Below are 284,762 nucleotides of genomic sequence, written 5' to 3'. Positions count from 1 at the left end.
TGCATCGACCTTCAGCTTAGGTCACAGTCTTGGGGTCCTGGGATCAAGCCTTGTGTCTGCTCAGTAAGGAGTCCTCTTCTCCCTCTTCCTCTGTCCTTGCACTTGCACACGCACTCACTATTGCTCTCTGTCTCAAATCAATAAATAAATCCAAAAACAAAAAAAAAGGGAAGGAGCATGCAGGACTCCTCTCTTCTTCTTGTTTATGAGCCCCATGGAAACTCCACTTCTGTCTCTTTATATTCTTTTTTTTTAAGATTTAATTAATTAATTTCTTTGATAGAGAGAGACAGAGAGAGCACAGCAGGGGCAATAGCAGAGGGAAAGGGAGAAGCAGGCTCTCCAAAGAGCAGTGAGCCTGATGTGGGGCTCCACCCCAGGACCCTGAGATCATGACCTAAGCTGAAAGCAGAGGCTTAGGGACTGATCCACAGTCAATGAAATAATATTTCATTGCATATCTATACCAGGCACCCTGTCTCTTTACATTCTTTTGGTAACTCACTCACTGCCTTTTTTTTTTTTTAAGATAGATTTATTTATTTACTTACTTACTTATTTTAGAGATAGAGTGAGCATTGAAAGGGAGGTGGGGAAGGGTCAGAGGGAGACAGAGATAAGCAGACTCCCGAGAGAGCGCGGGGCTCCGCCACATGACCCTAAGTTCATGACCTGAGCCAAAACCAGGAAACGGACCTTTAGCCGACTGAGCCACCGAAGCAGCCCTAACTCACTGCTTTTGTTCTCTCATAATGTGGCTATGGTATTTCCTCCATTCCCTCTACCCATCTCCACCTTTCAGCTTCGCTCTCATTGCTTACATCTGCATGCTGAAGACATTTTCTTTTTAGTCAATAGCTCCTCCCCCATGTTCACAATAGCAACATCATAGGTTACTGACCAGAGTGTGTTTGGATTGGCTGAACTGAGTCACCTGCTCCTGGTTCAATTAGCTATTTTTGGAGAGTAAGGTCATGTGATGCAAAACATGGCCACTTAAAGCAGCAAAGGAGAGGGAGTGCAGTGGCTGAGTACCTGTTGATACCTATGTAGTTATCTTACATCTTTAGTGTAAAAAATTTTATTCTTAATTTAGATTGTACCCCAAACAGAGCCTGAGATATGAGCTTAGATTCAAGTAGTTTATTTGAGTGGTGATGCCAGGGAGCCTAAGTGAGGGAGCTGAAGAGGAAAGGCCAATATGAGCATGTGTTGTCAGTAGCACTGCTCTTGTGATTGAGCTCAGTTCCATGTGAGCTGTGAGAAATTTACAGAATCCCTCTCAGAACTGTCCACTCTAAAGATGAGAGGCAGGCATTTTTTCCCCCAACTTTATTCAATCATAATTAACATAAAACACTGTGTTAAAGCACACAAGGAGATGATTTGCTGCATATTTATATTGCAGAATGATTACCACAATACGGTTAGTTAACATTGTCCCCTCTCATAATTACAGTTTTTGTGTGTGTGGTAATGTTACCAGAGAACTGGCTCTGAACTCGGGTTCCGCTGCTCAATGCTTAAAAATCAGTACTCGTGGGGCGCCTGGGTGGCTCAATGGATTAAGCCACTGCCTTCAGCTCAGGTTATGATCTCAGTGTCCTGGGATCCAGCCCCGCATCGGGCTCTTTGTTCAGCGGGGAACCTGCTTCTCTCACTCTCTGCCTACTTGTGATCTCTCTCTCTCTCTCTGTCAAATAAATAAATAAAATCTTTAAGAAAAAAAATCAGTACTCGAGAGACTAGTGAGGGTGGGAAAGAAGAGGTTGCTTGATTCAGGAAGGTGGCCACCTGGGAAGACGGTGGACCAACATCTCAAAAGACCAAGGGTTTTAAAGGGGGAAGGCACAGGAAAAGGGAGGGGAGCTACATGTAAGAGAAACAGGTGCCCAGGTCATTAGTCATAAGTTGATCAGACTCCACACAGACCTGCTGGCCTCTGGGGCAGCTGTTTCTGAATGTGGTCAGACCTCATCTTCTGGGAAAGTTGGTTCTTCACTCTTCTAGGCTTCAAGGAATGAAGCTTTGAGGAAAGAAGGTCAGTTCTGACATAGATCAAGGAATTTCAGTCTTAGTGACTCAATGCAAGGAGTCCATAGCTTAAAGCAAGTTAACCCTTAAGATCAGTTGGAGTGCTGTTACTGTAAGAACGTTTAGGATTTGCTTCTTTAGCAACTTTCAGATAGAAAATGAGAATCATTAACTATAGGCTGAATGTTAGATCCACAGAACTTACCCATTTTATAACTGGAAATTTGTACCCTTGACCAGATTTCCCCATTTCCCATACCCCTTGGCAACCATCATTTTACTCCTCCCTGTTACTCTGAATTTGGCTTTTTTCAGATTCTACATATAAATGAGATCATACAGTATTTGTTTTCCTCTGTCTGATTTATTTCATTTGACATAATGTTCTCAAGATCCTTGCCTGTTGTCACAAATGGGCAGAATTTCCTTCTTTTTTATGGCTGAATAATATTTCATTGCATACATATACCACATTTTCTTTATCCTTTTGTCTGTCAGTGGACATTTTGGTTATTTCCATATCTTGACTGTTGTCAATAAGTGCAAGGTAGAAGAGTTTATTCACTAGCTTGCATCCCCATGGGTGGGTAATTATTAATTCTCCCACAGAAGTGTTAATTCCCCCATACTTCCAAGCTTAGATATATGGGGCCGAGCCAGCTCTCACTAGTGCCCATGGTATTGGAAAAGCCCTGGACAGAAAGGAAAATTCAGAGGACATACCAGAGGCAAGATGCTGTCTGCTCGAAGTGAGTCAAAGCCTGCCTGCACAGAACTCTCTCCCTATCCATGGCTGACGTTAGAGCTGCAGCCAAGAGACCACGGATGGTTTTCCTATTGAGCAGTAGTTAATATCCATTGTTGTCTGCATGTCCTTGTGTACTTGTGGCGATACATCTCTCATCCCTCTTGACTTTTGATTAACTCCTTGCTCAAGTCGCCATGAAACTCATCATAGTTTCTGGGTACAAAACAAACAAAACACTCTTCAGTCCTCCATGCTCCTACCTCCCCATGATATGGTGATATGTAATACTGTAACCTTCAACTTCAAAACCCTTTGTTTTATGTGCACCCACTTTCCTCTGTGTCTTCTCGCACTCACTGGCTTCTCTTTCTCAGTCTCCTTTGGTTTCTCTTCCTCTGCCCATCATTTAGGTGTCAGTGTTTCCCTAAGGTATTAAATTTGGTTTGCTTCTCATGCTATGTAAACCCAACCTTGCCTATAATAGCTTTGGTTACTGCCTCCCTGTGGCTGATGCTCCAGAGTCTATGCCTGCTGCCTGATGCAGGCACCTCTTCCGAGGCACAGAACTGCTTTTCCCCTGCCTACTAAACACCTCCTTTCAGCTCACCCACAGGCATTTCAAACACATCATGACCCACATGGAAATGCTTACCACCGCCCCCTTCCAAACTTCTCTGCCTTAGAGCTGAAGCCAAGTACCACCCCCTCACTCTGCCAGTTGCCAAGCCTTGTGTGAACCACCTCCTAATATTTCCCTCCTCTGCCCCCTTCTTTCCCATGGCCATATCTGGAGGAGCACAGATTCAAGACCAGCCACCCCAGTTCCTGCCTGGGTCCACACAACTCCCAGAATGGGCTTAATAAACCATCAATCTGATTATGTTATGCCTCTTTAGTCCTTCAGTGGTTACCTTTGGGATGAAGAGCAAACTCTTCAGCAGGACATATGAAGTGATTCATGATCCAGTGGCTGCCAGCAGTTCGGACCCATCCTTTACAACTATTTACTAGCTTACTAAGACCTTGCACTTACCTGAAAAGGATGGGGCCCACACTCCAGCCTTAGTCTTCTAGCCCACACTGGCAATCATCCTTAGGACTTCATTCAGGCACACCAGAAGTCTTCAGCTTCCCTGATCACCCTGAGGTAGATGTAGGCCCTCCCCTCTCACTCTTGTCAGAAGACACTATCCAGTCTTAGAGTATGATAAATATCATATTACATTATAAAATCTGCCTTTCTGTTTGTCTTTTCCACTAGACAGAGAACTTGTATCGGTTACTACTGCTATGTAACAAATAGTCACATAAGCTCAGAGGTATACAACAATAAATATTAATGTCTCGTGTTTCTGTAGAGTTCAACATATCTGAGCCCTGTGGTTCTCCTGGTCTCTGCTAGGCTCATCTGTGGTCAGGTGGGGTTTTCTATCGGTGCTGGGCTTGGCTGTTTCTAGGATAGTTCTCTTCCATCTCTCAGCCTTGAAAGCAAGGATTTTGGCTCATTTATCATGGTACTTGGTGTTGAATTGTTGAATCAAAGAACACAATGAGATAGGTAGTTAATATTGTATATATTAAACAGAAAGTTTGAGATCAAAGCCAGTGGTATCCACTATTCTTCTCAAATCCTATCACCTATCCAGATCTAAGATAAGATAGTACAGTATCCTCTCACAGATCCTCATAAACATTATTTTTTCACTATTAATGCTATTATTTTTTCCCTATTCTAATGATTATAATGTAAGATGATTATGTTTCTTGCAACCTCCCAGCAAAACATTCAAATACCAGGTGGTAACAATGATTTGTTTGCATTCTCGGGAGCTATTCGAAGGAAAGGCTCCCCAATTGGTTTACAACATACCTGCAGATTCTTTAACACTTCCTCCAACAGGTGAAGCCTAATTCTCTTCCTCTTAAGTGTGGGCACAGTGACTCACTTCTAAGGAATAGAATAAGGTAGAAAGACAGTGTGTAACTTCTGAGACGAGATAATCAAAGGCCTTGTGCCTTCTTCCTTTCTTTCTCTGGGATCACTTGCTCTGGGAGAAGCCAGCTATGCTATCATAAAGGCACTCAAACAACCCTGTAGAGAGGTCTGTGTGACAAGGAATTGAGGTCTCCAGCCAACTGGTGTATGAATAAGATTTTCTGGAAGCAGCTACTCCAGGCCCTTCTGAAAATTGTAGGAGCCTCAACCAACATTGTGACTGCAACTTCATGAGACACCCTGAGCCAGAACATGCTGCTGCTTTATCCTAATTCTCAGAAACTCTGTGAATTCACACATGCTTGTTGTGTTAAGCATCTAAGTTTTGGGATGTTTTGTTAGTCAACAATAAATAAATAATTGAGCCATTTTTTGAATAAATTATTAAAACCTCCCCCAGAGCACAGGTTCCATAGTTACAACACCATAGTGGCTTCTCAACAGCATAAAAAAGAGAGAATAAAACCACACACACACACCACCCCTGTATTTGGGAGTCCCCTTACCTAATGTTAAAAAAAAAAAAAGGACAAAATCATTATCTGTCTTCCTTGGAGGCTAAAAGAGACAAAACTGTCAGGTTTTTGGAGAGACTAAAATTTGACTATAAATGTTGTCCAGGAAGTCTGACAACATTTTATAGACAACAAATTTATAGATGAAGAATTCAAAAGACTCTAACATCGTCTTCTTGACTGAAGCCCCGTCGCTGATTTTCTGAGTCCAGGTTTAGCCGCCACCTCCTCGGAGCAACTAGATTACCAGAACCCTGATGTGACCCCCAGCTTATTGAACTTGTCAGTTGCTTTACACCCCCCAGTTTGGCCCTGGGAATTAAAACACTGCAGGCCAGCTCCTGTTCTAGCCCGAAGGCGATAATGAGCAAAATCATGCTACTCCTCAAAATAATGACAAAAGGGAGCAGTGTCTGAGGTGGTGAGTCACGGCTGATTGGGAGCCAGGAGAGTGAGAGCAGAGAGAGGAGAAGAACATAGGAAGAGCCAAGCAGAAAGTAAACGCCGAGCTCTGCAGACGCAAAGCTGAAGGGAGCACCCAGGCCTGAGACCTCAGAAAGCTTCGTGTGGGGAAACCTGGAAGGCTGCAGTGACAGGGCTTCACGGGGGAGAAGCCTGTGCATGGAGCCACCATCTACCCACATCCAGTGAGATTTAGCCAGTGATGTGAGACCCCTTCAGCCACTGAGCAGCAGCATCCACCCCCTCTTCCTGTCAAGAAACAAATACCAAAAAGTCACTTTGCCCTCAGCACTGTGCCAGGTCTAGGAACTATAAAAAGGAATAAGGCCCGAGGGATTTAGCATTTCACAGGGAGATTGACCCTGGAAGGTCATATAAAAGAATGAGGCAAAAAGCAAGGAAGAGGATTGTTCACTGGAACGTGGGAGAAGAGGAGGGGTGTCTACTCAGACCAGAGCCTGGAGGTGGAAGGCGGAAAGACCTAGCAGGCTGCCTGGAGAGGGCAACCCGTGAGCTGCAGAAACAGTCATCCTGATGAAGTATGTCTTGTGGGAGAGAGTAGGGTGCCCAGGTAATTCCAGAAACGGTAATATCATAATTGTACTTGTTTTCTAGGGCCACTCCCACAAATTACCACAACTGGACGTCTTTAAACAACAGAGTTTTATTCTCTCACAGCTCTGAGGGTTAGAAGTCTGAAATCAAGGGGCCGACAGAGCCATTCTCCCTGTGGAGACTCAAGGGGAGAATCTGTTCTTGCCTCTTCCAGCTTCTGGGGTCTGCTGGCATGCTTTGGTGTGGCTACATCACTCAGTCTCTGCCTCTGTCTTCATATCACCTACTGCCCTGTCAGATTGTCCTTTGCTTTTGTCTTATAAGGCACTTGTGATTGTGGCCCATTTAGTTAGTCTAGAATAATCTCTCCTTCTCAAGATTCTTAATCCGATCTGCAAAGATTTTTTTGTATAAAGTAAGATTTTTTTTTCAAAGATTTTATTTATTTATTTGAGAGAGAAAGAGAGGGAGACCATGAAAGACAGAGAGCACGAGCTTGGATCTCCCCGCTGAGCAGGGAGCCTAATGCGGGACTCGATCCCAGGACACCAGGACCATGACCTGAGGCAAAGGCAGATGCTTACCCGATTGAGCCACCCAGGCACCCCTCCATATAAAGTAAGATCAATAGTTTTCAGGGATTAGGAACTGATATCTTGGGGATACTCATTGTATTACCACAGCCTAAGACCTGGACGGTGGACATCCTGGTGAGCAGGTATTTCAGCATTCCTCAGGTTTAACTGAAAGATGAGAGGTGAGGCAGGCAGTTAAGAGAGGATGAAGGACCCTGCAGACCAGAACAGTGAGTCTGGATTTTACTCTGAGGGCAATAGGGCACCCATTAAAGATTTTCTGTGAGAGGGCAGTAACAGACTGGCTTTACTGGAGGCTCCTCAGGCTGCCGTAGGAAGCAGGGTAGAATAGGACTACATTAAAGGCAGGCCATTCCCTTTTCTGCCGGGTGAGTTCCATATGTGCAGCCCCGAGTGAGAGTGCACCTGAGCTCTCTCTGCAGCCATGAGGTCAGATTTCGGTATTAAATGACATCACTGTGAGCTGTGAGACAGAAGTTAAGGCCCTGACCTTACAAACACCTGGTGCCTACAATAGGCCATGCATGCTCATTAAATAAAATAAGAAAAGTGAATTTCTACAAAGATTATGGGCATCTGTGTGGAAATGGGGGAAAGGCTGGGGTTCTGTGAACCCCCGGAGAAGGACCCCTTGGCCTGCAAGGGCCTACTGAACGTGCCAGTGCTGATGGGAGGCACAGCACATGGGAGATGATGCCACAGAGCCCCAGGCCACAGGGACTAATATTGGGATACAAAGGCCAGCCCCCTAAGGTGAGACAGTTCTTGGTGCCTTGGAGTCGGGTGCCCTGTGGAGTCCGGTGAGGCTGCAGGCGAGACCACATCCCTTTTCCACCCTGCCCTACCCACCTCACCTGGCCACAGGGTTGTCCCCAGAGTTCTCCGTAAATAACTCACATGCACAAGAACCCTCATCTCATGCTCTTGCTCTAGGGAACCCAACCGAACACAGCCGCCCTTTCTAAAATGCTGCACCTCTTAGGACCAGCTTAGCTAAGCTAGGGGGCAGCAAGCAGAGGTTCAAACCAGTCGTGGATGAGTTCTGTGAGGAAGCTAATTCGGCACACAGCTAAAATGAGGGAAGAAGGCTTATCAGCAGAATGGCTGTTTGATAAGTACGTGCCCAAACCCAGTGGTCGGCCCTGAGTGTTTTGTACGCCCAGAGCTGGTTTCTAATTAAAGACTATTCCTTTGTCACTTATCTCACTCTTTAAGGCACTGAAAGTTTATGTTTTTGTGACACATATTTTGTTTTCACCAACTGAATTCTTAAATCTTCACGGACGAGGCCCCACGTTACGGGGTTTTCGCCAAAACGTCTGTCACCATAGCTGGCATTCAGTAGGGGCTTACTAAAAACTTAAAGTTCATGTTGTCCGGAGTTTGCATGGGCTTTGCTGTTTGTGGAGCACCTCGCGTACCTACAGCGGCCTCAGTGGACTGGTAGCATCTGCATCATCTAAGAATTTGTTAGAAATGCAGAATTTCAGCCCCCAGACAGATCTGCTGGGTGAGAATCTCTGGGGGCAGGGCCCAGAAATCTGTGTTTTAACAAGATACCTGGGTGATTTTATGGGCACTAATATTTGAAAACCACTAGTGTGTGTCATCTCATTCAACTTGTTGGAAGAAGGATTCATGGGAGGGAGGATGGTCGACAGAAAGCCATAGACAAAGAAGTGCAACATCAACAGAAACCGAGCCCCCACAGACTTGCCTCCGTTCATGCATGTGCCTTGCAAGTGCAAGGTCAGGCCCATCCTACTCCATCCCACCACTGGGACTCAGCCAGCAGGTCCAGCCCTGGCTGGCTTGCGTCAAGGATTTCTTTCCCTCAGCCTTTGTTTCCTCAACCCTAGAATGGGAACAGTCCTAGCACTAGCTCATATTGATTAAATAAATTATGGTACATTCATACAAAGGAATACTCTGAAAATTTAATGAGGTAGGCTTGTATCTGCTGTTATAAAAAAATGTTCCAGTTTTGTCTGTAATGCAGGACTCTAAAGAGTAAATTGCATAGATGTGTGTCAGGTTAAAAATAAAAGACTCATTACATATATGTGTACATTATACATTTACATAGATTACAAACATGTGTGTTTCAAATATGCATTAGTATGTTCTATGAACTTACAGATAAAGGGCCCATTAACATATATGTGCAGGTAGTCATTATATATGTATGTATAATATATGAGTTTCCCATAGGAAACAAATATGTGTATATATATGTGTGTGTGTGTGTGTAAGAGTCCTCCAGTTTTAATCTCTCATACACATACACAGAGCACTGACTATGGGTGAGGTACTAGAAAGATCGGTGAAAATAAGAAAATAAGATCTTGTCTATGGGAAACTTATATTCTAACTAGGAAGGCCGCCAACAAAAAAGGAAATAAATAGGATAATTACAGATTGTGATTAATGTTAGGGAAGAAACCATCTAGCTGCTCTGATTGCAACTTGGAAGAGACCTGTTAGCAGAGGACAAGGAGAAGCTCCGAAAGGAGCTCCAGGAGGAGGTGATATTGAAGCAACCACTGACAGAGGACATGAAGCTGATGATCCACATCACTGGGGAAAGGGGGTCCCCAGCAGAGGGAGTAACTGGGGTGAAGGCTCTAAGATGGGAGTGGGCTTGGCTTATTTGAGGAGACAAAGGAGCAGACCACTGCAGTAGGAGAGTAGGAAGACTGGTATCCATTCCAGTGAGGAAGCCCGGTATGCGAACCTTGAGAACTGTGTGGACATACTGGATTTTATTCCAAGAGCAAAAAGAACCCATCACAAGGTTTATCCATGAGACTAACACCATCCGATTTATGTCTTTAAAAGGTTCCTTGGCTACTGGGTGGGAATATGCTTCCAGGGGAACATGAGGGAACGCGAGGGCCCCATCTAAGAGGGCATTACAGAATCCTGGTGAAATATGGTACAGGTGTATACGGACTAGGGCAATGACAGTGGAGGTGGAGAGAGATGAGAAAACATAAAACCAGATTTCAACAGTGAATTGAACAGTAGAGGATTGGTACAGGAGTCAGTTGACTGTTGATTGATCCAGACTGTCTTTACCTAGGGCAAACAGAGCACTCTAAGGCCATGTGGCAAAGGGCACAGATACAGGAGGGGCTGAAGAATGGGAAGACAGGGCTTTGCAGAAGGATGGGCAGCTCTCCATTGCTAACCGGGGACTGGATACAGCAGAAGTTAACACAGTTGTGAAATGTTGAAAATGAGAAATGCCTTTCACTGTCTGTGAAATCAGTGAGCTCAGAAAGCTAAGAATTCAAGTGATACATAAATGCTAGACTGTGAAATGTGCTAGGGCCTCAATATATGCCCAGATGAGGGGTTCTCTGCTCTCTGGCCGGCTCTGTTTTATCTCAGTGAAGCTGACATTGTGGGACAGCTTGAGATAGACTGACAGACAATTTCACTCTCCCTTTAGTTTAATTTTAAGTTCTTCTCAGCCATTAGTGATGCAGAATCTTCCCTGAGTGGGTTTCTCCTGGAAGCCCTGAGCTGGTATATTCCCCTAGAACACCATAGTCATTTCCCGAGAGAAGGCAGAAATCTGCTACCGTCCCCAGGCAAACCATTCCAGCACTCAGATGTGGGTGATGATGGTGGCGGTGAGAGTGGTGGTGTATTTTCACTCTGTTTTTGTTTTCTGGTTTTTTGTTTTGTTTTGTGTCTTCACTCAGGACAGAAATTGTGGGCCCTTGATGACATCGGTTGTAATTTTTAACGGTATTGGGACAAGAAGGGATAAGCATCTCCCTAATTTCTAGAAACATAAACAGCGAGGAAACAGGATGTTTAAACAAATAAGGGCTTTTAACAGAAGGTCCACAGCTGTTGCCTGCTTCTCTTCATCACTGGAGATCTGTGGCCTGTCTCTGGGAAGGGGCAGGAAGCCTTAGGGCGCCTTACTCAAGAACAGTAGATAAAAGTCACGGTCTGGCAATCCCATCTGCTTCCTTGAAGAAGGAAATATTATAAAATAGTAATGTCAGGGCTCCAGGCAAGGCAGTTTCCCAAGGGTCTCTGAGTTAACTCAAGCAACATGTCCTCTCACATGTAAACTTGGAATCACAATGGGGGTGGGGCAGACAGCTGAACACACGGACCGTGTTGGCATGTGGTGCAAATGGAGAGGGACCATCTGTGCCGCTGCTGAGAGACGATGATGCATAGATGTGACTTTTTTAATGTTCCATCTGGGTCTAATTGAATTGCCTCTTTAAAATAAAAAATATCCATACTGGATATACATCCTTTCTTGTAATGGTCTCCATCTATCTTTTGTTATTTCTGTAGGATTTATTTTGTGAGAGGTATGACATGAAATACAAAAGAAAGTAAGAAGAAAGGTCTTTGGGGGATGACTGCGGCGCGTTTTATTTTCTTGGCTGACTTGTTCTTCATTTTCTCGTCATTTCAAAAACACTTTCCATATGCAAAATATCCTCTCACCCCCGTGAAAAAAAGCCACGATGTGAGAACTGGATAGACAGGCAGAAGGTGAGTATCAGTCTGTTATCCACACACAGAAGGAAAACAGGACACAGAACCACCAGAATACTCAGTTGCCCACATTTCCAAATCAAGAAAAGCTGCAATTAATTCGCTTTCCCCAAAACTCACGTTGGTTCTGAAGAACATTCTGAGAATAATAATAAGGGCAATTAGAAGCACAACTTGAATTCAGAGTGACTTGTTTCTGAAGCATTAAAAGCATAAGAAGGAAACAAAGGTATATGGAAGGGACTCTAACATGCCTCTCGCCAGGTACAATTACAGATTTGAAATCACCTTACCATGGCAACCTTCATACTTAATTTCCCAAATGTTGAACTTTTGTTGTCCTATTCCTTGGGGGAGCCCTTCGGCTCCTGCTTTCCCTGAATTCATGTCGTGTTCTTGCCTTTAATATCTAACATTCTTCTAAGCACATGCTGTGAGCTCACTTCCCCAGACCAAGAACAACAACTAAGACCAGGAAGAATTTGGTTATGCTCTTAGCAAAAGCACTTAAATGCTTTCTTTCTGTATGATGGAAATCAACATCTGAACATAGCTTCAAAGGGTCCTTGCCTGCTTTGCTTGGCCTCTTGTTCTATTCAGTTCCATTTTATTTTATTTTAAAGATTTTATTTATTTATTTGACAGACAGAGATCACAAGTAGGCAGAGAGAGAGAGAGAGGAGGAAGCAGGCTCCCTGCTGAGCAGAGAGCCCGATGCGGGTCTCAATCCCAGGACCCTGAGATCATGACCTGAGCCGAAGGCAGAGGCTTTAACCCACTGAGCCACTTAGGCGCCCCAGGTCCATTTTAATAAATACTTATTATCTACTGTGTGCTGGGAGCATCAGGAGATACAAAGATTGGAATGAGCCATGTTGTCTGATCTCAAGAAGTTTATACTGCAAATGAGAGAATGAGATCCAGATAACTAGAAAGCAGTGTTCAATATGTGATCCCCAGACCAGCAGCATCAGCATCACTGGGGGCTTTGTTAGAAATGCAGATCTCTGGGAGGCTTGGGTGGCTCAGTCAGTTAGGTGTCTGCCTTCAGCTCAGGTCATGAGTCTGGGGTCCTAGGATGGAAACCCACATCGGACTCCCTGCTCAATGGGGAGCCTGCTTCTCCCTCTCCCTCTCTTCTGCTCTCCCTGCTTGTGCTCACTCACTGTCAAATGAATAAACAAAAATCTGAAGAAAAGAAAGAAAAAGAAGAGGAAGGAAGGAAGGAAGAAATGCAGATATCAGACCCCTCCCCAGACCCTCTGAATCAGGGTCTCTAGGAGTCAGCAATTTGTATTTTCACAGTTCTTCCAGATAATTAAGATTCTCCCTAAAATTTGAGCACTAACTACGCTAAAGCAACTGAGCACAAGCACCATGGGAGAGATACAAAGTGCTTTGTGTAAAGGGAAAATCACATTTGATTTGAAAGTTGAACTTCCTTCTAGGAGTGATAGTTCTTCCATGAAGCTTTGAATGTTAGCTGAAATATTGAAATGTAGGGAGCGGAGTAATAAGAGGACCCTCTAGGTGAGTGAAATGTGAGCCAGGCAGCAGAATTAAGAAAGAAGAAGGCAAATCAAAGAGTCTAGACTGATGGACAAGGAAGGAGATAAGAGATGAGAATCAGAAGATACAGACTGGGATCTCAGGCACCAAGTTGAAGAGCATGTTGTCTAACTCTGTGGGCAGTAACAAGCCACTAAGGTTTTTAATCAGAGGAATAAGGAAATTAGAGCTGTGCTTTTGGAAAACTTATCTCAGCGTTTCAGTAGGATAACTTGGAGTAGGAAGATATACAGGAAGTGGGGAATCAATTGAGTCGATGATTATAATAGTTTGAGTAAGTAATGAAAGTTTCAGCTAGGGAGTTTACAGGGAAAATGTAAGGGAATTATTTGGAGGAAATTTGAAGGAATAGATCAATAGCATTCAGTGATTGACTCAATATTTGGAGCAAAAAAAAAAAAAGAATCAAAACTTTGATTAATAAGAGATTAGTCATGTCATAAACCAAACAATAAGACAATCAGAGGAAGAGTTGGTTTGGGGAGGGATTTGTTTTCAGCATAGTCGACATTCTGTGATACAATGCACCATGAAATTGGGAACACAAGCATGAGTTTATAACAATATTATAATATTTGACCAAAGAGGCCATGCCTGGTTAAGGACACGAGCTAGGCACATGCCTTATATCATGTAAAGCTTACACTACCTTTATGAGATGGCATCGTTATACCCATTTTTATTATTTAAATTAGATTCTGTTGGGTGCCTGGGTGGCTTTGCCTTCAGCTGTGGTCATAATGTCAGGGTCCTGGGATCAAGCCCCACATAGGGCTCTCTGCTCATCAGGAAGCCTGCTTCCCCCAATCTCTCTGCCTGCCTCTGTGCCTACTTGTGATCTCTCCCTCCGTCAAATAAAAGAAAACTAGATTCTGTTGCATATAATAGAAAATCCAAAATAACAATGGCTTAAACACACAGGGTTTATTCTAGCATGTAGAAGGAATCGGGAAGTAGGCAGGGCAGGATAAATATGGTGGTTTCAGCAAAATCATCAGGGGACCAGATTCCTTCTAATATCCTGCTTTAGCATCCTCCCCTGGGGAATTCCTTCTTCCAGGTACTTCATCATTCAAGATTGCTGCTGAAGCTCCAGCCACCAAGGAGGTGATGTTTGAAAGTATGGGAATGGATGCTTTTTGAGAGAGTAAATGTAAAGAATAGGAGGCTGCAAGAAAGAAACTTGGAGAAAGACCACAAGGAAGGGCCAGGAGGAGGCATAGGGAAGAGGGAAGGACCATGTCAACAAAAGGCAAGGAAACACAAGGCTTGGATGGAAGGAGAAGTGGGTGGGCAGCATCCAATGGTGCAGCCATGAGGACTGAAACATGCTTATGGGATTGGAGAAGGTAAAGTCCTTGGTGACCTTCAAAAGAATAGCATCATTCAAGGGTTCTATGGCAACGGATCTTAGAGTTAAGGAAATAATAGATGGTGAAGTAATAAGGCAATGATTTCTTTCCCATGAAGTTTGGAGATACGGGGAGAGAAACAGTGGTAGTGACAGAAATCAAGCAGCGTTGAGGTAATGTTTCATAGATTCGAAGGTCTGAACACAATTTCCCTTTATGATGTCAAGTCTCCTGGAGACCTGATTGAAATCGCTCGAGTGTGTGGACTGAGACAACGAAGGGCTTCTTTCATGATCACCAGCCCCAATCCAGTTCCTTCCAGGAAAAATGAAGCAAATGATGGCCGATACTGTATCGCAATAGAGGGCTGATACTACATTTGCTAAAGGCCGTCTGATAAGCTTAATTAATTCATTTTTGTTTTTTGCTCCAGAAGCTGGAGAGAAACTCCTCTAACTTTGCCTTGGGTTCTTGAGGAAAAAGAAAAATCACATTGCAGAAGTGAGGATGTTTCATTCTCTTCACTCCCCAAGGCCCACAAAGGCTCTCTGGGCTCTTTGCAAGGCTGCAGGGTAGAGAATGGCAGAGCTGCAGCTCCATTTCAGCAAAAATAAATATCCGATTACAACACATTGTTTTTGCAGCTGACAGAGGATTGGGTATAGTGGCTATTTCCTTCTGCAATTGCAAATAAAGAGAGCCCAGGGTTTGTATCCTTTCTTTATGAAGCCATTTTCTCCCATCAAGGAGCGCATCCGCAGAGGATTTTTTTCCCCCTAACAAATGTCTGGTGCTTCTGCAGTGCTCATCGTGCATGACTTGCTTTGAAGACTGTTAAAAATAAAGAGAAATAGTTGGATCCATTCTCTTGGTACCTCTCCACCCCATCCTTCTCTCCTTCCCTGGAAAAACCCTCATGCCACGAAATTGTGAAAGAATGGTGGAGACAAACCACAGCATGCCTTTGCAACTCCACTTTTCTAACCTGAAACTAGTGAGCCATAAAACTCTAGAAGCTAAAAGCTGCCTGAGGCAAATCCAAATCTGGCTTTAAAATAGCAACACATCTTTTACCATTTTAGCTATTTTAAGGTAGATTTTCATGCACGGGCATGCTTGTTGAAATTAAATGTGTTTCATTTGTATCTTTTTTTCCTTGGGGAGAGAGATAGCAGGTTTGAGAGGCGCTTGCTTTCTGCATCTTAAATTAAAGACTAAATTTGAATACCCGGAGTTAGGTATTAAGTTACCTAAATCTGTACATTTTCTGTCTAGATCGGATAAAGCTGGTACTACTTTGGAACCTGGATGCATTTAGGAAATGGGAGTTGTCCTACTTGAGCCTGCCGTTTAGTATCCTGTGTTGTCACAGCTGTTAGTTTGGATCTCTCCAGAGGCAAACCCTCAGATGAGGTTTTGAGGGAACATATTTTCTCCAGTAAGTGATTCCAGGAACCACTGGTCATGTAACTGAACCATGTGAGTTCGTTCCCTGGTTAGTCTCGAAAACTGCACCAGGTGAGTCGCATAAGAAAACTGTATTTGTAGCAAATAAGGAGATCCCGGAAAAATGGCTTCCAAAGCCATGACTCCCCAAGATAGGGTTGATGGGTTCCTTTTGTTTAGGTTATGATGACTATTCAGATAGGGAAGCCATGTCATTATATGTAGAGGTGGGCATAAGCTCGCCCATGTGCCTTAGGGAAACCTCCTCTACATAAATTGTATGTTATGTAAATGAGGCTGAGGCTTCTCTTTGGGTGGAGATTTCAGTGTTACAATAAGGTACAGACAATTACCAGGCCTTCCAGGAGGTCACATCATGGCCCACCTGTGCAGGGGTGAGACTTTTAGATGATCTGGGTGGTCTGGGCCAGTGGAAGGTCTTGTCAGGGCTGTTGCCATCACTGAGGGGTAGTTCCGGGTTTCATTTGCCTGAGTTAAAGGGTAAACCTTGTAAAGAAGAGCTTAAGGAAGAATGTAAGGCAAAGGTTAGTGAGTACAAGCAAGACAAGTAAAGGTTGGGTCTCAGGGTCTAGCTAGTGACACTGAGAAGATGTGGAAGTCAGCAGAGGAGAGAAAAAGCCCATAAAAGGTGTTTTAATGAGAAGTTGCCATGGTGGGCAATCAAGCAGGTGCTTGATCCTGCTGAGGACTCTGGGAAATGCTGCAGAACATGCACAGACATGTCTACCTGAAGGTTGGGAAAGCTTGGGCACTATCAATCAACTCCCTCCCATCTGTCATTGCTTGACTGTCCTGATGAGAAATGTCAGTTCTTTCTAGCTTCCCTTACAGACTCAGTGCAATCCCAGTCAAAATCTCAGCAGTTATTTTGTAGATACCAACAAACTGATTCTAATGTGTATATTGAAAAGCAGAAGACCTAGAAAACTAGCACAATACTAAAATGAAGAATGGAGTTGGGAGACTTATACTACCCAATGTCAAGTTTTATTATAAAGCAGCAATGATCAAGACCACATAGAATGGGGAGGGGGGTGGAGAAGAACATTGGAACAGAATAGAGAGCCTAGAAATAGACCCAAACAAATATAGTCAATTTATCTTTGACAAAGACTCAAAGGCAATTCAGTGGAGAAAAGACAATTTTTTAAATAAATGGTCCTGGACCTTGGGATACATACCGTATACTTTTCACAAAAATTAACCCAAAATGAATCATAGACCTAAATGTAAAGTGTAAAACTATAAAATCTGTAGAAGAAAATATAGGAGAAAATCAATATAACCTTGGATTGAGAGATGAATTTTTAGATACAATACTGAAAACACAGTCTAAAGAAGGAAAAATTGATATATTGGGTTTTGTTAAAATTTCAAACATCTTCCCTGCAAAAGACAGTTAAGAAAATGAGAGAACAGGAGGAACTAATTGCAGAACATGTATTTGATAAAGCACTTGTATCCAAAATATACAAAGAATTCTTAAAACTCAATAGTAAGACAAAAATGAGCTAAAAAAAATGCTAAAGATTGTCAAATTAGATTTAAAAAACAGCAGGTAGAATGTGACTTTGATTTGGTAAGCAGTAATCATAATAAATGAATGAATAAATAATTCCTCAATATTCACATATTTTATTCTCCCTTTTTTTGGAAAGGGAGTTGTTAACTATAAACATTTCCTTTCTCAGCTCTTAGTTTTTTTAACTGAACAAAAGGGATTATACATATAGTGGGAGAAGGAATTGCAGGAGAGATGGACAGATAGAAGGGAGCATTCCTTAAAGTTCCAGGGGTTGGGGGGAGGTGCACAGGAGCTGGAGGTCCCAGGACTCATGCCTCTTAGTACCTGTAGGTGGTGGTGAGTCTTGAGAGGGAATCTCAGTCTGCTACTTACCCTCCCATCCACAGCAAGACTCCGCTCCTTTGGGCCCTGAAGCTGTGGAGTCCCTTCCCTCCCAAATTGCTGGACATTAGATAGTGATAAAGCCTGCCACGTTGGGTTGAAAATCAAAGGCATCGCCCCACTTTACTAGCAGTGTATAAGCCTCCCATTTTTCTCTTTGACCCCAAGAAAGATCAGAAGCCCCAGTACTTATAAGAGACTTCTGGCAACCTGGGGGGACGAAGGTCAGAGGCAAATTTAATTTGATTTGAAGAAAATGTAGACGTGTGACATTCCTTAGAAAACTGAGTTTATGTGTAGGAAGTCATACATATTTTTGATACATATAAATGGAAAACAACTAAAGAGTACATGCCAAAATAAGGACAGGTGGTGAATTCTGAGTGATGGGATTATAAGTGATTCTTATTTTCTTTTATTTTACCTGTGCTCTTTAATTTCCATGCAACGAGAACATATTACCTGTGGGAAAATGGGGAAGGAGAGATTAAAGTGGTATGCTATATAGACCTGGGTGTTAGATGCACATCGACCTGGGTGTGAATTACTAGCACTTCGACTTATTTGATGGGTGAATTTGAGAAAGTCATTTACATTTCTAAGCCTTATGTCTTTATCTGTAAATGCCAATCATGTCAACTTTGTAGAGTTATAGAGATTATAATTAATCTACATAGAGTGCAGAGTAGTTTGCCACGTAATTACACACTCAGATACTTATGATAATTTTACACTATATTTTTTAAAATTTTTATTTATTTTTGGTGCAGAAAAGGTGGTTTTATTAAAGCACAGGGACAGGATCCATGGGCTACTCCCTCTGCCCCTCACCCTGCTCTCATGTATACTCTCTCTCAAATAAATAAATAAAATCTTTAGAAAAAGAAAAAAAAAAAAGAAAGAAAGTTTTACTTTCTTCAAGCTTGTTCCATAATGCCAACTGAAATTCCAAGAAGATCTGCATTTTTTTTTTTTTTTTTTTTTTTTTGTCAGAGAGAAAGAGAGAGAGAGAGAAAAGCAGGCAGAGGGAGATGCAGGCTTCCTGCTGAGGAAGGAGCCTGATGAGGGCTCATCTCAGAACCCTGGGATCACCACCTGGGATAAAGGCAGACACTTAACCCACTGAGCCATTCAGACATCCCAAGATCTGCATTCTAACAATGCTTTCTTCTAAGAATGACTTAAAGAAATCAATAGTATAATTACCTATCAATTATAGGTGCTGGCTCTGTTCCTTGATGGATTTTTCAGAGATCACTTTATCCCTGAACACCTGACATTTTTCTGCTACTAAAATGAAAAGAATGGCCCTTATTATGAAATGAATTATATCTGCCCCTCCTCCAATTTATATGTTGAAATCTTAACCCTCAGGACCTTAGAATGTGACTGTTATTTAGAGATAGGGTCTTTGAAGAGGTAATTAAGTTAAAATGAGGTCATTAGAGTGGGCCCTAATCCAATATGACTGGTATCCTTATTTAAAAAAAAAAAAAAAAAAAAGAGGGGCACCTGGGTGGCTCTGTGGGTTAAGACTCTACCTTCGGCTTGGGTCGTGGTCTCAGGATCCTGGGATGAAGCCCTGCGTCCGGCTCTCTGCTCAACAGGGAGCCTGCTTCCACCTCTCTCTCTCTGCCTGCCTCTCTGCCTCTCTCTCTGTGTCAAATAAATAAATAAAATATAAAAAGAGAGAGAGAGAGACTAGGACATAAACATAAACAAAGGGAAGACCATGCGAGTCACAGGGAGAAGATGGCCACTTGCAAGTCAAAGAGAGAAACTTTAGAAGAAACCAACCCTACTGACACTTTGACCTTGGACACCAGACTTCAGAATTGTGAGAAAATAAATTTCTGTTGTTTAAGTTATCCAATCTAGAGTACTCTGTTATGGTAGCCCTAGCAAACAAATACAGTCTTTTTGCCTGTCTGAATTTGAGGTGTTGGAAAGAACTGAATGACATGTAAAAAAAGCTGTGAAATCTTTTTTTACAAAGATCTGATAAAATTATTATCATTCATGGTGTACCTATACTTAAAATTATGACATGGAAGCTACTTATATTCCAAGATATATAGCAACAATATTTTCCTTTTTTAAAAAATATTTTATTTATTTATTTAACAGAGATCACAAGTGGGCAGAGAGGCAGGCAGGGGAGGGGGGGAAGCAGGCTCACTGCTGAGCAGGGAGCCCGATGCAGGGCTCGATCCCAGGACCCTGGGATCATGACCGGAGTCGAAGGCAGAAGCTTTAACCCACCGAACCACCCAGGCACCCCCAATATTTTCCTTTTAAGTTTAAAATAAACTGTGGCATGGAGGAATGTATCAAATTATGCTTTTGTGATAGCTCTCTCCACTCCATTCAAAGAATAAAGGACATAGTATTTGCTTAGGTTTTCAGAACTTTATGCTGAGAGGTGGAAGGAAAGAAGACCTGAAGAGTTGAGATGATGAAATTATTTTTCATGAAAACTGAAAAAGAGAAGAGGAGGTAGGGAGGAAACCTAGCACAAGTGGAGACTCTGGAAGAACAAGCAAGAAAGAGGAGATTTGGGTGGGAGAAGAGGTGTGTCTCCTTGTTCTTCAAAGAACAATTGTCATTAGACTTTCACATTATTCTTCAGGGCTTTTGATTCAAGGCCCCAGAATTCATGGGGCTTTTCCTGACATTCCAAAATGTTGAAAAAATTGTGAAATGAAAACAGGGTAACTTAAAAGATAGCTCATCCATTTAGTATGTTTCCCTTAAAATTTTCCCCATTGTGAAACACAAAGTAATGTGCTATAAAGGCATGATTAAGCAAAGGATATTTTAAAGTTTACTTTTCTTTCCACTTGATTTCTCCAGCTTTCAAGTATTTGCTACTCAGCCCATCTGTTGTCCTATTTTGATTGTTTTTGGCAAACAGATGCAGGAGGAGAACACTATTGCATTTTTGTGTTTTATATAACCCTAGCGATAAAAACAAAACGTTAGTCAGGTTTTCTTTTGTAGGGAAAAATTGAAAAGTACTGAAATACATCAGGAAAAAAAAATGACTGGACGTTTTCAAAAGAAAGCTAGACATTGTCTAATATCCCTCTCCAGGTTACCTGGTTCTATGGCATCTTTGCAGTTTTCATTATATTGATGTTCACAAATGTGTGAGTTGTAAATAACTGAAAGAGATGCAAATGATTCTTGTCTAAAAATATGCAAATGAATTTGGAGGAGGTCTGATTAATTTACCTCCCTCTCTGTAGAAGAAGCCATTATGGCACAAATTAAGCAAATTCAAATTCATTGCAAAATTTCTAATATGTATTTTCTGAGTTAAGTAAAATCTTTGACATGCCATTTTATATATGTATGAGAGATGTGGATTTATCTTTTCTAAAAAAAATTATTCTTTAATAATTTTATAAATTGACTGTCTTTCAGCACCCAGAAGCCCAGCTGAATATTAGTCTTACCTGAGTTTCAACTGGACACAATACTGAATTACTCTTTTGGAGTGAGAAATAGCAGGGGATGGCTGAGAAGCAGTGTAGCTGAACTGACCTCTCTATACCTCTGTCAAAAGTCTCGATTGCATACATCTCCAGTGAACCCAGGGGAACTGAGCCATGATCTGCATGACATTTTTATCTCTGACATTCAGTTTGACTTTCAAGTACCACAGAGTAGGGAAAAAAAAAAAAGCCAGGAATCCAAAATGAAACAGAATAGTTTTCAGCTTTCCACTATACCATCTAGTCTAGTGTGAAAGAAAATCCATTTCATTTTGCCACTGCCTGCTGATTGGCATGAACTCAACTGTCCTTCAAAGTTTTATCCTCTTGTACACAGGTCCAGGCATTGCTGTGAGCCGAAGGGAGAACAAGAATTAAAATTCTCAGATTCCCCTGAGGATTGTTTTTGGGTTGGTGGGGGTTTTGGTTTGGTGGGGGAGAATGTATTTGGCAAATGGTTTTAGCTTACACTGAAACGTTATTTTAGTTTTGCTTCATTTTTATGTATCAAAGTAAAAGTAGTATTAGAAAAGTGTGCTGACAACTTCCAGTGGGTAAAGTATCTGCCAACTGAGACAAATGTTGCTGGAAAATAGAAAATGATGCAAGAGGTCTACCCTGTGCACCTTAACCTATCAGAATTAGAAGTACATGCCATATTTTCAGAGGGGAGGAAAAAAATTCCTTCTACTCTTCCAGGTTCTCCACTGGGAACCTGTAACAACAGAGAATAACAAGGGAAACAGAATTTTATTAAAAAGTATATCTTCCATCACATGGGAAAAACTCAGGAATGAGTAACTCAAAGAGGTGGCTAGAACTTGAGCCTAAACACTGTCTTTAGTTAAAACAAATGAAGAAGGATGGGAAGGTGAACAGAAAAAGTATAGGAAAGAAGGGTAAGGTCTGTTATGCAGATTTGAGTCTGTACCTTCTCTGACTCTTGGGATTTGGAGTCAGACTTCACTTTTGGTACAAAGAGAGAGACACCTTTACAAACGAAGATTTCCTTTATAAATGCAAATTTCTCTTACACAAGAGTAACTTCTACTCTGTCTGCAGAACTTTTTCTGCATCTGCTGTTTCTTAAAATAATCAGCTCTAAATAACAACAATAACAACCAGCTCTAAATAGTACTTATACCAAAAAGGCATTTTTTGGGGGGTGGTACATTCTGGTCACCTGCACTTTCTGTTGTAAAGCCTGTAGCTACATCCTGGCATTTAGGTTGAATGGTTGCTCTGAAGTTTTATTAAACTCATCAATGAAGGAAGTTAGTTCAAGAAAGAATACATGTAATTAATTATTATATTGTCAGTGAAAGAAAGGAAGAATGCAGCAATAAGTCACAAGGTTAGTTGCAAAACTGGTTATTGTCCTATTGTTGTATCAATAATATGTCCATAGCCTTTGGGGTTAACTTTTTGACACAAGGAAAATCATTGTATTTACTATCAGACAAAAATAATTTTAACTGCTCCTGGACAAAATTATTTGCATAATATTGGGCAAAAATAATTTAGATCTTATCAGTTAATAATGAAGGAACATCTAGCTTTACAGAGTTGACAATTGTATGAGCCCTAATCAACAGTAATGGTAAATCAAACAAATTTGTATATCATGTGACTCTAAAGCAGGAGTCAACAAATTATAGCTAGGCCTAGCTTACCACCTGTTTTTGTAAATAAAGTTTTATAGGAACACTGCCACAGCCATTTGCTTATGTATTAGATGGTCTCTCTACAAGCAGAGTTGAATAGCTGCAACAGACACTAGATAGTCGGACAATCTAAAATATTTACCATCAAGCCCTTTACAGAAAACAAAACAAAACAACTTGCTAACCTTTCATTTAGGAACACTAGGAACAAGGCATTTTCTAACAACAGAAACAAGAGTGGCACAATCATTTTATTCCCCTTTTAAGTTTTGGATATTTTTCATTGCAATCGTGTTAATAAAAAAGCATGAGAGTGAGCAGCACCTGGGTGGCTCAGTGGATTAAGCTTCTGCCTTCGGCTTGGGTCGTGATCTCAGGGTCCTGGGATCAAGCCCTGCATTGGGCTCTCTGCTCAGCGGGGAGCGCCTACTTCCACCTCTCTCTCTGCCTGCCTTCCTACCTCCCTGTAATCTCTCTCTATGTCAAATAAATAAATAAAATCTTTAAAAAAAAAAAAAAACAAAGGAAGGATGAGCGTGAAATCAGAAAACCTTCTTCAGGGCAAAATCACATCAGAAAAGTATGTGCCTTCTGCTCATGGACATATGCCTGAAAATTGCGTGCTTTGCAGCTACACTGCACAATGAATTCTGCTTGACAGCATTATAGATTCTCAAAAACTCCTTCAGAATCAATTACACACATTGAAAGCAGAGAAATACTGAGTTCTTTATTTCTAAGAAGAAAGCCATGACCCATTTAAGTCCTCAGTGTTTCAAATTACTCACTTCTCTTTGATTAAAAAAAATCAACCCAGATCTTTCTAGCCAACTCATCCATATCCTGGTTTTCCTTCAGGAATTTGTTATATGTGGCCCACATAAGGGGACTGCACTTTCAAAAAAAAAAAAAGTAACTTCTGATTTCACCTTGGTAACCTTATTTACAAAAATAAATACACTCACATAATTGATTATTGTTTGGAAATGATACTGGAGCAAGGATTTTAAGATACGAGTCTAGACTAATCAAGTTCATGTGGCCTCTTTAGAGGTCTGCCTGCATCATTAGACCACAACCATTGTGAATTACAGAAATCTGGGAGATTTTATAGACTCTCTGATCCCCATCTGCAAAGCAGGTGAGGGAAAAATGCCGTCTTAAATCTAACTCAAAAAAAGTAAATATTGACAAAGTTTTAACCTAGATTGCATTTAGGGCTAAGTTTTAGCCAGTACCCTTAGGGAATCCACTGGTTATCTCAGTCATCCCCAGCCTCTCCCCACTTAAAGTCCTAGAATCAACCAGCTACTGAAGGGTTAACTCTAGAACAGAGTGGAGAGCCAACATTCAGTCAAGAGTTCAGGACAGTTGGCTGGTGTCCTTACCAAATTGTATGCTAAACGTTTTACATTTCACACCCCATGTAATGTTTTCCATCTTACCAAATTGTTTACAGTCCCTTTCTAGTTTCTACCAACACCCACCAGCCACCACACAAAACCAATGCAAATCTCTTTAAAAGCAGCAGGGGCAAACTAGAAGGAAAAACAGGAGGCACAAACCTAGAAGGGACATCACTGTTACCTGAATGAGGAAAGGTTGTGCAAACCATTCTAACAATGGTCTCTAGGCATAATCAAGACAAGATGTTATGGAAGAACTGTACAGCCTAGCCCAGGCGAAAGAACTGGGGCATTTATACACTCATTGGGAGGTGGATCTTGTAGGAAAGAACAAAGAACATAGAAAAACACAACGGAGCTTTAGAAAAAGCTCTGATTTCATACTTCTGCTCTGTCCAACTTGTGTGCCCAGAAAAACTCATCCCTTCTGGTTTTAGCTCTCCCCGATTATTAAAAGCTATGCTCGCACACTGAAGATCAGAGCCTGCTGGTGTCCCATATGCACCCTTGCACTCCTCTTTATAGTACAGTGTACAAGGGCTCAACTTCAGCAGCCAGCCTCCACATTTTTTTCCCTGAGAGCTTTGTACCCTCTGCTAGTTGGTGTAAAATGTCCCGGTTCCTTTGATCCTCAGGTAGGATAAGCCTGATATGTTCTACATTAGCTTTCAGAGTTTCCCAGCAAAACTGGGCTCCAGTCATCCATTACAGTAGCTGGCACAATAAGGCACATAATCCCTGGCTCCTTTCCCTTCCCCCGTCTCTCTTAGATCATCCCCATCACCCCCCTCCCTGCCCCGTATGTTTCCTGCACCTCCCAAATTATAGTCAAATCATTGTCTTGGGATCTGTTTCCTAGGAGTACCCCCCAAAACACAGTAGGTGTTCCAGAAACATTCATTCACTCATCTAAGCTTTTAAGTATGTCTACTTTTTGAAAATTATTGAGGCTTCTTTGTGCACCCTAATTTTTTCAATATGGCCAATTTTCATGAGTATTTCATGGGCAGCTGGGAATAATGCATATACTCTGTTTTCAGGGTGCAGCCGGGTATATATTGATCAGTTCTGCTTTTAAATTATGTCATATAGACCTTTCATATGCTTTCTGACTATTCATCCGCTCAAACTATCACAGACTGAAAGAGTTGATTTGAAGTCCTCTATTACCAGAGTGCTTCTCTTTGTCTTTTTATCTTCTGTAATTTCTGCTTTCTGGTTGTTGTTGCTATGTAATTCGATGCATAGATAATGGTAAGGGATATTATTTCTGCATGCATTGCACCTTTAGAAAACATGAAGTGCCCACTGCTGTTTGGGCTGAATTATTCCTTTGTGGATATTATGTTAATAATTCCTGGTTGTTTAAAAATGTACCTTTTCCACGGCGCCCGGTGCTGGGATGGCTCAGTTGGTGGAGCATGCGACTCTTGATCTCAGGATTGTAAATTTGAGCCTCACATTGCAAGTAGAGATCACTTAAAAAAAAAAATAATCTAAAAAAGAATTTTTTTCAAAATATATTTTTTCCTAGTAGACTTTGCCCATCTTTCTATTTTTGACTATCCTCAGTTACTTCAGTGTGATCCTTAGATATAGCATAGTTTTCATTTTATCTTCCAGTCTAATCCAAAATCCTTTAAATATGGAGGTTAAACTCATTTGTATTTAATAAAATGAAATATATGTTTGATCTTGGTTCCGTCATATTGTTGCACATTTTCTGTCTATATATTTTAAGTCTTTTTTCTATGTGGTCTATTTCCTTTGGTTTGTTTTCTATATTTTGCTCTGAGTTTTAGGAAGCTTTGTAGTTCTGTCCTGGTGATTACCTTTATTAATGCATTCAGTCAGTGCATTATAGTCCTCTGCTATGAGAAATAATAAAAATAACATTTCCTCTTTCTTCTCCATCACCCAATTTAAATCATTAATAGCGCCTTTCTTAATGTTGTCTTTATACCATTAAGAATTAGGTACATGTCTGTTCCTTAATTAGTCATTAGTCAACGATGTCATTTAAATCAGAGTTATTGTAGATGAGATAATCAACATATCTTTTCTAACTCTTACCTCCTTCACTCCAGTGTGTAAGTTGTAACATTTCTATATTGTCCCTGGTCACTTCAAGGCCAGCCTGTAACCTTCAGCAAGTGCCTTCTTACAGTGCTTTCTTAGCTCTGTTTTTCTCCTAGATTCTTCCACGAATCTCTTGCTTTTTTCCTTCCCTTTCTTTTTGCAGCTGCTGCTGCACTCCACTGCTTTATTGATTTTACAGTTTATGGATCATATTTGCCTCCTTCTTTCACACAGATGGAATCTGCTGATGAAGTTCTAGAACCCAGGTGAGGTTTGGTGGGCTGAGGTCCGGAGCCGATGACCAAGAAAGAATTCTTGAGACATCTTTGGTGCAAAATGGTGGTTTATTAAAGCACGGGGACAGGACCCGTGCGCAGGAAGAGCTGCTGCCCCGGGGTTGTGAGGGTAGGCACGTTATATACCTTGCGGTTGGGGGAAGGTGAGGAGAAGGTAGAAGATCCCAACTCCAGGGGAGTTTTCACATGTTAAGGAGGGCCTACAAGGTGCGGGGGGGGGGAGGGGGGGGGGCTTGCCTTATGGCTTGATCAATGTCATCTTTAGGTCAGGCATTAACATCAAGATAGTTGGGAGATTCTTGGTGGGGTATTATGATCCTACTATCATTTACATTCCCTTCTACCTCAGCCTCCTCCAGTTTATGGTGGGGAGGGAGACATTAGGGCTTCAGGAACTGAGAGTTATTTGCCTCTGGAAATTTGTGCTATTGATAAGGTAACCTCCCTGTTTAGATCTCTAGGACATCTGTAGAGCAAGGGAGATTCCTGTTCTGCAGGATTGCAATCCCTGCAAGTTAATTATTTATCGTTTTATGGCAGTCAGGGGTGTCTGAGGAATGCTACACATATTACGGAGGGGAGCGGGTGAAGAGGGGGTGCAAGGCGTCAGCTTTTGCTCTGTCTTCAGCCAGCCTCCTGCTCCCTCATCACTGCGAAAAGGTGCTTTTTCATTTTCCTTGAAGATTTGGCATAGTTTTCAGGAATTGAAGAAGGGAGGCTGATTTATAAAGGTTTGTTTATATTGAAGGCCCCTGTTTTGTTGTTGTTTTGTTGATCCTATAACCCTTACCCATGCACATTTATTAAGCTTTGCAGAACACAAAAAGAGTGAAGCTAACCACAGGAATTGTAGGCGTTTTAACAAAACAATGAACTAATCACTGGCAGGGTCACCTTTTCATCACCTCTCCAAATACAGAGGTAGATGGCTCTCCACTTTGGCTAGATAATTATCTGGGCCAGCTTCTAACCATGTCTCATTTAGTAATAATGATTTTCATTCCTGCTCAGTTTTACAAATCTGATTTCACAGAATTATAGATCATTAGCAGTAAGAGTGATGCTGAAGTTTATATTCTCAAAGAAATTTCAGCCATCAGTACAGATTTCTTGGGAGATAAATGTCTTGTGCTTATTCTTGATTATTCAAAAGATTTTAAAAATTTAGGCATAATCATAACTCTCAAGGTAAAGATGACATTCGGTGAACATTTCCATTTGAAGTGTTTTGGGAAAGTTAAATAAGATTAGAAAGTAGTGGGGTGCCTGGGTGGCTCACTCGGTTAAGCATTTGCCTTCGGCTCAGGTTATGATCTCAGGGTCCTGGAATCAAGCCCCATGTTGGGCTCTCTGCTCAGCAGAGCAGATTGCCCCTCCCCCACTCGTGCACTCTCTTTCTCTCAAATAAATAAAATCTTCAAAAAAAAAGATTAGAAAATAGTATTTGTCTATAAAGTTAGGGAACTGAGAAGAAAACTATCTTAGGTTAAGTTACTTTTACTTACTGCTTAATTCTCCCCTTTCCTGAACTGTCTGCCAAACCCTACAAAATTGTAACAGAGGTCTGATGGCAGTTGACTAAGAAGGAGATCTAGGTCACCATCTATGATAGGCCAGAGAGTCTGACTTTCAGCCTAGCCTTTGTGTTCAACTTTGCCAAATGCTGTGGAATATTCCAAAAAGAAAGGCTTTATATGCTTTGATATTCCCTGGGGCATCACAAGAACTTGAGGGGGAAGGGAGAACAATCTGATGCAGTAGAACAAAAATAAGCTTTGGGAGCCAGCAGTCCATGTGTTCACATTTCAGCTCTACCACTTACTGGGCCTTAGGTGTGTAAAGACCTATTTTATATTTTTATATTTTAGCAAGAGGCTTTCATTGAGGTTAAACAAAACCCTTGTTGTTTAACCCTTAAACTGTCCCTGCTCCCCTTCCCCCAGGGGATTCACTTAAAAACAAGTCCCAGAAACCAGCTCCAGGTAACAAAGCCCAGTCAGGCCAGGTGGAGACAACCGATCAGTGGGGGGTTGCATACTGTCTCTCTAGCTACCAAGGAGTATGGGCCCCGCCCTTTGGGAGCTTTTTGGCACCAATCCTAATCAAGGTGTAATAGGCTGGTTCAAATGTCTACTAGGGTAAATTGTAATTCAGTTGGTCACCTAGCATCACTATGGAGTTTCCTGTGTGTGTTACAATGTCATTGGTCACCTGTGCATGGCCAGGCCCTACTGCATGGCCTTTGCCCTTAAAAGCTAGTCTGTGAAACAGAAGGGTCGCCCTCTCTTGTAAGAGGTGTGTCCCTGAACGTTCGGTTAGATTCTTGATGCTTGCCGCGAAATAAAACTTTGCTTGACCTTTGCTTTATATCAGCCTCACTCCTTTAATCACGGACGAACCCATTATTGGGGCATAACAGGTGTCCACCTATAAGATGAAGAGAATTATACCTACCTCATGCAATTGGTGTGAAGACCGAGTAAGATCATTTATATAAAGTACACAAGGCATAGTAGATCATTAATAAAAGCAGCTCTCCTTTGTGCTTCCTTCCCTCCCCCCACCCCCATTCTTCCTTTCATTGCTTTGGACTTCAAGTAGGGAAATGGGGGGGGAGTGGATGATTCTTTATCTAATACTAGTCCCCTAGTAATCTGGAATGCAATGTTCCATTTTTGTTGCTGGAAATTATTTAGCTCACAAATGCCTGCTTCAATTAAGGCATTTCTCACATTGTTTTAAAAACATAGTTTCTTTTTGCATATGAATCTCTCCGATTCAAAATAGTAAAAAACAACAGCCCTACATTTTCTTCTTCAAATCTATGATGCCTAGATGTATTAGTAATCTGTTGCTTTGCATAACAAGTTATCCCAAAATTTAGCAGCTTACAACAACGAACATTTATTTTCTCAGATTGCTCCAGAAGTAGCATAGCGTGCGTGGTTCTAGCTCAGAATCTCTCCTGAGATTGGAGTCAAGCTGTTTGCTGGGGCTACAGTTATCCATTTCTCATATTGTTGTCTTTGTTCAATATAATGCTTAACAGATTCTCTTTCTCTCTCTGTCACTTTTTTTTTTTTCTTGAGTTTAGGTTCTATATGAGATAAAATTACTTTTGAAAAACCCTTCAAATTACCTCTAACGTCTGTATTGCTTACAAGAAATTTAATGAAATCAAAGGTCTGGCTATTAACATTAATTGGCTTGGAATCAGAGGACATACTGAATGGAAAGTTACGTACTTTTAAACACAAGAACTATATTCAACTCAGTTTTATAGAAACTCACATACACACAAGGCATTCCAGAATTTAGGAGGCTGAGAAAACAAAAATGGTGCCTGCCATTCCGCTGATTGAGGGTGAGTGTCATGGTCAGTGTGAGATGAGAATTTTTATTCCTCAGCTAGCTTCCTGAGACCTGGGGTGCCTTGTGTGTGGGTTGCCAAATGGAATTTGTTTAAGTTCAATACATTTAAGTTTAGTACTGATGTTGAAATGTAAAGAAGCTTTCCAGTTCATCTGTAAGCACCAAATTATTAGTTTTGTAGGATTTGATTGCTCACTTTATGCTTTGTCCTTCTAGCATTTCAGAACTTTGCTCTGCTTGTTAACTGATGCTAACCCAGCAGGACTCAGAATTGTTAAATATTAGAGCATTTGGAAACCAAAGTACATTTTGCAGAATATGATGAAGGATGTTTTATTCCAATCATAAAAATAATACTTGAGGACAAAATTCTATGTTGGCTATCGCTCCAAAGCCTTTAGGAGAGAATCCCTCTTTGCCTCTTTTAGTTTCTGATGGCTCCAAGTCTTCCTTGGTTTCTGGCAGCATCAGTCCAATTTCTGCCTCTGTAGTCACATGGCCTTCCCCCTGTGTCTGTTTCTTCTTCTCTTCTAAGGACATTTATTCCCGGACTTAAGGTCTACCCTGTCAATCCCAGATGAGCTCCTCTCAAGATCCTTCACTTAATTCTATCCATGAAGACCCTATTTCCAAGTAAGTTAACATTCATGGGTACCAAGGTTAGAATGAAGACACATCTCCTTAGTGGCCACAGTTCAACCTACTACAACCTCTGATTATGTTTCCAGATTCTATCCATCCAACACATGTTTACTAAGTCTTGATTATGTGCCTGACACTAAACAGTGAGGATACAAACAGTATGCTATGACCACTGAGTTTCTGAGGCAGATAGTAACTTATAAAAATTTTTATTCTAAATCCCTCAGATTCAAAATAAAATTGAAATTTTTTTAAAAAATAAATTTTAAACTCACGTAAACAGATATCTACTCTGAAATCTCTTCATGTTAATTTCTCCATAAATTCTAATGAACACTCTTCATTGATGTTAATTTTTCATTTACCATACTATTCATCATTTCAGATGTTATTAGTTCAAAGTCATCCCGTTCAAAAAATTCCATGATGTGAAACACTTTTAATTAGTTTCACCATATTTTGTCTTGCCACAAACCAGAGTTGTGCAGGGGCTTTCAATTCAGGGAGAGCCCATTTCTTTGGGTCATTTTGTCATTAGGGTATCATCAACATAACTTTGGCTGAAGTTAACCATATTTTGTCTTCATCTGGTTCCACAGAAAGCAAGCCCACAAAAATGTTGGTAGTTTTTGGGAAATAATGTGAGGAAGCAGGAGTGTAGGATAGGAGGAGGACATCAAGGTGAGAAACGGCACAGGATTACACTGCCAGGTGAGCCTCTACTGTGTGGCAACTGGTGTTTGAAGAGTTTTATAATAAATGTCTCAGAGACAAAAGAGGAGAGTGTTTACGTACCTGTTGGCTTCCTTTGCTCATTGGTCAGTGGTCTGCACTGCCACTCATCTGGGAGCACATGTGTAGAGGCTGAGGGAAACCAAGGGTGTTTGCACAAAAGGAGAATGGCTAGTCTGAATGAGATGTAGCCCCATGAAGCTGTCCGGAACCAGTTACCACAGTAAGTAGGTCCAGTAAGAGGAGGGTCCAGGAAGATTTGTAGATGAGCCAAAAAGGTGCCCAGTATATTTTCAGTCCCCCACTGCCAAGGGAGTTCTCTTTAGCTTATGAGACCTGGCAGACTTGGGGGCGGTATAACTTAGTAAGTCACAACATTGGATTTTGACATCAAAATACCATGCTTCTGATCTTGGAGAAATCACTCTCTGTGTGCTTCAACCTTCTGATCTGCACAAAGGATAATGATAGCCACTCTGACCTTTAGGGTTTACTGTGAGGCCAAGATGAGATAATAGAAAGTGCGTGGCCCAGTCAGTGTACATTCTGATACCAGTCTTCTGACACCAGAACCAGAATTGGTTCGACTCAATTCTGACACTGGTTCCTGGAGTTAGCACAGACTCCAAGGTTAACTGCTTAGTCCCGCAGGACTGCCCCTCACTTCCGACGCCAGCGACAAGTCCTGGGTGAATGTAAGCCACCCACTTCTGCCTGGCAAGCGACAAATTCAGGGCCTCTCGCACTCCTGCAAGTTTATTCATTCACTGGAACAACTCCCAGAACTCAGGAAAACACTATATATACATTGCCATTTTATGAGAAAGGATACGAATGAAAAACCAGGTGAAGAGATACATAGGATGTGAGATGTGAAGCGTTCTGAACACAGGAGCTTCTGTTCCCATGGACTCAGATTCCCTACTCCTAGTACATCGTTTTCACTCAAAGGAAACTTCCCGAGCCTAGTTCTTCAGAGTTCTTACTGAGGTTTCATTTTGTATGTATGCTTGATTAAATCAGTAGGCCAGGGGATTGAACTTGGTCTCTAGCCCCTCTCCTGGCCTCAGTGGTTGGAGGGTGAGGCTGAAAGTTTCAACCATCCAATCACATGTTTGGTTTTTCAGGCCACCAGGCCCTCACCCTGAAGCTATCTAATCCCCATAAAAACTCTGCTCAGGGGCTCCTGGGTGGTTCCGTGGGATAGGTTTCTGCCTTTGGCTCAGATTATGGTTTTGGGGTCCTGGGATGAAGTTCCACATTGGGCTCTCTGTTCTGCGGGGAGCCTGCTTCCCCTTCTTTCTCTGTCTGCCTCTTTGCCTACTCATGATCTCTCTCTGTGTTAAACAACAACAACAACAACAAAAAACTCTGCTCTGTTAGCTTTTCAGATAAAGTAAATCTAAAAAAAAAATCAGGGTAGAAGAGGTGGTAATAGTCAAAGGACCACCAGCTTAATTTAATTTCCTTTGGCAAAATGTAGGAATCATATGTTTAAAGCAACAAATACAACCAATCATTTTCGGTTGGGCCTCCTAAATGAAGACATCAGATAGAATAGGGTGGGATTACCTAGAAGTTAACAGGTGCTTGCTGTAAGGAGTTAAAATTCTAGGTAGGGAGAAGTGACATTAACATGAAATTAACTGCAAGATAGGTATGCAGTAAAGAGAGCAAGCAAAGTAATATTGCAGAGTAGTTCTTGAGCAGATCGCTAAATGTGTTTCACTAACAAGTGCCAGTGAATAATGATTCCAGGTTTAGGAGATTAAAGAACTGTTTACAGGTAAGTTTCAAGACCAGGGTTGGTAGAATTTCAACCTTTTGGGGTAAGATGCTAGGAGGGCATGGAAAGAGGCGGAAGAGCAGTAGCAAAAGCCTAGAGACAAGAAAGATGAAATGTAGTCCTAACTATTGTTCGAAATTACCGATGTTTTAGGTTTACCCTTACCGATGTTTTAGGTTGGAAACAAGCAACACAAATCTAACAACAGCAATACCAGGATTATAAAGGGTCTCATGTCTATTCATGAACTTTTCACTAGGAGGAGCCTGTGTAGATCCGTCAGGGAGTTTATTTTATCCAAGGAGGGAAGCTATTGAAGTCAGTTGTAGAAATGGAACGTATGAAGTCAGTGAAGTCTAGGGAATGTATTCAGGTCACCAAGACTTTATGGAGAAGTAAAAATGAGGAGAAAAGTGTGAATTATTTATATTCTTGAAATCACAAAAATGAATTGAGCCAATGGGAATGTAACCTAATGGGAAAGAGAGGCCCATGGAGCCTGAACACACACCCACTTGGGGTTTCCTTGATGAGGACCTGCCCTCCTCCCATCTGCTAATGAGAAAAAAAAAAAGCCTAAATGAAAGTAATAGTAATTGTGGTGTCAAAAGCTAACCTCTATGCTCCAGAACTGAAACACGTAACTCAAAGACAGAGTTTGGGTATAAAGAAGGACAGTTGATTGCTGTGCCAGGCAAGGAGGCTGCAGCAGGCTAGTACCTTCAAAACTCCAGACCCATGAGGCGCCTGGCTGGCTCAGCCGGGAAAGTGTGTGGCCCCTCATTTCAGGGTCCCGAGATCATGCCCCACTTTGGACGTGGATCTTAGTTCAAAACAAAAAACCCTGCGGATCTGCCCCTGGGGTAAAATACTGACTCTGGAATCCAGTCGATTCTGCCAGCTGCCTTCATCATGTCTTCCAGGCAAGTCTCATGACCAGCACTGACACAGGCTGTCTGAACCTCATTACTAAGTATCGATATTGAGTTCCTAGAACAAAGAATTCTACAGAAATACAAGTCAAGGGAATGGGAGGCTTCAAGAATGAAGAAGAGAGGGAGGCACCTGGGTGGCTCAGTGGGTTAAGCCTCTGCCATCAGCTCAGGTCATGATCTCAGGGTCCTGGAATGGAGCCCTGCATCAGGCTCTCTGGTCCTCAGGGAGCCTGCTTCACTCCCCTCTCCCCCCGCCTGCTTCTCTGCCTACTTGTGATCTCTGTCGGTCAAATAACTAAATAAAATCTTAACAAAAAAAAAAAAAAAATAAGGAATGAGGAAGAGAAAAATGTGTTCAGTTTAAAGTCAAGCTTTAAAAAAAGTCGGGGGGGGGGTGCCTGGGTGGCTCCCTCAGTCAGCTAAGCATCTGCCTTCTGCTCAGGTCATGATTCCAGGGTTCTGGAATAGAGTCCTGCATCGGGCTCCCAGGGAGCCTGCTTCTTCCTCCTCTGTTCCCCCTGCTTGTGCTCTCTCTCTCTCTCTGTGTCAATTAAATAAACAAGATCTTAAAAAAATAAAAAAAGAAATAAAGTCAAGCCTTGTGGAAGCATTAGTGTATCTGACTTAGTTTCCATCCATCTTTGCATTTCTGTTGTGGTTTCAACTAGAGGTGGAGCTACCAGTAGCCTCCATATAGCTCTCCCCTTGGGTTTTAGGTGACAGAGGATGAAGGAGAAGAGGAAAACACTCTTCTTATTTATAAAGAGGCCAAATTAAACCTATTTGAGAGCTTCTGGGCCCCTGTGATATTTTCCTTTTTGACCTTGGTCAATGTCAGTCTGTAATAAATCACGTGATGTTATATCCACATAGTTTTGACTGTTTTCCTACTGGCATTGCTACATGCAAGGAACTGTAAGCTGAGAAATGACAGGCTTATTCCTCCCTCCTGAGAAGCCTGGCTTAGGACCTAGCTGTGTGTATAATAAAAAATATTTATTCATTTAGTCTTAGTGCTCCACTCCAGGCGCAGAGCTCCTAAAACCCTTGGGATTTCCTAAGCGTCTTTTGCTACATAAATGAATGACTCCTTAAAAGCCCTTGGGTCAGGGACTCCTGGGTGGCTCAGTGGGTTAAGCCGCTGCCTTCGGCTCAGGTCATGATCTCAGGGTCTTGGGATCGAGTCCCGCATCCGGCTCTCTGCTCAGCAGGGAGCCTGCTTCCTCCTCTCTCTCTCTGCCTGCCTCTCTGCCTACTTGTGATCTCTCTCTGTCGAGTAAATAAATAAAATCAGTAAAAAAAAGAAAAAAGCCCTTAGGTCACCTAAGGCTGGGGGCTGGTTGCCGGGGAAACTCACCATCTGATTAGAGTATTGGCACTTTCAGTCCTCCCCACCCCACCAGCCCCACCCTGACCAAGAGAGGGGGTGCCCTAGGAGTTCAGTTGCCAAGGGCCCAAGATTTAATCTGTCTTGCCTATGTAGTAAAACCTCCATAGAAACCAAAAGAATGGAGATTTGGGGAGAGGGGTATGCTGGAAGAGGAAGGAAGCTCTCCCTCCAAACCCCATACCTTGCCCTATGTATTTCTTCATCTGGCTGTGGATCCATATCTTTTCATATTCTTTGTAATAAACCAGTAATTTAGTGAGTAAGCTACTTTCCTGAATTCTGAAATCTTCTTTAGCAAATTAAACCTCAGGAGGGAATAGTGGGAAGCTCTGATGTACATATAGTCTGCTGGCCAGAAGCCCAAGGTGACAAGCTGACTTGATGATTAGCATCTGAAGTGAAGGGTATTGGTGAGGCTGAGCCTTGAACCTGTGAGATCTGATGCTATCTTCGGGTAGATAGGGTCAGAATTGAGTTGAGCCGTAAGACACGGTGGTTGGTGGTCTGGGGAGAAACCCACACGTTGGAACAAGGAGAATTGTAGGATCATAGCAATTTCCGTAGCCTGCACCCCTTACTCTCAGGAAGGTTGAGCCTGCCCAGAGAGGGACCTGGGAACAGCACAGAGGTCAGTATGCACAGCTATCATTTCATTTGACCTTTACAACCCCCAGGGAAGATCAGGACAGACTCTGTTGTTCCTAACTGACTGAAGAGAAAACTTAGCTCCAGAAAGATAAAGCATTTTTAGTAGTGATAGCTCTTCTAAAGACTAAAGCACGCAGATACTCTGAAACAAGTAATGCTGTGAGCTTTTGATTAGTCTTTTTTTTTTTTAAATCCAGTTCATAAATACTTCCCATGATACATTTGCTGAGTCTGTTTTCTGTATTTAGTATGTATAGAACTTGAATAAAGAGGCCCCAGATCACCTCTCAGGAAGCCCAGTGTACTTTTCATTTTCTCAAGTAAAGTTTCACTTGGCTTTGTTTGATCAATAGTTCATTTCTCATTTTAATTTAGTCATGATTCCAGGGTTCTTCCCAGACAATGGGCAGCCTGAATCAGCAGTAACAGCCGTTTTTTATGAGCAGAGATTCTACAAAGTGATACTGAGCATGAAATTGCTGTGAGGAATCAAATTTTATAACATTCTGGGAATTTGTAAACAAATAAAGCCAATGCCAGGTATATTGCCTTACGTTATATGGTCTTCTGTATTTGGGTGCCATTCAAAATAGGCAGCTCTAACATTTAAAAAAAAAAAGTGTCACAACTCAAATGAGAGCTTTACATTTGAGTCTTGCCTTTACTGCTTCTAACCATGTGACAATAGATGGGACACTGGACCTTAGTTTCAACTTCAGGAAAGTAAGGACAGTAATACTTACCTCCTTGAGATATGGCTAAAATCATACCAAATATGACATGGTCTCCATGAGTTACCATCCCCTGGTCACCATCACCATAATCAGGAACATCTCATAATAAATAGCAAAAGGCATTATTGGAGAGAAATAAACTCCTATATCTTAAAGACTTTATTTAATTATCAGAGACAGAGCATGTGCAACTGAGTGGGAGGTCTGGGGTTGGGGAGTGGGGGACAGTGAGGCAGTAAGGGAGAGGGAGAGAATCTCCAGCAAACTCTGTGCTGAGCACAGAGTCCAACATGGAACTGGATTCCATGACTCTAAAGTCATGACCTGAGATGAAATCAAGAGTTGGACACTTAATGGACTGAGCCACCCAGGTGCCCCCAAACTCCTATATTTTAATAATAATACTATAGTCATCCTGATTATTTGATCATCTTGTTATTTTTTGATTCACTTAAATTCATTTCACATTATGAGAAATAAACTATTAATTTATTTGTTGGAAAGGCGTTTGCTTTTTGACTCTAAGTTAGTGAAATTCATTTTGTTATAAAGCACAGCATGAAGGCTTATATAAACTATATGTTGTTTATGTAGTCTTATATACTTCCACTTTACAAAGAAGTAGATTCCTGCGGTCAGCGTGAAATAGAACCAGAGAACTTTAAAAACCTGTAAGACCAATAGGCTTGAAAAAATGGGGGGTGAGGATTAAAGAGTAGAGTTTTATATGCAATTGAAGTAAAATTGTTATCAGCATAAAATAGGCTTTTACATCTATAAGATTCTTTTTAAAGATTTTATTTATCTATTTGACAGAAAGAGAGATCACAAGTAGGCAGAGAGGCAGGCAGAGAGAGGAGGAAGCAGGCTTCCTGCAGAGCAGAGAGCCTGATGCCGGGCTCGATCCCAGGACCTTCAGATCATGACCCTAGCTGAGGGCAGAGGTCCAACCCACTGAGCCACCCAGACACCCTATAAGATGTTTTATGTAAGTGTTATGCTAACCACAAAGCAAAAACCTACAATAGATACATAAACAATAAAGACAAGAGAATAAAAGCAAAGTACTATGAGAAACCATCAGTTCCCAGGGAAGATAGCAGGAGAGGAAGAAAGAAACAAGGGAACTACAGAACAGGTAGTTAACACTAAGATGGCATTATAAATCCTTACCTATCAATAATCACTTTAAAATAAATGGGTTAAATTCTTTCAATCAAAAGGCATAAAATGGCAGAATGGGTTTTAAAAAAACAACTATATGCTGCCAACAAGAGAGTCACTTCATCTTTAAGGATATATACATAGGCTCAAAGTAAAGGGATTGAAAAAGATAGTCCATGCAAATGGAAACCAAAAAAGACCATAGGTAACTTATATAAGACAAAATAGATTTTAGGTCAAAAACTCTAACAAGAAACAAAGGTCATTATATAATGATAAAGGAGTCAACCCATCAAGGAGATACAAAAGTTGTAAACATATAAGCACCCAACATTGGAGTATCTAAATATATTAAACAAATGTTAACAAATATGAAGGGAGAAATAAATAATACAATAATAGTAGGGGTATTCAGTACCCCACTTTCAACAGTGGATAGATCATCCAAAATTGGTAAGGAAACATTGGATTTGAACTATACTTTAGGCTAGATGTACCTAACAGACATATGCAGAATTTTCCATTCAACAACAACAGAATACATATTCTTCTCAAGACCATACGGAACATTCTCCAAGATCAATCATCTGTTGGTTCAACAAAACAAGTCTTAGTAAATTTAAAGAGAATGAATTCCTACCAAGCATCTTTTCCAACCACAATGGTATGAAACTAGAAATCAGTAACAGGAGAAACACAGAAAATTCATAAATATATGGAAATTAAACAACACACTCCTTAACACCAGTGGGTCAAGATGAAATCAAAAGAGAAGCCAAAAAATATCTTGAAACAAATGAAATTGGAACATGACATACCAAAATTTATGGGTGCAGTTTATAGTAATAAATGCACTAAATTTTTTAAAGATTTATTTATTTGATAGAAAAAGAATGCACACATGGAAGGGCAGAGGGAGAGCAGGGAAGAGAAGCAGATTCCCCACTGAGTGTAGGGCACATTGTGGGGCTGAATCCCAAAACCCACGAGATCATAATCTGAACTAAAATCCAAGAGTTGGATGCTTAACCGACTAAACCACCCAGGCACTCCAGTTGTGGTAAATGCCTCTGTGAAGACAAAAGGAAATACTTCAAATAAATAACCTAATTTTATACCTTAAAGAACTAGATACAGAAGACAAAGCTAAGTCCAAAGCTAACAGAATGAAGGAAATAAGGAAGATCAGAGCAGAATGGGATGAAATAGAGGCCAGGAAAAGAATAGTGATATCACTGAAACTAAGAGCTATTTTTTTTTAAAGAGACAAGCAAAACTGTCAGATATTTAGCTAGACTAAAAAGAAAAGAGAATTCTCAAAAAATCAGAAATGAGACATTGCAATGATAACACAGATATACAAAAGATTATTAGACTTATATGAATAATTATACTCCAAAAAATTGAATAACCTAGAAAAAAATTGAAAAATTATTACAAACATACAAGCTACAAAGACTGGACCATGAAGTAATAGAAAATCTGAATTGACCAATAATGAGTAAGGTGATTTGTTTGATAATCAAAAACCTCCTAACAGAGAAAAGCCCAGGACCAGTTGAAGATTTCTAACAAACACTTAAAGCCAGTCCTCAAAGTTCCAAAAATTTCAGAGGCGAGAACACACTCAAACTCATTTTATAAGGCCAGCATTACTTTCATATCAAATCAGATAAGGACACTACAAGGAAAAAACTACTGGCCAATATCCCTGATAAATATAAATGCAAATTTCTCATCAAAATGCTGGAAACTAAGTTTAATAATACATTATAAGAATCATACACCTTTCAATCAAGTGGGATTTATCTCTGGGAATCAAGGATGGAATCACCATATGCAAACCAGTAAATGGAATGCACCATTTTAATAGAATGAAAGATAAAAATCATATAATCATTTCAGTAGATACGGAAATAGCATTTGGCAAAATTCTATATCCTTTCATGATTTTTCTTTTTGTTAAAAGCTATAAAAAAATTGGGTATAGAAGGAACACAACATTATAAAGGCCTTGTATGACAAATCCATGGCTAACATGCTCAGTGGTGAAAGGTTGAATACTTTTCCTCTAAGATCTGGAGCAATACAAGGGTGCCAACTAGCACCACTCCTATTTAACAGTACTGGAAGGCTAAGCCAGAACAATTGGATAAGAAAAAGAAATGAAATAAATAAAGGCATCCAAATTAGAAAGGACGAAGGAAGATTGTCTTTTTGCAGATGACATGATTTTAGATAGAGAAAATCCTAATGATTCCACCAAAAAAACTATTAGAATAAACAGATCCAGTAACGTTGTGGAAATCAGCTGTGTTTCTATTCAATAATAAACAATGCTGGGATGCTGGGAAAACTGGATAATCACATGCAAAAGAATAAAATTGGACCCGGGACGCCTGGGTGTCTCAGTTGGTTAAGCAGCTGCCTTCAGCCAGGTCATGATCCCAGCGTCCTGGGATCGAGTCCCACATCGGGCTCCTTGCTCGGCAGGGAGCCTGCTTTTCCCTCTGCTTCTCCCTGCCATTCTGTCTGCCTGTGCTCGCTCTCTCTCCCTCTTCTCTCTGACAAATAAATAAAATCTTAAAAAAAAAAAAAGAGAAAAGAATAAAATTGGACCCTTATCTTATGTCACTCAAAAAAATTAACTCAAAATGAATTATAGTTAAATATATGAACTGAAGAACACCTACGACAAAACATAGGGGAAAATATTCTTTTTTAAAGATGTACTTATTTTTATTTAAATTCAGCTAACATACAATGTATTATTGGTTTCAGAAGTAGATGTCAGTGATTCATCAGTCTTTTATAATACCCAGTGGTCATTTCATCACATGCTTTCTTTAATGTTCATCACCCAATTACCCCATCCCCCTACCCTTCTCTCCTCCAGGAACCCTGCTTGTTTCTTATGCTTAGGAGACTCTTGCAATTTGTCTCTCTATCTCTGATTACATCTTATTTTATTTTTTCCTGTCTTCCTCTATGATCTGCCTTGTTTCTCAAGTTCCACATATCAGGGTGATCATATGATGACTGTCTTTCTCTGGTTGACTTATTTTGCATAACATAACACCCTCTAGTTCCATCCATGTCATAGCAAATGTCAAGATTTCATTTTTTCTGATGGCTGAATAGTATTCCATTGTGCATATATACCACATCTTCTTTATCCATTCATTTGTTGATAGGCATCTAGGCTCTTTCCATAGTTTGGCTATTGTGGACATGGCTGCTAGAAACATTGGGGTCCAGGTGCCCCTTGGGATCACATTTGTATCTTTGGGGTATAGTACAATTTTGGAGAAAATATCCTTAACATGAGCCTTCGTAACATTTTTTGGATACGACACCAAAAGTACAAGCAACAAAAGCAAAACTAGACAAGTGGGACTACATCAAACTAAAAGCTTTGGCACAGCTGAAAAAACAGCCAACAGGGGCTCCTGTGTGGATCAGTCAGTAGAGCATGTGACTCTCAGGGTCATAAGTTCAAGCCCACTTTGGACCTAGAGCTTACTTTAAATAAATAAATAAATAAATAAATAAATAAATAAACAATAAATGAAATGAAAAAGATTCTTATGGAATGGGAGAAAATATTTTGCAAACTATTTGATAAGGAGTTGATATTCAAAATACATAAGGAACTTATACAACTTAATAGAACCCCCCCCCCGAATAATCCAGATTAAAAATGGGCAAAGGGGGGCACCTGGGTGGCTCCGTGGGTTAAAGCCTCTGCCTTCAGCTCAGGTCATGATCCCAGGGTCCTGGGATCGAGCCCCACATTGGGCTTTCTGCTCAGCAGGGAGCCTGCTTCCCTCTCTCTCTCTGCCTGCCTCTCTGCCTACTTGTGATCTCTGTCAAATAAATAAATAAAATCTTTAAAAATAAATTTAAAAAAATAAAAATAAAAATGGGCAAAGGAAAAAAGATGTCCAGATGGCTAGTAGACACCTGAAAAGATGCTCAACATCAGGGAAATACACCACAAGGAAATACCATGCCACACCTGTCAGGATGGCTAAAATTAACAACACAAGAAATGACAGGTGTTGGCAGGGAAGTGGAAAAAGGGGAGCACTCTTGCACTGTTAGTGGGAATGCAAACTAGTGCAGCCACTCTGGAGAAGAATATGGATGTTCCTCAAAACGTTAAAAAGAGAGCTACTCTCTGATCCAGCCATTGTATTACTAAGTATTTACAAAAATACAGGTTCTAAGGGATACATTCACCCCAGTGTTAATAGCAGCATTACCAACAACAGCCAAACTAAGGAGAGATCCCAACTGTCCATCAACTGAGGAATGTATAAAGAAGATGTGAAGATGTGTCATACACACACACACACACACACACACACACGTACATGTAATGGAGTATTACTCAGCCATCAAAAAGAATGAAATCTTCCTATTTGTAATGACATGGATGGGGATAGAGTATATTATGCTAAGTGAAATAAGTCAGAATAAGACAAATACCATATGATCTCACTCGTATGTGGGATTTAAGAAAGAAAACAGATAAACATAAGGGAAGGGAGGGGAAAAAAGGAGAGAAGCAAACAAGACATAAGAGACTCTTAATGATAGAGAACAAACTGAGAGTTGATGGAGGGAGATTGTAGGGGTATGGGCTAGTTGGGTAATGGGCATTAAGAAGGACACATGTTATGATGATGTTGCAAGTAAGTGTTGTATGGGTGTTGTAGCTAAGTTGGTGTTGCATGTAAGTGATGTAAGTAAGTGTTGTAAACTGAATTCTGGGTGTTGTATGTAAGTGGTGAAACACTGAATTCTACTCCAGAAACCAATATTGCACTGTATGTTAATACTTACCACTTAGATAAAATAAATTAAATTAAAATTAAAATGGGCAGAGGAACTGAATGGTCATTTTTCCAAAGAAGATATACAGATGGCCAATAGGTACATGAAAAGATGCCCAACATCACTAATGATCAGAAAAATGCAAATCAAAACTACGTTGATATTCACACCTGGTAGAATGGCTATCACTAAAAAGACAAGAGTAACAGGTGATGGCAAGGAGGTGCAAAAAAGAAAACCTTTGTGCTCTATTGGTGAGAATGTTAGTTAATTGGTATAGCTACTATGGAAAACAGTATCAAGGTCCTTCAAAAAATTAAAAATTAAACTACCATATGATCCAGCATCTCACTTTTGGATATATATCTGAATTAATTAAAATAATTCAAATAGACATATGCCCTCCATGTTCCCATTGTTTGCAATAGCTACGACATGGAAACAACCTAAGTGTCTATTGACAGATAAATGTCAATGTATATACAATTAATGTATACAATGAATATATAATGAATGTATATCATCATAAAAATATGTATATTATTATAACATATGTCTATCTATATAAATAAAATGGAATACTATTCAGCCAAAAAAAGAAAGGAAATCAGCCCTTTGCAATAATGTGGGTGTACCTTGAGGATGTTATGCCAACTGAAATAAGTCAGAGAAAGGAAGACAAGCACTGTAAGATTTCACTTATATGTGGACTCTAAAAAAGCTGAACTCAGAAATATAGAGTAGAATGATGGTTGCCAGAGGCTGGGGAGAGGAAAAATGGGAAGATGTTGGTCAAATTGTGCAAACTTCCAGTGATAAGATGAATAAATTCTGGATATAACATGGTGACTATAGTTAACAGTACCAAATTATATACTTGAAAATTTCTGAGAGTAGCTCTTAAATATTCTTACCATACAAAATAAGCATGTGTGTGCGTGTGTGCCACATACACACACGCACACACACACACACAGATAAGTATGTGAAGTTATTTATGGGAGTGTTAACTAGCCTTAGTGTGGTAATTAGACACAATATACATGTGTATCACATTATCAGGTTGTACACCTGATAATAAGCTCGTGCATTGTTTTATGTCAATTTTATCACAATAAAGCTGGAAAAAAAATAGAAGGTGCTACTATTTTGACCTTAGATGAACTCAGTTTATAATTAATAGAAAAAATAATGGACAATGCTTTTGAGATGCTATGCATTGGTTCAGTGTAAAGAGATTATTTTGTGAAAATACTGAGATAACTTTAACATAGCTATATATTTTTACTACAAAAATAATTCAGTTGATTTAGGCTCAAAATCTAGCTGCTCTATTGTTGTAGTGCATAAAAGTCTAAGCCTTTTTTAATGTTATTTCTTGCTACATCTGAAATCTATTCCAACCTTTTAATTATCTTCGGTGTTGTTGGCTCTGCCTAATTATTCTCTAGAGCCTGACCAGAGAATATCAATACAAAAGTAAATCTTTTTTTTTTTTTAAAGATTTTATTTATTTATTTGAGAGAGAGACAGTGAGAGAGCATGAGCGAGTCAGAGAGCGAAGCAGACTCCCCATGGAGCTGGGAGCCCGATGTGGGACTCGATCCCGGGACTCCGGGACCATGACCTGAGCAAAGGCAGTCGTCCAACCAACTGAGCCACCCAGGCGTCCCACAAAAGTAAATCTTGATAGTTCAGTGAAAGCAAAAGGTGATGGGCAGGGGAAGTACTTGAGAAGTTAGCAGGTGATCTTTCTGCACAGTCTATATGCAGAATAAAAATTTCTGTAGTCATGAACATTTACATATGTGGACCCCTTTGGTTATAAGAATTCTAAAAATATGGGGCACCTGGCTGACTCAGTTGGAAGAGCACGCTGCTTTTGATCTCAGTGTTATGAGTTCGAGCTTCACGTTGGGTGTAGAGATTACTTAAATAAATAAAATTTAAATAGAAAAAGAATTGTAATGATATCATGGTAGAATTTTAAAGATAACAGTAATTCATATTTTTGTATATTTCTACTGATGCTTTAGTCCTGATTTTTAGAGAATCTGAAAAAGGTTTCTAATTTGAACTCATTAAGTATACTCTACACTTTCTATGAAAAGACCACCAAATAATATTCAGTTGTCAGGATTTAAAAATTCAAGCCAAAAACTGTTTAATTAATCAGGACTTATTCATTTATTTATTCTCTAGTCCATAATCATTTAACATTGAACCCACAACACAGATGCATTGTAAAGGATGCTCAGATGGGGTTTATTAATCTCAAGATTGTATAATGCAAAAAAATGAAAGAGTAAATGGAAACTTTCTTTCTTTGCTTCTGTAATTCTGTTTTGTAGAAAGCCTACCTTTTAGCAAAGTACAGGAAAGTCGTTGCTTTTTCTTCCTTGTGACAAATGAAACTGAATAAATACAAAAATACATATTTCTTCCATAACACCTTTTTGTGTTCAGAGGTTAAACAGGCTTCTAAAGGAGCAAAATGGTATTATTAAATGAAGTGCAAATGTTGAAAGAGTATGTATCTGCATTATATATCCTCTTTCAGACCTTCTAGTGCTCATCAGATCAATTCTGCAATCTCATATACAGTTAGCTACCTAGAGGATTTCTGCTTTAAAAATTCCCTCACTTTTTCAAACATTTTCAGCACCTGAGCAGGAAGCTCAGAGGCTGCTGAGACGGCTAAGGATAGACTTAAAATAGGCCGATGCTGTAGCCCAGGTGATGTCCTGAGCTCCACAGAGCCTTGGGGAAGATGGTTGCTTATTACAGTTACTAAACCTGGGGCAAGATGGCAGTAAATTGAGAAGATATACTTGTGGGCTTCAAAAGAACAGTCATTTCTTCCTCTTGATATAAGGCAAGGTTTATCTTTGCCAATTTATTATCAAATCTATATACATGGTAGACTTATTATTATTTATATATGCCAAGGTAAGGTCCTAAAAATGTACATATAAATGCTTATAAAATAAGTTGGAGTTCACACAGCATAATGATTATAAATCTGTGCTGTACTGTCAGTCCTTCTCTAAATTTGTATTTTCAAGGACTTTTCATGCATCTCGGTTCCTCATCTCTAAAATGGGGCTATTTCTGGGAATGTAAATTGGTGCAGCCACTATGGAAAACAATATGGAGTTTCCTAAAACAAATTAAAAATAAAAACTACCATATGATCTAGCAATCCTACTTATAGGTATATACCCAAAAAACATGGAAACAGGATCTCAAAAAGATATCTGCACTCTCATGTTAATTGCAGTATTATTCATAATTGCTAAAATATGGAAACAACTTAAATGTTGGTCACAATATAAATAGACATACACATAGATCAGTGGAACAGAATATACAGCCTCAATATAAGCCCACATATAAGTGCTCAATTAATTTATGACAAAGGAACCAAGAATATACAATGGTGAAAGGACAGTCTTTTTATAAATGGTACTGAGGAAACTGGACAGCCACAGGTAAAAGAATAAAACTGGACCTCTATCTTACCCAGACACAAAAATTAACTGAAAATGAATTAAAGACTTGAATGTAAGACTTGAAAAACCATGAAACTCCTAGAAGAAAACATAAGCAGTAAGCTCCTTGGCATCAATCTTGGCAATGATTTTTTTTAAATTTGACACCAAAAACAAAGGCAATAAAAGCAAAATATATAAGTAGGACTACATCAAACTGAAAAGTTTCTGCACAGCAAAGGAAACTATCAACAGAATAAAAAGACAACCTATAAAATGTGTGAAAATATTTGTAAATCATGTATGTGATAAAGACTGATAACCAAAATATGCAAAGAATTCATGCACCTTAATAGTAAAAAAAAAAAAAAAAAAAAAAAAAAAAAAAAAAATCCATTTAAAAATGGGCAGAAGCTCTGGATACTGTACATTTCTAGCAAACTCCTAGATGTTGGGATGCCTGGGTGGCTCAATCAGTTAAGCATCTGCCTTCAGCTCAGGTCATGATCCCGGGGTTCTGGGCTCGAGTCCCTAGTCAGGCTCCCTGCTCGGTTGGGAGCCTGCTTCTCCCTCTGCCTCTGTTGCTGGTCCCTCTGCTTGCGCTCTCTTGCTCTGTCTCTCTTTGACAAATAAATAAATAAAATCTTTCAAAAGATTAAAAACAACAACAAAAAAGCCTCCCAGATGTTGTCCGTGCTGCTGATCCTGGACTACACTTTGAGTAGCAAGGGTCTAAAACAAAACCTAGATTACACTGCTTGACACATACTCGGCAGTTAATAAATAAGTGTTATTTTTATTAGCTTATTTACCTGTGCATAAAATAAGGCCATTATTAGAAGAAAACTTCTATAAGTTACGAATAGACTCTATATATTCTTGGCTTTATGAATGTCTATGAATGTGACTTCAAAATAATGAGAGAGAGAGCTTTGTGCAGTGGCAGTATCGTAGCCAATGAGGTTTATCCGAGGCGCGATTATTGCTAATTGAAAACTTTTCCCAAAATAATGAGAGAGAGAAACCACACATGAAAATCTTCCCGGTAACTTTGTTGTCTGAAGGTATGGTCAGTATTAGATTTTACTAGAATTGAGAACATTTTCTCTGCAAACTCTCCAATGACTAATGAATTAAGTTTTAATACTGAACCTTGTGCCTAAATTGTAAGTCTCTTAAACTGTTCTCTGCAAGTTCAGAAGTAGTCAAATCAGAGCACCAAGCTCTGCTGAAGAAGACTCCTCAGGAAAGGATAGAAAAGGCCATGGCGTGCCATGAAGTTCATAAAACAGTGAGCCAGGCTTTTTTTTTTTTTTTTTTTTAAACCTGGAACTTACTTTAAAACCTGAAATTATTTTAGAAGGTAAGGACAGAAGAAGATGTAGTATATATATACAATAGAATACTATGCAGCCATCAAAAGAAATGAAATCTTGCCATTTGCAATGACGTGGACGGAACTAGAGGGTATTATGCTTAGCGAAATAAGCCAATCAGAGAAAGACAATAATCATATGATCTCCCTGATTTGAGAAAGTTGAGAGGCAACATGGGGGGGGGGGGTTGGGGTAGGAAAAGAATAAATGAAACAAGATGAGATGAGGAGGGAGACAAACCATAAGAGACTCTTAATCTCACAAAACAAATTGAGGGTTGCTGGGGGAATAGGTGTAGGAAGAGGGAGGTGGGGTTATGGACATTGGGGAAGGTATGTGCTATGGTAAGTGCTGTGAAGTGTGTAAACCTGGTGATTCAAAGACCTGTACCCCTGGGACTAAGAATACATTATATGTTAATTTTAAAAAACCAAAAAATTTAAAAAAAAACAAAGGTAAGGACAGATTTGTAGATTAACTGTGAGGATCCTTATGGTTATAAAACCAAGGGACAACTTCAAATACCTAAACTGAAAGATATTACTGAGCTTAGATTCTGTTTTTTTTAAAAGATTTATTTATTTGAGAGAGACCACCCATGCATGCTTGAGCAGAGGGAGGAACAGAGGAAGTGGGGAGGGAAAGAAGCAGACTCCTCGCTTCTTTAAGCACAGAGGGAGGTCAACTTCACAACCCTGAGATCATGACACCAGCTGAAATAAAAAGTCTGGTGGCCAACCAACTGACCCAACCAGGCACCCAGATATCTGATTTTGAAAGCCCCATGCAACTCTCATGTACTGCTGCCAGGAATAAAAATTACTGCAATCACTTTGGAAAACTTACTGGCGGCGTGGACTAAAGGTGAACATGTATATGTATATGACTCAACAGTGGAATCCCATTTCTAGGTATTCAACAGGAAAGCATGTCTATGTTCACCCAGGACACTTAACAAGAAGGCTTTAAGCAGCCACAAACCAAAGGACCATTATGGTAGAATGTCGAAGGGACATTTTGTACAAAAGAGCCCTACACAGCAGTGCAAACCATGGAAATACAGCTATCACACAACACGGTAATCTCAAAATACAAGATTGTGAATAAGAAACAAACGAAAAGGGCACCTGGGTGGCCCAGTCAGTTTAGTGTCTGCCTTCGGCTCAGGTCATGGTCCCAGGTTCCTGGGATAGAATCCCACATCGGGCTCCCTGCTCAGTGCAGAGCCTGCTTCTCCCTCTCCCTGACACTCGCCTTGCTCATGCTCTCTCTCTTTCAGTCAAAAATTTAAATAAAATCTTAAAAAAAAAAAAGAAACATAATCAGAAAATTTAAATTAACAAAAAAATACTAGTCTGTGGTCTTAGACATTTGGTGGTCTTCCTTGGGCTGGGGACCATTGGAAAAGCCTTTGTAGTGCTGGTCATGTTCTATTTCTTAGTCAGGACCCCAACTACACAGTGTGTAGTTTACACAGTGCGTAAACTCTGTGATAAGTTCACTTATCTATCTGTTCACTTATGATTTGTGTACTCTTCTGTCTATACACTATGCACTGACAAAATTTACATTACCAAAAAACCTGAGATTATCTTAAAAGTGACTTTCTACTTCTGAAGTGCTTGGTTATTCTATTCAGTGAAGTGTTTGAGAGGAAAAAATTATTTGCTTCTGAATTTTTAACCTATCTTTGATCTGACACATCTCAGTTTAGATCCCTTCTTTAAAAGATGTTGCCAAAAGGAAATTTTCAGGAATATGCTGAGAAAGAAAAGCAGCATATGGTTTCTGAAAGGAGGGCTACAGCCTCCTACTTTCAATCTTTTTTGCACTAACCTGTGAGGCTCCTTGAGCAAAAGCCAATCCGATAGTCAAAGGAGACCTTAGGATCCCTTCCTTGTCCTTGCCAAGAGAAAACAGTCAAGGAACAGAGAAGACCTGAGCATTTTGGAGGCAAAATCAAAAGATTTGAAGAGAAGCCATGAGATTTCTAAAAAGCTACAAGAACAATGGATCTGTCTGAGGGTGGGCCAAGACATCCTGAACCACCCACCACTAACTGCGTTGATGTAGATGAATTTTAAAATGGAGAACTAAAAGGGAGCCAGCTGCGAACTGCTTGGGGGATGAATCATCATTGAAAATAATTAGCCCACATACAAGATGCCATTTCTAGGCGCTCCCAAGGCTTGTTATTATTTCCCTTGTTCTATCTCTCCCCAAAACCCATCACCCAGTCCACCTCAGTACCTTTTATTCCAATGTCTCCTGGTTGGAACTCTGAGCCTGGCCACAGACAATTTTCATTCCAAATCTGGGTTGTTTGGAGGAAGAAATCTGTTAAAAGAGATTTTCCAGTGGACACCGCTGTCATTGTTCATTTCCCCTTCAGCGTTTCCCAACTGAAGTTCACTCCTTTTTATTCTTTTGCAGCAACTTGCACTCTGTGATCTCTTATCCACAATGCCCAAATAGAAAAAGCTCTGAAAATTAAAATTTCTCTTAAATGTAATGACAAAACCAGAACTCACGTGAGACTGTTTATGATGTGTATTCATCTCACTTACTGTGAATTTTTGTGTTTCAGTTGCAGAGATGTAAATGTGTTTGTTACAGGATGCTGCTTTAGAACTTCCTGAAGATATGATATGATTTGCCATACATGCGCTGTGTTACCTTTCTATACTCAACAAACTTCAGATTCCAAAGCATACCTGGGATTGCAGAGTTGTAATCAAGAGTTCCTCTTCAAGAGTAGAGATGAACCATTCAGCTGCTGGAAGGATTTGGGTAAATTTAAATAACAGTCTTAGACCAGAAGAGTTAAAAAAATGGGTATTTTCTCCCATAAGACTAGGTGGAGAGATATGAGAACCAATATCTAACCTGGAGTTCCAATCCCAAACTGTCTATAGGACTCTCACTCTCACATTTTTTTCCTACTGATAAAATAAGGGGGTTCATTGGAAATGTACCCTCAACACATTTCGGGGAGTCACCAGCTTAGGAATAAGAGAAAATGAAACATGAGTATTAGGGTAAAGTGTTGATATACCAGCTTCTATGTGTCTGAAGTTTGTGATAAGAACTCAATTCCTAAAATGCATTTAGTATAGAGTTCACAGTTGATAGGGTTTATAGAGTGATGGTTTTGCTTAGAAGGCTCCTCAATGTGACATAGATTATGAGACTTCCCCAACTAAGAAGACTTTTGTGTTTCATTTGCTTGAATTTCCACAACCATGAGTATTGAGTATGACTGCATAGGCCAAGTCATGTAGAAGAGGCATGGTAATTAAGCCAGACTTTAGAACATTGTTTCTCTCTTTAGATTTTGGTGATTTTAGTCATCCGCTGGACAGCCTTTAGAAAAAGATTAAGGCCTGCATTGTAAGCTGAGAGATCCAGATTTAAAGTGTCTGGAGGGATCCTTGGATATCAGAATTTTTAAAGCCACTGGGTAATTTGAATATGCAGCCAGGGCTGGGAATCAGTCTTTAGCAGAAGCCTCTAAACAAATTTGAAGATTTTATATATCATCTCCCCAAATATTTTGGGGGTAAGCCTTTATAATGATTTTGATGTATCATAGGAGATGTTGTATCAACTAGTTATTGTTGGGAAACAAAGCCAGGGGTAAGGGCTAGACAGGAGATAAGAGGTTTTGGGGAGGTGGTTATGCTAATTAAGGAGTGAAAAGGAACACTGTGGATGGAAAGGAATGCAATTGACATCTGTTCACCATTGGTTGAAATAATCCCCATACTTCACCATGAGAGAATCCTGAATCAGGTCCAGTTGTCATTCTGAGGCACAGGGACCACTCCGAGTCCCTGGTTCTTCATCATTGTTAGCCAATTAGACAGTGATAGTGAAATGCAACATTCAGTTTTGGTAACTTCTAGGATACTTCTAGGAGGTAAGGCTTTAATGCACACATAAATCACTTAGGCATCTTGCTAAGATGCGTATTTGGCAGGGTGTGAGTAGCTCAGTTGGTTAAGCGTTTGCCTTTGGCTCAGGTCATGATTTCAGGGTCCTGGGGTGAGCCCCTGCCCTAGAAATGCATTCTAAGTTGGTGATACTTAGCTTCAGTCCAATATTTATTTTAACACTAGGACATTTGGCCATGAGCTAAAATAGAGTATTTGGTACACTTCCAATAAGAATCTTAAGAGCCAGATCAAGGGATCTCCCAAATCCTGGGTCAGGCATTGTCCAGGGGGTCTCAACTCTTCGTGAACTGGGGCATCTCACATCTCCCTGCCCAGCCCTCTCACTGAGAACCTTGAGAAAAGTCAAAACCAATCCATTGATAGCCCTTTTTCCAAGAATTAGGTGAAGTTAGGGCTGCAAGATTAAATATAGCGTGCCCAGTCAAATTTGAGTTTCAGATAACTAATAAGTTACTCTTCAGTGTAAGGATGTGTCATATAATAGGTGAGACATTCCTGTATTGCGATCTGCTGTATCTGGCAGTATGAGGTGAGGTCCCAGCTGCAAGAAACTTGTCATAAGACAGTGTCTCTGAAACTCACAATCCTTACCTTTTAACATCAAATGGGAGGCATCTAGAGGTAAATGAGAATTTCCTTAAATTCATAAGATATGGCAAAAAAGCACTTTGGGAAGGAATCCCCCCCCCCTTTTTTTTAAGTGGAAGTGTTACCTAGCCATTAAAACATTACTTTAAAACTGAGGAAGCCTTAGTGCCAATCCCTTGGTCATGAACTTTGTGTGAGATTTTGAGTTAATCATTTATCTTATTTCATAGCTTGAAGACACCAATGCTTATAAATTTGTCAATTAAAAAATGTCACCAGGAGGACGCCTGGGTGGCTCAGTTGGTTAAACAATTGCCTTCGACTCAGGTCATGATCCCAGAGTCCTGGGATTGAGTCCTGCATTGGGCTCCCTGCTTAGCAGGGAGCCTGCTTCTCCCACTGACCTCTCCCCTCCCATGCTCTCTCTTTCCCATTCTCACTCTCTCTCTCAAATAAATAAATAAAAATTTTTAAAATAAAAATGTCACCAGGAGGTGTGCCTGGATAGCACAGTCGATTGAGCATCTGACTCTTGATCTCAGCTCAGGTCTTAATCTTAGAGTTATGAGTTCAAGCCCCACATTGGGCTCCACACTGGGCATAGAGCCTACTTAAAAGAAAAGCAAAAAAAGCCACCAGGAAAAAAGAAATACTGCCAATTAAACTGACATAATGCAAAAATACCATTGAATATAAGACATATATTTATTTCAGAGATATTAAAATGTAGAGGGGGTTAGAAATTAGTGACTCAGAATTGATAAAATACAATATTTTGACTTGCCTAATTTATATAATGGGAATAATTATCATTTTCTCTGCTGAATACACATAAAGATCAAACCAAGAAATTAATCATCAGCTTTTGTTTCTCAATCTAGTTTTGAATTGCAGAACAGGGAACTTTGTCTTCCAAGGTAGACTGTTTCCCAGTGACTACTGTCAAAGTAGCATAAAGGGAAGTTAAAATTTCTTGTAGTCTTTTTAGGACAAATATTCCATTCCTACAAAGTATCTAAAACAGTCAAAATCATAGGAACAGGAAGTAGAAAGGGGGTTGCTAAGAGTTGAGGGGAGGGAGATGGGTAATCAGTATTTAATGGGTATAGCATTTCAGTATTGCAAGATGAAAAAGTTCCACAGACTTACTGTACAGAAATGTGAAAATCTTAATGCTACTAAGCTATACATTTAAAAATGGTTAAGATGGTGGGATGCCTGAGTGGTGCAGTAGGTTAAGCATCTGTCTTTTGGTTGTGATCTCAGGGTTGTGATAACGAGCCCCCTCACCCAGGCTATGCTCTTAGTGGCTTAGTGTGGAGCTGCCTTGAGATCCTCTCTCCCTCTACCCCTCCCACTCATTCCTGTGCTCTCAAATAAATAAATAAACCTATAAAAAAATTGGTTAAGATGGTAAATTTAACATAATGTGTGTTTTACAATGATAAAAAAAAGTTTAGTCTTTTTAAAAAGGTTCTTTCCTGTGTGGGTTAAAACTAACTCGGTCTTTTGACCCCCTGGGTAAAGAATTATCTTTATAATTATAATGCATCAGAATCCAGTGTAGTTTAAACAGAAAGTAGCTGGACTCATGAGTTTGTATCATTGACCTAGTTATCCATCCTTTGGTCCATCCATTCATCCATACATTCATCCATTTACTCATCCAATAATCCACCCAATATTTACTGAATTTCTATTCTTTGCCAGGTACTGGGATAAACTTTGAGAAAACAGAGATGAAAAAGTGACTGTGTTTAAGGAAATGCCCAAAAAAGTACTACAATACCTTATTTCCTTCAGAGATCAGACTTTTGCATCTTAAGTCTCTCTGAAAAATAGTTCATGTCTCTTCCTCAACACCTCCCCCTCCCCACCCTCTGGCCCCTACCCATGTGGAATACTTTCCTTTCTCCTCACTTGACTACTCAAATTCCATCTACCTTTTCAAAAGTCAGTTCAAATCATCCTGTGCTATGAAGTCTTTCCTGGCTATTATGAATCTTCTTCTTTCCCCAGCTCCTAATTGCATAAGTTATTTAATTGAACTTCTAGTTGGATCTTGGATAAGCAAAATACACAGTATGTTAGATGGTTATATGAATTAAGAAGAAAAATCAAGCAGAAAGAGGGAATGTGAATATCTGGGGATGAGGAGGTTTGAAATTTTAAATAAGATAAACAGTGAAAATCTTACTCAAAAGCAGAATTTTGAGAAGGGACTTGAATAAGGGAGGAATGAACCATGTATTTGGGGGTATGGCATCCCCGGCAAAGAGAATAGTTAGTAAATAGCCCTGACGTGGGAGTATGCCTGGTACCTGAGAGGAATAGAAAGGAGACCATCTTGGTTGTAATAGAGTAAATAATGGGTAAAGTTGGGAAATGAAGTCAGAAAGGAAGTGAAGCCAGGCCATGAAGGGCCTGTAGAGTTTAATAAGAATGTAGGCTTTTAGTGTGAATGGGAGGGAGTGTCATTGGACAGTTCAGACTGAGAAGTGACATGATCTAAATTATATATTTTTTCCTTAACTTATTTTTAATATAATCTCTTTGTCCTCTGTGTTGAGAATAGACCATGGAGGCATCTGTGCAAGGAGACCAATTAGGAGTACAGTGCAATAATTTAATCAATAAATAATGATGGGTAGGTGCATTTGGGTGGCTCAGTCAGTTAAGTGTCTGTCTTTGGCCCCAGTGGTGATCCAGGGGTCCTAGGATGGAGCTCCACTTCAGGATCCCTGCTAGGTGGAGAGCCTGCCTCTCCCTCTCCCTCTGCCACTTCTCCCTCTTATGTTCTCTCTCAAATAAATTTTTAAAAATGTTTAAAAAAAGAAAAAAAAAGAAAGAATGATGGGTAGAATCTACTTATGGCAGGGAGGGTGGAGAGAAATAATTGAATTTGGAATATTCTTATTAATAGAGCCATTAGAATTTTTGATAGATCAGACATGGGGAATGAAAGATAGTCAAGACTCATACCTGGGCAACTAGAAGGATGAAGCTTCCATTAACTGAGATTGGGAAGACTGTGGGAGGTGCAGGATTTGGGGAAAACATTATGAACTTAGTTTTGTATGTGTTAAGTTCGAGAGAAGTATTAGATGTAAGTGAGGATTTTTTTTTTTTTTAAGATTTTATGTATTTATTTGACAGAGAGAGATCACAAGTAGGCAGAGAGGCAGGCGGGGTGGGGCGGGGAGGGAGCAGACTCCCCACTGAGCAGAGAGCCTGATATGAGGCTTGATCCCAGGACCCTGGAATCTGACCCTGAGCCGAAGACAGAGGCTTAACCCACTGAGCCACTCAGGAGCCCCATAAGTGAGGATTTTGACTGGACAATGGAATGGAAGAATCCAGAGTTCAAAGCATCTATATATATGAAATATATAGATGACATTTAAAGCCATGATACTGGATGAAATCAACTAAAAAGAGAAAACTAGGTAGAAACTAGGTAAAAAAGAGAAAAGACCCAAGGGCTCAGGTTGTTGGAGATGGTGCTGTGATTATCTCCACCAGAGCAGAACACTCTGACCTGTCAGGAAGAAGCGCTGTCCAAGCCTTCATGATCCTTAAAACTTAAGACATGATAGGAAATCCTCTGGAGTGGAAATTACAAATGTTCACGGGTGTTTTGGCATTAAGGAGAAAATAGAAAGGAGAGAGCTCTGGAGAGAAATCGGAAGAGTTTTGTGAGCATTTTGTGATGCCTATAAGCTTCTACAGCGTGCCAAGTGGGCACCACATATGTAAAATTCTCCTGTAAGACAAGTGAGAATAATATGAATATAAACAACAATTTGGTAACTGAAGAAGGACCAATGTCATGAGGTCAATTCTGTCACACCAACTGGGTGTCCTGAAATGCAATTCTGATTTAAGTACCCAGAATTAACGTAGATCCTATAGATTGCTCCCACTTCAGAGGCTAAACACAGATGGGGTCCCCAGGACAACTGCCCTTCTGAACAACTGGTTACAAATCATAGACCCCTTCAGGCTTTATGCTTTGTTAGAATTTTCAGAACTCAGTAAAGTCTTATATTTTATACTTACAATTTGGGTTTATTATAAAGAATGCAGACCTGACCAATAGAGGCACAGAGCAAAGTTAGGAGATAAGGCAGAACCTCTGTGCTCTCTCCTTATAGAATCCAGGCATGTTACCCTCCCAGCACATCATGTATTCACCAAACAGGAATCTCCTCCAGGTCTCTGTGCAATAGTTTATGTGTCAACTTGATTGGGGCATGAGATAGCAAGACATATATATATATATCTCCAAATACATATATATATATAGATGTAGATATATGCATGTATAATTTGACCCCTAAACATCTTACATAGAAATTCAATTTCAAATGGACAGCAGATCTTATTATAAAAGGTAAAACGGTGGCCTGGTCTGCCTTCAGCTCCTGTCTTGATCCCAGGGTCCTAGGATTGAGCCACACATTGGGCTCTCTGTTCAGTGAGGAGCCTGCTTCTCCCTCTCCGTCTGCCACTCCCCTTGCTTGTGATCTTTCTCTCTCTCTGTCAAATAAATAATCTTAAAAAATAAAAATAAAAATAATAGGTCAAACAAAGAAGCTTTAAAAAAATTTAAAAACAAGTAATTTTGGGTGGGCAAAGATTTTTTTTTAAATAGTACAAAACAGGGGCGCCTGGGTGGCTGAGTCAGTTAAGTGTCTGCCTTTGGCTCAGGTTATGATCTCAGGGTGCTGGGATGGACCTCCAAGTTGGGCTCTCTGCTTGACTGGAAGTCTGTTTCTCCCTCACCCTTTGCCCCTCCCCCAACTTGTGCGCACGCGCGCTCTCTCTCTCACTTACTCTCTCTCTCTCTTAAATAAATAAATAAAACTTTAAAAAGTACAAAACATAGAATGGAAAAAGTGGAATTGGGCTATATTGCAAACATCTGTTCATCAAAAAACTCCATGAAGAGAGTTAAAACACAATTTGCAGAAAGAACATTTGTAATATATATATCCAACAAAAGACTTTTTTTAATTTTAAGATTTTTTAAAATTTTATTAGAGAGAGAAAGAGCATGAGAGGATGGGGAGGAGGGGCAAGGGGAAAGGGAAGAGAACAAGGAGCCTGACATGGGACCCAATCCAAGGACCCGGACATTACAACCTGAGCCAAAAGCAGATGCTTAACTGACTGAGCCACCCATACACTCTGAACAAAAGATCTTTATCCAGAATATATAAAGAACTCCTAGGAATCAACAAGAAAAAAGATGCAATCTGTCAGAAATAGGCAATAGACCTGAACAGACACCTTAGAAAAGAGAATACCTAAATCGTCAATAAACATTTGAAAAGGTGCTTGGCTTCCATGAGTGAAATGAAAATTAAAACTACACATAAATCAAAATATACCAGAAAAGCTAAAATTAAAAAGACAGAAAAGATCAAATGTTGGATAGGGTGTGGAACAACTAGAACTCTCACAGTGTTCATTGTGAGTCACCCTGGTTTTATCTGGTAATGCTGACTATAAGCATACATGCCCCATCAGTTTCATTCAAAGTTATATAACCAAGAAAAATATGTACATATGTTCACTAAATGACATGTACAAGAATGTTCTCAGTAGCACTATTCATAGTAGCCAAATACTGGAAACAACTCAAATGCTCCTCAAGAGAAGAATGGATATATAACTTCTGGTTTATTTAGACAATACAATTCAAAAATTGCAATGAGAATGAAGTATTTACTACATCTTCACAAAATATGGATGAATCTCCCAAACATAATGACAAGTGAAAAAAGTGAAAAAAGCTAGACACAGAGAGTCCATACTGACCATATGATTTCATTTATCTAAAGCACAAAAAAACAAGGCAAAATGAATCCATATGTTAGCAGTCAGAAGAGTGGCTGGTTTCTCTTGGGAGGAGTAGTGACTAGAAGGGAACACAGCAGAGAATTGTCCTTTTTTTGGGGGGGGTACTGGTTACATGTGTTTGCCCAACTTGTAAATATTCACCAATTGTATATTGATATGCACTTTTCTCAGTGTATGTTATAGTTCAATAAAGTGCACAGCAAAACAAAAATACCACCCAAACTTTTAGAAGATTGTGGCTCAGAATGTAACTACAGTTATTCTATCTAATGGGTGTGTTCTTAAAACGGGTAGAGTTAATCAGATTTGGGTTATTTATTTTACAAAGTCAAGTGGAAGCAGTCATCTAAAGGAAGGCTGAGGCCAGTCTTTCAGTAAAAGGAATCATGATTGTTGATGACATTTCAGAGTCCAAATGTTCTCAGAATGAGCCTTTTCCTAAATCCTTTTTCAGGGGCATCTGGGTGGCTCAGTGGGTTAAAGCCTCTGCCTTCAGTTCAGGTCATGATCCCAGAGTCCTGGGATCTAGCCCCACATCTGGCTCTCTGCTCTGCTGGGAGCCTGCTTTCTCCTCTCTCTCTGCCTGTCTCTCTGTTTACTTGTGATCTCTGTGAAATAAATAAATAAAATCTTTTTTAAAAATTCCTTTTCATATTTTGATTCTCCAATCAATAGGGGCAAAATCTAGTTAAATTCTCTTCACTTGGGGGTCGAATCTTTTTGAGACTTTTTGAAGATTTCTCAATCATGATACCACTTTTCAATATTTATTTCTAACTGCACCGGTCCAAGGTGACTAGTAATATTATTTTCAACTTCATAAATTATAAGAGTAGTTGGAGGCAGAAATTGAAATGTAGGCTGTGTAAATAGTTTCATGTCAAAGATATTATCAGAAATGTGAGAATTAACATGACATTCAATAATTTAACAGAAAAAAGCATTTCTAGTACTGAATCGTTTGGAATTCTATAAATTATTACTTCTCTATTGTGATAACAAAGTATTTTATTTTTCAAACATAGACAGAAAGAGAGGTTATAGTATAATGAACTCTCCTGTACTCATCACACATTTTCAAAGCTGATTAGGATAAGGTCCGTATCGTTTCATTTATACTCCAGCCGTTGCCTCTTTTCCATCACGAGATGATTTTAAAGCAAACTCCAGACATTGTATTTTATCTGTAAAGGCTTCCATAGAGACACACACATCTTTTTTATTTTTAAAGATTTTTAAAATTTATTTATTTGACAGAGAGAGAGAGATCAGAAGGAGGCAGAGCATCAGGCAGAGAGAGGGGGGAAGCAGGCTCCCGCCGAGCAGAGAGCCTGATGCAGAGCTCCATCCTAGGACCCTGAGCCTAAAGCAGAGGCTTAACCCACTGAGCCATCCAGGCTCCCCTAGACACACACAACTTTAAAAGGCTTAGATAAAGACCGTGATATCATTATCACATCCTAAATAAAATGAAAAAAATAATTTAATATCATCAAATAGTCAAGACTATAATTTTTCTTAATTGTGATTATTTTTTTTTCCAGTCAGTTTTTTTGATTCAGGATCCAGTCAGTGCATGGACGCTGCATTGGATTACTGCATCTCTTAAATGTCTTAATCAGTAGGGTCCCCACTCCCTTTATCTTTTTCCTCTGCTGTTATTTGTTGAAGAAACAGCCTGTGATACCCGTTTAACAGGTTGACTTTGGATTCACATTTTCTGTTATTCAAATGTAGTTTCTTTGTAGAAGTGAGAGATCAATATTTCTATTAAATTCTAAATTCTATATCCTGCCAGAAGTCCACTATGAAATGAGTTTTTATTGCTGTTCTTTTAGTAAGTGGCCCTATCTGCAAAGATTTATTAAGTGCTTACTACCTATTAGACGTTGTGCTAATAATAATAAGCACATTACAAGTGTCATTTCACTCAGTCTTCACAACCCCTCATGAGGTAGCTATGATTATTCCCATTTTACAGGCAAGGAGATGGAGGCACAGAGAGTTAAGCCATTTGTCCAGTGTCTCTAACTATCGGAACTGGGAGAAATGGGATTGCATTCAATTTGTTTAACATCAGATCCATTCTCTTACCAACAGCACTGTTCTATGAACCTAAGCTTTTAGAAAATATCCCTCATATTAAGAGATGTTAGTTTCTAGACCTGACTTCCATATTTTTCCAGTACTCCTATTCCAGTACTCCTATGTTCAAACCGCACTGCATCCCTAGGTGCGGTTTCTCTGTACTCCTATTCATTGTTTGGCTTGCGGGCCAGCAGGAGAAATGCAGAACGTCAGACCTTCTGAACCAGAATCGTTGGGTGTGGGGCTCAGAGAACCTCTACCAAGTTCTCCAGGTGATTCCTAGGCCAGCCAGAGTTTGAGAGCCACTGCTTTCTGCTGTACCAGGTTGCTGGACAGTAGGCTGGCTATTTAATTCTTCTACCTACTACTTTGGTGCAGTTTAGAGAGACATAAAGAGAGTTGCAACTCTGGATTGTGTCTTTGGATTCTATGACCAGAGAAAGTAGTAAAAATAAATGTTTCTTTCTCTTTTTGAGACCTTTCCATATTTATCTTTGTTTCCTCCACCATTTTTTCATGTATTTTTCCATTGTCTTCCTTTTTCCACCCCGCCATCCTTGAACTCTGGGCAGCTGTCATGTTAGTTCAGAACTTCTGGGTTCTCAGAAATACACACCCAGGGGGATGGGCCACGAGAAACCCCATCCTCTACGTGTTTTGTCTGAAGTTGGCCCGGTAATTATTTGTTTACCTCCTAGGCTCAGCCCAAACGGCATTTCCTGGGTGACCCTGCCTTGACTGAGTCTTGTTTCCTTTTTTCCGACAGCTGTCATGGACACATATCCCAAGCCTTCACCAACACTTTTCTCATGGGTGACTGCACCAGATGTTTATTTGTTTATTTATTTTTGTTGATTTATTTGAGAGAGAGAGCAAGCGAGCATGACTGGGAGACAGAGAGGGAGAAGAAAGCTCCCCATTGAGCAGGGAACCTGACACAGGGTCCTGACACAGGCCCTGGGATCAGGACCCAAGCCAAAGGCAGCCACTCAACCCACTGAGACATTCAAGCCCCCCCTGTACCAGATATTTAAGTGCCTGACCCTCCCGTGACAGGTGCCTTTTGAGGCTCTATCTTTGTACCTTTTTCCTCTGTACTTTGTTCATCTATCTTGCACACAGTAGGTATAATGATTTCTGAATGAAGGAAATGAATGCAATGAGTCTGGACTTCAACATTCATGTAAAGGGCTTACTCTCCATGATACAGGGGTAGGGGTGTGTATATATGTGCAGAGGCACAGGCAGTGGTACAGAAAAGAGAGAGAGAGAGAAAGAGAAGCCTAGGGATGCAGTGGGGTTTGAACATCGCAGCAGCCAACCAGTCCAAATCCAGGTGAAGTGGTGGGAGACGGGGTGAGCATTTCCTGCTGGTCAAGGCATTGTTAACCTTACAGATAAAACTACCAGTTATTTTACCAGCAGAGAATGGGTTTATTTGAGAGTAACAGAATTGCAATCCACACACGCAAGCTTCAACAAAACCATAGGCAAGTCCAGCAAACAAAACAGAGCAATGTTATTTTCTGAAGGAGGAGGAAATCGAGGAGGATTGTTTTGAATAAAAGTCCATTGGAGAAAAACCAGAGGAGTTCAGGTTGATGACAGCTGGTCATTGGCTGAGGTGCAGGGATGGACCATTTCTTGTAGGAGAGGCAATGTACATCTTTCCCTGCTGGCACCTGTAGTTGATGATTCTTTCCTGCTGAGGTTCTTCTGTTAGAGATCTGTAATTGACAATTCTGGTAGTTGACATGGAGCCATAAGTCTCCCCTTACCAGCCTCCCTTTCTAGCACCTTGAGCCCACTCTAGTCAGTTTCCCTTTATTACTTTTCACAGTATAAAGTGTTATAACCACTTTGGAAATACTAGATAAAAATTCTATTAGGAGAGGGGCACGTGGGTGGCTCAGTCAGTTAAGTGGCTGCTTTTGGCTCAGATCATGATCTCAGGTCCTATGATCTAGTCCCATATCATGTTGGGCTCCGCACCCACTCCCTATGTGTGTATGTATCCTCTTTCATTAATTAATTAATTAATTAAATAAATCTTAAAAAAAAAATTCTACTGGGAGAGTTATTCTGCCCATATCCTCCTGTATCCTGTTTTTGTTTCTGCACGGTCAAGTTTCACCTTATGGGGAATGGGGACAGGGGAAATAGAGACCTGAGGAGTTCAAGATTTGACTCAGTTCAAGATTTGAGCACAAGATTTCTTCTTTTCTTTAATTTATGTTTATTCAACAGACAGAGGAGGTGTTGGGTTTTTTTTTTTTTTTCTTTTTCTTTCTTTCTTTCTTTCTTTTTTTTTTTGAGAGCAAAACAGCCAGGTCAGGGGCATAGGAGGGGCAAGGGAGACAGAATCCCAAGCAGGCTCCACTTCCAGCATGGAGCTCAATGCGGGACTCAATTCCATGACATGGACAACATGACCTGAACTGAAATCAAGGGTTGAATGCTTAACAGACTGAACCATCTAGGCACCCCGAGCACAAGATTGTTTCTAACTCAACAACTTACGTAAAACTCCTAGCCTTGGAAAACTTTACTCTAGCAAATGTATTCCCTATTGCCTTGAATCAACTTCTAAAAAATTATTATTCGTTGTTATTATTATTATTATTAAAGTAGTATACACTCACATAAATTATTTCTAAAAAACAGAAAAGTGGATAGGGCCATTCATAATTCCATCACCCAGAGAAAATCATAATTGATACTTCTTAGTAATTTTTTCCTTTGCAATTGGGAAGAAAACATTACAGAGTGATTTAATTGAACTATTATCTAAAATTTTCAATCTTTTACATATATTTAAAATGTATGAAGTACAGGTTGCCTGGGTGGCTCAGTGGGTTAAGTGTCTGCTTTCCACTCAGTTCATGATTGCAGGGTCCTGAGATCGAGTCCTGCTTCTCCCTCTGCCTCTGCTGCTCCCCTTGGTTGTACTCTTCCTCTCTGTCAAATAAATAAATAAAATCTTTAAAAAAACAAAATGTATGAAGTGATATGGGAGTGTGCAGTGTTACATCGGACTTCTAAAATTCTTGATAGCAGGAGAATGTGCATAATTCAACAAAACAAAAGCTGCTTGCTCTGTGGTTTAGTTGAAGTCAGAGAGTAGTCTCAGTCATTTCATAATTTGAAAGTATACTTTTTAAAAAGATTTTATTTATTTATTTGACAGAGAGAGATCACAGATAGGCAGAGCCAAAGGTGGCGGGGGTTAGGGGAGCAGGCTTCCCCCTGAGCAGAGAGCCTGATGCTGGGCTTGATCCCAGGACCCAGGATCACGATTCATGCCGAAAGCAGAGGCTTTAACCCACTGAGCCACCCAGGCACCCCTGAAAGTTTATATATTTTAACTGAAAATATTGTTAAGTGACCATTTGGTCTAAATGTTTTCCTCTTTACAAAGTATATTTTTCTGGGGATGTCTGGGTGGCTCAGTTGGTTAAGTGTTTTACTTTAAATCTTGGCTCAGGTCTTGGTCTTGGGGTTATGAGTTCAGGCCCCATGTTGGGTTCTGCACTGGGCATGGAGTCTACTTTTTTAAAAAAGTGTATTTTTTCTAAAGGTAAATAATTTGTTCTTATCTATAGAGTGGCATGTCAAAATCATCATAGTTATATTCACTTTGACATTAAATGTCCATAAACATTATGCAATTTGGCAAGCAAATCTGACAGTCCTAGGTCCCTCAAATGTTTTGCAGATTAATAATGATAACTTTGCTCTTCATCAGCCTAGTTGACTATATCCTGAATTCAGAGCTATGCAATGGCTGTTGGACATACCTTTGGGTAAATTTATTTTTTGTAGCAACTGGAAATTAAAAAAAAAAAAAAGACAAAGGCAGTAGTTTCCACTTCACTGAAAACAAAAGCAATATTTATCTTAAGAGTAGTACTCATTACACTTTATATTATTCTATTTAGATGGCAAGCTATTATTAACAGGAAGCAAAGTGCTATTCACAGCACATGTTCCAGGGTCATCATTAACTGTGCAAGACTAGTGGTTTTGTAGCCTTTCAGACATATGTTCCAATTTGGCTTGGTTATCCCTGCTATTTTCTAAGCTTGCTCAATATATTTTAGGATGTAGATCTCAAACCAAAAAGATCTTTCTTATTTGGAATCGTCAAGTCCATGTTATATCAGTAGTTTTTGGGAAAATCCATTTAAACAGTAAAACTTGACATTTTCAAATTTCATAATAATGACAGTAGGGCCTACACATTAAATTATCTTATATATGGCTCATTTTCAATATAAATTCAAGCATTTGGGGACATTACCATAAGATATTTCTTGGTTCTATATCTTGAAAGGTATGTTTCATACAGACTGGAAAAGGGTACAGATCTGTAAAACAAAAGAAACTAAAAGAAGTTCTAACTATCCCTCTTACTATTCAAATTGTACTCATAATCCTAGCTGATTCAGTGAGATCAGAAAGAAGGAATAAAACTGTTACTATTTGCTGATAATACAACTGTTTAGCTCCAAAAGCCAAGGGATTCTGACTTATTAACTCTAATAACTGATTTTAAGGGAGTTTAGTAAGGAAAGAATAAATATCCAACATACAAAAACCAATGCCCTTTCTATAGGTAAGTCATAATCAATTGAGAAATGTGACATCAAGATTCTTTGCACAGCAACAACAACAACAAAAAAAACCCTAATAAAATACCTAGGAATAGGGGCAGCTGTGTGGCTCAGTTGGTTAAACATCTGCCTTTTGCTCAGTTAATTATCTCTTAGTCCTGGGATCTAGTTGGGGTAGGGCTCCCTGTTCAGGAGGGAGTTTGCTTCTCCCTCTCCCTTTGCGCCCCCCCCCCCAGTTTGTGCTCTCTCTCTCAAATAAATAAATAAAATCTTTAAAAGAAAATCTAGGAATAAATCCAAAAATAGAAACATGCAAGGCACGTAATGAAACAATTATAAAAGTATTAAAGAAGTAAATTCTAAGTAGAGAGCTATGTATATCATTTTTCAGGTTGCGCTGCCTAAATATTACATGGATGTCAATTATGTATAAATAATGAAATCCCAACTGAAGTCCCAAAGGACTTTCAGGGAACTTCTCAAACTGATTTTAAAATTCAGTTGAATCCCAGAACCTAGAACAGTGCCTTGAACATAGTAGAGGTGTACTACATGTATGGTGAAAGGGGTGCCTGGGTGGCTCATTTGGTTGAGCATCCAACTCTTGATTTTGGCTCAGGTCATGATCTCAGGATGGAATTAAGCCCTGGCTCAGGCTCTGTGCTAAGTGGGGATTCTGCTTATCTCTCCCTCCCTCTGTCCCTCCCTGCACTCACTCTCTCTCAAACAAATAAATCTTAAAAAATGAATAAATAGATGTGGGTGATTAAATAATGAGTCAATGAACAGGTTCAGTAACTACCTTTATGCAAATGACTCATATATTTGTATTTCTACCCTAAAGTCATTCTCTGAGCTTCTGACCTGCATATCTAATTGCCTCCTTACTCTTTTCACTTGATTAGCAAGAAACCAATTTAGACTCATTATGTTCAAAACATAATGTACTATCCCTCTTGCAAATCCTTTCCTCTACCAGTCATCAAGACGGGTAAATTAAAAGCAGAGCATTATCTCTAACCATCCAACTGTCCATTTGTGATTATCTAAATCATCACAAATCCCACTGAGTCTATCTGTTGAATTTTTCTTGAGTCCATCTGTGTCTCTCATCTATAGTGCCACCACCATCTGCCATAATTTCTTCCCCATTCTGGTGAATAACTTCTTAACTAGTCTCTTCTCCTCAAACTCAGTACTTTTCCCTCTGCTGCTTTCCTACCTCAAAACAATGCCATGATTGTCATTGCTTTTAGGATTAATTCCAAGCTCTTCATCATGGCTTACAAAGTTTGGCCCAGCCTGGTCTTCCATAACATTTGCCCTCCCTTCTAAGCTTTGGCAACAGTGATCTTTCAACTTTTGAAACATGTGATGTTTCCTTCTGCCACAGGGCCTTTGTATATGCTATTCTTTCTGCCTGGAATCATCTAATTTCTTCGTTATCCTAATTAACTCTACTTCTTAAGATTTCATTGCAATCATCTTTTTCTTAGGTAAAATCCTCCTGATTCCCATTATACTCTTATATCACTCTGCTACATAACTCAAATTAAATTTACCCTTATGTGGTTGATTTTCAGATTTTAAGCTCAATCAGAACAGGGGCAATGACTTTTTGTACTTGCTATGGTGTTCCTAGCTATGGTGCTAGGTCATGAATAAATGAATAAAAAAATGAGACTAGACAGACAGATATGTGCACAATGGCTTGACATGGTCAGCAAACAATAGCTCTTCATTAAGAGAATGAGGAGAAACTTAATCCGTTTCTAAGTGAGTAAGAATCATGGCTCAGAAAACCAACTGCAAGTGCTTTATATTTAATTTCCCATTTTGAAATTGTTTCTATAGAAGAGGCCCAATATTTATGTCAATGCCTTACAATGAAAATAAACCAGAAAGGATTCAAATATGAGAAGAGAGATTCATCCATGCAGATAATCAAGATTTAATTTATAATAAAAAATGATGAAGATATTTCTTACAATGCTCAATAAAAAGCAAAAAGAATATTTAAACAAGAACTTGAATTCATCTGTGTTGTAAAGACTTTGGTTTCATGTGCCATAAATATAAAGATAAAAATTTCCATTATACATCATCATGTAAGAATAGCCTAATTTAATAAGATGTTCATGCATAGTAAATTCCTAAGTAAAATAAATAAGAATGGCTGATGGTTTATATTGAAAAACTGATAGAAAAAATTTTGTTTTAGTTTTAAAACGTTCTTTAATTTTGATGAGTAACTTGAGAATTTTCAAGTTGCTTATATAATCGTAGATTCATACTTATTTCACATATATTTATTCATTTCTTGTAGCCCAAAACAATTTTTAATAGGAGTAAAGAGATGAAAAAATAGCAGTTTTGATAATACTTTAAGTACTATTGAGATCAAATGTTAGTAATTTGTTGATACAAATTAAGTGCATTTTTCTTAGTTTCAGGGAATATTTAATTCCTTTGCAATGAAATCACTACTCCATACTCATAGATGTATCTGATACACTGATAAAAAGTAAAATGTAGTACATTTCTCTATGTTTCTAGGAAACCAAGACTGTCCGGGAGGTTTAATAAATATGCCTATTGTGTAGTCCCTGACATAATCCAAGAAAATTATAAGATTATACCCAGTTAAGTTACTAAGCCCATATGAAGACTTCTAAATTAAGCAAATGATTGAATATCCTTGTAACCACTCCAACCAAGTTTATAACTTTGTAATTTTGCCTTATCTCAATTGAAACTTTAAAACATTCTTTTATTAATGGGTTTTGACAAATGTATAATGACATGTATCCACCAGTGTAATATTGTACCAAGTAGTTTCACTGCTCTAAAGTCCACTGTACTTTACCTATTTATTCCTCCCAGTCTCTCGCAACCATTCATTTGAGTTTCCTCTGTATCTGTTCATGACTTGGAAGCTCATTCCTTTTTATCACTGAATAATATTCTCTTGTTCTTCATCTTCTGAAGGACATCTTGGACCCGTCCAAGATTTTTTGTTCCCCCTTAGGTGAGACAGGACAGCTGGAGAGGGCTGGAGGTGTGTATTTCCCCTTCTCCCTGGAAGGACATAGGGGACTGGAGATTTTCTCTTCACTCAGGTAGGTATGCCTCTGATAATATCCCAGCAGGTCTGATAAAACAGACTGAAAATCAATTCATGAAACCTAGTTTAGAATGGAGTCAGGAGGTCAGCAGGGGGAGCTCTCCCAACCTGCTATAGCTTGTCAGTTGCAGACCCAACAGGAAGAGCTGTACCTTCCGAGTCAATCCTACTTCAAGGCTACTTTACTATCCCAGGAGGAGGAAGAAGGGTTCTTTTCCTCCCCTGGCAACAGCCCAGCCAATGAGAGTTGCCACAACTCAGCCAATGAAAAGCCATTATACTTCAAACTCCAAGTTTACTCCAATGGCCTTTTTGTTTGTAACAGTCTTTGCAATTTCCCCTTCCTATAAAACACCATTCCTTTGCTTTGTTCGGCTTCCTGGCCTGTGGTTTTGCCTGGTTTTGGTACGTGGCTCACATGTCGCAGAAGAATGCAATTCTTCACTATTTCCTAGCCCATTTGCTAGTAAAATAATTGGCAATTTTATTTTTAAGGTTATCAGGCATTGGTAAATTAATTTCTCCTGAGAGCAGGGCTTGTTAAGAAGAATGGTTTCCACGTGGTTCCTTTTCCCCTCTGCCTGTTAAAAACACAAGGGGATTTTTCTTTGATATTCAGTGTAGAGCTGAATAGAGCTCTGGAATGGGGCGAGGTTTAAAACCCATGGAAGTGTGACTTCCCCTATGATTCGGTCCACCTGTAGCTTTTTTGTTTGTTTTTAATTTTTTTTAATAATTTTTTAAAAAGATTTTATTTATTTGACAGAGAGATCACAAATAGAGATAGGCAGAGAGAGAGAGAGACGGAAACAGGCTCCCACTGAACAGAGAGCCTGATGCGGGGCTCCATCTCAGGACCTTGAGCCTAACGTGGAGGTTTAACCTACTGAACCACCCAGGTGCCGCCCCCCATCACACCCCCCCCCCCAGTTTTTATTTCTCAGACTTGTCCATATTGAGGCGACAACAATTCATTAATAACACTTCCAGTTCTCCCACCTTGGCACTCATTCCCGCGGTGGTTTCTGATTGTGGGTTTCTCCTCTGATAAACTGATTCTCTGTATCTGTCTCCATTTTTGGGAGTAACTGTTTGCCCTGTGACCTCACTTCTCTGATGGACTGTGATACTGATGATTTACACTAAGAAATATATTTGGCCTCTGTCCCATGTCTGGCACGGAGCTCGTGAAACTCTTGTTTTCTAAGCGGTGAGAGGTAATGTCTTTTGTTATGTTAATGGTGTGGCTTTTGGACTCTCCCTCAAGATGGAGGCTGATTGCCAGGAGAACCAACCAAAAATTTAGGTGTGGAATTTTCAGTCCCCCTCTCTGACACGTGGGCTGGAGAAAGGAGCTGAAGATTGAATCACTCATCCCCAGTCGATGATTTAATCAGTCATGCCTATGTAACGAAACCTCCATAAAAGCCTTCTGGGTTAGTGAGCACATGGATTTGGGGATAGTAGTAACTCAGAATATTGACGCTCTGGGCCATTTCCCTATACCTTGCCCTATGCATCTCTTCTGTCTGGCTGTTCCTGAGTTACATGTTTTTATAAAAAGCTGGTGACCTAATAAATTCTTTGAGTTCTGTGAGCTGTTGTAGCAAATTAAGTAAACCCAAGGAGGGATCACTGGAATCTGTTCTGTAGCTGGTAGGTCAGAAGCAAGGTGATATCCTGGTTTTTGCCAATGGCATCTGAAGTGGAATGGGTCATGGTGGGGAGGGGGCAGTCATCTAGAACTGAACCCTTCAGATTTGCAGTCTGATGCTATTTTGTTTTTTTGTGAGCCTTCTGTTTGACAATTTATTCTCAGAACCTAGAACAGTGCCCGGAGCCTAAATAGCTGTTGAAATGAGCATTAAAAATGAAGAGACTTTTTTTTTTTTTTCTGGTTTGTCAAGGTCACACATCCCAGCATATGATGGTCACCTTATATGGAGGGACTGGAAGGGAGGTCAGTTGGCACAGGGTACAGAGGGTATAACTGTGGTGGGCATGCGTTCCTGTGGTGGAGCTTGGCTCTTCCATCACAGTTTACAGCCTGAATGGGGGCAAATCAGCACACCCCCATCTGGTCCAAGGAAGACTGGAGGAGAATGTGGTCACACTGCCGTGTGGGCAGTGTAGCCCTTACAACACCTTGATTTCAGACTTCTGAGCCTCCAGAACAGTGAGAAAATGCATTTGTGTTGTTGTAGGCCACCAAGTTTGTGGTAATTGATTACGGCTGCCCTAGTCAAGTCATACAGAGTCCATATCACGGATGTTTTGTCACAGGGTTAGATGGCAAAAGGCAGAGACAGGAGTTTATGTAGTATTTTATATTCTTCACACTTCATAGGTGTTTTACTGCTGTTTATGCATTATAAATCAATAGAAGAGTACCAGACTGTACCATTAAAAGCTTGGACCTATGGAGCTAGTTAGAAAACTGAGACCATGAAGAAAGGCAATGCATTTGCTTTAAAAAATGTACCTTCTGATGTGTACATATTTTTAATAATGTGTATGAAAAAATATAAATATATATGTGAAAGACAAACTTACTGATAGAAACCATGGAAGGCCTATTAAGAAAAATTTGACTACAGAAGGAAGACATTGGCCAATAATGTTTACAAAGTGTTTACCTCATTAATAATTTTAAAAATGCAGATTACTAAAAGAAGTCAATTTTCATTTATTAAATTAGCAAAAAAATAACTAGTGTTGGCCAAAGTTCAGGAAAATGGGCAGTTCCACACACTGTGGTCAGAGTATGTTGATGCAACATTTCTGGAAGACTTAATAATGAAGACAATGTACATTGATGGTCTTTCCATTTTAAATAAATATTTGGGCCCAGAAATCTTAATTCTGTTTATTTATCTTGAGAAAATAATCAGAATATGGGAAAAGGATATATACAAGATGTTCACTGAGGTTTTGCTTATACTGGTACAAAAATTAAAACAGCCTGAAAGTATACAAATAAAAGCTCATTGACTAAATTATGGTAGAATCTCTACAATAGAAATTTTCTTAGAAATTAAAAATGCGGGCACCTGGGTGGCTCAGTGGGTTAAGCCACTGCCTTCGGCTCAGGTCATGATCTCAGGGTCCTGGGATCGAGTCCCGCATCGGGCTCTCTGCTCAGCAGGGAGCTTGCTTCCCTCTCTCTCTCTCTCTGCCTGCCTCTCTGCCTACTTGTGATCTCTGTCTGTCAAATAAACAAATAAAATCTTTAAAAAAAAAAAAAGAAATTAAAAATGCTGTAATAAGAGGATATGTAGTGATTGTACCTGTTTATGATGTTCGTACATCGTACTAGGTAAAAGGAACATTATAAAATAACATACTACATGATCACATTTTGGAAAAGTATATATATGAAACAAACTGAAAAGATGCACAGGAAATGTAAACAGTGGTTATTTCTGGGTAGTGGGATGACATTGGATTTTATTTTCCTTGTGTGTGTGTGTCTTGCATACTTTCCTAATTTTCTATTACCACATAATGTTTATGAATAATTTGAATGATTATGAAATAATTTTATGCAATTGCTTTTTAAGAAAGAAAAAGAGTATTTAAAAAATATCTCACGGGCTAGGTGATCAGCTCCATGAGGTCAGGGACTGTGAACAAATCTTTTTTTTTAAAACCTCTAACACCACCGACTGTTGTATCTGGCGAACAAAAAGAGGTTAATTAATACTTCTCAAAATGAAAGTATAACATGTCAAACAAAAGCAACAGAGCTAAAATAGGATGTTCATTATAAATATTTTCTCAGTGTGATTTTTTTTTAAAGATTTTTATTTATTTATTTGACAGAGAGACAGAGACATAGAGAGCACCAGCAGGGAGAGCAGGAGTGGGAGAAGCAGACTCTCCTCCCCACTGAACAGGGAGCCCGATGTAGGACTCAATCCCGGGATCCTGATGACCTGTGCTGACTGAACCTTCCAGGTGCCCTCAGTGTGATTTCTTAATAGGAAATTATCAAGTTATTTCATTTCCCTCTAAAGTCACAATTTATTGCAGGTAATGGCATAGCACATACCTGCATTTTCGGGGGATGCGGCCTGTTTTCTGAGTGTTACTATAGCCTTAATAATGAAGTATATAAATTTTCTTGCAATCTAAAGATACAGGCTTACATTGGGTTTAGATAAAATTTAAATTCAACTTTTGTAGGTAAGGGTCAAAAATTTCCAAGGACTATGGGATACCATAGCTGTTAAGTGGAAACATTTAACTACATGATACAAAATATTATAAAGACACCAGAGGTTCACACTTGCCTTTTCCTCCAGATTAAGAGATAGATTTATTTAGACAGCTGAAATAGGACCCCGTAAGAGATATTTTGTCTCCTTGGCTGTTTCCCCTAAGATTATTAGAAAGGAATGAATAAGCTAACTAATTGGATGTCTGACAAGGCCTGCATACAGGGCCTGTAAGAGATTTTTGTACATGATGCTCTTACATAATAACCTGCATAGTTTATGTGACTGTAAACAATATTACTTTAAAGTTGTCCAAAGTACTGTTCACCACTGTGATGAATACAGGATATGATGGATCTTACAGAGGTATTTAAGTTTTCTCTACTATCATGTGAATGCCTAACTAGCTTTGATTATACAAACTGAGTGAGTTCAAGGACACAAGGATAATAAAAGATACTAATTTACGTATCTTGAGTAAAATACTTCACTGTTATGGTTGATTTACACTAATAATGTAAAGATTTTAAAAATATAGTACAAATGGAAGAATTAAGGAATGGGATGTTTATAAGACCAAATAAGTATTTTGACTTAAAAGACTCTTTTCATTTGCTTTACTTTTCCAATTTTTTCTTTGCTGCCAAAATCCTAACCTCTTTTGATTAATAAGATGCTAACCCCGTTGGACACTTATGGCTCAATAAACTTGAATGTTGCCTGTCCTGTAAGTACCATAAGAGTGAGGAGCTGTCACTGACTTCATTCTCTTGTGCATTACTCTCCCTTTCCTTTTCTATAACTATCAGGTTCCTGTTCTGTCTCCTGAGGAACCTCGTAATGCAACATTTAGACCTCAGTTTTATTTTAAGTCACGAAGCAGTGCCCGAGGCTTAACTTGGTTGCTTTTTTTTCTTGTCATTTATTTCTGTCAAAATGAGTTCCTCTGAAATTATTTTCGTCAAGAATTTTCATCTCAGGGTGCCTGGGTGGTGTAGTTGGTTAAGCATCTGACTCTTGATTTCAGCTCAGTTGATGGCCTCAGGGGCGTGGGATTCAGCTGTGTGTCAGCTCGACACTCAGTGAAGAGTCTGCTTGGGATTCTCCCTCTCCCCCTCACCTTGCTCCCTCGTGCTCTCTCTAAATAAAATCTTAAAAAAAAAAAAAAAAAAGAACTTTTATCTCTTGTTTTACCATCTGAGTTTGAATGATGATTTCGTTGAACAATTAAGGAAGTGAGGTTTTTAAAAAATCACTTACAGTATTTTCTACTAAGGATTGTACACAATTTTGGAAAATGACTTTATGCGAGTATTTCAGCAGATTTATGACATATTAAAAAATGAGAGCACTGATGTTTCACCAAGGTCTGTAACTGAATTTTATGGCAAAGCTAAAAATGACAGAGCTAATGGCTGTCATGGGAAGTAGACACTCAGCCTCTAAGATCAATTAGAGAGATTGACTGTGGTGTCCCTTTGTGGAGTAACTTGGAAATGCAGTAGAAAGCCAAAGAGACCCAGGAGAATTATACTTCCATGTGACATGCTTTCTTAATCAATCTATTTTCTTTTCTTTTCTTTCTTTCTCTCTCTTTTAAGATTTTATTTATTTATTGGGGTGAGGGAGGATAGGGAGAGGGAGAATCTGAAGCTGACTCCACACTGAACACAGAGCCTCTCTCACAAGTGTGAGGTCATGACCTGAGCTGAGTCCTAGAGTCGGATACTTAACCAGCTGAGCCACCCATGTGACAGGCTTTTGTATGTGAATGTAAAAACCCCACAGTGAACATGTATGATAATGAACACTGCCTTTATGTTTGGAGGGGTGATGGAAATGCAGAGGCATGGTATTAAGAATGCTTTTTTCCATTGTGTGACCAAGTTTTCAGTATGTAATTATAAATAAGCGTTTGTTCTTGCCTTTATTATGTCTATTGATGCATAAAAAATTACATCCAAAACTTGATTAAAGATTTATTATATTTCAAATTTTGTGGGTCAGGAATCAATCCGGGAGTAATTTAGTTCTCTGCTTTGGGGCTTCTTGAGTGACTGCAGTGGTGGGGGCTACATTTGAGGCTCAGCTAAAGAGGCTATGCTTCTAAAATCACTCTTGTGGTTGTCAGTAGGAGTTAGTTCCTTGTGGGCTGTTGGCTGGAAGTCTTTCTCAGTCTCTTGCTATGTGGGCCTCTTGATAGTTGGTTTCCAACCTGGCAGGTGGTCCCCATTAGGGTGAGTGAGTGAGAGATCCAGAGAAGACCATCTTTTTACAATGTGACACCCCACCACTTCTGCTGTATATACATTAAAAGCCAGTCATTATGTCCCATGCACACCCTAAGGATGCATTACCAGGAAATGAGATCAGGGAGCCTTCTTAGAGGCTGCCCATAAGCATGCAAAATACATTCCCATACTCCCCATTTTCCCAGAAGTCTCATTGCATTACAATGTCAGCTTGGAGTCAGGAATCTTATCACTGGAACCAAGTCAGGGTGGGTGAGGCTTTTCTTTAAGTGCAGCTTCTGGACCTCCTCTCCATTGATAGACCCAAGAAGCTAATGGGACAAGTCATCTGCCTACCACACCCAACATACAATAATAAAGCAGGCATAGGAGTACTGCAGTAAGACATTCCTGTTCACAAGGCGGGGAATGGAGACTCAGAGGCGTCTCTACATCCAGTCTCTACAACCTTGGGAAGGGAGGGGATTATGCAAGGGTGTGAAAACCAGGAGTAAGGGAGGAGTCACTGGTGGCCTCTTATAGGCTGCCTACCACACTGCCCTTCTATTTGACTCTAATAATAAAAGAAGTAAGGTTTAAGAGCAGTTATTTTATGAAGCATGAAGTGCAGCTGAGTTTTCAATATATATTGCATTCCTTGTGAGTTTGTATTGGATTTTTTTTCTTTGGCTCTGGGTAAAAATTCTTTTGCATTACAAGAATATTGGAGGGAATTGCTTAAAAATTCTATCTCCTTCTATCATGGCTATAGATCTGATCACAGACTCTTACACATCATTTAATTTTCCTAAAATTTTCAAAACATTTTCCTAAGGTTTAATACAGCATCTGCTATAGCCCCATATGTATTCCTCAAGCTGCATTCTGTATTTCTTCTTCAATTTATCGATACATTGATTGCATTTGCATAACATTCAAATTACATTCTTTGATGAAACATCAGTGTCTCTACTTTGACTATGAGAGCTGTTTTGGTTTCTTTTTTACACTACTGAGTGAACTAGAGAAATAACTTTTCCACTTCTTTTCTCTATCTGCTTTGTTACTATGTAAGTAATTTTTTTTCCTAATCACACATTTCTTCAAAATAACACAAATGAAGAACTGTGAGAAAAACTAAAAATTATAGGTAGGTCAGGTTTGAAATCAGTTACTTAACCTTTGAATGATAGGGCCTCAGGTAAAGAACATCGAAATTTTACTAGATGTGTAGTTTGAGCACTTCTCTTGATTGAGCAATATATATTAGGTGCTTTGTGATACTCTGGAATCTAATTTTACACTTTAAACATGTTTAATAACTACTAAAAAGTATACTAAGTATATCCAAATCAGAGCATAGATTAGTAATTTTTTTTTTATAAATTGGGAAATTTTTAAATTTCTGCAGATTCTTGAGTGATGGTAAAATAACAATAAAAATTCATAAAAACATACAGTGGCATTCTGTGGAAACCCTAAGATACTCTAATATCTTTAATAATAATGCTTCATATTTTTAAGATTTTATGGTATTTCTACTTAAGAATCATACTTTTCCCCATATGTAAGTATCTCTGTAATTTTATGAATAATCTATCCAGATAAGCAGAATATGGGGAGAGAAAAAAATACACTCAATATTTTTTTCTTAACTGACGCCTGACTAGATTTTTTGTTTGTCTATAATATAAACATGCTGTGCTATCAGTTTTTATCCTCAATGACATATGAAAGATCCAAAATCAAATTGGCTGTCTCCACAGCCACCTGCAGGCCACTAAGCTTAGCAGTGAAACAGTCCAAGGTCAGGTTGTTGGATGAGCCTGTAGCTTCATGTGGAAGGCAGGTTTGTGGTGCGATGGGATGCTGAGTAGCCTTCAAGAACGACCAGTGGAGTTCTTCCTGGCTATTGCATAGCCCACAGCCACACCTTGAAAGCCAATCTGGCCAGTTAACAACAGAGGGAGACTCTGCCTGACTGGACCAACAGTGTCCATACTTCATGTCGGTAAGAACTTCACCTCCATCATGTTCTAAAGAGCCAGCGACAGATTCTAATGCACGGCAGAATGCTTCAGTGAGCAGCTGAAGTTCTGTTTGAGTACATCCATCGTCTCTGAGAATGCTTTCTGGCTCGTTACAAGTCTAAAGAGTAATAAAACCATTGAAAACACATACAGAGCAATATTACAAAAAAGTTTCTCAAAAATAAAATACTTGATCAGACCCTTATCATCAAGTTACTATTTATGTTCAGTTTCCTTCGGGGTTCAACAAAATGCTAATAGCCAAGTATGGATCAGCTGGCCAGGCTATTATTCCTTAATCAGAATAGTATTATAGTATAAATAAAGTATAAATATATGCTAGTCATCGTATCAGAATAAACCCGATCATCAGCTTCCTCTGAATGACTGCCCAGTTGTGCTCCCTCAATATATGATGGACAAGACATAATGCATATATCAAAGGTTTTTATACACACAGGAGGAGGTTCCTGAAGGCTAATGTTCAAGTGAAATACTTATTTATAGTTGGCAAAGTGTTTGAGATTTGTTTAAAATTAGAACACGCATAATTATTAAGACAAAAGCCATTTAGGGACAAGTGTAATTTTCATGTCAATGTTTTAAAAATAAATAATTCTCTTTTAATTAAGGAAAAAGTAATATAATTTTAAACATTTTTTTGGTTTCACCATTCTGAAAAAGTTTCACCTGGGTGGCTCAGTTAGTTAAGCATTATGGCTCAGGTCATAATCTCAGTGTCCTGGGACTGAGCCCCACATAGAGCTCTTTGGTCAGCAGGGAGTCAGCTTTTCCCTCTGTATTCTCTTTCTCTCTCTCTCAAATAAATAAATGGAGTATTTAAAAATAAAAATAAATAAAATAAAAATAAAGAAGTTGCTCCTAGCAATTTCATGATAGAAAAAGTAACATATTAGCAAGTTAATAACTGAATGATAGTTAAAACCCATATCCAAACTATTCCAAAGCAGTGGCTGCTTTTTTTTTTTTCTGCCCAGGAGGTGTGAACCAGATGAGACCATCTATACTGTATGTTCTTTTCCCATATTTTCAATGCAGTATTGTTTCTTCAAAATCCTACTCAAAAAACAGTCTTCCTCCAAAAAACTTTTCCAGTTTACTTAATTCTATTTGCAGACTACATTATTGGCATTCAGCATCAATACATAGGCACTGATTTTGGTTTTCATAATGTATACTCTGATAACTTTTCATGAATGGGCTTTATCATCAAACAGATTTTAAATCTTTTTGGGAAACAGGGTTTCTGTTTCCTTCTGTGAGAAAATGTTTACTTTTTCTTTAATCCTAGTCGGTCACTGGAAGCTCTGCAGTCTCTCTTTTTCATTTTTTTAAAGTTAAGTGTAGGGCTTGAACTCACAACTCTGAGATCAAGACCTGAGCTGAGGTTAAGGGTCAGATGCTCAACTGACTGAGCCACTTAGACGCCCCCTGTAGTCTTTTTGGGAACAATCCTGACCAAAGAATCAACTGCAAATATCTGGAAAACACAAACCTTTTTGTATCTATTTTCAAATAAAGTAGGTCAGTATTTATGAAATAATTAATCAGAACTATAATGCACTAAATTTACCTATTATCAGGATATAGTTTCCTACATGAATAAAAAACATTCTATTTGACAGAACTTATAAATAGATACCAATTTAAAATTATAATAGAATCTAATACTTGGAATGCATTATTAAATGAAACTAAGTCTTCTCTTGATAGTCCAGAAGGTACTGAAGTATTGTGTAGAATCTTAACACTTTCACTATGACTATCAATTATGATTATACCACAGCAGTTGAAATCTCTAATACAACCTCCATTAATGGAATGCTCATTTCAATATGCAGTATTTCAACAATAGTCAAAGAATGTGGTTATTTGGTGAAAGGATGGATTAACAATAATCATTGTGATAGAGATATTACCTTATATTTGCAAGTGTTATTTTTCCCACGTGTTTTGAAATATAAAATTTGCATGAGACTAGTAGCCCCAGGGTATCATGATTTGGTTTATTATCTCATAAAACAAATGTCGCTGAGAATTCAGATCTTCTGAGCAGGTCCATGTAACCTACCTTGTGTCTGATATATGCTGCCAAATGAGTTTCAGTACAGCCGCCTCCCAACAAAACACATGGTTCCTTGATTGTTAACTGCAAAACGTGCAGTGCGGTTTGACACGTGAGCTAAAGAAGAGACGAATCATCAGAATCAGACATTGCCCTCAGGTTCACAAAGAAATATAACCATGTTTTCAAGGGAACTTAGATAGCAGACTAAAAGAGCTGGATTTTAATGACAAAAGAACAAAACCTGTGTTGTCAAGTTTGTAATATAACGGATACATTTTGGAATAATAAAGAATAGAGATTAAAGAAAAATATTTTAGCCAGATGTTTGTTTCCATGAACCAGATTAATAGCATCTCTCTTATGCACTTAGCTCTTCAAACTAAGATTCACAAATGGATGGCCTCAAAATAACTGGGTCAGCAAGGTTTGCTGCAAGGTTTAGTATTTCTACTAAAAAAAAATGATTTGAGTCTAAATAAATTAGCTATATACGTGCTTTAGAATTTCTTTCAAGTTGCTATGGAATTAATAACAGCGACAACCCGGTAGTAATAGAAAGAAAAATACAAGAAACCTTTCACACTTACCAAGGGTATATCCTTGAGTATAGATGAACCTTTAAGTTTGTGATCAATACCCATAGGTTATCACTTCTCTTATAATATATAAGTTGCATGTGTTATTGCGGGTAGAAGATGACAAACTCTACCAAGAGGTGGATGCTGGGTATGGCTAGGAAGCTCACTTTTTCAGTGAATTATTCATACACGTTAGCATCAAAAAGTACATAGTTCATGTTAATTGCTAAGAAAAGGTCACATGTCAAGGACCTTTAGATCTTGTGTAGATACTAGAAATATACTGGTAGCACTCGCCAAGTCTTTTGTAATATCATAGGCAAGTAAATCAGCTTACTTGTGACTTTAACTCTCATTTTTGTTGTTTTTGCTTTCTAAATCACCTGGGAAAGTTAGGAAAAACAAAAAAACAGAGATCACTTCCGCGAAAAAAACCCTATCATTTTTGTCCTACTATTCAATCCCAGCTTCAGCCCCTAAATAATGGAATTGAGTCTGTGACCTACCTTCAGCTCATCCCAGGCAGTGTCATTTCTGTTGCAGAGCAGCAAGCTGCAGATAGTTGCTTCATTAGGAATTAGATGAAGAAAATGTTTGAAGCCAAACTTTGCTGGGCACAAATCTTTCACACTTCCGTAACTACTAGGAGATATTGAGCCTAGGGAACCAATAGGTTGTGTTCCTGTTTTTTAAAGTTCAGAAAACACAAAACGTATGAGTAAAGATTGAACATGCAGTCATTTAAAACTGATTCCAAGCCAATAATAAAAGTCCCACATGCATATACTTTAACACATGAAATATAGAATAAATAACAAGATGCTTCTAAGACCTGTAAATTAAGTAGTATTCTGCTATTAAGATGATACAGAAATAAAGCAAAGCAGAGGTTCTTTTGGTTTACAGACTTCTTTGAACATCTGTTAGGAGCTATTTTGTACTCTCCAGAAAAAGGCACACAAAAATGTGCATTCTTTTTCTGGGAGCTTAAAAAATTTGCAAGAACCCAGAAAATAATCACTGAACGATTAAACTTCTTTGACTATCCTTCTTTTCTTCTTGAAGCCTCAAAGAATAAGGAGTACCTGAGTAATCTGAAATTTAAGGATTGGAAAAAAAAAAAAAATGTGTCACTTCACCTGGACGCAACAGACAATCTGTTGTAGTGAGAGGCTCTTGCTCTACTGTTTATGAGCTCCTGGACATGAAGCAAGTCATTCATATCATTTAACTTTTCAGGGCAGACCTCCCCATAGGGAGACAAAGCAAATCAAATGTTCAATGCTCTGTACACCATGCCAAGCTTCAAACACACCAGTGGCCCATGCACAATAATCCCACTACTTAATTCAGACTAATCGAGAGGAATTTTGTCTGAAAGGGGAAGAAAGGAGATTAACCTAGATACAGTAGGGAGGGTGGAAAACATAGTTTACCTAAGCCGCGGGCTTGGTATAGTTGTTTTTTCCCCTTCCTTTTTATCTCAAAAGGTCACTGCTCCCAAGATCCAGGACTAAAGCTCTGGCTATTTATACCATGTTCTAGTTATATGTGGGATAAGCAAGAATTGTGGGGCTATAGAAACCCAATGCCCACTTCAAACTATTGTTTCTATGACAAAATCTTTCACCTTTTGGATTTTTTAGAGAGGGAGAGACTGACTCTTAAGCAGGCTGCATTCCCAGCAGGAGCCTGATGTGGCACTCAATCCCACAACTCTGAGATCATGACCTGAGCTGAAATCAAGAGTTGGATGTGGATGCTTCACCGACTGAGCCACCCAGGCACATTTTAAAAACTGTAATACCCAATATTCACAGCTGGAAAAGTCATGAATAAACCAGTAAATATTTAAAACTATGGGTGTGATGTAGAACATCAACAAGGAGTTCCATAGAACTGTTTCCATTATTTCTTAATAATTTCCACTTTGGCAATCATGGGACAGCCTTACAGAAATCGGGCAGTAACCCAGGTATTAGGTATTCAGTACTGGCATACATACTACTATTTGATTATTTATAATAAGACTAAAAATGGTGAACTGTAACAATGGCTTAAGTCTGATAAACCTAGTAATTGATCAGAATGGAATGACTGATACAAAAGTGCAATCAAAAGGATATTGAAAAGTGGCTCAAATCACAAACTCTTTACATTATCATGTTTCCTTGGCTGTAATAGGTGAATATCAACCTTAGGTCTGATTTTAACTTGTAAAATACAGTAAATTTCTTGTCCGTTACAATTCTGTATCTTACCAAATATTAGTCAATTCAATAAGCCTTTTAGAGCACCTAACTGTCAACTAGGCCTGTTGTCAGTGCTAAAAATAAAAGACAAATCCTGATTCTCAAGAAGCTCAGCTGGAAATATCTGGGATATTTAAAGCTAGCGTGCATGTGTGCACGCACACATCCACCCACCTACCTACCCCTAATTAGGAATTACTATTTAGGCAGTACAGTAGTGAAGTAGTAGAGAAGTGAAGAAAAGGATATTTTAGTTGCAACATTACCTTCTGAATATGTCATTTCTACTTGTAAAATTCAAGGAGAAGAAGGATTTTGTGTATAAAGTATAAGAGTTTAGGATTATGAAGCTGCTAAATTTCTCAATAATCTAAGATATTTGTGGGGGTTAATGTTTTTAGATTATAACAGACTCTGTAGTCCTTTCTGGGGCTGGAAAATAGAAATTACCATAATCACTCAATTTTAAATAAATGAACATTAATGGATGTATTTTTGAGAAGCCAACTTTGCGGGCAGAAATGATACAGATGTTGTGAGGTTGGCAGCTTCTAAAACTTTTCAGGATGTTAACAGTGACACACACCAAGAATGTCTCCACTCAAAAAAGACTGTTGATTTATTAACTGTGAGGGGCAAAAGCTGAAGGTGCTTTTTACCTGTCACTTTACTCAGGGGTTCCATCAGAGCCACTCCAACTCTATCAATGGCAATTACCTGGTGCATACTGAGAAACTGTTTCAAAGATGGGTGTAGAACTTTTTGGCACATGACAAGGTCTACATGATCACTAACTAGCTGCCTTCCTAGGTTAAGCAACTGCTCCAGGACTGCATTTTCAAGAGAGACCCCGGAACTGACCACCATAGTTCCTTCTCCAGTATCAGAGAGATCTCCAGATAAAGAAGCACAAAAGAGTGCCACCTTGAAGGCATTTGATTTTTTGATGGGTAAGATCTTCATCAGTTGAACTTCTGACACTTCTATAAGTATTCCAGGGAATACAGTAGAATCTAGAACTCTGTGACCCTTTAAAGGCACAATTATACTCTTTCCTAAAATGAGGCGGTCTTTGGTGTTTTCTGGAATTGTGAGCAAAAAGGCTTTCAGAACCAAAGCACTGATATGGTCTGTTTCCTCTCTGGTGAGCATACAGGCGGGCTTACTTGTTACTATACTGCGCACCAAACAGAGGAGGGTCTGAGGACTGCTAAAGTCAACTGGAATTCGACAACCACAGGACTCAGACTTGAGGTAATTGGTACAGAGGCGCAACAGATGCTGGTTTAATTTAATAACAGTGGTGGGTGTCAAGCCTGTTCTCTGAACATTTTCAATCAGATTGCAGCAAAGAATGGCTGTGAATAAGCCACAGTCACTGAAGCACGAAACATGATTCTTCGTGGATGTTGTCAGGATCTTTAAAATGGGATGGGTGACGGGAAGGTTAGAGAGCAGGGCTGACGACTGTGAGGTGGTGCACACGCAGCCTCCAAGGCCATTGTGCACCTGCTTCAGCCTCCCCGAAGGGCCATAGCTCGATGTCAGGATTCCTTTCAAGACACAAAGTGTGGCCCTGACTTTCTCACTTGTCAGTGGTTCACTTTTACACAAAGATGGCTTTTTAGCTTCTAAACGAGACATCTTACTCTAGGTGATTAAGTGGTGAAGACAGTTTTTATTTTGTTAACCATATTTTTCTATTTATTGCATTGTCATGGGTCTTGACACTTAGAAAAAAAAAATTATTCTTCAGGAATGAAAGTCTTGAATATGCAGCACTGTGGCTATAAGATTAATTAGCTCCTGGTTTATGAAGCTAATTAGCATGTAATGATTTAATGACATATTAGTAATTTAGTTCCAAATATTTATTTTTACTTCATTCTTTAATACTCTCTTGTTTGCCTGTAGACTGAGATTTTACAGATTGCTTTGCAGCCCTCTGTATAAAGTATGTTCCAAGGTGGACGCCTATGAAAGACACTCCAGCTACGAGGAGCCAGTTCTTTCTAATCCAGCTGATGTTTTTCATCTCCTCTTTCAATGTCAAGCTCAGATTCAAAGATGCTTCTTTCTATAAGAAATAAAGGAAAAAACATTTTAGAGAAGTAAGTCCAAAACATTTAATAGAACACAGTTTAGTATTTTGATGCTCTGCTCCCTCTTTAGAAAAAGGAATTACCAACTGGCACAAGCCTCCACAAAATGAGAAATGTAAATCCACTTAGACTAAACAGTCATTCCTTTATTCTTCAATGAATCCCTCCAAGAAAAAGTACTGATATTTGAATGATTTTGGAATGCAGAACAACATAGCTAGAAAGCTTACAGTACAGTTATTTGAATATGATATGCTTCTAGAAAAGAAATGCTATATTATAAAACTCATTATAAAACACTGAGTCTTAAAAAAAAGATCCCAAATGTTTTTATTCTCTTACATCAAGATTTAATGTTTTCTTCCATAACTTTGGTTTACTTGGAAACCGTAGGTCTGAACAAAAGATACACATACATCAAATCCTGCTCGTAAATAATTATGAGTTAAAAGAACTGTTAGTTTCCCTACTATAGACACACTCCGTATCGTGTAGGCCATCTCTAGCTGTATAATTCTGCACAGCACACTGTCAAAACCATGTTTCCAATGTTTGGCTGATTTCAAAGTAATTTTCTATAGTTTTAGTCTGTCAATCAATGATTGTCAGTTTTAATGTCCTAAAACTGAATCCTCTCCAAGACTTTGTAAATACAAAAATCAGGGGATTATGTTATTTGACAAAGAGAAAAATAGTATCTGATTTATAATTTGATCTCAAAAGGTCTAAATACCATAAAATGTTGTAACAAGTGCTCTTGTACTAACTTTCTTAACATGGTTTTAAATAAATAGTGTGCCTTGAGGCACAAAGTCCTGACATGTTAATAATGTGTGGAAAAAATTAAAAAACTCAGGTCATGGATCTTATTTGTTGAGTTTAGGTGCTTTAAAGGTAAAAGTTCAGCCAATAATTATTTTCAGGAATATGATAATTATGCTAATTCCTTCGACAGTATTTAGCATAAATAAAACTAAGTGACCACCAGACTACAGTATGACCTGAAGTAGACTATGGCATAGTGTGATACAGACCAAAAAGGTGATGGAAGATATGCAAAGAACAGGTGAAGAGAGGGAAGGAGTGTTATTAGAAATGTTATTTTGGTTACCACTACTCTCCAGTTAAAGGACTATAACCATGGCAACTGGGACCAAATAAAGAGAAAGCAATGATGGCTAGTTTTCTCTCTGCAATAAATCTTTTATAAGACGAGGAAAATAACCCTTCATCTTATGCCAGGAACAGCTAGGTAATTAAATATTATTTCAGTGGTTATTTATATTCAGCAAAATCTGAGATATATTTAAATGAAACCTTAAGTGCAGTGACTTCCATACTTATTTTACATGTTTAACACACACCCACACAAGCCACAAATCGTAATAGAAATTGTGATCAAGAAAATTATTTCTCCAGTTTAAAAAAAAAGTCTTTTTTAATATGTAACAGTGACATGCAACTTTTCAAAAATGGAATGTTAAGCTGGCACCTCTAACAGTCTGTGGTAGTGAGACCAGTAACCACATCTTTTGGCTAATCTCTCTATAAAATGAGAAAGGAAGCAATCATCGAAAGTGCTGGTGACTCCCAAATCCTTTTTAGGATGTCAAAACTTGCTGACTTATGGGTCTAAATCCAGACAAAACAAGGTACAAATGAAAGAAAAGAAATAAACCAAACACTGGGCTGGCTTATAAATATGTTTGGAAGTGTCAGTTTAGACCTATTAAGACTCTTTTTCCTAACACTGTGACCCAGAGTTCCAAAGGCTACCATCACATGAACGACTCTGACTTCTGGATACAAAGGTCTGGCAGATGGGCCTTTGCAGGCATGCTTAACTTAATTAAAATAATAGTAAAACTTACATGACTGTATTCTAAATTTAGATACTCACTGTAAGTTATGAGTTAAAGAAATATGAACAGCTAAAATTTCTCTTAACAGGAACCAGGTTTCCTTGGAGAAATGGCTGATTCTATATCTGAGGCAAGAAATACACAAGATGAACTGAGGAGTTTTTGGCCATAAAATATACTTGGGTCATATCAAAGACCACAGGAAAAAAACAGAAACAGGAGTCAACTTGGAGGGCATCCAAGATGGTACAATTTGAGTCTTGAAAATACTGATAGTAATACCTTGAGATAATTCAAATAATTTGCAGACTCATGAATTCATATTGTCATTAAACCCCAAAACCCTCATTGCTGTTAGGGCACTAACTCACTTTTATAAAAACTGGGAGAAAATAAAGCAGTTATCTTGCTTTTCCTGATAAATGCACTTTGAGGGATAAATGAATAGCTGATGAGGGGAGTTGTTCTAGCTCATAAGTGGAGAAGGAATGGTGCAATTTGAACAGCATCATTTTGCAACCTCTAAGGAAAGGATGGATTGGACCTTTATGGTGGTAGGCAAATTAGAGCCCATCTTGCCACATTAGGGCCACATCTTGCCCACTGCCTATTTTTTTTCTTTAAATATTTTATTTTTATCTGACGGAAAGATCACAAGTAGGCAGAGAGGCAGGCATAGAGAGAGGGGGGAAGCAGTCTCCCCACTTAGCAGAGAGCCCGACACAGGGTTCAATCCTAGGACCATGAGATCATGACCTGAGCCAAAGGTAGAGGCTTAACTCAACTGAACCACCCAGGCACCCCGGCCACTGCCTACTTTTGTAAATGAAGTCTTATTGGCTCATACTTTTGTATTATATATGAATGCTTTTGTGTTACAACAGAAAGCTGAGTAGTTGAAATAGAGGCTCTATGATCTCCAAAGTGTAAAATATTTACTATCTGGTCATACATAGAAAAAAGTTTTCCAATGACTAGATTAAAACAATGATCTTAAATAATTTCTTTAGAGAGGTAGGAGGGCCAAAGGGAGAGAGAGAGTCCCAAGCAGGTTCCATGCCCATCACAGAGCTTGTCACACTGCTCAATCCCACGACTCCGAGATCATGACCTGAGCCAAAATCAAGTCAGACACTTAACTGACTGAGCCACTCAGGCGCCGGATCATAAATAAATTCTGTAATAGATTTTATAATGGTGAGATCAGACTGATAATGCACTTCAATCTTAGCAACACTGAAAGTGGATCAGACATTAAATGTGAAACAATGTGATTCACTAGGATGTATACCATAGCACATTCGTGAAGTATTCTTTTTCAAGAGGAAAAAAATAAAGTAAATCAAAGCAGATTTTCTGATCTAACTACCAGATGACAGGAGATATGGGAGAGTGAGAAACTTGTTCAGTGACAAAATGAGGACTCAACCAACCAAATTCAGAATGTGGGACATTCAAAAAGAAGAAATGTAGTAGTTATATAGTGGTTGAAAAGAGATCAATCTTTAAAATGCAATGTGTGGACCTTGTTTGGATCCCAGTTCCAACAAAGCACTTATAAAGATTTTTCTAAAGACAAATTTGGAAATATGAACATGGCTCTGGGTATCCAATGGTAGTAAGAAGTTACCATTAGTTTTTTTCAGTGTGATAATGCATTTATGGCTGTGTGTGTATTTACTTTAATGTTAAAGATACACACTGAAGCCTGGGATTTGCTTTAAGATATTGCAATAATCAAAGGATAGGAAGGATACATAAAAGAAGATGGGCAAAATGTTAAGTGTTAAAGCTGGGTGATGGATACTGGAGAGTTGAATATACTATCCTCTCTTTATTTTGGAGTATGTTTGCAATTTTCCATAATAAAAAGTAAAAACTATGGAGTGGTTCAGTTAATTAAGCATCTGACTTGATTTCAGCTCAGGTCACGTCTTGGCGTCCTGGGGTTGAGCCCCATGTCGGGCTACACGTCAGCAGGGAGTCTGCTTGCTTCCCTCTTCCCATGCTTGTACCCTCTTTCTTTCTAAAACAAATAAATAAAGCTTTAAAAAAAAAGTAAAAATTGAAAAATATTAAAGGACAAAAAAATAGTACATTCTTTTGGTAGAATCGTGTTTAACTCACTCTAAATCTGGTTGTAACATTTGCTCACCCCAAAGTTGTTCTAATATCTATTTCTGCTTGCTTGACTGGCAGTGTTGGTCACTCTAAGACTTCTAAATACTGCAGCACTGACATCTAAAATCTCTATTTTTACCTTAAAGTTTTAGAAAGATGCTTTCTCTTCTCTACTTTTCCTCTAAGAATACCTCAATAATATTCCTTGTATTTCTTTTCACAGAAGGAGAAACTACTTTCTCCGCCCCCCCTCAAAGTTTGGCTATAGCAAGGCTTCAAACTCTTATGAGAAGAATTAAAGGGAAAAAAATGATGTCATAAGTAATATGCATACTATATATTTATGTATAAATATATATCACACTATAAATGTATTCTCTCTCCTCTCTACATACACACGCTCTCTAATGATATCATTACAGTTAGAAAAGCTCATGGATAAAAATTAAGCATCTAATAAACTCTAACTCCCTGCTCATGTGCACTAAGACTCCCTTTATAAACAAAATCTTACATAGAATGTTTTAAGGTTACTCTTTTAAGTTATTGAGCTCCTGATATTTTACTGTCTGGGTTTTTTTATTAAATGATTGTCTAATACTCTGAGCCATGCTCTTCCCTTTCTCTTTAAGAGCATTTAAAAATAAAATCTTGATTTAAAATAATATAATCAGAAATTATATCATAATTTTATAAGTCAAAATCATAGACCTCTTAAGAATGAGGAAAATCTTACTGAGGTCTTCCTTCTGTAAGAAGCAGACCCTAAAATGACCTACCTTATGCCAAAGTTTGAAGCACATTATTACTCAACACAAGGTCAAAATGATATATTAAGATAGAAAATGCTCCACAATTATAGGGCCACAGTTCTCTATCTGGGGGCAGATGAGTTTCATAATTCAGAACTTCTGGGATTTTAGAAAAATAATATAGTGTCTAGTACCCATAATCAAAATACACTGTTTAATACCCATAACAAATATAAATATAACACTCATAATTAAACTCAACAGTATTTCTGCAGTGAAACTAAATATCCATATTGAGTGGAAAAAAGACTGCAAACCTCCTTGTGTGTTAAGGTCAAGTTTTGCTACCAAAGGAGTTATGACAAAACCATTTGGATTTTGGAAATTTCTGGATTTTGGAATTGTAATTAAGGGATTATAATCCTGAATAATGTAACTATATTCTCTTATTTCAGTGACTCTCAAAAGTAAATTATTTTGAAGGTAAAATGTTAGATACTAGGGGTGCCTGGGTGGCTCAGTCGATTATGTCTGCCTTCGGCTCAGGTCATGATTTCAGGGACTGGGCCAGGTGTGGGGCTCCCTGCTCAGTGGAGAGTCTGCTGGAGGCTTCTCTATCTCCGCCTCCCCCTGCTCGTGCTCACTGTCTCTCTCTCTCAAATAAGAAAGTTAAAAAAAAAAAGATTAAAAAAAATAGATACTAAATAGATATAGTTAGTTTTATTTGCCTTAGAAGAAACAGAACAGTAATAACAAAGGAGAGAACTTCTGCAAGTTACAGATTTGTATGCTCTGGGATGGATTTGTGGCAAGTAGACAACTGCTCTTTTGGACACACTCATGATCCTGGTGACACTGTTAGTGAAAAGGACAGGGCAAGTAATCGACTGTCCTCCTTTCATCCAAACGACTCTGTGAGGCAACTGTCAAGGTCTGTATGGAACAAACTTCTAGAAGAAACTGCAGAATAATATTGTGTCAGTGAGTCATCATAAAAACAACAGGTAATTTACCACTTAAGCTTTCTCTTTTCAGAGCTCTAATTTTTAATGTTTTTAATTTTTTTTTAAAAGATTTTGCTTGTTTGTCAGAGAGAGAAAGAAAGCGTGAGCAAAAGTGGAGGGAGCATCAGGGAGAGGGAGAAGCAGGCTCTGGGCTGCGCAGGGAGCCCAATGTGGGACTCAATCCCAGGACCCTGGAATCATGACCTGAGCCAAAGGCAGACACGTAACTGACTGAGCCACCCAAGCGCCTCTGTACTTTTTAAAGACTGTATTTCCCATTGTTGGAACATGCCACTTGGTTGACCAGATTAAACTGAGCTTACCTGAAGATTCCAAGCCTGCTATTTCCCTTCGGTGTGATTCTTCTTAGGATATTCGAATGCTGGACTATCCGGCGCAGAGACGTTGTCCTTGTTGGGCATTTGGAAAACAGGGCTGCTCTTGATTCTATGCCATCCCAAATGTATGAATCCAACTAAGGGTATCATAACAATCAGAACTTTATAGTTGCTCCAAAAGTTCTGAAAGCTCATAGTACTTTAGCTTCAGTGCACCTAGGAAAAGGCCAATAGGCAAAGAAGGTAAGAACAAAAAACAGCTCCCTCAAGTTACATCTGTGAACTGTCACAAGTAGAATATTGCACTCTAATGAAAGTTGACTATTAAACATTTTTGGGTACAATATAGTGTAATATTAATTAACAAAAAAGGATATGTTATAGGCTCAAAGGGATAGCGGGAAGTTCAGCCTTGAGAAACTTATAAAGCAATACAAACTTTTAGTTGAAAATCGTTAAAGGAGCCAAATCACTAGCTAGAAAAGCTATATAAGTCTTTGGAAATCCTCAGGCATAGATGTCATTTTCTTTATATAATTAATTATACATTCTCTGAGCCACAGTAAAATTAGACTTAAAAAATACATTTAGTCAGAATTTTAACAGAAGAATCAAATGGTAATCCTTAAGTATGCACTAAGAATTTAGATTTTGTATTCCGACACATGTAAGTGACGGTATTTCAACGGAGATTGGGACAGTCATGCATGGATTCCAACTGAATACTGGAATGGACTCTGGGTTAGGAGGAATTAATACCATTTCAATTTATGTCCTGAAGCACAGGATTTTAGTGTTTACCTTTACTACTAATAACTCTACCCTACAGGGTTTACTCTTTACCCAGTTTACACAGAGAAATTGGGGGTAGTAACCTGCCAGTACTTTCAAAGGTAGGTTGTATTTAGAAAGATTCCTTGGGGCACCTGAGTGGCTCAGTGGGTTGAGGCCTCTGCCTTCGGCTCGGGTCGTGATCCCAGAGTCCTGGGATAGAGCCCCACATTGGGCTCTCTGCTTGGCGGGGAGCCTGCTTCCTCCTCTCTCTCTCTCTGCCTACTTGTGATCTCTGTCAAATGAATAAATGGAATCTTAAAAAAAAAAAAAAAAAGATTCCTGTCCTTGGTCTTTGGTTTGGAAAGCATGATGGTCTGGTTTTGATGATCTGTTGGGTTTGGGAACTCGAGTCTAGACAACCTCTAAAGACTAATTATACTTTTTAATTTAAGGGATTCTCATTAGGCTTTAGTGATTAGCTTATAGACTTGTGATGCTATGAATGTGCTCATTTTTAAAGTTCCTTTCTGAGCACAGAAAGACAGTACAAACTGTTCCATCATCTATGGAATATACTAAGAATTAGGTTCAATTGCATATATATGAGTTTCAATATCATGTAATCATTTACGTTACAATAACTGTATGACTGTCACTAGAACACTGTCTAAACAGAATTTACTTATTCTTTCCCCTTTAAGTCAAGATTAAAATATACTGCTAATGAGTTAAACACCTTAACTATCTCAGTGTTCTACATATATTAAAAATAAATGGGGGCACATGGGTGGTTCAGTTGGTTCAGCATCCGACTCTTGATTTGGACTCAGGTATCATCTCAGGGTCATGAGATTGAACACTGTATGGGGCTCCCTGCTCAGTGGGGAGTCTGCTTGGGATTCTCTTTCTCCCTCCCTGTGCCCCACCACCTGCTCTCAAACATGCTCTCTAAATAAACAAATCTTCAAAAAAAACAAAAGAAAACAAAATTTAGAGTCATTTCTTTGTACATATATCGTTTCTAGCAATAGAAATCATTTAACCCAGTGTCCAAATTCACATTTTATAAGGACTTTGTTGTAAAACTTACACTATTAGATGGAAAAAAACCAATGGTCTACTTTGTAACAAAGAATTTTATGCCTTTTTCCTGTGTGGGTTTTTTTTTTTTTTTTTAAGATTTTATTTATTTATTTGACAGACAGAGATCACAAGTAGGCAGAGAGGCAGGCAGAGAGAGAGGAGGAAGCAGGCTCTCCGCGGAGCAGACAGCCCGACGCGGGGCTCGATCCCAGGACCCTGGGATCATGACCTGAGCCGAAGGCAGAGGTTTTAACCCACTGAGCCACCCAGGCGCCCCCTTTTTTTTTTTTTTTTTAAGAATTTATTTGTCAGAGGGCACATAAACAGAGGGAGTGGCAGAGGGAGAAGTAGACTCCCTGCTGAGGAGGGAGGCCGGTATGGGACTCAATCCCAGGAGCCTGGGGTCATGACCTGAGCCAAAGGCAGCCGCTTAAGCAACTGAGCCACCCAGGTGTCCTGCCTCTTTCTGGTTCTAGAATTAATTAATTAATTAATTAATTAAAAAGATTTTATTTATTTATTTGACAGACAGAGATCACAAGTAGGCAGAGAGGCAGGCAGAGAGAGAGGAAGGGAAGCAGGTTCCCTGCTGAGCAGAGAGCCCGATGTGAGGCTCGATCCCAGGACCCTGGGATCATGACCTGAGCTGAAGACAGAGGCTTTAACCCACTGAGCCACCCAGGTGCCCCCTCTTTCTGGTTCTAAAGTCCTCTTGTATCCTATGTACTTTTTGCAACCTTTAGGGACCATACCTCTTTAGGACCATACCATACCTCTTTTCTCCAAAGATAGAACATACTTATATATGTTATATTAACTGTATCATTAAATTTCATTTTGAAGCCCACTATACAAAATGCTTTTGAGATTTGAGGATACAGTAAAACCCTGGGTGATTTGGAAGTAATGAGGGAAGAACTATAGTAAGGATTATTTCACAGAGACAGAAGGACAGAGGCTGTACCAGTTAACTGGCTTGTGTTGACTGATGTGATGTTTTGTCCACAAAATATCTTCAATTAAAGGTTTCAAAGATACCGTCGTTCATATTTGGTCTTATCAATACTTAAGGTGACTCCAACACCTCTGACACTCTAAACATGAAGTTATCAAGTCATATTACATCTTTTTAAAAGATTTTATTTATTTATTTGACAGAGAGAATCAGTGAGAGAGGGAACACAGCAGGGGGAGTTGGAGAGGGGGAAGTAGGCTTCCCCCTGATCAGGAAGCTTGATGTGAGGCTAGATCCCAAGATCCTGGGATCACATACTGAGCTGAAGGCAAGACGCTGCTTAATGACTGAGCCATTCCGGCACCCCAAGTCACATTACTTTTAATGGATGGCATCTCTTCTTTTCACAGTTTACTCCTCCATGATCACTAACCTAATTCTGTATTTGTCAGCTTTTCCCTCAATTACAAAACTTTTAGGGAAACAGCTTATAGAAAAGAGAGTTAGCATCAAGTTAGCTGACTCTTTGGGTCGTCTAAGAGTTAAGGACAAGGGAGGCATTCCATTTTATTTACATTGTGTTTAACAGCCTATTATTTGTTTCCATTAGGATGACTTAAGGAGCTATACATCTTTTTCTACATTTGGGCTTGGTTAAATATAAGAATTACCTGTTTTGGTTGAAAACTCATTATTGGCCATTATTACTGAGGCCCCGTAACAGACTTTCTGGTTAGTAAATGATGTAGACTGATCTAATGATTAATTGCTTTAATGTTTACGCAACACGTACACATCCCCATTTCCTCAAATTCTCTATGTCTCATATATTGATTTGGCTAATGGGAGTGGGAGGTAGGTAACTATTTTCCATTGATTATTCTGTTGTACTCTGAGATGCTTGGAAGATGATCAGGATCAGGATTATAAAGCTTTTTACTTTGAAAAAGACTTCTAGAGTTTTCACATTTAATCCACATAAAAACACTACCACATTATATGTATAATAGCCCATCTCCATCAAACCAGATGGAACTAGCAATCTTTTAAAATGGTACAGTAACTTTAATCTCTTTGATTTAATAGTTTTCTAGCACATCACATGTATCCGATTATTACCTGAACAACCAACTTCCCAGAACAAGACACATTAGACTTTACTAAATAAGGCTCATTATTAGTTTTAAGAAAAAGGCAGCATAGCTTTGAAATTTAACATTCCATGTAGTAGTGAGGTTATGTGTTCCTTATTTTGTTCATATCTTCTTATGGATCTTTAAAATACAACCAAACATATTTTGGGGATACAATTTTAACACCTTTTCTCAATTCTTCTGTGGGACTTTTTTTTTTTTTCAAAATGAAAATCATCATCCTGCTATTTCTAATATAATATAAGTTTGCTTTTTAAAGTTAGAAAATATAGAATAAGGATAAGAATGCTAAAAATGTCTGGCATCTTTTTGGTTTTGAGAAAAATGTGACAATTTACTTGCTGTTTTATAATTTTTTCTTCCCTCAAGAATAGAAATTTTCATTATCATTTTTAATAGCTGCGTAGCTTTTTATTATATGGAGATAAGCTGATTTGGATGGCTCTCTGATAGAAATTTGAGATTTGTTTCAACGTTAATTTTATTGCTAAATATGCTATGGCTACAAATATTCTTGTAAATATTCCAGAGTCCTTGCTTACAGTCTCTAAATGCTGCTTCTCAGGATAATATAAAGAATTACCACATTTCTTCATTAACTCATTTTCCAAATGAATTTACAAGTTGTTTTTAAAACCTTGACTTTTACAAAGGTTCGTGGTGCTGAACATAAGGGATACTGAAATTCAATTTGGGAAATTAAGCTAAATACAACTTACCTTGAGATGGTCCTTCCCTCAAAACACTTAGCAAGTCATTCCAAATGAGATGGGAACTATTTACTGACACCAGAGATTCCTGAGTCTGAAACAAAACAAGAATGCACTCAGAATGATCAGGTTTGATGAGCAGTAACAGGTTGATCCCTAAAAATAAATTAGTCTTTGTTATTTATTCACTGAGCTTTTCAAGTGTGCTTGGAGTAAAGCAGCAACAGAAACAAGAACATAATGGTTTTTCCTCGTCCTTTACCCCTTTGGTACCTGCAACTGCCTTTTTCTTATCTTCTCTGAATCTTCTTTAAATGCACTCCTAAAGAAACAAAGAAGGTATGGAACTCTTGGAAAGATGAGAGAAAGGAAGAGTTACAAAATTACTAAGTTTAGGTCAAGTAAAACAGCGTTTATAGTTTTATTCATCGAAGTGCCTTCTGTTAAGTTTAAAACCTGTTTAGAGACAAACTATTTATTTTTTTAAGATTTTATTTGTCAGAGTGCATGAGCAGGGGGAGCAGCAGTCAGAGAGAGAAGCAGGTTCCCTGCTGAGCAAGGAGCTCAATGTGGGACCCAATCCCAGGTCGCTGGGATCAGGACTTGAGCCAAAGGCAGAGGCTCAGCCAATTGAGCTATCCAGGCATCCCATTTAGAGACAATCTTAACACAGATTTAGCTTTCATATACTCCTTTCAAAAATACGTACCCTGCATTATTCGAAAGGCTTCACATTTTTTATCTTTTTGTTTTCATAGCAGTTTTATGAGGCCACTTTATAAATGACGAAACAATGATTGATTCCAAGATTATTGTCAGTTAACTGGCATTCAGCTTGGATTTTGGAGTCCTTAAAGTCTTGGCTGGTATTCTTTTAGGCTATTTTCCAGAGTCAAGAATTAGTGACCCAGCTTTGGCAGTAGAGTTAATCAGAATTTCCAGTGCATGATAATGGATAAGAACATTCTGAGTACATTGTGCACACTTTTAAGAGTCACTGAGGTCACCTATCCTAATGTATTAAGCCTGGCATGTTCTTCTGATTCTCATGTCAGGTATGTAAGAGGTTAACAGTGGTCTTGTGTCAACTTGTCCAAAATTAGTCTGTATCCTCCACATACACATCTGTGACCTACTAATAGTTGAGATTAGCTGCACTAATTTTAGTTCAGTTTCTTCAGCTTAGTTCCATATACAGAATGAATAATAAGAGTTAATGAACAGAATGGGGAGAAGCTTGCTGTATTTCCACCTTAATAAAATAACTGTAATCTCCCGAGTGCACATAAATATCAAGGCTAAGAAAGGAAAACACTGAGATATATTACTTCACAGCACAAATATTGTTTAAAGTCAAGGTATTACTGTGTCTGAAGTAGCAACTTTCCCTCCCCCTATTTTGTATTACAGAAATTATTATCTCTTCAGTTTCTACCACTGAGACCTCTCACAGGGTTGCTGCGGCTTGTTATATTGCAAGCTAAGTGAAGGTTTCTAGGTGACAGGACTGGTCTGTAAGGCAAAGGACAGAAAGACAGGTAGGCTTCCTACAAAATCCTAAACAGCCTAGCTCTAGCTATCAGTTTATTCTGCCCATGTAGGATCATGTCAATTAAAATCATCAAGTTTTGTTATTGGCCATTATTAAATTAAGCCTACAACAACCTGGATGCAGGAAATATTCTAGAAAAGGTTATCATTTTGCCTACTGGGCTTGCAAGGCGCCATCTGCTGGTCTTTTGGACATAGTGTAAGGTAGATTCTTTTCAGGTTTCCATTATTGCTCTGCTCAAAGTATTTGAAAAATATTAATTTTTAAAAACTTCCCTGAATATAATTTAAATGTGAAGAGGACATTAGACAGAATATTACACAATCAATTATCCCAGATCTTGTGACTGTGACTGTGATGAAGTTTACCGGATCTATATAATGCCTTTTCTTTTATGACAATGTTGGCTTAGATGCTTGAGAATTCTTCATTTCTGAACTCCAATCTCTGACGCTAAAAATATCCGAAGTTTTTAATATGGCAGTTCAAATGCTGGCACTTTTTGTGTACACATTAGAAGGTCTGTGTACGGTCTCCATGCTTATTCAACTGATTGGCATACTAGAGAGATCACCAGTTTCCTTTTTTCCCATCTTCTATCTTTATCACCTAAAATAACACAGTTTTGCTGAATTTTCATCTTGTAAAAACATATAATCAAATACATTACTGTTGGGCTGTTGAACTGAATGGATCATACCTGAGTTCTAAAGTTTCCATTTGGCAAAATCCTACCACATTTCCCTCCCCACTGCCTCAAGGTCAGCTTGACCTATACCCAGTAGCTATAATGCTGACAGCACAGCTGGTCAGGAGTAGTCAAGAACACATGAAGGTCAACATAGTTATGTATAAGTAGTTTATAGTCTCTGCTACCTCCCCCATTTCTGTGAACTCAACGTCTTTATGAGTAAGTAATATACTGAAAGCATCACTGATTGTATATGGGCGCTTTACTAAATGTCGGCAGTCCAAAATGTGAACAGTGAATGAGTGATTAGGGACTAATGAGGATGAGAAAATTAGCTTACTGCAGGCTGTGAATAACCAGAAAGGTTGTAGTGTTGTTTATTGAGTTTATACTTAAATTAAGTATATTTAGATGCATTCTCTTTTAAGTACACTTAATTAAGTATAAACGCTATAAAACAACACTACAACCTTTCCATTCCTTGTTTTTACACCTGGCTGCCATTTGATGCTGAGGTTGGTGGGGGAAAGGGAGTGGGTATCATGCTGAAAGCCAGCTTGTTTCATATTAAATGTGCAGTTAATTGGCCCCTTGGTGCTAGAGCAGTGACTATGTACCCCTAATTAGCTCTGAATCCCTAAAAACGTGATTTCTATCTTCATCACTTTTCAAGAGCTCTGTTTTACTCTTCACCTCTGTTTCTGCAACTAAGCTAATGGCCAGAAGAAACGGTGGCTATCAGGCATTAGCACCCTTGACTTCCCGTCTCACATGTAAAAACCCGTCAATCTCAGTTCTCATCTTAGCCTCATTCCCTGCTGTCTCTGCAGGGTTCTAACTCCATTATCCCTCTCTTACATTTCCCACCTCCCACTATTTATAATGGGTCTTCTTCCTCCTCCACAAAACCTGACCATTTTTCCCTACTGAAAAGCACCAAAACAAGTTTCCTAAAGCAACTGCCCTTTCCCTGTCTCCCTTCCAGCTGCTACACTTTTCCCAGCCACTGCCCTTTCAAAAAACAAATCTTTTCCTAGAGTCACTTCCCACCTCCATTTTCAAACTCAGCTAATCTGCTTTTGTTCTGCCTTCTGTGGCAACTGCTCTGACTGTGACGATCACCAATCTCTCCCTTTACTTGATCTCTGAAGCATTCTGATGTGTTCCTGAAACTCCCTTAAGTACTTGAGACTCTGGTTTGTTCCTTGTCAGTCTCCTTTAATGGTCCCTCGGTTTCCATCCACCTCTTCACCCTTATCAAAGATCTGTCCTTGGTCGGTGGCTTCCCGTGCTCCATCCCTGGGTGGTCTCATTCACATCCAAAGCTTCTGTTACAGTACATCCCTTCAGGATGGTTCTATCTTCAAACCATGTGTCCAACTGCTATGGTTCACCTCTATCTGTACCCACAGTCTGAACTCATTTCGTATACATATGAATCCTCTTTCATTCCCAAACTGCTGTTCTACCTCTATTTATTTATTATTTATAGTTTCAGTTAAAAAAAAAAAAAAAACCTACTAAGCCTTTCAATTCCGAAGTCTGAATATAGTGGTTTCTGCCCTTTTCTTTGTATTCCTCTTCAAATCAGTCCCCCAGCCCTGCCATTTGACATGATAATTTCACATAACCTCTCCCCACAGTCACGGTCCAGATCCTTATCACTTCAGATGACGTCCTTGCTTATAATCCGAGGGGCTCTCGAAGTGTGGTCCCCTCACCAGTAGCCCTAGCATCATCAACGAATGAGAAATACAAATTCTCGGGTTGCCTCTGACCTACCAAATCAGAAACTCTAAGGTGGGGTCCAGTAATCTGTGTTTTCTAAGTTAAAGTTTGAGAACCACTGCTCTAGTTTGCTCTGCATTAAATATACTCCACCCACTTAACAGCCATCTTGCAAAACCAAATCTGGTTTGGTTTATGCTTTGCTTAAAAGCTGTTCGTTATATATTTATAATATATATATATATATTTTAAATATATATATATTTTAAAGATTGTATTTATTTATTTGACAGACAGAGATCACAAGTAGGCACAGAGGCAGGCAGAGACAGAGAGAGGGGGAAGCAGGCTCCCTGCTAAGCAGAGCCCAATGCAGGGCTTGATCCCAGGACCTTGGGATCATGACATGGGCTGAAGGCAGAGGCTTTAACCCATTGAGCCACCCAGGTGCCCCCATTCGTGATATTTTTATTAGAGGAAGAAATCTAAAATTTCTTTATATAGCACAAGAGGCTCACCAGAATCTAGTTCCTGGTTAGTAGTTTTCAAAAGGTAAAGCAGAGCCAGTCATTTTAGTAAGAATGCACTGTCGTGTGGTGTTATGAAGGGGATGATGAACTGTGGAATCCTACTGCCTGAGCTTTCAATCTCAACCTCAGCACCTCACAACTAGCTGTGACTTTGGATGAGTCTCTTAACCTCGCTGTCACTCAGTTTTATCATCTGTAAAATGAGCGTAATAATGACTTCATATCACGGGGTTGCTGTGAAGTTAGCACAATACCTGGCACTTAGTCTGGACTCAGTGATTATTAGCTATTACTCTTGTTTTGGTTATTTCAAAAGGAATAGAGCCAGCCTAACGTATAGCAAGAACAGGAGAGGACTGGAATGAATAAAGGAGGCCTGCTTCCCTGGGCAGTTTGTTAGTCTCGATGTGAGTAAATACCCCGATTCTCATGTAAGAGCTTCTGAGATCTCGGGGGTTATTTTATTTTTTTTTAAAGATTTTATTTATTTGATAGAGATCACAAGTAGGGAGAGAGGCAGGTGGAGAGAGAGGGGGATGCAGGCTCCCTGCTCAGCAGAGAGCCCCACGTGGGACTGGATCCCAGGACGACCCGAGCTGAAGGCAGAGGTGTTAACCCACTGAGCCACTCAGGCGCCCTCGGGGGTTCTTTTGACTAGAGGGGGCTGAATCTGTAATCAGATTCCAGTTCAGGAAAGGTAAACCCCTACATTGATAGCCAGGAAAGCTAATTGTGAAGGAAACAGGGAAAACTCAGAGCAAAGCAACAAAAACAGGGTGAGTAATTTGTTTCTTTGGTAACAGTTTAATAAGAGTCCTAGTGGACTATATATTCAGAAATGTTTACTTTTTTTAAAAGATTGAAGAGAGAGGGAGAGTGAGCATGTTTGTTACTTAACAGCAAAGGCATTAAGTAATGATGGGAATCTCAACTGTATCCAAAAAAAATTAATTATAACTTTGGGCAAATCACTTCTCTGCTGCCTCAATTTAATAATCTGTAATATCAGCTATGTTATGAAGATCACTATGTATATACTTATGTATTTATTGCTTGGTACAGTGTCCAGTTTGTGGGAGGCACTCAATATATAGCAACTATTACTACTGGAAGTATATTATCTTTGTATTAATACAAATTAATAGAAACAGGCACTTCTGGAGATTCCTGTCTGACCAAAGCAATTGTGTATTATCATCTAATATTTCAACTAATATTGGGTTATAATTTATAAAACTGAGGAATATTGTAAAGACAGATCCCAAAACAGTGTTTCGGTTAAATATATATTTAGGGCTTATCAATTTTCATTCCAAATACGAGTGAGATTGATTCTATTCAAATGTTTACTTAGTCTCTGTTAGGTGCTAGCAGGACAATAGGCTGGTGGGGGTGGGCGGGCATTGTGGAACAATTAAGATGAATAAGGCATGGTTCCTGTCCTCAAAGAGAATACAAGCTTGAGAAGAGAAAGGCAAAATCCAAATAAAGCATGATTAAATGCTGTATATGAGCCAAAAAAAAAAAATACTGTAGAGATTTAAAGTCTTCACAAAGTTGACTAGTTTTTCAAAACTTCTGGACTTCTCAGTTTCTCCTCTATCTTCCTCTGTTAGTCTCCATCTATTTTTACGTACTCCATCTTTAGTTATAGCAGGAGTCAGTATGTATTAAAGCCAGTAACAGCCACCCACTGTAACAGAAGGTAGCAGCCATTTGTTTTGTTTCTCCATTATATTCTCAGTACATAACAAAAAGTGGAGCATCTTCCTCGCCCTGTCTTACACAGGGTGGCTCATTCTTGTGCTTCAACTTAGTTCAGATGTTCTACCCAGAGACTTTCTCTGAGCACCCAGTCTACAGTTTCTTCCCTCTCCCACCCCCATTATTCCCTAACACATCCCACCATTACCTTCAAAGCCCTCCTGTTCTGGGTGAATGCTGTGATGTGCCACCTTGATCCCCCTTAAGAATAAAAGGCTTATTTCCCTAGCTCTTGGGACTGCTGAGACAGCCCTCAGTTGTCAGTCTCCTTCCAGGACTGACATGGCTGAAAAGAGCAGAAGTCAGGCCTTCTTTTCAGGACAACAGGCATCCAATGACTGTCCAGGTATAAAGGTCTGGCCCTTCCCTCCAACTTGGGACACCCCTGAAGGGACAAACTAGCACCAGAGTTCCCTAGGGACTGCACTGCATTTTAACTTTTTCTATCTGCCAATTCCTCCTTTATTCCTTGGTAAGATCCAAAACAGTCCTTCCTAATAAACGTCCTGCCCTCAATTCTCCTCCTCAGAGTCCACTTTCCATGGAACCCAACCTAGGATAATCTGGAAGCACCTTGTTCATTACCAGGGTACTTGTTTCTTGTTTCTTCTTCCATCACTAGAATACAGGCCCCATGTGGTTAGGGACTAGGTCTGTCTTGGTCACTGCTGTATCCGCTAACTCAGCTCAGAAACTAAGAGAGAAGAAATATAAATATAAATTATATATATGAATATAAATTGACCAAGTTAGCGAATGAATTGAGAGCCCCTGTAACAGCTACAGTATCTGGACATGGTCCTATTCGAGAAAAAGATGAATACAGACCCAGGAGTTTTTCATCTCAAAAAGATTTTCATCCCCACAACGTCAAAAGTCCTGTGAGTCCTGCTTCTGCTTTCACACGGTGGCCACCAACCAGGCTGTACAACAGTTCTGACGTCCAGTTCCACGTCAGAGAGTGGCCCTGACCCCCCAGACTGACACGGGCGCACAGTGCCCTCTTCCTTGAAGGAGGGACCGACGCATCACAGGTTCCAGCTAGCAGGTGGCAGCGCAGGTGCAGACGGTGCTTTCACGGGGAACACCTTTTCCAGCTCCTCCACGGTGTGGCCGCGCAGACGGGAGAGGGAGGAGGGCCTGCACCTGGAACTCTACCCACACGACTGGAAAACCTCCTCGCCATCCACATTCCTTCCGTTACCAAACATGTACTGCCTATGGCTATGTTACGGGAAGGTGTCTAGTTTTCTAAGGGGCCAGCCTCCTCTTTGTCCCCGCCCCCAAATATCCTTCAGCGAAGATATCAGTGACCTTTCGGAGAGGGGCCAGGGGCACCAACAAGCCCACCTCCCCTCTCATCGGCCAGGCAGAAAACAGGTTTTTCCACCTGAGGTTCCAGCGCTCTCACCTGCCCACCAGCCGCTGAGCCTCCCTAGGCCGCCGCCACCAGCTGGCCCCAGAGGCCGAGCCACACGCAGCCGCCGCAGCCGGTCCTGGCAACTTGGCGCACCGCGCCTGGAGACAGAGCATGCGCAGTGCTGTGCTTGGCTCCGGCGCTGCCGAGAATCCGCTTTTCCGGGTTTTAGTGAGGCTCTCAGCCCGGAAAGCGTTTGCCAGAGACCGGAAAGAGCCGGGGCCGGAGCTTATTCGGCGTCAGTCTCTGCAAAGGAGTTGAAACTAAAGAATTTATATAACATCAACTGGATGTGTTAGGGTACAGTATCCGCCTTATGGCGCGCGCTTCGGAACTATTTTTGACTGAATGACAAAGTAGTTAACGGTTCCCCGCAACACACTGTCCTCCCAGATTTGACCAATCACAAGGCGCCTGATTCATTTTTTTTTTTTTTTTTTTGGCGCTATTTCCCCGCCCTCTTTTACATCTGCTTCCAAAACCAGGAGAAAAGGAATGGCTCATCACCACGTCCCTGGATCGGGTTGGAAAGTGGACATGCGCAAATGAGAGCTGGTCGCTTTCACAGAGCTTTTGCCCATAGCCGTTCCTATGGGGGTTTTTGAGGAGGTCGGGAGTCCTCCAACTCTTTCGTTTCACAAAATAGATAATTTTGGCGGTGTCTACCCATCTTGCTTCTTAGTTCCGGGACAAAACTTTTGTTTTTCTGTAGCATTCAAAAGAATTACGGAGGAAACTATGTGTATTTCTATTTTAAAGTTTACCCGGCATTATGAAAGCCACCTTTGCTTTCTGACCTTCTTTATAACCCGATTCTTGTGCTTGTAATTTTCCGGTATCAAGGTGCTCTGAGCCACAGAAACGTTAGGTTTTATTTTTCCTTTCTCTCGATCATCTCCGCCGTGTAGCACTATGGGTAACCGTGATTTGTTATAAGCCAATCATATTCACGGCGCTCCTAGTCTCTGAATAGCCGGCCTTGGGCGCCATTTTTATTTTGGGCTCTCTTTGAAAAATGGGCGGAGGCCATTATTTTTAGGGGCAGATTCCTCGCGCTCTCCTGTTCCCTCAGTGTTTCGCCGCCATCTTAAGTCCTGGTTTTGGCCTCAGCAGAGGGTGAGGCCGCTCAGATCATCTTGCGTTTGGGCGGCGGCGGCGTTTTTCCAACGCGCGGGGAAACTCTGGGAAAGGGGAAGTAAGGCCGAAGCTTGAATCCCCAAAGCAGCTGAAGGTGGGCTTGAGAGCCTGCTCCCTGTTTAGTCTGTTTCCTCAGCCAAGTACTCCTCCACCAGTGACCCTGGACAGTAACAAAACTAATAAAATCCCGAACCCAAACCCTGCCACCATCATAGGTAAGAACGTGGAACTCCTGATAACCTAAGTGTTCCTTCACTTGAACTATTTGCCCATCTCCTCCTCCTCCCACTCCCCGAGTTTTTTTTATTTTGATTTTTTAGCCTTTTCTGAATTCTTTTCCCTGTGCTTTCAACTTTTTTCATTGTTTTCAAAGTGCTAAAGAGTTGTTAACCTAACGGTGCAGGAAACCTAGGCATAAAAGTGGAAAGTTTGGGTCTGGAGAATTTTTTGGGTTTTTTTTTTGAGGGGGGGGCCCGAGGAAATGGAGTAAACTGAATGGGCCAGCTGTTTGTATCAAACTGTGGCTGCCCACGACTATTTATAGAAAAACAGCCTCTTCTCAGACATTTCTAGGTTAGGACATGGGTATGGGTTGTGTTTGTATATACTGCCCGTTCACTCATTCATTGTGTTTATTGAGTAGCTAATGTATGCTAAGCCCTAAAGATTCTGCAGTCAACCAAACCAAACTGAAAAACAAAACAAGACAAAATTCCTTTCTTTCTTGGAGTTTGCATTCTGTCTGACCTCAAAAGCTACTAGGCTGGGGCAGGTGATATTATGTGGTTGTTAGCACTGTTGGAATATGACAAGTATCCCCCTGCTTCTTCCTCGATCTCCTCCTCCTCACCTTCCTCCCCCCCCCCCCCCCGCACTAGGGAGAAACTGTATTGACACTTATTTTTTGGATCCTAGATGCCACCGTAGTTGTAGGCCAGGTGGCTAATTTTATGACCAATATTCAAGTTACTTAGAGTCTTGCTCTAAGTGTGGCCTATCACAAGTACTGATGCTGAGTACTTGGCATCACCTGGGAGTTTCTTAGAGACTTTAGTCTCAGATCCCATCTTAAGATACAGTGAATCAGAATTTTCCTGGGGAGTGTACCTTAAAATTCATGGAGCATTAATTCAGGACATGAACTCAAGATACAGAATGCCTCTTTTCAACCTGTGTTTCTTGAACAGTTCACAGTATATTGTCGGTTTATTCCATGTTTTCCATGCAGTAGACGTATGACATATGACATGTTTTCCTGGCCTTTTGTCTTTTTTACATTTGTTTGTGTTTATTTATTTATTTATTTTTCTAGAGAGAGGGGTAGGGAGGGGAAGAAGAAGAGAGGGAGCCCCAAGTCAGTCTCCACGCATAGCAGTGGAGACTGACTTGGGGTCTTGAACTCTGGAGCCTGAGATTATGACCTGAACTGAAACCAAGAGTCTGACCCTTAACGGATTGAACCACCTGGCCACCCCTTTCTTGTGTTTTTTACCCACCAACTTGATGTCTAGATAACAATTTAGTCTTTTAAAACATTGAGAATTTATCAGTCTGGTATATTATTATGTAACTGTTGTCATGGCAACACCTGTGTGCATATTTTACTTTTAATTTATTACAAGTTGAATTCAAAAGCCTGCACATGTTCAACAGTGCAATACTGACTTGGAAAACCTTGGGCCATGCTTTACCGAAGTTTTTTGTGGCATCTTGCTCTCTTTCGTCTTCCTCTAATGAGAAATGTAATAATTTAAAAAAAGATTCCCGGCCAATATCTGCAGTTTTAGACCCTGTGATTGGAATTTACGAACAAGTAAGGTGTTTGAAAGAACAGCAAATTACTTTTATGTTTTTCACATGCTGTGTTTAGATTTTTTAAAAATTCCAGATGGATTTACTTAAAATTACTTAAAAATCAAGTAATTAAATAAATAAGTTAATAAAATCTTTTTTTTTTTTAAACGCTTCCCAGCTTCCCAGGAACCAGTCAACTTGCCATTTATTTGTTCTATGTGCTCGGTAAGTTGTCCAGCTTTTCTGTGTTGTCTCTTTTCCACTTACTAATTTGGAAAAGAATGAAGGTTGTGTAGTTTTTTGATTTATCCTTACGTGAGTTTTTCAAAATGCAGCAAATGCTTAAGTGTTGGGTAAATATAATATGTACTGCTTTTGACTGTTACGTATTGAATCTTGTGTTGCGTATGCCAGTAGAGTATAGTGGGTAAAGGAATGAACTTCAGAGCTTTATGCCCTGCATTCATAGCCTAACTCCTCCACATACTAGCTGTGTGACCTTGAACAGATTACTTAACTGCTTTAATCTCCTAAAATAGGGTTGTTATGAGGGTTAGATAAGTTAATAATAGAAGATTGCTTAAAACAATACAAACAATATCTGGTGGGTGATTACAGTTCTATATGTATTAATCGTTGTTTTTGTTATTATAATTAAATCTTTGGGTTCTTAAAGTTTTGTTCATTCATGAAAATCACTAAGGGAAAAGGTATTACAGTTCCATGAGTTTAGGACATGTACCCATTGGGAAGAGAGGGGGTTGGTCTAAATGTACTAGGAAGACAATTTATTTTTATTATTTTTTTAAAAGATTTTTTATTTTATTTATTTGACAGAGAGAGACACAGCGAAAGAGGAACACGGGGGGGGGGGGGGAGTGGAGAGGGAGAAGCAGGCTTCCTGCCAGTAGGCAGGCATTCTGATGTGGTGCTCGATCCTATGACCTTGGGATCAAGACCCCAGTGAAAGGCAGATACTTAACAACTGAGCCAACCAGGTGCCCCACATATTTTTTTTAAATGGTATTTTTCTTTTTTAACAGCCTTATTGAGGATTATAGGCATATCTTGCTTTATTGTGCTTTGCAGATACTGTCTTTTTTTTACATATTGAAGGTTCAGGGCAACCCTGCACTGAACAAGTCTTTTGGTGCCATTTTTCTAACAGCATTTGCTTGCTTCATGTCTCTGTGTCACATTTTGGGTAATTCTTGGAATATTTCATGCTTTTTCATTATATTCGTTATAGTGCTCTGTGATCAGTGATCACAGCAAGATTTCAGCTTGCTGAAAGCTCAGGTGATGGTTAACACTTTTCAGTAATAAGGTATTTTTAAATTAAGGTATATACATAGTTTTTTTCAACATGATGCTGGGCCACGTTTAATCGATAATCGTATAATTTAACATCACTTTTTTTAAGGAATATAAAACCTTATTGACTACTTTACAATAAAGTAAACAGTATACAGTTGGATAACATTCTGACTACAAAGTTACTGTTTTTCCCATTTTCTACTGAATCAGTAACTCAGTTATTGAGAAGACTGAGACTACATGTCAGGAATAAGTTGGGGTAGGGACGCCTGGGTGCCTCAGTTGGTTAAGCGTCTGCCTTTGGCTCAGGTCATGACCCTGCAGTCCTCAGATCAGGCCACATCAGGCTCCCTGCCCAGCTGAGGAGTCTGTTTCTCACTCTCTGCCTCTTTGCGGGCTCTGTTCTCTTTTTCAAGCAAATAAATAAAATCTTGAAAAAAAAAAAAAAGAGTAAGTTGGGATAAAGAAAAAACATACAGGTCAAGAATTCAGATTATTGAAGTCTGTCCACTCATTTATTCTAGCAGGTGCTAAATTGCCAGCATCTCTTCCGTTCTGATTATGGTTAGATTTTCACAAACACAGCCTTAGACATTCCATGAAACATGAGCTTTTAGGCAGTACAGGTCTCTGATAGTCTGTGAGTTTGGGGTGTTAGACTCATGCTTTTGCAGATATATGTTTGCAGTTGTTGTTAGTCTCTGTTAGAAGCATCAGTAAATTTCAGGACTAATAGTTGTTAGCCTCATTTTGAATGAATATTTATGGTCATCACCTACTGTCGGGTATTGCTTATGGACTGGTCACAGGGATTTCAACTTTGTGAAAAGGAATGGTTCACTAGAAAGAACCTTTAAATGTCCATTTAAGTTTTGCTTACCTAATTAAAACACACCAGGACTTGTCTAGTTTTTGTCATTTGGGTGGGGAGGTCATTGGTGGTGATAAAATTTTCTTTCTTGGGATCTTGCAAATAAACTTGCATTTATATGACTGTAGATATGGATATGGCTTCTTATAAATTGTCCAGTTTAAATTGTCTACATAATATTTAAATTGTCCAATTAATTACAAAACTTGAAAGATTAGGGCTTCAGGAAAAATTTTGATTTAATTTTAAGTGATTTATTTCTTTAATTTTTTTGTTTTTACTTTTAAAGATTTTTTAAATTAGCACAGAGGGAGAGGGAATGGGAGAAACAGATCCCTGCTGATCAGGGAGTCTACTGCAGTGCTCAGTTCCAGGACCCTGGGATCATGACCAGAGCCTAAGTAGACACTTAACTGAGGCACCCAGGTGCCCCTTAAGTGATTTATTTCTTGTTACCGAAAATGGTAGCATCCCAGAAACACAGGTTTATCCACGGTTACAAAATGTTTCCCATTCACCGCACATTGGTCCAGTACTTTGTCCACCACAAATTCAGGCTCTGCCTCTTCTATTTTTTTACTTTTTCCGCTCTGTTTCTTTCTCATTTTTTGCAACGTATTTTTTATTGGAGGCCATTTTCTTATTGTAGACTTGCTTAGCTATTATTCACCACCTCCAAGATGCTCCACGCCCCTGGTCTTAAACATCACTTTTATAGGCACTTGAGAACCAAAACATTCATGTGATTCACTTCCTTGTGATAATCCCTTTATTGTGGTGGTGTGGCATTGAACCAGGAGTATCACTATGGTATGTCTGGAATTGCCCTACAGTGAAGTGCACATATTTAAGGTTTATAGTTTGATGTGCTTGACATGGATATACTGGTAAAAACATCACCACAGTCAAGGTATATGCCCCAAAATGAACATACCCGTATTTCTCGAATTTCCTTCTGCTGTTTTATAATCCCTCTGGCCACTATCTTCCAGGCAACCACTCTTTTGCTCTCTGTCATGATGTATGTCACTATAGGTAAGTTTGCATTTCCTAGCTTATCTAAAGAAATGCTCTTTTTGGTGGGAGTTCTGAGAGTGTGGTTTCTTTTCATGATTGAGCATGTTCTTTGTTTCAAGTATCAATAGTCATTTTTTAAAAAAGATTTTATCTATTTATTTGACAGAGAGGGATCACAAGTAGGCAGAGAGGCAGGCAGAGAGAGAAGAGGAAGCAGGCTCCCTGCTGAGCAGAGACTGCAGTGCTCAATCCCAGGACCATGACCTGAGCTGAAGGCAGAGGCTTAACCCCCTGAGCCACGCAGGCACCCCAATATTCATTTTTTTTCTTTAATCACTAGGTAGTATTTTCTTGCTAGAGGTCCTGTAATTTGTTTATACATTCACCAGTAGAAGGACTTTGAAGTGGTTCTTATTTTCATAGTACTTCTTTTCACTTTGCTTTGTTTTCCAGCTTCTTTGAATTGGGGGAAAAAAAAGGCCAATTATTTGGTATCCATGCTTTCTGTGTATACTGAAACCGGGAGGTGGGAATGGTAAAATGGGTATGTCGTGGGATTTTTTTTTTTTTTTTTTTTTACCTTTGCCTTTGTTAGTTTATGGATTAATGTTTTTTGAGTGAATCATGTTACGGCTTTTTAAAAATGCAAAATGTGGGGTGCCTGGGTGGCTCAGTGGGTTAATAAGCCTCTGCCTTTGGCTCAGGTCATGATCTCAGGGTCCTGGGATCCAGTCCCAAATAGGGCTGTCTGCTCAGCAGGGAGCCTGCTCCCCCACCCCCCAACCCCACTTGTCTCTCTGCCTACTTGTGATCTCTGTCAAATAAATAAATAAAATCTTTGAAAAAAAAATGCAAAATGCATGCATTGACTCTTTAGTGGGCTGGAGCTCTTGATATGTACATTGTAAGCTGTGTTGAATCTTTAAAGCCTACTGTTTGTATATTACTTTCTGGAGATTGAAAACAATAATGGATGTACACTAAGAAGCCTACCCATCAGGCAACAGAGTAGAGAATCTAAATGGAGAGTACTGCTCATTTAATATTGGTGTAAGTACATTTCTAAAGTCTTGGCTTCTGTTATAAAGAAGCAGTGCCTCCTGGTTATTATGACATTGACGTTTTGTGCTTGAATATATTAGAGCTGGTAACTAAAATTGGATTTGACTTCTGTTAGTTATAGGATAATATGTAAAATATTGCTGTTAGAATATCTTAGATATTTAAGTGTCACTCTTGATTCTCTAGTTAGAAAAGTTTGGATTTTGGTTTTGCAATTAAAAAATTATTTTTAAATTTATGTATGGTAAAATTCATAGTTTTTGTTATACACTTTCATGAATTTTGACCAGTGCACTGAGTTTTGTAACCACGGTGTCAGTCAGAATGCAGGACTAGTTCATTATCTCCCCACCTCTCCCCCACTCCCTGCCAAAATTTCCTTCTGCTGCTCCATTAGTAGTAACTCTCTCCCATCCCCAGATTAGCAACCAAAGATCTGCAGTCCATCTCTATAGTTTTCATGTTGAAAGGATGAGATTTCAATAGAGTTATGTTAATGATTATCAAAGGTATTTTGTACTGTGAAGGTGTCTGGAAGACCCTTATCAGAGTATGGCTTGGGGCTTGCAGTTAAGAAGTGAGTTGATTAGGTGCTTGTTGTGCCTGCGGTGTTTGTAATGATTATGGTTAACATAGACCAGGGAACTGATGTAGAAAAAGATGTTAGAGTTCAAAGCCAACGGCCAAGGAAGAATTCTTGAGACGTCTTCGGTGCAAAAAGGTGACTTTTTTATAGCGTGGAAACAGGACATGTGGGCAGGAAGAGCTGCACTTGGGTCATAAGAAGTGGCTCATTATAGACTTTCAAGTTGGGAGGGGGTTAGGGATGGTGTAAGCATTGCTAGTATTTGGAGGCAAGGTTTTCAGGATCCCGAGGGGGCTAGCTGCTGTTAGGAAAAGGTCATTTATTACTGTTTGGTAAAAACTCAGTCATGAGACCTTTCAGATCTGTATCGGTGGGCCATATGCTTGGAGGATGACTGCCAACAGGTATCTTGGGGGTAGAGATAAGGAAAGTTTCCAAAGGTATTTTTATATGTTAAAGGAGACTTACAGGGACGCCTGGGTGGCTCAGTTGGTTGGACGACTGCCTTCGGCTCAGGTCATGATCCCGGAGTCCCAGGATCGAGTCCCGCATCGGTCTCCCAGCTCCATGGGGAGTCTGCTTCTCTCTCTGACCTTCTCCTCGCTCATGTTCTCTCTCTCAAATAAATAAATAAAATCTTAAAAAAAAAAAAAAAAGGAGACTTACAGGGTCCTGGGGCTTGGGCTAAGATTGCCAAAGTGGCAACATTGAGGCAGTTGAATCTCTAGACGAATGTCACTTTGCCTGTTTCAAGGATTTGTCAATGTCTGTAAGTATAAGGAAACTTAATAATTGTTCTTCTGCCTTTGTTTCCCACATCACCACCACTGAGAAACTCTGCCAAGTGTTACCTGTCAGGTCTTATCTAGTTCTCACAGGAGCTCTAGATAGACACTCATTATTATCCCACTTCATAGATAAGAAAACAGGAGACTTAGAGGAATTGAATAACTTGTCTGAGATCACTTGAAGAGGCAGGATTTGAACACACGTCTGTTTTACTAGAACCTAAAGACTGTGCCTGCCCCCAAAAGCAGGTGCCTGTATCTGTTTCTGACTAAGTATTAAATAAAAATTAGACCTTGTCTACTAGTGAAGCATCCCATGCCAGGATCAGTGAAGATTTTTTGTGCACACAGCAGGAAGTGAGGGGCCCAGACCTTGGGCCAACTGGCTGGATAAAGGGTGTAGAGTGACTGAAAGGTAGTACCATTTCATAGAATTATTTTTGGTAGAGGATTTCAGTATTTGACCTACATTTAAAGACAAAAGGAAAGAAAGTCCTAATGTTTTTGTCACTTGCATTATTGTTATTGTTACTTGCATCACTTCCACTGTGGGAGCTTCCCTGTTTGTTTTTTGCCTTGTTTTGTTTTCCTTTTTTAGAAGCTGAGCATTCAAAATTATCATAGGAATAATAGGAAAAGCTGATTCTTCCTTACAATTACATTGCCGTCTTAAGCTTTATCTAATTTGTCAACAGCAAGATCTTTGTTCATTTGTTAGTTTTCCTTGGTATTTTTGTTAAAGTTTGTGGCTACTTCCTTGATACTGATTTTTGGGTTTTGTGCGGTATTTTTGGTGATAAAATTAGATTGGGAGAGGGAATGAAATGATTTCTCATTCTTTGAATTATGGTTGTTCCTTTAGGAGTCCTAGGGTCTTTGTTTTCTGTTTCTGCTCCCATAGTTAGCAAACATTTTTAAGATGAAAAAGGGAAGTATAGTAACTTTCTTGATAAAATTCGAAATCCAGAGATTAGAAACCTGAAGTTAATTTCTAGCCTCCTTAATCTGGGGTAGTTGCTTTGCCTTATGACACAGTCCAGCAAATCTAAAAGGAAGACAAATGTGAACTTCAGAATGCCTTGGATTTTCCCACAGAATAATCTAGAAGGTCACTGACTTTCTTTATTAGCATTTATCTCTGCTCTGTATTTAAATGACAGGACAATCATGTGATAATGTTTAATCTACTTCCATTCCCTCCCCAAATTAATTTTCTTAAAGATCTTAGGATCTTTCTGTCTCTATGAAAGACATTAATGCACACATATTTTTGGTGGGGTCATACTCTATCAAAGTCTCCTCTTTGTGAAAAGAATGACTGTTTTCAGGCCAGAGAAAGTAGGCTCAAGAATGCAGAATAGAGGATGAGATGTAATTTGTAAGATTTATAATATACTTTAACTTCTCAGGATACTTATGTAAATTGTATATTTCAGATATTTGGAAAATTGATCTTTTTGGATATTGTCCTGAACTTCTTAAAATCAGGCAATAAACTAAAAAATTCTGCTGAACTTAGACTTCAGTTAGAAGCTCTGATAGCAAGACTTCTTTTTTCCCCCCACAGATTTTATTTATTTATTTGAGAGAGAGAGAACAAATTGAGGGTTGGCAAGGGAGAAGTAGGCTCTCCACTGGCACAGGGCTTCTATCCTAGACTCTGGGATCATCACCTCTGAGCCAAAGGCAGATGCTTAACCAACTTAGCCATCCAGGTGCCCCTGATAAGCAATACTTAACGTTATGCTCTAAACCCCGGGGCACTGAACTTTAGGCCTAGGGAAGTAGTTTTTTAAGATGCGTGTGTGCGTGAGTGCGTGCGTGCGTGTGTGTGTGTGTGTTTATGATGACTAGTAAAGCAAGTCTAGAAAAATCTCAGGATGTTACCAGATTTAAAATTGAATGAATACAGAGGTTAAAAATACCTTTTCCATTCAAATGAATATTAGAATATCTGTATTTTAAAAACAAAATTACACAGTGAAAAACTCACATTTATGACCTACACTTTAACAATACCTCTGATCTGTTGCCCATTTTTAAGAGGAAACACTTTGATCTTTTGTTTACAAGTTTATGTGTATTATAACTCTTTCAACTTAGGCTGCGTGATACATTCAACTTAAGTGTTATTTATGTGTTGAAATATGTCCAGAGTGCTTTGACCTCTTTTTAAGAGAGCTTAATGTGGAATTTGAGATTTGGGGACAGTAAGAATTTATTAGATAAACAGGTATAAATCTAAAAGAAAAAAAAGTCTGTAGCCCCTTATTTCGAACCATCAACAGGCTCAAGTTAGCAAACTTTTTTTTTTTTAAGATTTTATTTATTTATTTGACACAGAGAGAGTACAAGCAGAGGGAGTGACAGGGAGAGGGAGAAATGCAGACTCACTCTGCACAGAGAGCATGACGTAGGGCTCAATCCTAGCGTGCTAGGATCATGACCTGAGCTGCAGGCAGATGCTTAACCGACTGAGCCACCCAGGCGTCCCCAAGTCAGCATATTTCTGATGCATACATGTGCCATGCACCAGGTGTCAAAGAAGATGGACCTTGTCCTCAAGACACATATAGTCAGACAGAGGAGAGAGACTGAGGATGAGAGTTACTTGTAATTTACTGAGCTAAGATGATAGCAGTGGCAGTGTGAGGTGCCCATGTGGCCCAGAGCAGAGTTATTCAGTCTAGAGATTTATAGAGGTCTCCACAGAGCAGGTGGTGTCTGAGTTGGGTTTCGGAAGATAGTTCCCTTGGGAGGAAGAGGACATTCTCTAGGACTGTCTGTATGGGTGATAGTGGGGAGAGTGGGAGCTTCATGTTCAAGGACATATGGTGGAGGTGGCTGTGTGGGGGTACTGAGGCCGTGGAGTTGCCTGAGTGGTGAGATGGAGGTGTGGGTGGAGGGCCTGAGAAGTTGGGAGATCCCAGTCAACAGTTCTGATTGGAGGACTCCTGCTCAGTTAGCTCCGGTGATGGCTTTGGGGATAGAGAAGTGCTCTGGTTGTGGGGACCTTCATGATAACTAGCTCTTTGGGGTCTGGGACTTTTGGCATCTCCAAGTAATGATTTTTCCTTCTCCTGGAAGGCAGATGGGTCCATCTTTGACTTTCATCTGTTTGGTCCCAGATGATGGCTGTGTGCCTGAAGTAAGAGAAGAGAGCAGAAGTGTGTGCTTTCCCCAGATTCCCTTGTAAATGGTCTCTCTGTATTTAGACTTCATGCTTCCCAGACTTTAAGAAAGAATAGTGAGAGACATACCCTCACCTCCCCAAAGGAGGTAAGAGTTATGATTGGTTATTGTGCAGTGCTTGTAAAGGCATAAATAATAGAAAGGATCAGGAAATTTCTTCCACCTCCACTCCCCATCACCTTGCCCGACCTGTAGACTTGGCTGGGAGACAGGGGCATCTTGTTCTGGGTACCGCCTTTGCCTATTTTTCTATTGGATTGTTTAATTTTGGAATGTCGTCCTTTGCTGGTTCTATGTCTTATAAATTTCTTCTCCCAGTTTGTCAACCCCCCCTCATTTCTTTATTGTGGATTTTGATGAATAGAAGTGTTAATTTTTATAAGCTTTTTATTTTGAAATAATTAGAGATTTATAGGAAGTTGGCAAAAAGGGGGGAATGTCCTGTGTACCCTTCACTCAGTTCCTCCCCAGTACTCATATCTTGCATGTTTGTAGAGCAACACTTAAAGCCAGAGAATTGACATTGGTACAATACACAGAGTTTATTACATTTAAGCAGTCTTACACGTATTTATTTAGTTCTGTGCCATTTTATCACATGTATTTATGTAACCATCATCAACTACAGTCAGGATACAGAACTCCACTACCATAGGCTCCTCCCTACCACCTGTTTATGTAAAGCCACATACCCCTCCCCCATTCCTAATCCATGGCAACCTTTAATCTGTTATTCACTTCTGTTATTTTGTTATTTCAAGAATGTTAATAAATGGAATCGTACATTAAATAACCTTTTAAGATTGGCTTTTTTTTTTTTTTTTCTCTCCAGGCAGCATAATTCCTTTGAGATCCATCCAACTTGTTACCTGTATCACCTGTTCATTCTTTTTTATTGCTGAGTAATACGCTATGGTATAGAGATACCGCCATCTGTTTAACCGTTCACCCCCTGAAGGACATCTGGGTTGTTTCCAGTTTGGGGCTATTATGAATAAAGTTTGCTGTGAACATTTGTATAAAGATTTTTATATGAGCCTAGTTCTCATTTCTCTCAGATAAACTCCCAGGAGTGAAGTTTTTGAGTCATATGGTAAGTGCATACTTAGTTTTATAATAAAACTGTCTCTCTTCCATTGTGGCTGTACCACTTTAATAGTCCCACAGGCAATGAGAAATACATTTTCCCCGCATCCTCATCAACATTTGGTGTTCCCCCTGTTTTCTATTTGCCATTCTGGTAGGTATGTAGTGATATCTCATTGAAGTTTTATTTGCATTTTTCTGATGGCTCACAGTGTTGAGCATCTTTTCATGTGCTTATTTATCATCTGTATATCCTCTTTGGTGAGATGTCTTTTCATATCTTTCACCCATTTTCTGACTGGATTGTATTTTTTTTTTTTTTAATTGGTGAGTTTTGAGAGTTCTTTATATGTTCTAGTTCTAAGACTTTTGTTGGATATGTGAATTGCGGATTATTTTCATCCAGCCTGTAGGGAAGTTTTAATTTTAATATGGTCAGATCTACCATTCTTTTTTTTTAACCGTTTGCATTTTTTGTATCCAGTTGAAAAACTCCTCCTTTACCCTAAGTTCTTGAAAACATTTTCTAAGAGGTTCTGTTTTTGTTTTGTTTTTTTTACATTTTAGTTTTTAGTCCATCTGTAATCGATTTTTGTGTGTTGTGTGAAATAGTACTTCAGTTTCATCTTTTTCCAAATGGATAAACAGTTGTTCAGCCACAATTTATTGAATGAATAATCTCTTCATTTCCCACTGTGATCGGCAGTGCTGCTTCTGTCATCCATGCCCATAAGCATGGAGGTTTGTTTTCTAGTCTGTGTGGTCTGTCCCTTTAGACTGTTTACGCCTTTGCCAGTATATTATTTTATTTACTGTAGCACTGTAGTTTTGCTCTGTCTGGTAAATATCCTTTGTTTTTTTTTTTCTTTTCTCTTCTCCTTTACAAGTATTTTAGGCCTCTTTGCTCTCAGATTCCCTGTTCAGGATTGTGCTTAAAATTGCATTAAGTTAGAAGAGCAACTTGAGGAGGTCTTCCACATTTCTTATTAAATTTATTTCTAGGGACACCTGGGTGACTCGGTTAAGTGTCTGCCTTCATTCAATTCAGGTCGTGATCCCAGGGTCCTGGAATCGAATTCCGATCAGGTCCCTTGCCTAGCAGGAGGCCTCCTTTCTCCCTCTGCCTGTTGCTTCCCCTGCTTATGCACTCTCTCTCTCTCACAAATAAATAAGTTAAATTAAAAAAAGGTAAATTTATTCTAAGATATTTTATATTTGTCAATGCTAGTTTAAAAGATATTTTTAAATTGACATTTTCTGCCTTTTTCGGAGAAATTGCTTTTAATGGTTTGTCATGAAGAGCATGTTTGTTACATACTTTGCAGACAGCTTTTTATGATTAAGAAATTTTTTTTAAAGTTTGCTTTATAATATAGTAATCTCTACACCCGTGTGGGGCTTGAACTCATGACCCTGAGATCAAGAGTTGCATGTTCTTCTAACTAAACCAGCCAGGTGCCCCTATGATTAAGAAATTTCTTTTCTCAGATTTCTAATGTTCTTTTTTTTTTCCCTACCTCTATTAAAATGATCATGTGGGTTTTTTTCCTACTTTAATTTTTTAGTATGGTGATTTTTCTAGTGTTAAACCAACCTTGCACTCTTCTGATAAACCTTACTTGGTTCTCATCTATTGTTTAAATGTTGTTAGATTCAGATTGCTTCTTTTTGTTTAGGTTTCTTGCCTCTATGGTCATGTGTAGAATTGGCTGTGATTTTCTTTTCCTGTACTGCCCTCATCTGGTTTTGCTCTCAGGACTTCATATAATGAGTTGTTGAGGGGGGCGGGCCGAGTTCCCTCTTCTCTTTTCTGTAGGGATTTGTAAAGTGGTATTATTTGTTCTTTGAACTGTTGGATTTTGGATCACAACGATTTAGCAATAGATAGACTTGAGAATCCATCTGTGTAACATCCTTGTCCTGCAGAGGCAGAAAGAATGAAATGCTGAGGCTCAAATCCAAAGGGCACAGTTCCATGACTCAGCCATTTCATCATTTCAGAAACCCTAAAGTTAAGGTAACAGCCATTTTATTACCTTCACACTGAAGTCCATGCAAATTCATGTAAGAGAGGCTAGGAAAATACCCATTAACCCAGGAAACTTGGTCCATTAGGTTTCTAGCCTTATCTAGTGAAGTTGTAGAACCTAGCGGGGAGAGAGGGAGCCTTGGAAGACAGGCACTCCGACAGCTTAAGGAAAGCCTAGGAAAGCGGGCAGAACCCTCACTGGCTCCACCATTGAGTAGCAGCTCAGAGGGCCTTTAATCTGTGTATTGCCCAGTGTGCTGATAGGGGATCACTTTCTTCTGAGTATCAAAGAAATATTCACCATGGGGTATTTTTTTATGAAAGTTGTAAAGATTCAATATACTTTTTGGAAAATTTCCCTAAAAACAGCAAAAATAAAATGGTCGGGTGTGTTAAATGACCCAGCTCCTATATCTGGAATATTTTTCTTTATCCAGCAGACATTTCTTGAGCACCCTCTAGTGTCAAGCAGTGCTCTGAGGGCTATTCACCTTTGAGAACCAGTTCCTACCAGGATGAATAAGAGGGCTTTTACTGTATTTGGGAGTTAGCAGACCATTTCAGTTCACCATTTAGCTCATTTCTAGTCCCTAATGATGTAACGAAGCAAAGGTAATATGTCTTCCTTTTCTAAAATGACCAGCAGATTTGCAGGCTCAAGGTCTATACAGTTGACTGTCCAGATATGTTTTTGGGCTTTATGTTGGTGGACTTTTTTGTTGTTGTTGTTTATGAAGATATGTGCCATGTCACCTAGCACAATGGTATGTTAAAGTCATTCAGACCACGTTTCCTCAAGTGTAGACTTCCTTCCTCTTTCATTAGCAGGAGAAAACCACCACTCATGTAGCTCTATTTAAAATCTTACTCTGTTGGGGGCGCCCCCGCATTGGGCTCTCTGCTCAGCGGGGGGCCTGCTTCCTCCTCTCTCTCTGCCTGCCTCTCTGCCTACTTGTGATCTCTGTCAAATAAATAAATAAAATCTTAAAAAAAAAATCTTACTCTGTTGGAATCTTGTGGCTTCGTGGTGGGAATCAAGGGGGCAGGGGTTGTTGAGGGAGGGAGGGTACACATACTTTGACAGTCCAGTTAACAATCGACCTTGGCAGTTCTGCAGTGGACAGATGGTCTTAGTTTGCTCTCAGCTGAGTTGACAAGATACTTTTCTCGCCCTTGACTCTCAGCTGTGAGACCCTGGCCTGATCTGACAAGTATACTCTCTAGGGGAATAGATGGCAGGACTGAGAGTAGATAGTTTGTGAGGTCTCTCTTAATCCTAAAGTTGTGACTTTTTGAACCTCCAAACATTGTGGAAACAAAAAAAATTATATACATTGAGAGGCAGAATGCCACATGATGTTAAACGATGGATTAAAAATAAGCAAAATGTAAAAATATCAAATAGGTGAAGGGAATTAAGAGAAAATACATAAGCAAAATGTACAATATAGTTCCCTTTCCCCATGTGGCCTATTTTTACATTAGTGGGCCATATTATATAAAAACATATACTATTTGGTCCTAGATTCCTACAGATCATATCTTTGAGATTGGGCTTTGATGCTACTTTTTGAAGAATCCAGTCCTTTAAAAAATGCAACTACTCTTGCTTTACTGATAAAAGTAAAAAGAAAAAAAAATGAGTGCTTTAAGAATGAATATTGGAACCTTATTGTGAGTTGAAAAATGTAACCTTCACTGTAATATGGCCCATAATCTAATGGCAGATATGGTTTGAAAGCCTTGCTGCAGCCTCCCCTGTGGTCCACCTGTCCTTCAGGAAGGGAAGGACATGTGGGAAAATGAGTGTGTAATTAAAAAATAATTTGATCACATGCTTCAGCTTGGTTGGGTACTTGCTGACAAAACTCTGTCCCCCTTATCTCTGTCAGCTGGAGCAATTAAGCACCCTCCAATGAGGGATCCCCTAAATTCTTGGCAAAAGTGATTCAAACCTAATTTAGTATATTTAAGGGGATCAGTTTTGTGTTTATCAGCTCTCAGATAGCGTAAACATCTACCTCAAGTTTTCAGGGCAGCTTTTATAAGTGTTGTTTTCAAACACATGTTCCTTATTCTCTAGGAACTTATTTTTTCCATTTACACCTATTTCTAAATGGGGTTACTTGGTGAATGTCCTCCAGAATTTTTCTAAATCATATGTACTGCATCATTCAGAGAATAGAAATGACTAATTGGAGTGATTTGGGGTTTGAATAAAGATGTTTTGGTCCATTAAAAAAAAAAAAGAATCAGCGGTGCCTGGGTGGCTCAGTTGGTTAAGTGTCTGACTTTGGCTTGGGTCATGATCAAGCTCCGGGATGATCTGGGGTTGTGGGGCTTCGCACTCAGCAGGGAGTCTGCTTCTCCCTGTGCCCCTTCCTCCCACTTGTGCTTTCTCTGTCTCTCTCTCTCTCAATTAACTAAATAAAATCTTAAAAAAAAAAAAAAAGTAGAATCAAAGGTTATCACATTTTGAAAAAAAAAAAAAAATCATCCGATTTTAAATCATTATCATTGCCTAAGTAGTTAATACTTATCAAGGGCCTGGTGTTTACAAAGGTTGTGTAGGGGGTTTTCATATATCATTTTATTTAATCCTTTTGATAATTTTGAATTAGGTATTACTATTGTTGTTTTTTAAATTAGTAATCTGGGACACATAAATAAGTGCTTTTCTTGTAATGAAACTAAGCATGCTCCAACTGTACTGTCTGTTGTGGTAGCCACTGACCATGGGTGTCAAACACTTGACATGTGGCCAATCCAAATTAAGATGTGCTGGAAATAGAAAATATAGACCCGATATATTTGCTTTCAAAGAGTAAGGTAAAACACTAAGAATGTAAATATTGTTATAGTGATTACATGCTGAAATGGTAATGCGGTGGATTTATTAGGTTAAATAAAAATATTTATTATTGAAATTATTTTATTAAATAAAATTAAATATTAAAATTGTTAAAATTAATTTCCTCCATTTCTGTTTACATTTTTGTTAACTGCAACTGCTAGAAAATTGAAAAGTACATCTGCAGCTTGCATTCTGTTTTTCTTTTGTACAGTGGTGCTCTAACATCTGTGCACACAGTTGAAATGGGCAAATAGTTCATGTACAAGGCTTGTGACTTGTGGCATCCTTTTCACTTCATTCTTTCCTCCAGAGCAGCTGTCTTCATCTTGCTCTTCATGTTGGTGCCAAGTTTAGCACTTAACTATTGGGTCCATATCACTAAATTGCTTGCTGCGTTTCTGCTTTATTATTACTATTGCTGTGGCGGTTGTTACTGTTTTATATTGATTGTAGGCTTTGCTTCTGAAACATCCCCTTAGCATTCAAGGGAGCTCTTGCTCAGTTTAACCCCATACCCTTGCCATGCAGGTTGCACAGACACACATATTCTCCATCCTCGTAATATTGCTGTAAACATGACATTGCTTAGATCAAAATTTAGGGTTTGTTGTCATGACTACACATGCTTGCTGTGATTGAGCTATGTATGAAGTACTCTTTATTTTCTGCACAATTTTTGTTTATCCTGGGATCAGTAATTGCCTTGTTATTATTTGGTTGCCTAGCTTTCCGTGTTCCTGTTCTAATTCAATCTCGGATTCTCTACCAGTTGTCTAAAGTCAACTTTGCGTGCTTGCAGATACTTTTGGAGATGCATCTCTTGGAGACTCGGATACTGCTGTAGACCCCACTCATGGTTCTCTCCTGGTCTGGCCCATGATCTCATGCAGGGAGGGATCTGCTTTCACCAGATCCTAGTATTTCCTCTGCCTTTGCCGATCTTGGCCTTCCTGTTTCCTTTATCTTCCTCTTTCTTGGTTAATTTCCTCATTTTGGTGAAGTACATCTTTAGTTAAGCTTCCTGAGAAAGGATACATGGGATTTAAATTTTTTAAGACCTTGCATGTCTAAAATGTCCCCTCCCCTTCATGTTTAAATGTAATTGGAGGTTGGAAACAATTTTCTTTAGAATTTTGAAGATACTTCTCTATTGTCTTTTAGTCTCCGGAATTGCTTTGAGCCATTTGGAGCCAAACATTCACTCACCACCCCTTCCATCTACCTCCCACCCTCTTTTTAAAATTTTTTGTTTTTTTTTTTAATCTCCAATGCCTGATGTTTTACTGTGTTATATGCCCTAATATGAGATGTTTCCATCCTAACTTTCGTGTGTGAGCCCTTCTATGCTGGTCCTTTAATTTTTAATTTATTCTCTCTTATTTTTCATCTTTTTTATTTTCGCTGAAGTTTCTGAATGACTTAACTGAACTCCAGAACTTGTTTTTTATTTCAGCTATCATTTTAATTTGTTGTTTTCTGAAAATTTCTTATTTTTTATAATAGTGTTTATTGCTTTATGGTTGCAATATCTCCTATCTCCCTGATAACAATGGTAGTTTCTTAAAAAATGGTTTCCTTCTCCCTGCACAGTTTTGGTTTGGGCCAAGTAGTTTCTTTGCTGTTCGTTTTATAGAGTTGCTGTTTGATAGAGTCTTTCCTTAGATGGCAGGTGATTCCTGGTTGTTCACTTGTATTTGAGAGTTGGGTATTAAAAAGATGGAAGACAGTTCTCCATGCAGATGTGAGGCTTGTGGGTGTTTGCTTCCCTTTAGAGCCATCCATTGAGGCTGTTTCTTGGGGAATCTCTGATGTCAGAGATCCTACCTTTTGGGTTAGTCCAATCCCTGAATAGCTTTAGTCTCCTATTTGGAGAGGCTAAGCAGGAGAGAGGGGTGTATTAGACAAGGTTTTCCAGAGACCCAGAACCAATGGAAGGTATATATAATTATTACAGGAATTGGCTCATGAAATTACAGAGATTGAGAAGTCCCATAATCCACTGTCTGCCCGCTGGGGAACATGGAAAGCCCGTGTGTAATTCATTCTCAGTCCAAAGACCTCCTTAGGTCTGAGGGCAGGAGAGGGCAGGAGAATATGGGTGTCCCAATTCAAACAAAGACTTTGAATTCACCCTTCCTGTACCTTTTGTTCCATTTGGGCCCTGAGTGGATTGCATTGTAACCACCTGCACTGGGAGGGCCATTGGCTTTACTGAAATGCAGCAATTCAAATGCTGATTTCTTAACCCTCACAGAAATACCCAGAAGAAATGTTTTATTAGTTTTCTGGGCATCCCCTTAGCTCTGATAAGTCAACCCATAATATTAACCATCGTAAGGGACATGTGGGTTGGGAAAGATATCAATTTGTAAATGTTTCCTTAATTTTCCCTTATTACAGTAGGGTTTGCCATACTTTATACTGTGCCCAGTGTTTTCCAGAACAGAACCTCTGTCTTAATCTCTCCAAAAAATAATTCCCCACATTTCTGCAAGGGTGAAAGAGAGCAGTTGGTCTGGCTGAGCATATTAAAAGGGAGTAGACTCTTGAATGATAGAGGTTTGGATTGTGTGGGGTCTACTTATACATGGACTTTTTTTCAATAAATACAATACTGTACTGGGCGCCTGCGTGGCTCAGTTAAGCATCTGCCTTCAGCTCAGGTCACGATCCCAGGATCCTGGGATCAAGCCTTGCATTAGGCTCCTTGCTCAGCGGGAAGCCTGCTTCTCCCTCTTGCTCTGCCTGCTAGCTCCCCTTACCTGTGCTCTCTCTCTCTCAAATAAATAAAATCTTAAAAAAAAACCCACAATATGGTACTATAAATGTATTAACTCTTATGATTTTTTGGTGGCAAAGGCAGAGGGAGAGTGAGAATCTTAGGCAGGCTCCATGCCCAGCGTGGAGCCCAAGGCAGGGCTTAGTCTCACAACCCTGATGTCATGACCTGAGCCACAGCCAAGAGTCTGACACATAACCGACTGAGCCAACCAGGTGCCCCAGTGGTCTACTCCCTTTAAATATCTGATAGAATTTATCTGAGCCTGTGCTTTCCTTTGTTGGTGGGTTTTCAGTTGCTAATTCAATATTTATCTATATATTTCAATAATGTATATATATAAAAAGTAGGCTCCACTCCCATGCAGCCCAGTGTGGGGCTTGAACCCATGACCCAGAGATCAAGACCTGAGCTGAGATCAAGAGTCAGATGCTTTGTTGACTGAGCCATCCAGAGCCCCCGATAACAATATATTTTTAAGACTAGTTTTAAGTAAGTCTACATCTTGCAACTACTTACTGTTACTTGGCTATTCAGCCAAACTTTCTCCTATCTATTACCCAAATAGAGGTTTTGATATACCTACTTATAAACTTTTTTCTTCTATTAAAGGTCCGTAATTACTCTGGAATCAATAAGCCATGGAGTCAAAGAAATTTGCCATTAAAGTAAGTAGTGCTTAATAGTCTTTAAAATGGTTAATCATCTTCTAATATAATTGAGTTCTGTGTTCACTGACAGTTGAAGCTCTGAACTTGCTTTCTACTCTTTAAATTAATATCTTTACTGAAAAGTTGAAGTAGGTTATTGAAGATTTGTATATTAAGAGTTGGGGGGGAAATAGTTCATATGGTTATGGGGGTTTCTTGCCTCAAGTCTTCTGTAAAATGCCTTTGGGTCATAGCTTGGTCCTTAATGTTAAAAACTGTCATTCTCATATGTATGTCTGGGACATGATTTTGGATGATGACAAAGCAGATAGAAATGAAGTAGGCAGTGAATGCTGCAGGTGGGTGAATGCCAGGAGAGAGGTCTCTTGCCTCGCTGCCCTCTTTTATTTTCTTTTTGTAAGCATCTCTCCTCTGTCCCTTGGTGGCTGGGGCTGAGACCTCCATTGTGGGGAGATGGGAGAACTATGTGTGAAGGGTATGGGAAAGGAGAGGGGAAGAATTGATAAATAGTGACTATGAGGCGCCTAAGATGCCTTCACCTACGCTGGGTGCTGAGGACATTTTTTCTGTGCTAGTGTTATATTAAGTACATTTACAACATCGAAACAGACATATTACCATAGTTAACCAGATCAGATACTACTTAGTATTGTAGTTATATCTTAGTTTTACTGAGTCCTGGCTTATTAGACATACACCGTATTAATAAATTTCATTGCTTATCCATGTGTTCTGTAGTATTTCTTTTTATGAGAGGTTATAAGTGGTGAAATTTCATCATTTCTTTCTAAAAAAATATATTTTTGTCTTAAATCTGGAAGGTTGGTTATAGAAATCTAGGTTGAGCATTATTTTTCCTTGGCATTTGGAAGATGCTTTTCCATTGTTTTCTGGAATCTCTTACAGCAACTGAGAAACTTTGTAGTTACCGACTGTTGTTTAAAACCACCTTTAAAATTTAGTAGCTTAGGGGTGCCTGGGTTGCTCAGTGGGTTAAGCTGCTGCCTTCAGCTCAGGTCAGGATCTCAGGGTCCTGGGATCGAGTCCCGCATCGGGCTCCCTGCTCAGCAGGGAGCCTGCTTCCCTTCCTCTCTCTGCCTGCCTCTCCGTCTACTTGTGATTTCTCTCTGTCAAATAAATAAATAAAATCTTTAAAAAAAAAAAATTTAGTAGCTTAAAACATAAGCCATTTTATTCTCTCTTGTGATTGTGTAGGTTGCCTGGGATCATTTGGGTCATTTCTGTCTTTGATGGTGGTCAGGGCTGCAATTATCTGGGAGCCCAGTTCAGTGGAAATGTCAAAGATGACATGCTTGCATGGCTGTCACTTCACACTGGCCGTGGCTGGGGACCTCACCAGGGGCTGTTACTGTTGCCTGTCAGTTCTCATGCACATGGCTGATTTGTCTGGCTTGGGCTTCTCCTAGCATGGTGGCTGAGTTTGAGGGATGGTGTCCCCGGACAAGAGTTGCTACAGGAAAGAAGATAACTTGCCAGTTCTTTGAAGGCTTGGGCTCAGAAGTCTCACTTGGCACTCATACTACATTCTGTTGGTTAGAGCACTCAAAGGTCCCAGCCCAGGGGAAGCTGCAGCTTTTGATGTAAGAAGCAGCCATGTGCCCACAGGGAAGCAAAGATTGTGAGGGCACATCTGTGGAGACTAGTAACCACAGAAGTTTCTCTCCTGCCTCACTGTGATTTCTTTCTTGGTTATCTTGGTTATCGGCTTTTTTCCTTCTAGCTGCTCTTAAAATTTTGTTTTTGGCTTTGATGTTTTACAATTTGATTATGAAGCCTCAAGCCATAGACTTTATTTATCTGGCTTGGGATGCATGTGCATCTTTATTTGAAAGATACAAGTCTTTTTTTTTAATCAGTTTTGGAAAATCTCAACCATGGTCTCTTCAGGTACCGTGCTTTATCGTCTCTGTTCTCTTCTTTTGGAACTCTTATACTGAGTTTTCTGGGTAGTTTCATGTAATAGTTTCTTCTGTGCTGTGAGGGTGATATATTAGCCTGACCGAGACCGAGCCCCGACAGGCTGTGTGCAAAGCTCTGCCAAAACTGGCAGTGGCCCAGTAGGCCAGACAGTTCTGATCAACCACAGATTTTGGACCTGAGGTGCCTCATGATGCTGGAGAGGAGTCTCTTGATTTCGAAGCCATACACACTGATGGGGCAGATTTGGCTACCGTATTGCCCCATCTCACAGCTGGCCACACCAGCAAGGCCTGGAACTTAGCTCCTAGATCACACCAGACAGGGGAGTTCCTCCAGTCCTGAGTATCAGATTAGCAGTTAGGGAGATAGACAGCGTTCTGGCACATTATATGGAAGCTTGTATGCATCACAAGCTGTGTGATGCCTCTGATCACACAGGCAGTGGGCCAGTGCTTCCCGAAACATGCACCTTAAAAAGCCCCACAACCCAAACACTGGGACCCCATTCTGAATGTGTGACATCCTTCTTGCTAGATTGTCTGTGCTGGCCTAGGGTGTCATGGGCAGCGGGGGATCTGCATACCTGCTACCGATGCCAACATCATGTGCCCTCTCTGACGAATGCTCAAGTAGGCTTGCATGAGTGCTGCTTGGCCATTTGCCTTTTCTTGTTTCATCCTGTGTCTCTGTGTTGCATTCAGAGTGCTGTTTATTACACATCTTCCAGTTCATTAATATCTTCTCATCTGGACTTAATTTGCTGTTTAATCTGTATTTAATCAACTCTTCAACGTGTTTATTTTTCGTGACTATGTTTTTCAGCTGAGAATTTGTGTTTTTTTTAAAATTCAAATTCTACCAGTCCTTTTTTTTTATATGCTTATCCTATTTTAAAAATATATTTCCACATCCTTTTATCTTCTTTATAATTTTAAAGTAATTTGTTTCAGGGCACCTGGGTGGCTTAGTCATTAAGCATCTGCCTTCAGCTCAGGTCATGATCCCAGGGTCCTAGGATCAAGCCCCGCATCAGGTTCCTTGCTCAGCAGGAAGCCTGCTTCTCCCTCTCCCACTCCCCCTGCTTGTGTGCCCTTTCTTGCTGTCTCTCTCTATCACATAAATAAATAAAATCTTAATAATAGTAATAAAGTAATTTGTTTCATAGTCTCTTGTAGACTGTTCTGTTATTTCTATTATTATATACTAAGTGTGGAATAAATTGGTGATCGAAATTGCTGGATTATTCATGTGTGTAATTTTTAATTGTGTGCTCATTTTCAGTCACATCCTACACGTGCATTGTGTGCACATTCACGTGTGTGCATGTGTATGCGCGCGCGCGCACACACACACACACACATTCTAGTGCAGTTGAGCAGTTTCAAGTTTATTTCTGCTGGAGCCACTGGCATTTCAGTGGTTTTGGACCAGGCTTCACATTAATTTCATGGCTTGGGATTCCACCACCTTGTGGGTAGTACAACTTTGCAACCTACGAAAGAGTCTGGTATAAGGTTGGTGTTTTTAGTGTTTTCTAGGATTTTCCTTGCTGTTTTCCCTTCCCTTCCCTCCTGCTAAAGCTTCCACATCGCTTTCCTTGGATGGCAAGCAGTGATTTTTTTTCTTCTAGTTGCCATTTTCATGAAGGTCACAGTTTATCAAGAGAATGAAGGAAAAAGTTCTATGGAATAGTTCCTACTCCAAGAAATTATGGACAGACTTACCTGTATGAAATATCATAGAGTATTACAGAGATACCTATAAATCCAGTGCTTATGTGTGAAGCATTATACAAGGAACAGAGGCTGAAGTTTCTTACAGCTCTGGGCTTAACTGGGATGAGTTCCTTCTGACCTCTCCTTTCTCTTCTGCCCCTTTTGGGCATTAGGATCCTAGCTCTCTGCTGTCCTTGCTCCCACATATGCTGACTGCCAGGCTCATGCCTTCCAACAGGGTGATTTTTTTTGTCTCCCTTTTCCCCACTTTATTGAGATATAATTGACATATAATATTGTGTAAGGTCAGGGTACACAATGCGGTGATTTGATAAACCTATGTGGAGAAATGTTTACCAGAGTAAGGTTAATACATCCTTTACTTCATGTAATTACCATTTTGTTATTTCTATGGTGCACACATTAAAGCTTGACTCTTGTAGCACCTTCCTAGGATACAGTACAGTATTGTTAACTGTAATCGCCATGCTATATGTTAGGTCCCCAGAACTTACTCATCTTATAACTGGAAGTTTATACCCTTTGACTGACATCTATTTTCCCTACCCCTTATCCCCTGGCAGCCACTATTCTATTCTCTTTCTGAGTTTGAAGTTTTTAGATTCCATATATTAGTGAGATCATATAGTATTTGTCTTTCTCTGACTTGTTTCACTTAGTATAATGCCCTCAAAGTCTATGCATTTGTCACAAACAGAGGATTTCCTTTTTTTTAATGGCTAAATAATACTCCATTGTGTATTTATACCACATTTTCTTTATTCATTTATCCATCAGTGGACACTTAGGTTGTTTCCCTGTCTCGCCTTTTGTGAGTAATTCTGCAATGAACGTGGGGTGCACATACCTCTTTGAGATAGTGATTTCATTTTCCTTGGGTGTATACCCAGAAATGAAATGGTTAGATCGCATGGTAGTTCAGTGTTTCGTTTTTTGAGGAAGCTGCATACTATTTTCCATAGTGTCTGCCACCAGTTTACATTTCCACCAATCATGCACCAGCCAAGGTTCCCCTTTCCCCATGTTCTCACCCGAATTCCTTATCTCTGGTCTTTTTGATAGTAGCCATTCTAGCAGGGATAAGGCGATAATGGTTTTTGATTTGCAATTCCAGCAAAGCAATTATTAGTACTGTTAGGGGTTTGTTTAATTAGGAGTCTTTTCAAACAGAGAACCATCTTTTTTTGGCTTTTTTTTTTTCCCCCTGTAGTGTACTTGTTTTCTATTTTATGGATTAAAAAATTTTCTCCCTTATATTTTCTTTGAGCAAATTTGCTGTTCTCTGTCCAGTTTAAGGCGGGAGCTTAAATCATGGAATTTGAGCAATTCTTCTTTTCCAGTGTATCACTGAAAGCTATAAATTTTTCTCTTCCAATGTTTACTGCTTTAATTTTATTCGTCTTGTTTTGTTAGAGATGCAGTTTAAGTAGAGATTTTGTTTTTCAAAGAAACATTATTTTCTAATTGTCACTGTGATTTCATTTTTTTTTTTTTTCTCTTTCGGAGAGAGAAAGAGAGCAGAGGGAGAAGGAGAGAGAGATTCCTAAGCAGGGAGGCCAATGCAAGGGTTCATCACATGACCTTGAGATCATGAGTTGAAGTGAAACCGAGAGTCAGATGTTTAACTTGCTGAGCCACCCAGGTGCCCCTGTGAAGCCATTTTTGATCACTGGGTTATTGAAATGTATAGTGTTTCTAAGTATTTGGAAATTTTCTAATCATTTTCTTATTTGGCATAATTCCTTTGTCTGTTTTGGAAAGTATTCCATAAACATTTGAAAAATGTGATGGTCATCAGGTACATTGAACTATATGTCATTTAGATCAGGTTTGTTAATTTTGTAATAATCTAATTTTTTTTACTAGTTAGTAAGTTAGTAATCTGATATTTACTAATAGTGTTTTTGTTTTCTTTGGGTAAATACCCAGTAGTGGAATTACTGGATCATCTGGTAATTCTATTTTTTCATTTTTTGAGCACCTCCATACTGTTTTCCACAGTGGCTATACTGGTTGCATTCCCACCAGCAGAATACAAGGGTTCTTTTCTCTTCACACGCCTGCCAACACTTGTTTCTTGTGTTTTTAATTTTAGCCATGTGACAGGTAAAGCAGAACAGAGACATTCTCAGAGATGCAAAATCTAAAAAAAATTTCCTTCTAATGTACCCTATTTTAGGAAGAATGTGGTGTTCCAAAGTGAGGGAGTAAACAGAGAAGGAGTGAATTATAGGGTCTGGGAAATAGGAAATCTTGCAGGTGAGTGCCTGAGCAAATCCCATGGTGATCAGCAGTGTGTCCTGCCTAGAAAGCAACCAGTCCAATTGGCACGGGACTTAAGAGTTCCATGAAAGATGTCTCCAACAGGAAATGAAAGGATGAAATACCTCATGTATTTGAAAGTGGAGAGGAGTTTTTCTTAGGTCTGTCAGAGAGTGAGGGAATGATTTAGTGATAAGAATATGGGAAACTAAACAAAAGAAAAATGAAACAACCCTTCCTTTCTTGTGCAAGTTTGGACAGTAAGCATAGTACATACCCTACCTGGCTCAGTTTGGAACAGAATGTACATTTCATGTTGTCAACTCCAGATATTGGAAGGCTGGGGAAGGCAATGTGTGGGTGGTGGGTTGTAAGCATTGTCTTCATTTTCAGTAGAAAGTATGTAAAATTAAAATAATAAGAAATTGGTAGTAATAACATAGTATTTAGAAACATGATAGTAAATACCAGATCAAATAGCTGAAGTTTTCAGTGTCGTTGCTCTTGATGAGAGCTGGAGAGGGTGGTGACAGGATAGGGCAGAGGAGGCCTATTTTTGATAAGGCATTTTAATCTGTGTGTATATATATATATATCAATATAGTCAGTAATTAAATGAGTAAGTAAAGTTTAAAAGGAATTAATCTTAGCAAATTTTCATATAGATGCATGTACTGGATTGAAAAATACTTGATTAGAGCATGGTTTCTAAAGTAATAGAAAACCAGATGAAAACCAAATAGTTTTCCATTTGCATCTCAGTTGTTTATTCTGAGACTTTCCTTGGAATGGTATTAATTATCCATGCAAACAGCTTATCTTTCTTCATTTTTAAAAAAAATTTTTAAGTTGTCTTTTTTTTTTTTTTTAAATACTCCTTTGACAGACACAGAGAGAAAGAGAGCACAAGCAGGGAGAACTGCAGGCAGAGGCAGATGGAGAAGCAGGCTTCCTGCTGGGCAGGGAACCAGAGGTGGGGCTTGATCCCAGGATCCTGGGATCATGACCTTAGCTGAAGGCAGGCACTTAACTGACTGAGCCGCCTAGGCGCCCCACTTATCCTTCTTCAAATGCAGAAAAGTCTTTTGACCTTCCTGCCTGTAAGAGGGCCCTAAAAAAAAAAAAAATCCAAACCAAAAAAAGGAAAACAAAACAAAACAAAACTGCTATGTCCCTGTCCTTGAACTTTTCTTATAATTGTCTCCTGGGCCAGAATTCCAGGAAATGGCAGCAGTGAATGAGATGACAGAGTCCTTGGAACCACAGCTTTCAGGGTCTCTTGACTTCTGGGTCACTACAACTTGTGGCAGGGAGATAAGTCCTATACTTCCATAACTCCTTTCTCAGTGCGGTGTAGTGGTGACAGCTGACACATATGTCCCCAAGTTTCCTTAGTGATCTTAATTCTAGCTCTGCGCCCACCCCAATATTTTAGAAATTCCGAAATTATATACTGTTGAGGGGTCAGGGGCCAACAAATTATATCCCACAGACTAGCTGCTTATTTTTGTAAATAAAGTTTTATTGGATTGCAGCCGCTCCTTTTTGTTTTCAAATTGTCTCTGGCTCCTTCTATGCTATGGTGGCAGAGTTGAATAGTAGTAACAAAGATCTCATTGCCTGCAAAGTCTGAAATATCTGTAAATTCTGGTTTAGGTGTATAAATCGACCTTTTAAAGCACATCTCACTTCCTGCTGGCCACAGTTCAGGTGTTCAGGAAGCACACATGGCCAGTAGCAGCTGTATTGGACACCATAGGTCTGAATCTGTGCATCCATCTTGCCCCCTGTCAGAGTAGGCTTTCAGCGAAGTTACCTAGGGGTTAAACTGGCAGCAAGGGTGGGTAAATTAGCAAGGCCAAAACAAGGCCATTTCCTTTGCAAGTGGAAACAAGAAGTGGTCATAAACTGTATTAATCATGGACTTTTATCCATGTTTTGGTAAGAAGTTTTAGTTTTAGTAAGAGGAAATAAGTAAAGAAATAAGAAAATAAATTTGAATAAGGAATTATGGTCAAAAGTGTCAAATCAGAATATATGGTGTTTGCCTCTGAAAAGCTTATGGGTCCATCCCCTGCTTTAAAGTTATTTTTGAAAGTATGTAATGCTGCCAGGTCTCACTCCCGGTAATAATTACATCTTAGGGTTTAAAGTTTTCAGCTCGGGTTCCAGCAAAGCAGTACTTTGAAAGGTTCCTACCTCATTGTCTGTCTCTGTTTGTAGATCATTTCCTCTGCTTCCTGCATCTGTTTTCTTGGATTAGTTAGGTATTACACCAAAGTCTAGAATTCTTTTGGCTACAAAGCCTGCTCTGCTGCTTCCCCTCCCCCCAATCTACTTTATTGTGGGTGGGAAAATTTTTGTTGGGAGGGCTTGATTAATTAGAAGGGATTCCTGGCTTCCCTAGCAGTGGCAGCCTGGGAAGATTACAGAGCCTGGCTTAGTGACAGGCCGATCTGTATTTAAGGAAAAACTCGGACCAGACAGATTTCCCTGGAATGTGGATCTGGCTTTGTCTTCTTTCACAGAGAATGTGTAATGACCCCCTCCTCCTCCTTCTCACCCACTCCAGGAGACTTAAAACTTTTACTTTTGCTGTTGATATTTGTCCACTCTATTCTGGGGAGGGTGGGGAGCTGGAGTTTTGGGGGTAGGAAGACTGAATCATTTTCTGAATCTAAGGTAACAGGTTTAAGATTTTATTAATGTTTAGGAGGAGAGGGGAGATTTTACTTTTTTCATCTTTACTATCTATTTTTCTTTCTAATCCTTGGTAGCTGTTATAGTTTTAGGTACTGCTCTGAATTTCACTTAACCCTAGTCTCTGTATTCCTTAGAACAACCAGAAAAAGAGAAATATGTCCAAAAATTGACAGTAATTTCCCCTTTATAACAAAAGTAAAAGTGAAGAGCAGTGCTTTGAACTTCTAGAGAAAGAGAAAGTTGAATAGCAAATGGGCTTTTGTCTTGCTGGCTTGCCTCCGTGAACCATTTCAATTCTGTGTCCTAGGTTTTTTAGTCTACCTAAAGGGGACTGTGGTACTGACTTTGTCATCAGCACTCATTTGAAAACTGATGTATTAACTTTATGTATGGCATTAAAAAAACAAGATTCATACAAATATTTTCATACCAGTTGAGTTCTAAGTAATGATTTTCTACTATATTTTAAGAATAAACCTGAAGTGTCTTAAATTACAGAAGTTTTAAATGATTACATTCTTTTTTGGAAATGAATTTGAATGAGGAGTGTGTAACCTTTATCCCTGGGAATGTTTTTACGGAGGCATTTGTCTTTGTCTTTTTAAAAAGGTAAAAAAAAAAGTATCTCTGTATTTCTTCTCCCGGTATTTAAACTCTCCATCTTTCAGTTCCTTCTTAATTCTGTCTGTTACTTGGGAGAGCTTTCGGTTTTCAAGACCTAGAGCCAGTAAGAGTGTGCCTAGTGGCGAATGACATGCTTCAGCCGAAGTAGGCTGCTGTTTTTTGCTTGTTGCATATTATTTGTTCTATTATACTGGCTGGCCTGGAAACCATAGTCAACTAAATATGTTCTGATTACTTGATAGACTCCAGATAAAGTTCACCAAGTGCACTAATGGTCACCCAATTCCCATTTAATTCTGCCTCAGACTTAAAGCTCTTAGGTTTCTTTTCACTCAATAGGGCATTTGCTCTGAGTGTTGATGACTTTGAAACAAAGTTCTTGTTGGTTTTCAAGTGAAACTTCCTTTTCCAAGTGTTCTCTCTGTCTTTCTGGCCAGATACCCAGTTTCTGGACTTTTCTTTCCCCAATCCCTTCCTGTGTGTGTAAGATCAAGTATTCTTTTTTTTTTTGGATGATTAGAAAGTGCTTAAATACAGCCCTGGCTTCTCGTTCTCTTTTCAATTTCAACTTTCCACCTGCCTCCATTAAATTTCTGCCTAAATTGATCCCTAAAACCTCAGACGGAGAATTCAGTGTGTCATAGTTTTCTTCTAAACTAGCTTTTGCTTTGAATATCCGTGATGCTACCTTCACGCATCCCAGGCTTGTCAAATTATGATATCTTCTTGTCCTGTATTCATGATAACCTGTATAATATATCTACCCTCTGCAGAGTGTCTTGGGCTTGCTCCTTCTGTATTATTTTCTTACATGCAGGCTTATGATCCTTTGTGGTTTGTATTTCTTCATTAATCTCTGGACGATCTCTGTTCCTTTCCTCTCCTGCCATTCCAATTTATCTAGACAAGTGCCAGGATACTGTTTTCTTAACACCATTTTCATCATGTTACTTCCTTAAGTGATCAGAGTAATTCCTTTTGTTTAATCAGATCTGATCTGAACTCTCTGGCTAGATTTAAGACACTCTGATAACTGTTCGGTCTTCCTCTTTAACTTTGACCCATGTTTTCATCTCGGAACTTGGGAACATGCCCACCTATTCCTCTGAAACTGATGCCTTTGCAGTTCCTGCAGTGATCTAGTCTGTGGTTTTCTCTCTTCCTGTTCTCTCTTACCTTTTCTTCCTTAGTCTCTGTACAACGATCAAACTTGTACCAGGCTTGATTAATGACTTGCTTTTCCTTTGACACACAGCGTAAGTAAACTTTTCTCACATTGATTATCCTTTGTTCCTTGGAGTGCCATGTGCAGCTTATGTTTTCTAAATGATCGCCAATTGTTTATATGTATGTTTACCATTGCTTTGACAACATCCTGTCCTAGCCACATTCCCTGAGAAGAAGGGCCTTTGCATCTTTCGTATCTACACAGGCCTTGAGTAATCTGGAATATTTCTGAGGTGCTCAATACCGCCTCCCTCACTTTCCTTATTACAAATATGAGAAGTTTCTTTCCTCATGGCTCATGGAGAACAGGGAAGTCATTTGAGCTTAGAGTTACTTCTTCTGGTGTTATTATTATTATTTCATTTCCAGACAGGGAGTGAATGTTGTAATCCTCAATTTGTGGTATATTTCTTTTCTTAAAAAAAATTTCATCTCAACCTATTTCTCCTTTTAGGAGCCTGCCGTTTGAAAATATTTTAAGTAATTCTTTTGAAAATAGCCTCTGTTACTAGTCAAAATGAACATGTGTAGTTTGCTTCTGTAGGTCTTTTAGGAAAGTGAATTATTTCAGTATAATGTTAATCATTTGGACATTATTATATTTTAATTAGCATCTCGGCTTTAGATCTTGATATTTTCATTTTTCCAACATATACACATGTTCTATGTATGTTCGAACTTACTCTAGTGTAAAAAATAATTCTGGGTAGAACACTAGACTCAGAATCTTTCAACAGATATAAGAACTCAGTCAAGTTCCATGTATTCTCTCTGTAGGCTGTAGAGGGCATCGTTGTTCTGTGTTTTGTTAAGTATGTGGCGTCTGCAGACTTTGCGACTCTAGGAAAAGCAGCAACTAAAGTGCTTTTAAAATCGCTGGCTCATTCCTAAATTCTCATGACGTCCTAAATGCGGTGTTTGTTTGCCTGGGAACTGTGTGCATGCTCTCATCTGTAGCCTGGTGTGCCTGTGGATATTTAGTTTGCTCTGTCTTACAATTGTCCTCACCAGGAAACAAACACCACCATTAATGGCAGCAGTAGAAAATAATCACGACAACCCAAACTATCCAGAATGGCCTGAGAGAAAACATTTTTAGAGTGACAGAAGACTGCCTCTGGTGTGTTTCCTTTCCAGATTTAGGAACCGGAAATTAATGGGTTGAGAGTGAGGATCCCCCTTGTCCTTGGAAAGCTTGGACAGCCCAGCCCCGCCCTGGTCCTGGCAGTAAAGGCTGGAGGGTTTGTTGGGAGTGGTACAAGTCCTTGAAGCCATGGTGTTACATTTACAGCTTTTCCTACTCACCTGCCTTATTGCTGTCTTCACTGTTCCTTTTGGGAACGCATGGTTGAAGAGGTGGGGTGGGGGACCACAGAGTTGTTGCATTCTTCATTCCCTGGGAATTACATGCAGATGTCATTCTGCTGAGATAGCTATGTGTGCAGCAGTCCAGTCAGCCAAATCATGGAAGGGTGTACAGTGTTCGCTTACTGTCCTTTAAAAGTTTCTCTTGTCATAACGTCTTGGAATACCCATGATTACGTAATATAGGAAGCTTGGCCACTGCATTTATCATTTTGTCACATGTGAGTAGCATGTGACAGTAACATTCTGATTTTAAGACTATAAGAAACATCAAGTAATGAGTTTTTCCTGGTGACCCTACATACTCACAGAGGCATGTGCTGTATTTTGCAAGTGTTGTCTGAGATGAGAAGGAATGTCATACTATTTGCATCACAAAGGTGTAGTGTCATATAGTTGCTGGCAAGGCATATGCCAGGCTTCATGTCCCAGTTCTCATTACGTGAAAATTCACTGTATATCATGGATAATATTGAGGTCCTGTCTATTTCTAAATTTCTGTAATTGGCTATATTATATTCATGTTACTTTAAGTTCTTTTATAATACTTACTGAAATTTAGATCATCTGGTTTTTGAGGAGAGGATTCTAGAAGATGAAAGTAGCACTGTACATTTAATTAGGTTTCCTGAATTCATACTGTGGTTTCACTTGGGAAAATTGGGTGATTTGGGGCAAATCCTGTTACCTCTCTGGGTAACTTCATTTCTTTAACTCTAAGAGAATAATAGTAGCAGTATATGTTTGACAGTGTTTCTTGTGAGTATCAGATTTATAATAAAAGACAATGCTGTGCAAGTGTTTGGGAAAACAACATTTTATACATGTCATGGCCCTCAGTGATTATTTTATGGTGATAATTTGTACAGTAAAAGAGGGATTTGGCGTCAGCATCTCACTTGTTCCTGGTCTCATAATTCTTTGGAGTGAGGACTAGTCTAATTCTTTTCACATGGGAGGTGTCACTTAGCAAACTTTCATTTATGCTGGCATGCAGGGCCCTGGGTTAGGCACTAGAGACACAGACAGGGCTTGATGATCGCTCTTCCCTATCCTCAGGAGGATTTGCAATGAGAAATCAATGTGTCAAACTGTGAATAGCAGTAGGTCAGTGGAACACGGACATGCCAGAGTGCCCTGCTTAGCTGAGATGTCAACCAATGAGTACAGTAGTCCCCCTTTACCCATGGGGGGTACATTCCAAGACCCCCAGTATATGCATAAAACCAAAGATAGTACTGAACCCTATAAGTACTATGTTTTTTTACTCTATGTACATACCTATGATAAAGTTTAAATTTTTAACTAGGCACAGTAGGAAAAACAACAACAATAAGAAAATAGAACAGTTGTAACAATACACTCTAATAAAAGTTATATAATGTGTTCTCTCTCAAAATATCTTATTTTACTGACTCATTCTTCTTGTGCTGATGTGAGATAATAAAATGTTTACCTGGTGAGATGAAGTTAGGTGAATGACATAGCATTAAGCTGCTGTTGGGCATAAGCTACTACATATTGTCAATAGGAGGATCATCTGCTTCCTGACCTTGGATGATAGTGGGTAACCGAAACTATCTAAGTTGAAACTGTGGACAGCTAATATGCAGTGATTTTGTTCAGATTTATTTTGAATGGGATGTTGTGGCAAAGCCATAGGTTGGTCATTCGGTTTGTTATCCTATTTGTGTGTTAGTTTACGTGGTGGACTACAGTGGCTGGTGGCCAGGGCTAGAAAGGGGCTTAGATGTTAGTCCTTGCTCTTCCTGACTTTGGCCAGGTGAGTTTACCTCCTTTGCTTTAGTATCTATAGCTGTGTAACCAACTAGCCCCAAACTTCCTAATCCCATGGGTCAGAAAATCCAGCCAACTAGTTTTTCTGCTTTACATGACATTGGCCGGGGCCACTCTCTTGGATGCATTCAGATACTGACTTACCTGGAAATCTCAAGAAGGCCTCACTCACGTGTTTGGTTTTCCTCCATGATGCCCTGTTTCTTTGTTCATAGGATGTCTCATCAATCAGTAATCTAGTTTGAGCTCCCTTTCTTATAGCATGGCGGCTGGCTTCTCCAGAGAACATGGCAGCAGAAACTGCCAGCTTCTAAGGGCTGTGTCTGGAACTAGTAAACTGTTTCTTCTACCGTATTTTATTTTGTTCAGGTATTTAATCACGTTTTGTGGGTGCTAGAATATTTTTGTGAGATTGGGAGCTCAAACAAGACGATTCAGTTCGTTTAGCCATGGTGGTGTTATGAATTATCTCTAGAACACCACTGCTATTTAGAAAACATGCTTAAAAATAACTAATTTGAAAATATATTTTGGTCTATGAACAGCTGACTTATTTGGCATTTCTAGTATCTTTTGTCTGGAAGAAAGAAACAAAACCATGTGGGGTGGCCAGCATTCTGTCTGGCGGTTTTGGACTGTGAGAGTACACGCCCACGGTCCAGGACCGATAGGTGACCTGGGACATGTGCTTCCACTGCCATGTGAAATGGTTCCAAAAGCTCAGAGGCCAAACAGAATACAAGAAAGGAAAGACTGTATTCTCTAAGGCACTGGTTCTCAAAGTGTGTTCCTTGGACCAGCAGCGTTAGCATCTCCTGCACTAATTGCAGTGCGTATTTTTGTCACAGTGTTATTGTGAAGGTTAAATGAAATGATAATATGAAGTGCTTAGCAAAGGTAATCATTTTAATAAATATTGGACAGTATAATAACACTATTACTATAGTAATCATTTTGATTAATTTTTTTCTTCTGGGATGTTTCAGGCAGCAACTTATTTCACACTTCTTAGAGCTGCCCGAGTTCTTATTAGTCCTTTTTAAAGTTTTGCAGTTGCTCTGTCGGTCTAGCTGTATTTCATGTTGTTAAGAAAATGAAGACTTGTTTAAGCAATGTCTCAAGGTGCTTCTTACAAAAGCTCATAATTTTGAAGAAGATATTCCTCCGTCTAAAGTGATGTTGAGAAATCATATAACATAGTTATGCAGATAGGTTCAAAGCCCTGATGTTTGTGGGAGTCTTTAATGCCATTTGATGAGTCCCCAGGCAATGTCTGAACTCTGGAGTTTGCTTTTGAAGAGTCGTTCTCTCTCTAGATCTCCTTTCTTTCTTCATTTTAGATCTTGATGTCTTTAAACAAAAGTCTCTGTGGAGTGTCCCCCCCCCCCTTTTCTTTTCCATTTGTGGTCACATAAGGATCATGGTTAACCCCAAAAGGAAGGCCAGTGAGGCTGTGGGGGCCCTGGTTGGGGCCTGGAGCCACTACCCCTCAGCCGGCTGCCTTATTCACTTCCTCTTTTCTCTCCCTTACCACTACATTTAAGCCAACTCCCAAAGTGAAAAGCAGTTTATTTGTCTTTGGGGCTTGCTGATTCAGAGGCATGGGTGCTCTCTGGGATGTCACTGTCTGACCGCTGAGCTGTCAACCATCCTTTGGCTGAGCTGTCAGCTTCTTTGTGGCGCCTCCTTCTAGGACTAGAAGTGATGGTTTTCCCCAAGGAAGCCTCGGGTTCAGTCCATGGCCAGTGACTGACCGTTTGCCTTGCTTGTACTCGTCTTGGCTTGAGTGTTAGTGCTCATCCGCTTGTCTCTTGCCTCCTCTGGGCCAGCATGTTGAGTGGCTCCTGTGCAACTGCTTCCCTTGGAAGGTAAAATACTCAGGCAGAGCCAGGGGACCCAGAGAGCATTCTGCTTCGAATCTTCAAAAGTGGTCCCTGCAAGTGCTCACGGGGTTCCATGGAAGGACCCAACTTCCCTGTCCTGTTCCAGCTGAATGGCCTAGCTCCTATCATTTTCATGTATTGAGGTTCATGTATTTGAGAATTAATGGGGGAAGGGGGGCATAAAACACATTGAGGGGCACTGATGTAGTCCAGCCCCTTCACAGAGGAGATCAGAATCCCTATGGAGCAGAAGATGAAGATCTGAAAAGTTGCCCAAGAGAATTTTTTGCCCTATGAAGAGAGTAAGGACTATTGGACTGGTGGTAGTGAAGGTTCATTGGAAGAAGAAACAAACCTAGCAGACTGCCCGGGCTGGAGAAGGGTATTTTATGATAAGAGATCAGAAGTGTCTCAGTGTCCTCCAGCATGGAGCTTCGTGAAGGCCTGGAGACAGCTTTTGGCCACCCTTGGCCCAGTTCCACCGTGGGCTTTTCTTTGACAAGCAGGGCCCTGACCTCTGCATCTTCTTGTCATTCTCCCTGTGCTGGTATCTTTCTGTTTCCTTGTGCACATTATAGAACATGATGACTCCTCGCCTCCCAAGTGTGATGTATTTTACAACCTCTGAAGGTGAGAGTTTGGGTAGGTAGGCACCTTAGCTCCAATGACTGTGGAACAGGGGCAATGTCACTTAGTACATATGTGGCTGTCCATGCCATGCCTGTACCTACCCTCGGGCATGGCAGTTGTTAGAAAAAGGGGCACAGAGAACCTCAAAAGTTATGCAGTAGTACTTAGGGTTTAGAGACTTTAAAGTTTCTCCTTGGCAATCCTATAGACAAGCTTTCTTACAGAACATAATAATGAGTACTTAAAGTTTGTAAGAGGCCTCAGGGGCATCCAGGAGGTAGCTGGAATAATCTGACCCTTGAGAAGGCTCTCTTGGTTACTGGGGATGAGGATGTTCATAATTAGGGCTTTACTTACAGTTTGCAACTTGCTTTATTGTTGGTATGCATGTTGAGGTGTTTTAAGGTCGTTCCTATCCCGCAGTGTTTATACGTTACGGTAATTAAACCAAACTATTGCAACAGTCAAGAAAAGTACCAAAGAGGATGTCATTCTACTGAAATTTCCGAATGTCTGCTCTACAGATGACATTGTGAGTCAGGAGAGGAACCAACCTTCAGTAGTGTGAATCTGTCATTAAATCTTAAACTCCAAAGCACTGAGTCTCATTCCAGAGACTCAGCTATGAGTTTGCATATTTGATTTTGACTCAGCATTCCATCTGTACTTCCTCCAGTGTGTGAAACAACAAAAATTGGATTGTAGCTTTAGTATTTTTAATTGTCACCAAGTTGTGCTGCTAGCCACTGTGCAAAGTCTTTTAACAGCTGATGAAATGCTTTTTTAAAGATGGTCTGATGGGATCAGATGTTGCTGCATCATTTCCAATCCTGCCCGAGTCTGTTTCACTTCCCACAATGACTGATTCTCCATCTGCCATGACAGTGCATTCCTGAGCTGCTGCCCCCTCACTGGGTTGGTGACTAGAATGTTTATTTTTAGGAAAAATTAAAATTATCCAGAGAAGGGTGTTGTCTACAAAATTTACACGAATCAGCCCTTCACTGCAAGAATCAGAGGGTGGTTGTTGTGTGTGTAGAGCTTAAAACACTCTTCATGGAGAAGTTTAAAAATACCAAAAAAGAGGAGTATAATGAGCCCTGATGTACCCATCACCCATCTTCAGTGTTGTGGACAATTTGAAATTAAGTAATACGTAGGTTGAAGGTTTAAAAAAAGTGAGTGGTACCAGTGTGACATTAACACTTGTATGTTGAAACTCAATTTTCCACATTTCAATAGTTAATAATCCTCCCTCACAAAATCAAAAGAGCCTTTGTTCTTTCCTTCAGTTTTCAGTTTAAATTCTAAGAAATATTATTACAAGTATTAGTACAAGAGATATTATTAGGGTGTTAATATGGGTAGTGCATGACAAAAGCAGCCACTAAAACTGTTGATTTTGGTTGTCTGGGTTCTGAAAATACCAGTATTCCTTTGATTTCTGATTTTACTTTGAAAAGAATTCTCATTGGAGTATTATACAATAGTGACATGTTGTCTGGGTTCTGAAAATACCTGTATTCCTTTGATTTCTGATTTTAGTTTGAAAAGAATTCTCATTGGAGTATTATACAATAGTGACATGGACCTCACTGCTTTTCCTACCTGTAGGATCTTTTTTTTTTTAAGATTTTTTTTTGAGAGGGGCGCCTGGGTGGCTCAGTGGTTTGGGCTGCTGCCTTCGGCTCGGGTCATGATCTCAGGGTCCTGGGATCGAGCCCCGCATCGGGCTCCCTGCTCCGCGGGAAGCCTGCTCCCCTCTCTCTCTCTCTCTCTCTCTGCCTGCCTCTCTGCCTACTTGTGATCTCTGTCTGTCAAATAAATAAATAAAATCTTTAAAAAAAAATTTTTTTTTTTTGAGAGAGAAAAAGAGTAGGGAAAGGGGCAGAGAGAGAGAATCTTCAAGCAGACTCCCCACTGAGTGCAAAGTCCCACTTGGGGCTCAATCTCATGATCCAGGAGCTCATGACTGGATCCAAAATCAAGAGGCAGATGCCCAACTGAGTGAACCTCCCAGGTGTCCCCTCACTGTGGGATATTGATTCCTTTTCTCCAACGTGGGAATAATGTGTCAACCTTCACAGCATTGTTACCTAAAAAATGTCTCAGTGCCTGGCAATTAGTAAGCACTCACTAAGTAAGTCTTAGCTATTAGTAATCACATCGAAGACACACACAACTGAAAAGCAGAGCAGTTCTAAGATTGTGTAGGCTCCTTTTTACCCTCATCAGGTATTTCATTTCATCTGCTTCATGTGTGAAGTGCAAGCAGGTTGTGGTGGGTTTTTTTTTTTTTGATGGTGGTAATTTTGGGTTTGTTTGTTTGTTTGCTACAGGCTCTCTTTTAAAAGCTTTTGTGATAGCCAAGGAAGGGTACTTCCATTTACTGACTACCTACTGAACTGGTGTTTGTCACATATTAACCTGTTTAATTCTTAGAACACTGCCAACTACACTTTACTGTTGATAGTCATGGAGGTAAAGGGCCATGAGGTTGAAGAATTGGCTCAGGTCGGAGGTCAGAATGGTGAAGGCAGGTTTCAAGCCTGGTATCTCTTATTGATAGTTGTTTGCTTTGATGAAGAAGGTAGAGACTGCTAAGGTGCAGTCTTGTAAGCAATTGGTTTAGAATTGCCCTTGATGATAATATGACTTCTTATATGGATTATAATTTTTAATGTTAATAATTGTATTACTAACTTTTACTAGCTGTATTAAAACCCCTATCTTGGGGGGCTCAGTGTGTTAAGCCTCTGCCTTCAGCTCAGGTCATGATCTCAGGGTCCTGGAATCAAGCCCTGCATTGGGCTCTCTGCTCAGCAGGGAGCCTGCTTCCTCCTCTCTCTCTCTGCCTGTCTCTCTGCCTACTTGTGATCTCTGTCTGTCAAATAAATAAATAAAATCTTAAAAAAAAAAATAATTTCAGTCTTAGACCCCAGGGGTTGACTGCTTGCTGTAAGAGAGGACAACAGCGTCTCACCCTTTCTCCTCACCTCCCATTTTTTGTTGTTTTTTTTTATCTGTTATTTTAATGTGTTTTGTATTAATCACATTTTTGTCCTGTACTAGTCAGGTAGTAACTAACGGTGTTTGGCTATTTAATTTTAAACTTAAATTTATATAAATAAAATTGAATTCTTCAGTCTCACTACATTTCGCGTACTCAGTAGCAAGTCATTAAACACAAACCATGATCAAGAGACAAGGATTATAGAAGAGCATGAAAACCAGGAGACAAGATCATTAGGGGCTCTCTTAGATGCTACCTGGCACACCTTCCTTGCCATTTTATTCTTTTTTATCATCTGTCTTTGGGTTCTTAAGTTAATGGATTTTCCCTCTAGCCCTGAGTTGCTTTGTTTCCTGAAGCAATTAGATCCTGTTTCTCACATTATGTTTCCTTTTAAGTTTGGCATATGCGTTTTGCACATTTGTTCCTTTTTTATATTGTGCTTTTCATAGAAACCTAAAGCCATGCCATTTATTTCTATCGCAGTTTTCTCTCTGTGTTCACACATTCTATTTACTTTGATATAGTGTGAATGACTTTTCTATATTCTTTCCTCTATCTGATGCCAGTTTGATTTCCCTTCAAAGTTAAGTTTGAGGATGGATTATTTTGGCCAGTCCATTATTATGTAGCTATAAAGGATAGTCTTTGGAGAAAGAAAGCTCATTTGCAGTAAGGAAGTTAATTCCACTATACCTGGATCCTGCTGTCTTCTGAGGTTCTGTTAGAGGTCTGTCTTCTGAGGTTCTGGTTGTGGAGGGGTGGGCGGGACTGGACATTCTGTTGTTAACTCTGCTTCCCAAAAGGCCCTTTTCCATATTTAATAGAAGGAAAGAAAAGCAGTTTTGCTGGAGTAAGCAAATGGGCTGAGGGAATATTTTGGGGTGATTGCTCTAAAACTAAATTGTGATGACAGTTGCACAATCATTTAAATGTATTAAAACTTATCAAATTGGCAACTAAAGACGGGTAGATTTAAAAAAAAAAAGACGGGTAGATTTTATGATGTGCAAATTAAACCTAGATAAGGCTGTTTTACAAAAGCGTATGTGTTTAGTGTGCTTTTTTTTTGAGAATTAGAGGTATAAAGAATAACTTTCAGGATGGTGATGCCTCAGTAGTCCCAGCCATTCATGTTTCTGGTGAATTTAGTGGACATGTACTACCGTGAGTAAGTAAAACCAGAAAGATAGTTTTGTATTATGGAATGAGTTAGTTGGTTCTCTTTAGCTTCACTAGCAAACCAACATGTAGTTGGCCAGTATTGTGTAAATGAAAATGTCCTTACCTGAATGTTGCAAAAATGGAAATTAGATTTTATTTACTTCCCAACTATAAAAGAAACCAGTAGCAAAGAGGAAAAAAATTTCAAGTAATGCTCTCCTAGAAATGTTATATGATGAGCTAGCCTTTTATTTATATAGAGTCAAGTAGAGTCAAAGCTTGATGGTTTTAAGATGACAAAGATTGATATTTTATGGATAAGGAATTCTAGAAAAACCTACATTTCTCTTAGGAGGAGCTTTTTTTCACTTACCTAAGGTATCTTTATTGGGGGCTCATTACTCTGGTGATCTGTTAGATGCAAAAAGATTCATGGCAAGCTTCCTACCAGTTAGCCTTCCAGTAAACAGATGGGTAAAGACTTCCAAGTGCTTGTCACTGTTAGGTACTGTGGGACATACTAAAATTGTGAGGTCCTTAAGAGAAGAGTTGTATCTTATGAATTCCTTTTTATATTTCTGATCCTTTGTATATTATAGGTGTTCTGTAAACTTTTAATGCATGAGTGAATGAAAGGATAAGTGAGATACACTCCTTATCCTCCAGGAAAGTATATTCTAGTTAGGAGACTAAGCCATGTGCATATGAAAAAGATAGCTGATAACACAAGGCCCCTTATGGATTCCAGGTGTTCACATTGTCTGAGTTGTGCCTGAGAATGGTGAAGGGTGGTGGCTAGGAGTCCTGGGAAAAGCTGGGGGAGTTAGCAGTAACCAAGTGTGTCCACCTGCATCCTTGAGTAAGAACAGAGAATATACTTAGGAAGGCTACATGCCCAGCTTCCAAGGTAGAATTGCAGATAGTTTTTGTGGGGAATTGAGAGACAGCACTGATTCTGGTTGTAGAGAAAAGAACGGGGAAAATTTGAGTTGGATGGAAGGAGTGGTTGCAGTGCCCAGGGCCTTGAAAGCCCAAGGGAAGAGGTTTTATTTCACTGGGCATTAGGGAGTCAGTTGGTTCTTGAGCCAAGAAATGATTAGGTTAAAATTTATAAACTCACTCTTAAAAGTTACTGATCAGCCTGTAGATAATTTGGCTCTCTTTTGCATCTCTTATGTGCAAGATACTTATGGATTTAAGAAGGTTTGTATATTTGGTTGTTGCATTTTCTTTTTTTTCTGGCACCTTGCACAAACTCCTTCATTTTTAAATTTTCCTACATAGGGATTCTGATGTAGTGTAATACAAACAAAAATATTTTATTTGAAAAAGGGGGACAGAAATTCATTGAAGGAGTTGCGTGCTGGACAGAAGTCTGGAGTTTGCACGTGAGGTCCTAAACAGGATGTACAGACCATCATAAAGGGAATAATGAAATGCTTCTGGAGAAAAAGAGAAGGGAGCCCTTGGGAGCAGGGACTAGAAGATGGGACCTGTGTGCTAGGCACTGTCCTGTTTTCTTGTAGTTCTTACCACCTCCTGGTAAAAATTGTAATCCCTGTATACAGAGGAGAAAGACTGAGGGGCTTCTGTATATTGGTGTGAGCATCTCAGTCATAGGTCCGGATGAATCTGTTGCTAGCATGTTGGTAGTAGGAAAGGCAATCAGGTCTTATAAAATAACTAAGTATTGTTACATCTCTCCTGGGATATTTGATCAGGCAGAGGATATAACCAGGGCAGTCCAGTGTCCTTGCTTACAAAATGTTAAACTCTAAGATAATTACTAGTCCTTTAAATGTTGCTTAGAATTAAGTTCGTTATCTAAACACTCAACCCTAGCATTTCTCGGAAGGTTTAAAAATGGCCCTTTGAAAGGATTTCCAGTCTGAAAAAAGATTTCTCCTGTTGGAACAAAGTAATGCCCCAGGTTCTGAATTCAAACGTACTTTGTTTCTTTCAAATAATCAAATGAAGGGCGTAATTAAGTGTATTTGTATAGTTCACTTGATTGTTTGATTCTGATTCACTTCAGCAGGGGGCCTTGGTGTCCTACTTAGTAACAGAGGTTTGTATTAGGATAGCCCCCAGACCTTGTCAGCTGCGCTCTCTCTCCTGTACTGTAGACAACTCTCCCTTCAGGCAGTAGCTCTTGGAGGGTTAATGACTACAAGGGTGAGAGCCACCACCACCACCACCCCTGCATCCAGTCTAATCCCCCTCCGCTGTCACTGCTCTTGTTTACTGAGACATTTTTTGGAACTGTAATGACTTGTTAGATCTTGTGCAGCAAAACATAATTCCCAATTTTCCAAGGCCAGCTGTAGATCAGGATTCTAAAGGCCTTAATGGAAAAGGGCGGGTATGTGTTTGTTAAGAGGCCATTTAGAGAAATCAGTTCCATGTAATTTTTAATACAGTGCTTTGGACAGACTTTTTTATGACTCACTGTTACAGATGTCATTAATTTATAATGGAAAATAGACAATATGACAATTATCTTAGGACTCAAGAATATTTAGGCACCATGGTGAGTGATGATTGAACGGAGACTGCTGTGAAATGTCACTGCCAGGAGGCAGCCCCAAGCTGAAGGACGGGTCTGGGCCTTGTTACCTCTGAACCTGCTCGACTGGCCAGCTGCTCGCTGTATAGACAGCCTGGGCGGCAGAAAGAAACTGAGGTCTGCTGGAAACCCAAGGCCCTCGAAGTGTTTTCTCACCAAAGGAAATTCCACAGTGCGCTTTCTTTCCTCGGCACACTGAGATGTGTGAGATGGGCCAGCTTGGACAATGTGGGATACATAGTTCATTTGTTTTTCCTCCACAGTCCTGTTTCCACGTCTTCCCCTTCCTTCTCTGAACAGCAGCCATTTTAGATGGGGGCTGGCCTGTGGCAGAAATATTTCAGGCATTTTGGTGAGGGAGGATGTTAAAATACATTGGTGAACATTTACTGACTAAATGGAATAATGTTTTTCCGTCAGTTGGTTTTTGAATGGTTTATGGGCTTTGGCAGAATCAACTTATTGTGGCTGGGAGAAGTCCTACCTGAATTTGTAAGCAGAGCCTGTCATCTGGGGACCCTGCAATGTGCAATATGGCCCAGTAGCAGAGAGAATCTTATAAATAAGAAAGGCTACTGGCATGGGAGTAGGAGACCTGGGGTTCCCTCAGGTCCTGAGTAGAGTTCCTCATATTCCTCAATATACATTGAATTATGTCTCTCCCCAACCCCCAAAAGAAGATGTTGAACTTCTAAGCCCCAGTACCTCAGAATATAGCCTTATTTGGAAATAAGGTCTGTGAAGAGGTAATCAAGTTAAAATGATGTCTTTAGGGTGGGCTCTAAGCCAGTGTGACTGGTGTCCTTATAAAAAGAGGAAATTTGCACACAGATGGGTGCAGAGGAAAGATAGAGAACACCATCTACAAGTAGAGGAGTGGGGGACATGGAATCTGTTTCATGCCAGGAGTGAGGCATGGAATAGATTCTCCCTCACAGTGTTTTAGAGGGAACCTACCTTGTTGCACCTTCATTTCAGACTTTTAGCGTCAAGAACTGTGAAAATACATTTTTTTGTTGTTTTAAGCCACCCACATTTTGGTACTTTGCTATGGCAGCCCCAGGAAATGAATACAGTCCTAACCCCCCCATCTCCCCACAAAGCCACAAAACTTTGAACGAGCCAGTCAGCCTCTTAGACTTCTACTTCCTTATTTGTCAAGTAGCAGACTTGGAGTAGATGATGTCAGGACCTTCCTGCTCTGACATCTGATGATTAATACCTCAAAAAAAAGTGTACTCCATTTCCAGCAAAATAATAATTGTTATATTTCTTAATTTAGCTAAAACACACAAAGAAGAAGTTTTTTTCAGTTCCTAGTTTTGTTCTTTTCATTCAGGAGTCATTCTTGATATTTCCCTTAAACTAGGGAAGATGGGGCAAGGCTGTCCCTTCCAAGTTGACACACTAAACAAATGACAGCTTGTCTAGTCCATATGTAATATGTAACCAGAGAACAAGTCACTTGAAAGCGTGCAACTATTATTCTACTGCTGGGAAGCTAGCATATTTTGGAAGACATTTCATTGTTGGAAGTTAGCGTATTTTGGATGACATTTCATTAGCTTTTCCTCCTTACAGTGTCAGGTGGTTTCTTTTCGACGTCTATAGGCTTATTCTATTTTTCCCCAAGGAACCTGCCACATAGATACAGGCCACTCACATGTCTGCTAGAGGCCTCACCTTGGTGAACAGTAGCACAGCAAGTGCCCTGCACACCGTGAAGTGTTCTTCCTGCCTGAGTCTCACAAGTGTCCAGAAGTTCTGCCTGGGAGTTTGGTCTCTTCTTGCTCAGCTTGTCAGTAGGTGAGAGTTGTGTCCAGTGATACAGCAAAATTAAGACGTTGTATTTTGTGCTGTCCTAGAAGAATGCAGAGGAATGCCTACCTCTTCAATAAATGTCTTTCCTCTAAAAATCAGCAACTGAAACCCGTAAGATACATTTGAAATAATGCTCCCTTTGGATCTTCTCTGTAGTTCTTTTTGTTTTTTCCCTTAGTCTCTATATGACTGTGAATTTTTTTTTCCCCTTTTAATGTGCCTTAACCTTGTTAAGGAAAGATAAGTAAAGTAAAATTACTTTCCCACTCTAAAGAAAAAATGTATTTTGATTCAAGGTACAGAAAGGAAATCTTTTATAACAAGATAAATGTAATGTTTAATAGTACTTGCCCTCCTGTCTGAGGCTCTGTCATGTTCTTCCTGTGTTCTTCAGAGCCTTTTTAAAATTTCTTCCTCTATTAGGATATTCCCTCTTCTCAATCTGTTAGGATTAAAAGACCAGGGGGTCAAGTTAGGCCTATGTAAAGAACTTTAAAAGGGAACGGGGATAGCCATGGTGGGATATGGCTGGGTGGGCCTTAATGGCTCTTTCTATTTTCTTTGTATGCCTTAGTGCAAGGGATAGTGAAATGATTAACTCGAGTTTCAACTATATTCAGCCAAATTAAAGGCAGTGATTTTAGTTATTTTTTATTTTTTAATTAACTTCTTTTTTAACACTTCAAGTGATTTTATTTTCCATCTGCCAAAGAGTTTCCATGTCAAACTTCATAATATCAATATCATTACCAATAAACATTTGAGAGCATTGCCAATCCAAAGGCAATTATTTTATTCACGTTTATTCACAAGCTTTTCTAGTTCTTCAAAAATTACTGTGCTGTCTTCTAAAAGTATTTTAACACATGTGGTGTTATCATGCATGATGTCTCTCACTCTTGACTTCCAGTTTGATTGAAATTGTCTTCTTCATTTTTTTTTTTAAACTGTCTTCTTTACTTAGTTCTATGCCACCCACTTATATCTATAGGTGAGAGCTCAGGGCAGGGCCTAAGAATATCCTTAGTCTTAATATTTATTCCGAAGAGGCTCTGATGAAACACCTGTATGGATTAGAAAGAACAACACACCTTAGAAAACTACCATCACTGTGAGAGGCCTTAGGAAAGAATTTCTATGTGAACCTAAAAACATGATTTTTTTTTTTTAAGATTTTATTTTCTTAGTTATTTATTTGACAGACAGAGATCACAAGTAGGCAGAGAGGCAGGCAGAGAGAGAGGGGAAAGCAGGCTCCCCGCTGTGCAGAGAGCCCAGTGCAGGCTAACCCTGGGATCATGACCTGAGCTGAAGACAGAGGCTTTAACCCACTGAGCCACCCAGGCACCCCCATGGTGTGTTTTGAAAGGACATATTTTTTGTACTTAAAGTACTAAAATGTTCCCTTTTTTTTTTTAAAGATTAAAAACTTTCTCTGTGTGTATGTAAGTTGTTTATGACTGCAATTTTATTTTGTTTCTGAATAAAATTTAATGATTAAAATCTTCCATTTCTGGCTCCCTGCCTAGTTCTTTCTTCATGCTGTGTCTAGACCTCTTCACTGGCTTAAGTAGAGTAACAGTGACCAAGGAGATGGTCAGCTGATTTGTCCGTGTTGTTTTCTGACAGTTTTCTTATGGTAGCAAATGTGGATTAAAAATAAATAAAACTGATGAAGAGTCATAGTCTCATAGATTCTTTGGATTAAGATTCACAGCCCCATCAATTGTTCTGACATCACATTGTTGAGACTGGCCACTCGTTTTGGGAATTTTATGAGCTCTTTAATTCCAGAGCCTTTTCTGGAGACCTAGTGTTTTGGCATTTTCTTTCTCCCTTTGTGCTTTTTCCAAAGGACTCTAAAAGAATGGAAGGTCTTGAAACCCAACCATAGGTGTTGCTGTTAGTTAATAGAATTTGAAAAGATTTGATGGGTCTGCAGTTTAAAATTATTGACCAAATAGCGACTTAGATATTTTTTCCTTGTTGTTTTGTTGTTTATTTTAAAGTGTCTCTGTCAATTATCCTTCTCCCTGTGAGTATAGTTTCTCATGGTGAGAGTCCCGTTTGCATTCATTATTTGATTTGAATGCTCTGATTCAGTGCCTCTCAACTTGTTTTCTGCTACAACACAGATGGCTTTCACATGCCTCACACACTCACAGGGGGGTATCCAGGGCTATGCAGAATTCCAAGTAAGCTACTTGTAATTCCACCCCTTTCTTTCCCATTCAGGGTAGTACAGTGAAAAGCAAGTTAAAGAATGGTTTTATCACATTGCTGTCAGTTGGCTCCACTTCTTAAAAGCAAATGGTTACAAACTTTGGCACTCGAGTATTGTCTTTCTTTAGTCAATTGTAGATTTGATTGATTCTTACTAACAATTTATATCTGACATACTTAAAGCAGATAATGACATGAATGATACCTTTGTACTCATTCCCCAATTTGAACATTTCATAACATTTTGCCAAATATAGGCAGTCTCTGTCAACTTCTCCTTAAGAATATGGAGTTAATACTTTTATGTTCTCTATTTGCCCCTCAACTTCCCTATTTTTTATACTATGATTTTATGCAGCCAAGATTGTTCATGTTTATCCCCTGTAATCATGTTTATTACATTGTTGGGTCTTAGTTCTTTGTGTAAATGGGTTTCATGCATACCACCCCTTCCTTTCCCTTGACCACATCTTCTGTTTACCTCTCAGTGGCCAGAGTTATTCATATAGAAGAATCTTTGAGAATGGCTCCTTGATACTTTCTTTCCCAAGGGTTTTTGCTTTTTCCTTTTTGACATATGCCTTTCTCTTGTGTGTGTACTCTGGACCAGCAACTCAGGTAGGTCTAACTCCTACTCTTGGAGCTTTTGGACTTTGTCTCATCGTCTTCTCCAGTAACCAATGTAGGGAAGCATTCAAACAATCACCTTGTGGGTTCCCCCTCATGACTGGATTTTTCTGTGTGCCTTAGTTCTATAACCTAAGCATCTTTTAGGCAATTACGCTGTATCGGTCTTTCCCAAAACATGATGTATCTTTTAGATCTGAAGATTTATTTCTTAATTTTAGAGATAGTTTCTTCTATTACATCTTTAAACTCTTGTGTTAGATAATAGTTTGATACATACAGAAGAACATCTGTAATGTATTTGTAAAACTATGAAGCACTAATTCACCAAAAATCATGAAACTCATCACCCAGCATCGTAGCTCGTACAGTGCCAATATCATAGGGTTAAAAACAGGACAGACACATGGGAATCTCCTTATGTACCTCTCCTCAACCTGTAATTCTTTGGCCCACCCCGAAATAATAATCGGTGTTTATTATTTCTTTGTACACTTTCATGGCTTTTCTATAAGTGAATATGTCTCTAAACAACCATGTTTTCAGATTTCATATAAATGGCATGCTGGGCATAGTATCCTTCAGTTTGCCTTTTCCATCATTCTTAAGTCAGTGATACCACCACATTGGGACATGTAGCTCTAGTGAGGGATCTGCTGTGTAGTTTTGTTTTCTATTTCATGACTATAAGCCATTTATTGTCCCATTTTTCTGTTGACTCTTTCAGTTTTTTCTAATGTTGTGCTAGCCCAACAGTTCATGATGCGCATGCTTGTGTATTTGAGGGCATGGAGAGTTGTATGCAGGTGCTGGTTGCTCTAGGAGATGTGCGCAGGATGGAGTAGCTGGACTGCACAGAGCTGCTCATTCTTCACTAGACACTGGAAAGCGCTCTCCACACTGAGGTGCCAGTTTCCCCTACAGTGGCAATGTTTGCGAATTTCTTCTTCCTCATATTCTTGGAAATTCCTGGTATTGACAGAAATTTTACTTTTATGATATTATGGGTATGAAATGATACCTTACAGTTGATTTTTATTTCTTCTACATGTGGTCAGTTCATATTCCTTACTTATTGTTTTGTAGGATTATATGTCTTTCTCTTTAGACATAATCTTTATCCAATATACTGCTTTTTTGTAATTTGTATGTATTGCTGATACTGACCTGTGACTTGTCTTTTTTAACTTTGTCTCTGGTCTTTTGTACAGGCCAAGTTCTAAGTTCCAATATAGTTAGATTTATCAATCTTTATGATTTGTATTTTTTTTAAGATTTTATTTATTTATTTGACAGAGAGAGATAACAAGTAGGCAGAGAGAGAGAGGGAGGAAGCAGGCTCTCTGCTGAGCAGAGAGCCCGATGCGGGACTTGATCCCAGGACCCTGAGATCATGACCTGAGCTGAAGGCAGCGGCTTAACCCACTGAGCCACCCAGGTGCCCTGATTCGTATTTTTTAGGTCTGGTTTAAAATATCCATTTTTCAATCCAAATGTGTCCTGTATACAAAAATTTTAGAGTTTGGGTTTTCATATTTAGGTCTTTAGTCCACCTGGTATTTGGTTTTGTGTATTACATTAGGTAGGTATCTACTTTTATTTAATTCCATATGGAAAGCCAGTTGTCCCAGAACAACTTCTTCTTTGCCCACTGTTCTGCAGTGCACTTCTTCATATATTATGATTCTAGATATACAGTGATGTATTTTTGTATTACTACCTTTGTCTCTTCATATGCCAATGCCAACTTTTTAAAAAATTGAGATATAAGAGACATATAACATTATATTACTTTCAGATGTACAGCATGATTTGATATATGTGTATGTTGCAAAATGCTCATCATACGAAGTCTGCTTAGTATCTATCACCACACATAGTTACCAGATTTTTGAAAACTTAAAAAATTTTCAAATTATTTATTTATTTGAGAGAGAGAGAGAGAGAATGTGAGCAGGAGTGGTGGAGAGAGGAAGAGGGAGAAGCAGACTCCCCGCTGAGCAGAGAGTCTGAGGTGGGGCTCAATCTCAGGACCTTGGCATCATGACCTGAACTGAAGGCCGTTCAGGCTGAGCCACCTAGGCGCACCTAACTTTTTTTTTTTTTAAGATTTCTTTATTTATTAGAACGTGCACGGGCACACATGGGGGAGGGGCAAAGGGATAGAGAGGCAGAAACTCAGGCCGACTCCATGCTCAGCGCCGAGCCCATGTAGGACCCTGAGATTTTACCTGAGCTGAAACCAAGAGTTGGACACTTAACTGACTGTGCCACCTACACACCCCTTTGGATGAGAACTTTTAAGATGTACTCTAAGCAACTTTCAAATTTACAAAACATGGTTAACTAGAATCACCATTGTACATTACATCCCCAAAACTTACTTTATAACTGTAAGTTTATACCTTTGTCCACCTTTAATATTAATTGTTTTGATTGCTAGAACTTTATAAATATTCCACCTTTTTATTCGTTTTCAAAATTATCAACCCCAAGGTCTTTGATATTCCTTAAAAATGTAGGATTTTGATTCAGAAAACATTGATTTTGTTCATCAGTTGGAAAGCATTGCCATCTTTAATGATTCTGAGTCTTATCTTTGAACTAAGTCCATACTGGCCTGAGGCAAGATCTTTGATTAGTAGTTTCATTTCTGGGCTCTTTGTTACTGTTGTTGCTACTGCTACTATAAATGGGATCTTTTTATTCTGTTTTGTTTTGTAAAGGGTTATCACAGGGTTTAGGAAAGTTCTTCATTGTTTGTAGATGGATGTTGAAATTACCAACCTTACTGAACTCTTGAATAGTTTCTCTGAGAGTTTTTTTTTAATTGTTAACACTTATTATTTACAGATAAGTAAATTTAATTCTATATATCAGTTTTCTTTTTCTTAAATCATTGCATTGGGTAGGACCTCTGGTACAGTGATGAATAGATGTAGTATGTACTTGTGTTGTGCCTAACTTGAAAGAATTTTGGTCTCGATATTAAGAATAGCATTTGTGGGGGCACCTGGGTGGCTCAGTGGGTTAAACCTCTGCCTTCACCTCAGGTCATGATCTCAGGGTCCTGGGATCGAGCCCAGCATGAGGCTGTCTGCTCAGCGGGGAGCCTGCTTCCCCCTCTCTCTCTGCCTGCCTCTCTGTCTACTTGTGGTCTCTCTCTGTCAAATAAATAATAAAATCTTAAAAAAAAAAAAGGATAGCATTTGTGTTAGGTCTAGATAGATACTGCCTTTCAGGATTGGAACTGGTCTGGTTTGTAACCATGCTGTCTCATGAATGAGTGTTGAAATTTATTGAAGATTTCTAAAAAGCATTTATTGAACTGATTATATTTTAATCTTTAGTCTTTTGATATGTATATTTTATTATACATATACATTATATTCTGATTTTGTTGATATTATTATTTCTGGGATAAACTCTGCTTTGATTGGCCAATATTACATTTTAGGGTTGTTATAACTGTTATAACTATTTTAATAAATGAGCTTTATCTTCAGGGTTTGTGGTTTTTGTTTTTTGGGGTTTTTTTTTTACTGTCTTTGTTATTAATCTCACTAAATGAGTTGAGTAGATCACCCCCTTGTTAATATTTTTTAGTGAGTTTGCACAAGGTTGGGATTATCTGTGTCTTGAAGACTTGGTAAAACTCTTATCAAACTGCCTGAGTTTGGGTCTTTTGGGTGAAGGACGGGAATATAAACTTTTGATTATTAGCTTCTTTTCCTTATTATTTACTGATTTGCACATGTTTTAATATTTATTTTGAGTCCGTTTTGGGGGTTAATATTTTTCTAGAATAACAGACATTTCTTCCATATTTTCACATATTTCATGTCTTAAAATTGAGTGATAGATTTTTTAAAAATAATTTCTTTCTTTCTTCCTTCCTCCTTCCCTCCCTTTCTCCCTCTCTTCCTTCCTTCCTTCTTTTTTCTTTCTTTTTTTCTTTTTTCTTACAGCACTACTGTAGGGGTTCCCAGGTGGCTCATTTGGTTAAGCATCTGACTCATGATCTCAGCTGGGGTCTTGATCTTAGGGTCATGAGTTAGAGCCATGCACTGGGCTCTGTGCTTGGTGTGGAACCTACTTTAAAAAAAAAAATCTTAAAAAAATGCTACTATATTTAATGTTATATCAGTCTTTTATCCAATATTATTTATTTGTGCTAGAGGTTTGCCTGATTAATTTGGTTTTGTTAATATTTGCTGTTTTTTTCATTTTCTGTTTAATTTTTACTTTCTTTATTCCTGACTTTACCCCCCCTTATTCTGTCTCTTCTTCTTACCTTTAGTTTGCTTTGTCTTCAATTGAAATTATTTTGTTTCTTTCTTGTGTTTTAGAATATACACAAAAGGCTCTAAAATTACATATATGTATCACCTTAACTGCATGTTATATTTTTGGATATGTAGTACTTTAGTCATTGTTAATTTCTGAATATTTTGTGATTTTTATTGTTATTTCCTATTTCCTGATTTATTTAGGATTGCATCTTCAGTTTTTCACACAAATAGTTTTAAAGAGCATTTATATTGTCATTTTCTAATTTAATTTAACTGCCTGCATTGTGATTAGGAGGATGTGATCTGTATGATTGCAATTGCTGGATATTTGTTGAGGTTTCCTTTCTGAGGTGGTTCTTGGTCTGTTTTTGTAAATGTTCCATGTATAATTGATAAGAATTAGCATTTGGCATTTATTAAAAACAGGATTCTACTTAAATATCAGGTTAAGCTCATAAATTTTGTTGTTCAAGTATTCTGCCTGATTTCTCAGCTTCTGGTGGTATCTCTCACTGTGGTTATGGAAAGATCATTTTCTCCTTATAATTTTGTCAGTTTTTGCTTCATATATCTTGAAGCTGTGTTGCTAGGTACAAATAAATTCATAATTGTTCCAATACCCTCCTCTGTTTATCTATTTTTATGATCAAGTGTTCTCCTTCAGTGATATTAATGCTTTTTCTCTCTGATAATAATTTTGATTTTGATATTTCTTCAGTTTTTGTTTTGGTTCAAATTTGCAAGATACTTGCTTTTCTTTTTTTTTTTTTTAAGATTTTATTTATTTATTTGACAGAGAGAGATCACAGTAGGCAGAGAGGCAGGCAGAGAGAGGGGAAGGGAAGCAGGCCCCTACTGAGCAGAGAGCCCGATGCGGGACTCGATCCCAGGACCCTGAGATCATGACCTGAGCCAAAGGCAGCGGCTTAACCCACTGAGCCACCCAGGCGCCCGAGATACTTGCTTTTCCAACACTTTCCTTGCATTTTCTCCTTTATGAGCAACAGATAGCTGTTTTTTGTTTGCTTCATTATTTACCTAGCATAATAATAGGACCTCTTCATTGGTTACATTTATTACAAATATTAATATATTAGGACTTATTATTTGGACTTATTTCAACAACAGTATCTTTTTTTGCTTACCATTTATTTATTTATAAAAGATTATTTATTTATTTGAGAGAGAGAGAGAGAGAGAGCCGGTGAGCACGAGCCAGGGGGGACGGTGTGAAAGGGCAGAGGCAGAGGGAGAAGCGGCCTCCTGGCTGAGCAGAGAGCCAGATTTGGGACTTGATCCCAGGACCCTGCGATCGTGATCATGACCTGTGCCAAAGGCAGACACTTAACCAAATGAGCCACCCAGGTGCCCTACCATTTATTTTCTTTGTATTTTCCCCTTTCCTGCCTTCTGGCAGATTAATCAAAACCTTTTATTTCTTTCTCTCTTGAAGTTCCTCTTCTGTTTTTGGAATATATGCATGTAATTCTGTTCTTATGGAGCTTACTCTTAATTCTTCTAACTATATAGTTTAAATGATATTCAACTACAAGTGGCAGGAACCCTACTTAAAAACAAATAGGCATTATTTTTCTGACACAGCACAAAATCTGGAAGTGGGCTTGCCATCAGGGACTCTGGCTCCTCCCAGCTTTCTGCTCCATCACCCAGCACTCTCGGCTTCTCCTCATTCTTGCTGCTTCTTGGCGGCAGGCTGGTGGCTGCCTTTCCAGGTGTCACATCCATCCATCAGGCAAAAAGAAATTGGGAAAGGGCAAATGGGTAAAGAAAGATACGCCTACCAAGGAGTACCCCCACCGCCTTTTTTTTTGGTCAGAAAAACAAAGGCTTTTCTGAGAGCACCAACCAAGAGACTTCCATTTTGTTGGCCAGCGCTGTACCCTTCCACACCCCAAAAAGAGGCTGGGCGGAGACGGAGACTAGGCTTTAAGGTGAGGCATCAGCAGTGTCCCACACATACTTTAATCTAAAATTTTCTGATAAACTCCTAAGTCTGTTGTAAGACTTTATGATAGCGTTTAAGCATTATAGCTTTCTCATAATTTCTGATATTTTGTGGTTTCACTACAGTGTGTTGAGATGTGGATTTATCAGTTTGCTTTGTACTCAAAGGTATTTTCATCTGTGGAATCATTTCCTCAAGTTGGGAACATTTTCCAGTATACGCTCTTCAGATCGTTTGTTTCCACCATTCCTTCCTCTTTTCTTACCTGGAAACCTTATTCCAGCCTTATAATTCATCTTCTGTGACAGATGTGTTCTGTCCTATGTACGTATTTCTCTTTCTCTCTCTGCTGTGTTTTGGGGAAATTTCACCAGCATTATCTCCCAGCTTCCTAATTGTGTGTGTGTGTGATCTCACTTCAGTCTAGACTTGATGCTGTCTAAAGATATTTCAAAATATTTTCCAAGATTTCTAATTTGTTCTTTTGGTATTTTTCTTATCGTTTTCTTTTTTGTCCCTTCCTATATTTTTAATTTCTTAATATTTTAAATGACAACTGTTCTTTTATTTCTCTTTAAACTTCTCAAACGTACTTATTTCTCAGTCTCCTAGACTTTTCCAGAAATAATTTTTCCTATTGACTTCTTGTTCACCTTTCTCAACATTAGAATTCTTCATATATTTTGGAATTTGGGTTTGTCAGCTCCATTTTAGTAGGTGGTGGGCGTGGCTGCGGCTGCTGCTGCTTTTTGGTTGTTTTTCCTCTGTTGCCACTCTGTATGAAATCTTCACCTCAGTTCTTACATTTTCTTAAAAGCTCCTGGGAGCCAGTGCTATCTTCTCATGGCTCCTTCAGAATGGGGTCTAGGGCCAAATCACAGAGTATGTTTAATTGGTTCCAAAGCTCACATTTTTGGTGTTTTAAAATCTTTCAGATTAGGATACACAACATGTACACACACATGCATTCATACATACAAGTGAAAGTATCAAAACAATTTTTAGCTTTTGTAATGTTTTAGAAATGTTTCTTCTTTTTAACATGTAGTCGTATACTTTGCTTTATCAGTTCCGGAGTGTTGACTATATTCAGTTAAACAAAATACTGATTGTAAACCCATAAGCTGATTTCAGGACCCACTAATGGGTTATTGTTTGGAGAACAGTTTCTACTGTATATGTGATAATTTCTATGAAAGTTAACTATTGGGATTTATCTTTCCACTTGTATTACTGGACAGGAAATATTGAAACATATTAAAACTATTAACCACAGACAAGAGAAACTTTCTGGCGACCCTAAAAATGCTAGACGGTATTATTAAACATGAGAACCAAGTAATGATTTACCCCTTTTCAGAGAGTGTGGCATAAAGATTATTAGTTCTGAAATAAAAGCTATTAAAAAACTTTAAAAGTATCTTTAAAAATTAAAATAATAAAAGACAATTGAGTGCTTCCATCCCAAACTATAACCTGGGTTTAACTGGACTAAAAGAGTAATAAATACAGCTAACTGTGATGATTGTTGCAAAATCACAAACAAACTCATTAACTGAATGCAAGGAAAGGTCATGCCAATGGAAAAGGAGTATCTGTGGTTAAAACGTGGTTATTGCACAATTCTGAGATGATTAATTTAAGAAACACATACCACATCGTCAAGAGACCAGAAGATTATTTAAAAATCCTGACACTTTATTAGGTCTGAGCTCTGAGGATAGAAGGAGAGGGCCTTGCATTTATGATGTTCTGTGTCAGGGTTCTGCCTGTAGTTTTTTTCATTGTGGCAAAAGGGGGACTTTTCTAAAGGTCTACCATGACATGCTTTGCCTTCCCCATGCCCCAGGTACTCTTTTTGGGATTGTGTTTTGTAGCCACTTTTGTTTGCCAGAGGATTGTTCTTGGTAAAGATGCTTCCAAACCTGGGTATCAGATGCAGAATGTATGATGGAAGTGCAGGTCCAGGCGAGTTCTGGGGAGGGACAGAGCACCACAGTTCTCTAGAACGGGTCTGTCTTATCCTGAGTTCATTTGGCCTGGGCTTCTTTGTCCACTGGCCTGATGATGTTTAATGAAATCAGCTGGTTGTTTTGTTTACATGAATAATACCTAAATCATGAAAGTTCTCATAGAAAGTTTTGGTGTAGCCATATGTATCTGCATTGATGGTGACTAAAGTAGGTGAAACTCTTACAGTCACTGTTTAACTAGAAACAATAGTGCTGGTGGCAGTGATAATGATAATGATGGCTGGTATGTGTATGTATGAGCTCTTTCATACACATCCATCAGTGAACTAATATGCATTTTATGTGGAATATTGCATGTAAGAGCCACAACCACAGCTGTCTTATGACCTTTCACCTTTTCAGATAGGAAATTGGATATGATGGCTAATTTTATGTGTCAACCTGGCTAGGCCCTAGTGCCCAGTTTTTGGTCAAACACCAGTCTAGATGTTGCTGTGTCAATATCTTTTAGATGAGATTTATATTTAAATCAGTAGACATTGAGTAGAACAGATTACCCTCCATGATGTGGGTGTGCTTCATCCAGTCAGTTGAAGGCTGTAAGAGAAAGGATTGAGGTTTTCCAGAGGAAGGAAGAATTCTACCTTCAGACTGCCTTCTGGACTCAGGCTTCCCACTTCAACTCAACCCTGGGTAACTAGACTGCTGGCATGCCCAGTATATTTTGGACTTGTGCATCCCCACAATTGTGTGGGCCAGTTTCTTAAAAACAAATCTCTCTCAGTACACACACACATCCTATTGGTTCTGTTTCTTTGCAAAATCCTGACTGCTACACTGAGAAAGTGCCCATGCCATCTCAAGTTGTTTAATTCTAGAACCTATGCTCTTAACCAATATAGAAGAATTTCCACCATATACAGATGATTCAGTTTAAAGTTTGTTTATGTTTGTTTGTTTTTAGATTTTATTTATTTATTTGACAGACAGAGATCACAGGTAGGCAGAGCAGCAGGCAGAGAGAGAGGGGGAAGCAGGCTCCCTGCTGAGCAGAGAGCCCGATGTGGGGCTCTATCCCAGGACCCTGAGATCATGACCTGAGCTGAAGGCAGAGGCTTAACCACTGAGCCATCCAGGCGTCCCTGATGATTCAGTTTATTTTTTCTTCCCTGACCCCATAGTCTGTCCTCTCAAAAAAGATGATAGTAAGTAAAAGGACCTGGAGCTGAAAAGAATGAGCTGTCTTCCTTATAAATGTAGTCCGCCTTCACTAAAGAGTCAAAGGTTGACTGGTTTGCAGTTGGCAAAGAGCTGGTAGACCGAGACAAAGTGCTCATGTACCATAATAGAATATCCTTTCTCTAGGACTGTGACTGCTAGTAGGTATTTCTCTGTCCACAGAAGTCTTTTGTTTTACCCGCTCTCCACAGTTCCCACTCCACTTGGTTCTTGAGGCTGACAGGCAAAGGCCCTCACCTGTCAAAGAGCTCAAGACTTACTGTAAGGCCACAAAGAGATGGTGGTCATGCCAGATGGTGGGTTATACTTGCTTTTACTTACCCAGGTAAACAGACTTAAAAAAGACCTGATGTTGAAATGAGAATTATTGTCACCATCAGGAAAAGCTTAAGTTCTATTTTTTGTTTTTTTAAAGATTTTATTTATTTGACTGAGAGATAGAGAGCACAAGTAGGCAGAAGGAGAGGGAGAAGCAGGCTGTCTGCTGAGTCAGGGAGCCTGATGCGGGGCTCGATCCCAGAACCCTGGGATCACGACCTGAGCCAGAGGCAGCCACTTTACCAACTGAGCCACCCAGGCGCCCCAAAAGCTTATGTTCTAATGTATTAATTTCTTTCCATTTTCTTCTGAGACACAGGTGACTTATTTAAAAATTTAATAATTTAACAACATAATTTAACAATTTTTAAAAAGTGTACTTTATCTTTCAGTGTTTAAAATAAATAAAGTTTTAGATAAAGATGTAATTAATAGGTACAGTGTATCAGAATCCTGATGAATAGGGTAGACTGTTAATCCTGAAATAAAGGTGGATCATTGATTTGAATGTAGTTTCACTAAGCAAAGAATGGCCAAATTTTTCAGTGGGTGGTGCTGAGAGAGCAGTTAATGATTTATTTTCTTTAGGATACTTACTCAGAAGGGGAGTTCACTGACCATACCACATTGGCCAAGATTTGTAATCCTCAGTGCTAGCAAAGGTGTGGCTGTTGCTACATGAACCTCTCCCTGGTCTCCCTTTGACTGTGCCCTCACCCTCATGTAGCAACCAGAGTGATTGTGTTAAACACTTGTCATATTGTGTCACTCGCACAGAGTCAGAGCCCGTCCTCAGAGCCCTGTGAGATCTGACTGTTGTCTGTGTGCATGTGCATGCTTGCCTCATGTCCACTTGGAGAAAAGGCCTTCTTTTTATTCTTGGAAGGCTCCAGCCCACATCTCATGGCCATTGCTTTTGCTACTCCTACAATGCTGCCTAGAAGGCCCTTCACCCAGATAGCTGCAGAGCATATTCCCTGTCCTTGACCTTCTCTTTGAGGCCTTCCTCTACTCCATTTACTCCAATTACCACCCCTGTTTCCGCCTTTCCTGTCCTTTCCTCTGCTTCACCCTTCCCTAGTACTCAAATCCTTGTCTGATATTTTATGTCTACCCGCCCCCTCCACCACCACCTTGTCTGTCTCCATTATAGTGAAAACTCAGGCAGGGATTTTTACCTGATATGTTCACTGCTATATCCTTAATGCCCCAAATAAAGCCTGGTATATAATAGATGCTCAGCAAATATTTGGTGAATTTGCAGCTGTGTATAGTAGGTGTTCAAAATGTGCATCTAGCTCTTTAGACTTGATTGCCTATACCACCTTTCTTGCTATTTAACCTTGATGTGGTGACTGTGACCTGGTTCTCCTTCTAGTTATAGTGTCCTGGGCTGCCTTAGATATATGCTCCACCAGTGTTGTTACCACTGTGGGACACCACCATTATGGTCTATCAGCTGTCTGTTTCCCTGCCTCCTGTTAACTTAGCAGGGTTCTCTCTGGGTATGAACGGGACCCTTCCGTGTGCCAAGTTAGGCAGGGCCCTAGGATATGTATGTCACAGTTTCTTGGGAGCTCCTAGGTCTCCAGACCTGTTCTTCTCTAGAGTTTCCCAGAGAAAAAATAGCTATTGCTGGCAGGTGGCTGATGCACAGATTTTAAAGACTTTTTAAATAATTTTTTTATTTATTTGAGAGTGAAAAAGCGCACTTGCTTGGGGAGAAGCAGAGGGAGAGGGACAAACGGACTCTGTGCTGAGTGTGGAGCCCCACTTGGGGCCCAATCCCATGACCCATGATCATGGCCCAAGCTGAAATCAAGAGTCAGATGCTCAGCCTAGGTGCACATATTGGCAGATTTTAACTATGGAGCCAGACATTGCCAAGTGCTGTGCTGCTCCCCTGAGAAGTAGCTGCACATGTTGTTTTCTGTAAAACTGCTGTCGGGGCCAGCCTGCTGCCCCCTGGCACAGGAGATCTTCTGTGTGTACCCTGTGCTGTCTCAAGCAGCTTTGCTTTCATTTGAAGGACAGCTCCATTCCCAAATGTTCTGACTTTCTGTCAGAGAGCAACTGCCCTTTATCGTGCCTTCCTGGGGCTGCTGTAACCAAATACCATACATTTGGTGGCTTAAAAATAATAGTTTATTGTCTCACGGTCCTGAAGGCTGAAAGTCCAAAATCAAAGTGTCAGCAGGGCATACTTTCTCTCTGAAGGATCCAGGGGAGGATCCTTCCTTAACTCTCCTCGTTTCTGGTGTTTGCTGGCAATTCTTGGCTTTCTTTGGCTTTTAGACACATCATTCTAATCCTTACCTCCCTCTTCACATAGCCCTCTTCTCTCTTTGTGTCTCTTTTTCCTTTTCTTACAAGGACTGTGTTTATACTGGATGAAAGACCCACCTTACTAACCTCATCTTTACTTGATTACATCTGCAAAGACCCTATTTCCTAATAAGATCACATTCACAGGTACTGGGAATTAGAACTTCAGCATATCTTTTGGTGGGGACACAGTTCAACCAACAACACAATGAAGGAGTAGCAACCAGGAAGAAAGCTTGTGGGTGAAGAGCTGAGTTGACTTCTTGACAGCCTTGAGATTGTGTAAATATGTTTGCCTTTACTGTTGGCTTATCCTAGGTCTAGCATCTTTCATCTTCAGACTGTGGAGTGGGATTCAGTTAAATATGTGTACCTTCTTTACTCTTTGGGTTCCAAGAGCCCTGGGAGAATGGACAGGTTAACTTTGAATGGAGAATTCCCTGAAATGACAGGGAGAAGCCCCTCCTGGTCCCTTGTAGGAGTTCCTGGATCTCTAGTGAAATAGACCTGAAAAGCTGCAACAGGACATGGTGGAGAGACGGTTTAGAGCCTTTTGAATGTAAAGAGCTCTTTCTCAAGGGCTCCCCCAGACCCTTTATGCTGCCCCTTCAAAGGGGTTCTTAGTACTCGTGCTCCTTATTTTAATCAGAGCTCTGTAGCATTGCTGTATAATAAGTGGGAGCCATCAAAGATGCCTGGTGGAGCTGGAGAGGCATATATCCACCATGCTCCTCTAATCATGGCTCTGCAGTTGGGAAGTTTAGCATTGGACTCACAGTCCTCTCCTTTTAGCAGGAGACCATTACCGGATGTGTGTGTAGGAGTCCCAGCAGTTAGAGAGGGGCCTCTCAGAGGCTTGTGGGATTTTCCTGGCCAGAAAGATGGTGGCTGCAATGGAGGGAGGCCAGTTAAATGGCTGTGATCCACTGTCTATAGGGAAGAGTGCAACACACACCCAACAGGGCTTAGGTAGCCGGAAATGTGGCAGCTCCATACCCCCAGAGTGAATTCTGAAGTTGACTTATTTACACTGTTGTCCTAGCAACAGAAAAACTGTTCTGACCTATAGCTATAGAAGGCTGTAAAAAGAAACTGTAGAAGGAAAAAAAAAAAAAAGAATGCCAAGGGAAAAGAAATTGTAACGAAGTGACGTTCTTTCACTTATTCAGTCAACGAAGAGTAACAGTTTGTGCCTTTGGCAGTCAAATGGGAAATGGCATTTCAGGTTGCAACATGAACCTGCTTACATTAAGTGATTTATTATTATTATTTTGTTTAGATCTAGTGTACAGAGAACCTTTTTCAAGTAGAGAACTATTAAAAATGTGAGAACCGGCAGTGCTCGCTAACCTGAAGCATTTGGGGACTTAGAGGAATGGTAAATGCAAACAGCCCAGAAGCCAGAAACTGTCTTGAGCATTTAAACCGTAGACCCTGGCAATGAGTGTCTTCAGTTAGTCAGATGTAGATAATTTTTCTTTCTGTGAGGTCTTTTTTCAGTTATATCTTGTCTGGACAGGGCGGAGGCCCTGCTCGAATTCTATTTCTAGCTTGAAGAAAGACTGAGTTATTGTAGACCAAAGCCAGTGCTACTTAGAAAACGGAAAGACAGAGGAGACAGGGCATGTCTTCTCCTTTGGCCGGGCTGTGAACTTGGGGCCCCTCCTCTGCTGGTTGCTCCGTGCAGGCTGCCTGAGGCCTCCATTGAACCACTGGGTCCAGCCCAAGTAACACCTCTCATCTCCAGTACATGACAGTCCGTGCTTGGGAGTCCTTTCCTGGATCTTCCTGCCCCTTGAATCTGGGCTTGTAGTTCACATTGTGCTCAGCAGATTTGTATGTGATTGTGAGTAGAAATTTGTAGGCCAAAGACCTTATTCTGTCCTCTCTCTTGTGATCCTTCTCATTCCCTATTTAATATATATGGTTTTCTATATTATTTACATGCAGCTACAACCCAGTTATATCAAGTTATTCTCCAAAAATATATTAAAATTGCATTATTAGACACTCCACCAGGCTTCTTCTTCCCCCACTAATCCTCCCCCCCGCCCCAGTCTCTTTTAACCTGCTCATTTATGAGTTACTCCTTGCATAGTAACGTCTTGATTCCCAATTTGGCTGTGGAAGGACATCAACTAGTTTGTTGCATGCTGCTCCACTTTGTCTTCGTGGTTATGATATTGAAACTTCAGGACCACACACAGATAGCAAAGTCTCTGGCCACTTAAGCATGTAAACAGTCTGGCTTTTTATAAAGTGGAAAAATATTTCTTGTGCACTATTTTAACATGATCAGCATGTTGAAACTTGGTGTGCAACTGTGTCAACATTTCTTTGGCTGGAGAGAACAAACCTGGAGAGCCTCATGGTAACATATAAAATGCAAAGCTGGTTTGTTTACTACTGGGATTTGGACAGCAATTACAGTCTGAAGCTGACTTCCAAACTTGGGATGCAGAATAAGTGAAATAATTATTTTTGCATCATGATTATGCTAGTTAAAATAATGATTCCTTTTCAGATGGCTGTGATTCTTCCAGGAAATTAGAGGAAAATGGGTAGCTAAATTCCCATGAAGTCCTTTTATAGAAAAACTCACATTAGACCTAGCCCGATAGTGTCTTGTTTTGCTTCACATATTTACTGAACACCTCAAACGTGTCAGACTCTTTTCTACTTGCTGGGTGTCAGGATTAAGCAGGACAGACCCGCTCTTCCCTCATGGTACTTTTTCTGGCTCTCTGACTCTCCTGGAGCAAACAGTAAATAAGTAATCAGGTAAACAAGAAAGGTGGTATTTTTGATTCCTCTGAAATGGGTTTGCTGAACATCAGATGTCTATCAAGGGCATCGTGGAGACCCTTCAGATACATCAGTGAACAAAACCAATTTCTTCTCTGATGGGTCTTATGTTCTGGTGCAAGAGACAGGCAATAAGCAGTAACCCAAATGAATATATAAATTATATTGTGTGTTGGAGGGTAGGTTGGTAGTAAGTACTATCCAATAAGAAAAAGTAGAAAGTAAAACAAGGTAAAAGGCATTGGTGTGGGGGTCAGGGATTGGGGGCAGACATGCTGCAATTTTATTTATTTTATTTATTTTTTAAAAAAATATTTATTTATTTATTTATTTGACAGAGAGAGAAATTACAAGTGGGCAGAGAGGGGGGTAGGCAGGCTCTTTGTTGAGCAGAGAGCCCGATGCGGGGCTCTATCCCAGGACCCTGGGATCATGACCTGAGCTGAAGGCAGAGCCACCCAGTGAGCCACCCAGGCGCCCCAAGCCTGCAGTTTTAAATCGATGTTCCTAGAAAGCCTCACTAAAAAGGCTTGAGGAGGTGACAGAGTTCGCTTAGTGGTGTCTGTCGGCAGAATGTTCCAGGCCTTTGGGAGACCAGTTTATTTGAGAACCGCAAGGAAGACAAAGTGACTGGAAGGGAGTGAACCAGACAAGGAGAGAAGGGGCCATGGACCCATACTAAGGATTTCAGCATGAAAGCATGTTAAGAGGTGCGACAGAATGACAGAGGTCATCATGCTGCCCTGTGAAGGCAGGAGGTGGGGACATGGAGCAGGAGAGGGAAGAGGAGGCTTGGGTAAGGTTGTAGGTCTAAGCAAGGGCCCTGGGTTTTATAGTGAGTGGAAACAGAGGTAGAAGGAGATGAGATAGCCACTTCTTGTCTTCTAAGATTTCAGAGAATGGAAAAAGCATGCAGTGAAAGCACACAGAAGGATGGAAGCTTTGCAGGGCTGGGACCTGATCTGCTCCCTTCACTGTGTCCCCAGCTCAGCCCAGCCTGGCAGGTATCAGGCTCTGCAAAGCAGGAGACACCTGCATGGATGGACACATGCACCAGTGCTTTAGTGACATAACCTCCTGGGGGACAGAAATCCATCATCTTTTAATTTTTGAGATACTTGAAAACACACATACACAAAATCCCAAGAATAATACAACAGTACTATTTATATACCAGTCACTCAGAATTTATAGCACTTAACATTTTGGCATAGTTGTTTTCAGCCGTTGTAAACTGCATGTGTGTGTGTGTGTGTGTGTGAGAGAGAGAGAGAGAGAGAGAGAAACTTCTTTTCAATACCAGCCTCAGTTGCTTTCCCCACCCTAGAGGCAGCCATGTTGTGCGTCAGCCTGATCACTTTTTAGCAGATCTTCTGTTTTTGGTTTGGGCTGGGGAAGGGGAAGGTGGAGAGGAGAGTCAGTGTTTCCTGGGAAGTCCGTGGCAGACGCTGGGGCTCAGTATTCCCCTGGCTGGAGTCAGCAGGAGTGTCTGTGTACAGACCCTGCTCTGGAACATGGGCCCCGCTCAGCAAGCACCTAGCTAGGGCTTAGCATAGTGTTAGGCATGATGCCAGTATGGGCAGAGCGTACAAGAGCTCAGTCCTGAAAACCCCTGCATTTTTACCAGTGTTTCTTTAACAGGGTCTGTCCTGAATCAGTTTGCTTTGACTCCTCATTACTTTAGCAGATGAGGTGCTTCACATAGGCCATTCTTTCAGATAACTGAAACTTACCTTTTTAAAATTTTATTTTATTATTTTTTTTAAAGGTTTTATTTATTTATTTGACAGAGACAGAGATCACAAGTAGGCAGAGAGAGGAAGGAAACCAGGCTCTCTGCTGAGCAGAGAGCCCAATGTGGGGCTTGATTCCACCCTGAGATCATGACCTGAGCTGAAGGCAGAGGCTTTAACCCACTGAGCCACGCAGGCACCCCTTATTACTTTTTTTTAAAGGTGTATTTGTTTCAGAGAGAAAGAGAGCACGTGAGCCTGAGGAGGGTAGAGAGAGAGAGAAAAGGAGAGAACCTTCACTGAGCGCGGAGCCTGACTCCATTTCAAGAAGACCCAAGCCAAAACCAAGAGCCGGGGCTTAACCAGCCAAGCCACCCAGGCACTTCTCCCTTTTTTATTTGAAATACTTTTGATGGAAATTATCCTCAGATGTCTCATGGGTTTCGATTTCCATGTCTTCTCAAATGAAGTCTGTTAACTTTTGGTGTGAATTAACCAGGATCATTCCTTTGAACCCCTGTGGCTATATCATTAATGCTCGCAAGGGCCATGGACAGCTTGTTCCTGCCATAAGTGACCCCAGACTGCTTTGCTAGAACTTTTCTGCTTATCCTTGCTCGCTTGTGCAGAACACCCCCTCCACCAGCTGCCAGCTCTCCCTTCTTGCTCTTGTCAGCCTGCCACTCACTCTCCTGTAGTCCCACTTCTCCTTACTTCTGAGTTCCTGTCTGCTCTGGCCTGCAGAAGTAGATAACCAAATTAAGAGAATTCTGGGTCAGGCTGAAGGAGACTCCACGTGAGTGGCTGTCCACGGAGCGTTTGCTTTGGACCTCAGGGGTTAACTCAGGGCGTCTGTTAGACTTCGCAGTCTGACATCCTGATACTGACCAGCGAACTTGTTTGGACACGTGGTCTCCAGAGAGATCCGATGTTGCAGAGAGCCGATGTTCAGAGCAGGACAGCTGTGTGAAGCTCTCTAAGCGTTCTGTACTTGCTCGCCACAGCGGGTTCATTTCCCCCGTACTGTACCACACTGGGACTTTACCTCTCCTTCCTGAGTTTCTTCCCACAGTGTCTGACTGACAGCTTGGGGCACAGGGCCTCTCAGTAACGGCCATGATGGCCTCCAGTTGTAATTCACCGTTAGAGAAATTCAACTGTATTGTTGAGGAAAGTCACTAGCTGGTTCTATAAAACTCATTCTCTTTTCTAAAACCAGCCATTCAGTTCTAAAGGCAGCAGGGAGCACTGAGATGATCTCATTCCAGCTCCCAGTTTTACAGCTGAAGAAACCAAAGCCCCAAATGAGAAATGACTTGACCAAGATCATGTAAATCAATGGCCACTGACTGAGGAGTGTTCCCACCACAGAATAGTCTGGCCACTGTGCTCATAGGGGCCCTGCTTTTGCTGTGTTGTGTCTGAGCACCCTGACTTCCAAGTGGGAATACCTTGGCAGCAGCATGGAGCAGGTGGTCTCTTGTGCATCGTTTCCGAGGCTTGGTGGGATATCACCTCTGTGCGGACCAGATTATCTGCTGGTTAAAAAAAAGTGGTTTGGAACCCACTGCATGGATGAAGAATTGTCCTGAAAGATGTTCATTGTGGCATTATTTAGAAAAGTGAAAAGTTGGAGACAGCTGGTCTAGTCTTGGGCTGATGAGTAAATTTTGAAATAGCTATATAATTATGTAGCCATTAAAGTTATAGGTACTGAGTTGCTAATAACAAGGATTGTAGCAAAGTCATTGGTCTTTTTTTTTTTTTAAGATTTTATTTATTTATTTGACAAAAGAGAGACAGAGCAAAAGAGGGAACACAAACAGGGGAGTGGGAGAGGGAGAAGCAGGCCTTCTGCGGAGCAGAGAGCCCGATGTGGGGCTTGATCCCAGGACTCTGGGATCATGACCTGAGCTGAAGGCAGAGGCTTAACCCACTGAACCACCCAGGTGCCCCTGGGTGTTATAATATTAAGTCAAACAGGCAGAATTAAGGAAGAAAAACAGTAGAAAATTGTATACACTGTGACCCTAACAATATTAAAGTTTAAAGAGAAAAAAGACTGTAGAGGAAATATTCCAAAATGAGGCTGCTTTTTTTTGGGTGAAGGGCTTTCTTTTTGTTACTTCTTTTCTGTACTTAGCAAAACTTCTAGAATACCCATCTCTTTTTATAAATTAAAAAATATCCTTTAATGGGGTTGCTGGGGTGGGGAGACAGAAGCAACTCTGGTTAAGGGAGACAAGGACTGAAACCATATTTAAAGTTCCCTGGATGCAATAGTGACAGGCCGCACGGCTCACACAGATGACACACACCTGTTACACTGTACATCTACTGGGTGGACTTCTTTTATAATGTGATCCCTAAGTGTAAGTTAGCTATAGTTTTTGTTACTTAACTAGAGAAACCGTGATTAGTTTCAACACTAGAGGGAAAATAGAAAAAACTGGTCACATTGGATTGATTTTTGTACAGACAGTACTAAACTTGTGTTTTATTTGTTTTTGTGTTTAAGATAGTTTCAGGAGTAATTTTTAATATAGTCAGTTCTTGGTGAATTTAGAACCCGGTCATCATATAAGCTGGATTCCACACTGTATGCCTAAAATAGGAATGTTGTTACTGGTGGGCTTGGACCAGCCCTCAAGGCCTTGCAGTGTAATCTTTGCCCTTGCATGTTGCATTTATCAGGCTCTGAAATGAAGCCCGAGAGGCAAGAAGAAGACGGATGAAAGGGTAGAGAAGCCGGGGGAAGAGCGGGTTGTTACCTTGTACCCCACATCATTCCAGGCCAGCCTATCTCCCAGTATTGGGTAAAGAAGGAGAAAATCTAGAGAGCTAATGTTTATGCACTAGCTACAGTACCAGATTCTAGCAGATGCAGTCTCATTTAGTCTTCCCCACAACATTTTGAGGTAAGAATCATTATCCCCACTTTTCAGCTAAGACAACTGGGACTCAGCTAGCACTGGGTAGAGTTGGAGTTCATAGCCATGTCTACACAGGTCAAAACTCAAATCATTCCTTCACCTTCTGCAGCACCTTCAGGCAGCTCACACTCCAGGGAAGTCAGGAGAGAGCTGCTGGGGGCTCCACTGGAGCGTGGTGGCCATTTGTTGCCAGGGTGCACGGCAGTGAGTCAGTGGGGGAGCTGCATGGTTCATTGTAGCCCCATCCTGCAGGCCTCGGCATCCGTGTTGTTTGGCTAGGACGGCATTCATGGAATAGGGGCCCAGAAAACTGTAACAGAGAGTCAAACACTTGTCTTCACCTCCAGCCAGCTTTCTAGAAATTGGAGAAGCATAGGGGAAAGGATCTCTGAGGGATCAGGACAGCTCCCCCAAGTGGCAGTAAGAGCATGGCCAAGGATGAGAGCATGGGGTGGAGAGGAGGAGGAGGCAGGTGCTGCTCTAGATGGTAAGTTGTTTTTGCTTCATTAGGGTTGAACTTCCTCTTTTCATGAAATTAAAAACTAACTACAAACCACTGATTGGTATGTTTCCCATGACTGCTTTTGGATGAGGTTTTAGAGCTTTGACTACCTGCTTTGGTGGATAAGCGCATGTCTGAGGTCAGCCACTAGGAGACATGGTGCTAGGTCCTCCAGACCATCTCCTTTGTTCACTCCTCCTACCCCCACTCTTATCCCCTTTATTTCTGCCTAGATCCTTGGTCATTTCTCACCAAGTCTCCAGCGATGCACCTGCCTAGGCTCTGTTACCCTTGTTCTCTGAAGCTGGTGAACATCTCATTATAGCACAGAGCTGCCTTCAGAGCTTCCCTCAGTGTTTCTCCTGCCTTGTTGTCTCCATACCTGTTTCCAGGCAGCCTTGGGGTAGGGAAAGCAACCTGGAGTTAATGCCGTCAGCTAGTCCACATATGATCTTGAACTTGACCCCTCTGAGTCCGCTTTGCCATGCTGAGGACTCCTATACACTATCAGGATTGTGTGAGGAAAAACTGTCTGAGAAAGGGCCTAGTGCTCCTCCTTCCTTCTCTCCCACTTCATTCTCTTCCCATCCTGCCCAAGAATCCTTGCTCTGAAAAGCTGTCTGATAAAAGTACAGTGGGTTGGCGGACTGTGGTCTCCTTTAGCTATGAGACATCGGCCAAGTCACTGGTCTTCTTTGAGTCTGGGAGTAGAATACCCACCATACTAGTTTTTTATTGTGGTTGTGCCTTATGAACTGTCAGGTACCACACAAAGGAGTAGCACTTGTTAGGCATTCCAGTGCCTGTCCAGCCTGGGGGAGAGGACTTGAGAAGGATGGCATGGAAGATTCGATAACCTGTGTAAAGATATTTCATACTTGTAATTCAAGAAGAAAACATGGACTTGTGTATTTTCGTAGTATGCTTACCTTTATCCTCTTATCTGCCTGCAGCCTCGCTGGCCTCTTCATTGTGTTTCAACTGTGATTTTTCTGTAGCAAGCCCATGCTTTCCTCTCCTCCTCTTTCTGTTCCTCTATTTTAAGAACAACCCCCCCCCCAAAAAAAAAAAAGAAAAAAGAAAATGCTTTTGATTTGTATTCCCAATCCTGAATTAATAACCCTCAATCTCTGAGCACACTAAGGAGTGTGTGAGTCTATATTCCTCATGGCCACGCTTAACTTTCATCCTGAGTAGCTGGCAGCTGGGACTGCAGGCCTGTTATACAGCTGGCCGCCTTCCACCCACCATGATCCATGAGGAAGCCTCCTGTTGGAGCTTGTCCCCAAATGATAAGGCCGACTATGGTGGGAGGGAGACTAGGCCTAGCCTCAGGTGCCTGGCGAATAATCAGTGGGCCCAGGTTGAATGGGCCCAGCAGAATTGGGCACAGTGTGCCTCCTGCCAGCCAAAACCATCAGTTCTGTTGTTTGGCAGTGAGCCATGCAATCCATCAGTCAACATCGTGGCATTCATTTGCGCCATGTTCTTGCCCTTCCATTCACCTTTGTGGTGAAATGGAACCAGTTTGCTTTCTTACTGTTTTGAGTTGCTGGTGGTCCCTTAAAATGTCAAAAGTTTGCAATCCATTGTCTTTATAATATACTGACATCTGTTTAATCTCTGATGTGTCGTATTTCTCTATCAATGAGATGATAGGTGCTCATCTCTCAGGCACATATAAAACGTTCTTAAACATAGTCACACAGCTTTGTAGTAAAGCTTGAAATCAGGCAATGTGATGTCCCCAGTTTTTTCTTTTTCAACATTTCCTTAAAAATTCGGAGTCTCTTCTGGTTCCATACAAATTTTTAGGATTTTATTTGATCCAGCTCTTTGAAAAATGCTGGTAGAATTTTTATTGGGATGGCATTGAAAGTATAGGTTGCTTTAGGCAGTATTGACATTTTAACAATGTTTATTCTTCCCGTCCAAGAGCATGGAATGTTCCTCCATCTTTTTGTGTCTTCTTCAATTTCTTTCATGAGTGTTCTGTAGTACCTCTTTGGTTAGGTTTATTCGCAGGTATCTTATGGTTCTTGGTGCTATAGTAAATGGAATCGATTCTCTAATTTCCCTTGATCTATTTTCATTGTTTGTGTATAAGAAAGCAACTGATTTCTGTACATTGATTTTGTATCCTGCCACATTACTGAATTGTATGAGTTCTAGTAGCTTGGGGGATGATCTTTTGGGGTTTCCATAGAAAGAATCATGTCGTCTGTGAACAAAGAGTTTGACTTCTTCTTTGCCAATTGAATACCTTTTATTTCTTTGGCTTGTCTGATTGTTGTTGCTAGGACTTCTTGTACTATGTTGAACAACAGTGATGAGAGTGGACATTCTTGTGTTCCTAATCTCAAAGGGAAGGCTGTCAGCTTTTCCCCATTGAGGATGATATTTGCTGTGGGTTTTTCATAGGTAGATTTTATGAAGTTGAGGAATGTTCCCTCTATCCCTATACTATGAATTGTTTTAATCAGGAACAGGTGCTGTATCTTGTCAGATGCTTTTTCTGCATCAATTGAGAGGACCATGCGGTTCTTCTCTCTTCTCTTACTGATTTGTTCTATCACATTGATTGATTTGCAAATGTTGAACCACCCTTGCATCCCATGGATAAATCCCACCTGGTCATGGTGGATAATCTTTTTAATGTACTATTGGATCTTATTAGCTAGGATCTTGTTGAGAATCTTAGCATCCATATTCATTAGGGATATTGGTCTGAAATCCTCCTTTTTGGAGTGGTCTTCGCCTGGTTTGGGGATCAGGGTGATGCTGGCTTCATAAAAAGAATCTGGAAGTTTTCCTTCTGTTTGTATTTTTTGAAACAGCTTCAGGGGAACAAGTATTATTTCCTCTTTAAATGTTTGGTAGAATTCCCCCAGGGAATCCATCAGTTCCTGGGCTCTTGTTTTTTGGGAGGTTTTTTTTTTTTTTTAAAGATTTTATTTATTTATTTGACAGACAGAGATCACAAGTAGGCAGAGAGGCGGGCAGAGAGAGGAAGGGAAGCAGGCTCCCTGCCGAGCAGAGACCCCCAATGTGGGGCTCAATCCCAGGACCCTGGGATCATGACCTGAGCCGAAGGCAGAGGCTTTAACCCACTGAGCCCAGGTGCCCCTGGGAGGTTTTGATCACTGCTTCAATCTCATTACTGGATATTGGTCTATTCAGGTTGTCAATTTCTTTCTGATTCAGTTTTTGAAGTTTATAGGTTTCCAGGAATGTATCCATTTCATCTAGGTTGCCTAGCTTATTGGCATATAGCTATTGATAATAATTTCTGATGACTGTTTCTATTTCATTGGTGTTAGTCGTGATCTCTCTAAGACAACATGGTACTGGCACAAAAACAGACACATAGACCAGTGGAACAGAGTAGAGAGCTCAGATATGGACCCTTAACTCTATGGTCAAATAATCTTCGACAAAGCAGGAAAATATATACAGTGGAAAAATAGTCTTTTCAATAAATGGTGCTGGGAAAATTGGACAGCTATGTATAGAAGAATGAAACTCAACCATTCTCTTATACCATACACAAAGATAAACTCGAAATGGGTAAAAGACCTCAACATGAGGCAGGAATCTATCAAAATCCTAGGGGAAAACATAGGCAGTAACCTCTTTGATATCGTCCACAGCAACTTCTTTCAAGACATGTCTCCAAAGGCAAAAGAAACAAAAGCGAAAATGAACTTCTGGGACTTCGTCGAGATCAAAAGTTTCTGCACAGCAAAGGACACAGTCAACAAAACAAAGAGGCAACTCTCGGAATGGGAGAAGATATTCGCAAATGCCACTACAGACAAAGGGCTGATATCCAAGATCTATAAAGACCTCTTCAAACTCAACACACACAAAATAGATAATCACGTTAAAAAATGAGCAGAAGACATGAACAGACATTGCTCCAAAGAAGACATACAAATGGCCAGCAGACACATGAAAAAATGTTCATCATCTTTAGCCATCAGGGAGATTAAAATCAAAACCACATTGAGATACTACCTTACACCAGTTAGAATGGCCAAAATTAACAAGTGTTGGAGAGGATGTGGAGAAAGGGGCACCCTCTTACACTGTTGGTGGGAATGCAAGTTGGTGCAGCCACTTTGGAAAACATTCTGGAGATTCCTTAAGAAATTAAAAATAGAGCTTCCCTATGATCCTGCAAATTGCACTATTGGGTGTTTACCCCAAAGATACAGCTGTAGTGAAAAGAAGGGCCATCTGTACTCCAATGTTCATAGCAGCAATGGCCACGGTCGCCAAACTATAGAAAGAACCAAGATGCCCTTCAACTGACAAATGGATAAAAGATATGGTCCATATATAAAATGGAGTATTATGTCTCCATCAGAAAGGATGAATACCCAGCTTTTGTATCAACGTGGATGGGACTAGAAGAGATTATGCTGAGTGAAATAAGTCAAGCAGAGAGAGTCAATTATCACATGTGATATGTGGAGCATAAGGAATAACACTTATTTTTGGAGCATAAGGAATAACACGGAGTACATGGGGAGATGGAGAGGAGAAAGGAATTGGGGGAAATTGGAGGGGGAGATGAACCATGAGAGACTGTGGACTCTGAGAAACAAACTGAGGGTTTTGGAGGGGAGGGTGGTGGGGGGTTGGGTGAGCCTGGTGGTAGGTATTAAGGAGGGCATACATTTCATGGAGCACTGAGTATAGTGCATAAATAATAATTTTGGAACACTGAGAAGAAAAATTTAAAAGCAAAATGAAACCAAAAAAATGGTCCCAGAAAAAATACCATTGCAGTCATTCAATACAAATTATTACTCTTCTGCGGCCCCCTCTGCATCCTGTCTGTCATAGGGTCATGACTCCTCTGGGGTCAGTGTCAGGGATTTTGAACTCTGCTTTATGAGTCTGTTTATCTGCTTATGAGGCAGGCAGGAAAGTGGTAAGACTTCTACTGTCAGGCTGAAATCTGTCTGAAACCTACTCCTGGCTGTTTTAATTTTGTCAGCAGTGTGTGTCTACCCCCCACCTCCAACAACAGCAATAATACAAAGGAGTGATTTAATAAAAGCAGGAGCAGCTGAGCAGCTGAACACTTCCCATCTCATTTGATGCTCACCACTACCCTTTGAAGAAGGTACTGTTAGTACCCTGGTTTCACAGACATGGCTTGGAGGGGAGGTGAGGGGGCCACCCTCAAGAGTGGAGCGCTGAGTCACCCATCACGCTGGCTCCTGCTCTTCCTGACAACCCTTCCCCTGTGCCAAGACCATCGTCCTATCCTTTCTGACCCCAAGTCTTTTCTCCTTTTATTTTAAATGATTTTTTTTTGTTTTTTTTTTTTTTTAAGATTTTATTTATTTATCTGACAGAGAGGGAGAGAGAGAAAGAGAGCACAAGTAGGCAAAGCAGCAGGCAGAGGGAGAGGGAGAAGCTTGCTCCTCACTGAGCAGGGAGCCGGATGTAGGGCTCAATCTCTGGGCCTTGGGATCATGGCCTTGGGATCATGAGCCCCAGGCAGACGCTTAACGAACTGAGCCACCCAGGCACCCCTATTTTTAAATAGTTTAGTTTCCTTGATCATTCCACATGTAATAATATTCCTACACACAATACGTAAGTGTTCCTGCTTCTTTGGCTCCTTTCTAGTTTGATAGAATCTTCTAATTTGGCTCCCATGAGGAAGCTGTTATTTTGATAAAGTTTAGTTCATTTAAAATATGGTATTGCTATATAATAAGAATCCATGCTTATCATAAGAGAAGTAATTCACCATTTTATTCTTGTCAAAAAATGCACACTACTATTTGCCTGTGGGCTTGGAAGGCAGTGTCTCTGAATTACTTGAGCCTAGAACAGGGGTTGGCAAACTTTTTCTGTAAAGAGTCAGCTACTAAATATCTTAGGCTTTGCAAACCATCCTGTCTCTGCATCAACTTAACTCCACCCTTGTTGATGAAAGCAGACATTGACAATGTGTAAACAAGTGGGAATGGTTGTGTTCTGGTAATGCTTTATTTATAAAAAGCAACAGCTGGGTTAGGGCCCTGGATCATAGTTTGCATTTAATGGGGTTTTCCTTAATGGTGAGAAAGTGTTTACAAGTGGGTGTTAAGTAGGACAGTGCTAGTTACTTTGGCATAATTATTAATAGCACCCTCTTTCAGTTTCAAGTGTCTTGGTCATAAATTAATATATTGTCACCCTAGTATTATGTCACCTTAAGATTATTAATGAGACTAAGATGAAGTAGAAACTTTGGTTTCTGTCCTTCTTTCCCTCAGTTATTTTGTGTTACAATAGTCAGGGTCTTACCACATCAAGTGACCTTTTCATCGATTCTTACCCTCCTCTGGTCTAGGAAGAAGGTCTGGCAGTGGAAGGAGGGAGGAAGGGAATAGAGAGACCTCCCAAAGGAATATCTGTAACTCACCTTTTTTGCAATTCTGCTTGTGTGCTGGGCGCTGTATGGGGGCTACAAAGGGATTGTGTCATGAGACACCCTAATCACATGAGTTAAGTATGATTATTATCTTCACTTTACCAATAAGGAGCCTAAAGCCCAGAAAGTTAGGAAATTTGCCTGGAATCACAAAGCTAGTAGTTGCATTTGGGTTCAGACCTGGAGTGTGACCTCGGAACCTTAGCTCTGAGGCTGATCAAGTGTGAAAGAATTAAAACTAATTAAATCTAATAAATAGGTCAAATGCAAGCAAGACAAGATTGGGATCAGTTGAAAGCATGCTCTTTTCCAGAGCAGAAGAGGTGGTAGAAATTACCTCTTACCCTTTTCATCACATCATAGGTATAAATATCTTGAAGGTCAGTAAGTCTTAACTGGGACTTCTCACGGGAGTAAAGGAATTACAACATTGTTAGGCCCTTTTGGTTGAAAGAAGCCTCAGGGCATTGGAGGGACTTGAGGCCAAAAGATGCCAAATGGACTAAGGACATCCTTGAACTTTAAGGGGTAGAGTTTGGTGGATTAGGGGCTACTTTTGATTAGAGCTGCCTCTGGTTGTCTGGCCAAAGGATGAGAAGTCATGGCTTTGCTTCTCACTAGTCATCGCCTCTCTACAGCAGAGTAAAGAAGTCCGTGTTCAACCCAGCATCTGCCTGGGAATTAAGATGTGTATTTCCTTAGGACACCTGTGGCTTCCAGCTGGAAAGGGAGTGGCCCACACTAGTCTCTGGACTCCTATAGGTTAGACCCCCATATTTCCAGCCCAGTGATTTCAAAAGAACACCAAGTTGTATATAATTTTTGAAGGGAGTTGGCTTCTTTAGATAAAACTGTGCCAAAAGGAAATCTTTAAAAATAATTCCCATCAACTCTTATTATTTCTGGGTGGTATTTTTTTGTGCAGTTTCCAAAGCTGTGACCCTAACCACAATGAAGACGGTCTTTTGGAGCTTTTGCAAACTACTTACTGAGAAGTGCAAAGCAGGGTGCCTATAGGTTGGTTACAGAACTCCTCCCAAGGGTGGGAGGTGAGAGTAGGAAACCAGTGGGTATGCCTCCTGACCTCTGCTTTTTAACATGAATTCTTCGAGGTGTATTATAGATGGTGTATTTTCCCAGACTTTCAGTGTTGCCCCAGGACAATTGTCTAAGTTCATTTTGGCATCAGGACAAATGAGAGGATGTTTCCTGTTTGCCTGACTCTTGCCCCAACTTCTTTCTCTGTTCTGTTAAGCTTTTGGCTAAGTTCTTTCCTGTTGTATTCCACATTTTAACTGATGTTAGGGCACCAAGTGCAAAAATCTGCAAACAGTTAGCTTTCATGTTTGAGTATTCGGGTTGGAGCATACTAAAGTTAAAGTTCTCATAGCATGGAAAGATCACCCTCTGTATAATGCATTAAACATTTAATAACTGTACTAATAATCCCAAACACTTTTAATGGGCCACATGGGAGCCTTAATGTGGTAAAAATGTATTTCTTCACTGTCAAGTTAACATGCATCAAATTGAGAGAAATTCCTCGAAGCAGCTTTGAGGGGTTGGAAGTTTACAAGCTTAGTAACAAACAGCATATTCTGAAAGTAATTTTTATGTAAAAAAAACAATAGAAATAAAGTGGGCATTACTAGCCTAGTGCTCTGTGCATTTCGTTTCAGTTTAAGACTTTTGAGGTCGAGAGAGGTGCATCTGCTCTGTGTCAGGTTAAGTGATCATGAGTGCGGTTAGTGGCAAGACCTGTACGAGAACACGGGTGTCCCTGGCCCCAAGACCTTCCGCTTTGGTTGCAGAATATGGATTGTTTGAATTTGGCCCCTCTCGAAGTATTTTTAAAAAATACAGTACCTTTGGAAGGAAAAGTCAGAGGCTGATGCGTATCTTGTTAAATTGAATTCACAAGTGGGAGCATTTTTTAAGAAAGGATTTTCTGGTGCAGTAGGAGTGGGAGCATTTTTTAAGAAAGGATTTTCTGGTGCAGTAGGTGTGCATTTGAAATGGTGCAGTTGCTTTCAGAAGCTCAGAAAGGATTGATTGATACAAGGACAAAGTCCAGTAATGTAATTACCAATTTTACGATGTTTTGGCTTATTTAAAATAGCCTTGGCTCCCGACTACTAGGGAAGTCCAGTCAAAACACTTAAAATGTGCATAAATGACGAGACTTAGGAAACTGATATTTCTCAAGTGTTGGGAAGGAAATGATGTCTTCTGAATAAAATTCATGACATAAATGTTGCTCATCAGTTCTCTAGCCTGAATATTATACATTATATTTGATTTTTTTTTTTAGCTTGAAGATTTTGTTGGTTATTTCAGAATGTCAGATATTTGTATGTCATCATTTTAGATCTCTTTGTATAGTCGATACCTGAGTTTTGTTTTGTTTTTAAGATTTTTATTTATTTGACAGAGATGCAGCAAGAGAAGGAACACAAGCAGGGGTTTGGGGGAGGAATAAACAGGTTTCCTGCTGAGCAGGGAGCCTGATTTGGGGCTTGATCCCAGGACCCGGGGATCATGACCTGAGCTGAAGACAGAGGCTTAACGACTGAGCGACTCAGGCGCCCCCAATATCAGAGTATTGATTAATTTGTTCTTTAAAGCCTTTATGGTAATGGTGAAAAAAGTCTTTATATACCTGATTTTGCTGTGTTGTTAGTTACCTGGTATCCCTCCCTCACCTCCCCCCCACCCTACCCCTGGCTTGAGGTGATTTTTATCTACTCCATTATACCTGGCCTGGTAGTGCTGCCTTTGCCATGGTTAAGTGCACACACACACACAAAATGTAGTTGCTGACAAGTTTTTAATCTTTCAGGGGAGATTTCAGAGGAAAGTAACAGGCTGTTGTCTATGGCTGACAGATAAGGTAGTTAATGTTACTGACCAAAGCGGCGGGTTATGACTGTGAGGCTTATAAACGGACTCTGAGGGCTGTTCTAAAAGAGAGATCCCTGGCTGTTGGCAGCGTTCAGAAAGGGACATGGTGCTTTCTGAGATGTGTGTTTCTTGGCCTGTGTCAGTTTTGGGTTTTCTTACAACAGGTCAAGTTCTTGCTTAATGGCCCTTCTTCATCAAATGGCTCTAACAGGGAGAATCCCAGAAGCTCACCGTGCTGAAGACAGCTGTGAGACAGACATCAAGCAATAAGTATGCTGCTTTGTTTTTGAGAAGGAATTTGCTGGCATTAGCAAAGAAAATCTCAGAGTGGCTTAGGTCGTCTCCATTGGCTTTTATTCATCTTTCCCTTTAACAGAATGAAAAACGTCTGGGCAACTACAGCTTCTTTCTAAAGTGGCCCATAATTTTGTCTGTTTTACATCGCAGTGGATTCCTAAGACCAAATATGGGATTGCTTCTCAGAGAAGTTCCCTTTATTCTATAAAATTTTTAATAGATTTATTTTGAGGTCAAGATTATCTTTTAGGTCAGTGTGCAACTTAAAACCCAATAGACTAATGGGTTTAGTAAAATAGTTGCCGAGAATGAACGTGGAAGGTGTCTGTTGTATATGTCCACTCTGATCACACTTTAAATTGTCAAGCCATTGCCTTTGAGAAAGCATTCATAAGAATTTGTGAAATCATTTAAATCAGACATTTCTCTTGACTCCATGCCATCATTTCTTACTGGTTCTTTGTTTTCATATAATACCACACAAAAAAGACTGCTTCTCTAATACCTGTTGCCATATGGTCAGCGCCATGCTGGGTACCACAAAAAGCCAGGAATAATGCTGCACCCCTCAGTCCAGCTTGACAAGGGGAGATTCGGGGATAGAAAGAGAGAAAGAAGGGGCCGGCTTCAAGACTTAGACCAGAACTTAATTCGAGGTAGGGATAAACAGGGTGTTCTAACAGAAACAATGTGTCCATAGGTATCTTTCCATATATTAGAAATGTAAAATGCCAACATTTATTGAAAGAAGTGTAAGTGTAAAATGTTTGCTTTAAGGAAATGGGCATATCTTGCTGTTAGAAATTCAGGTTCTGGAGACAGATGGCCCAAGTGGGCCTCCTGGCTGCCTTCGTACAGCTCCTGACTGTAGGTGTAACCACCTGGCATCTAGTTTCTCACCAGTTACTTGGAGAGGAGGAGGTGGGTGATAGTCCCTGCTTCACAGAGTCCCTGGAGGAGTAAGTGAGGAGCATCCTGTCCTAGTGCAGTACCCGCAATCTAGGGAGACTTCAGTGTGTGCTGCTGATCATGGGCCCCTATCTCCGGGGATGCTGATAAATAACCAGAGCTGGTGTTCATGGACAGGGAATCTGGCTACAGCTTTGTCAGTTTACCGTCAGTGTGGGCCTGAGCAAATCTTTAACTTCTCTAGGCCTCAGTCAGTTTCTAGGTCTGTAAAATAAAGGGTTTGATACCCAAGTTCCTACCACAAAAATGTTAAGCTTTTCAGCTGAAATTGTGATTCTCCCCCAAAGCAGACTGAGAATGAATAGTACTTTAGTAATTAATAGTTCTATTTAGAAAATTAGGTGTTCTGCCAAGAAGCCACTTTTGCTAAGTTTAGAAAAATGTTCATTAAGCAGACATTATAGCTTTCCTGTTAGACACTGAATCTTGTCTTTTCTGACAGTATACTCTGTTCAACCAGTATTAGAGGCCTTTCTAATGAAAGCAGATGATGTCTGCCTAATGATGATTAATGCTAGTCACGGAACGGTAGTAATGAGTTTGATGATCTTGCTTGCTTGGTGTTCTGAAAGTATCCTTTGTCTAAATTCACTGTAAATTCATTGGAGACATTTTTTAAAAGTCTACTTTATTGAGATATAATTTATACACAGTTGAATGTACTCTTTTAAGTATATGGCTAGATGACTTTTGACAAATGTTTATATCTACACAATAACCACTGCTTTATAGACTTTTTTTTAAAGAGTTAATTTATTTAAGAGAGAGTACATGCTAGCACGCGGGGTTGGGATGGGGGAAAGAGAATATTAAGCAGGCTCCACACCCAGTGTGGACCCTGGTGTGGGGTTTGATCCCACAACTGTCAGATCCCACAACCTGAGCTGAAGTCAAGAGTCAGACCGTTAAGCGACTGAGCCACCCAGGTGCCCCTGCTTTACAGACTTTTAAAAACAGCTTTATTGAGATATAATTCACATACTACAAAATTCTATCAAAAGTACATATAATTCAGTGGCTTTTAGTATATTCACAGAATTATACAACCATTACTGCAGTGCTAATTTTAGAGCATTTTCATTACCCCCCAAAGAAACTGATAACTATTAGCAATTACTTCTTGTTTTTTCCCCTACCTCCTGTTCTCACTCCTAGCCCTAGGCAACCATCAGTCTGCTTTTTTTTTTTTTTTAAATAAATGTCCCTATTTTTCACATTTCATATAAATAGAACTATACAACATGTGGTCTTTTGGGACTGGCTTCTTTTGCTTAGCAATTTATTCTTAAGGTTCATCCATGTTGCACTATGTGTCAGTATTCATACCTTATTTTGATTGACTAATATTCCATTGTATGGATATACCACCATTTATTTATTTATCCATTCATCATTTAATGGACATGTAGGTTGTTTGCATTTTTTGGCTATTAAGAATTATGCCACCATAAGCATTTGAGTTAAAGTTTTTGTGTACGCATGTATGTTTTCATTTGCTTGGGTGGAATTGCTAGGTCATGTGGTAACCGTGTATTTAACTTGGAGGAACTACCAGACTTTTCCAGATAGGCATTATGTACCATTTTACATTGCCGCCCGCAGTATAGGAGGGTTCCATCTTTGTCCACATCCTTGCCAGTACTTATTACTGTCTATCTTCTTGATTATTGCCATTCCAGTGGTGTAAAGTGGTATCTTATTGTGGTTTTAATTTGCATTTCCTTCATGGCGAATGATGTTTTCAGATACCTTTTGGACATTTATTGATCTCATTTGGGGGAAATGTCTATTGAGATCTCATTTTTAAATTGGGTTGTCTTTTTACTGTTGAGTTGTAAGAATTCCTTATATATTCAGATTAGATACCTGATTTGCAAATGTCATCTCCCATTCTGTACATTGTTTACTTTCTTTTTTTTTTTTTTTTTTTAAGATTTTATTTATTTATTTGTCAGAGATAGAGCGCGAGCGAAAGCGAGCACAGGCAGACAGAGTGGAAGGCAGAGTCAGAGGGAGAAGCAGGCTCCCCGTGGAGCAAGGAGCCCGATGTGGGACTCGATCCCAGGACGCTGGGATCATGACCTGAGCCGAAGGCAGCTGCTCAACCAACTGAGCCACCCAGGCGTCCCATTACTTTCTTGATCTTGTGTTTTGAAGCACAAAGGTTTTTGATTTTGACAAAGTCTAATTTATCTTTTTCTTTATCACATGTGCTTTTATTATCATATCTCAGAATTATTGTCTAATCAAGGTCATGGAGGGTTATGTCTATGTTTCCTTATAAGAATTTCATGGTTTAGCTCTTACATTTAGATCCATGATCCGTTTTGAATTAATTTTTGCAGATGGTTTGAGGAATGGGTCCAACTTCGTGCTTTTGCATGTGGATATCCAATTGTCCCAACCCATCTTTATGAACATATGTTTTCTTTTCTTTCCTTTTTTAATTCTTTCCTCCATTTAATTGCCTTGACATCACATTCTAGTCTTTGAAAGATAAATAGTAGTTGCCTGTCTCACCTCTCTCTTTACACTGTTCTCCCTAGAAGTGATCATTCTGAACTCTTTTAGATAGTAACTATAATGGCAGTCTTTATAATTAAACTCAGTATATTTAATTTTGACACATTTTATAAAAATCCATAGGTGTCTCATTATTTTGACAGTATTTTATGTTAGTATGACAGTGTTTACTGCTGAGCTACATAGTATACTCTGACTACATTTCTTTTACTGTATCATTTCTGTTTTCCTTGGAGTTAATTCCTGCCCCCACCATTTTAAGTTCCCTGCCCTTTTCAGCAGTCAGTCTGATCTGTCCTTACCTGCCAACATCTCTTTAAAGTGCCTGCCTTTCCAATTTCCAAATGATTAGACCCAACAGATAATCCTCTCTTCAGTTCTTTCCCTTTGTCTTTCTGTCCTTTTTGTTCTGGGAGTCATCTGTCCTGGATTCCTCCCTTGCTCCATTCATTCCAGGCTGGTCACTCTCCAGAACTGTTGTCTTCCAGAGACTTCCTGTTGGGTTTTCTTTTAGGAGTCCCCTTCATTCTCCCCTGCTTTGGGTCCCCCGCTTCCTAGCCTAGCATGAGTATTTCTATCAGAGATCCTTTCTGTCTAGTTGAGGTACCTGATGCCCGGATTAGTGAAGTTCCTTATTAATATCCTTGAGCTAATTACCTCCCCCTGCCCCACTCCTGGCTACTGAAAATGAAATAAATTAAAAATCCCAAGTCAAGAATAGCTCACTTATCTAAAAAGGCAGTCTTGTTCACCAGAACTATAACTCTAAAAACCAAGAAGCTACCAGGAAAAAACCAATAATGACCTGTGATCCTACCAAAATCTGTATTCACAAAAGGCCCAAGAAGCCCTGTGGTGGGACCCCTTCCCCACCAAAGGGGTACGTTCCATTCATCACAAACAGCAGCTGGGCTGTTGTCACACAGGTGGATTACGGATTCAGTGCTTTCAGCAATGGCCCCCTTATCCCCAAATATGGCCACTGAAGCTCAGATACTTTCCTCACCACATCTCTCTTCATTTGGGTCTGCTTCTCTTTTGCATGCAGTTCTAAAGTAACTTGACTGTTTGGCTCTCCAGAGTACAACAGATACTAAGTCAAATAATTTTAAAATCAGAGGAGTGGAGAGAAGGCTAGAGATAGAACAGTAAGAAGTGAGCAGTAAGACGTGCCAGTTAGCTAAGGGAATATATGGGAACATTATTTAAAAAATCAATATATAAAGACCTAATGTGTGTACAGAGTTTGCATCATGTGATGTTACTACAGAAAGTCCTGTGAGTGTCAGAATCATGTGAAGATACCACTTTGTTCTGGTGCTCCTCAGTGGCCTACCTCCCCCACAGCTTCTTTTCTGAGATGCTAACCAGCTCCTTTGAGCTAGGCATTATGCCTGGTGTTCTTTATGAACGCAAGTATAAGGAGTAAGTCTTAACTATCTGGAAAATGACTTTGTATAGAATGCATTATATAACATAATGCATTTGTCACAATTATGAAAAGAAAGGATTATTACCTTGTATCCTTATGAGAATAGGATATTTGCTGGGCTCCGGACTTCATCTCTGTTATCTGCCTTTGAAAACACATTATAATGACTGTCCTTATAAATGGCATTTGTCAGTAAAACTATTTGTGTTCAGTAAGTTAAAAAAAAAAAGTGTTATGTACATGTGTGTATAAATTAGCAAATCAGTGTTTGTTTTTGTTTTTGTTGTTGTTGTTTTTGTTTTTGAGAGAGAATGTGCTTCTGTGAGCAGTGGGGCTGGGGCAGAGGGAGAAAGAGAACTCCAGGCAGGCTCCACGCCCAGCACAGAGCCTGATGTAGGGCTCAACGCAGGGCTGGATCTCATGGCCCTAAGATCATGACTAAAGCCGAAATCAAGAGTCTGATGCTTAACTGACTAAACCATCCAGGGGCCCCTCAGTGATATTTTACAAAGCTTCCAAGTTCTCTACCTCTGTCTTTCCTTCCCACCTTATGTTGTAATATTTTCTTAGTTAACCAGGAAATCTGTTATTATGGCATACTGTGATAATATAAAAGAGTTTTGTATAATGTGTTGTAATAAAAATACATTGAATATGTTCATTGGAGCTCTGTCTTCAAGTTGCACCACTTTTTAGAACAAACTGTCTGGACATGGTCTTAGCCATGATCAGGACTGGCCCCTTCAGATTGTCCAAAGAAGGAGACCAAGGTTAGGATTTTTTGAGTGAAGCAGGACTGAAGCGAATCTGACCTACCCAGCCGTACCATCATCTCTGATACGTCAAGAAGAGACAGCTTCATTATGGGGGCTGATCAAGACCTTGCCCAGTAAATGGAACTCATTAGAACTTTTGTTAACCACAGTCAAGAAGTAGGAGGAAGTTACCATGATGTGTGCTAGAGATCACAGCAGTAGACTGGGTGGCTGCTGGAGGCTGCGGAGAGTAGGCTCAGCTCGGCGGAGACTCAATAGGAATTTGAAGGCATGTGTTGTGACATGCAAGCATTGAAGATAATTATTAATAAGATAAAACTGGAAAATGGCTGTTTCAGTCTTTTGCTGTCAGTAGAAAATGTACGTTGTATTGCAGTTAATATCAAGGGATTAGTAGTTCTCCCTTAGAGTCATGTTTTTCTTGGGATCATGGATCTTTTTGTAAAGATTTATTAACACCCCCCCCCCCCCGCTCAGTGGTACAAACTGATGGTTTTCCAGCTTCTTCTCTTCATTCTTCCAAAGAGCGGAGGTATCCTATTGGTGGAAGTCTGTCTCCCTCCCTGTCCTCCATCCAGGCTGCTCAACAGGGACCAAGGAAGGAGATACGAAGGAGGGAGGGAGATAACATGGCCCCAGGCCTCCTCGGCCTGTGGGTACCAGCGACACTGAACAAAACCAAAACCTGGATTTTGCTTATCTATTTTTTTTTCTCGCCCTCCTGCCTCATTTAATGTCCTTTGCCCACCCAGGTCTATGTGTTCCAGGGGAGGAGGGTTTGTCCCATATGTGCTCATATATCAGCCTGGGTGGCTGCTGTCGGTCTTCCTCCCGACAGAACACCTTCCTTGTTCTTCCTGGCCACTGAAGCACTTAATCAGTCATCCACTCGTGTGACAGGAGCCCAACTGCCAAAGTGTTGACGGGAACATGCCCCACTGGTGGGGAAGGGGTCCTACCACAGGGCTGCTTGGACCTTTTGTGAATACAGACTTTGGTAGGATCGCAGGTCAGAGCCATGAGGCTGTATGTACAACCCTCTTCCCTTCTGCCCTAAGTTTTTACTCTTTTCCTTGCCATTTAGCCTCTAAGTCTCCTGTCCACTGGTCTTCCCTGCTTTTGCTAGACATACGTGTGTGTGCAGACAGAGGTCTGATCTGCCTCAGACTTCTTGGCACTGGATGGATCAATGGGTACAAGCATGTGGGGAAGATGGCCATCACTGCCTTCCTGGCCAGATGGATCTCAAACTCAGATCCACCTGAAAAGGACACTTGGCTGTAGATACTGTAATGGTCACTGAGACATGGAAATTGTTGATAGCTTTCTCCTTCTGTTAGAAGTTTATATTAAATTTTTTCAAAAGATATTTATTGATTTATTTGTGGGGGGGAACGAGGGAGGGACAGAGGGAGAGGGGCAGAGAGAGAGCAGACTCCTTGCCAAGTGGGGAGCCCAACTCGGGGCTTGATTGCACACCCCTGAGATCATGACCTGAGCCTAAACCAAGAGCTAGACACATAACCTGCCTGAGCCACCCAGGCACCCGCATGAAATTTGTTTCTAATGATGAAGTTGCACTAAGCCAGTGTAGGGAGGAGGGGAGTTGATTGAATTCATTCAAATCACATTTCACTGATTTTCATGCTAATTGTTAGATTGGCTAAATTTGTCTCCTCCTCCGTATAGTGACATAATGAAATGCTTTTGTATTTATTTCTCCATATTTATAGGATATGATTTATGAATTATAGGATAAATAAGGTCATATTCCCTTCACCCTTTTAAATGTTATGTTAAACCATAATAACTTTCTAAAATGAGACCCTAAGCACCAGGGAAGGTGGGGACCGTGACTGCTTCTTTCAAATCACCCTCCCCAGTACCTGGCACGGTACCTGACACCCAGGTCCCTGGTGCTGCCTTACTGAATGAGTGAAAAATTTATTGCAGGGGATGATACATTGGAGCTGTCTGCTGGAGGATATATTGTGTAAGAAGCTCATGTTAAGCTTTAAAATTATGAGCAGACTAAGAAATCTTTGTAAGAATTATTTGTCATATAAACAATAACTCACATTATCAGCTACAACTGAATTCTTTTTTTAATCTCTTAAGTCCATTTTTTTAAAGGATGTAGACAGTAAATACATGAAGTATTTTTTTAAAAATATTTTATTTATTTGACAGACAGAGATCATAGATAGGCAGAGAGACAGGCATAGAAAGAGAGGGGGAAGCAGGCTCCCTGCTGAGCAGAGATCCCGACCTGGGGCTTGATCCCAGGACCCTGAGATCATGACCTGAGTGAAGGCAGAGGCTTAACCCACTGAGCCACCCAGGGACCCCTACGTGAAGTATTTTTTATAAAGTGAATCAGGAGGAGGAGGCAGTGAAGTTCGGTGGTTTGGTTTTGTTCCTGCCTGGCACAGGCCTGGGAGGGCTAGACTAGCTGGTCCAGCACAGAGTCTGCAGGGCTGGCTGGGGCCCCCACCAAAGACCCTCAAGATGGGAGATGTGGAGAAGCAGAAAGGTCCGGCAACACTGGCAGCCTAGGCTCAACCCGGAGCTGTGGGAGGGAAGAAGGCTGCAGGCCTCATGAGATTATTAGTATAGGAACCAGCTGTGTCCATTTGGCATTTGTTTATTACCTATTACAGGCTGGTGCACAGAACTCCATGGCGATAGGGCGATAGGCCTATGTGGCATATCTCCGGTCAGCTCTCTGGGCTTCAGTGGTTCTTCTCAGGCTCCCATGCAGCCCCAGCATTTCCCAGTTCACATGTTACAGGTATGGCCAAGGAGGAGACATTCAGGACCACCTGCCTTGCTCTAGTTCCGCATTGCTGAGAAACATGAAATGACTGGTCCATCAGCTATGGCCAGGCCTGGGGAAGAAATCAGGCATACTCAGGGTTCCACCCAGGGCTCCCCGGGGGCCCACTTCATGATGCCGGGAAGATAGTCCTAGGGAAGACATTTAATTGGAAATTCGGTTTACTATGCACATAAAAATGTCTTTGATGTTTAAAATAATTAATATTTTTGTGAGTTGCTTTCAAGTTTTTATTTGACCCAAGGTGGGTGTGGGGTGGTATTGGAGCCACAGACACATTAGGCAAGATATGTATGTTCAGGAGACAACAGAGCAGTGTCGAGAAGAGCTGGGCTTCCACTAGTTACTTGCATTTGATCTTTCCAGAACCTTAGTTAACAGCTCTCCAAAATGAGGATAATGATTCATGCTTGCCCATGTTTTGAGATTCTGTGCAGATTTGGTGACATTTTGCCCCAAACCCTTATCTTCTCCCGCTCTGTGTACTGCCCTCCTCCCCCAACTACCCCAGTGTCTTAGTTTCCCAGCTTCTTTCCTTACCTAAACACTGGTGATACCAAGTAAGTACATCTAGCCTAAATCCCCCGGCAAGGCCTCTGCCCCTAACATCCAGAAGCCTCATCTCCTGCCCTGCCACTTTGGTGTTTCTGGAACATGCTCCCTTTTCCTCTTGTTCGTGTCGCTACTGTCTTGGGTCCAGGCGGCACCTTCTGTTGTCAGACTCTCTAGTGGCCACTTCGCCCTTTCTCCCTTCTCCCAGCCACCCTGCCTGGCATAACCTGGTGATGTTTGTGAATTACCTGTGTGGGTGTGTCTGTGTGCACACTCATGCACGTGTGTGTATGTTCATACTGCATGATGAAAAGTCCTTAGCACATTATTTAAAACAGAAATCATGAAAGGGGGAAAATGAAAGAAAAGCTTTACATTCTTGTCCAGTCTTTTTCTTTCAAGTGTTGTCTTGATAGTTGGTGTATATATTTATTATCCTTTTTTATATGTTACTAGTTTCACATGTGAAACAGTACTGCAGGGACTTTAATGAAAAGTAGCAGATCCCTGGCCCCCACTTCTCCTCATCTCGAAATCCTGTGTCTCAGAAGATACTTCTTTTTAGCTGTTTATATTGTAATTTCTTGATTTGCCAAATTTCGACATTATCTCTGTACTTCTGTAGATGCGAACTGGCACTCTTCTACCTCTTGCTTCCCACTGACACACAGAAACTTGCCCTGTGTCCTCTGTAGTTGTATCATGCTGTTTAGCTAAATCTGGCTTCGGTGTTTATATTATTGTAACTGTACAAGTATTTTCACTGCTGTACCAAACTATACCATGGATATTTTCCTAGTGTTAAAATATGTTGTGTTTCCTGGAATTTAGATTTGCTTCTGTTTGTTAGTTACAATTTTCTTTATTTCTATCACTTTTCCCCCCCGAAATTATCCAAAGGCACTGTAAAGTCCTTCCAAAGAATATTTTCCCACAGTCAACCCTCTTGGGTATATTATTGGTACATTTCTTTGTTTCTTCCCAGAGATGTTATCCTGCTTTCCAGGCTGCATTTGAGACTCAGTACACAAGCATCATCCTTGATTTCTCCTCACCCCTCTCCTGTGTTAGATCCTCTTTCTCTTCCCTTACTCTTTCCACTTTTTATTTGTTTGGTGGGACAAACTTCTAGTAACTTCCTGAATAAGGGATGTGGATGTAGGGAGTAAGGACTTGTGGTTTTGTGGTCACTGCTTCTCTGCCAGCATTTCCCTGGAGCTGAGCATCAAAAGGGTCTCACTGCCGCTTGAAGTCCTCTGCCCTGCTCCTTGCTGGGCCCACAGGTTGGTCCTGTTCATCTTCACCTACATGCAGAACCTCGTCTTCTCCTCCACACCCTCCTGCATGTTTCAGCATCACTGTGTCCTTTCACACCTCTGCATTTGTTCATGCTGTCCCCTTTGGCTGAAGGCTTTTCTCTGGCTATCTACCTGGAGAAGTCTACTCAGTATGCTAGGTGTTTATTCAGGTGATAAAATTATAATTGCGAAAGAACATTATTTCTACTTTTGTTTAGCAAAGCACAAAGTGGCAGTTTTCAAGCAGGCGTATGGCAACTGTTCGTCAACTGCCTTAATCCTTTTTGCAATGAGCCAGGGTATAATTCATCAGCAAATACAGTTAATACTGTTTAAGCATAACAGGTGACTTTGGAAATGGTAAGCAAACTAACAAACACTGGCTGTTCGAAATATGTCTTCAAGATTGCCATTCAGGTATTGTTTCCATCGTATTATTTTTGATCTTCCGAGATAGTTTTAGTAGGCCTCTGTATTAGTTTCCTAGGCCACCTTAACACATTACTTTCAACTTGGTGGCTTAAAACAATAGAAGTTTATTCTCTCACAGTTTGGGAAGCCAGGTATCTGAAACCAAGTCTGAAGTTGGCAGGGCCTTGTTTCCTGGGGAGGCTCTAGGGGAGAAGCCATTCTCTGCCTCTCCCAGCTTCCGATGGGTGCCAGCTTCCTGATTTTCTGACTGCATCCCTTGCTTTGTCTTTATATCACCTTCTCATCTGTGTGTTTGTCTTCTCTGTGTGTCTTTTGTGAGGACACTTATGATTGGATTAGGACCCATCTGGATAATCCAGGATGATCCCTTCATCTCAAGATCCTTAATAACACCTGCAAAGATCTTTTTTTTTTTCTAAATAGGGTAGCATTCACAGGTTCTAGCAATTATGACATGCACAGTGGGGAGGCCACCATGCAACCCAGTATGGCCTCTGAAGCGCAGTGTCCTTTGAGATATGTCGTTTGTCCTTTGAGATACGTCATTTCTGCTGATAAAATTGTTCTCTGATCATAATGATCACACATCAACCAGTATTTTACTGGTTCATTCATTACTTAACAGATATACATCATGACTCTGCTAAGTGCTGGTGTTAGAAAAGCCAACACAGACAAAATCCCAACCCTCCAGAACCCACAGTATTGCCAGAGAGGCCAGATTTCTTGTGAGGATTCTAATCTATCATTTGAGTACATTTTTTAATAACTGTAGACATAGATTTGGAAATAAAAAGGGAAATGCTGGCAAGTATAGTAGACACAAGAGGAAAGGGCAGAGAGGTCTAGTCAAAGGACTACTGTCATGTTTTATCAGCCAGAGGTTGGTAGTGTGCACAGTGGTTTGGTGATACAAACATAAACTCTCTTGTAAAGCCAGGTGTTGAATTTTTCTATGTTATCATCTCATTTTTTAAATATGAGCCCTGTTACTTCTTGCCCTAAAAATTTATTCTGGCCCCAAGGAAGATATTTTTAATAAAGCAAATAGAACATACCCTTCAGGAAATGCTTTTTTGCTTTCCATTGTTTTAGGGTACTTGCTTGCACTCAAAACTATTTCTTCAGAGTATTCTCATAAGGCTTTCTTGGACTCAGTTAATAAGGAAGAATAATTTATAAATTCGAAATTATCTCTTCTATTAGAGGTTCTAGTCCAAGATTTCCTAATAGTGCATTGTGTTTTAGATAAGTTGTTATCAGGAATAAGGAACCTAAGTTTGTCAGTGATTTCTTTACTGGGGGGAGAAAAAAAGAGATTGACACACATTTAAGGTTATCCATTAATATAATAATGCCTTTTCTTTCGCATTTCATTCTGTGTTTTCATTTGGGAAAGAAAAGGTGGAGGGACAGCTGGTGCTCTGTACCACCATAGACATGGCTGGCACATCACAGCTAGCCTGCCTTATCTGTGCACTCCTGGGAGTGGCTCACAAACGTCATCCTCTTGCTTGCATGTTCCAGTTAAAAAAAAAGAAAACATTGACAGACCTGGTGGTTCTACCTTCCCCAGATAATTGATCATTATGGGTATTGTGCAACCATTTACCAGTTGAGAGTAGAATTAGTATTATTTTTAACTTTTGAAGTTAATTTTAAAATAGTTTGAAGTTCATAGGAAATAAATCAAAATGTGTTTTTAAGAAATTCTCCAACATTTTACTGTTCTCACAATTTTTTTGAAGTTTGAAATTGTATCAGAATGAAAGATGGGGCACCTGGGTGGGTGGCTTAGTCGGTTAAACATCAGAATCTTGGTTTCAGCTCAGGTCATGATCTCAGGGTCATGAGATCAAGCCACTCTCTCTCTCAAATAAATAAATAAAAATCTTAAAAAAAAAAAAAGAACATCAGAGCAATTTTTAAAAGCTTTGTGCTTATTACAAGAACTGGATCCTTCGTGGGAACATGACATTGGTTTGGCAGACATCACTTTTGAAACATAGTTAATTTCCATGGTGCGATTGAATTATTGAAAAGGGATTTGTACCTTCCATAATCAGTCATCCTCTTGCTCCTTTTTTTTCCCCTCTCCATCTGATACTCATGAGTAATAGCAAATGCACCAGCTAACATTTATGAAGTAAAAAATAATGTTACTTATGTTACCTAGAAGAGTTAAAGGGCTTGGGGCCTTAAGTTTCATTGGCCTCATTGGCCTTGCTGTACTTGTAGATTTTTCTTTTTCTTTTTTCTTTTCTTTAAACTCCTGGGAATGTGTGTTATTGTAATAGACTAGATTTTTAGAGTGAGCTCTGGGTCTTTCTCCTTATGCATCAGGACGAGAGAGGAGGGCTTAGGCTTGTCAGCCCCCATCCAAAGACCCAGAAGACAAATCCCTTGAGTCCACGTGAAGACCCATACCCAGCCAGAGTCACTGAACATGTTTGGTCATGTTCGATATTTTTGTAGTTTGGGATTTTCCTTCTGAACATTAATGCAAACATCTTTGATACCCTCAAACTATGTGACCATATGCAGCCCAGCTCAAAGTTAAGAGGCTGTCAGAGACGCCTGGAGGTTTCCCTTCATGTGTGTGACTTGCAAATGTGACAGTATTAAAAATTTCATTTTGATCTGTGTAAGGAAAATACATGATTCATCAGTGATTTATTCAGATGGATTTGAGTCTTTTGCTTTGTGATTATAAGTTTAGGATGGTATCTAACAAAAAGATTCATATATTGTCCACTGCTTTCCTTTTATTACAAGTCCAGTTTCAGGTGGAATATGTGGATATAATTTTCCTCTCATGGTGATGAGTTATTTAATTTTTATAACCCAATCATATATTTTGTTCTTTAGCCTATGGTAGAAGAAGATAAAATAAATGGCTCACTGTTAGAAATTCATTCTCATCACTTTCTTTTATTTATCAAATACTAGTTTTGTTAGAATTTCATATCACTAAGAAAGAAAGAACAGCAAATCATTGAAAATTCAAGCACCCTGTTTAACAATTCAAGGACCCTATTCCATAACTGCTGTTATGTGAAATGTTCTTTTCAATTCTAGTCCACCTGGATAGAAACCAGCTTAGGCTAAAATTAGCATTATCCTTGTTGCTGGGAGAATTTCATGAGATCAGGAAGCCTTTTCAGTCTCTGCCCTCAGAAGAGACTCATTATGGCAGTTATTTCTATTTCTCTGCTGATGGAGAAGTCCAAGACCCTGTGCAGCCCCCAAAGCTGCCACCTATGGGACCGGAGTTGGGAGTCAGGCACAGGAGTTGGCACTGTGAAGATTCTGGTTTTCTCTGCTATAGCTTTGGCTGCCTGGCCAGTACTCAGTCCTGGAATGTGGTGCTTACCGGAAGTTCTAGGAATCCATATTGGGATGCCCTTACAAATAGGCTGACGCTTCATTTAATATTTAAAGGAATCCACTTTGTAGTTAAAAACAAAACCAAACAAAAAAACTGCCCAAAAGCTTTGCAGGGGATAAATGAAGACTCTTTTTTTTGGAAACAAAAATAGCATACAAAGGCTTTCTGAGACACAGATTTGGAGTTTGGAAGCAAAGTACTGCACTGGTTAAAACTGTCATTTATCGGTTAGTCATCATGCTTCTGGTATGAGTTTGTGTGTTCAGATGATTCAGTGAATTTTCGAGCTTTTTCCTTTGTGAGGTCTGTTTGCACATTTGGAAAGATCTGTAAACATGGTACCATTGGTGTTTTGTGGCTTTGCGCTTTTGATTTCCTTCTAAAGCTGCCACCATGACATTAACGTTTGAAGAAGTTAAGAGTGTAGAAGAAAATGATTACCAGTGGTTAATAACGTCCCGAAGTTTTAGGAGTTTGGGAAGAGTGCTCATTTCCATGAAGGGGTGTGAGAGCTTACATGGGGAGAAGCTCCCTGACCACATGTAAATTGAGAAATAGATTTCAAAATCAGTTTTGATTAAAATGTGAATTTGAGCCTGTCGCTGAGAAGCAGCCATCTTTCTATAAATTATTTATGGCATGAGCATAAGGGTTTGGTGTAGAGGCTGTAGGCCTTTTTCCATTTTGCTTCAAAAACTATTTTGATTGTAAAGAGAAAGTAATGAATTTTGGTATTGAAACAAATTTTTAAAAGGGAGGTTTTAGTTTTTTAGTTTCTAAAGTGATTCTATACTGGAAAAATAAGAAGTGATTAGTAAATACTTTCACCAGTAATAACAACCAGTGTTGCAGCTGGATTGGATGTAAAAATAGAGATTATAGAACCCTGATGAACATAGTTTATCATATTAGACACATATTGAGGCATTTCTAATAGTGAGTAGTACATCAGTGGCTTAAGGAGCATGTATTTGTAGCGTGTTCTGCTTATTAATACATATTTAGATGTTGTTCCTGGCTAACTAGGTAATAGCGTATCTTTCTGTTTAGACCATAATGGAGAGCCCACTGAGCCATGTGATAGGAAGAAGAGTCCTAGGAGACAGGTTCTGGGCTTGGACCTCTCCCTACACCTTGGCTGCTGTCTTGATGTGGGATCAGACCCTCACTCTCTACCTGCTGCCTGCTCTACCTTTTCAGTGAAGTTCAGATTCATTTAAGAAATTGGAAGTTTAGACTGACAGGTACAGAAAATGTTAGTGCTTAAAAAAGTGAATGCTTGAAAAGATGGTGTATCTCTGCTGTCATTGTACAGGGCTTGATGAATATGTTACAGGTCACCATTGTATATTCTTTGTCCTCTCTGGTCTTATTTTTGCCTCTCTCATCTGGCATGGGCTGGAAGAAGGGGATACAGTCGTCTGTGACTTCAGTGTTTCTCTAGTTGTTTTCAAACATTTTATTTACTCAATAAATATTTAGCGTTTGCTTCCCATGTACCAGAATGGTTCTCAGCTGAACAAGACGTTCATGGTGTTATGGAGGTGACATTTGAGGAGAAGACAAACATTGCACAAGGAAAAACACAAGATAATTTCAGATATGGTATGTGTGATGAAGAAAATAAAATCTGGTAGTTCGATGGTGAGTGACTAGAGGTGGCTCCAGTTTAAAGAGGATGGCCAGGGGTGCCTGGGTGTCTCAGTTGAGAAAACGTTCGACTCCTGATCTCAGCTCAAGTCTTGATCTCAGGGTTATGAGTTCAAGCCCTCAGTTGGGCTCCACTTGGGGTAAAGAGCCTAGTTTAAAAAAAAAAAAAAAGAAATAAGATGGCCAGAGAGCCTTTCCGGAGAGGAGCATTCCAGGTAAACAGTCAAGTAAAAAGAGCTACGTGCCTCCCCAAGGATCTGGGAGAAGTGATTTCTAAGGAGGAAACCTCAAGAAGAGGCTTTAGGATGGAAACATGTGGCATTTGAGAGGAACAGATTTTGCAGCTTTTCCATCTGTATTAGCATGCTGTCTCTCCCTAGGATTCTCAGGAGAGTTTTGATTTCTTTACAGCTTTTATCCTCTGTCATTGTAAATGCCCTCCTTTTGTCCCATTTAATTCTCATTGCTGCCCATGAACAGTTTCTGACATTGCCTCCCGGAAGTTGTTTGTACTTGCTGCCTTTATGTAAACTCCTGGCCTCCTTGGAGTCATCCAGATGTTTCTCTGGTCGACTGCAGTGTCTCCAGAGTTATGTGGGCACATGCCACATTGAGGGAGCACTTAAGTAATCCACTGTGCTGTGGAAGAAATATGAGAACTTTTATCTGCCTTTTGATTGACATCAGCACCCTCTTGATGAGGGTGCATGTGAGGGTACTCTGGAGGTGACAGGAGAGAGGGAAGGGCTCCCCTCCTGGAGGTGTGACTCTGGTATCTTCAGCCTGCCAGCTACTCTCATGGCTGGGATATGGTGTGGTTATTTGAGAAACTATGGCTGGTCTCCAAGCCCCACGTCATGTCATCCCCACCACTGTGGCATTTTGTGAAAATAACCAACCTTTTGAATACGGCTTCACATCCTTTTAGTATCCCCCCTGCTGCTGCCAAGGTGAGTGGCTATACCCAAGCTGAAATTGGTATTCAGAGATAATCCATAATGGGTAGAAACTGACACCCCCCCCCCCCAAGTATGGACTTTTATAAGCCACAAGCAATATTTTTTGGTCAAGAGGGAGAAATTTCAGTATTTCAAAACCTCATAAAAATTGATATTTCAGAATACCTGCTTTTGATGCAGTATTTGGCTTGGTTTGCTCCTTTGGTAGTGGTTCTCCAGGTAGACCTTCCTCCAGCCCTTTTCTGGGAGTGCGGGTGTTTGTGCAGAGTACAGAGTGCATCTCAGCTCAGGGGTGATTATGATGGTGAGAGGGTGGAGGGCTTCTGCTCACTGCCAGAATTCACAGATCAGGTTTGAGCCTAGGAGGGTGGGGTGAACAGGGCCAGAAGCTGAGATCAGGAGAGGATTTGTAAGATTCTAGGCACCCTCAGGGTCACACTGGGACCCAGGAAGGAGAGCTGGCCCAGAGTTGAACGGTGCACACTCCAGGCTTCCTTCCTTCTTGCAACGCACTTGTGAGCATCTTTGACGGGCCAGGCACTGCTGAACATCAGGGCTTTAGTAACTAGTGGAAAATAGATGCAGACCTCATCATCTCGTGGAAGAATCTGGTAGTCAGATCATGACATGGAAGCAGGAAAAGTTGCAGTCTTGAACCGTTGTTTCAAAGAGAGGCACATGATGTTGTTGGCGAGGGGAAGGGTGGGACACCTGGTCTGGAGCCGTCAGGTTTCCAAGAGGAGCGGGCATTGACCCAAGGCTGAATAAAAAGCCCCAGTGGGAGCCCAGGGGGAGCTGGGTGCAGGCAGGGTTGGGGAGTGCCTTCCAGCAGAGCCCAGGTCCAATCTCTTTTGTTCTCTGTTCTGTGTTCAGCTCCTGGCACAAAGCTGGTGTCTGGTATATGTTCAGTAAATAAAAATTAAGGCCAGCCGTGAGTGTAGAGACAGTGGATTGACATGAGGCTGGAGAAGCTGGCAGGAACCAGACCTCACAGAGACTTGTAGCTAAAGAGACCATATATATGGGTTGTTGTGGAAATCAGGACAAAAGGAGGCGGTGCTATTAATAGTTATGTTTGGATACTAGGGCATGAAATGAGACTAAAAGGCAAACTAAGTTGTATGGCTAGCCTCTTACAGGCCACTGTAAGGAATTTATTTATTTATTTTTAAAAAGAGTTTATTTGTTTATTTGACAGAGATCACAAGTAGGCAGAGAGGCAGGCAGGGGGGTAGGGAAGCAGGCTCCCCGCTGAGCAGAGAGCCTGACTCGGGACTCGATCCCAGGACCCTGAGATCATGACCTGAGCCATTCAGGCGCCCCCACTGTAAGGAATGCAGTCTTTTGTTTTTTTTTTTTTTTTCTTTTTTCTTTTTTTTTTTTGAGAGCTGAGGGCCTTTCAGAAAGTTTTCGGCTTGAATGGAGGGGTGAAGGCAGGGCCAGACTTGATACTTGATCCCTCTGGCAACAGTCTGGTAGCAAGTTGAAGGTGAGCTGACTCAGGGGGTCATGAGCGACTGGTACAGTTAAAGTCCAGGGAGGAGGAAGCAGTGGCTTGAACTGGAGGCCAGGATGGTGGGACGCGGGGGAAGGACACACGATGTGGTGATGGGTTGCACACAGCTGGTCAGGAAAGGGAGGTGACAGGGCTTCAGAACTGGACAGATGTTGGGGGCTGCTGGCTGATCCAGAATAGGGAAAGGGAGCAGGGCTGGGGAGAGTGTATCATTTTGGACAGGCGGAGAGGTCAAGGTGTGAAGGTGTGAACTTAAGAGCTTTCCTTCTTTGGCTTGTGAATTCCCAAACTAGGAGGTAGTAATGCAACTCGGCTAGTGTGGCGTGTGCTCACGCCCCATCCCTCTACACACTACCCCCGCCCCTCCCACCTGTCTGTTCACTACTCGCTTGTGCCTGAAATTTGATGAGCCAAAAGCGAAGCCTTTCCTTCGTTAGAACTGTTTAAAAAGCAAACATGGAGTTAAGCCTGCAAAGCAAAATGAAGAATTTGTGAGGGAGAGGAGGTTGGGGAATGCTTGGATTAGAAAAGCTCAAAGACCCTGAGCTGGAAAAGGACTGCTGGAGAGGAAGAACTTGGAGACACTCATGAGGGAGAAAAGGATTGCAGAACTGAGACTTCAGCATAGGGGTCTGAAAAGCTTGGGTACTACAAGTGAACGTGAATCAGAATTTAGGATGGCTCTTACAGTTCCTCTCAGTTGCAGACTTCTAATGTACTATTTATATAATATTCGCTCTTTGGAGATCTTTAACAGACCCTCTTGTTTTTGGCGTGGGAAGAGTTTTATGGCTGGTATGACCAGGGAGAGAGGATAACTTTAAAATGTGTTGGTTGGGTTGCAGTAAGCAATAGTTCTCCATCATCAATTGGAAATATTGGAATGATTTGGTCTTGCAGCTGCCTGTTAATTCATTCCAGAAAACAGAAAGGCAAAGGGGCTGGTCTTTGCCTGCAAGATACTCAGAAGCCATCAGTTCTGCAACCCATTGCCTGGGTCTGACTCCCTTGGCAGCTTGAAGGCATGCCCTCGGGGCCGCCATTGCCCTCTTCTGGTAAGGGGCTCCCGCTACAAGTGTGCGGAGTTCTGCAGAGCGGGAGAATTCAGGCTCATTTTTCACTTTTGGTCAACGGTGCTGTGCCAGCTGGCATGAATCCCTCAAGTGAAATGAGTGTTTGGTTTGAAATGTTGTAATGTGTACTCAGACCATGGAACCATGTGAGGGGCTAACCTTATTTACAGTTTTGGCTTGTGGGAGCTACCTTAGATACCATATCATTTTCCACAGTTAGGGCACTTTCTCTTTGGCAAAAAAGATTCATTTCAGCCTCTTCTCTGCCTATGAAACCCTGTCTGACTGCTTCATTAGCTAACACATGTGTGAATTTGCCTCATCAATAATGGCAGCAAACGCAAGGGACATGGTTTTAATAAAATTTTAGTATCTAATATCTCTGAAGCATTAGGGCACTGAACATTATAAGCCTGAGATAAACAATTCCTATTCAATAGAGGTTTTGTAGCATTTCTTGGTGACATATTTACAAAATTTATCATTTAGAGATGAGTTTATGTTACATGGTAAAACTTAAGAATATATTAAAACAACTCTATTGGAAAGGGGCAATGAGAAGTTGGGGTTACTGTGACAGTTTATGCCACAGCTAAAGGACAGTTCCTGTTGTCCAGCTGCTGCTTATTCTTCTCTGATGTGGCTTTGAGTGGCATCCTCTCTTTCTGTCCCCAACAGAAGGTGAGCGCTCAGATGAACTCAGTGGGCTTTGCTGTTTAAAGGAACCGTGTCGTGACTCCCTAGAATGGAAATATTATTTTGTGAGGCATTTAAGCATGCCCTTAGCATACCCCCTTTTAAAATTTAGGTTTTTCAGTAACCCATTAAGAAGCTCTTGACATTTAAAATCTGAAGAATATCACAAATAAAAGCTAGCACCCATACTTGTTTTGGTTACTAAAATCTAAACGCAACAATGTTATTCTTTTGAAGCTGTAGCAGTCTGATATTTAGAGTTCTGTTGGTCAGTGTAATTTTTCTAGAAATTCAGTAGTCACAGGACAAGCATCTAACAGTCACTATCTCATTATGATATGAATGATGTATGAGAAAAGTCCTTAAGTACTACCCCACCCACCTCTGTGCAAAGACCCCAATGCAGATTTCCTAAAGTAAAAATAGTTAGATGATTGTCTGTCAAGAGAATGGGCAGTACTCATTTAGATTTTTGTAAAACTAAGGATATAGTCTGTTTCTCAAAATAGCTGTTCAAAATTCCTGCATTTATCCTTTTTTGTTTCTTTTCTTTTTTTTCTCTCTCATTCATTCATTCATTCATTGGTTTAGGTCTTGTTAAAAGTTATTAGTGATATAAGACTGCTTCAGACAGTGGGGCAGTCTGTCAGTTGGTCAGGTGATGAATCATGGAATTGAACTATTTTACCAAATTAAACCTTTAACCCTATATATTAAAAAAGCCCTTACTGACAAAGTCTGGCAAGGTCAAGACTAAGAGGACCCTCTTTTTCTAGATAGTTAGCAAGATGAGCAGCAGCCTCAGCCCTCTCTTCTGGCTGGGCATTTTGTAGGACTTGTTGACTCTGGACCATTCGCTCCTCTCTCTCTTCCTCCTCTTAGCTGGCTTCAGGTCCTGGCAAATTCTCCAGTGCCTGAGATGTTAGCTGGCTGCATATAGTAATTTCTAGAGCAGGGTTTCTCTGGTTGGGGACTAATGGCGATATGGACCAGGCGTTTCTTTGTTTTGGGCTGTTCTGTGCATTATAGAATGTTAGCAGCTTTTCTGTAATCTCTCCCAATAGGTGCCAATTGTGACAACTGTAAATGTTTCCAGACATTGCACATTGGGGGTGGACAGGTGGTGGAAGATGGTGATTTTGCCCGAGAATCATACTCCTGGATTATGAATGATATATTCCTTCTTCGTTAGCCTTATTACTTGGAGGTACACCGCACTGTCACACTTAATCAGTAGGTACTGATGTAGGACACACGGTGTATTTTAGCCAGGAGGTTCCTTAATTTGAGGAATTCAGGGTGGGAAATAGGTTTCCTGTTGAGGGCTAATGCCCAAGGCAGAGTTAATCAGGAGGTACATACCAAAAATAATTTGATTTAGCTTCTTTCTTCTCACCAAGAAAAATATTTAGTTCCCTTTTTTATTAAATTAGGAGCAGGCATCATAAAACTATTTCATAAGAATAACTCTAAACTTTATACTTGTCATTTTAAGGCAGAGATAATGAGGGAAGACTAGAAGCAGGCAAATGATGTGTAGAGATGAGGAAACAGAATTTGATTTGCAAAGAAGGAAAATGAATTTGAGGAGAAGAGAAAAAAAATTGGAGGAAGGAAGACGTTAGATGATTTTGAATGTTTAAGAATCATTCCATGTTATTCATCTTGTAGGGTTCTCATTTCAAAATTTATTCATTCATTACCCACAGTATTTTCAGGGGATTAGCAGACTTACCAGTGTTCACAGATCTTTAGTTGCTGTAATTAGTAAATCTTCAGAGAGTTCTTGGACAGAGAATGAGAGAGAGAGAGAAAGAGAATGAGAATGTGTGGTTTGCTGGTACAAGGAAAATTATTATACTTTTGGTTTTGGTGGAAAAAAATGACCAGTGAAATATCATCACCGAGGGGTAAGTGGAATCCAGCAGATGCCAGGGTCTGCCTCCCTGTCTCTAGTTTGTAAGAGTGTGTGTAATCTCCAGGTTGAGATAGCTTGAAGGTGATCTTTTCTGCCGTGGTTCTTAACCCAGCTAGCATATTTCATCAAATAGGGAGCCTTCAAAATATACTGGTACCCAGGCCCCATCTCGAGAGAATCTAATTTAATTGATCTGGGGTAGAATTGGGACATGATCTTTAAAAAATTCCCCAAGTGATTGTAAGGTGCTGCCAGGGTTGCAAATCCCTATTTCTAGACCAGTGATTTCTCACAGTATGGTTTCCGGACCAGCAGCATCAGCATCTCCATCACCCTTGAGTCTGTTAGAAATGCAAATTCCTGGCCCCATCTCAGGCCTACGAAATCAGAAAACTCTGGGGATGAGCCTTTGCAGTCTGTGTTTGTGAATCACCCGTGGTGAATTGGATGCATGCTCGGTTTTAAGAGACAGTGTTTCAGGCAGTGGGTAGTGGTACTTGGAAGACACCGAATCCTGATAATCAAGGGTGTATATATATATCATAGTGCATGTTGGAGAGACTGCTGTTAGGTCAATGCTACTGTCTTCAGAGTTCAGTCGCCTCAGGAGACTTTTCACTCATCCAAGGAGGAATGCCTGGGAGCTGTAACTTTCCACTGAGAGCCTTCACAGGGCTTAGTTGCTAATGTGTAGGTCGCAGCTGATACCGAGTTGTGCCTCCCACTTGTTCCAACGAAGCTTTCAACCTCACTCTCAATATTCTTAATTAATGATCTTCAGCTTCTGAAGCCATTTCATCAGTGGGTCTCCTGTCCCAGCACGTTTCCCCTGTGAGCAGTCCTTGAAGAGGGTGTTATTCCCAGCAGTCAATTAGAAAAGGAAAGTAGATGGGGCTCTAAACAAGTCCTGTGACCAATTAACCACCTCCCTTTATTCCTCTTTGTAGTTCTTTAAAAATGGGTCGGGGGAGAAAAAAGTCCGGCTCTCACCAGCAGACCTCGCCTGTGTTTGTCTAACATTCTTCTATTCCACTTGGTATTTCAATTTCCTGCCTTAGGCATGAATTGGTTGAAAATTCCCTTTGAACTCTTGCTCATTTTGTAGAAACTTGATGAAGTAGTGATGAGAGTAGTTAGGTGATTGTGTCCTGAGCTCTGAGAAGCAGAGCAGAGTAGGAAGGGAAATTCAGCACCAAACTTTAAAGGTTCATTCTTGGTGAAAGCCAGGGGCTTAGGAACGATTATTGTGGCTGTGATAATAATTTTAAGAATTCTCCTTGAATCCTGTTCTCTGATTGGTAGAGCAAGGTCACACAGGGAAAGGGGTGAGAGGTGAAGGGAAACTTAAACTTCTTAATCCTCTCATTGGCAGTAACAGTTTTTATTGCTTCATTTTCTGTTTACGAGGAAAACACCTTTACATAAAACAGTTCTATTGGATCAGCACCATCCTTGGTAAAGTTCATAGAAATTTCCCAGGTTAGTCCCTGTCATTCCCTCACATTCTGGCTTGCGGAGGCTTCTGGAATTCCCTGCGGGATGGGAATCCCCTTGCATCACTGGATACTTCCTAGTATGGGTTCCCAATATTGTTTGCTCTTTTGGTTTTATTCTCTCACTGAAATAATAGAACCAGGATTTCTCAACAAGGAGTCGCTTTAGGGAAGTATCTATGCTGTCCAGTATGGTAGCCACTAGTTTATGTGAGCTATGTAAGATAATAAATTAATTGCAAATAAACCAATTTAAATTAATTAGAATGAAATAAAATTCAAAATTGGCACTGGCATCATTTCAGGCCTTGTGACTTAACATATCAGCACCGATAAAGAACATTTCTGGGGTGCCTTCCTCAGTTGGAAGAGCATGTGACTCTTGATCTAGGGGTTGTAAGTTTGAGCCCTATGTTGAATGTAGAGATTACTTAAAAATAAAATCTTGTTTGTTTTTTCTTAATAAAATCTTAAAAAAAATTTTTTTTTCAGTCACCAAAGAAAGTTTTTGGGCAGTGTTGGTCAGTTTTGTGACCCTCATTAGTTGAGATACTAAGGTTGAGAACAAGGTATCATTATTAACTACTCCCAGTTTATTCTTTAACTCCTGTTTGTCATTGTACTGTATTTTCTTCTCTTTGAATTTAATCCTGACATCATCTCTGTGGGAGCCCTAACCCCACTTTACAGACAAGAGAGTGAAGACACAGAGGCTGAAAAACTTGCCCCAGACCATACAACCATAGAAGGTACAGCCAGTGCTGGGCCACTCACCTGCCTGATTCTAATGTCCAAGCTTTCTTTGTTAAAGTGTCTCTCTCTCTCTTTTTCAAGATTTTATTTATTTTTCAGAGAGAGGGAGAGAGAGAGTGTGCACGCAAGTGGTGGACTGGCAGGCAGAGGAAACAGCAGGCTCCCTGCTGAGCAAGGAGCCCTGTGAGGGTCTTAGTTCCAGGACTTTGGGGTCATGACCTGAGCTGAAGGCAGATGCTTAACCGACTGAGCCACCTGGGCATCCCTGGTAAAGTGTCTCTTAAGAAGATAAATTCTCTGGCTTTTGAGGTCAGGAAGCCCGTATCTCTAGAGGTACACTAAAACACTCCAGACCAGTAACCGATGGTGCTTTGGGTGGTTTAAGTGGCTAAGTGATAAAATGGAGCAAGTCAGTAGCATATGTTTTCCTGTGTAATTTTCATCACTCCTCACAATTAGACCAGTGACCTGTGATAACAGTTTATGCAGTTATCCATTTCACATGCTTTATGCTTTGATCTCCTGGGTTGGGTGGTGAGCACACCTCTTCCCGTGGCATGTCATTTTCCCATTGGAAAAGTCTTGCTCATGTGGTTCACTCACCTGTTTCTCTATTTCTTAAAGCCCTAAAGAACTAAAAAGGATTGTTTTTCCACTTTTAAACGTCCTGTTAAGGGGCGCCTGGGTGGCTCAGTCAGTTAAGCATTTGCCTTCAGGTCAGATCATGATTCCAGGGTCCTTGGATTTAGTCCTGTGTCAGGCTACCTACTGAGGTTTTTCTTTACCGGCATTCATTTGTGTTCATTCATAGATTCATTCATTAATATTTATTGAGCTCCTTCTGTGCCCCAGGAAGGCCCTTGTGAAAGTAGAACTGTTAGGGCTTTGCTAATAGATTAGGTGTAGACTATGAGAGAAGAGTGGCACTAAAGATGACTCTGTGGTTTTGGACCCGAACAGCTGGAGAACAGAGTTGCCATTTACCAAGCCAGCTTTAGCAACACCTGGTAGGAGCAGGTTTGAGGGTAAAATATCAGTAGTTTAGTTTTGAGCTTGTTAGGTTGTAGATGCGTGTTTGACATCCAAATGGACATGTCGAGTGTATATATGTGGAGGTCAGGGGTGGTCTGGGCTGGAGCAGGAACTCTAGGTTTCATCAGCATGTGAACTGAACCTGGACACTGATGAGGGTGTAAGTGGAGACCGGAGAGGTCTAAGGACTGAGCTATGGTCAGTTTAGATTCAGTGTGATGGGGATGAACGAGCAGAGGAGACTGGGAAACAGTGGTCAGGGAAGAGGGAGGAGAACCGGAAAAGCAGAGTATCCTAGAAGTGAGGGTTTGCAGGGGCATGTGGAAGAACCACTTTCTTAGACGGCTCTGAGAGGTCAAGTAACATGAGGACCAAGAACCGACCATTGAACTTGGCTATGTGAAGGTCATTGGTAATCTTAAGAGAAGCCATTTTGGCGGAGTGGTTCAGGCAAAAGGACATCATGGGAAACTGTCTGATGGTTGAGGTTCACACCTGCTTTGTTGTCAGCCACATTTCACCAGTCATTGCAGTCTGGGAACCTTGTTAAAGAAGAAAATGAAGTTAGTTTTTTGTACCTTGGGTTTTCTTCTGGATTCCTTTAATCTGTTAGGGATGAAGTTTGTAGTTGCCAAATCTGTCTTTCTCCCCCTTTTGTGAATTGCAATGTCATTTGCCTCTCTCTAGGATCTCTTTGCCATTGTCTCATCCTTTCTGTGGCCAGGCTATGCACAGTGCTCATTCTCCTTGTGCCCTGGGGCAGCTTCCCTCCAGCCCAGTGATCTGACTTAAAGGACTGATGTGCACTGTATCACCTCCCAGTCTGTATGGAGCTTACAACCTCCTTCTTTTCTATTTCTACCAAAGGTGCTGTCTCAATCTGACAGTTAGGTCATGTCTTGCCGTCGGATCTCTATCACCATCTTTATCATCCTAAGCCAGAGATGAGTTTTTAAGCTTCTCAGCAAGACATTATTGAATCTGTGGTTCTCGAGCCTGGCCACACATCACATTCACCTCTAGAGGGTTTTTATGTTTTCTTTTTAGGGAAAATCATAATTTGAGTGTCTTAGAACTCTAAGGGAATTATTTTATCATTGTGATAAAATTGTGATGTTCTTTATTTGTGAGTTTTAGAATTGTAATATTTTCACAATTCTGGTGTGTTGCCACCTTCCATTGTTTTATATGGTGAAGCCTGATTAGATTTTTCCCCCTTCCTTTTTATTATAACCTCTAAAAATTTCCTATATGCGACAGATGGTCTTCGAGGAGACACAGTGATCTACAGCAGTGGTTCTTAAACTTGATCATCCACCGGAATCTCCTAGAAAAGCTCTTTATAAAACACAGGGCATCCTGAAATTCCCCATTAGCTGGGTCTGAATTTGCATAGCAGATGAGCTCCAGCAGATTCTGTGCTGCTGGTACTTTGAGAGCCAGGGCTCTCTGTCTAGGCTCCAGTGGGTAAATATCCTTAGGGTTGTACACACAGATTACTTTCCTGAACTGGCAGAACCTGGAGAATAAGTATGATCAAGGGCAGAGATGAGGCTTGCACTTGACTTGGTTGGTCTCTGTGAGGTTCTGGTAAGCCTGAGCCGTGTTGAGGTGGAAGCTTTTCATGTGCCATAGGCATCAGGAGGTTCTCTCTCTGAGCTTGCGTTTTGGTTTGTGGCCATATACTTGAATTCTTTGTGCTCTCCTATAAAGGTTACTTGTAGCCTTAATCTTTGGCCTCTAAGTTGCTTTCAGAATCACCATTTACCCTGACCCAGTTTACAAGAGCCACTGTAGCCCCCTTTGTCAACAAAATGTATACAATATCAATACTCCACAAAAAGTTAAATGACAACTAGATTGAGCAGAGAGTGCCTGTCGTAGCTTTATCTGGCAAGTCCTTTGTTATATTTGAAAGCAGATTGAGAGGATTCCAGAGAAAACGTACTGATGTAGAAGATTCCTTATTTTTAACCAAATAAACAGAATTCCTCTAAGTTACCCACATTCACCAGAGTATTCGTCAAAAAATCTTTGTCCCGCTTACCAAGGAAATCAGAAAATGTGTCATCTGTCTTGTATCTCCCTTTCTCTTTCACGAAATTGCCCTCCAAGATTGACCACCCTTTTGAACAATCCACGAATTGTAGGCATTGGTCACTAGAGGAATATTTACGAGTTTTTTTCTTTTCTCATTCTGATTCATTTAGAATTGGTCGCAAATTTCTTTAACTCATAGGCTGCACTGCTTTTATTCTTGACATTGAAGAATGTCAAGATTCTTCAGGGATGTGAAAGAGTATTTTCTCAGATGTTAATTTTTAGAGACCTAAAGCCAAACCCACCTTCCAAAGTTTCTTGATAACACATATGCTGGTTAAAGTTGTGAGGGGTATTCGTGGCGACTAACACCCCTGTTGTTTATCAAACCCCACTTTCCGATTGCTAAGTGGTTGGCCGTAATTGGTGCTGAGCACACTCATGATGGCCTAAATGTCTCTATGAATGTTGCTTGTCTTTATAGCCAAGTAAGACTCTCTCAAGACAAGTTCCCTATAGACAGGCACATAATAATTTCTTTCAGGTTATCTTCTCATTTCACATTCTCTGTTGCAGAAATATGTGAGAGGAGAGTTCTTATTTTTACTTTGTAATCTGCTGTGATTACACACCATCTGCTCTTCTTCTAAGAAGCAGTGTGTGGCCAGAGTAAAACTAAATGAAAGAATTACGAGGCATTTATTAGCTCTTAGTAGGAATAGGTGGAAACCTGTGCCCTATCTGTTTGTAAATCTTATGGAACTGACAATTCAGAGTTCATTTAATATGCCCTGGAATTTGAAGCAAATTCTACCCTGGGAGGGGGAAAAATCCCCAAAACAACCCATTGAGCTTTCTGTAGGGCTGGCGCTGTGCTGAAGCTTTGCACCTGCAGGCCCTCATTTCATGTTCAGACACTGCCATGAGGAGTTTTCATCGCTGTCCCCATTTCACATTGCAGGCACTTCCTCTGGTCTGGGAGAACTGAGGTGCAGGGCAGGGGTTAAAGTCCGATCTGGCCTACCCCCAAAGACGTCACGGTCCTCGATGCTGCTCGCGTTCCGCACACACCAAGGGCCAGTCCCCTGAGGAATAGTGGCCTGCTGGTTACATTTGAAAGAATAATTTCTTGAAAATCATCAGGGAAAATGTCTAATGAAATGAAGTCAGTCGTTATCTGTCAAAAGGAGTGGCTGAGGCCTGATTCCTAACTGCACTCTTCCTGCCCTGATGGGTTTTAGAGTCTGTGATTCAGCCCCAAATGTTTCTTAAAGGTTCCAATGACATGTTAAATTTAAGCATCATTTTATAATATATACCACTTTAGTTGGCCTTTGCTTTATTCCGAGCAGAGCTTTACTTCCCTTCCCCTGTCTTACCCGAGAAGACTGTGAGCCACTCACTGTGTGAGCATTCTAGGCCAGAACCCCCAAACTCCTTTTAGTAGGAGACCAGAGACAATCTACTGAAGGATATCAGCCTCTTACTTTATTATTCCTCCTTGTCATCAACCCCCCTTAGCCCTGCTTCTCTGTGTTCTTTCTCATTCCTTCACGACTTGCTTCTCACCCATGCTTCTTTCCCCATTCGTAACATCCATAACAGTAAATCTCTTAAGAAAAACAAATCCCTGACCTGTAGCCAGAAGTCCCACAACAGACACCAGACAGGAGAGAGAAACTCCCTCCCCTTCTGATTCCTTTTCATTTGAGACAAGCCACCACCTCCCCTGCGTCCCCCTCAGCCAGTAAAACTCGAGCTCAAAGAACTAGTCATCTGTTTGCCACCAAGGAAGGCCTCCCACATGGTCCCTTTATGGGGTTTGAGCTCACACTGTCAGCCAGGGTTTTGCCAATTGTTCTGCCTGATTGGAAGGTGGGAAAATAACTGTGTGGCATGGAGGGGTGGGCCTCGCAGCCCATTTTCTGGGGTGACACTGTTCTATTCATAAATGAGGCCACCTTAGTCACAAGCCATGAGATTGATTCTGTGCTGTTTCTTATTCTAAGGACAGGGTGCAGGTAAGAGGGAGGTAATCTTTCCTAGACACAGAACAAGGCAGATATTTAAGTAGTTTTTATCATTTATATATATATATATCTATATATACATATAGATATATATTTATATATAATTTAAAAATATATATATATTTATATATTTTTTTAAAATTCATTTAACAAGCACTCTTCACTGTCCTCTCTGTGCCAGGCCCAGTTTGAGGCAGTGACAGCCCAAGGGTGACAGAAGGCAGCTCCTCCCCACGGGCAGCCTGTGGGAGATGGATGTACGCAGCCATGTGTTTACAGCCTGTGATGATTCCACAATGGAATCGGGAAGAAAGTGCGCAGGCAGCAAACAGAAGCTTATTCCTGCCTAAAATGTGTCGGAGAACACTCAGGGGAAGGACTCGCTGGTTCTTGAGATTTTTCCTATCGTGCTTATGTGACCCGTAGTGCTGAGGCAGGACGAGTCAACGTGCCAGACTCAGTGTGGTCCTTTCCTAACCTACACATGGGGGTAAACCTGTGCTCAAACCACCAAACAAAGGTGTTAAACTGAAACACAACCAGGAGGTGGGATCTTAAGGTGGAAGGCACCTCAAAGGAGACCTAGCTATGGCCCCTCATTTTACCCAGGGGGAAACTGACGCCCCGGAAGGGAGGTGGCACACCCCTCTGAAACTAGGACATCATCAGAAGGGATTCATGGCCTTGGACTTTCTGTGTGAGGCCCTTCTCCTGTTCGTCATCCAAGGGCTTTCTCCAGGCCTTCCTCTGTGTGCTGTGATCTTGAATTTGGGCTGTGTTCTGTTCTGTTACTAAGATTATAGTGTTCCTTCTACCTGGCCTGCCAAGCATTGCCAGGTTGGCAAGGCACCACACAAAACAAAACCTAACCATGATCACCAGGGATCTTCTAAAAGTGAAAGAGAGCAGAGCTCTTTGGTTTCTCGGTGTTTCCAGAACACTGACTGGTAATCATTTTATGACTTTCTGGGTTGTCATGAGTGTCAAATGCAATAATGTATAGAAAGGGCTTCACATCGTATCTGGCACACAATTAATGCTCAGTGAATCTTAACTCTTGCCAATTTGTTCACCCTCGAGGTTTTGCAGTCAGATTAAGGAAACGGTGTATTCCGATGGAATGACTCTCTATTCTCTCCTTCCCTGACCTGTCTGCTGGTTTATCGTATATGCCATTCTAAAGTACACTGCTGGCTTTTCTTTAATGTAAACTCAAGCTTGGATTCCTTGGGTGAATATTGTAATAAGGAGCAGGCCAAGGGGCTTAAATCGACAAAAGCTTTGTGTTGACTTTTCCTCCGCTTTAACTCCGGGTAAGGACTGTTAGTATCCGGGGACCACTGTTCCTGTGCCCCCCCAACCCTGCCCCACCTTCACTGTGATTTGCTGCCCTCATGCTCTGCTGCGTTCTTTCCCTTCCCCTTTTCCTTCTGCCTTCTACCAAACTAGCCTCCTGCCGCAGTCCTGTAGAGGGGCTTTGCCACCACCCAGCCTTCTTACCCAAAAGGGCATCCCACACCAGCAGCTTTAGCATCTGAACTCAGTGCCTTGCTTCCAGGATGGAGTGAGTCGCTCTGTTCAGGAAAGGGAGCTGAGTGACTCTGTGCAGAGTCCTTAGTTCAGTCCCCTGGCCCTAATGGATAGACATGGCTGCCAATACTTACCCCGGAGGGATAGGTACAGTGGGGTGGGTCCAGTCTAGGCAGCCTTACAGCCTTACGTGTGACTCCACATGGCTTCTGGAAGCGAGTCCTTCGAAGTAATGCATGGCAGTGGGCTTTGGAGTCTAAGAGATTTGGGTTTGATTCCTGGGTCTGTTACTTACTATGTCATATTGGACCAGTCCTTACCTTCTTGGATTCCACTTCCTTATCTATAAAATGTGAATAACAGTTGTATTCTTTCATAGATTAGGGGTGAGGATTAAATTGAATACTATTGGTAAAGCTTAGCACAATGCCTAGAACATAGGTGCTCTGGAAACTATACTTTTCCTTTAAAAACCATGTGGCTTTTTAATTCCATGTTATACCAGATGTGCAGTTTATTTTGATGTGAAAATATTTAATATGTTCCTTAAAGCCTTTTAGTGAAGTTGATACTCCAAGAAGAGAATTGCCATCTTTTTGTTTTGTTTTGTTTTGTTTTTTGGGTTTTTTGTTTTTTTATGAAAACCTTCAGGGGCAATGTCTTTCTAGATGTAATATTTAGAACTATCCAGTTATCCTCAGATGATTCATTCTTGTCTTATGGATTCTGATTGGCTTTCCATGTTTTCCATTGGAAAGTAGCAAACTGAGAGCCAAATGTTGCAGAAACCTATGACCACGGTGGGAATGTTGGACAGACTTACCACTGGTTTCATTTTATGTTTCTACCCTTGTTTTTCTTGTTTCCTCTATTTTTAGTCTTTGCCTTGTTAATCCAATCTGCCTTAAATCCTTGGTGACAGGTGAGAATACAACGCCACTGACAGTGTGGCCCCGCCTGGGGACAGCCCCTTGAGCGTGTGACACGACTCATGTGCCTGGAGCATCATTTTTGCCCTTCCTTCTCCTCCACCCAACCAACACCCTCTTCTTTCTCTTTTGAGTTTCTCAAATCTACCCCTTTGTCTTCACCCATCGCCCTCCATTGTCTCTGACTTGGGTTTTGGGGGTGGCTTTACCCCCTATCTGCATGGTTCTATGGTTTCTCCCCACCAGTGCATGCACCACACTCCTACCTGCGAGAACTGTCCAGCCCACAGGTCTTCTTGTTTCCCCTTGGCCTGCCCAGTGGAACCTTCTTGCCCTGTTGGCCTCTTCTGCTGACGTTGCCATGTTTCTGCTTACTGGACTCTTTTGTCCCCAGAGCATGCCAGGCTATCCAAGCCTCTTTCCCTGGGTGGGTCCTGTTTATTTTTCTTTCTCCGCCTCTTGCCATCTACCTCAGGACTTAGGTGAGAGGTCATACCCCTCAGCCCTGGCCTCCCTCGGACAGAGTTACAGTGTGGCCACTATTGGTCCTTGGGTGTACGCTGTGGTTACACTTAACTGTAGTGCTCTGTTGCTGCCTCAAGTTCTGGCCAGCATCCCTGTGAAACTCAGTGGGGGCTGAAGGAATGAGTGAATGAGAGAGAGAGAACATCCATGGATCTTGCCATTCTGAGCCTGCTTCTGAGATACTGCATGTATGAGAAATGTTAGCATTTCACCTTTATTTTACACTTAGGTTAAAATTAGAAATAAGATCATCTATTCCTGGCAATGAGTTTAGGGCAAAGTAATTGTAGGATCCTTGTATTATTCCTTTTTCAAACTATAAAAAATGACTGCCACTGGTGATGGTGTAGTTGTTGCGACTCTAGAATAAGGAGAGAGGAAGTTGTTCTATAATGCATCAGTGTCTTGGGCTGAATTGGAACAGCCATGTCCCCAGCATGGGTTTAGCACCCTCACTTAGCAGATAAGGCTGTGGTTTGCCCAAAATTCAGAGCCCGTTTATCTCATCTTTGTTCATTCATTGCTTTTTTCCTTCTGTCAAATACTAAGTAAGCACGTGCCCTGTTTCCTTCTCCTTGAGAAAGACTCTTCAGGCAGAGGAGTGGTATCCTGGATGCTGGATATTGGTCCCACTGAAGATTAAAGCTGTGTGTGTACACACACACACAAAAACACACCTACATGCACGTACACACACACAATATTAGCACTTGTTATAAGCTGATCCAGAGTGTAGAGTCGAATGAGATTGGAACCCTGTCTGTCTACACCAAGGGACTAACAGCCTAGCAGGGGCAGCTCCTTAATAGAACAGCCGTTTAGTGCAGGAATAAATAAGCATGGGACTCTTATGCCTGATCCAGAGGGGGAGGTGACAGACTGTTAAGAAAAGCTCCACAGAGATGTCCATGCCCTTGCTAGGGTTCAAGGAGGCATAAGAGTTCACTAAACACAGGAGCATTGAGGTATGTTAGAAGCAGAGGGCAGAAACAGCACATTTGTTAGAGATTGCTCTGATGGGCGCATTAAGAGTTCATGAGACACCAAGAGAAGCAGCACTAATATTCCAATTGGGAGATGATAAGAGTTGCAGAACAAGAGACAGGGGTTTGTTTTGCTCTTTAAGAAGTAAAATCGACAGGACTTGGTGACTGATTGTGGAGGGCTATGGAAAGGGAGGAGTTAGAGTTGACTCCCAGGCTTTTGGCAGAAACCTCTGGGCGGAGGGGCCTAGAAGCTGGCTCAGACCCTGACCTGTTGACTCACAACCCTGGTTATGGGATGCGAAGCTTTTTCTAGTAGCCTTTGGTCTGTTAAAGAGATAACTTGGCCTGTGTAAAATGGGCAGCTCTGGCCAAAGAAAGAAGTGATGGTTCTTGTGTTTCTCCTTTCTAAAGAGAGAGCTGGACAGTTTATCTGCTGAGAGCTAAAAATGACGTCCTAATTAAGAAGTGAAGGCTGTGCTTCTGGCAACAGTAATGTCTGTCCAGTCATGGAAGCAAAGCAGGAAAGTTTTGAGAGCAGGGGACTTTAGAAAGGCGAAGTCCTGCTGCTTAGCATGGGAGTTTGAGAGGCACTTGCTAGAGAACTCAACTGCTGGAAGCAGAGGGAGACTTCTGCTGTTGGGGGGCGGGGGGAGGTCAGGAGACTGCACATGTGCCCTGTGTTGGAGTCTGGCTGAAATTCAGGAAAGTTTGAACACCAGAGTAAGAGTCTATGATTTAGTTGAAAGAAAGAGACATTCTAATCAGTCTGTTTATAATCAAACTTACACTAGGTGTTTTTGTCATCAAAAGTTATGATGAGAAAATACCCGAGTTGGACCTTGATACTTAATTTTATAGAAAGCTACTGTTAGGTACTATTGATTCAGATTGTTTGAGCATCACTTTTTTTTTTTTTTTCAATCTGTTTAAAAAGATATTTTTGCTAATGGAGAAGAGGATATAGAGAACTTGGTTTGAGGAGTCAGGATTAGACACTTGCAGGAAACCCAGGCAGATGTGCGTAAGGCTGTTGCTTTGGAGAGGCTCTTGTTCTGCTGTCTGTGGAGCTTCAACAGGTCTGTGATAGAATTCACAGGGTCATTGAACTTGGATGGGAACAAAATTACATCTTTATTTTAACCAAATTCTAATCAATTTATTATTTTTATTATAAGTTAAATATTTATTTTAAAGAGAGCAAGTGCATGTGCATATTGGAGGAGAGGCAGAGGAGAGGGAGAGAGAGAATCTCAAGCAGACTCTGTGCTGAGTGTGGAGTCTGACACGGGGCTTTATCTCACAACCCTGAGATCATGACCAAGAATTGGGCACTAACTGACTGAGCCACTTAGGTGCCCCGTAAGTTAAGTATTTAAAACACGTAGTATTCGCAGTATATGTCACCATTAGAATCAAAGTTCTTTTCGTATTATATTAAAATTGTGGCGCATATATCGTTTATGCTTACCACTACTTTGTATTTATGGCAGTTATTAGATCTGCCACTATGTGAGAAGAGCCAGTGCCTTAATAAACAAGTACATACATTACTAAATCACATGCAAAATTTTCTTTTAATTTGGATAAACATACTTCAGTCAAATTGGTGTCTTTTTTATTACTCCTATGCATTGTGTTTCATGTATTTAAAAACATTATTCTGAGCAGATGTCCTCAGCTTCACAGCTGCTCAAAGAGGTCCGTGGCACACAAAAGGTTAATAACCTCTGGCTAAGAGCATGTAGTTGTGGCATATGACCTCCACCTGGTGGCAGCATACTCCTTAAAGGTTAAAACTATGATCCGCATTATGAAGAAACTTTTAAAAATAACAGTATACTTAAGTATGGTTCTCAAACAGTTTTGACCACAAATCCGTAGTAAAAAATGGGCTTTACATCATAACTCATTATACTCATACATAAGTTTCACAAAACAAGACTTGACCTTACCATGGAACATATTGATATTTTTTGATCTATTCAAATATTCCCTTTGATTCTCTTTCTTTAAAATAAAATAATGGTCGTAAAACAGTATACTACAGTTCAGTGGGTTACACTGTTTGACATCATAGGAGACCCTCTTTTACCATATTGCAAGATTTTTTTACATGGGGAACTTCACTTTGGTGTTCCCCGAAATACCCCTACATTTTCAGGGACATAATACATTCTACATAACTGTCAGTAAATATAAATCTGCTTTTACAAAATTATTTATTAGTGATGTGTAATTTATATACGTTGAAATGAACTAATCTTCAGCGTATAACCCAGCAAGATATAGAACATCCCATCACTATGCAATGTTCTTCTGTGCCTGTTCTCACTCAGTTCCATCCTAAATAATCACTGTCTGATTGATTTTTAAAATAATTAACTAATTAATTAATTTGACAGAGAGAGAGAGAGAGGAAGAAAACGCGTGCGTGGGCACGCAGGCAGGGAGAGTGGCAAGCAGAGAGGGAGAAGCAGGCTCCGCATTAAGCAGGGACTCCCATGTGGGGCTCAGTCAGTGGCAGGACGGGGATCCTAACCTGAGCGGAAGGTAGCCACTTAACCAATTGAGACACTCACGTGCCCACTGTCTGATTGCTTTGACCACAGATTTAGTTTTGCTATTTTAGAATCATACAATATGTATTCTTTTTGTCTGGCTTCTTTTGCTCAACCAACATAAGGTGGAGATCAGTCCATATTGAGTTTATCAGTAGTTTTGTGAGGAGCAGTCCATTGAATGAATGAATGTACCACACGTTGTTTATTCTCCTGTTGATAGACTTGGGTTGTTTTCTGTCTTAGCTATTATGAATAAAACTTGGGCAAACATTTGCATACAAGTCTTTCTGTTCACCTGTTTTTCTCTCTCTTGATAAATACCTAAGGTGGAATTGTTGGTTTAGTCAGTAAATTAAATGTATGTTTAATTGTAGGAAGCTGACCAACTGTTTACCAATGTGGTCGAACCATTTTATATTTCCACCAGCAAAGTATGAAAGTTTTTGGGTTGCTCCATATCCTACCAACATTTGGTATGTCAGTCTTCTTAATTTTAGTCACTTTAGTAGGTATGGAGTTGTATGTCTTGGTGGTTTTAATTTGCATTTGTCTGATGACTGATGTTGAACACTTTTTCATGTGTTACTAGCTGTTTGTTTATTTTGTGAAGTATCTATTCAAGCTTGGGTTGTTTGTTTTTTTAATATCGACTTGTAGGAGTTCTTTATTTTGGATGCCAGACCTTATGTCAGATATATGCATTTATGAATATTTTCTCTCAACCTGTGACATACATATTCATTTTATTAATGAACAAGGGTTTTTAATTTTGACAGAGTTCAATTTAATATTTTTCTTCTGTGTTTTGTACTTTCTGCATCCTAAGAAATTTTTTTATATTCTAAGTTTGGTAAGACAATTTTGGTTTTTATATGGTCTTTCATCCATCTCAAATTCATTTTTGTGTATGGTATGATGTAAATGTCGAGTTTTCTTTTCTTTTCTTTTTTTATTTTTTAAAGATTTTATTCATCTATTTGACAGACAGAGACCAGGAAGTAGGCAGAGAGGCAGAGAGAGAGGGGGAAGTAGGCTCCCTGCTGAGCAGAGAGCCCGATGCGGGGCTCAATCCCAGGACCCTGAGATCATGACCTGAGCGGAAGGCAGAGGCTTAACCCGCTGAGCCACCTAGGCACCCCCGTTTTATTTTCTTAACATATTTATGTTTGGTATTCTCGGGTCATTAGTGGAAAATAATTTCCTTTCACCATTGAATTATAGCACAGAATTTTAAAAGGAAAAAAAAAAACCTACTTAGCCAAAGAGGTACAGAAATGCCATTTTCCTGTGGGCCGTCACTGACCCTTTGGACCTCAGAGACCGTCCCCAGCCTGCAGTCTTAGTCTCCTATTCCTTTCTGAGTCAGCTCATCCACAGTTATCTAGAGACTTTTAGAAATCACTCATAGAAGGTGTGAGGATTTATAAGGCTATATTTTATAGGGTCTAAAGCTGTGCCACAGAACGGCTAGCCACATACGGCTGTTTGAAGTAAATTAAAGTTCAATACAGTTTAAAATTCAACTTCTCAATCATAGTAGCCACATTTCACATGTTCAGTAGCCACACATGGTTATTGACTACCCTATTGTACAGCGACAGGAAGCAGGATTTGGACAGTTTTATAGCATATTTTAATGAGACTAATTTAGTTTTGATAACTGTCATTCAGCATCTACTTTTCTCTCATTGGTTCTTCTTCATTTGTCCTCACTTTCATTTCTATTCTAAGATGTGCTGTCTCAGCTATTCCTTTTGTCTGTCTAAAAATGCAGTCGCTCATAGCTGTTCCTTCCTACGTAGAAGAAAAACTTTCCCTGACTATCCATAGAACCTTCTTTTCTGGAGCCTACCCAGGACTGACCTATTTGACTTCTTTCAGTGTCTGATAGTCTTCCAGCTGCTATGGATGTCTTGAACAATCCCCTTTCAAGGCGTGGCCCAGAGATAGGTATTTTGTCTTTACTATCATGACTAAAATTCTATTTCTCCTTAGCATTTTTACGCTAAATATTAAACTTGAAAAAACGGGTGGGTTTATGATGCGTAGCCCTGCCCCATAGGAAGGTTTCTGTCCACTAGGGAACTTTGTTGCCATTTCATCATGAGCAACCACATAGGAATCTGTGAGATTTTCTCTCATTGTTTGCTGGGTGTGAGCTAACTCTGCCATTAATGTCTTTCTAGTGTGGGAATTTTGCTGTCCTGGTCGATCTTCACATACAGCCACAGGGTTCAAACAAAGATACCAGCTGGTTTTCTGAACAGAAGAAAGAGGTACCACAAAACTTTTTACTGTTTAAATGCAAATGTCTGCTGCTAGAAGACATATTAACTCTTTCCAACCTTCATTTTCATTTGTGGGCAAAAAATAATGAATGATACTTAACCCTTGAGAAATGGTTGTTGTATTCCCAATGACAGACATACACTTGCTTCTTTTTCCCTGAGAAGCTAATACATCTATGTATTTCATAAGCTATATTATTTAAACTAGGAATTTTCTACCTCTTTGTTTTGGGGGAAAGGGCTCATTATAGTTAGAAGACGATAGTAAAGTGAGGGTTCTAGGCAAGCAGGGATTTTAATCTAACTGGTTGTAAAGGACAGGCTGAGCCCCTGAAGTAGGCATGGGGTGAACACAAGACTGATCTTTTACAGCTTGAAATCAAATATTATTTAATTCTTAAATTCTCATCATCCACACTTTTGTCTTCCACTGTATTTTTTTTTAACAGGCATCTTTGATGGCAAGCATGGAGATGTTTGACTGTAGTCTGTCTCACTGTGATCAGTCAGGGAAGTGGATGGCTGGGGTGGTCATGGGTTTGATCTCCCTGGGCCTCAGTTTCCTTATTTGTAAATGGAAGAGTTGGACCAGAGGCCTCTGAGTCACTCCTAGCTCTCAGTTTCCATGATCCCACCCAGTGCTGCTGTGGCAGAAGGTTGGAGAGTGCATCTGGCTCTTCTCACGTGCTGTGCTTCCTTCTCCATGTCCTTGTACTAGAGAGCAGGGAGCGCAATTATGAGGCAGCAGCTTTCACATAACTCTCAGTATATTGTAGCACTTTGTGTCCTCTATGATCCTCACCACAATAGCTTTTTAGAGCTAAAAGTAAAAATAAGATTTATCGAAAGATAGTATGTGGAGAAGAATCTAGTTACAGTGGCAATCAAACAAAGCAAACAAAACAAAACAAAAAAACACCTTTATTGTGGTAACTGTTTTTAGTCAACTTTTGAAGACTACTAGAAGACAAAAACTCCCTCAAAGAAAATTTTATATGTAATATATTTTCAGGGGCGCCTGGGTGGCTCAGTGGGTTAAGCCGCTGCCTTCGGCTCAGGTCATGATCTCAGGGTCCTGGGATTGAGCCCCGTATCGGGCTCACTGCTCAGTGGGGAGCCTGCTTCCTCCTCTCTTTCTGCCTGCCTCTCTGCCTGCTTGTGATCTCTGTCTGTCAAAAAAAAAAAAAAAAAAGTAATATATTTTCAGTCACGAGGTACTAATGTAATCAAGACTTGGCTGGGCGATATTGTCCTGGGTATCTTGTGGGCCACGGCTGAAAGAAGGCAGGCACGAGATTCAGTGTCATGCGATTTATCGTTCAGGTTAAATAAATGGATTGTCCCCTTCAGGACTGAATATTTAGAAAGCCAGCATCTCCTGCTACAACTCAGCTCCATGGAATTCCAAATTTGGCTTAACCAGTGTTGGCTTACCAACACTCAATTTCCCCAAAGTGACTAAGGTTCACCTGAGGGGACCTCACCCCAAAAGTCTTCTGATTTGACAGACATGAACAGCATTCTAGAATCCACTGTTTTCGGGCCCACCTTTTTTCTCCATTCTCTCCCAGCTTTACCACCTCAGCCTTAGCCCTTTCTTGTTGATAGGTAGTCAGTTCTGCCAAGAGTCAGTTGATTTGAAAGACTTTAAAATAAAGCCATGAATATGTGAATCACCTTCTAGCCAAAGCATGAGACTAGATTTTTCCAGGGTGCCACACACAGCTGTTGCTGCTCCACCTAGAACTACGTCCGGGCAGCAAGGCATGACTTAGCAAAGGTGCTCAGTGCAGGATGGGACTTGCAGAGGTTGGCTGTGGTGCTGGCTGCAGGAGGGCCGGTTATGCCAGCAAGCTGCGCTTGCCTCTCCAAGCAGAGCATATGGTTTGCTGCTTATACTTGAAGCCGTTCCTTTAAAGTTTCTTCACTGACATTGAAATGGCTCTGAGAGAGGGAGAGCCAGAGAGAGGAGAAAAGCTAGTCAAGGAAAGGATGGGACTCTAGCCTGTATTCAGTGTCCCAATGTTTTCATCTTTTTTTATTATTAGATCATTTCATGATTGGGATTTCATGAGCGATCAGTTTGATTGCATCTTAGCAGTCACTTTATATAGTGAAAGTCTTAAGAATGTCCAGTTCCTTTTCAGGAAAAGGAAGTAATTGCATGTATTAAACCCAAGTTTATTTTGAGTCCAGCACGAGTAGTCTTTGTACCCAAATACGCAAACTCGTACTCTTTCATTTATAAACTTGAGGAAGCAAGTGTGAACCCCTGTTAGCCTGGAAATTCTGTATATATCTCTGTCCTCTTGCTCATTGATTTTGGCTCGGTCTTCTTAGGTGCCCCTTCTGTGTAGCTGGGAATTTGTCTTTTCTAGCGTTGCTCTGGTTCTGAGGAGAATGCTTCACTCAGTGTGGTGTGGTCAGTTCCTAGGGTATCTTGACCACACTGCTCATGGTTTACCTTCCATTCGTCAAACCTGACTCATGGAAGGAAAGCCCCGTAACTATAGGGAGAAAGTTTGTGTTGTATGGGCCTTTGTTTTATTTTTGTCATACTATTTTTAGTTCTAGCCTTATACGGCATTTATGGCCAAATTTTAACAATCTCTGTTTCCATGTATGTCTTTCACATATTTTCTAGCTCAGTCATCGTTGAACCCTGCATGTGAAGCAAAATTCTTTAATTGTTAAAACAACAGTATGAGGCAAGGCTGCCTTTCTGTTGTGTGAACAATGCCAGAACACTCAGCTGTAAACGGATATCTCTGTATTCCACAAGGCACTGCATCTTTGGGCTGCAAAATGAGAGCAGGAGAGAGGAGACCAGTGTTTACATTTTACGTAGATCACGTTTGTGAATTAAATCAAGGATTTTCAGTATTCTTGAGGAGTGTACTTATTAGCAATAAAAAACAAGTTTGGTGATCATTGCCCTTCAGACCTACCTAGAATTTTTTTCTTGTTTTAATTTATGAAGCTTCTAAGAGATCAACCTGAGATGGCATTAAAGAAACCAGTGAAACAGGTTTGAGCTGACCTCGGCAACTCCGAGCCTTCTGCAGAGGCTGGGATTTGGATCAGAATTATCAGTCCTTACGCACCAGTTTCTTAATCTAAATTAAGAAATTTAGATTTGTGTGCCGTTTTTCCCTTTCCCTGCCTTGGCTACATGTCTCTGGTGGACAGTTTCTTCCTGTTGTGTGGTGGACTTTGAGAGTTGTGTTTTTCTTTTCATAAGTAACACTGACACATAATAGACGGCCCCAGAAATTTGCTGGTGGTGTGGTGTGTTGACATTGAATTAAAACCATGTGTTTCTGTTGCCTAATAAATATTAATATACTCTAGAGAAGTATGAGAAGTTAAATTATTTTCAGCATTAATCAGCAGATATAGTGCAGTTTTCACAAAAGCAAATGGGCATGTACGGGATCATCAATAAGAGCTTGGAAGAAAATCACAAAACTGGTTTCTAGTTCTCTCTTCAGCTCATCCCTCAATACTGTTCCTTCTTCAGTAGATTTCTAAACCTGAGGCCAGAAACTAGTGAGTGGTGGTGTTTAGGTGGTGTTTAAAAAAATGTTGTTGGGGCGTCTGGGTGGCTCAGTGGGTTAAGCCGCTGCCTTCGGCTCAGGTCATGATCTCAGGGTCCTGGGATCGAGTTCCGCATCGGGCTCTCTGCTCAGCAGGGAGCCTGCTTCCTCCTCTCTCTCTCTCTGCCTGCCTCTCTGCCTACTTGTAATCTCTCTCTGTCAAATAAATAAATAAAAATCTTAAAAAAAAAAAATGTTGTTGTTGTTTTGTCTGTTAGGTTGGTTTTTTTTGCGGGGGGGGGGCGGTCTGCTCCTCTCCCTACCCGTCATCATCCCAAATCATGCTCTCTCTCAAATAAATAAAATCTTAAAAAAAAAAAAAAAGGTTTTGAGCCAAGTTTGAAAAATGGGAAAATATTCGCTTAAAAATCACTATGGCCACTCCTCTTGAACAGATAGGAAGAGCTAATAACCCTGTCCCTGGAATCCTCACATGACAACGGTCCCCTGAAACCGTGGAGTGGCGGGGGGTGGCTGCCATCCCATCTTGCCCGGCCACGTGAGTCACTTCACTGCTTTTATCTTACTTTTAGAAATGTGAAACTGAGGCAGAGGGAAATGAAATGCATTTCTCAGGTCACAGAGTAAGCCAGCATCATGGTTTTGACCAAACCTCAGTAACAAACTTCAATCTGGGATGTTACCCTCGAGCACAGACAGCATTCTTTTCAGCTTTCCCAGCTAAGTAAAACAAACAAAATGAAATGTTCATTGTTGACTTTTTAATATGCACGGTGTTGACTCTTTTTGCATTGCATTACATGAAAAAACTATGTCTCATTTTTCACCTTACTTTAGGAAGTCTGTTTACTGTTAAAAGAAACCATTGATTCAAGAGTTAAGGAATACTTGGAAGTTCGTAAACAGCACAGGCCATCAAATACAGAATTCACAAGATCCAGTCCCTTGACCTTAAAAGGTAGGCACCGAGTACTTTGATTTTGGATAAAATTTCTGCTTTGTAGAGATGGCAATTATGTTTGACTCTGACTGTCATGTTAGTACAGTGATACATTTAAAAAATATGTTCTGATGAAGATGCTTTGTTTGGGTAAAGAAAATTAACCAAAAGCCCTGGAGGGCTTTTAATAGTAGGCAAAAAATATAAAAATAGAGAATAAAACATTCCTAAGGAAAATGTAAATACTTTAAAGGATTTTTTTTTCTTTTGACAAGTAGATTACAGATAGATTTACATTAATGCTGACTTGATTTGGGGCTTTATGCTTTTTTAAATGCTTTCATATATGTGACTCTATTTCGGATATTCTCAGCTGGGGGTGATGGGTCCCAGGGGACACTGGGTTGTCATCGGGTGAGCAGGGATTGGGGGCAGCAGGGAACTACTGACATTTAGGGATTGGAAGCCAAGGATGTCACTGAATATCCTACAATGCACAGAAAAGCCCCCCACAACAAGGCATTATCTGGCCAAAACGTCAAGAGCACTAAGCTTGAACTGTCCTGCCTTATTTCCCAGCAATACTTTGAGAATGGTGATGTCTGAGTTGTAGGTGATGAAGCTGAGGATCTACAAGACTAGGGGCTCACCTAAATAGAAGATCATCTTTTTGAGGACAGAGATGATCTTGTTTATTTGGCATCTTACCCCACATACCCCCCTCCTCCATATTTAGCCCAATGCCAGATACACAGATTCCTTGTTGAAGGAAAGCATACTTGAGAGACAGGTGGCAGAACCTGACCCAGCTCTTCTGACTCCTAGCCCACTGTTCTTTCCTCTCTGTCATTGTCGGGCTTTTATTTATTTATTTTTTAACTTTAAATCAGCATTTCATAATACTCTTTGTGGTACAAATAAGGTCAACCTTGTGTTAATCCTCAGAGAGCAGCACTGGACAGCCATGAACTAGGTTATGCTAATGCAGCATCCCCTTCGGAGAAGAATTGTGTTAAATAACCCCTTTGAAGGCACACTTAATCTACACTGTTCACCTGGACACAGCTGATAAATAGGCAGACAGATTAATTTAACCCGAACTGAAAGCCTCGAACGGAATTTTCAATTCAAACAGTATTGTATTAGATGACACTTTCTGGTATTTCGCTTAGTAGTAGGATAAAGCTGGAGAAAAGCCAGAGGGGCTTATACCCCAGCAGACTGGGCTAGTCTCATTTTATAACTGCTACAAAAGGAGAAGGAACAGAGAAGGTTCCCAGACCTTCATTTCTGGTGTGGAGGTAGCATGGTCAATACTGATTCTCAACTAGCCCTCCCTGGCTTTCTCTGCTGCTGAGTGAAAAATGTTAAATACTCAATTTCCCAGTCTCTTTCACAGCTAGGGAAGATGGGTTGTGTGTTGTTCTGTCCCCAAGATGAAAATCAAAGTCTTTCTTGGGCTCATGTGGGCAAGAAGTTTGTTTTTATTTGCATGGATGGATGGATGGATGGATGGATTTATTTATGTATTTATTTACAACAATATTGTTTTTAAATAGAAAAGTGATCTTTCTGTATATACAAAATTAAAAAAAAAAGGTTTATTTATTTGAGAGCAAGAGTGCACACGTGTGTGAGCAGGGGAGGGGTAGAGAGAGAGGAGAGAGAATCCTCAGTGGACTCTTCACTGAGCTCAAAGCCCAGCGTAAGGCTTGATCCCAGGACTCTGAGATCATGACCTGAGCCGAAACCAAGAGTTCCATGCTTAACTGACTGAGCCCCCCCTGGTGTCCCCTACATAGAGTTTTATACCCTGTTTTTTTTCCCCCACATAGCATAATATAGAAATCCTTTAAAACATATGCATCACCATTTTTTAAAAAGTTGTTTTAATGTGGTAAACTATACATAAAATTAACCAGAGTAACCATTTTCAAGTGTTCAATTTAGTGGCATTAAGTACATGCACATTGTTGTGCAGTCATTGTCACTTTCTGTGTCCAGAACTTTTCACCATCCCATACTGGAAGTCTTTACCCAATGAACAATACCTGCCCATTTCTCTCTTCCCAAGCCCCTGGTAACCTCTATTCTGCTTTCTAATATACTACTTGAGGTACTTCATATAATGGAATCAGACAGTTTATCCTTTTGTGTCTGGCTTATTTCACTTAGCTTAATGTTCTCAAAGATCATCCCTATTACAGCATTTATCAGAATTTTCTTTCTTTTTAAAGCCAAATAATATTCTCTCTCTCTCTCTCTCTCTCTCTCTCTCACACACACACACACACACACACTTTTGTTTATTTGTTCATCTGTCATAGAATAGTTGGGTTGTTTCTACCATTTGGCTATGGTAAATAATGTTGCTATGAATATTTATGTTCAAATATCTCTTTGAATCTCTGCTTTTCACTTCTTTGGGTGTATGCTTAGAAGTAGAATTGCTGGATCATACAGTAATTACCAGTTTGTTTATTTATTTTTATTTAGGTTTTTGGTTTTGTTCTGTTTTGTTTTGTTTTTTGAGGAACTGCCATCCTGTTTTCTGGTGACTACATCATTTTACATTCTCACCAAGAATGGATCTTGGTGTTTCCACAATCTTGCCAATACTTAGTTTCTATTGTTTTGATAACAGATGTAAAGTGGTATCTTATTGTGGTCTCAATTTGTTTTTCCCTCATTTGTAATGCTTTTGATCATCTTTTTAATGTGCTCATTGGCCATTTGTGTATCTTCTTTGGAGAAATGTCTTTTTATGTCCTTGCCCATTTTTTGGGTTGTTTGCTTTTGTTTTTTCAGTTGTAGGATTTCTTTTATATATTCTGGATATTAATTCCCTATCAGGTATATGATCTGCAAATATTTTCTCCCATCATCTGTTGCCTTTTCACTCTTGAGAGTGTCTTTTGATGTGGAAATGTTTTAGATTTTGGTGTAGTCAATTTATCTCTTATTTTGCTGTCTGTGCTTGACACTTTTTCCAAGAAATCTTTACTGAATCCAATGTCACAAAGCTTTTCCGATGTTTTCTTAGAGTTTTCCAGATTTAGCTCCTTTTATTTAGGTCTTCGATCCATCGTGAATTAAATTTAAGGAAAGGGCTCAGCTTCATCCTTTTTCATACAGGTATTTAGTTGTCCCAGCACCATTTGTTGGAAGGTCTATCCTTTCCCCCATTGAATGGTTTTGGCTCCCTTACTGAAAGTCTTTGATCATAAATGTGAGGATTTATTTCTGGGCTCTCTATTCTATTCCATCGTTCTACATGTCTGTCTTTTTATGCCAATTGGGGGTTACCATAGCTTTGCAGTAAGTTTTGAAATTAGAAAATATGAGTCTTCCAACTTCCCTTAATGATTTTTAAAATTCTTCTGGCCCCTCAGGGTTCCCATCGCCACTTTTAATGACTGTGTAGTATTCCATTAAATATCTTTAATTTATTGGTAGGACAGTTAGGTTGCGTTTAATGTGTTCTCTCTTGTAAACAATAGCACAGTGAGTATCTTGATGATACACATGTTCGCACACAGCAACTCCTTTATAATATTTTTAGTTTTAATGTTCATATCTTTATTAGTTTGTAAGAGCTCCTTAAGGATAAAAATGCCTTGTATGTTTTATGTGTTGTACGTGACCTTTCTGTGTTTGTCATTTGCCTTCGACTTGGTTTATTTAACTGCACAACCACAAACTAGGAGAAGCTTGCATTTGCCTGGTGGATCTTTCAGTGAGCAGCCACTTTCGGGATGAATGCTAGGCTTCACTGTAATGAGATCAGTAGTGCAGTCGATTGCCAGAGGGAGGCAGGAGGATCCTGAAGCACCATTGTGTTCACTCAGCTGTGCTAAGTGTTCTTCCTTGAAAGTCGTCTTGGTATGAAAGCAGTCACTTCCCTTTCCTTTCTACTTCTGGTAACAGTTAACCTTTAATTGACCATGTCTTTTGATGTTCAGACCTTAGTCAGTCCCCTCCTTTGCTGCCGCCAACCAGTTTCTGCTCCCGCCTCCCCTGCCTGCCGGGGCACCCACAGCAGCCTCCTGGCTGGCTTCCTTGTGTCCACTCTGGCCATTGCCTCTCCTGCTGTTTATATGTTAGTTCGTGTCATCCCTTAATATCACAGGTCTGATCTTGTGAACCTCTTCGCCAAGGCTCCCAGGTGCAAGCCAGGATCCTGCCTCTCCAGCCTCATCTTGTCCCACTCTTTCCTTCTTTCTTGCTCCCAGTGGGGGCAGCTTAATGCCTTTCTTCCAAAGCTCCTTTCTTCTGCTCATCTTGGGGGTCTCTGCCCAGACTGGAGCCCAGGTCTCCATCCTTTCCCTGTGCTCCTTCTGCTCTCTGCTCAAAATCACTCCTCAGGGAAACTTATCCTGGGGAACCATCTCCCTGTTGCTGGCCCACAAGCATCCCGAACATCATTTGGTTAACATTGGTCTCTCCACGAGCTGTGTAAGCCATCTGAAGACAGGTTCAGCCTCTTTTATTTCCATTGTGTCTCCAACTAGGAGGACATTTCCTGCTTTGCAGTCGGTATTTAATAAGTGTTTGTACAGGTGATAAATTACACGCATAGTTCTATCTCTCCTCTTCCTAGTAGGGTCAAAGCATACCATAACTTTCCCAGCCTGCCATGTCTCCTTCCACCACTCACTTTCCTGCCTCCCACAAGCCTGCTTTCTTGATACCGCTGCCTTAACATTTATAGGTTTCGCCTTTGTCTGGGAAACTTATATTTAACTTTTAAGATCCACCTCAAATATTACTTCTCCAAAGTCTCCGTCAGTTTCTCATCTTCTGGCACTTAACACTTTGAATACATTTGTCACATTGTGTTATAATTTTGCTATAATCCGTTTACCTACCTTTATCCTACCCTTTCAGTGGCAAAGACTGGTGCTTTGCCACTTACAGAGCCTCTTTCCTTCTCCAAATCACATTAGTGCTTAACCCTAGAACATAGCCCTAGAACATGCTTCTGGTTGTAAGCGCTTAACCTCATACTAAACTGTTAATTTCCAGAAGGCAGGAAGACCATCGTTCATCTATCTCTCCCACAAGGTTGCTTTCCACAAAGAGGTTCATTTTGCTCTAGGCTGTGTGTACCCATAGGAATGAAGTAGACACACGCAGTAACATACTGTCACCTTACATCATTTATTAACAGCATCACTAAAACTGGAAACTGAATACATGTTCTTCGTCTTGCCTCAGAGCCAGAGACATCTCTCTACATTTATCTGACTGCCTGTTCTCAGCTGTTCCCATAATTTTACTTAAATGCCTTTTTTCAAAAGCAATTTCAAAGCCACTAACCATAAAGCCCTGCCTATTTCCTTCTCAGTATCCAGTTCTGTGTCTCATGTTCCCTGAAAATAGAGTTATCCTTACTGTGTTGGTGGTTTGGATGAATGTGAGTGGTTATGCTTTTGTGTGAAGTGGGTATCTTCTCTCATTCACATGAATTTCTTACCTTTTTCCATTTCCAGAGCCATGTAGCAAATAATGTGTCTCATCATGTAGAGGAATTCAAAGAGTATTCGCAAACTCCGTGAACAGTAAAGCGCAGACATTTGCTGATAGTTTATCTTTTTTTCTAAATCGCTTGGGATGTTATTTCAATAGATTCAGTAAAAATTAGTGTCGTGAGAAAGTTTTTTAAAAGACTTAACCTGTCATGGGGCTTCTGGGTGGCGCGTTCAGTTAAGGGTCCAACTCTTGGATGATCTCAGGGCCCTGAGACTGAGCCCTGCATTGAACTCCACACACTTGGCATGGAATTTGCTTCAGATTCTCTCTCCCTCTGCCTCTGCTCCTTCACCCAACCTCTGCACTCTTACTCTCTGTCTCCCTCCCTCAAATAAATAAATAAATCTTTTAAAAAAGGACTTAACTGTCAAATTCTGTCAATTCTGTCTCATTTAATATTTTCCCCTTTAACCTTGCCAGTGCTAGGTATTACCAGGGTTTTTAATTTTTCCCAGTCTGACAGGCCAAAAACCAGAAAAGGAGATACTCTGCTCTTTGATTTTTATCTTTCACTTTTTACAAACTGTGTATTTATAGCTTTTGTACATTTTCATATTGGGTAGTTTGCCATTTTCTTCATAATTTTTTCTCTTTCCCATTGTCCCTTCCTTGGTCGGAGCCTTCTTAATCAACTCTTGAATGAGCCTCCCAAGTTTTCCTCTTGGCTGCCTTTTGCTACAAACTTCCAGACAACAGCAGGTTTCTGCCTAGTGACACAGCTCTCCCAGCGACAGAGAAAATAAGCCCAGCATCTCCTTTGAGCAAGAAACCAAAGTCTCATGCTCTAGCTCCCAGCCTAGGCTTTCTGAGTGACATTCATTCATAGCCCACGTTTGTTAACTTACTGACTAAATTGTGAAGTTCACTCTTGCCAACATAGCTTGAATAAAATAGTAAGTTATTTTAACTAAGTTAGATTAACCAAGTCAGTAACTTAGTTAATACACAAATATATACATCATGCAGCAAGGAAGACGGTGTAGGAGGAGGATGCCATACTAGCTTTTGAAATGAAGAGTTGATATTTCTTTCTTCTCTCACCTAACATGTATTTCATATTCCCTTGGCCCTTAGCTAGTAACTCAGCTGATCAGGATTCTTTACCTGGCAAGGCGATCCAAACCTTCATTCCAGAGGGATTGGAGCTGGCAGTGGTCCTGCCTTTCTGTGGTCACCCACACTTCTCATGAAGGTTTAGCACTGGAAATGTGCCACTCAGTAAAGCCCGTTATCCTCTCAGTGTTTCATCCACTTGCCTCTGTGGTGTCATCATGGGCCAGCATTTCCACTCCTCTTTTGGTCTTTTTGTCTGATGGCATAAGAAGCCTGAAGTAGTTATGTGGCACTTTTAACTTGCAGCCTGGGCCCTTGTTATCCCCTCCGATCCAGTCTTCCTTTGAATACTCCTGAAGCACAGTCATGAGGATGGAAAGCAAATTTTTGCTGAGGTGGTCACTTCCCACTTCAACTCCCTGGTTCCAGGAATTCTTGCCAAGGGAACACATATTGTTCTGCTGGTCACAGCATGTAGTATGTCTTGTCAAACTTTACCCCAGCCCCACAGAGTCCTGCCTTGTCGTTTGTATCACAGCAGAATTCCCAGTAGACCCTTCTACCGCTCTGTAAGACCAGCTGCATTTGACCCTTGCTTGATTGCTTGGTAGGACCATTGCATTTTATGAGTCTATTGGCTTCTTTGTAAAGTGAGTTTCTTGGTCAGAAGCACTATGGTGGTGATGGAGGATGAGGCCTTCAGTAAGTTCTTGAGTGATGTGGCTGGCAGAAACATGGCAGGCATAGAAATACATTCAAATCCCGAATAAAGGTCTGTTCTAGTGGAGATACTATCTCTTCTGTGATGAATGAGGTCTAATATAATAATCTACCCACCACTGATGACTACTGGCCCATCTCCTTGCAGTGTGAGAGTTGATAAGGAGACTCATATTAATTGCTGCTATTGGCAGATTTGGCATTTGGCAGGGCTCAGTGTTGGTGAGGTTACATCCATGGTGTTGAACCCTAGCATATTCATCCTTGCCACCAGGGCCACATGTCTCATGAGCCCTGTGAGCAGGTCATCTGGCATCTGGGGTAGGAGGCTGGCCAGTATCCATAGGGCAGGTCATTTTGTTCAGCTCATTACAAGAATTGCTTAATGGATCTTGCTGGAGAATATTCATACAAGATACAGATACTTTCACATGTACTTTACTTAACTTTTCCTCATATGTCCTTGTCTACCAGTCTGAGTTCTTGCCACTGAAAAAATGAATACACACACACACACACACACACACACACGTACATGTATCAGGCTGTCTTTCCTTACTGGCCAAATGGACCCAAAGTATATTCTTCAACATTCAGCTCATGGGACAGATTTTCTTTCTCTACCCCAAGTGAGGTTATATCATTTCATGCATTTACTTCTGGATGGTACTCTCTGATTGGGTGGAGCCATTGATGAACCAGGTCCAAATTTTTATCTGCTAAGTAAACAGGTCACTGAAGCTGTCACCCTTTCAGATCATTTACATAGATCAAAAAAACATGCAAACATCCTGAAAAGTGTTTGTGCTTATTTCTTAGCACTAAGAGCAATGGGGTGCAGAAACTTGAATGAACTCTTTGACATGCTCAGAATGAATTCTTTGATTTCCAGAGACCAGTATTGCTTCTCTTTTTTTGTTTGTTTGTTTTCCAAAAGATGTATTTATTTATTTTGAGAGCAAGAGCAAGCATAGGGAGAGGCAGAGGGTGAGAATCTCAAGCAGATTTCCCACTGAGTGGGGAGTCCAACGTGTGACTTGATATCATGACCCTGAGATCATGACCTGAGTCAAAATCAAGAGTTGGATGCCTAACTGACTGATCCACCTAGGTGCCCTGCTTTTGGTTTTGATGGGAAGAGGGAGCTCCAGAGACCTTTTTTTGGCCCTTCTTTACTGTATAGCACGTACTCCATGAGACATGGAGTCCAAGTTTAGGTTCTGTCGGTTGCAAGGTAAATCTATCCCAATTATGTACTCATCAACTGAGAAGACAAATACAGATTTTCATAGACCTACTGGGCTCTCTTTGAGATGAATTGAAACCAAGTTTCTATTTATCACACTGGTGGGTCACAGTGGTAGTCAGGAACCCTGAGAATTAGAATTATCTCAGAGCCAGTCTTAGAGTTCTGTGTATCCGCCTTTTTTCATTGTGCAGCTCCCCTAGAAAACAGGTGCACATCACAAGTGGAGATTTATGGTCCTGACTTGAGGGATGTCTGGCTCTCTTTTCCGGGAGATGTGGTTCTGAGGATTGAGTCAAATCTGGGGACTAAGTAAGAATCTGTGGCTTCTCCTTCAAAGTAGCCCAAGTCAGGCCCCTGTTCACCAGACCTTGATTTTTTTTTTTCCCCATTATATAGTGTATTATTTTGCTAGGGCTACCATAAGAAAATACAACAGACTGGGTGGCTTAAACAAATTTGTTTTCTCACAGTTCTGGAGGCTTGGAAGTCTAAGCTCAAGGTATCAGGATTGATTTCTTTTGAGGCCTCTCTTCTTGGCTTGTAGATGTGGCCGTCTTCTCCCGATGGCTTCACATGGTTTTCCTTCTATTTGTATCTGTGTCCTGATTTCCTCTTGTAATAGGAACACTGGATTTGGGCCCACTCTGATGACCTCATTTTAACTTAATTGTCTCTTTAAAGATCCTATATCCAAATACAGTCACATTCTGGGGTGCTGGGGATTAGGATTTCAACATATAAGCTTTGGAGAGACACAGTTCAGCTTGTCATATACAGTTTAAGTAGGGCCCAAGTATGCTGTCCATTTTATTTGGAGTTGTGGACATAACTGTTAACCAGTAAGCCAAAGATGTCTGTGGATTGAGCTACTGGCAGATTTCCTCCCAAGGTTACCACTGAGTAATCTTGGACCAAGTGACTTGGCCAGCCATGGGCCTTAGTTGACCGCAAATTTTAGGCCACCCAGTCACCAGATGACACACCCACTCTTGGACTTTTGTGGTCTACAGACACCGTGTCTGTCCTGGTCATTAGCCTTCTCAGCAACTATCTCTTACTCCCTGACCCTTACACCCAATGTGGCTACCCGCTCAGGAATAGCCCTGGCAACAGTGTCCTCTCCATGTTTACTCCCCACCATTACGCACAGGGTTCTGGGGAACACAGAGCAGTCACGTGGCACAGGCTGGCATTCTCATGCCGATCAGCACGCATACTGTCTGCTCTCTTGGTATCCTGTACTAGGTGTGTTTACCTGGGGTGCAGCTTAATGTACCTTGTATCTGTACTCCAGCAGAGGACCCTGGTTCTCCTACTGATCAACCTTTTTATTGAGCAAGTAGGAAAGTGATCTTGTGGGCATAGTGGTGGCGCACAGTTTAGTACCAATGTCATGCACCAGGCAGTCTGATTATTCAGAGGAATGCTGAGCAAGCCAACTGCCCAGAGCTTATAGATCTTGCCAGCCCTGCAACTGGACCAATGGGAAGCCACGTTCAAGAGGAGTCCCTCTCCCTAGGGGGAGGGGAGTCACTGGTCCCAGCTGGCTTTGGCCAGGCAACCCTGGAAGAGCTTCTGTGGTCAGTTATCAACCTGTTACTGTAACCTGAGTGACAGGACCCAGAACATCATACTCTTGCCCCTGGGCCTTTGTGTATGTTGCCTTCCTCTCCCTGCAGCTCTCTTCTCCTTTCCTATTGCTGGGTCAGCTCCTCCTTCTCCTGCAAGCCTGTGCCCAGGTGTCATTTCTCCTAAGGAGCTTTATCTGATTCTTTGCACCCTCTCTCTGAGGGACCTGCCCCCTGCCCTTTCCCGGGTACCCGGTCCCCCTCAGCAGTAGCAGCACTCACCATTCCAGCTGGTTCCTCGAATCCCAGAGAGATGTCATTTTCCTTGAGGGCAGGTCTCTGGTGCTGTTGAGCACCCAGTGCCGAGACTGTCACTCAGGAGGAACACAAGCCATGGAAGAAATAAAGGAACGGAGTGTCGTTTCTGCTCACCAGCCATGTGTTTATCTGGCAGAGCTTTGTGGCACACTTGCGTTGCAATGTCGCTTGCCCCTTGACAAAAGGCAGAGGTGAAAGTGGCCTGTGAGTTAACAAATTATTAAATAATTTTTCATGCTTGGTTTTCAGAAAGTCAAAACCACATCCCACTCTGGTGTAAGAGCAGCTAGAGTATCTTCCTGACTGGTCGGCACCGAGGGACTCAACCTCTCCTCCCTCCACCCCTCCCTATCCCAGGGTCTGTTAGTATTCTTACCCCGACTAGTTATCTGTTAGTGGGCTTTAGCCTGCTTGCTACCAGCCCTGTGCTGTGCCTCCTGCATCCCCACGGCAGATCCTTGAGGCAGCCCTTGCTAGCCGACATTCTTAACTCTTGATCTGAAGAGGAGAACCAAACTCAAAGGAGTTCGAGCAACTTGCCGTAGGTCACAAAGCTAGTAAGTGTCAGAGGCTGTGTGAAAATACAGCTATCTAATGTCTGGCCTGTTTAAACTGCTTCAGTATCCCCATCGAGAGACAGAGAGAGAAAGAGAGAGAGGGTGCTTTCTCTTTTAATAAAACTTTCCTCTAATCATTGAAAAAAAAAAAGGTATCTTTCAAGTTAACCATGTGAAAGCCAGGAAAGGTGTCTTACTTGAACTATCACATGGATATCTTTGTTTGGGTTGTATATCCCCTATTCTCTGATCACAGGATGGAAAGGGAGACATAGACTCCAGAATAGAACTCATCTGTCAGCTCAGCATTTACCTCAGTGCATTGTCTAAATAGTAAGGGTTCATTACATCTTTGTGTTTGTGGAACAGTTCTTTTTTTATTTTTAAACTGCCCATTATTCCATTTTGTATAACCTTTTTCTTGCAGTGAACATCTAAGAAACCCAGTCCTTTGGAAAATGCCATAAAATAAATTAAATTTTCCTGGGTACTGTGGTTTCTGTCTGCAGTGGCTTTCTTTTTGGCTTTTCTTCTAAGCTGAGCACGCCTCTAAAATCTTAGCTTAAATCTTTAGCCAATGCATGGAGCCGTCTGCTCATTCTTTTGTGGCTTCCCAGGTATCTTCTGCGAATGTTCAGGGCTGAATTACCAGGCTTCCTCTCTCTTCATCGACACCCACGCAGCATTCTGTGGTGGGGCACATTACCACCATGTTAGGAAATCAGTGGGTGTTCACACCAGAGGAGAAAAAGACGAGAATCGCCAAAACAAGCAAGTTCTTCCTATTCTTCTTCTGTCTGAGAAATGTTCCCCTTCTTTCCCCAACGCCCAGTGTGTGGTACCTGCCAAAGAAAGCTTTCTCTTTTCTCTTCAGACACAGGCATGATTGTGAGCCCTTCTCTCCGGTGGCCCCAAGAGTGCAAATTTGTATATGTGCTATTTGTTTGGGTTTGTATTTATTTTCCCAGCCCATTGAAAACAGGGCCTTTTCCTATTTAAAATAAATTTTGGAAGTGAACCACTTTTCCTTTTGAGCCCGGCCCTTCCTCAGACCGTGAACAGGCATGCATTTTCCGAGAGGACAGTGCAAACTGGCCAAGAAACACCATTCCCTGCACATTAACAAGAGTATGTCCAAGAACCGTTAACCCTGAAGAAGTCCCCTGGACAAACGTTGCTGACCGCCGCAGTCACTCCTGACAGCCATCAGCTGTCCCTGTGGAAAGGTCAGCCTCTGCTCCTGTCCTCAGGCCCCGCCTCAGCAGTGGAACTGGGCCACGGTCACATACGCTGCCGTGGAGGGGTCCTCGGGCTTCTGCAGCCAGACACGGACGGCTGAAAGGGGGAGAGCCCGGCCCTCGTGTGGTTTTATAAACAGCAAAACAGCACAACACATTTTCAATTATCTACTGTTCTGGTAAATATTCTTCATATTTAGGCATTGTTTTTTCTATTCACAGCCCTTTGCAAATAGAAATGGGTTTCCTTAGATTTGTCCTAGGGCACAGTGGGAACATGTGTTTTCTTTTTACACATGTGTTTAAATAGCTTTGCTTATTATTTACGTTTCTTCCCATAGTGTACTCAATCAAAACATTTTCTAGGCTTTCATCCACATGAGAAGCTTAAAAGGGCAATAATGAAAGCAAGGGCCTAGAAGCCCTCTGGTAGCAGAGATTATTTTTCTAGGAAGGGGCATTTTGCAGAACTTAAAGTTTTTGTACTTTTCTACCAAAAAAGTGTGCTAAGATACCATTGACCACACAAGACATTTTGTATTCTCCAAAACCAGGAAGACTTTGCTAACCATTTATTGCAATAAACAAAAAGAAAACAAAATCCTTAAACCTTGAAGGGTAGTATTTCCACTTGTTACAGTCACCTGTCATGGAATTTGCCAGTTTCAGTGACTGACCTTTCATTCACTTTTTAATTTTTCAAGGAATTAAAACACGCACAAACATTCCTTCACCTCCCCCCCCGCCCCCCGATATACAAAGCTTCAGAAAAGGTTAGGATTCTTTCTGCCACACCAAAAGGTTGTCATGCTTCAGTTGGAACCACCTAGAAAACTTTGTCGATGGTGCCGTAAACCTTACGAGATCGATCCTACTGGCCTAAGAGTAAGCACCTTCCATCTCTTCACCCCACCCTTCTCCCTTCACCTCTTACCACGCACATCAGAAAGACAATGATTTTTCCCTCATAAAACAAAGTCTGTATTGCCATTGCTTACTTTCAAATTACAAAGCCATTCTGTTGGAGCTTTTATGGTGATGCAACTCCGTATTACTTTTGAGCCTTGTTCACACTGACATCCGGACTCCGTGCTCCCACATTTCTGCATGTTCTGAAACTGGGGAGTTCAGAACAATGCTTTTAAATCCCCTGGGACTCTTGGATTCCAGAAAGATCTTTGTCATCAAACATCAAACATTGCAAGACCTTTTTTTTTTTTTTTTAAGAAGTTGGCCCAATTGCCTCAGAGCCCTGCCCATTTACCAGCTCTGTGAAGACTAATGATTTATTACTAGATATTCCAAAGACAAATCCCATTTGGTGGTCAGGTAGAACTGGTTGGCACTCCTGTCCTGCTGGGAGTGGGAGGAGAAGTAATGGAAGAAAAAGTCTCAGGCCTTTAACTGATAGTAGGGGTGAGATTAAAAACCTTTCTTTTGGTGATCTCTTTTGTCACATTATCTCCAATGGCCACAATTAGATGGGAATCCTGTAATTCTCTGGGTTCACCAATTGAAAATTGTGATTTATCCCAGCATTATTTTGGGAATGTGCCCCCAGTGGCACTAGCTTTCTGTTGTCCAAATAGTTGGCTAGTGTTAGCGTATATATGTGTATATGTGTTGAGGTGAAGGGTGGAAGATATAGGGAGCATGCATGTACTGTGGGACTCCTATAAGACTGTACTTTCTTTTGGCATTTTCCAGCTGAAGTCTTAAAAAGTGGCAACCTCTCCTGTGTTTGACAGATACTAACAAGGACAACTCCTCTAACCCACCATCCCACCACCACTCATAAAACAGAGGCCTTTTCTCATAGGGGTTGCATATAATTTTTTAATGTGTGGGATGACAAGGGATAGTGGAAACTATTTGCCTTGGCATGTACTGTTCATTTCTCAGGAGTTTTATGCGCATTACACTATAGCAGTACCCTGTCTGGGAAGTGCCCAGAGCATTTACCAGCTTGTCTGTTCCCTTTAAATTCTTTTCCTTTGACCAGGCTCTCCATGCCAAGTCACATGCCAAGATTTTAAAATTTGTAGTAATTGAGTTTCACATTGCTAATATTAATAGCCCTTAGGAAGCTTGGGAGAGAAAATAGTAATTATCTAACAGAGTAAATATCTGTCAAGAACCCCTTGATTCTGAAGGGTGCAGAGAACAAGTGAAGAGGCCCTCGTATGGCATAAGAGACTGTGGTTTAACACTTTGGGACCGAGATTTGCTAACTCAATACCTTGGGAATTGTGGGGACTACAACTCAGAGGATGATTAAAAACCAGAGCGCTTTCATTTTCAAATTCCCTAACATGGCACCCTAGTTACTCTAATTATTTGGAACAAAAGTGAAAGACTCTAAAGTTATATTCTTTTATAGTTACTCTTTTCAGTTTACCATTTCAGTTGTTTGTAATTAAAATCATTTTATACTCACTGTAATAACCTCTATGAGCTGAGCAGGGAGTATCTGCTCCCTTTGTTAGAGTAGGTATTTCTGTTGTCTCTAAGTGAGCGCGCCGCAGATTCCTGAGGTAGGTATTTGGGAAGCACTGTGAAACCCCTGGGCTATTCCCAGGGAGTGGAGTAGAAGCATATTTAATAACTGCTCAGGTACACTTAATTGTGGGGCTTATTTATATTTGTTGTTCTGACACAGTGCTGTTATTACTTAGAGCCTAAACTCCAATCAGATTCAAATTTACTTTAACTATTTGATCATGAATCATGCAATCTAATGGGAAACTCGGCCTAACCTATTTTGTGAAATGTCTTGAGTACCAAATTCTCCATTGTCTGTGTCAAACAAAAACCAAACTAGGTCCCCATTATCTGAAACATAAAAAATGAATGCCTAGAAGAGATGCTAGTTTTACCTTTGAGGCCAAGATCAAATTGCAGTTCTGGGGTCATAAATTGGTATGTATGTGTTCATAAATGTTTATGTTTTTGTATTTCTGTGCATCTTTAATAAATAATATAGATATGTATATAACCTCAAATATAAGTTGCTGTTAAAGAAAATAAAAAGTTACAAGGCCTGAAAGGAGACACCAAAAATATGATTTCCTTACAAATATTTGCAGGAATTTTACTTAATTGCAACCAGAAGTCTGACCTGGAAGTGTAGTGTTTTGACCCCCGAGCTGTCTGGTTTCCTATTTGCGGTGTTTTGCTCTCCCCTAACTGTGAGAAAATCTATTTTACACGGTTTTAACCCTGTATATTCTTAGAAACACTGAAGTAGAAATTATTCCCTTGGGGGAAAAGAAATTCTCATTATTTAAAGAATGACTTGTAAAGGTTTCTCTTAAAGAGAAAACATTTTTGAAACACTTAGGAAATCTTTCTTCTTAAGACATATTTGAAAATAAAACAGCTTCTGGGGTTCCTTTTAAGGTAATGTGAACTTTTGGAATACTAAAATTTTTGCATTGTGTATGTTTATCCTTACTTTAGTAAAATACTAATTTGTTAATAGCAAAAGGGTATAGTTTATAAATAGTTCTTGTATGAGGAAGCATTTTCATACTTTTTTCCCCTGTTTCCAGCTTATTAAACCTTTTTCCCCCCTCTAGTATTTTAGAAAAGTAAAAGTGAGGCTGAATAAACTAGGGAGTTGGTGTTCTAATGGGCTAAAAGACACCAATGAAATTTAGTTAGGATAACGGTGGGTCAAGGAGGCCTACTGTTGGAAAATTATACAATTCACAAAGCAAATGCTTGTAGATGATATTTGCTGAATCTAGTAAAACACTGGGGAACATTTTTTCTGTGTAGCCTCTTAGAATTTGCCAGCATGTCCAACCAGTCATAGACCCCATTGTAAAAGCATTTTCAGTTAGAGGAAAGCATCATTTCCTAAGTATTTGATTTAGGGATTTAAGAATGAGGAACACTGACAGTTCCCATCCTTTTAGTTTGAAGCACATTTCATCCCATTCTTTTTTTTGTTTGTTTAATAACAGCTTTATTGAGATATAATTTATATAGCATATAATTCACTCACTTAAATTATACAATTCAGTGGTTTTTATATATTCACAAACTTGTGCAACTGTCACCAGAACCAGTTTTAGAACATTTCCATCACTCTATAAAGAAACTCTATGCCGATTAGCAGCGACTTTCCATTTTTCCCCAACACCCTTCCCACCCCCTTCCCTAGGTAACCACCAGTTTGTGTTCTGTCTCTACAAAATAGATTTGCCTACTCTGGACATTTCATATAAATGGAATCTTTTAATAGGTTGTTCTTTGTAACTGGCTTTCATTTAGCATAATGTTTTCAAGGTTCATCCATGTTGTAAGCATTTATCGATTCTATTTCATTTCTTTCTGTTGCCAAATAATATTCCATTGTATGGATGTGTCACATTTTGTTTATCCGTTCATCAGTTGATGGACACTTGGGTTTGTACCATTTGGCTCCTGGGAATAATGCTACTATGAATATTGGTGTAGGTCTTTGAGTGGAGTGTTTTTCTCATGAGTATATATCTAGGAATGGAATTTCTGAGTAATTTTGTATCCCTGTATTTAATATATTGAGGAACTTCCAGACTGTTTTCCAAAGCAGCTGCACCATTTTATATTCCCATCGAAAGTGGATGAGGATTCCATTTTCTCCACATTCTTTCCAATACTTGTTATTATCTGTCATTTTGACTATAGCCATTCTTGTGGGTGTGTCTTTGATTTTGATCTCCATTTCCCTATTGGCTAATGGTGTCTATTCTTGAATAGCCTAATGACCTCTACTCAAGTACTTATTTGCCATTTGTTTGTTTATTTATTTATTTATTGGAGAAATGTCTATTCAAATCCTTTGCCCATTTTTAAATTGAAGTTTTTTTTTGTTGTTGTTGTTTTAAATTGAGTTGCAGGGGTTCTTTACATATTTTAGGATCAAGTTCCTTGTCAGGTAGATGATGTGCAAAATTTTTCTCCTGTGGATTATCCTTTCACTTTGTTGATAGATCTTTGCAACATAAAAGTTTTTAATTTTGGTAGTGTCCAATTTATTCAATTTTGTTTTGTTTTGTTGCTTCTGCTTTTTATGTTGTATCTAAGAAACCGCTGCCTAATCCAAGACCATGAAGATTTGTGCCTGTGTTTTTTCCTAAGACTTTTGTAGTTTTAACTCTTATATTTCCTTTTTTTATCCATTTTGAGTTAATGAGTTAATTTCATGTGTGATGTGAGGTAGGCTCCCTGATTATTCTTTTGCATGTAGTTACCTAGTTGTCCCCGTACTTAATTGTAAGTAATTACAATTAATTATTGAAAATCAGTTGTCCCCCCTCCCTCAGTTGTCAATAAATAAAAGGATTTATTTCTGGACTTTTGGTCCTATTTCTACATGTCTCTTCTTATGTCACTACCAAACTATTTTAATTAGCTTTGTAGTAAATGTTATTTTTTCCCCAACAGGTTAAAACTGACATTTACTAATCAGGATCAGGAGTCTCTTATAACCTAGTCAGTGTAAACATCATTTTAAATTGTTATAAATATCTTTAAAAAAAAAAAAAAGATTTATTTATTTATTTAACAGAGAGAGAATGAGAGAGAGAGAGCGAGAGCGTGCATGCTCGTGCACAGACAGCAAGAGTGACAGGCAGAGGGAGAAGCAGGCTCCCCATGGAGCAGAGAGTCAGATGCAGGGCTTGATCCCAGGACCCTGGGATGACATAAGCCAAAGGCAGACATACAACCAGCTGAGCCACCCATGTGTGCATGTACACTTTATTTTTAATGAATTATTAATTATTAATTATGCCAAAGATTTTTTTAAGGATATTTAGATGAAATCCTTGCACAAATTTATCAACTTTAATTATTCCTTTTTTTTTTTAAGATTTTATTTATTTGTTTGAGATAGAGAGCACAAGTGGGGAGGTGGGGCAGAGGGAAAGGGAGAAACAGGCTTTCCACTGAGCAGGGAGCCTGACACGGGCAGGGTTCGATCCCAGGACCCTGGGATCATGACCTAAGTCAAAGGCAGAAGCTTACTAACTGAGCCACCCAGGTGCCCCTAATTATTCCATTTTAACCAAATCAGTAAAGAGAAAAATGATCCTCAGTATAGTCGAGGTCTTCATATTAATGGAAACCCATAGTGTATTTGTATTTGCAAAGTATAACTGGAGATGCTAGGGGGTCTCAATAACTCCTGTCAAAACACTGTAATTGAGGTGGTAAATCTGACTGTAATTGAGGTGGTAAATCTGACTTGTCAGAATCCAGGCTCCTCTGCTTATCACCCCCCATCTCTCCCCTGTACCTCATCTCTCCCTGTCCTGTGCATCCTGACCTCTAAGCCTCCTCTATCTCCCAGGGTTCCCAGGAGCCAGTAGGAGTTGTCTGTGATTTGACCCAGACTTGCCTGTGTTCTCAGTCCTTGATACCTTCAGACACAGATGTTTCCCTTCCTTGGGGTTCACCTTCCTCCCAGCTTAGTTTATTACTCTCCCTTATTTAATGAGATGTACCTTTCTTGGTCTCCCCGACTCCCAGTGCATGTCTTTGTTGTAGCATGTACGTTGTAACCCTCATCCTTTACCTGCTCTGTCTCTCTCTCTGACCTTAGCTGAGTCCCTCAGGAGCTGAGCAGTTTTACTGGCCCACCCGGGTCTTCCCACAGTACTCGTGTCTGGTAAGGGCACAGGTAGCGTGCGTGGGGAGACTCTGGTTTGATTATTTCTTTTAGAGGTGCAGCTGGCTTTTGACAGGATGAAAAAAAACTGACCATTTTCTGTTTACGCTAGTCCCAGAAACTCCTCTACTGAGATCATTTTCAGGGTCAGCAAGAGTGAAATCTCTACTTCTTCAAGTGTCTCACCTGAATGAAACAACTCGTTTGCTGCCATCCTGCTCCCGCAGTAATAGCTTATGATCAGTGTGCTACTTAGTTTATATCGTGTAACTAACATTTAATTCCCAGATGGAGAGGTACAGCTCAAACTTGTTTAACAATGTTGGCCGTATTTCCATTTCTAAGGAATTCTCTGTTTTTTCCTGAGCCCAGGGAAGTCTTTTCTAGAACAACTGTATTTTCAGAAAGAGAGCTGAGAAGGAAGTAAGACTTGCTATGATGTGTGGGAAGGGGTTTCAGTGATGGGACTGAGCAGAGTGGAGGGGTATAGGTGAGGGCAGTCAGGGAAGAGCAGGCCCATGGAGCATCAGCTTGAGTAGACCACAGGGCGGGACAGGGGGGATGGTGATGATGGGAGGTATGGTCAGGGCTGGTGTGGAGGAAAACCCTAAGAAAAAGTGAAAAAAACTTTGTTAGGACCTCAGTGGTAGGAGAGCCCATGGATAGGTTGTGAGAAAAGATAAAGACAAACATAGTAGGCCAGCAAGGAGCACAAGAACTGGGAAGGAAGTGGGAGGGGCGGAGCAGGGCACAAGGCAGAAGGAGATACACGACACAAGGGTATTGAAGTCCTTGCTTAGGTGGGTATCACTTTGAAACTAACAGCTTGCTCCAGGACCTCTCAGGGATCTCCCGGACACCCTTTTAGAGACTCTATAGCACCACAGGGTCCAGATTTTTATATGTTTTTAGCAGGAGGGTCTCCTTTATCTCTGCTGGACTCCCCAGATTCCACTTCTGGCATGTGCTCTTTTTACTGCAAGGCTCAGGTTTTTTTTTAATATGGTACAGCTTTTTACTGCATAGTTAAGAGGTTGGTAATGTGGCTTGAGTCTGCATAATGTATATATTTGTCGCCATACCTATACCTATATCTATAATCATTACATTTCCATCTTGGACCACTAGTAGCTCAAGAACGAAGTTACCATACCTGTTGTGAGGACGAAAGTGTGCTTACTTTAAAGGCTTAAGGAAGATGAGAGTATGGTCACCTATTAGATAATATTTGCTTAGGTTGCTTTTTAATTACTACTTACTTACAAATTTTTCTAAAGATGATGGCTATAGTTCACAACAGATTAAAGAATGCTTTTGCATTTTTTATATAATGTTATTTTCAAAACTAGCAAATTAGAAAAGCAAGCTTTAATTGTGACTATATGTTCTGAAACTTTGCAGGAAGGATGATGTTAAACACAGATATTTAGAGGAAAAAATATAGGACCCCTGGGTGGCTCAGTCAGCTGGGCATCTGCCTTTGGCTCAGGTCATATTCCCAGGAACCTGGGATGAGTCCCGTGTCAGGCTCCTTGCTCAGCGAGGAGCCTACTTCTCCCTCTGCCTGCCCTTCCCTTGCTTGTGGGTGTGCAATTTAAAATTTTAAATGTATACAAAAATAAAATTGTACAGTGAACCTCCTCTTGTCCAACATGCAGCATTATATTTTAAACATAAAGTCAAATGTTATTTTATTTATCCCCCCACTTGCTTTTTCCTGTCCCTACTTCCAGACAATTTTAAAGTAAATCCTGGATGTTATATTTTGTATACATAAACAATTAAATATATACAGCTCTAAAAAATAAAAAAATAAAAAGTTTTTTTTTTTCTTTTTTAATGGTCAGAGTGCCATTAAAGAAAAAAATAATTCTTGATGTCATTAAGAATTTTATATCAGGATGTATAGTCTGTCTTCAGATTTCTCTCTCTTTAATTCCTTTATGATAGGATTGTTCAAATCAGGGTCCAAACAGGGTTGGTTCACACCTTCATGGCATTTGATTGATTCTTTTTACCTTAGGTGAATATCTCTTTGAACTTAGGGGAACACTCCTTCCAATTTTTTTTCTTTGTGTTTACTTATTGAAGAAACTAGGTCAAGTGTCCTCTGGAATTTCCCACATTTTGGGTTTGGCTGGCTGCATCTGCCACGGTAGTGTTAACATAGTCTTCCAGCCCCTGTATTTCCTGTAAACTGGTAGTTAGATCCAGAGACTTGATGAGGTCAGATCCCTGTTGTTGTTTCTTATGCAACAATCCTTTCTGGTAGGTGGGGTGTATTTCCTGTTGCCTCTTCTTTGGAAGCACATGTCTTGTTATATCTCTCAAATTCATGTTCAGAACATGTATATGATAAAGGTAGAGGTTCTGTTTTATGATTTTTTATATTAACCAGTGTTTTTGATTTGTTCATTTGACATATATATATATATATCAGGAAATACCGTGTAAGCAAAACAAAATTAAAAAGTCCTCTTTACATACTCTTCATTGGCCTCATTTAGACAGTTAAGATAAGAATATCAAGGTAGTGTTTTGGAAATAATAAAACCTGAGTCATAGCATACCTTATTAGTTCCTTTTTAATCTGAGTCTATGTGAGATCTGATTTAGCATCTTAATTACGATCATAAGTCATCGCATACCTATCACTTTAATTTTTACATATCAAAATGATATATATTTTAGGTGAACTCTAAGGACTTGGGGAAGATAAAAAATGAGAAGTATGTGGTGACTTTTTTTTTTCCCTGTGAAAAGGTAGTTCATCTGGCAGTTAGAGAGAAAACAAAACAAAGGAGCCATGAGACTTGTTCTTTGAAATCCTCCAGAGATGTGATAATAACTAAGCTAATATGCATTGGCTTCTCATAAATTGCCTCGGTAGTTTGGGCCTTGAGTGCCTTAGAAATTAGCTTTCTCCCCATGCCTCTTCACTGTTGCTATAGTACTCCTACCAGAGTCCTATTTGTTTGTGTTTAAGAAGCCAGGATAATATCTCTCTTATATTCACTTCCAGAACTTGAGTTTTGTTTTCATCTTCTAAGAACTCTGTAAAGTACCACCATTACTCTAGCAGGACTCTTGCTACGAAGTTCATTATAACATAGCAGGAAATCAACAAAATAAGATTTAGAGCAGTGACTTCTAAATCTGAACTATGCATCAGAATCCCCTGGAGCTCTTTAAACAGAACACAGGTTTCTGGAACTCACCCCAGATCTACATCAGATTCTTGGGTGCTGGGGCTACAGGGATCAGTTACAGTGAGAAAAGACCCCAGCCTTGGAACTTCACATTCCTCGAGTGATTTATGTATGGGTAGTGGGCTCATGACTGGCAACTGGAAAGACTGTAGACTAGTAGGTGGTTTCTTAGACTTCACAGTGGTTTATTTAATAACCGAAGATGGTAGAATTGATGATAAACTTTGGGGAAATTTACTGTTTTTACATGTGACTTAAGGGAATGCATCAAAAATTGGGAAAAGACCCAGCACATTGTCCAATGGGATACAAATCCTAAACGACTGTGACAGTACTGAGGGGAATGTTTGTTTGTTTTTCTTTGAGGGGAATGTTTGTTACAGACAAATGCTGAATAGAAAACATAGAACAGAAAACAGCCTACATAAATACCATGGGAGAAAGCAGTTCACTGTGTGTCATGAAGGACAGAGCCACAAATCTGTGGTGTAGTACCTATTACAAAAGCTAAAAAATATGAAAACTTAGGTGAAATGGAAACAAATACTGTTCTCAGTGCTGAAACATTAAAAATGTTCCTATTAAGGACACTTGGGTGGCACAGTCAGTTAAGCCTCTGCCTTCGGCTCAGGTCGTGATCCTGGGATCCTGGGATTGAGTCCCGCATTGGGCCCCTTGCTGGGCAGGGAGCCTGCTTCTTCCTCTGCTTGCCACTTCCACTGCTTGTGCTCTCTCTCTTTCAAATAAATAAAATAAAACCTTTAAAAAAAAAGTTCCTTTTATAATCGGGAGTCCCACAGTGATTCCTACTAGCAGCAGTATTCAACATTTACTAAAGATTCCCACCCAGACAATAAGTCAGGGAAGAAAAATATAGGTGAGAAAATTGGAAATAAAGAATAAAAGTGTCATGAGAACTCTAAGGGAAATATGGCAACTGATTATTAGAATTAATAAGAGGGTTTAATAGGTTTTTCAGCTGCAGGTCAACATGCAAAAAAGTCAATTACAACAGCAGATGATTTGAAAATGAAATTTTTAGGAAATAATGTGTATGATGGCAACAATAAAAAACGGGAAGTACCTCATAATAACTTAATGAAGTATGCAAGAACATTACATAGAAAAATTTTATACCTTATTGAAAGAGATTTTTTTTTTAAAAGATTTTATATATTTATTTGACAGAGAGAAATCACAAGTAGATGGAGAGGCAGGCAGAGAGAGAGAGAGAGGGAAGCAGGCTCCCTGCCGAGCAGAGAGCCCGATGCGGGACTCGATCCCAGGACCCTGAGATCATGACCCGAGCCGAAGGCAGCGGCTTAACCCACTGAGCCACCCAGGCGCCCCTGAAAGAGATTTTTAAAAGTCTTTAAAAATAGTTGGGAGGCCTGCCATGTCAGATGTATAGGAAGTCCCATTTGTCTCCAAATGGATCTATAAATTCAGGGCCTTTCTAATCAAACTTCCAACACAGGTTTTTTTTGCATCTTGGCAAGCTAATACACAAAGCTATATGAAAGCATAAAGGAGGAGGAATAACTCTGTATACTCCAGAAGAAGATTAGAAACAGTGTTGAGGGTCAGGAAAAGAATTTGCCCTACTGGATATTAAGGTTTACTGTAAATAAAGCTCAGGTGGTTAATACAGTGCATTTTGACTGATAAGGCAGTGGAGTAAAATAACTCTGAAAAAGAGGCCCTGTGTGTGGCAGAGCTGGCACTGTAGATCAGTAGAACCCTCTTCAATTGAGTATTAAATTGTGAAAGAGTAAAAGTGGATTCCTAAGTAATACCATACCGAAAATCAGCATATGTAGCATTGAGGTTTTTTTTAAAAGAAAAATCAGGTTATAAAGCAACATTTATCATGTAATTCCATTTTTGTAAAAAAAAAAAAATACGTGTGTGTGTGTGTGTGTTTATATATCTTGAGGAAAGATTTGGAGGACATCAAAAATCAAGGTGACAAAAGTTAACTGGTACTGAGTGGTCAGATTATTGGCAATTTAAGTTTCTCCTTACACCTTTTGTTTTTCTCTAGGTTGTTTTTTTTTTTTTAACACATTGAGTATACATCACTTTTAATTAGAAAAAAATTTTGTTTGGAGTTTTTTTCTCTTAGCTCTTAGCTATTCTTATTTGCTTATTTTTCTAGATTAGTTTTAGAATTGTTTTTGACAACTTCTAAAGTACCTCCTAACTCGTGCATACGCACGTGCACACACACACACACACACACACACACACCATTTTCATTGTGATTTTGACTGGAATTTTCTGGTACATAATAGGCACTCAGTACATGTTTGTTAAATAAATAAATATGGCAGCAATTGGCATCTTTATAACTGTTAGCCCTTCCAGTCCAGAACATGGTATGTTACTTGGGCTTTGAGTCCTTTTTTAATAAACGTTAAGTTTTGTGATTTTTTTAAAATACAGATCTCACACATTGACATGACTAATGATTTCTAAAATTGTGCAGTCTTTTCATTTTCCCCCCATGTTGAGTCAAACTGTTAGCTGTGTTATATTTAATGTCAGGACTTAGAAGTGTCAGAATGATTTAAAGGTAGATAAACATGTCCTGTGTAGCGAGGTTAAGGACCTGGGTTTATTTAGCTTAGAGTAAATGACTAGATTGAAACTGACTACCTATGTCCAAGCATTTGGTAGTGGCCAGCGTTTTTCCAGCTCTGCCAAAAACAGAACACAAGTAGATGAACTTCAGCGACATGGTGAAGAATTTCGATTAGAGATTACAGACCCATAGTATGAAGCTGAAGCCACCCTCAGAAATGCCATATTTGGACTGCACAGTAAATCTTAAGTCATTGTTAATCTAAAATTTGGGAGATTACACATAAAAATTAGGATATTCAGCTTTTCTGGAAAGACCTAAAACCTGGTACTCCAGTGCCCTAATTCCCAGTGGCAGCTGAGGCTAGAGTTCGGGAGCTCCTGTCTTCCATAAACCAACCATGCGCTTTCCAGTTTTCCACAGCCCACACCCAGCCCTTTTCATGTTCCTGTCCTGCCCCTGTCAGCATCTAAGTTTGCAGCCCAATTCAAATGGTAAAGGAAGAGTCAAGTTGCATACCGGTGGCTGTTGCATCTTCTCATTTGCAGTTTTGGTGTTGTTTTTAAAATATAATTTAAATACGGTCCTGGCTAACAAGCAGGAAGTGAACTGAATGATTCTTCGAGGATGTTGTTTGTGCTGTGATTCTGTGATCCTGTAGAATAGGCCAGTGGTTCCAAGACTCTTTTCTCATTGCACATGGTCCTACGTAGAAGTGCAGAGTTAGAATGGACCCCCCTGCAAGACAGTGAGGCCACAGAGGACATGCTTCATCTGGAGCTCGTCCCACGCTCAGGAAGTGTGAAAGTTATTGTAGAGGGGCCAGCAGTTCAAACAACCGGCTACCTCACTGAGAAGGTTTATTAAAAAATCTGTTTCTTTTATGCATATTTATTTAAAGGGGAGGGAAGGGCTTTGTAGGGAACTTTGAGTTTTATAAGTACCCAGTTCTGCCACCCCCATTATTATGCATGGTCTGGTGGAGTACCTATTGTGGGAACCGTTCTTTTGAATATCATTTCATTGGTGCTTACCCATGATCTAAACACGGTTTTCATACCTAATGTTATGGGCGTACTTTCGTAAAGCAAAAAGCGGAAAAGCAGTATAGGAAAGAAATCAGAAGCGATAATTTCTCAATTTGTTTTCTTCTAATTTTTGTCTGTCTGAGAAGCTTTCTCATTCAGTGGTAAATTCTCAGATGGATCCCACAGATAGGAAAATTAATAGCACATGTGGCCAGTGGTATTGCATACAAAGTCAGTGAAATGACAGGTAGAAAAAAAAATTTTCTTAAAGAAATTTGGCCTCAAGCAATAATCTTGTTTGTAGGTTTTGTTTTTTTTTTTTTTTCATGGAACTAACTAGTTTGCCCCATTTCTTTTGGCATCAAGTAGACATAGCTTTATTGTGACTCAGAGTCCAGTGCTATCCTTATTTAAGGACGTGAAATGTTATCTCAAGGGATCCTTTTTGGAGTCTCTAAATGTCTTGGGTAATAAGTGAAACTTTTAGCCCAGGACCAAATATTCCACTTACCCACCCAAATTGTTTCCCAGTTGTGGTCTTAAACTAGGATCCTATGTGTGTGTGTTCTTAAACTTATGGTAGGACTCTTGGTTCCCACAGAACAACCTCTGTCCTCAACCCCACCCATCACCAGTAATGGTGAAGATGACATTTCGGTTTATAACATGTTTCAGAAGGCCCCATCAGGGCTTTTCCGAAGTCTCTGTCTTATATGGGGAACCTCTCTGTATGTCCTATATGAAGGCATCACACTTGTGCTTTTTCTACCCTTGGCTATCTGATAAGTACAGGTATAAGTTTCCCAGTGGATTGTTTCAGAAGTAATGAGTTACAACTTTATTTTTCATGAACAAAATAGCTTTAAAATACACATATCCTTCATTTTTAAAATGCTTTCTATGTTTCGGTTCTAGTCCAGCATAGCAGACATTGTCAGTAGTTGGTAGCTATCAGCCTCTTCCTTGCTACCCTCTTATTAAATCTAAACAAGTCTTCAGATGGAGAATGAGAGCTGACTCATGACCTCAGACTGGAAACAGTCACAAGTCTGAACTAGTCCTCAGTGTGGAGCTGCTTCCAGGTAAGCATATAGTCATCTGATGGCCACCAAGTACCTTTTCTTAAATCAAGTATGAGACCACTATCCTACTTGATCACCTTTGCTAAAAATTCAAGTGTTTATAAATTTAAGATCTAATTTCTTTGAAATTAATCTTTGGGACTAAATCTTCAAGTCCTCTGTGTTCCAGACTTGGAATTACAATTACAGCATTAGTTTGAACCTGCTGTTTCCTGCAGCACTTAAAGAAGCTATCCAAATTAATAAAGGGCTGACATTATAAAAGAGCATACAGGTTGAAAATTTGTATTTAGGCAAATGAGTTTTTTTTAATTTTTTAAAGTTCAAATTCTAATTGGGGGGGGTCCCTCTCTAAGACAACTAGCCTGATCTCTTTTTAAAAGATCGGAGTTACGAATACAAGAAAGGGAGAGATTATTTTAGGTTACAGGAAATGTAAGATACTTAACCAAATGAAATGCATGGTCCTTGGTTGGCTTCTGATTCAAGAGGGAAAATCACTGATAACACATTTTGGGGGTAGTTTGAGAAATTTGAATATGGGCTGGTTATTTGATGGAGCCATAATATCATGCTCAGTTGTGATCTCAGTCTCTTGGTGATATAGGAAAAGGTTTTGTTATATGTGAGTCTGTGCTCACATATTTAGGAGTGAAGGGTCATGATGTCTAATTTATTTTGAAATGGTTTACCAAGGGGCACCTGAGTGGCTCATTCGGTTAAGCGTCTGCCTTTGGCTTAGGTCGTGATCCCGGGGTCCTGAGATCTCTGGAATCTCAGCCCTCTCCCTCTGCTCTTCCCTGTGGCTTGAGCTTCCTCTCTATCAAAAGAATAAATAAGATCTTAAGAAAAATGGAAATGGTTTACCAAATAGGTATATGAAATATGACAAAATATTAACCATTATTGAGTCCAGATGGCAGGGTTTGGGGTGTTCATGGCACTGTTTTTTCTACTTTTCTGGATGTTTGACAATTTTCATAATTGTGAATGATAATAATAATAATGAGGTCATCTTCGGGAGAGAGACACTGTGGGACAAAGTGGGTCTTCCTACCCTGAGGCTGCCTTGTGGTTTGGGAGAAGGCGGCTTGGCTGGAGGAGAGCCATGCAGCGCTGGGTTGAACCAGCTATGACGGGCTCACCCGTCATGCAGTCCTCATGACTCTGCAGGCCATTCAGAGACATTTTCCCAGGCTCCACGTGCTCTCAGAAGAGCTGTGGGAGAGTGCTCTGCTGCTCGGATGCACTGTCCCACAGACTTCTCTTGGCAGCCTGGGGGAGGTTCACATTGCCTTGGCTATGAGTTCCCTGGAAAACAAGGCAAGCTGGATAGTTTTACAGTAAAAACTCCATGTTGGATATTTGTTCTTGGTGCCCTGGGACTATGAAATATAACAACCCCAATGCACGACCACTCCCTTAAAAAGTATTACTCACTGGAGCACGGTACTACTTAAAACTCATCTACTGCCCTGCTAAGCCAGAATGGAATTTGTTCAACCCGTATTTGACTTTTTGTTGTTGTTTTTCCCTTTCTCTTCATGCAATCTCTGAACTTCTAATAAAGCCATTTTGGAGCAGTTTGTTTAGACAAAATGTGGAATAAAATAGCAGAACTCAGGTTCGTCCTTAAAACATACGCCCCTCTTTCTTTCTCTCATAAATACTGCTGAGTCCCTCCCCCCCACCCCCTTTTTTTTCCCCTAGAGACTTAATGCTCTTCTGTGAATGACCAGGTGAGCCAGAAGAATGTTAATGTGGTAACAAATCAGCATTTGGGGCCTCCTGGAGGTTGGGAGGTTTGTGCAAAGGTAGTAGAGCAGCAGCTCTTTACAAACAACAGGATGTCAAAGACCTGGACTGGAGACCCTTGGAGGCTGCTTGGAAGCCTGCGATGGAAATGGACTCTTGCTGGTACTGGACGTCGAGGGACATTAAGCAGTGTGGAAATATAAATTACTTCTAGAAATACACATACCTGAAGACTCCTGGTAGAAAACTGATCCCACAACAAAACTGTCCTCCTCCTAACCCCAGTCTCTTCCTGTGTCTAACGACAGTCTTCTTAGATTTAGGGGCACCTCAATAACTGGCAAGAGAGCAGGCGTACTTAAATGTGATTTACAGTGGCCTCGGAGTCTTGGAATGCCATTGTCAGGTGGTTTTCAAGTGAAGAGATGCTCACTATATGGTTTCTATTTTGTCCCCTAAACCCAATCTCCTCCTGACTCCAGTTCTGTGCATTTAGAACACCAGTGTTTGCAGGCTTGGAGCTTAGGCCCAGAGAAGGGAAAGGAAAAGGGCCTCCTGGATTCTTTGCCAAGTTGCTATTTAGTTTTAGAGAATAGTGGAACTTTGCTTTAGCTCTGGATAAGTACAAAATCTCAGTGGCCTGCTGAACTCTTTGAGGAAAGTTAATTACATTAAAGAGCAAAGATAAGCTTGTAGTCTTTATCACCGTCTGTTATCTGTGGATAAATGAAATACATCTCTCTAGCATTTCAAGTCAGTATATTTTAGTGGCAGTGATTTTCTCTGTTTATATATCAAAATTAGTTTGCCATGAGGACTGACACAGTATCTTTTGTGTTTAATCTCTCTTCAACCAATAAAGTTTCCTATGGCCGGTGGAATTTGGAATAAGCAGGTGCAAATGTTTTCTGCATGTTGAACTTGCCATTTCTCTTGTAGATGCCATGGCAGAGGTAGGGGGTGGGGGTGGTTTTTCCACTGGAATTATGGTGAGTGGCCAGTTTAGGGATGATTCTCTCTAGCATAATCCTCTCCTGGGGGTGGAAAGGATGGGGGGAAAAAGAGTTCAGTGTTCTCCCAGTAGTTTCAGTAATCACTTACATACAATTTTCTTTAGACTGCTTTCTTTTTCTATAAAGGAAGGTGTCATATTGATACTGTTGTTTAGCCTCCTGGTAAGATTTAGTTATCACTCAAGGTGTGTCCAGACACCGTGCTTTCTGAATTCAGAGCTGTAGCTTTCATAGTCAACTTCAGTTTTAGCCCCTTCCTAATAATAACATTCTATTGCTAGAGATTTTGTACAAGGAGATTTTTGAAAATCTCGATCTTAGTTACCTAGATCTGTAAGTATTAAGCATGATTTATCAACAAAGGCAGAATGACTTAGATACTGCCATTCTATTGTTATTTATGCCTTTGGAAGACTGACTTTATAATCATTACTTTGAAAATCACTAAAATTTTTCTGTATTTGTGAATTCCGGAATTTCCAAATTTGTGAATTGTTAAGGACTCCTTTCTTACAATCTCCATCCCCACCCCACAAAGAAGTAGGACAAATAAATACAGAAGTCTCTTCGACTCTCAGTGACTAAGGAATAAAGGATTCATTTTAAAGCACTCAGAATAATGCCAGTGGTGTGCATGTCTTGTTTGACATTTTATGTAGAGAATAGGCACATGATCAAAACACGATCCATGTCAGATGTGTTAGAAAAAATGCATTTCATCTCTGTAAATCTAGAGATTATGCTGTCATAGATGTCACTCTTATTTTGCAATCCTCGTGACTAAAGCAATTGTGCTGTCAAAGCTGTAGCTTGTGTAGACAGATGTCAAACTGCAGTCACTGATGTTCTGGATCTTTCTACAGGAGAGTCTGAAGGATACTGAATGTAAAAGTGAAAACTTCTTTGTGTTTTTTTTTAATATAAAAATTATTTCAGAACAATTATAATCATGGACTTTGCAGAATCTGGAGATACCTGTTAGAACTTCTGGCCCTTCCAATTTCATGGTTATAATACTATCTCTGAGGCTGTCTTGGAACCTGGAGATGCTTACCCCTGGATGCTTACTCCTCTTGTGTTTCCAGGAAGGTCATCAACAGAGTAGTTTATACCTGGAGGTGGGCTGGAAGGGAAGGAAGAAAGGAGAGATGGAGGGAGGGAGGAAAGGAGAGAGAGAGGAAGAGAAGAAGGAACCATGCTGGTACTTTTTATGAAATTCGGTTGCTACCTTATGAGATGAATGGTAATGTCTCCATTTTTCAGATGGAATGTACTCCTTTACACCAGGCTTCTTTACTTAAAATTTTGTTTGTGAGACTTTTTTCTGATAGGGCCTGGAGTTGTAGTTTATTCATTTTTAGAGGCAATATAATACTTTACCGACCATGCCCCCTCTCTTTAACTGTAAATTCCAGATGTACATCTTTATAATTTGACATCTCTATACATCACAAAGTGATCACCACAGGTCTAGTTACCATTCATCATCATCCAGATAACACCCAGATAATTCTCTTCACCCTTTCACCACCCACAAACCACCCATGGTTTATTTCTGAACTCTCTATTCTGTTTTATTAATCAGTGATTCTGTCTTTGTACTAATACCACAATGTTCGATTTACTATAGCTTTGCAGTATAGTTTGAAATCAGAAAGTGTGATACCTCAAGCCTTGTTCTTCTTTCTCAAGACTGCTTGAATCTTTTCAGAATATTTTGTGGTTCCATACAAATTTTAGACATATTTGTTCTAGTTTATGAAGTATGCCACTGGAATTTTGAGCAGAAGACTTGAATAAACATTATTTCAAAGAAGATGTACAGATGGCCAACAGACACATGAAAAGATGCTTAACACCATTATTTAACAGGCAAATGACCTAACATCAAGACGACAATGACCTAACATCATTTATAATGGTTATTTAAAAAAAAAAGATAAGTAATTACAAGTGATGGTGAGGACGTAGAGAAAAAGGAACTTTTGTATACTGTTAGCGAGAAGGTAAATCAGTATACCCACTATGGAAGACACAGTCGGATGCATGGGTGGCTCAGTTGGCTAAGCATATGACTTTGGCTCAGGTCATGATCCCGGGGTCCTGGGATTGAGTCCCACATTGGGCTCCTTGCTCTGTGGGGAGCCTGCATCTCTCTCAGCCTGCCACTCCCCCTGCTGGTGGTCTCTCTTTCTCTCTCTGTCTGACAAATAAATAATAAAATCTTAAAAAAAAAAAAAAAAAAACCTGAAGAAAAGGAAATATAGTGGCCTCAAAAAATTAAGAATAGAACTATTGTATGACCCCAATATTCTACTCTGTGGTATTTATCCAAAGATATGAAAACACTAATTTGAAAAGATATATGCACACCCGTGTTTTCAGCAGCATTACTTAACAATAGCAAGATATTGAAACAACCTAGTTGTCCATCAATAGATGAATTAAAAAGGAGCAGCATATTTATTTATACAATGGACTACTACTAAAACAACAACAACAAAAAGAATGAAATCTTGCCATTTGTGACAACACAGATGGACCTTGAAGGTATTAGACTAAATGAAATAAGACAAAGAAAGACAAATGCCATATGATTTCAGTCATATGTGGAATCCAAAAAAACCAAACAAATGAACAAATAAAATAAAAACAACAGACTAGTGGTTACAGGGGATGGGGGCGTGGTTTGTGGATGGTGAAAGGGTGAAGAGAATTATCTGGGTGTTATCTGGATGATGATGAATGATAACTAGACCTGTGGTGATCACTTTGTGATGTGTATAAATGTTGAATTATAAAGATGTACATCTGAAATTTACATTTAAAGAGAAGGGAGCATGGTTAGTGAAGTATTATATTGCCCCTAAAAATGAATAAACTACAACTCCATCCCCCCCTTTTTTAGAGAGGGGGAGCTATGTGGGAAGGAGCAGAGGGAGAAGGAAAGAGAGAATCTTAAGCAGGTTTCATGCCCAGTGCAGAGCCTGACATGGGACTCGATCTCACAATCCTGAGATCATTACCTGAGCTGAAATCAAGAGTTGGACACTAAACTGAGTGAGCCAACCAGGCACCTCTCTTCTGCTCATTTCTTAATCAGGTTGTTTGTTTGCTTTGTTGCTGTCATTGAGTTATATGAATTTTATATGTATTTTGGATATTAACCCCTTATTGGATACGTAGTTTGCAAGAAAAAATTGCTCCTACTCAGTGGGTTGCCTATTTTTTTTAGTTTTTTGTTTTGTTTTGTTTGTTTTTTGGTGGTTCCTGCACTGGGTAGAAGCTTTTAAGTTTGATCTCCAATTTGTTGACTTTCACTTTTGTTTCCCTTGTCTTTAATGTCAGATCCACAAAGATGTTACCAAAACTGATGTCAAAGACTTTAAAACTTATATTTCAGTCTTATTCAGTCTTGGAAGATTCTAGGTTTCTAGGAATTTATTAATTTCTTCCAGGTTGTCCAGTTTTTTTGTGTATCATTTTTTCATAGTAGTCTCTTACAATCCTTGGTTGTAACTTCTCCTTTTTCTGTGTTATTGGTGTTGGTTGTAACTTCTCTTTCTGATTTTATTTGAATTCTCTCTCTCTCTCTTTTTCTTGGTTAGTGTAGCTAAGTGTTTGTTAATTTTGTTTATCTTTTCAAAGAGCCAGCTATTTATTTATTTATTTATTTATTTATCCTTTTTTTCCTATTGCCTTTTTAGTCTCTGTTTCTCCTCTGGTCACTATGTCCTTTCTTCTGTTAATTTTGGTCCTTGTTTGTTCTTCTTTCGTGATTCCTTTAGGTGTAAAATTAGATTGTTTATTTGAGATTTTTCGTATTTCTTGAGGTAGCCCTTATTGCTATAAACTTCCCTCATAGAACTGCTTTTACTGCATCCCATATATTTGGTATTTCCTATTTTTATTTTCACTTGTCTATGGATTTTTTTCTTTTACTTCTCCTTTGTTTCCTTTAAAGACCCATTGGTTGTTCAGTAGCATGTTGTTTAATTTCCAAGTTTTCATGTTTGTTTGTTTGTTTTCTCCATTTTCTTTTTCTAATTAATTCCTAGCTTCATACCAGTTTGCTTGGAAAAGATGCTTGATACAATTTAACTATTGTTGAAATTATTGAACTTGTTTTATGGCCAATCTGTGATCCAAACTGGATACATTTCCTGTACACTTGAGAAAATGTATTCTGCTTTTGGATAGAATGTTTTCTATATATTTGTTAAGTCTATCTGGTCTAATGTGTTTGAAACTGATGTTTCTATATTGAGTTATTGCTGTTGTTGTTGTTGTCTAGATAATTTATCCATTGACAACAGTGGGATATTATACTCTCCTAGTGTTACTATATTGATTTCAATTTCTCTCTTTAAGTCTGTTAATATTTTCTTTATATATTTTAGTTCTCCCCTGTCTGGTGCATATATATTTATAAATGTTATATTTTCTTGTTAGATTGACCTCTTTATGTAATGCCTTCTTTTTAAGATTTTATTTATTTATTTGATAGAGAGAGATCACAAGTAGGCAGAGCAGGAGGGTGGGAGTGGGGGGAGGGAAGCAGGCTCCCTGCTGAGCAGAGAGCCTGATGTGGGGCTCAGTATCAGGACCCTGCGATCATGACCTGAGTCTAAGGCAGAGGTTTAACCTGCTGAGCCACCCAGGCGCCCCTGTAATGCCCTCTTTGGTTTTTTAATTCAATCTTTGTTCTGAAGTTTATTTTGTTTGAAAATGAGCATAACTACTTCAGCATTCTTTTCATTTCCATTTTCATGGACTGTCTTTTTCTGTCCTTTCAGTCTTTGTGTTCTTACTTCTGAAGTGAATATCTTATAGGCAGCATATAGATGGGTCTTGGTTTGTTTTTGTTTTTGTTTTGTTTTGTTTTTTAATCTGCTTTGCACTCTGTGTCTTTTTACTGATGATTTTAAACCATTTACATTTAAAATATACATAAGTATATACTTACTGCCATTTCCTTCATTATTTTCTTATTTTTGTAGTTCCTTTCTGTTCCTTTTTTCTCTTTCTCTCTTCCTTTGTGGTTTGGTAACTTTCTTGAGTGTTATGTTTAGCTTCCTTTCTCATTTTCTTTTGTGTATTTACTATATACTTCTTCCCTTGTGGTAACCATGAGGTTCACATAAAATATCATATATAAATAGCAGCTTGTTTTAGGCTCATAGAAACTTAATTTTAAATACATTTCAAAGCCTTACCTTATTACCCTTCGCCATGTTTTATAGTTTTTGATGACACATTTTGCATCTTTTTACTTTATGCTGCCCTTAACTAATTATTGTAGTTTGAGGGAATTTTACTATGTTTTTCTTTCAGCTTTCACGCTTGTTTTACAGGCAGTTCTTCACTACCTTTGTTATACATTTTCCTTTTCCAGTGAGATTTTTAAACTTTATTCATATATATATATGTGTGTGTGTGTGTGTGTGTGTGTGTGAGAACATATATAATAGATGTTAATTATGAATATATAATATATTAATTATAACCAAATATATATTTTCTAATATTTTTAACCAAATATATATATTTGGTTATAATGAATAGTGCAATTTCTCTTTGCCTTAAAGAAGGCCCTTTAGCATTTCTCATAGGGCCATTATAGTGGTGATGAATCCTATACCGTTTGCTTATCAGGAAAACTCTTAATCTCTCCTCCAGTTTGGGCTGATAACCTTAAGGGGGAGAGAATTCTTGGTTGAATTTATTGTACAGATAAAGCATCTGAGGTACTTCAGGGACTGGAGACCATTCCAGCCAGGTGCTCTGGCCAGGCTAGAGGAGCTCAGATTGTAATATTTAACCTTTCCTTTCAAGTTAGTCCCACTATTGATTCCTTTTATTCTTTCATTTGGTAAATAGTTATTAAACACATACTATATCATAGGCATTGGGGAGCTAATAGGATTTAGTGGCGAGCAAGTTGATAGTCTAATGATTTCCTCTTTCACTTTGCAGGTTATGGCTTTCAAATCACAGCCTATTTCCTCAAGAGAGGGTTACGCCTTTACTGTTTCAAGGGTTCACAGAGTACTGGTAAGAAACTGATTTCTTTAGTTGTCAGGCATTTTGCACTATTAACTTGCACTAGAGAAGGAATGAAAATTAAGGAATGAAGATTCCAACTTGCTTAATTACCTTTGTGAAATTGAAGTACTAATTAAGACTATTTCTAAATATTTGTGATTTTTGTTTTGTTTTGTTTTTCAATTTTCACTGATTTACTGCCTCTCTGAGAACTATGAGCTGAACCACATTATGCTTCATTCTCCTGCTGCATCTCAGCACTTTCATTGAGCTTCTAGAATGATTTGAGAGGCAGTTAAACTATGAATCACTTCATCTTTGTCTGTGCACACCAATTCCCTGGGATACAGAACAAGTGTGTACACGAGAAAATGCTTTCCCAGTCCAGAGCTGTCAGAGCCTTTCTTAGGTGTGTGACAAGGCCAGCTTCCCTCCTCATTTCCCCAAGTCAAGAAGTCCACTGGGGAAATGATGTCAAACACGTCCAGCCAACAACAATAAAGTCAGATGCTAATGACAATTCTCCAAGCTGATCTGAGCATTGGAAAGAAAATCTAACTGAACTTCCTTGGATGATTTTAATATATAAGATATGAGACAGGGACTTTGAAAATAAACTGTGTGGAGATTTGCTCTTGGAATCTTAACAATGATCTGCACTTTTTAAACTTAAAGTGTCAATCAAATATATTACTCTTTTAAAATATATATATATATATATCTTAATGGGACTTTCCACTTTGTTCAGTTCTCTTAGTAAAATAAGCCTGTCTGTTAAAATGAAGACTAGCTACTCTGTATGGTAGAGATTGTTATTGCCTAAATCTTCACTTTATTTAAATATTAAATATTAAATATTAAAACAATAAAAATTCCAGTTATGACCTAAGCAAAGAAAAGGTGTGCAGACGTTGCTTTCTATTTATACAATACCTGGCCCCCAAATGTTCAAAATTCATCATTCTAGCATTCTTATTTTTCAGAGGAAGAAGTGGAAAGACAAATCAGGGAAATTATTGGATAGAATTGATCATTTTGAATTTGAATTCTGATCTACTGAGTTGTAGTTCAATTTTATGGTTTTCGGCAAGAGGCAGATAATGAATTCTGTGACTCAGTTCCTCCTTCCTGAGAGCGAGAAGCAGGCTACTTACCACTTATCTCATTAAGAAATTTTAAGAATTAAGGTGCCTGAGCAGCCCAGTTGGTTAAGCACCTGACTTTGGCTCAGGTCATGATCTCGAGATCCTGGGATTGAGCCCTGTGCTCAGCAGGGAGTCTGCTGCTCCTTCTCCCTTTCCCTCTGCCCCTTCCCCTGCTCTTGCATGCATGCATGCTCTCTCTCTCTCTCAAATAAATAAAATCTTTTTTTTTTTTTTTTTAAAGAAATTTTAACAATTAGTGAATAAGGATGCCTGGGTGGCTCGGTCAGTTAAGCATCTGCCTTCAGCTCAGGTCATGATCTCTGGATCCTAGAATCAGCCCTGCATCAGGCTCCCAGCTCAGTGGGGATCCTGCTTCTCCTTCTCCCTCTGTTGCTCCCCCTACTTGTACTCTCTCTTTCCCCCTCTCCCTCTGTCAAGTAAATAACTAATCTTAAAAAAAAAAAAAAAAGAATGAATGAATAGATATTAATGACTTCTATTTTATTTATTTTTGGCTTTTCAAAGTCCTTCCCTAGTCTCCTAACCAGATAAAACATCTGTAAGAGGTCAGAGTTTCACAGCATGCTTTCTGGAAGGGGGATTTCTACATGAGGAGGACTAGTGGGGGTAAGACCAGAGTGACAGGTTAGGTTCCACTCAGGGAAGTGTGTAGGTCATGTGGTAGATACTGAGAATGGGGTTTTGAGGAGGATAAATGGAGCTGGGGTTTTTTTGGTTTTGTTTTTTGTTTTTTTTGTTGTTGTTGTTTGTTTGTTTTTTTAGAGCTGGTAACCTGCTTGCACTGAGTAGGATGAAATAGAATAGGGAAGAGTGATCACCAAGGACACAGCAGTGATCTAGGGGCGGGGTAAGGAGATGGCTCTTACTAGAACATCAACTCATTAGGCCTTTGGTGTAATTTAACCTAGCCAGGTGGTATGGTGTTAATTCTGTTTAAGTTGTGCATCTGTGTAATCAACACCTTCACACTTGGCTCCTGAGTATATCAGGCTAAGAGGCGTTATTGCCTCAGTCAGTCCCTCACGTTGTCAGCCATTGTTGGAAATGAGCAATGTGTGTAAAAGGCTTCACTTACCGATTCATACCATCCCTCTGTAAAAATATTGGTCATCTTAAAGGGAGGTTTTCTCTTTTAGAAAAAATGGCTTTGTGTTAATCAGTATGATACATGTGTATTATAAAAATATTAGAGCAGTACAACCAAGTATAAAGAAGGGAGAAGATCCTCACCACCCACCCAGAATACACATTGTTAGCATCAGCTAAACATCACTCCAGAGATAGTTGGAGGCTGCATACGTGAATGTGGATGGATAGACAAATGAGAGAGGAGAAAAGATACAGATGGCATTTACCACTTCATATTCTTTCTTTCACTGAATGTTGGGGCATCCAGTTCTGTGATTCCTTCAGCCTTTTCCGCCCGAAAGTCAATTGTTTTGCTTTAAGAAGTTGTAATGATTAGTGTGACTGTAGTGTAATTGTATCAACTGTGCTATCGCATGTTTTACTATTTCCTTATTATTATTCCTGTTAAGGACACTGCTATTTCCATAGCCTGATTCAGATTGGGAATCTGCCCTTCAGTTTAGGGGACGGATCTAAGACCAGATGACCAAAGAGATGACAGTTAAAGTAATTAGTTAGAATGTCAATGAGTTTTCAGATTTTAATCTTCTATCTTTCTCTTCCTCCTCTTGTATAAATCCGCACAATCATTAGAGAACGTTGATCCTATTTCCCAAATGTGAGTTCTGGTCAGAGAACAGCAAACTGACACAGGGGGAGGGCTGCAAGGGCCCTGCCTGGGGGTTTGAAGGGATATAACATAATGGTCCAGGGGCTCAGGTGGACCAATTTGCAACCTCCTGGGTGCTCCCCAGAGCTCTGTGCTTGCCCCGCCCTGCTGAGGGCAAACACTGAAAGGTGAGGAGAAGAGACATGTGTCTTATACATACATGCTTATGACTAGAACAGAAAATTCTGGGACCAAGTATTTCTCTGGTCATAGATTTTTGATGCCTTTAGTAATTTTATTTTCTTCATTTTGTGCAGAACTCCGTGTATTTCCTGACAGATTTGTGGTCTGTGTAAGTCAGCTTTCGTTCAGTCATGATCTTTTGGCAAGTCAGAATGAAGAATTGGTATGTACAAAAACATTCTGTAAATAAGTCCACTTAAATGACAACTTAAAAATTGAAAAAGTACTGTCTTCAGTTTTCATTTGGTTATCCAGCATTCAGTGCATGTTTTAGGGGACGAAAAATATCCTACCTATTGCATGGTAATATTAACTGATGTGTTTTGGTTTGTTTGCTTTTATTTTCTTGTTCTGAAGACCCGTTGAAAATTTAGTTTGATCAACCATATCTTTTCTACATCAATGTTACATGAGAAAGCAACATCTCACAAAAACTGTGATGATGCTTATGATAATATTCAAATGAGATAAAGTAAAATCTTTCAGTGAAATGAAGCAAAATCCACATATTTCTGCTAGAAGCTTTCATTGGGGTCAGTGGCTTTTGAATTTTATTCCATGGTGAATCACTGACATTTTCATGAGAATCAGTACTTTTCCCCAGTGTGTTGTTTCTTTGCTGATAGGGCTTGTTTTCTGTCTCTTTTCTCAGGCTTAGTCTCAAGCCTCATCAGGTCCTTGTTTCATTTGTGTTTTGTTGGAGTTCTCAGTGCGGATAAATAGAGAAAACTTATCCACACTATGATAGCTTTGAGCTTTGTCTTTTCAGCTTAACATACACACTTAAGAGAGTCTACTTGGGTGTGTGTGTGTGTGTGTGTGTGTGTGTGTTGTGCTGCAGCCACAGTCCACAATCTAAACTTACCACTGTATAATTTTTTTTCATATTTTTGGATATATTACTTGAACTTTAACCTAGCAGATACGAAACCTGGACATGAAGTATGACATGATTGTTATGCTTCTAAAATAATTTATGGGGATATTAGATGACCCCTTATGTTTATTATTTTTTAATCTATATGAAATGTGAAATTTGGGCCACCTGGTCTAAAATCAGCTTCTTAGCTCATCTTAAATAAATGCTAGAAGGGTGAATAGGGACTTGGGAAAAGTAGAGAGCAGACAAGCTTTTGTTTGGAGCAGATGATCCCTTTGGAAAAGCCAGTGGGATCCTTATTTCTTCATGTATCAATTAAATGGCATAAATGAAGCAAATTTAGCGAAAAGTATTCAAAGTGTATTCTTTGAAATGTTCCCAGGATGTTAGAGTTGTCTTAGTAAATTAATAAATACTAAAGTAGTAACGTTGTTAGTAAACAACTATAATACAACTTAACTGATTCTCAGAGCAGTGAAGAGATTGATCTGTGGTTTAAGAAAACAGTTAACTCTACCAGGAAGTGTCCCTGCTTCAGATGGAATACAGAAGAAATTAGATCTTTTATGATATGTAATATTAATACTTTATATCTTAAATGATTAAGGCTGAGTTAAAACATTTCAATACAAATGAAATACTATCCTCCTTCGGGGCACTGGTCTTTATATGGGTCTGAGTTTTCTATAACTGCTGTCATAGAAATCCTGTAATCTAGAGGACTTCGTAAATGTTAAGTTTTCATTCTGAAGAGTTGACTAGTCTCAGCCTTTTACATAAGCCCGTTCAGTTTTCCTATCCTCAGTACGTTGTGACTTGTAGTGATTAACGCTATCAGAGTTCCTATCACCAGGGTCCTTCATTGTTTTCAGTGACTCTCTATGGATGTGCTCCGTCTCTGGCTCTGCTGCCGCTCCACTCCCCCACCTCTGACTGTGCCTTCAGGAACACACGCTTCCCCGCCACACACACGGGAGTCAGCTAACACGTAGCCCCGCTAACCAGGTCCCTCCCTGGACACAGGCTCTGTGCACCCCTTTCTCCTTTCAGGCCCCCAGTCCACCACTTCCTTAAGCTTGTTGTCCCTAGAAATGGTGAACTATCCAGGCCTACCCAGGGCCTTCCTGCAAAATGCCCATCAGGCCAAAAACATGGTCCTTCTACCACAGATGCCTTGGAGCTCTCACCTCACTGATGTTGGACCTCTGCAGAGCCTACTTGTCTCAGCCATGTGAGGCTCAGTAAACCATCCTTCCTTCCCAGAATTGCCTTCTGTGTCAGAGAAGACAGGCATACTCCTCATTATGTACTTCAAATGCCCAAAGCCAGTGATACCTGGCTCTCGTGTGCATATTCCTTGAACTTCTGGAAAGCCTTGACATCTTTATCCCTTCACACTGGTATTTGCCAAAGGGCAGGATCCATCTCATTTCCATTGGTGGTTATTCTCCGGGAATGTCTGACTGGGCAAGGACTGGGAAATCGGCTTCCTAAATAGCCGTATTGGAGATGTGTTTTTGTCACTAAACATCAGCGAGTTTCCTCTAAGTGTTTACTGTACTCAGTCTGCCATGGCCCCTAAAGTGATGGGGGAGTAAGCCAGTACCCAGGCAACAAACAGCCTGGGCACCCGTCTTGTGCCTCAAGTAGCAGATTCCTTTTCTTCTTCCTACTTCTTTTTTTTTTTTCTTTTTGGTTCCTCAGTGTCTAAATGACAGTTGGTTAGGAAAGCTGGGAGTGCCTGTTCAGCACTGCTCTGCCAAGGGGCGTCTTCCAGCCTGTATTGAAGGAAGCCGGCTGCACATAGTGCCCTGGTTCCTGAAGGTGGCTACACAAAAGGACTGCTGTTCCAGATCGAATGCTACAAAGGGAGTAATCTCCCTCCCTTGAAGGGCAGAGCAGGTGCAGCCATGCCACCCCCTCGTGTCCTCCCCCAACACCAGGGAGGTCTGTTACCCCAGCGTCAGCATTGCGGCCCCCCCTCCCCCCCGCCCTGCAAGGGGCGTTAGTGCCCGGAGATGCTCCTTGTTGCGACAGCTCTGCACCGAGTGCCCATGTGCTGGGGATGTGGGAATTGGGATGTGTGCTTTGGGAAGAAAGGGCATTATTATGAGATGAGTCACTGTATTTTTCTTACTACAGTTTCTCATAAGAAATCTCAAGGCCCTTGTAGCCTCAGTGTTTGACCTATTGCTAGGAATGGAGCTAGGAAGTCTTTCTGAGGGTTTTTACCTTTTGTTTTGTTTTGTGCCTTTTGTTCTCCCTTACCTTTGTTTCTCCTGAGAAGTACAAAGAGCATAAAGTAAATTTTGATGGCACTGTTATAGTCCATTTCAACGATATTGTCATGTATTTACAAACCCAGTTCCCTATATCGAGGCTGTTTTTTTTCCCTCAAAGGTAAAGCTCTGGGGCTTTGGGAAATTAAAAATTATTTATTATTTGTATTATTTTTTAATTAAAGTGAATAGCCAAAAATCACCAAAGTAATTACAAAGTAATAACTTTATTGTGGAAATAGAACTCTGTATATATCTGGGACATTTCAGGGTCAGCACAAAGCTATTATCTCATAGAGCATTGGTTACAGGCACTCCTACCCTTCGGAGATCTTTCCCATCTGTTCTAACCATCACACTTGAACATAATTTGCTGGGTGCTGGCTCTGTGCCAGGAGCTTGAGTAGGCACTGGGGAAACAGAATAAAAAAAAAAAGAAAGAAAGAAAGAAAATGGAGCTTGTAGTCTGCCTTCAAGGAGCTTGTAGTCTGCCAAATCAGGGGCACTGAACGTTACCCTGGTGACCTAAAAAAAAAAAAATGTAATTCAAATAGAGCTTCCCTTTTTCTTAAAGATGTATCCATTCTGCATCTTAATGGTGCACTTGGATCCTCTGCTATTCAGAAGAAAGCCCCAAATTCTAAATTACTTTCTAACTTTTAAACCAAAACTGTAAAAGTCTATGATTCCTTTGGAAATTAAAAATGGCATGTAATACCCCAGGGCTGCCTCAAAGTGGGTATATAATGAAGATGTTTGAGTTCTCTGCCTCATGCTCCATTGAGATTGTGGCCAAGTTGTGACAGTAGCCATCAGATGTACCCCAGTCACCAGGTCCTCTGTGCTAGCCTTTTGCTGTAGCATCAGCTTGGAGGACCATCACTGGCATGTCCCGATGGGAGACGCTGTTTAAGCACTAAACTGAACACGTGAGTCTAACTACTGTGTAATGGCAAAGAATTCTGCTAGTTTATGAGTATAAAATTGACAAGAGAACGAGTCTGAAGAAGCAATAAACTATGCTAGCCGGGGTTATTTTTAGCTTGGCTTTCATAATTGAACCTCTGTGGGCCTTAGTCCTCATCTCAGTCAAGGGGAAGGGTATCAAATGATCTCAGAAATCCTTTCTCACACTGAATTTCTGTCTAGGGAAGCAGATGAAAATGTAGCAAAATAACAACCGTTAAATAATTTCATACAAAAGAGAAACTCACTTGTAAATTTAAAAGTTGTGTTACAAGAAAAAAAAAGTGGGGGTAGAGCTACATTTTATTTTAGGAAAGATAAAAAGAATATATAAAGAAACAAACATTTCAGACCATCCATTTTTAGAAGAAATAAACTTCTTAACAGTTTGTGCATTAACTTTGCACCCTTATTGACAGGACTAGTTTTATGAGGGAACTTCTGCCTAACTATAAATCAAATCATTCAAGAAAAGAACTTCTTTTGTATCAAAAAATTAAGTAAGTAGTAGATTTTTTTTCCTAGGTTTTTCATGATGTGTCATAAGCTTTTTAAGACTCCATTCTTCTCATCTTATTGTATTTTCTAAACAATGCTAATGGTAGATTACTTGGAAGCCATTAAGCCAAGATTCCTGTAGCGCTAGGAAAAGTTCCTTGAAGGGGAAGAGGTTTTTCCCATATTTCACATTTCCCACAGTGTTCTGAACTTAGATTTTTACTTAATAACTGCTTACCAAAATTGTCCATGTTCATTGTACAGAAACTCTAGAATCCAAATATAAACAAAGAAAGTAAAAATTATCCACAACTCCCAACCTAAAGACAGCCTCTGTTAATGACCTAGTCTGTCCCCCTCCATACTTGATACTTGATAGCTGAGGTCACTGTGTACTTATTTTAGCCAGGACCCATTCATTTGTGAATTGTGTGTTTGTGTCCATTTTTCTGTTGGTATTTTTGTATTTCACAAACTCCTGTTTAAAAACTTCTTGCATAGTAAGGAAAGTTAACTTTAATGAATTTATCATTTACCTTTCAATTATATGACATGACTGTGTGATAGATATGTATGTCCTCAATTTTATGGTTTCCGTAATGATTTCTGCCTTTGATTATCTTGGTGTTTTGGTTTTCAGAGTTATACAAATATTTCTTTATATTTTCTTGTGTTTTTGTGGAATTTGTTTTAGTTTGTAATATGAGGTAGTTTTTATTCTGTATGTTGATCAATGTTGTGATAATTGTAGTTACTGGGTTTAAGGGATAAACGTGCTCAGTCTGCCTGTACTAATGAGGCTTCACTTGGTGTGTACACAAGCAGGGGCTTCTCTGGGGACCAGGCTCTCTTCTTGACCGTGTAGCAGCAGAACATCTCCAATGCCCACCATCTTGCCTTCTGCATCCCTAGGCTGACTGCCCTCTCCTCTTCCAGTCACCTGTGGCCAGTGCTCAGGGTCAGAACATGGTCACCAGATCGCTGAGGAACAGATTAGGGCCATGCCCTCAGCAGAGCCTACAGATGAGCTATTTGGGTTTAGTCAGAAACTATAGTAGCCATCACACACCTGCCCTTATAATACGTACTGGCAGGTGCAATGTCCTAATGGCTGGTGGTGGGGATAAGATATTCTAGGTCAGGTTGGTCTGTCTAGAATAGTTTTTCTAAACTGTGACAAAGAAGATACATTTTTCCTCAGGTGAGAAAAAAAATTTTTTTTAAATTTTTTATTGTATTTCTTTTTATTTTTTATTATGTCCAGTTAGCCAACATATAGTACATCATGAGTTCTTGTTGTGTTCAGAGAATTCACCAGTTGGTGTTTAACACCCAGTGCTCATCCCAACATGTGCCCTCCTTAATACACATCATTTTTTTAAAGATTAACTATCCTTGCAGTGCCTGGGTAGGTCAGTTGGTTGAGTGTCCAACTTGTGATTTCAGCTCGGGTTGTGATCTCGGGGTCATGGAATAGACCCAAGTTGTGCTCAGCACTCCGCACAGAGTCTGCTGAGATTTTTTTCCCCCTCTCTCTCCCTCCCTCTGAGCTCCTCCTGCTACTGGCACATACGTGTGCTCTCTCTTTCTAAAGTAAATAAATTAATTAAGAAAAAGATTATCCTTTGATTATATGTTACAGTAACCTGAAATTTCATTCTCCTTTCCTAATAATAAAATTCTCTCCAATGATTAGCCAGCAGTGTTTGTGAAAGAGATGGTTCGTGCTCCCCTGATTCTAGCACCCGTAAGGAAACTGCCCTTTTGGGCACTTGGGTGGCTCAGGCAGTTGAACACCTGCCTTCAGTTCAGGTCATGATCCCGGAGTCCTGGGATTGAGTCCCATATCCAGCTTGCTCAGCAGGGAGCCTGCTTCTCCCTCTCCCTTCCCTCCCACATGTGCTCTCTCTTCTCTTTCTTTCTCTCTTAAATAAATGAATAAAATCTTTAAGAAAAACAAAACAAAACACAAAAAAGGAGCCTGCCCTTTGCTGAATGAGACTAGGATAGGCAGGGTAAGCTGAAATAGGACATATCTAAGTTAGACTAGATAGAGTAAGCGAGAATAGGATGTCTCTGGGTCCTCTCATCCTTTGTGCTTATTCTTCCTAGTGCAGACCTAGAATCTTTCTCGGATGACCAGTTAGATGAAAGATTGAATTGGGAAAAACAGGGCAGGGAATAGAAAAAGTAGAAAAGAGATCAAACTTGAAATTAAAAGATCTGGCTTTGACCACTGCCTCTCTCACTCCCTGGATGACCTTGGACAAGTCATCTGACTTTTCGGAGTGTTGGTCCCCTGTCTTGTTAAGCAGAGGTAAAAGCGATGCCTATTATACAGACCTTCCCAAGTTTTACTAAGGATCAAGTGAGATAGTGAATATAAAAATGTCTTCTAGAATTAAAAAGCAGTTTTCCAATATTAATTATCATTACTGTTTCCATTCTTCCCTGAAGAGGAGTTAATTTAAACATCATTAACACCAGATTAGCAGATTGCTCTATATCTTACCCTGCCCGATGGAAATGGCAATGTCCATCTGCACATATTATTTTCCCAAGAAGCTCAACACCCTCATTTTTTTGTCTCCACTTGTCAGCCCAGCTTCATTTTGCAGCTATAAAAAGAGAGGTACCAAAAAGGTAAGTGATAAACTCCCATTTAGCCAGCAAGTCAGTGGTGAAGAAGGGCTACAATGAGAGCATAAACTTGTGACCTTCAGTGGGAGCTCCGTTAATCAACATCCAGAGGAGGAGGGCCAGAAACCACCAGCTAGAATGCCTTTCATTTCCAACAGCTGCCAGTAGACTCACGATGAGATACGGCTTTGGAGGAAGGGCCCAGTGTCTTCTCTGAACTACATAGGAATTGGGAGTCCACAGACTTCTCAGGCCCAAATCTGTAAAAGCTCTTAAGTTCTTTTGAACACCCACAGTGATAGCACAGAGTTTGACAGGCAAGAGGATTATGTTTAGAAAGTTCATTTAGTAAGCAGATGATTTAGAATTCAGTACTCATTTTCCCAAGGAAACCATGTCATAAATGGGGTGAGATTCCCAGACTAGTTCACAGAAGCTGTTACTGTCGTGAGATGGGAGTCTTGGAAAGGGGGTCTTACTGTCTGTGTTCAAGAGAAGTGGGAAGAGCTGTTCCTTCTGTGTCCCTGGGCAGAGAGCCAGCTCTGAGCACTCAGAATTTTGAAACAAGACAGTCATCTGTGATGTCTTCTCTCTGGCTCTTCTGTCTTATTCTCACTGGTGTCCAGGGGGTACCATGGGCCCTCTTCTGGCTGGCGCTACCTCTTGCGTGGCTGGATATACATTTACCCACCTGGCTCTTCTCCCATGTCCAGGCCCACACATTGAGCCACGGGACATGTGAAGGGGAAAAAAGTCATCAACCTGAATGAAGGACTAGCAATCTTCCTAGCAGGTGTTGGCATTTTCAACCACAGTTCTCTGTGGGAGGAATTATTTTAGAATGGGGTATCCCGCCTGAGGAAGTTCCCGTTAAGTTTCTCTCTGTTTTTCACAGATATTTCCCTTCTGCTTCTAAACTGAGCACTATTAACCTGTAATTCATAAATTCCCTAAAATTTAAGAAAAAAGAAATTTTTAACTTCTTTAAAAAATATTTTATTAACCAAAGTTTAATAACTTTCATTCAGTCCTCAGAGTGGTCAACAAACTCCCCATCATTAAGAAGCACAGGTCCCAAACCTATAAATTTTTTAAAGTATCCAAGTTTCATCATGCTTGTATGGTGCCAGAGGCTCGACAGTGGGGCCTAGGGGTACGTGGGATTTATTTTTGGGTTCTCAAGGGTTAGGTGAATGTAAACTGGAAAATCCCTGTGAAATGTGTACTTCCTGCAAAATAACTTCCTTGATTTTTTTTTACTGATTCCATTTTCAGGTTAACATTCTTTGCAACAATTTATTGGTACTTCCCTAGATATACACAAGGCAGGTTCATGGTCATCAGTTCAGAATAAAAGAAAACTTTAAAATTTTTATTAAAAAACAAAAACAAGAAAAAACCTACAGTGTTTGCTACTGACCCAGGCAGTGGCATCAGCAAGGCTGCGCTCCACTTTCCCTTAGAGATCGATCCTTTCACAGGAAAGCAGAGAAAAGGAGGCTTTGGAAGAGGGACTTGGCCCAGAGAAACACAGTGAAGCAAAACGTTTATCCTTCACTGTGGTATTTGGACAGATGACTTGGCCTCATAGGGCATCAGTTTCCTCATCTCTGAAATGGGGAAGGTCATGTCCTCCTCTTGGCTGTCCCAGGAGGACTCGTTTGGTGCTAGTCCCTATGTTAACTGCTTTGTCTGTGGTATCTCAGTACAGATGTCTTCAATCCTTATCATCTTAGGAGAAGATGATTTCAGTTTATGGTGGAATTCATGAGATACCCTTTGCCCTTTCATCTGACCTCTTTTTGCTTCAGTTCCTTTGTGTCTATATATAGAAATAGATAACAGATATAGGTATCTATCTATCTGTCTATCTGTAGTTTCTATACATTCTTTTAATTGTTCATTAGTACTCCGCCCCACCTGTTTTACCCTTTTTATTTCCATGACTTATTCATTACCAAATAATTTAAGAAAACATTAAAAGTGAAATTTGGGAAAGGGAGACCTCTTCCTCATTTTAAGACATGTGGCTTCTGTATGGTCACAGTGCATCATGGTCTAAGATTGTGGTCGTTGTCGGAATTTGTGCTGTGCTGGGCCTGCTTTTCTATAAGTGACTCAACCTTCCCTAGCCTGTCCTAGTTCAGAATGCTGATGCTCTTACAAATCAATGGGCATCATACTAAAGTTCAAGAATAACCTTTCTGCCTTATCACAGAGTTATAAAGAATTGAAAGTGGTCTAGGCTTATACTTTAATACTATTATTTGCTGCCCAAATAAGTTGATAATATATTACTTTTACTCCGCTTTTATTGTTTGCAAAAAACTTGTATTGTTGGCAGGGAGCTGTCACATACAATAACTTATTCAATGCAGCAAATCTGAGAAGAGATTGTATCAGTCTTGAACCTTTTAGTTTTCAAGGGACAGGAAGGCCAACTCAAAATGGCTTAGCAAAAAAGGAAGGTTTTTGGCTCATGTGCCTGTAAAGTCCAGACTTCAGGTATGGCTTGTTGACCAGAAGCACAAAGAATATCATCATGACTATTTCTCACATCCTCTGGCTCTGCCTTCCACAGTGTTGGCTTCATTCTTCAGCCTGTATGTGGTGGTTGGCTCTGGTAGCTCCAGCCCATGGGAACAGAGAGCAGGCCTCTTCCCAGGCCACCTGTAGCTCATGCATCTCTTTGAGACTCATGAATTCAGCACTCTGATTGGCCTGGATGGGGTCATGGGCCTACTTCTGGAGTCTGGTGTAGAGACAAGGCCTCCTAAAATGCATGGATATCGGATAGGGACTAGAGGCAAAATCTGAGTATTATTTCCAGGAAATTAATGAGTGTCCACCATAGAGATATTCTTATTCCTTTTTTCTAGATGAGGAAACTGGTGTTCAGGGAAGAGAAGTAGCTTGTCTAGAGCTCACTGCAAGGAAGAGACTGGGTGGGGGCTAGACCCAAGGACTTCCAACTCTTTCTACAAGTTGCATCTCTGACTATGATGGCAGCTGACCCACTGGGCACAGTGCAGAGAGCACTCAACAGAGGCCTTCTCTGCTCAGTTCTGCCCCTAGCTAAAAACAAACTTAATCTCTTGGGTCTCATTGTTCAAATAGGGACAATACCTGCCTGCTAAGTAACTCAGTAAGCTCCAATGAGATGTGGGGAAAAGGACTTTAATGGCGTAAGTTCTTTACAAATGCAAGGCAGGCTTGCATTTTCAAAGACCTTGTATGGTTTCTGTAGGCACCAAGTTTTCTTTTTACAGTCATGTCAAGAAAATGTGTTTAGCACTTTCCAGTTTCTAAAGTGTGCTTCATACAGCTTGCTGCATTTAAATTTCCCAAACAGTCCTAAAGGACAGATGAGAAACCCACCAATCAGGGAATTGAGAGATGGGCTCTGGCACAAACAGCCAATGACTACCAGACCTTGGCTTCCATCTCCTGCTTCACTGTGTTCCCCTTCCCCTCCCAGGAGTCCTCCGTTAACCTGATTTGCTCAAACTCGGGAGATACGTGATCACAAAGAATTCAGACATAGTAACATTTTGAATGTGACATAAAGCTACGTGTCCTAATATTTTACTATGAGTTACCTCCGTTTAAAATACTCTGGTTGAGTTATGAATTATTTTCATTTAGGATTGACTGAAACAATCAGAGGAAACTCACGTACATGACCATAAGAAATTAGATCTCTAAAGAAGATAGAGCCTGAAAGTACCACATTACTGCATAAGTACTACTGTGAGAAAAACCTTAATGGCATTGAAAAGCCTTTTTTCCTGCCTTCTCCCGTTATTGCCTCCCTATCAGGCAGGATATTCTGCAGTTCTGGAAATAAGAGTGTGGTGGGATAGCTCCTGTCATCCCTTCTAAATGTAGCTCTGAGGGGTGCTGGGAGCACCCCACTGGGGGCTGCACTGCGATGGTGGGGTGTACCCACGGAGCTCCTCGAGTGACCTGCAGTCTGGTCTCGTGGCCCCAGAACCTTCCCCGGCAGTTCCAACCTAGGTTACTACTCATGTCCCAGGGCCTACAGCCTACGGCTTGAAAGCTGAAGCAAGATTCTCCCAACAGAAGCCCCGTTTGTCAGATGAATAATGGCACTGAAGGCCATTCTGTTTGTCCATGTCAAGTGAGGTCCCTGGAGTGTGGGAATAACACCTTCAAAAGTGACTGACCCTACACTGGCCCCACATGACCACGTTGGGCCATGGAGCATTGGAAATGTGGCAAGTCAGGAGTGATGGTTTGTTCATGTCAGATACACAACAGATTCTGGAGACTTGGTATAAAAATATAAAATATCTCAACATTTTTATATTATATGTTGTAATGGTAACATTTTATATATTGGGCTAAATAATATATATTATTGAAATCTGATTTCGTCAGTTTTCTTGTACTTTTTTCATGGTCTATGGAAAATTTAAAGTTACATGTACAGCACATGTTATATTCCTGCTGGAGATCACTGGTTTCTACTCTGTTTCCACTTCACTCTTGAACCCGTCCATCCCAAACAGGCTTTGGACATTCCACCAAAAAAGAGCCTTTGTCAAGTCACCTTCCATTGGTCAGTTCTCACTCCTAATTGCTCAGCGTATTTGACGTGGTTGTCACTTTCAGTGAAAGACTTTGTTCCCTCATGACCTCCTTTCCTGAATCCTCCTCATCTTCTTGACTTCTTTCTTCCTCATCCAAACTCACCCCTTACTGGGGTCATCCTGATTGATGACTTTATATACCATCTGCATGGACTTCCCAGCTTTCTGTCCATAGCCCAGACCGCTCTCTTCCTAAAACCTGTGTCTTGACTTCCTACTCAGCATCTCTGTTTGGATACCCAGGAGGACTCTTCAGGTTTACATATCTAAGGTTGATTTCTTGGTCCCACTTCCCCAAGCCTGTCCCTCCCTCAGTACTTTCTGTGTTGGTAAAGGCTAACTTCCTTCACCCACTTTTTAAAACCACAGATCTTGGAGTCATCCTTGAATTTTCTGATGACGAACTATATCCAGTCTATTGACACATTCTGTTGGGCCTCCCTTCAAATTATATTTGCATTCTAACCATTTCTTACCATCACCAGCTCCTAGAAGACCCCTTGTCTCTGAGTGGACTATGGCAGTAGTCTTATTACTGGTCTCCCTGTATCCGTTTGTCCCCCTACTGCACCCAGGGTGACCCTTTTAAAAGCCCAAGTCACTTTTCCCCTTAGAACCTTCCAAAGGCACATCATAGTCCTTAGAATAAAATATGCCATCCTTATAAAACCCATATGTGATTTGCCTCCACCAATACATACACATACCTGTTACCTGCCCTCCAACCCCTCCCCCTGATTTGCTGTCCTATTTCTTCTCCCCCCAGGCACATGCTATCTTTAGATTCTTGGTGTTCACATTTCTCCCTGCCCGAAATGCACTACATTCACATGGCTCACCCTCCACTTAGATCTTTCGATAAAGCTCATCTTCATACCTACTACAGCGTTTCCCCACCAACAGATCTAAAATAGACACTTTGGACATTTCTATCCCCTCATAACATCACAACCTTCTGACACATCATATGTTTATTTGCTTCTTGTCTTCCCCATGGGATGGAGACTCCGTGAGAGCAGAAATGTTTTCTGTGAGTGCACATCCTTCTTTACAGGGGCCTAAAAACAGTGTTCATTACAGAGTTCAGTGTTGCCTGATGGGATGATCCTGCCAGACTCTGCTCAGTTATCAAGTCCACCCATGCCCTGTTTGAGTGGGCAGAAGTTCATTAACTCTGCTGGGTATCAGAATCATTGGGGAGATTGCCTAAAAATGCATCCGCTTTGCCTCTCCGCCCTGGAGATCCAAATGCAGTAGATTCTGGGGTAGAATCCTAAACATTTTTGAACATGCTCCCTGGGTAATTTTGATGCCTGAGGTAACTGGACCACACTTGGCCAAACACTGCCTCAGTGGACCAGTTTACATTTATCTGTTGCTCTGTTCTGTTGAATATCATTCCGTGTATATTAGCAGTGCTTGAATCACCTGGGAACCTAAATATAGATCTTGTATCCCCACCCTAGATCTGGTGAATCAACTTCCAGGGATGGGTCTTGGGAATCTGTATTTTTTGAAAAGCTCCCTTGGTGACAGTCTTCCCAACAGTCTTTGGGAGTCTCAGCTGTGTTTTATAGGCTCCTTGAGGAGGATACAAACTCAAGAGCAGGTGTCCCTTACATCTTTTTAGGCCAACTTCTCTTCTCATCCTTCACTAACCCAACAGTGTTCTACTCAGAAGTGGTATTCAGTAGGTCACTATGCCATGAACACCTTGATTTATCCTCGGTTTCGATTTGCCTTTGTAACTTAAACATCAGCCAGTCTGTCTAACTACATTTCAGTCCAGCCCATTCTCTGATCAGAAGCAGGAAGCATGTCTTAGCTGCCTCACTAATTCCAGTGGGGATTCTCTTTGCAGTGTTTTCTGGCAATAAATTTAAAATGTGTTTCCTAGGTCAGGCCAGGCACATCACCCATCTTCATACTTAAATGCTCACCTATTCAACCTTCCTTTTGGACCTGTACTAGGGCACACAACCTTAGCCTCAGGGCGCATCCACAAGACTCCACAGCGTCCCTGAGGATGACATCAAGACCTGACCCCTTGCCCTGGGAGCTTATCTGGGCTGCTCAGTCTGCCAAGGGAAGTGTTCCCCTGGATTAGATTCCCTTTGGGGCCTATGGCCTTGCCCTCCTTTTTTTGGTTATGTCCTGGAACTATATATAGACAGTCTTTACAGCTGGACAGTTTAAAACTAAAATCAAAGCATTGCCAAAAATCAAAAAGTAAATGGGTGGGGAGTAGAGGGGGGCAGGTGATGATTCTTGCAGAATTTTATTCCTTTTCTAGACTCAGAGCTAGTCTCTAGGTTGAGTAGAATCACCCATGAAGGCCCAAAGAGAGCCCCTTGGTTAACCTATTTTCTCTTCTCTCTTCTTCTCTAATTTTCTTTTTATTTTTTAGTGGTATTTTGAGATTAAAAAAATATATATATTTTAGAGAATGAGCAGGGGAGGGGCAGAGGGAGATGGAGAGAAAGAATTCCATGCGTTCTCCCCGCTGAGCACGGAGCCCAATGTGGGGCTCAGTCCTGGGACCCTGAGATCATAACCTGAGCCAAAATCAAGAGTCAGACGCTTAACCGACTGAGCCACCCAGGCTCCCCTTGGTTAACCTGTTTCTTTAGTAACCGAGTCCCCATGGAGTGTGCATTCTGGACTTTGGTTGGCCACCTGGTAACCTTTTTTAATATATTGAGTTTGTATGTATTCTTTGCAAAAGATGTCCAGGTCATTATTCAAGGCAGAATCTAAAAAGGAATAGCGTCATTTAGGTAAACCCAAGAAGCACTTCAGAGCACACACTGTCTTGTACCTTGGAGTTTTGCCTTCTGGATAAGCCACAGATTACATTTTGGTTCCAGATGTGAGAAGCCATTAGTAATTAGGACAGCTCCCTTGGGAAATCCTGTTCCCAGTCCCTCTTCGAGAGAATCACTGCTTCCTCTGGAATATTTGTTTGGGGGGCTCCGGAGGCTGCGATTTAGTGACAAAGGGGAATGAATTGACCCTAGAAAAATAAGAATGAGAGATTTCTAATGAGATCTGACAGTTCAAGGACTGAAGAAAGAATCTAAGCTTTTTTTAAATTTTCCTGCCCACCCAGTCTTCATACAAATGTAAATATGCCTCCTTCAACAAATTGCCAAATGTGGTTTTGATTTGTAAGCAGGAGACCCAGCCTTGCCGGTTTCTTTTCTTTTTCTCTCTCTTTTTTTAAATCGAAGTCACAGGTTTTGCACTTTTTGAACTGGACATATCCTTCTGTCACTCCATCACGTTTTCTGTTGTCCTTCTCCTTCCAAGGACATTTTCCCCCATTGTTTGTGATCAGAGGAATTTGGGACGAGAGTCAATTGTCATGTTACTTAAAGCAGTTTTTGAAGTTCCCATAGGAAATGCACAGTGCTCTTTAAACTGAGTTTAAAAAATAAATAAATAAAGGCAGAGATTGGATCTAGTATGAGATTTGAAGAGTGTCACTATCGCGGCATCGTACTTTATGTGGTCTGCGCAGTATCCATTGTTGTTATTTATGACCCTGTCTGCCTTCCATTGTGGACTTCTTCAAGCCTTGGGGAATTTACATCATTCCTAATAGCAAAAGGCTTTCTGGTTCCCACAGAGTTGTTCAAAGCCTGACTCATGCTCCTTATGTTAATTGTTCAACTCTGAAAATACAGCACTTACAGGGTGTGGTCGTAAGGGGAAAATCTACTGTACTTATAGGGCATGTTTAGAAGTGTTTCACACATAAATCTCAGTCTCTCTCTCTCTTTCTCCTTCTTTCCCTCTCTCCTTTTCTTCCCCCTCTCGCCCCCTCTTTTCCCCCTGCCCCTCCATCTCTCTCTCTCTCTCCTTTAACTTTAAAACTGTAGCTCTGTTTGGTCAAGGGGAAAAAGGGAGAAGCATCAAAATGCAGTATAATCCAATAAAACCTACAATATCCTGTTCACTAACTCTTAAAACTGACAGGTTATAACTGGATATGATTATGAGTGTCATTGATCCAGGTCTGAAACCATAGGCGAGATTAGTAGGAATTGAAAGCTTGTACTCTGTGGTGTGGGGCAGTGATTGTACAAAGGTCAAAGCACTGGTCTTTGGGGCTCCCTGGCATCATACTGATAGCCGCTGTCTACCAGGTGTTCTGGGATTGCCGTTGCTAAATTCCAATGTGAGTCTAAAGCAAGGGACCTACTGATAATTTCCCAGAATTCTTCCTTATGGCCTCAACATTTTACTGTGGAATTTGTTAGAGAAGGGAACTTACTCTCCCAGGAAATGAGAATAGTTAACACCTTGTCTGGATTATCTACTTGCTTAACAAAAAGGAAATGATTCCAAAACTGTGAAGTAGGTTAATGGGGACAAAGATGGGGAGTTTTTGACGTTTTAGAAGTACTTCTGTATGACGCTTCCTTGGGAACATGTAAGGATAGATAAACAGATAATCTCTGAATGAATGTAAAACTGTGGTGGTGCTGTCAGTTTAAGAAAAAACCCAGTTTTCTGGTAGCCAGGAACCACAAACTTCAGTTTTCAAATTACCGGTATTCAAAGGTTTTAACTCAACTTCTGCAACCTTAAGTATTGCAAAGGCCACGTTCTGTATTTTTTGTAAATAGAGAAAATGTGTGGAATTCTTAGGCTAATTAGGGTGTAGACCATGGTGCCAGCAGGTCTCTCTAGATCAGCGCTCACGCACATGCTGCTGCCTGGCCCGGCAATGCCGGCTTCCTCACACTCGGGCCCCAGAGATAGCAGATACTGGCCAAGAGTTCCCAGATAGTTTGGATCCAACATCCTTTCTCTTACAGACTTGGATGTCTGTGGTGCATATTAACATATGAACTGTGTTGGGTAGGAGTCCAGGAAAAGTGACCATTTACCCAAAAGTTCTAGATTTTAAAAAATTCAAATAGCCTGACACTAAGTGGTTTCATCTAGTCTTCATGAAAATCCATTCACTGGGGCATTCAGAGTAGAACTGTTTTTTCTCATGTTCAGCTCATAGATTTCTGGTTGAACCCTTGTTATCTTTTGGAGTAGACGGAAGGAGCTCTCCATGGAGCGTCTGATTATTTTGCTGAGTGTGCGGAGAGTCAACTTCCTCCCAGTGCAAAGCGCAAGAGAAATGCTCTGAAAGAAATGTAGGTCTGACAACTTTTCTTTTCCTTCTTTTTAATTCTGTGTGTGTGTGTCGGGGTGGGGGGTATGGGTATGTGACATGAAGTCTGGAATTCAACAGGAGTTTGTGGAAATTAATCACAAAACCCCCTCTGGCACCAAACTTACCCTAAATCCCATGTTTGCCCTTCTGCCTTCCTGACTGTCTTTTGCATTCTGGACAGTGGGGAGCAAGTCCTTGCCTCACAGGTGTGTTGCAAGGAGTAATTAATTACAAGTGCTTTGAAGATGAAAAGCACCTGTTTGCTGGTGTGTTTCTTACAACTTTCCAAGTGACTACAGACCCATCTAAAAAAATGCATTCCTTTGCTGAAATGCAGGTTCCGATTCTAATATAATTATGATAAACCTCAAGCCTCTGATTAGGAACAATAAGAACATGAGTGTGTGTGTGTGTGTGTGTGTGTGTGTGTGTGTGTGTGTGTGTTTTCCAGACTAAAGCTTAGCCAAAGTAAATATTTCAGCTTCAGTGTTAGGAGTTTGGTGGTTTAAGAAATTTCTTCGCTATTCACAAGCCTGCAAATCTGTGTTGAAGTCAGTATCTGCAGTCTCTTGATTCTCCCCATGCAGCTCCTGCCCTGCCCTTCAAAGGGAATTTTACAGTCAGAGTGACATTTGCATTGCCTTTTGTGTGTGCTCTAGAAAACGTGTGTGTATGTGTCTACAAGCACGTCCTTGTCACGTGTGTATGCACACACATAGCCTGTGCTTTAGATGTATCTGATCATTTACTTCTGGGGGGAAAAAAATCAATATATAAAATTTAGGCAGTATTGACCCTTCACATACATCTGAAACAAGCACCTGCCTGCCTTAGTTAAACGAGATCCATCATAACTCCAATATAACTACATTGAAAACCCAGTGATCAAGAAACAAAGCCTGTCCTCATGTATCCTAATAACGAATCCTCGTTTGCTGGAAAATGTGATGGCTATTGCTTGATCCAGTCTGAATGTAAACATAACACTTATGGATTGTTCTAGATTTGCCAGGGAGGTAAGGGAGAAGGAACGGTAGCACGTGCCTCCTTTTCTAGGTCTGGGAAACATGACATGTGGTATAGAAATTGGAGGACAGCATGCCATTACAGCTTTACAAAACAAAACCCAAAAAATCTTTCTTTGTTTTAGGGTGAAAAGAACTGAAACGAACAGCAGCGTTGTGAGCAAATCATGGAGCAGAAGGGACATTGTGGGAACATGTAGTGACCAAGTGATTGCGGAGATAGCGAGGAGGAGGGGTGACAGTCGGGCTTCAGCCAGTCCCCCGTCAGAGTCCACGGGACAAGCAAAAGATTACATAAAGGCAGCCGAGAGCCACTGGGGGCTTCCTGTTCAAGAGCTGGAAAATGTTCATCAGACCCAGCCAGAAGACACTAGTGGCCAGTAAAAACCTCATCTTGGGGAGTGGTTAGAGACAGGCCTTCTAAGCAGGAGCCCTGTCTGTAACTGTGAGTCAGCATCACCAGGTCCAAAACAAAGTCCACAAAGGGCCAGAGCACAATAGAAATGCAGAAACCGCGGCTCTGCAGAAGACAGTCGACCACCACAAGAGAGTTTCTCTTGGAAGTGATCAATTAGCCCCAAGAGAAATCGTAGTAGAAAAAAGCAAAGCTTTCAGGATTTTGCCAGCCTCAGAGCTGTCAAATCCGGGGTTACTTTTGAAACGAGGTTTGGCAAAAACGGCATCTAATGAAGAGTTGCATGTTTTGGAAAAATCTCTCCTCCGGACATCTTACAAAATATCAGCCAAGGCAGGCACAGCAGACCGGCTCAACCACAAACACTGAAAGATTATCTGCAGTCCGGGACAGCCCAACCAAGAAAAGAAAGAAGTACGAAAGAGGCCACTAACTTACTAACGGGGATTGCTGAGTTGTAGTTGGGTATGTAATGGCTGAAGGTGTGGAAAGAGAGGGGTGTGTGCGGCTGTACCAACGTTGAAGGAATTAGAACGATTATTTTGCATGGAAAATAGAGCTCCATGTGAGGATTCTTTTTTAACACATTCATCTCCGAGAGGCTATGTGGTTTTTCTAACAACACTGCCACTTTCTCATCTTACTTCTATAACTGCCTTCAGAGTCCTTCACCTCGTCAAAGATGAGCCCCTTCTTGAAGGAACTGCACAAAGAAACCAGTAGTGTGCCTTCATGACTCATCACTGTGTGGACTATACAATGGGCCACATGAAGACGGTGCTGTATCTGGGGGGACAGTTTCTCCTTCTGTTCCTCAGCCTGAGTCGGGCAGAAGTGAAGGAACAGGCTAGTGGTCCTCAACATCTGGTTCTGGGCCCCGCATCACTGTCTGAAAATGTGTTAGAAATGCAGACCTTGGGCCCCACCCCAGACCTACTGAATGAGAAACTCCGGGCGATTCCAAAACATGCTCAACTTTAAGAACCACTGGACTAATTGAAAACTCCCTGCTATTTGTTTCCTCCAGCCTGGCTCCCAGGGCCTCCAGCTCATCGGCTGAGGCCCGCTTGTGGACAGGCACCCCCTCGTGTTCTGTCAAACTTGTAAAACACCTGAGTTTGGCATCTGAGCTGCTCAGTTCCTGGCTTCTCCACGGCTTGGTGGCTGCAGCACCCACAAATCTGTTACCTTCCTAAGAAGTGCTAGAAGTTTATGGGTCATTTGGCCCAGCATTAGAGGGAGACAGTGGAGGGAGAGGCTTGCTCTCTCTTGTAGCCCAGGCGTGTCCCTGTCCCAGCACTTGCCCCCAGCTCTAAGATTTCAGTTAGGTTCAGGAAGGATTAAAACCCAAGGGGAAATCAGTGGCCGAAGTTTCCAGTTTCCCAGTTGGAAGGCGTCACAGGCAGTTTGAATTTCAAAACAGGAGTCTTCCATTTGCAGTATCACCCACGAATGTCTCCAGTGGGCCTGCTGAAATGTCACTGAGTGAATCATAGCAATGACTTATTTTGGATGGACACCTACTAAAGATTTTCTTAACCCAATTTCATTCTAAAATAGGAGAAAACCCATATTCAAAGGCCACCCATCAAATACATCTTTTTTTTCTCCTCAACATTGTGTGGTCCTTTGAAGTAGCACCTCCCTAGTAACAGGAAAATTAAGTATATTCCCAGAGTGTTGGAGTTAGCAGAAAAATGACCCAGAAAAAGTCCAATGAAATAAAAGAACATGGAAACAGAGAGAGTGTAGGTGGTTCAGAATGCTTAAAACTAATTGTGGTTTTGTTTCTCCTAGCTCATTCTATGCTGGCCTGTGACTCCTTTCCCACTTGTTAGGGTAAGACTCCTTAAGAGGCAACCATGAAGTTCATGAAGTTCAGTGTTGGTCACTACGCCTAGCCATGAACATAGATGCTATTGCTTTGATGTTCCCTAGGCTGCCTGGACACCTGTCCCCTTCTCATGGTCCCAGACTCACCACCCCGACCAGGAACATGGCCCTGCCCATCGGTGTCCTTTCCTCTTCCCACAGGTTTTTCTCTGCTCTTAGCTGATTCCAGTTAAAGCATTCTACAGGAGAAGAGGGAGCCCGACAGAGTACTAACCACAGTGAGTCGAGTTAGTTAGTTAGGGAGCAGATTGTATTCATCCAGTTGGGGTAGATAGCACAGAATGGAAATGCTCCACGGGGGGCCCCTCTCTTCCAGCGGCAGTGTTCTAGGTGTGCTCTTCCCCGAAGACAGGGGCAGAGTGTGTCGCTGAATCTTCTTCAACAGAATTCTTGGAACAGTCTAAATAGAGAGGGCCCACATAACAACCCAGGTGACCGGCCAAGAAACAATAAGCTCCCAGAACAGAGTCTTGATTAAAAAGGGCAGCCATTCCAGAACAATAGCTGCTGCTAACCCAGAACTGGGAGGTGTTTGCTATGGAGGCGCCAGAGAAAAGCTTTTAATTGAAAAGTTTTTTTCATTTGTTAACCGGGGCCTGCACTGTGTGGTACAGCCAATCTTTGTGATTTAATGATTTTCTCTCAAGAGCAGCCTTAGCTTTAGAGTTTGATATATTTGTGGAAATAACAATTGCTGTGACCTCAGAGGGAAAATAGCACCTGTGGTTGTAGACTGATAGGGTCTTCCTCACAGCCCGCATGCACATGGGATTGTCACAGGATTAACGGAGGGAACAGCTCTCCCCTTCCGCACTGGGGCATGTGTCTGAGGAATTTTGCCTTTAAGCATTTTCTTCCACATGTCTGAAACCCCCCCGGATCTCTTATTACTTGAGTGGTTGTGCGATTCTTTGGATGTTTAAAAGTACAAAGGGGAAAATGGCTGCCAGGTTTTATTGTTGCTTATTAGCTGGGAAATGCAGAGTTCCCTATGACTGGGAGTGGTTTGTGTGTTGACACTCTTAATAATCTTATTAATTCCACATCCGAAAATCTGAGAGGCTGTCAATATTCTTAGTCAAAAAGAACAAGTTCTTCAACCACTTAACTTAATAACCCAAACTCAATTTATGCTCAAGTCCCTAAAATTCTGCTGCTTGGGAGAAATGTGGATCCACTTCTGTTACTGTTACAACTTTGAACTTTCTCAGTGTCTTGGCTTCTAAGTCACATCCATGTGCTTTCAGATGACTTTTTAATAGATTGATGTTGAGTTTTGTGTTTTTGTTGTTGTTTTTTAATGTCTCTAAACAAGAAATGTCTGAGGACAGGCAGTGTAATTTTTCTTACACTTTTTTTTTATTTGCCACTGGAGGTTAACTGTTGTCCAGATATGCATATAAATTCTTAAATGCAAAGGAGCAGCAATTTGGGGATAGAGGAGTGAGTGCTATAGCTTTTTTATTTATGTCAAAGAAGTAAGAAAATGTATTTCATTTTATAAAAAGCAAGAATCATTAAAAACGCTTTAGTTTGATATATGGAGAATATAGCTTGTTTCTTATCTCAAGATATGTCTTAGGGACAACAGTGGGATCACAGTTAATTGTTTGCTTCTGGTGTCGTGTTTGGATTTTAGTATGAATTGTTTTGTATCACACGGCCTTTGATTTTAGCAAGAGCTTGGTGAGGGCAAAGCACAAAAGGGAAGGAAACCTCTGTGCCCAAGAGAATGGCCTGGGATCACAGTGCTGCCATTCCCGGTTTCCTTGAATTCCTTCTTGGCAGGCCCCACTGTCCTATTTCCACAGAATTTTAGTGAATGGCCTTCCTTTTGAGGTAACAAATGCCTTTCCTAAGAGCCAAAAATCCTCTCTTCAGCATTCCATGACTTGAATATGGGAATCATTTTAGTTTTCTTCTTTGCTCTTATGAGGAAATATCCATGTTTATTTTGTTAAGACGATAGAGTTCATTCCTTGTTATTGAAACACTAATGAATTAAAAAATGGTGGAGCAAGTAAAAAATCAAAATTAAGCTGATTTCTGTTAAGCAGTTTAAGATCTTCCTTAAGTAAATTAAGCATTGTAAAATGAAGTTTAATGCAGATAATTACTCAGGACAGTATATGGATCATTGGTATTGCAATTTAATGATATAATTAAATTCTCAGAAATCTACAGAACTCCTTCTAATTTGGCTTCTATATTTATTTAAGAAGACAAGGAACAAATACCTGTCAGTGTGTGCACTTACCAGAGGGGACTTGAATGTCTGAAATTATTACCTTTAATTGTGGCTGACTACTCAATACTGGACTTTTACCACATTCAAGTAAGTTTTATTATGCAGCATAATATTACCATGTATTACTTGATAATTGCTTTTAGAATTGCTTATCGAAAATCTTGATTTTTTTTAATTAAAGAAGAATCAGTAAAACTATATTATGACCCCAAAAACATCTGATCAGGTGACCATAGATATGGATGTGAGAG

General features: G+C 40.3%; 2 protein-coding genes, 1 long non-coding RNA gene and 1 pseudogene across 8 annotated transcripts; 2 read left to right on the top strand and 2 right to left on the bottom strand.

Annotated features, from left to right (window-relative positions):
* The first annotated feature begins 47,336 nt into the window (after window positions 1–47,336).
* LOC123393583 lies at window positions 47,337–47,420 on the top strand (annotated as a pseudogene).
* Window positions 47,421–61,689: 14,269 nt separating this feature from the next.
* On the bottom strand, window positions 61,690–83,128 carry LOC101684116 (MKKS centrosomal shuttling protein). Of its 3 annotated transcripts, none has more exons than XM_013055610.2 (4): window positions 82,075–83,128; window positions 79,670–79,845; window positions 78,589–78,699; window positions 61,690–62,008 (listed from the first exon to the last, which is right to left on the bottom strand). In XM_013055610.2, exons 1-4 carry the CDS (start codon window positions 83,057–83,059, stop codon window positions 61,757–61,759), a joined length of 1,524 nt encoding a protein of 507 aa, XP_012911064.1. In that variant the 5' UTR covers window positions 83,060–83,128; the 3' UTR covers window positions 61,690–61,756. The 3 variants fall into 3 exon arrangements, with proteins under 3 accessions (XP_012911064.1, XP_012911063.1, XP_012911065.1); XM_013055609.2 differs by lacking the exon at window positions 61,690–62,008 and adding an exon at window positions 74,202–76,614; XM_013055611.2 differs by lacking the exon at window positions 61,690–62,008 and adding an exon at window positions 74,202–76,614 and having other exon boundaries at window positions 82,582–83,128.
* Window positions 83,129–89,579: 6,451 nt separating this feature from the next.
* On the bottom strand, window positions 89,580–102,768 carry LOC106005667. Of its 4 annotated transcripts, none has more exons than XR_006608384.1 (4): window positions 101,947–102,044; window positions 101,109–101,229; window positions 94,280–94,364; window positions 89,580–89,810 (listed from the first exon to the last, which is right to left on the bottom strand). It is a non-coding gene; the product is annotated as an uncharacterized LOC106005667 (long non-coding RNA). The 4 variants fall into 4 exon arrangements; XR_006608383.1 differs by having other exon boundaries at window positions 101,121–101,229; XR_006608385.1 differs by lacking the exons at window positions 101,109–101,229; window positions 101,947–102,044 and adding an exon at window positions 102,750–102,768.
* Window positions 102,769–102,886: 118 nt separating this feature from the next.
* On the top strand, window positions 102,887–282,754 carry LOC101683655 (SLX4 interacting protein). Its single transcript, XM_013055612.2, is given in 12 exon segments — window positions 102,887–103,304; window positions 105,062–105,108; window positions 114,549–114,809; window positions 123,077–123,132; window positions 218,524–218,613; window positions 223,020–223,140; window positions 258,663–258,740; window positions 261,953–262,041; window positions 278,810–278,910; window positions 280,081–280,486; window positions 280,488–280,664; window positions 280,666–282,754. Coding segments are annotated over 9 exon segments (1,227 nt in total). The 5' UTR covers window positions 102,887–103,304; window positions 105,062–105,108; window positions 114,549–114,809; window positions 123,077–123,105; the 3' UTR covers window positions 280,804–282,754.
* The last annotated feature ends 2,008 nt before the right edge of the window (window positions 282,755–284,762 follow it).

The sequence above is a fragment of the Mustela putorius genome, unplaced genomic scaffold, assembly GCF_011764305.1.
Source record: "Mustela putorius furo isolate JIRA1106 unplaced genomic scaffold, ASM1176430v1.1 tig00000874_pilon_pilon_pilon, whole genome shotgun sequence".
Classification (NCBI taxonomy): Eukaryota; Metazoa; Chordata; class Mammalia; order Carnivora; family Mustelidae; genus Mustela; species Mustela putorius.
The sequence above is the reverse complement of the archived record's forward strand: the minus strand, read 5'-3'. Positions and strand labels throughout refer to the sequence as shown.

Excerpts from the sequence above, each read along its gene's own strand:
- LOC101684116 (XM_013055609.2), bottom strand. The coding sequence starts at position 83,059 with ATGTCTCGTTTAGAAGCTAAAAAGCCATCTTTGTGTAAAAGTGAACCA. Across the intron at positions 79,846-82,074 it reads ACCCCTGAGTAAAGTGACAG|GAACACAACCTATTGGTTCC; the intron begins GTAAAAAGCACC and ends TTTAAAAAACAG. Across the intron at positions 78,700-79,669 it reads CTGCCTGGGATGAGCTGAAG|CTCACGTGTCAAACCGCACT; the intron begins GTAGGTCACAGA and ends TCTCTTCTTTAG.